Source organism: Carcharodon carcharias, chromosome 9 (assembly GCF_017639515.1).
Source record: "Carcharodon carcharias isolate sCarCar2 chromosome 9, sCarCar2.pri, whole genome shotgun sequence".
Classification (NCBI taxonomy): Eukaryota; Metazoa; Chordata; class Chondrichthyes; order Lamniformes; family Lamnidae; genus Carcharodon; species Carcharodon carcharias.
In genome coordinates this window covers 61,881,952-62,170,309 of record NC_054475.1, presented here as the reverse complement: position 1 = coordinate 62,170,309, position 288,358 = coordinate 61,881,952, and the positions used below count along the sequence as shown (strand labels likewise).

The following is a 288,358-nucleotide window of genomic DNA, read 5'->3' as shown; positions in this document are numbered from 1 at the left end:
CACCTCACTTCCCACAACACCTGATCTCCCCTCACACTCCCTATACTGCCCGATCACCACTCACTCCCCATGTCAATCGACCTCACCTCACTCCCCACGTCACCCGATCTCCCCTCACTCTCAACTTCACCCGACCTCCCCTCACTCCCATCACCTAATATCCTCTCACTCCCCACCTCACCCGATCTCCCCTCACTCCCCAAATCTTCCGACCTCCCCTCACTCCCCACGGCACCCGTCCTCCCCTCACTCCCCACGTCACCCAATCTCCACTCACTCCCCACGTCACCCAATCTCCCCTCACTTCCCACGTCACCCGACCTCCCCTCACTCCCAATCTCACCCAACCTCCCCTCACTCCCCACGTCACTCAATCCACCCACACTCCCCACATCACCCGACCTCGCCTCACTCCCCACGTCACCCAATCTCCCCTCACTCCCCACCTCACCCAACCTCCCCTCACTCCGCACGTCACCTAACTTCCCCTCACTACCCTCGTCACTCGACCTCCCCTCACTCCACACATCACCCGACCTCCCCTCACTCCCCACGCCACCCGACCTGCACTCACTCCCCACGTCACCTGATCTCCCCTCACTCCCCACCTCACTCGAACTCCCCTCACTCCCCACATCACCTAACTACCCCTCACTTCCCACATTACCCGATCTCCACTCGCACTCCCTATACTCCCCGATCTCTCCTCAATCCCCACGTCACCAAAGCTACCCTCACTCATACATCACCTGATCTCCGCTCACTCTCAACTTCAACCGACCTCCCCTCACTCCCATCACCTAATATCCCCTCACTTCCCACATCACCTGATCTCCACTCACACACCCTATACTCACCGATCTCACTCACTCTCCACGTCACCCAACCTCCCCTCACTCCTACATCAACTGATCTCCCCTCAATCCCCACCTCACTCGATCTCCCCACACTCCACACCTCATCCGACCTCCACTCACTCCCCATGTCACCCAATCTCCCCTCACTCCCCACATCACCCAACCTCCCCTCACTGCCCATGTCACCCAAACTCCACTCACTCCCCATGGCACCCGATCTCACCTCACTCCCCACGTCACCCAAACTCCCCTCACTTCCCACGTCACCTGACCTCCCCTCACTCCCAATCTCACCCAACCTCCTCTCACTCCCCGCGTCTCTCAATCTCCCCTCACACCCCACATCACCCGACCTCGCCTCACTCCCCACGTCACCCAATCTCCCCTCACTCCCCAACTCACCCAACCTCCCCTCACTCCCCATGTCACCTGACTTCCCTTCACTACCCTCGTCACTCGACCTCCCCTCACTCCACACATCACTCGACCTGCCCTCACTCCCCACGCCACCCGACCTGCACTCACTCCCCACGTCACCTGATCTCCCCTCACTCCCCACATCACCCAACCTCCCCTCACTGCCCATGTCACCCAAACTCCACTCACTCCCCATGGCACCCGATCTCACCTCACTCCCCACGTCACCCAAACTCCCCTCACTTCCCACGTCACCTGACCTCCCCTCACTCCCAATCTCACCCAACCTCCTCTCACTCCCCGCGTCACTCAATCTCCCCTCACACCCCACATCACCCGACCTCGCCTCACTCCCCACGTCACCCAATCTCCCCTCACTCCCCACCTCACCCAACCTCCCCTCACTCCCCACGTCACCTGACTTCCCTTCACTACCCTCGTCACTCGACCTCCCCTCACTCCACACATCACCCGACCTCCCCTCTCTCCCCACGCCACCCGACCTGCACTCACTCCCCACGTCACCTGATCTCCCCTCACTCCCCACCTCACTCGAACTCCCCTCACTCCCCACATCACCTAACTACACCTCACTTCCCACATCACCAGATCTCCATTCACACTCCCTATACTCCCCGATCTCCCCTCAATCCCCACGTCACCAAAGCTACCCTCACTCATACATCACCTGATCTCCGCTCACTCTCAACTTCAACCGACCTCCCCTCACTCCCATCACCTAATATCCCCTCACTTCCCACATCACCTGATCTCCACTCACACTCCCTATTATCACCGATCTCCACTCACTCTCCACGTCACCCAACCTCCACTCACTCCCACATCACCTGATCTCCCCTCACACTCCCTATACTCACCGATCTCCACTCACTCTCCACGTCACCCAACCTCCCCTCACTCCCACATCAACTGATCACCCCTCACACCACACCTCATCCGAACTCCACTCACTCCCCATGTCACCCAATCTCCCCTCACTCCCCACATCACCCAACCTCCCCTCACTGCCCATGTCACCCAATCTCCACTCACTCCCCACCTCACTCGATCTCCCCTCACTCCACACCTCATCCGACCTCCACTCACTCCCCATGTCACCCAATCTCCCCTCACTCCCCACATCACCCAACCTCCCCTCACTGCCCATGTCACCCAATCTCCACGCACTCCCCATGGCACCCGATCTCACCTCACTCCCCACGTCACCCAAACGCCCCTCACTTCCCACGTCACCTGACCTCCCTTCACTCCCAATCTCACCCAACCTCCTCTCACTCCCCACGTCACTCAATCTCCCCTCACTCCCCATCTCACCCGACGTGCCCTCACTCCCCACATAACCCGACCTCTCCTCACTCCCCTTGTCACCCGATCTCCCCTCACTTCCCACGTCACCTGATCTCCCCTCACACTCCCTATACTCCCCGATCTCCCCTCACTCCAACATCACCTGATCTCCCCTCACTCCACACCTCACCCGATCTCCCCTCACTCCCCACCTCACCCGACCTCCCCTCACTCCCTTTGTCACCCAATCTCCACTCACTCCCCACGTCACTCAATCTCCCCTCGCTCCCCACATCACCCGACCTCCCATCACTCCCCATGTCACCCACCTCCCCTCACTCCCCACGGCACCCGACATCCCCTCACTCCCCATGTCACCCAATTTCCCCTCATTCCCCACGTCACCCAATCACACCTCACTCCCCACATCACCCGACCTCGCCTCACTCCCCACGTCACCCGGTCTCCCCTCACTACCCATGTCACCCAAACTCCCCTCACTCCCCATCTCACCCAACCTCCCATCACTCCCAACATCACCCGACATCCGCTCACTCCCCACGTCTCCCGACCTCCACTCACTCCCCACGTCACCTGATCTCTCCTCACTCCCCACGTCACCTGACCACCACTCACTCCCCACCTCACCCGACCTCCCCTCACTCCCCACGTCACCCGACCTCCCCTTACTCCCCACGTCACCTAACTACCCCTCACTTCGCACATCACCTGATCTCCCCTCGCACTCCCTATACTCCCCGATCTCACCTCACTCCCCGCGTCAACCATACTCCCCTCACTTCCCACGTCACACGACCTCCCCTCACCCCCCACGTCACCCGACCTCCCTTCACTCCCCACGTCACCCGATGTCCCCTCACTCCCCATCTCACCCAACCTCCCCTCACTCCCCACGTCACCCAAACTCCACTCGCTCTCCACCTCACCCGATCTACCCTCACTCCCCACGTCACCCAATCGCCTCGCACTCCCCAAGTCACCTGACCTCCCACCACTCCCCACGTCACCCGACCTCCCATCACTCCCCACGTCACCTAACTACGCCTCACTTCCCACATCACCTGATCTACCCTCGCACTCCCTAATGTCGCCGATCTCCCCTCACTCCCCACGTCAACCAAATTCCCCTCACTCCCACTTCACCTGATCTCCCCTCTCTCTCAACGTCACCTGATCTCCCCTCACTCCCCATGTCACCCGACCTCGCCTCACTCCACACCTCACCCTACCTCCCCTCACGCCCCACGTCACCTGTACTCCCCTCACTCCCAATATCACCTGATCTCCCCTCACTTCCCACATCACCTGATCTCCTTTCACACTCCCTATACTGCCGGATCACCACTCACTCCCCACGTCACCCGACCTCACCTCACTCCCCACGTCACCCGATTTCCCCTCACTCTCAACTTCACCCGACCTCCCCTCACTCCCATCACCTAATCTCCCCTCACTCCCCACCTCACCCAATCTCCCCTCACTCCCCAAATCTTCCGACCTCCCCTCACTTCCCACGGCACCCGACCTCCCCTCACTCCCAATCTCACCCAACCTCCCCTCACTCCCCATGTCACTCAATCTCCCCTCACTCCCCACATCACCCGACCTCACCTCACTCCCCGCGTCACCCAAACTCCCCTCACTTCCCACGTCACACGACCTCCCCTCACACCCCATCTCACCCAACCTCCCCTCACTGCCCACGTCACCCAACGACCCCTCACTCCCCAAGGCACCCGACCTCCACTCACTCCCCACGTCACCCAATGACCCCTCACTCCCCACGTCACCCGAACTCCCATCACTCCCAACATCACCTGATCTCCCCTCACTCTCAACTTCACCCGATCTCCCCTCACTCGCAACATCATCCGACATCCCCTCACGCCCAACATCACCTGACCTCTCCTCACTCCCCACGTCACCTGATCTCCCCTCACTGCCCACATCACAGAAACTCCCCTCACTCCCCACATCACCCGACCTCCAATCACACCCCACGTCATCTGATCGCCCCTCACTCCCCACATCACCTGATCTCCCCACACTCCCCACCTCACTCGACCTCCCCTCACTGCCCACTTCACCCGACCTCTCCTCACTCCCCACGTCACCTGAACTCTACTCACTCCCCACGTCACATAACTACCCCTCACTAGCCACATCACCTGATCTCCCCTCGCACACCCTATACTCCCCGATCTCACCTCACTCCCCACGTCACCCAAACTCCCCTCACTCCCCACGTCACCCGACCTCCCCTCACTCCCCACGTCACCTAACTACCCCTCACTTCCCAAATCACCTGATCTACCCTCGCATTCCGTAGAGTCCCCGATCACCCCTCACTCCCCACGTCACACAAACTCCCCTCACTCCCACTTCACCTGATCTCCCCTAACTCTCAACGTCACCCGAACTCCCCTCACTCCCCACGTCACCCAAACTACCCTCACTCCCCATCTCACCCAACCTCCCCTCACTACCCATCTCACCCGACCTGCCCTCACTCCCCACATAACCCGACCTCTCCTCACTCCCCTTGTCACCCGATCTCCGCACAATTCCCACGTCACCTGATTTCCCCTCACTCCCCACATCACCCGACCTCTCCTCACTCCCCACGTCACACAAACTCCCCTCACTCCCCATCTCACTCAACCTCCCCTCACTCCCCACATGATCCGATCTCCCCTCACTCCTCAATCACCCAACCCCCCCTCACTCCCCACATCACCCGACATCTCCTCACTCCCCACGTCACCCGATGACCCTCAGTTCCCACGTCACCCGACCTCCCCTCACTCCCCACGTCACCCGACCTGCCTCACTCCCCTCGTCATCCGATCTCCCCTCACTCCCCATCTCACCCGACCTCCCCTCACTCGCCATGTCACCCAAACTTCTCTCACTCCCCATCTCACCCGACCTCCCCTCACTCCCCACATCACCCGACCTCCCCTCCCCTCACTCCCCACATCACCCTACCTCCCCTCACTCCCCAAGTCACTCAATCTCCCCTCACTCCCCACGTCACCCAATCTCCCCTCACTCCCCACATGACCTGATCTCCCCTTATTCCCCATACCACCTGATCTCCCCTCACTCCCCACCTCCCCCAAGCTCCCCTCACTCAGACATCACCCGATCTCCCCTCACTCCCACATTACCTGATCTCCCCTCATTCCACACCTCACCCGATCTCCCCTCACTCCCCACCTCAGCCGACCTCCCCGCACTCCCCTCATCACGCGACCTCTCCTCATTCTCCAAGTCCCCGACCTCCCCTCACTCCCCACGTCACCCAAACTCCCCTCACTCCCCATCTCACCCAACCTCACCTCACTCCCCACATCAGCCGACCTCCACTCACTCCCCACGTCACCTGATCTCCCTTCACTCCCCACGTCACCCGACCTCCCCTCACTCCACACCTCACCCGACCTCCCCTCACTTCCCACGTCACCCGACCTCCCCTCAATCCACACCTCACCCGACCTCCCCTCACTTCCCACGTCACCCGACCTCCCCTCAGTCCCCACATCACCTGATCTCCCCTCACACTCCCTATACTCCCCAATCTCCACTCACTCTCCACGTCAACCAACCTCCCCTCACTCCCTCATCACCTGATCGCCCCTCCCTCCCCACCTCACCCGATCTCCCCTCACTCCCCTCACTCCCCACATCATCCGACCTCCTCTCACTCCCCACATCACCCGGCCTCTCCTCACTCCCCACATCACCCAAACTCCCCTCACTCCCCACATCACCCGACCTCCCCTCACACCCCACCTCACTCGACCTCCCCTCACTCCCCACATCACCCGACCTCTCCTCACTCCCCACGTCAGCCGACCTCCCCTCACTCCCCATGTCACCCGACCTCCCCTCACTCCCCACGTCACCTAACTACCCCTCACTTCCCACATCACCTGATCTCCCCTCGCACTCCCTATACTCCCCGATCTCACCTCACTCCCCGCGTCACCCAAACTCCCCTCACTTCCCACGTCACACGACCTCCCCTCACACCCCATCTCACCCAACCTCCCCTCACTCCCCACGTCACCCAAACTCCCCTCGCTATCCACCTCACCCGATCTACCCAAACTCCCCAAGTCACCCAATCGCCCCTCACTCCCCACGTCACCCGACCTCCCACCACTCCCCATATCACCCGACCTCCCATCAGTCCCCACGTCACCCAAACTCCCCTCACTCCCACTTCACCTGATCTCCCCTCACTCTCAACGTCACCTGATCTCCCCTCACTCCCCCGTCACCCGACCTCGCCTCACTCCACACCTCACCCTACCTCCCCTCACTCCCCACGTCACCTGTACTCCCCTCACTCCCAATATCACCTGATTTCACCTCACTTCCCACACCTGATCTCCCCTCACACTCCCTATACTGCCCGATCACCACTCACTCCCCATGTCAATCGACCTCACCTCACTCCCCACGTCACCCGATCTCCCCTCACTCTCAACTTCACCCGACCTCCCCTCACTCCCATCACCTAATATCCTCTCACTCCCCACCTCACCCGATCTCCCCTCACTCCCCAAATCTTCCGACCTCCCCTCACTCCCCACGGCACCCGACCTCCCCTCACTCCCCACGTCACCCAATCTCCACTCACTCCCCACGTCACCCAATCTCCCCTCACTTCCCACGTCACCCGACCTCCCCTCACTCCCAATCTCACCCAACCTCCCCTCACTCCCCACGTCACTCAATCCACCCACACTCCCCACATCACCCGACCTCGCCTCACTCCCCACGTCACCCAATCTCCCCTCACTCCCCACCTCACCCAACCTCCCCTCACTCCACACGTCACCTAACTTCCCCTCACTACCCTCGTCACTCGACCTCCCCTCTCTCCACACATCACCCGACCTCCCCTCACTCCCCACGCCACCCGACCTGCACTCACTCCCCACGTCACCTGATCTCCCCTCACTCCCCACCTCACTCGAACTCCCCTCACTCCCCACATCACCTAACTACCCCTCACTTCCCACATTACCCGATCTCCACTCACACTCCCTATACTCCCCGATCTCTCCTCAATCCCCACGTCACCAAAGCTACCCTCACTCATACATCACCTGATCTCCGCTCACTCTCAACTTCAACCGACCTCCCCTCACTCCCATCACCTAATATCCCCTCACTTCCCACATCACCTGATCTCCACTCACACTCCCTATACTCACCGATCTCACTCACTCTCCACGTCACCCAAACTCCCCTCACTCCTACATCAACTGATCTCCCCTCAATCCCCACCTCACTCGATCTCCCCTCACTCCACACCTCATCCGACCTCCACTCACTCCCCATGTCACCCAATCTCCCCTCACTCCCCACATCACCCAACCTCCCCTCACTGCCCATGTCACCCAAACTCCACTCACTCCCCATGGCACCCGATCTCACCTCACTCCCCACGTCACCCAAACTCCCCTCACTTCCCACGTCACCTGACCTCCCCTCACTCCCAATCTCACCCAACCTCCTCTCACTCCCCGCGTCACTCAATCTCCCCTCACACCCCACATCACCCGACCTCGCCTCACTCCCCACGTCACCCAATCTCCCCTCACTCCCCACCTCACCCAACCTCCCCTCACTCCCCACGTCACCTGACTTCCCTTCACTACCCTCGTCACTCGACCTCCCCTCACTCCACACATCACCCGACCTCCCCTCACTCCCCACGCCACCCGACCTGCACTCACTCCCCACGTCACCTGATCTCCCCTCACTCCCCACCTCACTCGAACTCCCCTCACTCCCCACATCACCTAACTACACCTCACTTCCCACATCACCAGATCTCCATTCACACTCCCTATACTCCCCGATCTCCCCTCAATCCCCACGTCACCAAAGCTACCCTCACTCATACATCACCTGATCTCCGCTCACTCTCAACTTCAACCGACCTCCCCTCACTCCCATCACCTAATATCCCCTCACTTCCCACATCACCTGATCTCCACTCACACTCCCTATTATCACCGATCTCCACTCACTCTCCACGTCACCCAACCTCCACTCACTCCCACATCACCTGATCTCCCCTCACACTCCCTATACTCACCGATCTCCACTCACTCTCCACGTCACCCAACCTCCCCTCACTCCCACATCAACTGATCTCCCCTCACTCCACACCTCATCCGACCTCCACTCACTCCCCATGTCACCCAATCTCCCCTCACTCCCCACATCACCCAACCTCCCCTCACTGCCCATGTCACCCAATCTCCACTCACTCCCCACCTCACTCGATCTCCCCTCACTCCACACCTCATCCGACCTCCACTCACTCCCCATGTCACCCAATCTCCCCTCACTCCCCACATCACCCAACCTCCCCTCACTGCCCATGTCACCCAATCTCCACTCACTCCACATGGCACCCGATCTCACCTCACTCCCCACGTCACCCAAACGCCCCTCACTTCCCACGTCACCTGACCTCCCTTCACTCCCAATCTCACCCAACCTCCTCTCACTCCCCACGTCACTCAATCTCCCCTCACTCCCCATCTCACCCGACGTGCCCTCACTCCCCACATAACCCGACCTCTCCTCACTCCCCTTGTCACCCGATCTCCCCTCACTTCCCACGTCACCTGATCTCCCCTCACACTCCCTATACTCCCCGATCTCCCCTCACTCCAACATCACCTGATCTCCCCTCACTCCACACCTCACCCGATCTCCCCTCACTCCCCACCTCACCCGACCTCCCCTCACTCCCTTTGTCACCCAATCTCCACTCACTCCCCACGTCACTCAATCTCCCCTCGCTCCCCACATCACCCGACCTCCCATCACTCCCCATGTCACCCACCTCCCCTCACTCCCCACGGCACCCGACATCCCCTCACTCCCCATGTCACCCAATTTCCCCTCATTCCCCACGTCACCCAATCACACCTCACTCCCCACATCACCCGACCTCGCCTCACTCCCCACGTCACCCGGTCTCCCCTCACTACCCATGTCACCCAAACTCCCCTCACTCCCCATATCACCCAACCTCCCATCACTCCCAACATCACCCGACCTCCGCTCACTCCCCACGTCTCCCGAACTCCACTCACTCCCCACGTCACCTGATCTCTCCTCACTCCCCACGTCACCTGACCACCACTCACTCCCCACCTCACCCGACCTCCCCTCACTCCCCACGTCACCCGACCTCCCCTTACTCCCCACGTCACCTAACTACCCCTCACTTCGCACATCACCTGATCTCCCCTCGCACTCCCTATACTCCCCGATCTCACCTCACTCCCCGCGTCAACCATACTCCCCTCACTTCCCACGTCACACGACCTCCCCTCACCCCCCACGTCACCCGACCTCCCTTCACTCCCCACGTCACCCGATGTCCCCTCACTCCCCATCTCACCCAACCTCCCCTCACTCCCCACGTCACCCAAACTCCACTCGCTCTCCACCTCACCCGATCTACCCTCACTCCCCACGTCACCCAATCGCCTCTCACTCCCCACGTCACCTGACCTCCCACCACTCCCCACGTCACCCGACCTCCCATCACTCCCCACGTCACCTAACTACGCCTCACTTCCCACATCACCTGATCTACCCTCGCACTCCCTAATGTCGCCGATCTCCCCTCACTCCCCACGTCAACCAAATTCCCCTCACTCCCACTTCACCTGATCTCCCCTCACTCTCAACGTCACCTGATCTCCCCTCACTCCCCATGTCACCTGACCTCGCCTCACTCCACACCTCACCCTACCTCCCCTCACGCCCCACGTCACCTGTACTCCCCTCACTCCCAATATCACCTGATCTCCCCTCACTTCCCACATCACCTGATCTCCTTTCACACTCCCTATACTGCCCGATCACCACTCACTCCCCACGTCACCCGACCTCACCTCACTCCCCACGTCACCCGATTTCCCCTCACTCTCAACTTCACCCGACCTCCCCTCACTCCCATCACCTAATCTCCCCTCACTCCCCACCTCACCCAATCTCCCCTCACTCCCCAAATCTTCCGACCTCCCCTCACTTCCCACGGCACCCGACCTCCCCTCACTCCCAATCTCACCCAACCTCCCCTCACTCCCCATGTCACTCAATCTCCCCTCACTCCCCACATCACCCGACCTCACCTCACTCCCCACGTCACCCAATCTCCCCTCACTCCCCACCTCACCCAACCTCCCCTCACTCCCCACGTCACCTGACTCCCCCTCACTACCCTCGTCACTCGACCTCCCCTCACGCCACACATCACCCGACCTCCCCTCACTCCCCACGCCACCCGACCTGCACTCACTCCCCACGTCACCTGATCTCCCCTCACTCCCCACCTCACTCGAACTCCCCTCACTCCCCACATCACCTAACTACCCCTCACTTCCCACATCACCCGATCTCCACTCACACTCCCTATACTCCCCGATCTCTCCTCAATCCCCACGTCACCAAAGCTACCCTCACTCATACATCACCTGATCTCCGCTCACTCTCAACTTCAACCGACCTCCCCTCACTCCCATCACCTAATATCCCCTCACTTCCCACATCACCTGATCTCCACTCACACTCCCTATTATCACCGATCTCCACTCACTCTCCACGTCACCCAACTTCCCCTCACTCCCACATCACCTGATCTCCCCTCACACTCCCTATACTCACCGATCTCCACTCACTCTCCACGTCACCCAACCTCCCCTCACTCCCAAATCAACTGATCTCCCCTCACATCCCACCTCACTCGATCTCCCCTCACTCCACACCTCATCCGACCTCCACTCACTCCCCACGTCACCCAATCTCCCCTCACTCCCCACATCACCCGACCTCCACTCACTGCCCATGTCACCCAATCTCCACTCACTCCCCATGGCACCCGATCTCACCTCACTCCCCACGTCACCCAAACTCCCCTCACTTCCCACGTCACCTGACCTCCCCTCACTCCCAATCTCACCCAACCTCCTCTCACTCCCCACATCACTCAACCTCCCCTCACTCCCCATCTCACCCGATGTGCCCTCACTCCCCACATAACCCGACCTCTCCTCACTCCACTTGTCACCCGATCTCCCATCACTTCCCACGTCACCTGACCTCCCCTCACTCCCAATCTCACTCAACCTCCCCTCACTCCCCATCTCACCCGACGTGCCCTCACTCCCCACATAACCCGACCGCTCCTCACTCCCCTTGTCACCCGATCTCCCCTCACTTCCCATGTCTCCTGATCTACCCTCACACTCCCTATACTCCCCGATCTCCCCTCACTCCAACATCACCTGATCTCCCCTCAATCCACACCTCACCCGATCTCCCCTCACTCCCCACCTCATCCGACCTCCCTTCACTCCCTTTGTCACCCAATCTCCACTCACTCCCCACGTCACTCAATCTCCCCTCGCTCCCCACATCACCCGACCTCCCATCACTCCCCATGTCACCCACCTCCCCTCACTCCCCACGGCACCCGACATCCCATCACTCCCCACGGCACCCGACATCCCCTCACTCCCCATGTCACCCAATCTCCACTCACTCCCCACGTCACCCAATCACACCTCACTCCCCACATCACCCGACCTCGCCTCACTCCCCACGTCACCTGACCTCCCCTCACTACCCTCCTCACCCGACCTTCCCTCACTCCACACATCACCCGACCTCCCCTCACTCCCTACGCCACCCAAACTGAACTCACTCCCCATGTCACCTGATCTCCCCTCACCCCCCACCTCACTCGAACTCCCCTGACTCCCCACATCACCTAACTACCCCTCACTTCCCACATCACCCGATCTCCACTCACACTCCCTATACTCCCCGATCTCCCCTCAATCCCCACCTCACCAAACCTACCCTCACTCATACATCACCTGATCTCCGCTCACTCTCTTCTTCAACCGACCTCCCCTCACTACCATCACCTAATATCGCCTCACTTCCCACATCACCTGATCTCCACTCACACTCCCTATTATCACCGATCTCCACTCACTCTCCACGTCACCCAACCTCCACTCACTCCCACATCAACTGATCTCCCCTCACTCCCCACCTCACTCGCTCTCCCCTCACTCCACACATCATCTGACCTCCCCTCACTCCCCACAACACGCGATCTCTCCTCACTCTCCACGTTCCTGACTTCCACTCAATCCCCACGTCACCCAAACTCCCCTCACTCCCCATCTCACCCAACCTCCCATCACTCCCAACATCACCCGACCTCCCCTCACTTCCCACGTCACCCGACCTCCACTCACTCCCCACGTCACCTGATCTCTCCTCACTCCCCACGTCACCTGACCACCACTAACTCCCCACCTCACCCGACCTCCCCTCACTTCCCACGTCACCCGACCTCCACTCACTCCCCATGTCACCTGAACTCCCCTCACTCCCCACGTCACATGATCTCCCCTCACTTCCCACATCACCTGATTGCCCCTCATACTCCCTATACTGCCCGATCTCCCCGCACACCCCACGTCACCCGACCTCCTCTCACTCCCCACGTTCCTGATCTCCCCTCACTCTCAACTTCACCCGACCTCCACTCACTCCCCAAGTCACCTGATCGACCCTCACTCCCCACATCACCTGATCTCCCCTCACTCCCCACCTCACTCGACCTCCCCTCACTCCCCAAATCACCCGACCTCCCCTTCCTCCTCACGTCACCCGACGTCTCCTCACTCCCCTTACTCCCCATGTCATCCGACCTCCCCTCACTCCCCACGTCACCTAACTACCCCTCACTTCCAACATCACCTGATCTCCCCTCGCACTCCCTATACTGCCTGATCTCACCTCACTCCCCACGTCACCCAAACACCCCTCACTTCCCACATCACCCAACGCCCCCCACACCCCACATCACCCGACCTCTCCTCACTCCCCACATCACCCGACCACCCCTCACTCCCCACATCACCCCACTCCCCTCACTCCCCACCTCACCCAAACTCCCCTTATTCCCAACCTCACCCTCACTCCCCTCACTCCCCACGTCACCCGACCTCCCCTCACTCCCCACCTCACCTGATCTCCCCTCACTCCCCACGTCACCCGACCTCCCCTCACTCCCCACGTTCCTGATCTCCCCTCACTCTCAACTTCACCTGACCTCCCCTCACTCCCATCACCTAATCTCCCCTCACTCCCCACCTCACCTGATCTCCCCTCACTCCCCACATCACCCGACCTTTCCTCACTGCCCACGTCACCCAAACTCCCCTCACTCCCCACATCACCCGAACTCCACTCACTCCACAATTCACCTGATCGACCCTCACTCCCCACATCACATGATCTCCCCTCACTCCCCACCTCACTCGACCTCCCCTCACTCCCCACGTCACCCAAACTCCCCTTAGTCCCCATCTCACCCAAACTCCCCTCACTCCCCACATCACCCGAACTCCACTCACTCCACAATTCACCTGATCGACCCTCACTCCCCACATCACATGATCTCCCCTCACTCCCCACCTCACTCGACCTCCCCTCACTCCCCACGTCACCCAAACTCCCCTTAGTCCCCATCTCACCCAACCTCCCCTCACTCCCCACATCACCCGACCTCTCCTCACTCCCCACGTCACCCGACCACCCCTCACCCCCCACGTCACCTAACTACCCCTCACTTCCCACATCACCTGATCTCTCCTCGCACTCCCTATACTCCCTGACCTCCCCTCACTTCCCACGTCAGCCGAACTCCCCTCACTCCCCACGTCACCTGACCACTCCCCGCGTCTCCTAACTACCCCTCACTTCCCACATATCCTGATTTACCCTCGCACTCCCTATAGTCCCCGATCTCCCCTCACACCCCACGTCACCCAAACTCCCCTCAGTCCCCATCTCACCCAACCTCCCCTCACTCCCCACGTCACCCGACCACCCCTCACTCCCCACGTCACCTAACAACCTCTCACTTCCCACATCACCTGATCTCCCCTCGCACTCCCTATACTCCCCGACCTCCCCTCACTCCCCACGTCAGCCGAACTCCCCTCACTCCCAACATCACCCGATCTCCCCTCACTCCCCACATCATCCGACATCCCCTCACTCCCAACATCACCCGATCTCCCCTCACTCCCCACATCATCCGACATCCCCTCACTCCCAACATCACCCGATCACTCCTCACTCCCCACATCACCCGATCTCCTCTCACTGCCCACATCACCCAAACTCCCCTCACTGCCCACATCACCCGACCTCCACTCACTCCCCACGTCACCTGATCGCCCCTCACTCCCTACATCACCTGATCTCCCCTCACTCCCCACATCAGCCGATCTCCCCTCATTGACCATGTCACCCAATCTCTACTCACTCCCCACGTCACCCAATCTCCCATCACTCCCCCACATCACCCGACCTCCCATCACTCCCCATGTCACCCCACCTCCCCTCACTCACCACGGCACCCGATCTCACCTCACTACCCACGTCACCCAAACTCCCCTCACTTCCCACGTCACCCAACCCTCACTCACTCGCCACATCACCCGACCTCTCCTCACTCCCCACGTCACCCGACCTCCCCTCACTCCCCACGTCACCCGATCTCCACTCACTTCCCACGTCACCCAAACTCCCCTCACTTCCCACATCACCTGATCTCCCCTCACACTCAACTTCACCCGACCTCCCCTCACTCCCATCACCTAATCTCCCAACACTCCCCACCTCACCTGATATCCCCTCACTCCCCACATCTTCCGACCTCTCCTCACTCCCCACATCCCCCGACCTCTCCTCACACCCCACGTCACCCAAACTTCCCTCACTCCCGACGTCACCCGATCTCCCCTCACTCCCCACATCACCCGACCTCTCCTCACACTCCATGTCACCTGACCTCCCCTCATTCCCCATCTCACCCGACCTCCGCTCACTCCCCACATCACCCAATCTCCCCTCACTCCCCTATCACCCAACACCCCCTCACTCCCCACGTCACCCGACCTCCCCTCACTCCCCACGTCACCCGACCGCCCCGCACTCCCCACGTCTACAGAGCTGCCTCACTCCCCTCATCACCCGATCTCCCCTCACTCCCCACCTCACCCGATCTCCCCTCACTCCACATGTCACAAGACCTTCCCTCACTCCCCACGTCACCCGATCACCCCTCACTCTCCACATCACCTGATCTCCCCTTACTCCCCTCATCACCCGACCTCCCCTCACTCTCCACATCACCCGACATCTCCTCACTCTCCTCCTCACCCGATCTCGCCTCACTCCCCACGTCACCCGACCTCTCCTCACTATCCACATCACCCGGCCTCAGCTCACTCCCCACGTCACCCGATATCCCCTCACTCCCCACCTCACCCGACCGCCCCTCACATCCCACGTCACCCGAACTCCCCTCACTCCCCACGTCACCTGAACTCCCCTCACTTCCCACATCACCTGATCGCCCCTCACACCCCCTATACTGCCCGATCTCCCCTCACTCCCCACATCACCCGATCTCTCCTCACTCCCCACGTCACCCGATCTCCCCTCACTCCCCACATCACCCGACCTCTCCTCACACCCCACGTCACCCAAACTCCCCTCACTCCCCACGTCACCCCGATCTCCCCTCACTCTCAACATCACCGACCTCCCCTCACTCCCATCACCTAATCTCCCCTCACTCCCCACCTCACCCGATCTCCCCTCACTCCCCAAATCTTCTGACCTCGCCTCACTACCCTCATCACCCGACCTCCCCTCACTCCACACATCACCCGACCTCCGCTCACTCCCCATGTCACCCAACCTCCCCTCACTCCCCACGTCACCCGACCTCCCCTCACTCCCCACGTCCCCTGAACTCCCCTCACACTCCCTATACTCCCCAATCTACACTCACTCTCAACGTCAGCCGAACTCCCCTCACTCCCCACATCATCCGACATCCCCTCACTCCCCACATCACCCGACCTCTCCTCACTCCCCACGTCACCCGACCTCCCCTCACTCACCACGTCACCCGACCTCCCCTCAGTCCCCACATCACCTGAACTCCCCTCACACTCCCTATACTCCCCAATCTACACTCACTCTCAACGTCAGCCGAACTCCCCTCACTCCCCACATCATCCGACATCCCCTCACTCCCCACATCACCCGACCTCTCCTCACTCCCCACGTCACCCGACCTCCCCTCACTCACCACGTCACCCGACCTCCCCTCAGTCCCCACATCACCTGATCTCCCCTCACACTCCCTATACTCCCCAAACTCCACTCACTCTCAACGTCACCCGACCTCCCCTCACACCCCACATCACCTGATCTCCCCTCACACTCCCTATACTCCCCAATCTCCACTCACTCTCAACGTCACCCGACATCCCCTCACTCCCCACGTCACCCGATCTCCACTCACTTCCCATGTCACCCAACCCCCCTCACTCCCCACATCACCCGACCTCTCCTCACTCTGCACGTCACCCGACCTCCCCTCACTCCCCACGTCACCCGACCTCCCCTCACACCCCACATCACCTGATCTCCCCTCACACTCCCTATACTCCCCAATCTCCACTCACTCTCAACGTCACCCGACCTCCCCTCACTCCCCACGTCACCCGATCTCCACTCACTTCCCATGTCACCCGACCTCCCCTCACTCCCACATTACCTGATCTCCCCTCATTCCCCACCTCAACCGAACACCCCTCACTCCCCACCTCATCAGACCTCCCCTCACTCCCCACATCACGCGACATCTCCTCACACTCCACGTCCCTGATGTCCCCTCACTCCCCACCTCACCCGACCTCCCCTCACACCCCACATCACCTGATCTCCCCTCACACTCCCTATACTCCCCAATCTCCACTCACTCTCAATGTCACCCGACATCCCCTCACTCCCCACGTCACCCGATCTCCACTCACTTCCCATGTCACCCAACCCCCCTCACTCCCCACATCACCCGACCTCTCCTCACTCCCCACGTCACCCGACCTCCCCTCACTCCCCACGTCACCCGACCTCCCCTCACACCCCACATCACCTGATCTCCCCTCACACTCCCTATACTCCCCAATCTCCACTCACTCTCAACGTCACCCGACCTCCCCTCACTCCCCACGTCACCCGATCTCCACTCACTTCCCATGTCACCCGACCTCCCCTCACTCCCACATTACCTGATCTCCCCTCATTCCCCACCTCAACCGAACACCCCTCACTCCCCACCTCATCAGACCTCCCCTCACTCCCCACATCACGCGACATCTCCTCACACTCCACGTCCCTGATGTCCCCTCACTCCCCACCTCACCCGACCGCGCCTCACTTCCAACGTCACCCGAACTCCCCTCACTCCCCACGTCACCTGAACTCCCCTCACTTCCCACATCACCTGATCTCTCCTCACACCCCCATACTGCCCGATCTCCCCTCACTCCCCACATCCCCCGACCTCTCCTCACACCACACATCAGCCAAACTCCCCTCACTCCCCACGTCACCCGATCTCCCCTCACTCTCAACATCACCGACCTCCCCTCTTCCCATCACCTAATCTCCCCTCACTCCCCACCTCACCCGATCTCCCCTCACTCCCCAAATCTTCCGACCTCGCCTCACTACCCTCGTCACTCGACCTCCCCTCACTCCACACATCACCCGACCTCTCCTCACTCCCCACGTCACCCGACCTCCCCTAACTCCCCACGTCACCCGACCTCCCCTCAGTCCCCACATCACCTGATCTCCCCTCACACTCCCTACACTCCCCAATCTCCACTCACTCTCAACGTCACCCGACCTCTCCTCACTCCCCACGTCACCCGATCTCCAATCACTTCCCACGTCACCCAATCTCCCCTCACACCCACATTACCTGATCTCCCCTCATTCCCCACCTCAACCGAACTCCCCTCACTCCCCACCTCATCAGACCTCCCCTCACTCCCCACATCACGCGACATCTCCTCACTCTCCACGTCCCTGATGTTCCGTCACTCCCCAACTCACCCGACCGCCCCTCTCTTCCCAAGTCACCCAAACTACCCTCACTCCCCACGTCACCTAACTAACTCTCACTTCCCACATCACCTGATCTCCCCTCACCCTCCCTATAATTCCCGATCTCCCCTCACTCCCCACGTCACCCAACCTCCCCTCGCTCCCCATGTCACCCGACCTCCCCTCACTCCCCACGTCACCTTACCTCCCCTCACTCCCCATGGCACCCAACCTCCCCTCACTCCCCACGTCACCTTACCTCCCCTCATTCCCCGCCTCACCATATTTCCCCTCACTCCCCATGTCACCCAATCGCCCCTCACTTCCCACGTCACCCCAACTCCCATCACTCCCCATCTCACCGACCTCCCCTCACACCCCACGTCACCTGAGCTCCCCACACTCCCCATGTCACCCGACCTCCCCTCACTCCCCACGGCACCCGACCTCCCCTCACTCCCCACGTCACTTTACCTCCCCTCACTCCCCATGTCACCCAATCGCACCTCACTCCCCATGGCACCCAACCTCCCCTCACTCCCATATCACCTGATCTCCCCTCATTCCCCACCTCACCATATTTCACCACACTCCCCACCTCATCCGACCGCCCCTCACTCCCCACATCACCCAACTTCTCCTCACTCCCCACGTCACCCAATCTCCCCTCACTCCCCACATCACCCGACCTCCCCTCACTCCCCACGTCACCTAACTACCCCTCACTTCCCACATCACCTGATCTCCCCTCACTACCCACGTCACACAACCTCCCCTCACTCCCCACGTTACCCAACCTCCCCTCACTCCCCGCGTCACCCGACCTCTACTCACACCCCACGTCACCCAATCTCCCCTCACTCCCCATATCACCCAACCTCCCCTCAGTCCCCACTCACCCGACCTCCCCTCACTCCCACATCACCTGGTCTCGACTAACTCCCCACGTCACTCAATTTCCCCTCACTCCCCACCTCACCCGATCTCCCCTCACTTCCCACATCACCCAACCTCCCCTCACTCCCACATCACCTGATCTCCCCTCACATTCCCTATACTCCCCGATATCCACTCACTCTCCACGTCACCCAATCTCCCCTCACTCCCACATCACCCGATCTCCCCTCACTCCCCACCTCATTCGACCTCCCCTCACTCCCCACATCACCCAACCTCTCCTCACTCTCCACGTCACCTGACCTCCCCTCATTCCCCATCTCACCCGACCTCCCCTCACTCCCCACATCACCCGATCTCCACTCACTCCCCTATCACCCAACACCCCCTCACTCCCCACCTCACCCGACCTCCCCTCACTCCCCACGTCACCCAAACTCCCCTCACTCCCCACCTCATCAGACCTCCCCTCACTCCCCACATCACGCGACATCTCCTCACTCTCCACGTCCCTGATGTTCCGTCACTCCCCAACTCACCCGACCGCCCCTCTCTTCCCAAGTCACCCAAACTCCCCTCACTCCCCACGTCACCTAACTACCTCTCACTTCCCACATCACCTGATCTCCCCTCACCCTCCCTATAATGCCCGATCTCCCCTCACTCCCCACGTCACCCAAACTCCCCTCACTACCCATGTCACACAACCTCCCCTCACTCCCCACGTCACCCAACCTCCCCTCACTCCCCATGTCACCCGACCTCCCCTCAATCCCCACAGCACACGACCTCCCCTCACTCCCCACATAACCAGACCTCCCTTCACTCCCCAAGTCACCCAATCGCCCCTCACTCCCCACGTCACCCCAACTCCCATCACTCCCCATCTCACCGACCTCCCCTCACTCCCCACGTCACCCGAACTCCCCTCGCTCCCCATGTCACCCGACCTCCCCTCACTCCCCACGTCACCTTACCTCCCCTCACTCCCCATGGCACACAACCTCCCCTCACTCCCCACGTCACCTTACCTCCCCTCATTCCCTGCCTCACCATATTTCCCCTCACTCCCCATGTCACCCAATCGCCCCTCACTTCCCACGTCACCCCAACTCCCATCACTCCCCATCTCACCGACCTCCCCTCACACCCCACGTCACCCGAGCTCCCCTCACTCCCCATGTCACCCGACCTCCCCTCACTCCCCACGGCACCCGACCTCCCCTCACTCCCCACGTCACTTTACCTCCCCTCACTCCCCATGTCACCCAATCGCACCTCACTCCCCATGGCACCCAACCTCCCCTCACTCCCATATCACCTGATCTCCCCTCATTCCACACCTCACCATATTTCACCACACTCCCCACCTCATTCGACCTCCCCTCACTCCCCACATCACCCAACCTCTCCTCACTCTCCACGTCACCTGACCTCCCCTCATTCCCCATCTCACCCGACCTCCCCTCACTCCCCACATCACCCGATCTCCACTCACTCCCCTATCACCCAACACCCCCTCACTCCCCACCTCACCCGACCTCCCCTCACTCCCCACGTCACCCAAACTCCCCTCACTCCCCACGTCACCCGACCGCCCTGCACTCCCCACGTCTACAGAGCTGCCTCACTCCCCTCGTCACCCGATCTCCCCTCACTCCCCACCTCACCCGATCTCCCCTCACTCCACATGTCACAAGACCTCCCCTCACTCCCCATGTCACTCGATCACCCCTCACTCCCCACATCACCTGATCTCCCCTTACTCCCTACCTCACCCAATCACCCCTTACTCCCCACATCACCCGACCTCCCCTCACTCCCCACATCACCCGACATCTCCTCACTCTCCACATCACCCGGCCTCACCTCCCTCCCCACGTCACCCCATCTCCCCTCACTCCCCACATCACCAGACCGCCACGCACTTCCCTCGTCACCCGATCTCCCCTCACTCCCCATCTCACCCGACCTGCCCTCACTACCCACGTCACCTAACTACCCCTCACTTCCCACATCACCTGATCTCCCCTCACCCTCCCTATACTGCCCGATCTCCCCTCACTCCCCACCTCATCAGACCTCCCTTCACTCCCCACATCACGCGACATCTCCTCACTCTCCACGTCCCTGATGTCCCATCACTCTCCAACTCACCCGACCGCCCCTCTCTTCCCACGTCACCCAAACTCCCCTCACTCCCCACGTCACCTGAATTCCCTCACTTCCCACATCACCTGATCTCCCCTCACACTCCCTATACTGCCCGATCTCCCCTCACTCCTGACGTCCTCTCACTCCCCACATCACCCGACCTCTCCTCACTCCACACATCAACCGATCTCCCCGCACTCCCCACATCCCCCGACCTCTCCTCACACCCCACGTCACCCAAAATTCCCTCACTCCCGACGTCATCCGATCTCCCCTCACTCCCCACCTCATTCGACCTCCCCTCACTCCCAACATCACCCGACCTCTCCTCACACTCCACGTCACCTGACCTCCCCTCATTCCCCATCTCACCCGACCTCCGCTCACTCCCCACATCACCCAATCTCCCCTCACTCCCCTATCACCCAACACCCCCTCACTCCCCACGTCACCCGACCTCCCCTCACTCCCCACGTCACCCGACCGCCCCGCACTCCCCACGTCTACAGAGCTGCCTCACTCCCATCGTCACCCGATCACCCCTCACTCCCCACCTCACCCGATCTCCCCTCACTCCACATGTCACAAGACCTTCCCTCACTCCCCACGTCACCCGATCACCCCTCACTCTCCACATCACCTGATCTCCCCTTACTCCCCTCATCACCCGACCTCCCCTCACTCCCCACATCACACGACATCTCCTCACTCTCCTCGTCACCCGATCACGCCTCACTCCCCACGTCACCCGACCTCTCCTCACTATCCACATCACCCGGCCTCAGCTCACTCCCCACGTCACCCGATCTCCCCTCGCTCCCTACGTCACCTAACTACCTCTCACTTCCCACATCACCTGATCTCCCCTCACCCCCCCATACTGCCCGATCTCCCCTCACTCCCCACGTCACCCAAACTCCCCTCACTTCCCACGCCACCCGACCTCCCCTCAATCCCCACGTCACCCGATCTCCCCTCACTCCCCACGTCACCCAATCTCCCCTCACTACCCATGTCACACAACCTCCCCTCACTCCCCACGTCACCCCAACTCCCATCACTCCCCATCTCACCGACCTCCCCTCACTCCCCACGTCACCCGATCTCCCCTCACTCCCCACCTCACCCGACCGCCTCTCACATCCCACGTCACCCGAACTCCCCTCACTCCCCACGTCACCTGAACTCCCCTCACTTCCCACATCACCTGATCGCCCCTCACACCCCCTATACTGCCCGATCTCCCCTCACTCCCCACATCACCCGATCTCTCCTCACTCCCCACGTCACCCGATCTCCCCTCACTCCCCACATCACCCGACCTCTCCTCACACCCCACGTCACCCAAACTCCCCTCACTCCCCACGTCACCCGATCTCCCCTCACTCTCAACATCACCGACCTCCCCTCACTCCCATCACCTAATCTCCCCTCACTCCCCACCTCACCCGATCTCCCCTCACTCCCCAAATCTTCTGACCTCGCCTCACTACCCTCATCACCCGACCTCCCCTCACTCCACACATCACCCGACCTCCGCTCACTCCCCATGTCACCCAACCTCCCCTCACTCCCCACGTCACCCGACCTCCCCTCACTCCCCACGTCCCCTGAACTCCCCTCACACTCCCTATACTCCCCAATCTACACTCACTCTCAACGTCAGCCGAACTCCCCTCACTCCCCACATCATCCGACATCCCCTCACTCTACACCTCACCCGACCACCCCTCACTTCCCACGTCACCCGACCTCCCCTCACTTCCCACGTCACCCGACCTCCCCTCACTCCCCACGTCCCCTGAACTCCCCTCACTCCCAACATCACATGATCTCCCCTCACTTCCCACGTCACCTGATCTCCCCTCACACTCAACTTCACCCGACCTCCCCTCACTCCCATCACCTAATCTCCCAACACTCCCCACCTCACCCGATCTCCCCTCACTCCCCACATCTTCCGACCTCCCCTCACTCCCCATGTCACCCAATCTCCCCTCACTCCCCACATCACCCAACCTGCCATCACTCCCCATGTCACCCGACCTCCCCTCACTCCCCACGGCACCCAATCGCACCTCACTCCCCACGTCACCCAAACTCCCCTCAATTCCCATGTCACCCAACACCCCCTCACTCCCCACATCACCCGACCTCTCCTCACTCCCCACGTCACCCGACCTCCCCTCACTCCCCACGTCACCCGACCTCCCCTCAGTCCCCACATCACCTGATCTCCCCTCACACTCCCTATACTCCCCAAACTCCACTCACTCTCAACGTCACCCGACCTCCCCTCACACCCCACATCACCTGATCTCCCCTCACACTCCCTATACTCCCCAATCTCCACTCACTCTCAACGTCACCCGACATCCCCTCACTCCCCACGTCACCCGATCTCCACTCACTTCCCATGTCACCCAACCCCCCTCACTCCCCACATCACCCGACCTCTCCTCACTCTGCACGTCACCCGACCTCCCCTCACTCCCCACGTCACCCGACCTCCCCTCACACCCCACATCACCTGATCTCCCCTCACACTCCCTATACTCCCCAATCTCCACTCACTCTCAACGTCACCCGACCTCCCCTCACTCCCCACGTCACCCGATCTCCACTCACTTCCCATGTCACCCGACCTCCCCTCACTCCCACATTACCTGATCTCCCCTCATTCCCCACCTCAACCGAACACCCCTCACTCCCCACCTCATCAGACCTCCCCTCACTCCCCACATCACGCGACATCTCCTCACACTCCACGTCCCTGATGTCCCCTCACTCCCCACCTCACCCGACCTCCCCTCACACCCCACATCACCTGATCTCCCCTCACACTCCCTATACTCCCCAATCTCCACTCACTCTCAACGTCACCCGACATCCCCTCACTCCCCACGTCACCCGATCTCCACTCACTTCCCATGTCACCCAACCCCCCTCACTCCCCACATCACCCGACCCCTCCTCACTCCCCACGTCACCCGACCTCCCCTCACTCCCCACGTCACCCGACCTCCCCTCACACCCCACATCACCTGATCTCCCCTCACACTCCCTATACTCCCCAATCTCCACTCACTCTCAACGTCACCCGACCTCCCCTCACTCCCCACGTAACCCGATCTCCACTCACTTCCCATGTCACCCGACCTCCCCTCACTCCCACATTACCTGATCTCCCCTCATTCCCCACCTCAACCGAACACCCCTCACTCCCAACCTCATCAGACCTCCCCTCACTCCCCACATCACCAGACCGCCACTCACTTCCCTCGTCACCCGATCTCCCCTCACTCCCCATCTCACCTGACCTCCCCTCACTACCCACGTCACACAACCTCCCCTCACTACCCACGTCACCTAACTACCCCTCACTTCCCACATCACCTGATCTCCCTCACCCTCCCTATACTGCCCGATCTCCCCTCACTCCCCACATCACCAGACCGCAACTCACTTCCCTCGTCACCCGATCTCCCCTCACTCCCCATCTCACCCGATCTCCCCTCACTCCCCACGTCACCCAAACTCCCCTCACTCCCCAACTCACACAACATCCCCTCACTCGCCACATCACCCAATCTCCCCTCACTCCCCACGTCACCCGACCTCCCCTCACTCCCCAACTCACCCGACCTCCCCGCACTCACCACGTCACCCAATTTCCCCTCACTACCCATGTCACACATCCTCCCCTCACTCCCCACGTCACCCCAACTCCCATCACTCCCCATCTCACCGACCTCCCCTCACTCCCCACGTCACCCGAGCTCCCCTCGCTCCCCATGTCACCCGACCTCCCCTCACTCCCCACGGCACCCGACCTCCCCTCACTCCCCACATCACCTTACCTCCCCTCACTCCCCATGGCACCCAACCTCCCCTCACTCCCCACGTCACCCGACCTCCCCTCACACCCCACATCACCTGATCTCCCCTCACACTCCCTATACTCCCCAATCTCCACTCACTCTCAACGTCACCCGACCTCCCCTCACTCCCCACGTCACCCGATCTCCACTCACTTCCCATGTCACCCGACCTCCCCTCACTCCCACATTACCTGATCTCCCCTCATTCCCCACCTCAACCGAACACCCCTCACTCCCCACCTCATCAGACCTCCCCTCACTCCCCACATCACGCGACATCTCCTCACACTCCACGTCCCTGATGTCCCCTCACTCCCCACCTCACCCGACCGCGCCTCACTTCCAACGTCACCCGAACTCCCCTCACTCCCCACGTCACCTGAACTCCCCTCACTTCCCACATCACCTGATCTCTCCTCACACCCCCTATACTGCCCGATCTCCCCTCACTCCCCACATCCCCCGACCTCCCCTCACACCACACATCAGCCAAACTCCCCTCACTCCCCACGTCACCCGATCTCCCCTCACTCTCAACATCACCGACCTCCCCTCTTCCCATCACCTAATCTCCCCTCACTCCCCACCTCACCCGATCTCCCCTCACTCCCCAAATCTTCCGACCTCGCCTCACTACCCTCGTCACCCGACCTCCCCTCACTCCACACATCACCCGACCTCTCCTCACTCCCCACGTCACCCGACCTCCCCTAACTCCCCACGTCACCCGACCTCCCCTCAGTCCCCACATCACCTGATCTCCCCTCACACTCCCTACACTCCCCAATCTCCATTCACTCTCAACGTCACCCGACCTCTCCTCACTCCCCACGTCACCCGATCTCCAATCACTTCCCACGTCACCCAACCTCCCCTCACACCCACATTACCTGATCTCCCCTCATTCCCCACCTCAACCGAACTCCCCTCACTCCCCACCTCATCAGACCTCCCCTCACTCCCCACATCACGCGACATCTCCTCACTCTCCACGTCCCTGATGTTCCGTCACTCCCCAACTCACCCGACCGCCCCTCTCTTCCCAAGTCACCCAAACTACCCTCACTCCCCACGTCACCTAACTAACTCTCACTTCCCACATCACCTGATCTCCCCTCACCCTCCCTATAATGCCTGATCTCCCCTCACTCCCCACGTCACCCGACCTCCCCTCGCTCCCCATGTCACCCGACCTCCCCTCACTCCCCACGTCACCTTACCTCCCCTCACTCCCCATGGCACCCAACCTCCCCTCACTCCCCACGTCACCTTACCTCCCCTCATTCCCCGCCTCACCATATTTCCCCTCACTCCCCATGTCACCCAATCGCCCCTCACTTCCCACGTCACCCCAACTCCCATCACTCCCCATCTCACCGAACTCCCCTCACACCCCACGTCACCTGAGCTCCCCTCACTCCCCATGTCACCCGACCTCCCCTCACTCCCCACGGCACCCGACCTCCCCTCACTCCCCACGTCACTTTACCTCCCCTCACTCCCCATGTCACCCAATCGCACCTCACTCCCCATGGCACCCAACCTCCCCTCACTCCCATATCACCTGATCTCCCCTCATTCCCCACCTCACCATATTTCACCACACTCCCCACCTCATCCGACCGCCCCTCACTCCCCACATCACCCAACTTCTCCTCACTCCCCACGTCACCCAATCTCCCCTCACTCCCCACATCACCCTACCTCCCCTCACTCCCCACGTCACCTAACTACCCCTCACTTCCCACATCACCTGATCTCCCCTCACTACCCACGTCACACAACCTCCCCTCACTCCCCACGTTACCCAACCTCCCCTCACTCCCCACGTCACCCGACCTCTACTCACACCCCACGTCACCCAATCTCCCCTCACTCCCCATATCACCCAACCTCCCCTCACTCCCACATCACCTGGTCTCGACTAACTCCCCACGTCACCCAATTTCCCCTCACTCCCCACCTCACCCGATCTCCCCTCACTTCCCACATCACCCAACCTCCCCTCACTCCCACATCACCTGATCTCCCCTCACATTCCCTATACTCCCCGATATCCACTCACTCTCCACGTCACCCAATCTCCCCTCACTCCCACATCACCCGATCTCCCCTCACTCCCCGCCTCATTCGACCTCCCCTCACTCCCCACATCACCCAACCTCTCCTCACTCTCCACGTCACCTGACCTCCCCTCATTCCCCATCTCACCCGACCTCCCCTCACTCCCCACATCACCCGATCTCCACTCACTCCCCTATCACCCAACACCCCCTCACTCCCCACCTCACCCGACCTCCCCTCACTCCCCACGTCACCCAAACTCCCCTCACTCCCCACCTCATCAGACCTCCCCTCACTCCCCACATCACGCGACATCTCCTCACTCTCCACGTCCCTGATGTTCCGTCACTCCCCAACTCACCCGACCGCCCCTCTCTTCCCAAGTCACCCAAACTCCCCTCACTCCCCACGTCACCTAACTACCTCTCACTTCCCACATCACCTGATCTCCCCTCACCCTCCCTATAATGCCCGATCTCCCCTCACTCCCCACGTCACCCAAACTCCCCTCACTACCCATGTCACACAACCTCCCCTCACTCCCCACGTCACCCAACCTCCCCTCACTCCCCATGTCACCCGACCTCCCCTCAATCCCCACAGCACACGACCTCCCCTCACTCCCCACATAACCAGACCTCCCTTCACTCCCGAAGTCACCCAATCGCCCCTCACTCCCCACTTCACCCCAACTCCCATCACTCCCCATCTCACCGACCTCCCCTCACTCCCCACGTCACCCGAGCTCCCCTCGCTCCCCATGTCACCCGACCTCCCCTCACTCCCCACGTCACCTTACCTCCCCTCACTCCCCATGGCACACAACCTCCCCTCACTCCCCAAGTCACATTACCTCCCCTCATTCCCCGCCTCACCATATTTCCCCTCACTCCCCATGTCACCCAATCGCCCCTCACTTCCCACGTCACCCCAAGTCCCATCACTCCCCATCTCACCGACCTCCCCTCACACCCCACGTCACCCGAGCTCCCCTCACTCCCCATGGCACACAACCTCCCCTCACTCCCCACGTCACCTTACCTCCCCTCATTCCCCGCCTCACCATATTTCCCCTCACTCCCCATGTCACCCAATCGCCCCTCACTTCCCACGTCACCCCAACTCCCATCACTCCCCATCTCACCGACCTCCCCTCACACCCCACGTCACCCGAGCTCCCCTCACTCCCCATGTCACCCGACCTCCCCTCACTCCCCACGGCACCCGACCTCCCCTCACTCCCCACGTCACTTTACCTCCCCTCACTCCCCATGTCACCCAATCGCACCTCACTCCCCATGGCACCCAACCTCCCCTCACTCCCATATCACCTGATCTCCCCTCATTCCCCACCTCACCATATTTCACCACACTCCCCACCTCATCCGACCGCCCCTCACTCCCCACATCACCCAACTTCTCCTCACTCCCCACGTCACCCAATCTCCCCTCACTCCCCACTTCACCCGACCTCCCCTCACTCCCCACGTCACCTAACTACCCCTCACTTCCCACATCACCTGATCTCCCCTCACTACCCACGTCACACAACCTCCCCTCACTCCCCACGTTACCCAACCTCCCCTCACTCCCCACGTCACCCGACCTCTACTCACACCCCACGTCACCCAATCTCCCCTCACTCCCCATATCACCCAACCTCCCCTCAGTCCCCACTCACCCGACCTCCCCTCACTCCCACATCACCTGGTCTCGACTAACTCCCCACGTCACCCAATTTCCCCTCACTCCCCACCTCACCCGATCTCCCCTCACTTCCCACATCACCCAACCTCCCCTCACTCCCAGATCACCTGATCTCCCCTCACATTCCCTATACTCCCCGATATCCACTCACTCTCCACGTCACCCAATCTCCCCTCACTCCCACATCACCCGATCTCCCCTCACTCCCCACCTCATTCGACCTCCCCTCACTCCCCACATCACCCAACCTCTCCTCACTCTCCACGTCACCTGACCTCCCCTCATTCCCCATCTCACCCGACCTCCCCTCACTCCCCACATCACCCGATCTCCACTCACTCCCCTATCAACCAACACCCCCTCACTCCCCACCTCACCCGACCTCCCCTCACTCCCCACGTCACCCAAACTCCCCTCACTCCCCACCTCATCAGACCTCCCCTCACTCCCCACATCACGCGACATCTCCTCACTCTCCACGTCCCTGATGTTCCGTCACTCCCCAACTCACCCGACCGCCCCTCTCTTCCCAAGTCACCCAAACTCCCCTCACTCCCCACGTCACCTAACTACCTCTCACTTCCCACATCACCTGATCTCCCCTCACCCTCCCTATAATGCCCGATCTCCCCTCACTCCCCACGTCACCCAAACTCCCCTCACTACCCATGTCATACAACCTCCCCTCACTCCTCACGTCACCCAACCTCCCCTCACTCCCCATGTCACCCGACCTCCCCTCAATCCCCACAGCACACGACCTCCCCTCACTCCCCACATAACCAGACCTCCCTTCACTCCCCAAGTCACCCAATCGCCCCTCACTCCCCACATCACCCCAACTCCCATCACTCCCCATCTCACCGACCTCCCCTCACTCCCCACGTCACCCGACCGCCCCTCACTCCCCACGTCACCTTACCTCCCCTCACTCCCCTTGGCACACAACCTCCCCTCACTCCCCACGTCACCTTACCTCCCCTCATTCCCCGCCTCACCATATTTCCCCTCACTCCCCATGTCACCCAATCGACCCTCACTTCCCACGTCACCACAACTCCCATCACTCCCCATCTCACCGACCTCCCCTCACACCCCACGTCACCCGAGCTCCCCTCACTCCCCATGTCACCCGACCTCCCCTCACTCCCCACGTCACTTTACCTCCCCTCACTCCCCATGTCACCCAATCGCACCTCACTCCCCATGGCACCCAACCTCCCCTCACTCCCATATCACCTGATCTCCCCTCATTCCCCACCTCACCATATTTCACCACACTCCCCACCTCATTCGACCGCCCCTCACTCCCCACATCACCCAACTTCTCCTCACTCCCCACGTCACCCAATCTCCCCTCACTCCCACATCACCCTATCTCCCCTCACTCCCCACCTCATTCGACCTCCCCTCACTCCCCACATCACCCAACCTCTCCTCACTCTCCACGTCACCTGACCGCCCCTCATTCCCCATCTCACCCGACCTCCCCTCACTCCCCACATCACCCGATCTCCACTCACTCCCCTATCACCCAACACCCCCTCACTCCCCACCTCACCCGACCTCCCCTCACTCCCCACGTCACCCAAACTCCCCTCACTCCCCACGTCACCCGACCGCCCTGCACTCCCCACGTCTACAGAGCTGCCTCACTCCCCTCGTCACCCGATCTCCCCTCACTCCCCACCTCACCCGATCTCCCGTCACTCCACATGTCACAAGACCTCCCCTCACTCCCCATGTCACTCGATCACCCCTCACTCCCCACATCACCTGATCTCCCCTTACTCCCTACCTCACCCAATCACCCCTTACTCCCCATATCACCCGACCTCCCCTCACTCCCCACGGCACCCGACCTCCCCTCACTCCCCACGTCACTTTACCTCCCCTCACTCCCCATGTCACCCAATTGCACCTCACTCCCCATGGCACCCAACCTCCCCTCACTCCCATATCACCTGATCTCCCCTCATTCCCCACCTCACCATATTTCACCACACTCCCCACCTCATCCGACCGCCCCTCACTCCCCACATCACCCAACTTCTCCTCACTCCCCACGTCACCCAATCTCCCCTCACTCCCCACTTCACCCGACCTCCCCTCACTCCCCACGTCACCTAACTACCCCTCACTTCCCACATCACCTGATCTCCCCTCACTACCCACGTCACACAACCTCCCCTCACTCCCCACGTCACCCGACCTCTACTCACACCCCACGTCACCCAATCTCCCCTCACTCCCCATATCACCCAACCTCCCCTCAGTCCCCACTCACCCGACCTCCCCTCACTCCCACATCACCTGGTCTCGACTAACTCCCCACGTCACCCAATTTCCCCTCACTCCCCACCTCACCCGATCTCCCCTCACTTCCCACATCACCCAACCTCCCCTCACTCCCACATCACCTGATCTCCCCTCACATTCCCTATACTCCCCGATATCCACTCACTCTCCACGTCACCCAATCTCCCCTCACTCCCACATCACCCGATCTCCCCTCACTCCCCACCTCATTCGACCTCCCCTCACTCCCCACATCACCCAACCTCTCCTCACTCTCCACGTCACCTGACCTCCCCTCATTCCCCATCTCACCCGACCTCCCCTCACTCCCCACATCACCCGATCTCCACTCACTCCCCTATCACCCAACACCCCCTCACTCCCCACCTCACCCGACCTCCCCTCACTCCCCACGTCACCCAAACTCCCCTCACTCCCCACCTCATCAGACCTCCCCTCACTCCCCACATCACGCGACATCTCCTCACTCTCCACGTCCCTGATGTTCCGTCACTCCCCAACTCACCCGACCGCCCCTCTCTTCCCAAGTCACCCAAACTCCCCTCACTCCCCACGTCACCTAACTACCTCTCACTTCCCACATCACCTGATCTCCCCTCACCCTCCCTATAATGCCCGATCTCCCCTCACTCCCCACGTCACCCAAACTCCCCTCACTACCCATGTCATACAACCTCCCCTCACTCCCCACGTCACCCAACCTCCCCTCACTCCCCATGTCACCCGACCTCCCCTCAATCCCCACAGCACACGACCTCCCCTCACTCCCCACATAACCAGACCTCCCTTCACTCCCCAAGTCACCCAATCGCCCCTCACTCCCCACATCACCCCAACTCCCATCACTCCCCATCTCACCGACCTCCCCTCACTCCCCACGTCACCCGACCGCCCCTCACTCCCCACGTCACCTTACCTCCCCTCACTCCCCATGGCACACAACCTCCCCTCACTCCCCACGTCACCTTACCTCCCCTCATTCCCCGCCTCACCATATTTCCCCTCACTCCCCATGTCACCCAATCGACCCTCACTTCCCACGTCACCACAACTCCCATCACTCCCCATCTCACCGACCTCCCCTCACACCCCACGTCACCCGAGCTCCCCTCACTCCCCATGTCACCCGACCTCCCCTCACTCCCCACGTCACTTTACCTCCCCTCACTCCCCATGTCACCCAATCGCACCTCACTCCCCATGGCACCCAACCTCCCCTCACTCCCATATCACCTGATCTCCCCTCATTCCCCACCTCACCATATTTCACCACACTCCCCACCTCATTCGACCGCCCCTCACTCCCCACATCACCCAACTTCTCCTCACTCCCCACGTCACCCAATCTTCCCTCACTCCCACATCACCCGATCTCCCCTCACTCCCCACCTCATTCGACCTCCCCTCACTCCCCACATCACCCAACCTCTCCTCACTCTCCACGTCACCTGACCGCCCCTCATTCCCCATCTCACCCGACCTCCCCTCACTCCCCACATCACCCGATCTCCACTCACTCCCCTATCACCCAACACCCCCTCACTCCCCACCTCACCCGACCTCCCCTCACTCCCCACGTCACCCAAACTCCCCTCACTCCCCACGTCACCCGACCGCCCTGCACTCCCCACGTCTACAGAGCTGCCTCACTCCCCTCGTCACCCGATCTCCCCTCACTCCCCACCTCACCCGATCTCCCGTCACTCCACATGTCACAAGACCTCCCCTCACTCCCCATGTCACTCGATCACCCCTCACTCCCCACATCACCTGATCTCCCCTTACTCCCTACCTCACCCAATCACCCCTTACTCCCCATATCACCCGACCTCCCCTCACTCCCCACGTCACCCGACATCTCCTCACTCTCCACATCACCCGGCTTCACCTCCCTCCCCACGTCACCCCATCTCCCCTCACTTCCCACATCACCAGACCGCCACGCACTTCCCTCGTCACCCGATCTCCCCTCACTCCCCATCTCACCCGACCTGCCCTCACTACCCACGTCACCTAACTACCCCTCACTTCCCACATCACCTGATCTCCCCTCACCCTCCCTATACTGCCCGATCTCCCCTCACTCCCCACCTCATCAGACCTCCCTTCACTCCCCACATCACGCGACATCTCCTCACTCTCCACGTCCCTGATGTCCCGTCACTCTCCAACTCACCCGACCGCCCCTCTCTTCCCACGTCACCCAAACTCCCCTCACTCCCCACGTCACCTGAATTCCCTCACTTCCCACATCACCTGATCTCCCCTCACACTCCCTATACTGCCCGATCTCCCCTCACTCCTGACGTCATCCGAACTCCTCTCACTCCCCACATCACCCGACCTCTCCTCACTCCACACATCAACCGATCTCCCCGCACTCCCCACATCCCCCGACCTCTCCTCACACCCCACGTCACCCAAAATTCCCTCACTCCCGACGTCACCCGATCTCCCCTCACTCCCCACCTCATTCGACCTCCCCTCACTCCCAACATCACCCGACCTCTCCTCACACTCCACGTCACCTGACCTCCCCTCATTCCCCATCTCACCCGACCTCCGCTCACTCCCCACATCACCCAATCTCCCCTCACTCCCCTATCACCCAACACGTCACCCGACCGCCCCGCACTCCCCACCTGTACAGAGCTGCCTCACTCCCCTCGTCACCCGATCTCCCCTCACTCCCCACCTCACCCGATCTCCCCTCACTCCACATGTCACAAGACCTTCCCTCACTCCCCACGTCACCCGAACACCCCTCACTCTCCACATCACCTGATCTCCCCTTACTCCCCTCATCACCCGACCTCCCCTCACTCCCCACATCACCCGACATCTCCTCACTCTCCTCGTCACCCGATCTCGCCTCACTCCCCACGTCACCCGACCTCTCCTCACTATCCACATCACCCGGCCTCAGCTCACTCCCCACGTCACCCGATCTCCCCTCGCTCCCTACGTCACCTAACTACCTCTCACTTCCCACATCACCTGATCTCCCCTCACCCCCCCATACTGCCCGATCTCCCCTCACTCCCCACGTCACCCAAACTCCCCTCACTCCCCACGCCACCCGACCTCCCCTCAATCCCCACGTCACCCGATCTCCCCTCACTCCCCACGTCACCCAATCTCCCCTCACTACCCATGTCACACAACCTCCCCTCACTCCCCACGTCACCCCAACTCCCATCACTCCCCATCTCACCGACCTCCCCTCACTCCCCACGTCACCCGAGCACCCCTCGCTCCCCATGTCACCCGACCTCCCCTCACTCCCCACGGCACCCAACCTCCCCTCACTCCCCACTTCACCTTACCTCCCCTCACTCCCCATGGCACCCAACCTCCCCTCACTCCCCACGTCTCCTTACCTCCCCTCATTCCCCGCCTCACCATATTTCCCCTCACTCCCCATGTCACCCCAACTCCCATCACTCCCCATCTCACCGACCTCCCCTCACACCCCACGTCACCCGAGCTCCCCTCACTCCCCATGTCACCCGACCTCCCCACACTCCCCACGGCACCCGACCTCCCCTCACTCCCCACGTCACTTTACCTCCCCTCACTCCCCATGTCACCCAATCGCAACTCACTCCCCATGGCACCCAACCTCCCCTCACTCCCATATCACCTGATCTCCCCTCATTCCCCACCTCACCATATTTCACCACACTCCCCACCTCATCCGACCGCCCCTCACTCCCCACATCACCCAACTTCTCCTCACTCCCCACGTCACCCAATCTCCCCTCACTCCCCACATCACCCGACCTCCCCTCACTCCCCACGTCACCTAACTACCCCTCACTTCCCACATCACCTGATCTCCCCTCACTACCCACGTCACACAACCTCCCTTCACTCCCCACGTCATCCAACCTCCCCTCACTCCCCACGTCACCCGACCTCTACTCACACCCCACGTCACCCAATCTCCCCTCACTCCCCATATCACCCAACCTCCCCTCAGTCCCCACTCATCCGACCTCACCTCACTCCCACATCACCTGGTCTCGACTAACTCCCCACGTCACCCAATTTCCCCTCACACCCCACCTCACCCGATCTCCCCTCACTTCCCACGTCACCCAACCTCCCCTCACTCCCACATCACCTGATCTCCCCTCACATTCCCTATACTCCCTGATATCCACGCACTCTCCACGTCACCCAATCTCCCCTCACTCACACATCACCCGATCTCCCCTCACTCCCAACCTCATTCGACCTCCCCTCACTCCCCACATCACCCAACCTCTCCTCACTCTCCACGTCACCTGACCTCCACTCATTCCCCATCTCACCCGACCTCCCCTCACTCCCCACATCACCCGATCTCCACTCACTCCCCTATCACCCAACACCCCCTCACTCCCCAACTCACCCGACCTCCCCTCACTCCCCACGTCTCCCAAACTCCCCTCACTCCCCATGTCACCCGACCGACCTGCACTACCCACGTCTACAGAGCTGCCTCACTCCCCTCGTCACCCGATCCCCCCTCACTCCCCACCTCACCCGATCTCCCCTCACTCCACATGTCACAAGACCTCCCCTCACTCCCCATGGCACTCGATCACCCCTCACTCCCCACATCACCTGATCTCCCCTTACTCCCTACCTCACCCGATCACCCCTTACTCCCCACATCACCCGACCTCCCCTCACTCCCCACATCACCCGACATCTCCTCACTCTCCTCGTCACCCAATCTCGCCTCACTCCCCACGTCACCCGACCTCTCCTCACTATCCACATCACCCGGCCTCACCTCCCTCCCCACGTCACCCCATCTCCCCTCACTCCCCACATCACCAGACCGCCACTCACTTCCCTCGTAACCCGATCTCCCCTCACTCCCCATCTCACCCGACCTGCCCTCACTACCCACGTCACACAACCTCCCCTCACTACCCACGTCACCTAACTACCCCTCACTTCCCACATCACCTGATCTCCCCTCACCCTCCCTATACAGCCCGATCTCCCCTCACTCCCCACATCACCAGACCGCCACTCACTCCCCACGTCACCCAATCTCCCCTCACTCCCCACATCACCCGACCTCCCCTCACTCCCCACATCACCTAACTACCCCTCACTTCCCACATCACCTGATCTCCCCTCACTATCCACGTCACACAACCTCCCCTCACTCCCCACGTCACCCAACCTCCCCTCACTCCCCATATCACCCAACCTCCCCTCAGTCCCCACTCACCCGACCTCCCCTCACTCCCACATCACCTGGTCTCGACTAACTCCCCACGTCACCCAATTTCCCCTCACTCCCCACCTCACCCGATCGCCCCTCACTTCCCACGTCACCCAACCTCCCCTCACTCCCACATCACCTGATCTCCCCTCACATTCCCTATACTCCCCGATATCCACTCACTCTCCACGTCACCCAATCTCCCCTCACTCCCACATCACCCGATCTCCCCTCACTCCCCACCTCATTCGACCTCCCCTCACTCCCCACATCACCCGATCTACACTCACTCCCCTATCACCCAACACCCCCTCACTCCCCACCTCACCCGACCTCCCCTCACTCCCCACGTCACCCAAACTCCCCTCACTCCCCACGTCACCCGACCGCCCTGCACTCCCCACGTCTACAGAGCTGCCTCACTCCCCTCGTCACCCGATCTCCCCTCACTCCCCACCTCACCCGATCGCCCCTCACTTCCCACGTCACCCAACCTCCCCTCACTCCCACATCACCTGATCTCCCCTCACATTCCCTATACTCCCCGATATCCACTCACTCTCCACGTCACCCAATCTCCCCTCACTCCCACATCACCCGATCTACACTCATTCCCCTATCACCCAACACCCCCTCACTCCCCACCTCACCCGACCTCCCCTCATTCCCCACGTCACCCAAACTCCCCTCACTCCCCACGTCACCCGAACGCCCTGCACTCCCCACGTGTACAGAGCTGCCTCACTCACCTCGTCACCCGATCTCCCCTCACTCCCCACCTCACCCGATCTCCCCTCACTCAACATGTCACAAGACCTCCCCTCACTCCCCACGTCACCCGATCACCCCTCACTCCCCACATCACCTGATCTCCCCTTACTCCCTACCTCACCTGATCTCCCCTTACTCCCTACCTCACCCGATCACCCCTTACTCCCCACATCACCTGATCTCCCCTTACTCCCTACCTCACCTGATGTCCCCTTACTCCCTACCTCACCCGATCACCCCTTACTCCCCACATCACCCGACCTCCCCTCACTCCCCACATCACCAGACCGCCACTCACTTCCCTCGTCACCCGATCTCCCCTCACTCCCCATCTCACCCGACCTCCCCTCACTACCCACGTCACACAACCTCCCCTCACTACCCACGTCACCTAACTACCCCTCACTTCCCACATCACCTGATCTCCCTCACCCTCCCTATACTGCCCGATCTCCCCTCACTCCCCACATCACCAGACCGCCACTCACTTCCCTCGTCACCCGATCTCCCCTCACTCCCCATCTCACCCGACCTCCCCTCACTCCCCACGTCACCCAAACTCCCCTCACTCCCCAACTCACACAACATCCCCTCACTCGCCACATCACCCAATCTCCCCTCACTCCCCACGTCACCCGACCTCCCCTCACTCCCCAACTCACCCGACCTCCCCGCACTCACCACGTCACCCAATTTCCCCTCACTACCCATGTCACACATCCTCCCCTCACTCCCCACGTCACCCCAACTCCCATCACTCCCCATCTCACCGACCTCCCCTCACTCCCCACGTCACCCGAGCTCCCCTCGCTCCCCATGTCACCCGACCTCACCTCACTCCCCACGGCACACGACCTCCCCTCACTCCCCACATAACCTTACCTCCCCTCACTCCCCATGGCACCCAACCTCCCCTCACTCCCCACGTCACCCGACCTCCCCTCACACCCCACATCACCTGATCTCCCCTCACACTCCCTATACTCCCCAATCTCCACTCACTCTCCACGTCACCCGACCTCCCCTCACTCCCCACGTCACCCGATCTCCACTCACTTCCCATGTCACCCGACCTCCCCTCACTCCCACATTACCTGATCTCCCCTCATTCCCCACCTCAACCGAACACCCCTCACTCCCCACCTCATCAGACCTCCCCTCACTCCCCACATCACGCGACATCTCCTCACACTCCACGTCCCTGATGTCCCCTCACTCCCCACCTCACCCGACCGCGCCTCACTTCCACTTCCAACGTCACCCGAACTCCCCTCACTCCCCACGTCACCTGAACTCCCCTCATTTCCCACATCACCTGATCTCTCCTCACACCCCCTATACTGCCCGATCTCCCCTCACTCCCCACATCCCCCGACCTCTCCTCACACCCCACATCAGCCAAACTCCCCTCACTCCCCACGTCACCCGATCTCCCCTCACTCTCAACATCACCGACCTCCCCTCACTCCCATCACCTAATCTCCCCTCACTCCCCACCTCACCCGATCTCCCCTCACTCCCCAAATCTTCCGACCTCGCCTCACTACCCTCGTCACCCGACCTCCCCTCACTCCACACATCACCCGACCTCTCCTCACTCCCCACGTCACCCGACCTCCCCTAACTCCCCACGTCACCCGACCTCCCCTCAGTCCCCACATCACCTGATCTCCCCTCACACTCCCTACACTCCCCAATCTCCACTCACTCTCAACGTCACCCGACCTCTCCTCACTCCCCACGTCACCCGATCTCCAATCACTTCCCACGTCACCCAACCTCCCCTCACACCCACATTACCTGATCTCCCCTCATTCCCCACCTCAACCGAACTCCCCTCACTCCCCACATCATCAGACCTCCCCTCACTCCCCACATCACGCGACATCTCCTCACTCTCCACGTCCCTGATGTTCCGTCACTCCCCAACTCACCCGACCGCCCCTCTCTTCCCAAGTCACCCAAACTACCCTCACTCCCCACGTCACCTAACTAACTCTCACTTCCCACATCACCTGATCTCCCCTCACCCTCCCTATAATGCCCGATCTCCCCTCACTCCCCACGTCACCCGACCTCCCCTCGCTCCCCATGTCACCCGACCTCCCCTCACTCCCCACGTCACCTTACCTCCCCTCACTCCCCATGGCACCCAACCTCCCCTCACTCCCCACGTCACCTTACCTCCCCTCATTCCCCGCCTCACCATATTTCCCCTCACTCCCCATGTCACCCAATCGCCCCTCACTTCCCACGTCACCCCAACTCCCATCACTCCCCATCTCACCGACCTCCCCTCACACCCCACGTCACCTGAGCTCCCCTCACTCCCCATGTCACCCGACCTCCCCTCACTCCCCACGGCACCCGACCTCCCCTCACTCCCCACGTCACTTTACCTCCCCTCACACCCCATGTCACCCAATCGCACCTCACTCCCCATGGCACCCAACCTCCCCTCACTCCCATATCACCTGATCTCCCCTCATTCCCCACCTCACCATATTTCACCACACTCCCCACCTCATCCGACCGCCCCTCACACCCCACATCACCCAACTTCTCCTCACTCCCCACGTCACCCAATCTCCCCTCACTCCCCACATCACCCAACCTCCCCTCACTCCCCACGTCACCTAACTACCCCTCACTTCCCACATCACCTGATCTCCCCTCACTACCCACGTCACACAACCTCCCCTCACTCCCCACGTTACCCAACCTCCCCTCACTCCCCACGTCACCCGACCTCTACTCACACCCCACGTCACCCAATCTCCCCTCACTCCCCATATCACCCAACCTCCCCTCAGTCCCCACTCACCCGACCTCCCCTCACTCCCACATCACCTGGTCTCGACTTACTCCCCACGTCACCCAATTTCCCCTCACTCCCCACCTCACCCGATCTCCCCTCACTTCCCACATCACCCAACCTCCCCTCACTCCCACATCACCTGATCTCCCCTCACATTCCCTATACTCCCCGATATCCACTCACTCTCCACGTCACCCAATCTCCCCTCACTCCCACATCACCCGATCTCCCCTCACTCCCCACCTCATTCGACCTCCCCTAACTCCCCACATCACCCAACCTCTTCTCACTCTCCACGTCACCTGACCTCCCCTCATTCCCCATCTCACCCGACCTCCCCTCACTCCCCACATCACCCGATCTCCACTCACTCCCCTATCACCCAACACCCCCTCACTCCCCACCTCACCCGACCTCCCCTCACTCCCCACGTCACCCAAACTCCCCTCACTCCCCACCTCATCAGACCTCCCCTCACTCCCCACATCACGCGACATCTCCTCACTCTCCACGTCCCTGATGTTCCGTCACTCCCCAACTCACCCGACCGCCCCTCTCTTCCCAAGTCACCCAAACTCCCCTCACTCCCCACGTCACCAAACAACCACTCACTTCCCACATCACCTGATCTCCCCTCACCCTCCCTATAATGCCCGATCTCCCCTCACTCCCCACGTCACCCAAACTCCCCTCACTACCCATGTCACACAACCTCCCCTCACTCCCAACGTCACCCAACCTCCCCTCACTCCCCATGTCACCCGACCACCCCTCAATCCCCACAGCACACGACCTCCCCTCACTCCCCACATAACCAGACCTCCCTTCACTCCCCAAGTCACCCAATCGCCCCTCACTCCCCACGTCACCCCAACTCCCATCACTCCCCATCTCACCGACCTCCCCTCACACCCCACATCACCCGAGCTCCCCTCACTCCCCATGTCACCCGACCTCCCCACACTCCCCACGGCACCCGACCTCCCCTCACTCCCCACGTCACTTTACCTCCCCTCACTCCCCATGTCACCCAATCGCACCTCACTCCCCATGGCACCCAACCTCCCCTCACTCCCATATCACCTGATCTCCCCTCATTCCCCACCTCACCATATTTCACCACACTCCCCACCTCATCCGACCGCCCCTCACTCCCCACATCACCCAACTTCTCCTCACTCCCCACGTCACCCAATCTCCCCTCACTCCCCACATCACCCGACCTCCCCTCACTCCCCACGTCACCTAACTACCCCTCACTTCCCACATCACCTGATCTCCCCTCACTACCCACGTCACACAACCTCACCTCACTCCCCACGTCACTCAACCTCCCCTCACACCCCACGTCACCCGACCTCTACTCACACCCCATGTCACCCGACCTCCCCTCACTCCCCACGTCACCTTACCTCCCCTCACTCCCCATGGCACCCAACCTCCCCTCACTCCCCACGTCACCTTACCTCCCCTCATTCCCCGCCTCACCATATTTCCCCTCACTCCCCATGTCACCCAATCGCCCCTCACTTCCCACGTCACCCCAACTCCCATCACTCCCCATCTCACCGACCTCCCCTCACACCCCACGTCACCTGAGCTCCCCTCACTCCCCATGTCACCCGACCTCCCCTCACTCCCCACGGCACCCGACCTCCCCTCACTCCCCACGTCACTTTACCTCCCCTCACTCCCCATGTCACCCAATTGCACCTCACTCCCCATGGCACCCAACCTCCCCTCACTCCCATATCACCTGATCTCCCCTCATTCCCCACCTCACCATATTTCACCACACTCCCCACCTCATCCGACCGCCCCTCACTCCCCACATCACCCAACTTCTCCTCACTCCGCACGTCACCCAATCTCCCCTCACTCCCCACATCACCCAACCTCCCCTCACTCCCCACGTCACCTAACTACCCCTCACTTCCCACATCACCTGATCTCCCCTCACTACCCACGTCACACAACCTCCCCTCACTCCCCACGTTACCCAACCTCCCCTCACTCCCCACGTCACCCGACCTCTACTCACACCCCACGTCACCCAATCTCCCCTCACTCCCCATATCACCCAACCTCCCCTCAGTCCCCACTCATCCGACCTCCCCTCACTCCCACATCACCTGGTCTCGACTAACTCCCCACGTCACCCAATTTCCCCTCACACCCCACCTCACCCGATCTCCCCTCACTTCCCACGTCACCCAACCTCCCCTCACTCCCACATCACCTGATCTCCCCTCACATTCCCTATACTCCCCGATATCCACTCACTCTCCACGTCACCCAATTTCCCCTCACTCCCCACCTCACCCGATCGCCCCTCACTTCCCACGTCACCCAACCTCCCCTCACTCCCACATCACCTGATCTCCCCTCACATTCCCTATACTCCCCGATATCCACTCACTCTCCACGTCACCCAATCTCCCCTCACTCCCACATCACCCGATCTCCCCTCACTCCCCACCTCATTCGACCTCCCCTCACTCCCCACATCACCCGATCTACACTCACTCCCCTATCACCCAACACCCCCTCACTCCCCACCTCACCCGACCTCCCCTCACTCCCCACGTCACCCAAACTCCCCTCACTCCCCACGTCACCCGACCGCCCTGCACTCCCCACGTCTACAGAGCTGCCTCACTCCCCTCATCACCCGATCTCCCCTCACTCCCCACCTCACCCGATCGCCCCTCACTTCCCACGTCACCCAACCTCCCCTCACTCCCACATCACCTGATCTCCCCTCACATTCCCTATACTCCCCGATATCCACTCACTCTCCACGTCACCCAATCTCCCCTCACTCCCACATCACCCGATCTCCCCTCACTCCCCACCTCATTCGACCTCCCCTCACTCCCCACATCACCCGATCTACACTCATTCCCCTATCACCCAACACCCCCTCACTCCCCACCTCACCCGACCTCCCCTCATTCCCCACGTCACCCAAACTCCCCTCACTCCCCACGTCACCCGAACGCCCTGCAAACCCACGTCTACAGAGCTGCCTCACTCACCTCGTCACCCGATCTCCCCTCACTCCCCACCTCACCCGATCTCCCCTCACTCCACATGTCACAAGACCTCCCCTCACTCCCCACGTCACCCGATCACCCCTCACTCCCCACATCACCTGATCTCCCCTTACTCCCTACCTCACCTGATCTCCCCTTACTCCCTACCTCACCCGATCACCCCTTACTCCCCACATCACCTGATCTCCCCTTACTCCCTACCTCACCTGATCTCCCCTTACTCCCTACCTCACCCGATCACCCCTTACTCCCCACATCACCCGACCTCCCCTCACTCCCCACATCACCAGACCGCCACTCACTTCCCTCGTCACCCGATCTCCCCTCACTCCCCTTCCCACCCGACCTCCCCTCACTACCCACGTCACACAACCTCCCCTCACTACCCACGTCACCTAACTACCCCTCACTTCCCACATCACCTGATCTCCCCTCACCCTCCCTATACTGCCCGATCTCCCCTCACTCCCCACATCACCAGACCGCCACTCACTTCCCTCGTCACCCGATCTCCCCTCACTCCCCATCTCACCCGACCTCCCCTCACTCCCCACGTCACCCAAACTCCCCTCACTCCCCAACTCACACAACATCCCCTCACTCGCCACATCACCCAATCTCCCCTCACTCCCCACGTCACCCGACCTCCCCTCACTCCCCAACTCACCCGACCTCCCCGCACTCACCACGTCACCCAATTTCCCCTCACTACCCATGTCACACATCCTCCCCTCACTCCCCACGTCACCCCAACTCCCATCACTCCCCATCTCACCGACCTCCCCTCACTCCCCACGTCACCCGAGCTCCCCTCGCTCCCCATGTCACCCGACCTCCCCTCACTCCCCACGGCACCCGACCTCCCCTCACTCCCCACATCACCTTAACTCCTCTCACTCCCCATGGCACCCAACCTCCCCTCACTCCCCACGTCACCTTACCTCCCCTCATTCCCCGCCTCACCATATTTCCGCTCACTCCCCATGTCACCCAATCGCCCCTCACTTCCCACGTCACCCCAACTCCCATCACTCCCCATCTCACCGACCTCCCCTCACACCCCACGTCACCCGAGCTCTCCTCACTCCCCATGTCACCCGACCTCCCCTCACTCCCCACGGCACCCGACGTCCCCTCACTCCCCACGTCACTTTACCTCCCCTCACTCCCCATGTCACCCAATCGTACCTCACTCCCCATGGCACCCAACATCCCCTCACTCCCATATCACCTGATCTCCCCTCATTCCCCACCTCACCATATTTCACCACACTCCCCACCTCATCCGACCGCCCCTCACTCCCCACATCACCCAACTTCTCCTCACTCCCCACGTCACCCAATCTCCCCTCACTCCCCACATCACCCGACCTCCCCTCACTCCCCACGTCACCTAACTACCCCTCACTTCCCACATCACCTGATCTCCCCTTAGTACCCATGTCACCCAACCTCCCCTCACTCCCCACGTCACACGACCTCTACTCACACCCCACGTAACCCAATCTCCCCTCACTCCCCATATCACCCAACCTCCCCTCAGTCCCCACTCACCCGACCTCCCCTCACTCCCACATCACCTGGTCTCGACTAACTCCCCACGTAACCCAATTTCCCCTCACTCCCCACCTCACCCGATCGCCCCTCACTTCCCACGTCACCCAACCTCCCCTCACTCCCACATCACCTGATCTCCCCTCACATTCCCTATACTCCCCGATATCCACTCACTCTCCACGTCACCCAATCTCCCCTCACTCCCACATCACCCGATCTCCCCTCACTCCCCACCTCATTCGACCTCCCCTCACTCCCCACATCACCCGATCTACACTCACTCCCCTATCACCCAACACCCCCTCACTCCCCACCTCACCCGACCTCCCCTCATTCCCCACGTCACCCAAACTCCCCTCACTCCCCACGTCACCCGAACGCCCTGCACTCCCCACGTGTACAGAGCTGCCTCACTCACCTCGTCACCCGATCTCCCCTCACTCCCCACCTCACCCGATCTCCCCTCACTCCACATGTCAAAAGACCTCCCCTCACTCCCCACGTCACCCGATCACCCCTCACTCCCCACATCACCTGATCTCCCCTTACTCCCTACCTCACCTGATCTCCCCTTACTCCCTACCTCACCCGATCACCCCTTAGTCCCCACATCACCTGATCTCCCCTTACTCCCTACCTCACCTGATCTCCCCTTACTCCCTACCTCACCCGATCACCCCTTACTCCCCACATCACCCGACCTCCCCTCACTCCCCACATCACCCAATCTCGCCTCACTCCCCACGTCACCCCATCTCCCCTCACTCCCCACATCACCAGACCGCCACTCACATCCCTCGTCACCCGATCTCCCCTCACTCCCCATCTCACCCGACCTCCCCTCACTACCCACGTCACCCAACCTCCCCTCACTACCCACGTCACCTAACTACCCCTCACTTCCCACATCACCTGATCTCCCCTCACCCTCCCAATACTGCCCGATCTCCCCTCACTACACACATCACCAGACCGCCACTCACTTCCCTCGTCACCCGATCTCCCCTCACTCCCCACATCACCCGACCTCCCCTCACTCCCCACGTCACCTAACTACCCCTCACTTCGAACATCACCTGATCTCCCCTCACTACCCATGTCACCCAACCTCCCCTCACTCCCCACGTCACCCGACCTCTACTCACACTCCACGTCACCCAATCTCCCCTCACTCCCCATATCACCCAACATCCCCTCTGTCCCCACTCACCCGACCTCCCCTCACTCCCACATCACCTGGTCTCGACTAACTCCCCACGTCACCCAATTTCCCCTCACTCCCCACCTCACCCGATCGCCCCTCACTTCCCACGTCACCCAACCTCCCCTCACTCCCACATCACCTGATCTCCCCTCACATTCCCTATACTCCCCGATATCCACTCACTCTCCACGTCACCCAATCTCCCCTCACTCCCACATCACCCGATCTCCCCTCACTCCCCACCTCATTCGACCTCCCCTCACTCCCCACATCACCCGATCTACACTCACTCCCCTATCACCCAACACCCCCTCACTCCCCACGTCACTTTACCTCCCATCACTCCCCACGTCACCCAAACTCCCCTCACTCCCCACGTCACCCGACCGCCCTGCACTCCCCACATCTACAGAGCTGCCTCACTCCCCTCGTCACCCGATCTCCCCTCACTCCCCACCTCACCCGATCTCCCCTCACTCCACATGTCACAAGACCTCCCCTCACTCCCCACGTCACCCGATCACCCCTCACTCCCCACATCACCTGATCTCCCCTTACTCCCTACCTCACCTGATCTCCCCTTGCTCCCTACCTCACCCGATCACCCCTTACTCCCCACATCACCTGATCTCCCCTTACTCCCTACCTCACCTGATCTCCCCTTACTCCCTACCTCACCCGATCACCCCTTACTCCCCACATCACCCGACCTCCCCTCACTCCCCACATCACCCAATCTCGCCTCACTCCCCACATCACCCCATCTCCCCTCACTCCCCACATCACCAGACCGCCACTCACTTCCCTCGTCACCCGATCTCCCCTCACTCCCCATCTCACCCGACCTCCCCTCACTACCCACGTCACACAACCTCCCCTCACTACCCACGTCACCTAACTACCCCTCACTTCCCACATCACCTGATCTCCCCTCACCCTCCCAATACTGCCCGATCTCCCCTCACTCCACACATCACCAGACCGCCACTCACTTCCCTCGTCACCCGATCTCCCCTCACTCCCCATCTCACCCGACCTCCCCTCACTCCCCACGTCACCCAAACTCCCCTCACTCCCCAACTCACACAACATCCCCTCACTCGCCACATCACCCAATCTCCCCTCACTCCCCACGTCACCCAACCTCCCCTCACTCCCCAACTCACCCGACCTCCCCTCACTCACCACGTCACCCAATTTCCCCTCACTACCCATGTCACACAACCTCCCCTCACTCCCCACGTCACCCCAACTCCCATCACTCCCCATCTCAACGACCTCCCCTCACTCCCCACGTCACCCGAGCTTCCCTCGCTCCCCATGTCACCCGACCTCCCCTCACTCCCCACGGCACCCGACCTCCCCTCACTCCCCATGTCACCTTACCTCCCCTCACTCCCCATGGCACCCAACCTCCCCTCACTCCCCACGTCACCTTACCTCCCCTCATTCCCCGCCTCACCATATTTCCCCTCACTCCCCATGTCACCCAATCGCCCCTCACTTCCCACGTCACCCCAACTCCCATCACTCCCCATCTCACCGACCTCCCCTCACACCCCACGTCACCCGAGCTCCCCTCACTCCCCATGTCACCCGACCTCCCCTCACTCCCCACGGCACCCGACCTCCCCTCACTCCCCACGTCACTTTACCTCCCCTCACTCCCCATGTCACCCAATCGCACCTCACTCCCCATGGCACCCAACCTCCCCTCACTCCCATATCACCTGATCTCCCCTCATTCCCCACCTCACCATATTTCACCACACTCCCCACCTCATCCGACCGCCCCTCACTCCCCACATCACCCAACTTCTCCTCACTCCCCACGTCACCCAATCTCCCCTCACTCCCCACATCACCCGACCTCCCCTCACTCCCCACGTCACCTAACTACCCCTCACTTCCCACATCACCTGATCTCCCCTCACTACCCACGTCACACAACCTCACCTCACTCCCCACGTCACCCAACCTCCCCTCACACCCCACGTCACCCGACCTCTACTCACACCCCACGTCACCCAATCTCCCCTCACTCCCCACCTCACCCGATCTCCCCTCACTTCCCACGTCACCCAACCTCCCCTCACTCCCACATCACCTGATCTCCCCTCACATTCCCTATACTCCCCGATATCCACTCACTCTCCACGTCACCCAATCTCCCCTCACTCCCACATCACCTGATCTCCCCTCACTCCCCACGTCACCCGACCTCTACTCACACTCCACGTCACCCAATCTCCCCTCACTCCCCATATCACCCAACATCCCCTCTGTCCCCACTCACCCGACCTCCCCTCACTCCCACATCACCTGGTCTCGACTAACTCCCCACGTCACCCAATTTCCCCTCACTCCCCACCTCACCCGATCGCCCCTCACTTCCCACGTCACCCAACCTCCCCTCACTCCCACATCACCTGATCTCCCCTCACATTCCCTATACTCCCCGATATCCACTCACTCTCCACGTCACCCAATCTCCCCTCACTCCCACATCACCCGATCTCCCCTCACTCCCCACCTCATTCGACCTCCCCTCACTCCCCACATCACCCGATCTACACTCACTCCCCTATCACCCAACACCCCCTCACTCCCCACGTCACTTTACCTCCCATCACTCCCCACGTCACCCAAACTCCCCTCACTCCCCACGTCACCCGACCGCCCTGCACTCCCCACGTCTACAGAGCTGCCTCACTCCCCTCGTCACCCGATCTCCCCTCACTCCCTACCTCACCCGATCTCCCCTCACTCCACATGTCACAAGACCTCCCCTCACTCCCCACGTCACCCGATCACCCCTCACTCCCCACATCACCTGATCTCCCCTTACTCCCTACCTCACCTGATCTCCCCTTGCTCCCTACCTCACCCGATCACCCCTTACTCCCCACATCACCTGATCTCCCCTTACTCCCTACCTCACCTGATCTCCCCTTACTCCCTACCTCACCCGATCACCCCTTACTCCCCACATCACCCGACCTCCCCTCACTCCCCACATCACCCAATCTCGCCTCACTCCCCACGTCACCCCATCTCCCCTCACTCCCCACATCACCAGACCGCCACTCACTTCCCTCGTCACCCGATCTCCCCTCACTCCCCATCTCACCCGACCTCCCCTCACTACCCACGTCACACAACCTCCCCTCACTACCCACGTCACCTAACTACCCCTCACTTCCCACATCACCTGATCTCCCCTCACCCTCCCAATACTGCCCGATCTCCCCTCACTCCACACATCACCAGACCGCCACTCACTTCCCTCGTCACCCGATCTCCCCTCACTCCCCATCTCACCCGACCTCCCCTCACTCCCCACGTCACCCAAACTCCCCTCACTCCCCAACTCACACAACATCCCCTCACTCGCCACATCACCCAATCTCCCCTCACTCCCCACGTCACCCAACCTCCCCTCACTCCCCAACTCACCAGACCTCCCCTCACTCACCACGTCACCCAATTTCCCCTCACTACCCATGTCACACAACCTCCCCTCACTCCCCACGTCACCCCAACTCCCATCACTCCCCATCTCAACGACCTCACCTCACTCCCCACGTCACCCGAGCTTCCCTCGCTCCCCATGTCACCCGACCTCCCCTCACTCCCCACGGCACCCGACCTCCCCTCACTCCCCATGTCACCTTACCTCCCCTCACTCCCCATGGCACCCAACCTCCCCTCACTCCCCACGTCACCTTACCTCCCCTCATTCCCCGCCTCACCATATTTCCCCTCACTCCCCATGTCACCCAATCGCCCCTCACTTCCCACGTCACCCCAACTCCCATCACTCCCCATCTCACCGACCTCCCCTCACACCCCACGTCACCCGAGCTCCCCTCACTCCCCATGTCACCCGACCTCCCCTCACTCCCCACGGCACCCGACCTCCCCTCACTCCCCACGTCACTTTACCTCCCCTCACTCCCCATGTCACCCAATCGCACCTCACTCCCCATGGCACCCAACCTCCCCTCACTCCCATATCACCTGATCTCCCCTCATTCCCCACCTCACCATATTTCACCACACTCCCCACCTCATCCGACCGCCCCTCACTCCCCACATCACCCAACTTCTCCTCACTCCCCACGTCACCCAATCTCCCCTCACTCCCCACATCACCCGACCTCCCCTCACTCCCCACGTCACCTAACTACCCCTCACTTCCCACATCACCTGATCTCCCCTCACTACCCACGTCACACAACCTCACCTCACTCCCCACGTCACCCAACCTCCCCTCACACCCCACGTCACCCGACCTCTACTCACACCCCACGTCACCCAATCTCCCCTCACTCCCCACCTCACCCGATCTCCCCTCACTTCCCACGTCACCCAACCTCCCCTCACTCCCACATCACCTGATCTCCCCTCACATTCCCTATACTCCCCGATATCCACTCACTCTCCACGTCACCCAATCTCCCCTCACTCCCACATCACCTGATCTCCCCTCACTCCCCACCTCATTCGACCTCCCCTCACTCCCTAATCACCCAACCTCTCCTCACTCACCACGTCACCTGACCTCCCCTCATTCCCCATCTCACCCGACTCCCCTCACTCCCCACATCACCCGATCTCCACTCACTCCCCTATCACCCAACACCCCCTCACTCCCCACCTCACCCGACCTCCCCTCACTCCCCACGTCACCCAAACTCCCCTCAGTCCCCACGTCACCCGACCGCCCTGCACTCCCCACGTCTACAGAGCTGCCTCACTCCCCTCGTCACCCGATCTCCCCTCACTCCCCACCTCACCCGATCTCCCCTCACTCCACATGTCACAAGACCTCCCCTCACTCCCCACGTCACTCGATCACCCCTCACTCTCCACATCACCTGATCTCCCCTTACTCCCTACCTCACCCAATCACCCCTGACTCCCCACATCACCCGACCTCCCCTCACTCCCCACATCACCCGACATCTCCTCACTCTCCTCGTCACCCGATCTCACCTCACTCCCCACGTCACCCGACCTCTCCTCACTACCCACATCACCCGGCCTCACCTCCCTCCCCACGTCACCCCATCTCCCCTCACTCCCCACATCACCAGACCGCCACTCACTTCCCTCGTCACCCGATCTCCCCTCACTCCCCATCTCACCCGACCTGCCCTCACTACCCACGTCACACAACCTCCCCTCACTACCCACGTCACCTAACTACCCCTCACTTCCCACATCACCTGATCTCCCCTCACCCTCCCTATACTGCCCGATCTCCCCTCACTCCCCACATAACCACACCGCCACTCACTCCCCACGTCACCCAATCTCCCCTCACTCCCCACATCACCCTACCTCCCCTCACTCCCCATATCACCTAACTACCCCTCACTTCCCACATCACCTGATCTCCCCTCACTACCCACGTCACCCAACCTCCCCTCACTCCCCACGTCACCCGACCTCTACTCACACCCCACGTCACCTAATCTCCCCTCACTCCCCATATCACCCAACCTCCCCTCAGTCCCCACTCACCCGACCTCCCCTCACTCCCACATCACCTGGTCTCGACTAACTCCCCACGTCACCCAATTTCCCCTCACTCCCCACCTCACCCGATCGCCCCTCACTTCCCACGTCACCCAACCTCCCCTCACTCCCACATCACCTGATCTCCCCTCACATTCCCTATACTCCCCGATATCCACTCACTCTCCACGTCACCCAATCTCCCCTCACTCCCACATCACCCGATCTCCCCTCACTCCCCACCTCATTCGACCTCCCCTCACTCCCCACATCACCCGATCTACACTCACTCCCCTATCACCCAACACCCCCTTACTCCTCACCTCACCCGACCTCCCCTCACTCCCCACGTCACCCAAACTCCCCTCACTCCCCACGTCCCCCGACCGCCCAGCACTCCCCACGTCTACAGAGCTGCCTCACTCCCCTCATCACCCGATCTCCCCTCACTCCCCACCTCACCCGATCTCCCCTCACTCCCTACCTCACCTGATCTCCCCTTGCTCCCTACCTCACCCGATCACCCCTTACTCCCCACATCACCCGACCTCCCCTCACTCCCCACATCACCCAATCTCGCCTCACTCCCCACGTCACCCCATCTCCCCTCACTCCCCACATCACCAGACTGCCACTCACTTCCCTCGTCACCCGATCTCCCCTCACTCCCCATCTCACCCGACCTCCCCTCACTACCCACGTCACACAACCTCCCCTCACTACCCACATCACCTAACTACCCCTCACTTCCCACAAAACCTGATCTCCCCTCACCCTCCCTATACTGCCCGATCTCCCCTCACTCCCCACATCACCAGACCGCCACTCACTTCCCTCGTCACCCGATCTCCCCTCACTCTCCATCTCACCCGACCTCCCCTCACTCCCCACGTCACCCAAACTCCCCTCACTCCCCAACTCACCCAACCTCCCCTCACTCGCCACATCACCCAATCTCCCCTCACTCCCCACGCCACCCGACCTCCCCTCACTCCCCAACTCACCCGACCTCCCCTCACTCACCACGTCACCCAATTTCCCCTCACTACCCACGTCACACAACCTCCCCTCACTCCCCACGTCACCTAACTACCCATCACTTCCCACATCACCTGATCTCCCCTCACATTCCCTATAGTCCACGATATCCACTCACTCTCCATGTCACCCAATCTCCCCTCACTCCCACATCACCCGATCTCCCCTCACTCCCCACCTCACCCGATCTCCCCTCAATCACACATCACCCGATCTCCCCTCACTCCCCACCTCATTCGACCTCCCCTCACTCCCCACATCACCCGACCTCTCCTCACTCTCCACGTCACCTGACCTCCCCTCATTCTCCATCTCACCCTTCCTCCCCTCACTCCCCACATCACCCGATCTCCTCTCACTCCCCAATCACCCAACACCCCCTCACTCCACACCTTACCCGACCTCTCCTCACTCCCCACGTCACCCAAACTCCCCGCACTCCCCACGTCACCCGACCTCCCCTCACTCCCCACATCACCCGACCGCCCCTCATTCCCCACGTCTACAGAGCTGCCTCACTCCCCTCGTCACCCGATCTCCCCTCACTCCCCACCTCACCCGATCTCCCCTCACTCCACATGTCACAAGACCTCCCTTCACTCCCCACGTCACCCGATCACCCCTCACTCCCCACATCACCTGATCTCCCCTTACACCCCACATCACCTGACCTCTCCTCACTCTCCTCGTCACCCGATCTCACCTCTCTCCCCACGTCACCCGATCTCCCCCCACTCCCCACATTACCAGACCGCCACTCACTTCCCTCGTCACCCGATCTCCCCTCACTCCCCATCTCACCCGACCTCCCCTCACTCCCCACGTCACCCAAACTCCCCTCACTCCCCATCTCACCCAACCTCCCCTCACTCGCCACATCACCCAATCTCCCCTCACTCCCCACGTCACCCGACCTCCCCTCACTCCCCAACTCACCCGACCTCCCCTCACTGCCCACGTCACCCAAACTCCCCTCACTGCCCACATCACCCGACCTCCCCTCATCCCCACGTCACCTGAACTCCCCTCACACTCCCTATACTCCCCGATCTCCCGTCACTCCCCATGTCACACAAACCCCCCTCACTCCCCACGTCACCCGATCTCCCCTCACTACCCACTTCACACAAACTCTCCTCACTCCCCTCGTCACCCGAGCTCCCCTCACTCCCCACATCACCCGACCTCCCCTCACTCGCCACGTCACCCGACCTCCCCTCACTCGCCACGTCACCCAATCTCCCCTCACTCCCCTTCTCACCTGACTTCCCCTCACTCCCCACGTCACCCGACCTCCCCTCACTCCCCACATCACCCGACCTCCCCTCACTCGCCACGTCACCCAATCTCCCCTCACTCCCCTTCTCACCTGACTTCCCCTCACTCCCCACGTCACCCGACCACCCCTCCCTTCACTCCCCACCTCACCCAACCGCCACTCACTCCCGACGTCACCCGACCTCTTCTCTCTCCCCACGTCACCCGATCTTCCCTAACTCCCTATGTCACCCGACCTCCCCTCACTCCCCACGTCACCCGACATCTCATCACTCCCCACGTCACCCGATCTCCCCTCACTCCCCACATCACCCGACCTCACCTCACTCCCCACGTCACCCAAACTCCCCTCAGTCCCCATCTCACCCAACCTCCCCAAACTCCCCACATCACCCGACCTCCCCTTACTCCCCATGTCACCAAACTCCCCTCAGTCCCCATCTCACCCAACCTCCCCTCACACCCCTTATCACTCGACCTCCCCTTACTCCCCACGTCACCCAAACTCCCTTCACTCCCCATCTCACCCAACCTCCCCTCTCTCCCCACATCACCCGACCTCCCATCACTCCCCACATCACCCGAGCTCCCCTCACTCCCCACATCACCCGACCTCCCCTCACTCTCCACGTCACCTGACCTCCCCTCACTCCCCACGTCACCCAAACTCCCCTCACTCCCCATCTCACCCGACCTCTCCTCACTCCCCACGTCACCTGATCTCCCCTCACTCCCCATGTCACCCGACCTCGCCTCACTCGCCACCTCACCTGAACTCCCCTCACTCCCCACATCACCTGATCTCCCCTCAAACTCCCTATACTCCCCGATCTCCCCTCACTTCCCACGACACCCAAACACCCTTTACTTCCCACATCACCCAACCTCCCCTCACTCCCACATCACCTGATCTCCGCTCACTCTCAACATCACCCGACCTCACCTCACTCCCATCACCTAATATCCCCTCACTCCCCACATCACCTGATCTCCCCTTACTCCCCACCTCACCCAATCTCGCCTCACTCCCCACCTCATTCAACCTCCCCTCACTCCCCACGTCACCCAAACTCCCCTCAGTGCCCATCTCACCCAACCTCCCCTCACTCCCCACATCACCCGACCTCCCCTCACTCCCCACGTCACCCGACCTCCCCTCACTCCCCACGTCACCCGAGCTCCCCTCACTCCCCATCTCACCCAGCCACCCCTCACTCCCCACATCACCGACCTCCCATCACTCCCCACATCACCCGACCTCCCCTCACTCCCCACATCACCCAACCTCCCCTCACTCCCCACTTCACCCGACCTCTCATCACTCCACACATCACCCGACTTCCCCACACTCCCCACATCACCCGATCTCCCCTCACTCCCCACATCACCCAAACTCCCCCCACTCCCCCTCTCACCTGACCTCCACTCACTCCCCACGTCACCCGGCATCTCATCACTCCCGTCACCCGATCTCCCCCCACTTCCCACATCACCCGACCTCCCCTCACTCTCCACGTCTCCTGACCTCTCCTCACTTCCCACATCACCCAATCTCCCCTTACTCCCCACATCACCTGATCTCCCTTACTCCCTACCTCACCCGATCTCCCCTCACTCCCCACCTCACCCGACCTCCTCTCACTCCCCACATCCCCTAACCTCCCCTCACTTTCCATGTCACCCGATCTCCCCTCACACTCATAATACTCCCCGATCTCCCCTCACTCCCACAGCACCTGATCTCCCCTCACACTCCCTATACTCACCGATCTCCCCTCACTTCCCACGTCACCCTCACTCCCCTCACTCCCACTTCACCTGACCTCCCCTCACACTCCATATACTCCCTGACCTCCCCTCACTCCCCATGTCACCCGACCAATACTCACTCCCCACGTCACCCAATCTCCCTTCACTCCCCACATGACCCAACCTCCCCTCAGTCCCCACTCACCCGACCTCCCCTCACTCCCACATCACCTGGTCTCGACTAACTCCCCACGTCACCCAATCTCCCCTCACTCCCCATCTCACCCAACCACCCCTCACTCCCCACGTCACCCGAGCTCCCCTCACTCCCCATCTCACCCAACCACCCCTCACTCCCCACATCACCCGACCTCCCATCACTTCCCACATCACCCGACCTCCCCTCATTCCCCACACCCGACTTCGCCTCACTCCCCACGTCACCCAAACTCCCCCCACTCCCCCTCTCACCCGATCTCCCCTCACTCCCCACATCACCCGATCACCCCTCACTCACGACATCACCCGATCTCCCCTCACTCCCCACATCACGCGATCTCCCCTCACTCCCCACATCACCCGATCTCCCCTCACTCCCCACATCACCCGATCTCCCCTCACTCTCCACATCACCCGATCTCCCCTCACTCCCCACATCACCCGATCTCCCCTCACTCCCCACATCACCCGATCTCCCCTCACTCCCCACATCACCTGACCTCCCCTCACTCCCCACATCACCCGATCTCCCCTCACTCACGACATCACCCGATCTCCCCTCACTCCCCACATCACGCGATCTCCCCTCACTCCCCACATCACCCGATCTCCCCTCACTCCCCACATCACCCGATCTCCCCTCACTCCCCACATCACCCGATCTCCCCTCACTCCCCACATCACCTGACCTCCCCTCACTCTCCATGTCACCCAACCCTCCTCACTCCCCACGTCACCCGAGCTCCCCTCACTCCCCATCTCACCCAACCACCCCTCACTCCCCACATCACCCGGCCTCCCATCACTTCCCACATCACCCGACCTCCCCTCATTCCCCACATCACCCGACTTCGCCTCACTCCCCACGTCACCCAAACTCCCCCCACTCCCCCTCTCACCCGATCTCCCCTCACTCCCCACATCACCCGATCACCCCTCACTCACGACATCACCCGATCTCCCCTCACTCCCCACATCACGCGATCTCCCCTCACTCCCCACATCACCCGATCTCCCCTCACTCCCCACATCACCTGACCTCCCCTCACTCCCCACATCACCCGATCTCCCCTCACTCTCCATGTCACCCAACCCTCCTCACTCCCCATGTCACCCGACTTCCCATCACTCCCCACATCACCCGATCACCCCTCACTCTCCATACCACCTGATCTCCTCTCACGCCCTGTCACACAATCTTACCTCACTCACCACGTCACCCGATCACCCCTCACTCTCCATACCAACCGATCTCCTCTCACTCCCCATGTCACCCGATCTCCCCCCACTCCCTATACTCTCCGATGTCTCCCACTCCCCATGTCACCCGATCTCCCCCCACTCCCTATACTCTCCGATGTCTCCCACTCCCCATGTCACCCGATCTCTCCCCACTCCCTATACTCTCCGATGTCTCCCACTCCCCATGATCTCCGATCTCCCCTCACTCCCTATACTCTCCGATGTCTCCCACTCCCCATGCTCTCCGATCTCCCCCCACTCCCTATACTCTCCGATGTCTCCCACTCCTCATGTCACCCGATCTCCCCCCACTCCCTATACTCTCCGATGTCTCCCACTCCCCATGCTCTCCGATCTCCCCTCACTCCCTATACTCTCCGATGTCTCCCACTCCCCATGTCACCCGATCTCCCCCCACTCCCTATACTCTCCGATGTCTCTCACTCCCCATGTCACCCGATCTCCCCCGACTCCCTATACTCTCCGATGTCTCCCACTCCCCATGTCACCCGATCTCCCCCCACTCCCTATACTCTCCGATGTCTCCCACTCCCCATGCTCTCCGATCTCCCCTCACTCCCTATACTCGCCGATGTCCCCCACTCCCCATGCTCTCCGATCTCCCCCCACTCCCAATACTCTCCGATGTCTCCCACTCCCCATGCTCTCCGATCTCCCCCCACTCCCTATACTCTCCGATGTCTCCCACTCCCCATGTCACCCGATCTCCCCCCACTCCCTATACTCTCCGATGTCTCCCACTCCCCATGTCACCCGATCTCCCCCCACTCCCTATACTCTCCGATGTCTCCCACTCCCCATGCTCTCTGATCTCCCCCCACTCCCTATACTCTCTGATGTCTCCCACTCCCCATGTCACCCAATCTCCCCCCACTCCCTATACTCTCCGATGTCTCCCACTCCCCATGCTCTCCGATCTCCCCTCACTCCCTATACTCTCCGATGTCTCCCACTCCCCATGCTCTCCGATCTCCCCTCACTCCCTATACTCTCCGATGTCTCCCACTCCCCATGCTCTCCGATCTCCCCCCACTCCCTATACTCTCCGATGTCTCCCACTCCCCATGCTCTCCGATCTCCCCTCACTCCCTATACTCTCCGATGTCTCCCACTCCCCATGTCACCCGATCTCCCCCCACTCCCTATACTCTCCGATGTCTCCCACTCCCCATGCTCTCCGATCTCCCCCCACTCCCTATACTCTCCGATGTCTCCCACTCCCCATGCTCTCCGATCTCCCCCCACTCCCTATACTCTCCGATGTCTCCCACTCCCCATGTCACCCGATCTCCCCCCACTCCCTATACTCTCCGAAGTCTCCCACTCCCCATGCTCTCCGATCTCCCCTCACTCCCTATACTCTCCGATGTCTCCCACTCCCCATGTCACCCAATCTCCCCCCACTCCCTATACTCTCCGATGTCTCTCACTCCCCATGTCACCCGATCTCCCCCCACTCCCTATACTCTCCGATGTCTCCCACTCCCCATGTCACCCGATCTCCCCCCACTCCCTATACTCTCCGATGTCTCCCACTCCCCATGCTCTCCGATCTCCCCTCACTCCCTATACTCTCCGATGTCTCCCACTCCCCATGTCACCCGATCTCCCCCCACTCCCTATACTCTCCGATGTCTCCCACTCCCCATGCTCTCCGATCTCCCCCCACTCCCTATACTCTCCGATGTCTCTCACTCCCCATGTCACCCGATCTCCCCCCACTCCCTATACTCTCCGATTTCTCCCACTCCCCATGTCACCCGATCTCCCCCCACTCCCTATACTCTCCGATGTCTCCCACTCCCCATGCTCTCCGATCTCCCCTCACTCCCTATACTCTCCGATGTCTCCCACTCCCCATGCTCTCCGATCTCCCCCCACTCCCTATACTCTCCGATGTCTCCCACTCCCCGTGCTCTCCGATCTCCCCCCACTCCCTATACTCTCCGATGTCTCCCACTCCCCATGCTCTCCGCTCTCCCCCCCCTCCCTATACTCTCCGATGTCTCCCACTCCCCATGTCACCCGATCTCCCCCCACTCCCTATACTCTCCGAAGTCTCTCACTCCCCATGTCACCCGATCTCCCCCCACTCCCTATACTCTCCGATGTCTCCCACTCCCCATGTCACCCGATCTCCCCCCACTCCCTATACTCTCCGATGTCTCCCACTCCCCATGTCACCCGATCTCCCCCCACTCCCTATACTCTCCGATGTCTCCCACTCCCCATGCTCTCCGATCTCCCCTCACTCCCTATACTCTCCGATGTCCCCCACTCCCCATGCTCTCCGATCTCCCCCCACTCCCTATACTCTCCGATGTCTCTCACTCCCCATGTCACCCGATCTCCCCCCACTCCCTATACTCTCCGATGTCTCCCACTCCCCATGTCACCCGATCTCCCCCCACTCCCTATACTCTCCGATGTCTCCCACTCCCCATGCTCTCCGATCTCCCCTCACTCCCTATACTCTCCGATGTCTCCCACTCCCCATGCTCTCCGATCTCCCCCCACTCCCTATACTCTCCGATGTCTCCCACTCCCCATGCTCTCCGATCACCCCCCACTCCCTATACTCTCCGATGTCTCCCACTCCCCATGCTCTCCGATCTCCCCCCACTCCCTATACTCTCCGATGTCTCCCACTCCCCATGTCACCCGATCTCCCCCCACTCCCTATACTCTCCGAAGTCTCCCAGTCCCCATGCTCTCCGATCTCCCCTCACTCCCTATACTCTCCGATGTCTCCCACTCCCCATGTCACCCGATCTCCCCCCACTCCCTATACTCTCCGATGTCTCTAACTCCCCATGTCACCCGATCTCCCCCCACTCCCTATACTCTCCGATGTCTCCCACTCCCCATGTCACCCGATCTCCCCCCACTCCCTATACTCTCCGATGTCTCCCACTCCCCATGCTCTCCGATCTCCCCTCACTCCCTATACTCTCCGATGTCTCCCACTCCCCATGCTCTCCGATCTCCCCCCACTCCCTATACTCTCCGATGTCTACAACTCCCCATGTCACCCGATCTCCCCCCACTCCCTATACTCTCCGATGTCTCCCACTCCCCATGCTCTCCGATCTCCCCTCACTCCCTATACTCTCCGATGTCTCCCACTCCCCATGTCACCCGATCTCCCCCCACTCCCTATACTCTCCGATGTCTCTCACTCCCCATGTCACCCGATCTCCCCCCACTCCCTATACTCTCCGATGTCTCCCACTCCCCATGTCACCCGATCTCCCCCCACTCCCTATACTCTCCGATGTCTCCCACTCCCCATGCTCTCCGATCTCCCCTCACTCCATATACTCTCCGATGTCCCCCACTCCCCATGCTCTCCGATCTCCCCCCACTCCCTATACTCTCCGATGTCTCTCACTCCCCATGTCACCCGATCTCCCCCCACTCCCTATACTCTCCGATGTCTACCACTCCCCATGTCACCCAATCTCCCCCCACTCCCTATACTCTCCGATGTCTCCCTCTCCCCATGCTCTCCGATCTCCCTCCACTCCCTATACTCTCCGATGTCTCCCACTCCCCATGCTCTCCGATCTCCACCCACTCCCTATACTCTCCGATGTCTCCCACTCCCCATGCTCTCTGAACTCCCCCCACTCCCTATACTCTCCGATGTCTCCCACTCCCCATGTCACCCAATCTCCCCCCACTCCCTATACTCTCCGATGTCTCCCACTCCCCATGCTTTCCGATCTCCCCTCACTCCCTATACTCTCCAATGTCTCCCACTCCCCATGCTCTCCGATCTCCCCCCACTCCCTATACTCTCCGATGTCTCCCACTCCCCATGCTCTCCGATCTCCCCCCACTCCCTATACACTCCGATGTCTCCCACTCCCCATGCTCTCCGATCTCCCCCCACTCCCTATACTCTCCGATGTCTCCCACTCCCCATGTCACCCGATCTCCCCCCACTCCCTATACTCTCCGATGTCTCCCACTCCCCATGTCACCCGATCTCCCCCCACTCCCCATACTCTCCGATGTCTCCCACTCCCCATGCTCTCCGATCTCCCCTCACTCCCTATACTCTCCGATGTCTCCCACTCCCCATGCTCTCCGATCTCCCCCCACTCCCTATACTCTCCGATGTCTCCCACTCCCCATGCTCTCCGATCTCCCCTCACTCCCTATACTCTCCGATGTCTCCCACTCCCCAAGTCACCCGATCTCCCCCCACTCCCTATACTCTCCGATGTCTCCCACTCCCCATGCTCTCCGATCTCCCCTCACTCCCTTTGCTCTCCGATGTCTCCCACTCCCCATGCTCTCCGATCTCCCCCCACTCCCTATACTCTCCGATGTCTCCCACTCCCCATGTCACCCGATCTCCCCCCACTCCCTATACTCTCCGATGTCTCCCACTCCCCATGCTCTCCGATCTCCCCTCACTCCCTATACTCTCCGATGTCCCCCACTCCCCATGTCACCCGATCTCCCCCCACTCCCTATACTCTCCGATGTCTCTAACTCCCCATGTCACCCGATCTCCCCCCACTCCCTATACTCTCCGATGTCTCCCACTCCCCATGTCACCCGATCTCCCCCCACTCCCTATACTCTCCGATGTCTCCCACTCCCCATGCTCTCCGATCTCCCCTCACTCCCTATACTCTCCGATGTCTCCCACTCCCCATGCTCTCCGATCTCCCCCCACTCCCTATACTCTCCGATGTCTACAACTCCCCATGTCACCCGATCTCCCCCCACTCCCTATACTCTCCGATGTCTCCCACTCCCCATGCTCTCCGATCTCCCCTCACTCCCTATACTCTCCGATGTCTCCCACTCCCCATGTCACCCGATCTCCCCCCACTCCCTATACTCTCCGATGTCTCTCACTCCCCATGTCACCCGATCTCCCCCCACTCCCTATACTCTCCGATGTCTCCCACTCCCCATGTCACCCGATCTCCCCCCACTCCCTATACTCTCCGATGTCTCCCACTCCCCATGCTCTCCGATCTCCCCTCACTCCATATACTCTCCGATGTCCCCCACTCCCCATGCTCTCCGATCTCCCCCCACTCCCTATACTCTCCGATGTCTCTCACTCCCCATGTCACCCGATCTCCCCCCACTCCCTATACTCTCCGATGTCTACCACTCCCCATGTCACCCAATCTCCCCCCACTCCCTATACTCTCCGATGTCTCCCTCTCCCCATGCTCTCCGATCTCCCTCCACTCCCTATACTCTCCGATGTCTCCCACTCCCCATGCTCTCCGATCTCCACCCACTCCCTATACTCTCCGATGTCTCCCACTCCCCATGCTCTCTGAACTCCCCCCACTCCCTATACTCTCCGATGTCTCCCACTCCCCATGTCACCCAATCTCCCCCCACTCCCTATACTCTCCGATGTCTCCCACTCCCCATGCTTTCCGATCTCCCCTCACTCCCTATACTCTCCAATGTCTCCCACTCCCCATGCTCTCCGATCTCCCCCCACTCCCTATACTCTCCGATGTCTCCCACTCCCCATGCTCTCCGATCTCCCCCCACTCCCTATACACTCCGATGTCTCCCACTCCCCATGCTCTCCGATCTCCCCCCACTCCCTATACTCTCCGATGTCTCCCACTCCCCATGTCACCCGATCTCCCCCCACTCCCTATACTCTCCGATGTCTCCCACTCCCCATGTCACCCGATCTCCCCCCACTCCCCATACTCTCCGATGTCTCCCACTCCCCATGCTCTCCGATCTCCCCTCACTCCCTATACTCTCCGATGTCTCCCACTCCCCATGCTCTCCGATCTCCCCCCACTCCCTATACTCTCCGATGTCTCCCACTCCCCATGCTCTCCGATCTCCCCTCACTCCCTATACTCTCCGATGTCTCCCACTCCCCAAGTCACCCGATCTCCCCCCACTCCCTATACTCTCCGATGTCTCCCACTCCCCATGCTCTCCGATCTCCCCTCACTCCCTTTGCTCTCCGATGTCTCCCACTCCCCATGCTCTCCGATCTCCCCCCACTCCCTATACTCTCCGATGTCTCCCACTCCCCATGTCACCCGATCTCCCCCCACTCCCTATACTCTCCGATGTCTCCCACTCCCCATGCTCTCCGATCTCCCCTCACTCCCTATACTCTCCGATGTCTCCCACTCCCCATGTCACCCGATCTCCCCCCACTCCCTATGCTCTCCGATGTCTCTCACTCCCTATGTCACCCGATCTCCCCCCACTCCCTATACTCTCCGATGTCTCCCACTCCCCATGTCACCCGATCTCCCCCCACTCCCTATACTCTCCGATGTCTCCCACTCCCCATGCTCTCCGATCTCCCCTCTCTCCCTATACTCTCCGATTTCCCCACTCCCCATGCTCTCCGATCGCCCCCCACTCCCTATACTCTCCGATGTCTCTCACTCCCCATGTCACCCGATCTCCCCCCACTCCCTATAGTCTCCGATGTCTCCCACTCCCCATGTCACCCGATCTCCCCCCACTCCCTATACTCTCCGATGTCTCCCACTCCCCATGCTCTCCGATCTCCCCTCACTCCCTATACTCTCCGATGTCTCCCACTCCCCATGCTCTCCGATCTCCCCCCACTCCCTATACTCTCCGATGTCTCCCACTCCCCATGCTCTCCGATCTCCCCCCACTCCCTATACTCTCCGATGTCTCCCACTCCCCATGCTCTCCGATCTCCCCCCACTCCCTATACTCTCCGATGTCTCCCACTCCCCATGTCACCCGATCTCCCCCCACTCCCTATACTCTCCGATGTCTCCCACTCCCCATGCTCTCCGATCTCCCCTCACACCCTATACTCTCCGATGTCTCCCACTCCCCATGCTCTCCGATCTCCCCCCACTCCCTATACTCTCCGATGTCTCCCACTCCCCATGCTCTCCGATCTCCCCTCACTCCCTATACTCTCCGATGTCTCCCACTCCCCAAGTCACCCGATCTCCCCCCACTCCCTATACTCTCCGATGTCTCCCACTCCCCATGCTTTCCGATCTCCCCTCACTCCCTATACTCTCCGATGTCTCCCACTCCCCATGCTCTCCGATCTCCCCCCACTCCCTATACTCTCCGATGTCTCCCACTCCCCATGTCACACGATCTCCCCCCACTCCCTATACTCTCCGATGTCTCCCACTCCCCATGCTCTCCGATCTCCCCTCACTCCCTATACTCTCCGATGTCTACCACTCCCCATGTCACCCGATCTCCCCCCACTCCCTGTACTCTCCGATGTCTCTCACTCCCCATGTCACCCGATCTCCCCCCACTCCCTATATTCTCCGATGTCTCCCACTCCCCATGTCACCCGATCTCCCCCCACTCCCTATACTCTCCGATGTCTCCCACTCCCCATGCTCTCCGATCTCCCCTCACTCCCTATACTCTCCGATGTCCCCCACTCCCCATGCTCTCCGATCTCCCCCCACACCCTATACTCTCCGATGTCTCTCACTCCCCATGTCACCCGATCTCCCCCCAATCCCTATACTCTCCGATGTCTCCCACTCCCCATGTCACCCGATCTCCCCCCACTCCCTATACTCTCCGATGTCTCCCACTCCCCATGCTCTCCGATCTCCCCTCTCTCCCTATACTCTCCGATGTCTCCCACTCCCCATGCTCTCCGATCTCCCCCCACTCCCTATACTCTCCGATGTCTCCCACTCCCCATGCTCTCCGATCTCCCCCCACTCCCTATACTCTCCGATGTTTCCCACTCCCCATGCTCTCCGATCTCCCCCCACTCCCTATACTCTCCGATGTCTCCCACTCCCCATGTCACCCGATCTCCCCCCACTCCCTATACTCTCCGATGTCTCCCACTCCCCATGTCACCCGATCTCCCCCCACTCCCTATACTCTCCGATGTCTCCCACTCCCCATGCTCTCTGATCTCCCCCCACTCCCTATACTCTCCGATGTCTCCCACTCCCCATGTCACCCAATCTCCCCCCACTCCCTATACTCTCCGATGTCTCCCACTCCCCATGCTCTCCGATCTCCCCTCACTCCCTATACTCTCCGATGTCTCCCACTCCCCATGCTCTCCGATCTCCCCCCACTCCCTATACTCTCCGATGTCTCCCACTCCCCATGCTCTCCGATCTCCCCTCACTCCCTATACTCTCCGATGTCTCCCACTCCCCAAGTCACCCGATCTCCCCCCACTCCCTATACTCTCCGATGTCTCCCACTCCCCATGCTTTCCGATCTCCCCTCACTCCCTATACTCTCCGATGTCTCCCACTCCCCATGCTCTCCGATCTCCCCCCACTCCCTATACTCTCCGATGTCTCCCACTCCCCATGTCACCCGATCTCCCCCCACTCCCTATACTCTCCGATGTCTCCCACTCCCCATGCTCTCCGATCTCCCCTCACTCCCTATACTCTCCGATGTCTCCCACTCCCCATGTCACCCGATCTCCCCCCACTCCCTGTACTCTCCGATGTCTCTCACTCCCCATGTCACCCGATCTCCCCCCACTCCCTATATTCTCCGATGTCTCCCACTCCCCATGTCACCCGATCTCCCCCCACTCCCTATACTCTCCGATGTCTCCCACTCCCCATGCTCTCCGATCTCCCCTCACTCCCTATACTCTCCGATGTCCCCCACTCCCCATGCTCTCCGATCTCCCCCCACACCCTATACTCTCCGATGTCTCTCACTCCCCATGTCACCCGATCTCCCCCCAATCCCTATACTCTCCGATGTCTCCCACTCCCCATGTCACCCGATCTCCCCCCACTCCCTATACTCTCCGATGTCTCCCACTCCCCATGCTCTCCGATCTCCCCTCTCTCCCTATACTCTCCGATGTCTCCCACTCCCCATGCTCTCCGATCTCCCCCCACTCCCTATACTCTCCGATGTCTCCCACTCCCCATGCTCTCCGATCTCCCCCCACTCCCTATACTCTCCGATGTTTCCCACTCCCCATGCTCTCCGATCTCCCCCCACTCCCTATACTCTCCGATGTCTCCCACTCCCCATGTCACCCGATCTCCCCCCACTCCCTATACTCTCCGATGTCTCCCACTCCCCATGTCACCCGATCTCCCCCCACTCCCTATACTCTCCGATGTCTCCCACTCCCCATGCTCTCTGATCTCCCCCCACTCCCTATACTCTCCGATGTCTCCCACTCCCCATGTCACCCAATCTCCCCCCACTCCCTATACTCTCCGATGTCTCCCACTCCCCATGCTCTCCGATCTCCCCTCACTCCCTATACTCTCCGATGTCTCCCACTCCCCATGCTCTCCGATCTCCCCTCACTCCCTATACTCTCCGATGTCTCCCACTCCCCATGCTCTCCGATCTCCCCCCACTCCCTATACTCTCCGATGTCTCCCACTCCCCATGCTCTCCGATCTCCCCTCACTCCCTATACTCTCCGATGTCTCCCACTCCCCATGTCACCCGATCTCCCCCCACTCCCTATACTCTCCGATGTCTCCCACTCCCCATGCTCTCCGATCTCTCCCCACTCCCTATACTCTCCGATGTCTCCCACTCCCCATGCTCTCCGATCTCCCCCCACTCCCTATACTCTCCGATGTCTCCCACTCCCCATGTCACCCGATCTCCCCCCACTCCCTATACTCTCCGAAGTCTCCCACTCCCCATGCTCTCCGATCTCCCCTCACTCCCTATACTCTCCGATGTCTCCCACTCCCCATGTCACCCGATCTCCCCCCACTCCCTATACTCTCCGATGTCTCTCACTCCCCATGTCACCCGATCTCCCCCCACTCCCTATACTCTCCGATGTCTCCCACTCCCCATGTCACCCGATCTCCCCCCACTCCCTATACTCTCCGATGTCTCCCACTCCCCATGCTCTCCGATCTCCCCTCACTCCCTATACTCTCCGATGTCCCCCACTCCCCATGCCCTCCGATCTCCCCCCACTCCCTATACTCTCCGATGTCTCTCACTCCCCATGTCACCCGATCTCCCCCCACTCCCTATACTCTCCGATTTCTCCCACTCCCCATGTCACCCGATCTCCCCTCACTCCCTATACTCTCCGATGTCTCCCACTCCCCATGCTCTCCGATCTCCCCCCACTCCCTATACTCTCCGATGTCTCCCACTCCCCATGCTCTCCGATCTCCCCCCACTCCCTATACTCTCCGATGTCTCCCACTCCCCATGCTCTCCGCTCTCCCCCCACTCCCTATACTCTCCAATGTCTCCCACTCCCCATGTCACCCGATCTCCCCCCACTCCCTATACTCTCCGAAGTCTCTCACTCCCCTTGTCACCCGATCTCCCCCCACTCCCTATACTCTCCGATGTCTCCCACTCCCCATGTCACCCGATCTCCCCCCACTCCCTATACTCTCCGATGTCTCCCACTCCCCATGTCACCCGATCTCCCCCCACTCCCTATACTCTCCGATGTCTCCCACTCCCCATGCTCTCCGATCTCCCCTCACTCCCTATACTCTCCGATGTCCCCCACTCCCCATGCTCTCCGATCTCCCCCCACTCCCTATACTCTCCGATGTCTCTCACTCCCCATGTCACCCGATCTCCCCCCACTCCCTATACTCTCCGATGTCTCCCACTCCCCATGTCACCCGATCTCCCCCCACTCCCTATACTCTCCGATGTCTCCCACTCCCCATGCTCTCCGATCTCCCCTCACTCCCTATACTCTCCGATGTCCCCCACTCCCCATGCTCTCCGATCTCCCCCCACTCCCTATACTCTCCGATGTCTCCCACTCCCCATGCTCTCCGATCACCCCCCACTCCCTATACTCTACGATGTCTCCCACTCCCCATGCTCTCCGATCTCCCCCCACTCCCTATACTCTCCGATGTCTCCCACTCCCCATGGCACCCGATCTCCCCCCACTCCCTATACTCTCCGAAGTCTCCCACTCCCCATGCTCTCCGATCTCCCCTCACTCCCTATACTCTCCGATGTCTCCCACTCCCCATGTCACCCGATCTCCCCCCACTCCCTATACTCTCCGATGTCTCTCACTCCCCATGTCACCCGATCTCCCCCCACTCCCTATACTCTCCGATGTCTCCCACTCCCCATGTCACCCGATCACCCCCCACTCCCTATACTCTCCGATGTCTCCCACTCCCCATGCTCTCCGATCTCCCCTCACTCCCTATACTCTCCGATGTCCCCCACTCCCCATGCCCTCCGATCTCCCCCCACTCCCTATACTCTCCGATGTCTCTCACTCCCCATGTCACCCGATCTCCCCCCACTCCCTATACTCTCCGATTTCTCCCACTCCCCATGTCACCCGATCTCCCCCCACTCCCTATACTCTCCGATGTCTCCCACTCCCCATGCTCTCCGATCTCCCCTCACTCCCTATACTCTCCGATGTCTCCCACTCCCCATGCTCTCCGATCTCCCCCCACTCCCTATACTCTCCGATGTCTCCCACTCCCCATGCTCTCCGATCTCCCCCCACTCCCTATACTCTCCGATGTCTCCCACTCCCCATGCTCTCCGCTCTCCCCCCACTCCCGATACTCTCCGATGTCTCCCACTCCCCATGTCACCCGATCTCCCCCCACTCCCTATACTCTCCGAAGTCTCTCACTCCCCATGTCACCCGATCTCCCCCCACTCCCTATACTCTCCGATGTCTCCCACTCCCCATGTCACCCGATCTCCCACCACTCCCTATACTCTCCGATGTCTCCCACTCCCCATGTCACCCGATCTCCCCCCACTCCCTATACTCTCCGATGTCTCCCACTCCCCATGCTCTCCGATCTCCCCTCACTCCCTATACTCTCCGATGTCCCCCACTCCCCATGCTCTCCGATCTCCCCCCACTCCCTATACTCTCCGATGTCTCTCACTCCCCATGTCACCCGATCTCCCCCCACTCCCTATACTCTCCGATGTCTCCCACTCCCCATGTCACCCGATCTCCCCCCACTCCCTATACTCTCCGATGTCTCCCACTCCCCATGCTCTCCGATCTCCCCTCACTCCCTATACTCTCCGATGTCTCCCACTCCCCATGCTCTCCGATCTCCCCCCACTCCCTATACTCTCCGATGTCTCCCACTCCCCATGCTCTCCGATCACCCCCCACTCCCTATACTCTCCGATGTCTCCCACTCCCCATGCTCTCCGATCTCCCCCCCACTCCCTATACTCTCCGATGTCTCCCACTCCCCATGTCACCCGATCTCCCCCCACTCCCTATATTCTCCGATGTCTCCCACTCCCCATGCTCTCCGATCTCCCCTCACTCCCTATACTCTCCGATGTCTCCCACTCCCCATGCTCTCCGATCTCCCCTCACTCCCTATACTCTCCGATGTCTCCCACTCCCCATGCACACCGATCTCCCCCCACTCCCTATACTCTCCGATGTCTCCCACTCCCCATGTCACCCGATCTCCCCGCCACTCACTATACTCTCCGATGTCCCCCACTCCCCATGCTCTCCGATCTCCCCCCTCTCCCTATACTCTCCGATGTCTCCCACTCCCCATGTCACCCGATCTCCCCCCACTCCCTATACTCTCCGATGTCTCCCACTCCCCATGCTCTCTGATCTCCCCCCACTCCCTATACTCTCCGATGTCTCCCACTCCCCATGTCACCCAATCTCCCCCCACTCCCTATACTCTCCGATGTCTCCCACTCCCCTTGCTCTCCGATCTCCCCTCACTCCCTATACTCTCCGATGTCTCCCACTCCCCATGCTCTCCGATCTCCCCTCACTCCCTATACTCTCCGATGTCTCCCACTCCCCATGCTCTCCGATCTCCCCCCACTCCCTATACTCTCCGATGTCTCCCACTCCCCATGCTCTCCGATCTCCCCTCACTCCCTATACTCTCCGATGTCTCCCACTCCCCATGTCACCCGATCTCCCCCCACTACCTATACTCTCCGATGTCTCCCACTCCCCATGCTCTCCGATCTCCCCCCACTCCTTATACTCTCCGATGTCTCCCACTCCCCATGCTCTCCGATCTCCCCCCACTCCCTATACTCTCCGATGTCTCCCACTCCCCATGTCACCCGATCTCCCCCCACTCCCTATACTCTCCGATGTCTCCCACTCCCCATGCTCTCCGATCTCCCCTCACTCCCTATACTCTCCGATGTCTCCCACTCCCCATGTCACCCGATCTCCCCCCACTCCCTATACTCTCCGATGTCTCTCACTCCCCATGTCACCCGATCTCCCCCCACTCCCTATACTCTCCGATGTCTCCCACTCCCCATGTCACCCGATCTCCCCCCACTCCCTATACTCTCCGATGTCTCCCACTCCCCATGTCACCCGATCTCCCACCACTCCCTATACTCTCCGATGTCTCCCACTCCCCATGTCACCCGATCTCCCCCCACTCCCTATACTCTCCGATGTCTCCCACTCCCCATGCTCTCCGATCTCCCCTCACTCCCTATACTCTCCGATGTCCCCCACTCCCCATGCTCTCCGATCTACCCCCACTCCCTATACTCTCCGATGTCTCTCACTCCCCATGTCACCCGATCTCCCCCCACTCCCTATACTCTCCGATGTCTCCCACTCCCCATGTCACCCGATCTCCCCCCACTCCCTATACTCTCCGATGTCTCCCACTCCCCATGCTCTCCGATCTCCCCTCACTCCCTATACTCTCCGATGTCTCCCACTCCCCATGCTCTCCGATCTCCCCCCACTCCCTATACTCTCCGATGTCTCCCACTCCCCATGCTCTCCGATCACCCCCCACTCCCTATACTCTCCGATGTCTCCCACTCCCCATGCTCTCCGATCTCCCCCCCACTCCCTATACTCTCCGATGTCTCCCACTCCCCATGTCACCCGATCTCCCCCCACTCCCTATATTCTCCGATGTCTCCCACTCCCCATGCTCTCCGATCTCCCCTCACTCCCTATACTCTCCGATGTCTCCCACTCCCCATGCTCTCCGATCTCCCCTCACTCCCTATACTCTCCGATGTCTCCCACTCCCCATGCTCTCCGATCTCCCCCCACTCCCTATACTCTCCGATGTCTCCCACTCCCCATGTCACCCGATCTCCCCGCCACTCCCTATACTCTCCGATGTCCCCCACTCCCCATGCTCTCCGATCTCCCCCCTCTCCCTATACTCTCCGATGTCTCCCACTCCCCATGTCACCCGATCTCCCCCCACTCCCTATACTCTCCGATGTCTCCCACTCCCCATGCTCTCTGATCTCCCCCCACTCCCTATACTCTCCGATGTCTCCCACTCCCCATGTCACCCAATCTCCCCCCACTCCCTATACTCTCCGATGTCTCCCACTCCCCTTGCTCTCCGATCTCCCCTCACTCCCTATACTCTCCGATGTCTCCCACTCCCCATGCTCTCCGATCTCCCCTCACTCCCTATACTCTCCGATGTCTCCCACTCCCCATGCTCTCCGATCTCCCCCCACTCCCTATACTCTCCGATGTCTCCCACTCCCCATGCTCTCCGATCTCCCCTCACTCCCTATACTCTCCGATGTCTCCCACTCCCCATGTCACCCGATCTCCCCCCACTACCTATACTCTCCGATGTCTCCCACTCCCCATGCTCTCCGATCTCCCCCCACTCCCTATACTCTCCGATGTCTCCCACTCCCCATGTCACCCGATCTCCCCCCACTCCCTATACTCTCCGATGTCTCCCACTCCCCATGCTCTCCGATCTCCCCTCACTCCCTATACTCTCCGATGTCTCCCACTCCCCATGTCACCCGATCTCCCCCCACTCCCTATACTCTCCGATGTCTCTCACTCCCCATGTCACCCGATCTCCCCCCACTCCCTATACTCTCCGATGTCTCCCACTCCCCATGTCACCCGATCTCCCCCCACTCCCTATACTCTCCGATGTCTCCCACTCCCCATGCTCTCCGATCTCCCCTCACTCCCTATACTCTCCGATGTCCCCCACTCCCCATGCTCTCCGATCTCCCCCCACTCCCTATACTCTCCGATGTCTCTCACTCCCCATGTCACCCGATCTCCCCCCACTCCCTATACTCTCCGATTTCTCCCACTCCCCATGTCACCCGATCTCCCCCCACTCCCTATACTCTCCGATGTCTCCCACTCCCCATGCTCACCGATCTCCCCTCACTCCCTATACTCTCCGATGTCTCCCACTCCCCATGTCACCCGATCTCCCCCCACTCCCTATACTCTCCGATGTCTCCCTCTCCCCATGCTCTCCGATCTCCCCCCACTCCCTATACTCTCCGATGTCTCCCACTCCCCATGCTCACCGATCTCCCCCCACTCCCTATACTCTCCGATGTCTCCCACTCCCCATGTCACCCGATCTCCCCCCACTCCCTATACTCTCCGATGTCTCCCACTCCCCATGCTCTCCGATCTCCCCTCACTCCCTATGCTCTCCGATGTCTCCCACTCCCCATGCTCTCCGATCTCCCCCCACTCCCTTTACTCTCCGATGTCTCCCACTCCCCATTCTCTCCGATCTCCCCTCACTCCCTATACTCTCCGATGTCTCCCACTCCCCATGCTCTCCGATCTCCCCCCACTCCCTATACTCTCCGATGTCTCCCACTCCCCATGCTCTCCGATCTCCCCCCACTCCCTATACTCTCCGATGTCTCCCACTCCCCATGCTCTCCGATCTCCCCCCACTCCCTATACTCTCCGATGTCTCTCACTCCCCATGCTCTCCGATCTCCCCTCACTCCCTATACTCTCCGATGTCTCCCACTCCCCATGTCACCCGATCTCCCCCCACTCCCTATACTCTCCGATGTCTCCCACTCCCCATGCTCTCCGATCTCCCCCCACTCCCTATACTCTCCGATGTCTCCCACTCCCCATGCTCTCCGATCTCCCACCACTCCCTATACTCTCCGATGTCTCCCACTCCCCATGTCACCCGATCTCCCCCCACTCCCTATACTCTCCGATGTCTCTCACTCCCCATGTCACCCGATCTCCCCCCACTCCCTATACTCTCCGATGTCTCCCACTCCCCATGCTCTCCGATCTCCCCTCACTCCCTATACTCTCCGATGTCTCCCACTCCCCATGCTCTCCGATCTCCCCCCACTCCCTATACTCTCCGATGTCTCCCACTCCCCATGCTCTCCGATCTCCCGTCACTCCAGACATCATCTGACCTCCCCTTACTTCCCCCGTCACCCGATCTCCCCTCACTCTCCATACCGCCCGATCTCCCCTCACTCCCCACGTCATCCGACGTCCACTCACTCCCCAGGTCACCTGATCTCCCCTCACTCCCCACGTCACCCGACCTCCACTCACTCCCTACCTCACCCGACCTCCCCTCACTCCCGTCACCCAACCTCCCCTCAATCCCCATGTCACCCGACCTCCACTCACTCCCCACGTCACCTGACCTCCCCTCACTCCCCATGTCTCCTAATCTGCCCTCACTACTGAGGCCACCCAAGCTCCCATTGCCCTCACTCCACACATCACTTCATCTCCCCTCACTCCCCTTGCTACCCTAATCTCTCAGTGCCCTTCCCACACCGCTCGATCTCCCCGTGCCTTCCCCCCTGCCATACCACCCAACGTCTCCATGCCCTCCCTCCCCACACACCCAATCTCCCTGCCCATGGTCCCCACACCACCAGTTCTCCCAGTTCCCTCCCCCCCATGACATCAGCTCTCCTTCCCCACATCAACAATGCTCCCTGTGCCCCTCCCCATTGCCGCTGCCCCCCCGTTCCCACACCACCAAAATTCTTTGTGCCATCCCTACACACTAACATGCGTTGCCAACTCTGGTTGAGCATATTCCTGGAGATTTCATCACATGACTTACTCTCTCCCTTTGCCCCGCCTCACTCTCCCACCATTGGTGGCCTGACACATCCCTCCTCATTGTCCACCAATCCAAAAGCAGATAGATTCTCCAATGGCGAAAATGATCATTCTTGATTTTTTTTCCATGTTCAATATTTATATAATGAATAATCAGAAGTTTAATGAAAATTAAAATAGGTTTCTTTTACTGCCTCTGTTATTTTTCTCTTATATTGCTGGCAGCCGTGTCCTGGGGATGAATCCTTAATTCTTGAAAACACCTGGACAATCCTGCAGAATTGGAGACTCGACCACTAGCGAGGACCCTCAGCAAGACTCCCACCCACACTGTCCACCTGACACTCTGAATGAAGCCTGGAAGGTCAGGGTAGATCATGAGACAGTCCTCATGATTGTTAGGGGGAGGTCGAAAACCTGGAGCACGTGCTAACACTTGGTGGCTGTTTGTCATTGCTCATTCTGCAGAGGGGTTTGGAACAGGGGTGAGAACCTGTTGCTTACATGGAGACTTCCTGATATCCTGATAAGCCTTGTAAGGGACAGAGTTTGCATCCACTTCTCACAATGTTAGTGGCACTAAAGGGACACTGTGGGTGGCGCCTCCTTACACTGGGAGCCCATGTCATCCAGAGCCCTAAGCAATCCAGTATTAGGCTGGAGGTGGGACATTGAGTTAGAGGGTTGAAGGTAAGCCCCATGGAGAGAGATAGGAATGTTCTAGACTACGAAAGAAGCCTGGACCATGGATAATGTCAAAATGCTTCTTTGGAATATGCCACGATGGTGGCACCAGCACCCACGGGTCCCTTGAAGATGAGGTACTATCCTTAGCAAAGTGCAAATGCCAGGATGATCACAGGGTCCCAATGACTCCTGGTCCCAGCCAATATGTCCACATCCTTCTGTTCAAAGTCAAGGGATTTACCAGGACAACATGGTCCTTGGGCAGCTTTCCCAGCAGTGGCTCTTTGCTGGCCTTTGGCCTCTGAGTGTAGTGTCAGCCTGTAGAGAAGGAACAGTCAGCAGAATTGTTTAAAGTTACATTTTATTGCTGTGAAGTGTTTTCAAATTGAGCAAACATCCAAATTTACCAAAGAAACAGAATTGGCAACAGTGCCGTGTGTATAAAGACATGAGGCTTGTGCACTGAGGGCTCAGAGCTGAATCTAACCTTGATCACGTCTTTGCTTTATCAAAATAACAAACAGATTGCACCTTACAATCACTGGAACTGGGGAAAATTTTACTGCTACCAGATTTTTAAAATTTCCAGATTTAAAAAAAATCTCTATTAAAATTTCAATGGTGAGATTTGAACTCAATTCCTCTGAATTATTAGTGCCAAGCTTCTGGATTACTAGTTGAGAACCATAACCCATACGGAATCTGAAGTTATGGTGGCCAATCGAAAGAGTTTGTGTTGGCATTCTATGCCACTACCTTTGAAGCAGATGGTGGTGAACTGTAACATCTAATAGGAATGCCTGATTAATATTAGTTTTGCTGTCACAGTCAATCAAATATGGTTATTGGCCAACATGCAGTCCTTTCACCATCACTGCCATAGAGAGACATTTCTCGGTTTATTCTTGGGTTGGGAGTGGAGGGACCAGCTTTTATGAAATAAAATAAGAGAATTTTGACCAGGGTGGGTGGTTGAAGGGTGGGGTGGTGGGACGGGGTGGTGCTGGTGACTTTTTAAGGGTGGGGTTGTTGGTGACGGAGAGTGGATGGGGGAGGGCTAACCAGTGGTGTGAGGGGTGGTGTGTAAGGTGGTGGATGGGGTGGGGATTGTGCCTTAAGCTTCCAAAGCAGCGCTTCTCAAACTATAATGATATAAAAATCATAGAAATATGAAATTCTGAGGTTCCTTAAACCATTATTATTTCATAAACCTATGTTGATTTCAGTTAAGCTCTCCGTACTCCCGAGTGACAGAAGACTCACTGAAGCCCTTCCTGACTCAGGATGGCTGCACATACTAAGATAAAGGCAAAATACTGCGGATGCTGGAAATCTGAAACAAAACAAAAAATGCTGGAAAAACTCAGCAGGTCTGACAGCATCTGTGGAAAGACAGAGTTAACATTTTGAGTCGGGATGACTCCAGATACAGACTCGAAACGTTAACTCTGTCTTTCTCTCCATAGGAGCTGTCAGACCTGCTGAGTTTTTCCAGCATTTTTTGTTTTTGTTGTGACTACATGCTCCCTGCTGCACATTTACCCCCTATAAAGATGGTGACTGCACATTGCCCCCGTAAAGATGGCGACTGCACATTGCCCCTTATAAAGATGGTGAATGCACATTGCCCCCTGTAAAAATGGCGACTGCACATTGCCCCCGTAAAGATGGCGACTGCACATTGCCCCCTATAAAGATGGTGACTGTACATTGCCCCTATAAAGATGGCGACTGCACATTGCCCCCTATAAAGATGGTGACGGCATATGTTCATTGTGCATGTGGATGCTCCAAGGTTGGAATATTTTGGATACAGTACCCTTATAAAAAAAGCCAGTGAGGGGACTGACGGCAGCTGTTTGTGCCTCTGAACCTTTCACCAGCTCAAGTTTGTGCGCCACTGGTTAAACAAGAAACCAGCCAACCTGGAGTAAAGTACAATGATGTGCAAGTGTCACACACCATCAATATGGTTAGATTTCTTTTTAAACCATCCTGATGTTGAGGCTTTTTGTAAAGGGGTTGTAGTTGCTGGACATTTCCTAGCGAATAGCTGCCAATACTATCCCTTAATAAGTCTCCATACAATGGTTTTTTATTTGATGTACCAACTTATCCAAGTCTGGTACCATGTAAAAGCTGCTGACAAGCTGAATACATATGGTAGGGTTATTATTTACACCATATTTACTGTCACTGTATTCTCTGCAGTGCTGCATTGTAAATAACTCTGCAGCTTGTTTGCAGAATCTCTCTAGAGTCTGAATAGGCTGCATATCAGTTCTGGCAGGTAATCACAATGTGGCGGGAGAGTGTGACAGGAGAGTATGATGGGACAGTATGGTGAGATGATATGCAGTGATAGGACAGGGTGATATGGACAATATGCAGTGACGGGACAGTGTGAATGGTGGAACAGTATTCACTGATGTGACAGTGCAAAGGGAGAGTATACAGTCATGGAACATTATACAGTGATGGGACGGTGTGATGGTACAGTGTGACAGGGTAGAATAGTGTGAAGGGACAGTGTGAAGGGGCTATGTGCAGCATTTCCCCTTCTTTGCAGGCCGTTCGACCACCTTCACCACTATCTCTTTAATCTTCTCCTCCTGGTGTTTTAGCAACCTGTAAAGAGACATGGAGAGATGGTAGTGAACACAGCAGACAGCCCCTGACAGCACTCTCAGAGAAAGGACCAACAGCATGAAGTAAATGAACAATTCCCACAATTCATCACTCACTTTCCCAGATGCACCATGGGAGCGCTAATGTTGTGACCAGTACAGGCGCTGCATTCATAGAACAAGATGTTGTACTCCTGGAGAGAGAGAGAGAGAGAAAGTGGTGGAGAGATGAGATGGGTCATCGTTTACAGTCACTGCACTGTAGATATAGTCACTAGGAAAATACATTACTTCACAAACTGTTACCGAGGTTGCTCAGTGACCTCCCCTCCCCCAGTCTCTGCCATACATGCTGCTTCAACTGCCAGGTCATTCAAGGTCAATGAAGCCAATGTAATGAGAGAGGCAACATCAAGTACCATCAGTGATTTTTTAAAAAAATTATTCTGTCATGGGATGTGGGTGTCACTGGCTAGGCCAACATTTATTGCCCATCCCTAATTGCCCTTGAGAAGGTGGTGGTGAACTGCCTTCTTGAACCACTACAGTCCATGTAGTGTAGGTACACCCACAGTGCTGTTAGAGAGGAAGTTCCAGAATTTTGACCCAATCAGGTTGATGAGTGGCTTGGAGGGCACCTTCCAGTTGTGGTGGTGTTCCCATGTGCCTGCTGCTCTTGTCCTTCTAGGTAGTAGAGGTCATGGGTTTGGAAGATGCTGTTGAAGACTGGATTTTTTTTATTCTTTCATGGGATGTGGGCATCACTGGCAAGGCCAACTCTAATTGCCCTTGAACTGAGTGGTTTGAGCAGAGGCAGTTAAGAGTCAACCACATTGCTGTAGGTCTGGAATCACATGTAGGCTAGACTGGGTAAGGATGGCAGATTTCCTTCCCTTACTGAGACTAGCTTTCAATTCCAGGTTTTATTAATTGAATTTAAATTCCATGGATTTGAACCCATGTCCCCAAAGTATTAGAAACAAAAACAAAAATAGCTGGAGAAACTCAGCAGGTCTGATGGCATCTGTGGAGAGGAAGACGGTTAACGTTTCGAGTCCATATGACTCTTCATCAGAACTAAAGAGAAGTAGAAATGTGGTGAAATATAAGCTGTTTAAAGGGGTTTGGACTGGATGAAGCTGGACAGAGGGCCAGTGATAGGTGGAGGCAAAGGAGAGATTACCAAAGATGTCATAGACAAAAGGTAAAAGGGTGTTGATAGTGGTGATATTAGCTATGGAATGTGCTAAAGGGGACATTAAGGGTAGAAAGCAACACACCACCCTGCTCTCATGCCCACATGCCCGTCCTTGGCCTGCTGCAATGTTCCAGTGAAGCTCAACACAAACTGGAGGAACAGCACCTCATCTTCCGACTAGGCACTTTACAGCCTTCCGGACTTAATATTGAGTTCAACAACTTCAGACCATGATCCCTCTCCTCCATCCTCACCCCCTTTTTGATCCCCTTTTTTCTAATAATTATTATATATTTTTTAGATATATATTTTTCTTTTCCCATCTATTTCTATTATTATTTATTTCCATCCATTGTTTTATCTTCACCTTTTAGCCTATTTCGATTCCCTCCCCCTACCCCATCCCCACTAGGGCTATCTGTACCTTGCTCGTCCTGCTTTCTACCCTTAATATCACCATTAGCACATTCCTTAGCTAATATCACCACTGTCAACACCTCTTTGCCCTTTTGTCTATGACATCTTTGGCAATCTCTTCTTTGCCTCCATCTATCACTGGCCCTCTATCCAGCTCTACCTGTCCAACCCCCTCTTCAACCAGCTTATAGTTCACCACATTTCTATTTATCTTCAGTTCTGATGAAGAGTCATCTGGACTTGAAACGCTAACTCTGTATTCCTCTCCACAGATGCTATTCGACCTGCTGAGCTTTTCTAGCAATTTTTGTTTTTGTTTCAGATTTCCAGCATCTGCAGTATTTTGCTTTTATTCCCAGAGTTTTAGCCTGGGCCTCTGGATTACTAGCTCAGTGAGATTCCCACTGTGCCACGGCCTCTCTCTGAAGATAAGTGCTCACTCAATGTGGTGATCACTGACATATAGTCCAAAAAGCTGTCCCACTCTTAGAGCAGAACCATCCCAGATTTGCACAAAGTGTGGTATCGGGTAGATAAAGGACGTTTTACCTGCCAGCCGCAATGGCTGGTTTTCACGCTGCATCGTCCCATTCCTGGCGCATCCTGCCTCATTAATAATGTATTCCTGGGAAACACGCCAGGTTGCTGGCAGGGTGGCCTCTGATTCACCCAGCCCGCTGTCACCTCAGGCCTTCAGTAATCCAGGTGCCATATTTAAAGGGCACCCCTGCACAGAGCTAGCTCTCTTCAAGGGATAGGAAGTTTCTGGGAACTGATGGTTGCCAGAGAAATAAACATGCTGTCCCAAATATAGCAACACCTCCCTCGGGCATCTGGATGTACTGGAGGCCCGCAGTGAAGTCTGCTACCCCCAAGGTGAAGACCAGCAAGCAAGGTCACCAATCCAGCAGGGGAGGTGGTGGCAGTGGTGGTCAGTCCAAATGCTCTGCAAAAGAAAACAGCCACCCAGTGCCGCAAGAAGATGAATGATCTGCCAGGGTAAGTCACTCTTTTCACCACTCTCAACTCACACACTCACAAACCCATCACACATCCACAGAGCCCTCACTCACTGCCAATTTAAGGGACGTCACCATTCACTCTCTCACACGCATCTTCTCCTGCCCTGCGGATCATGTCCTCATCCCATCCATGGCACCACTTAGTACCCACACATGCCAGACATTCTTATCATCTAGCCTGGTAGGGACCTGCTTACACTCTCTCCATCTTCAGAAAGGACAAACTGGCACACAACAAAAGGGAGAGGTTGCAAACTGATGGAGAAATTCCTGACTGCAAGGTCCTCGCAGACTTTGAAAATAGATCCATCTGCCTGGCTGGTGAGGATCTGGACTGTTCCTGTGTTGACAGTGAAGTTGGTGGGGCTCAACCGAGTGAGGATCCAGCAATGCAACATCCATCAGACAACCATGCTGTGAGTCAGTCCCCCTGCTCCGCAGTCCCCTGCCTTGTGCTAATTATATCTCCTTGCTTTCACAGGCACATCTGGGAAGCAGCTGAGGGGTCTCACGAGCCAGGTCCTCGACTCAAGCCCTGAAGACACCTCGTAAGAAGAATCTGATGACACCCTCATTGAAGACCCGTCGCAGCGCTCACCCACATCCTCCACCAGCACAGAGACACACAGTGTAGGGGCCCTCAGGGAAGAGGATCAGCAGGCGCACACCCCAGGGTCATCCACCCAGGTGACTCCAGGAGTGACCAGCCCATCCGAATCTTCTCCTCCTGTACCCCCAGCAGCTCCAGCTCCACAGGCCGAGGAGGGTGCCACTGCCACACAGCAGGATCCCGAAAGCAGGCTGGGGCCCTCCAGGTCTCGGCCCTACAGAGGACGCCCACCAAAGTCACCACAGACAGGGCATCACAGTCAGCAGGCTGCCTCCACCTCTGCTGTGGATGCCAGGGGAGCACCAAGATTTAGCGGCAGTGTTAGGACAGTAAAGAAGATGTAGTTGCACAGCCTGGGCACCGGATTAATCATTTGTACTTAATGTTCACTATTGTCAATAAACTCCTAAGAATGTCTCCCTGCCTGTGGCTCCTTGTTCTGAGGAGCAGTGTTCTTGTCACTCAGATGTGAAACCTTTCTGCACAAGATAAAGGCAGGTGTCTCAGTCCAGGGCTTCTTCCCTATGCTCTGTGCAGCCTTCAGACCACAGTGATGGTCCAGTCTCTCACTCCCTGGAAACATTACTGATGCCTGCACCTCGATGGTGCTGGTCATTGTTGCCAGGATGTAGTGGACAGGTACCACAGAGTTCTCTCAGTCTCTCTGTGTGCTCTCAGCACCTTTGAGGTGGGACTGGCCCCCATCTCTTCAGCATCTGCGACTAGTGACGCTGTGCTCCTGAAGGGGTCAGGTGCTGAGGGCTGGCAAAGATCAGGTGCACTTAAAGTTTCACAGCTGCGTCTCCATGATATGACCCTGATCACAGAGCGCAAGCGAGCGGCCCTCAGCCAGACAGGAGTCAAACATTCACTGAGACAATGTGAGGATCTATGGAATGTCCTCACCACATGTCATCATCATCCTCCTGGAATCTAGCAGCTATTAGGGCCTCCGCTGCGTCTCCATGACATGAGCCTGAGCACTGAGTGTATGTGCGCTGCCAACAGCCACACAGGAGTCAAACGTTCACAGATGCAAGGTGAGGATGTCAGGATTGTCCTCACTGCATTTCGTCATCATCCTCCATGAATCTTGTGGCTATGAGGGCCTCCCGGCGCTCCTGCCTCATCTGGACAGTGCGATGGCCTCATCACCGACATCCTCGCCTTCGAGGACATCATTGTCTCCTCATTGGAGGAGACGTGCAGCTTCTCCATCTACTCCTCAGCCAGGTCTTCCCCACATTGCAGTGTCAGGTTGTGGAGTGCTCAGCAAGTGATGATGATGCGCGACACCCTCTGGGGACCATATTGCAGTTCTCCACCGAACCTGTCGAGGCACCGGAACCTCATTTTCAAAATGCCAATCGTTTGCTCCACCAAAGTCCGGGTCATGGCATGAGCTTCATTATACCATCGCTCTGCCACAGTCTGAGGCTGCCACATGGGCATCATCAGCCACATCCTCTCTGAGTAGCCCTTATCCCCAATGAACCATCCCTGCAGCCTCTCTGGACCCTGGAAAATATCAGGGATCTGAGACCTGTTAAGGATGTAGGAGTCGTGGACACTCCCTGGGAACTGTGCGCAGACCTGTAGGATCTGTTTATGGTGGTCACACAGCAGCTGAACATTCAGTGAGTGGAAGTCCTTGCATTTGATGCAGTTGACTACTTGTTACCATGGAGATCTAAGCGCCATGTGAGTGCAGTCGATAGCTCCCTGCACCTGTGGGAAACCTGAGATCTGGTCGAGTCCCAGCGCTCTTGCTTCCTGGCTTTCCTGATCCCGGGCCTTTGTGAAAATGGCGTCCGTAACCTCCTGGATACACTTGTGCTTGGAGACTTCCGAGATCCCACACAGGTCACCCTGGAGCCTTGGAAGGAGCCACTGGTGTAGAAATTGAGCATCGCGGTCACTTTCACAGCCACTGGCAGTGGATGCCCTCCATGTCCCCCTGGTGCCAAATCCTGCAGCAGCTGGCAGATGTGACTGACCAGTTCCCTTGACATGGACAATATTCAGTGACGGTTCTTAGTCACCTGAAGGAATGGCAGGCGCTGTCTGTGGACTCTGTGTCTAGCGAGGCACCTACGAGCGACGACTTGCTGTAGATCTTCAGCTGCATGTGCAGCAGGTCCAGCTGCCCCTTCATCTTGAACCAGGTGCCCCCACTGCTCTCCTCTTCTTCTCTGTTCTCTGTAACCCATGAGGCATATTACTAAATCATCAGGCCCCATGATCCTGATGTTCCCCTGCTGCAGGATCAAAGAGAGAGACGTGTGTGCCCTAAGAACCTCTCTTGTTTAAGTCTGAAGGCCCCTCAATGCACCCCAGATAGTGCCTCTTGGATGGCCAGAGTTTAGTGCGCTGCATGGCTGTCCGAAACCCCATCCATCTCCGCCTCACCCCACCTGACCGATTGGCAGCAGCTTTGCCCACTGGACTGCATGTTGTGCTCTCAGCTCAGGCACAGATATTCTCCTAATGTGCACTGCAAGGCTGCACTGTTAGCTTGTACCATGAGGGAGACTGGTCCAAACCTTAAGGACATTGCAAAGGGCTGTGAGCACCTCCAGCAGTGACTGCTCCATGGCCAGCTTGCACAAGGGGATTCTACAACTTGCCCAGTTGGCCAATTTCTTGCTGCCCCCTAAAAGGCTCATTAATTTGCAGTCTGCGCCCAAGGGATGAAAAGTTCTGGAGCATTTGGTGGCACTTTCATGCTTTTGCGTTGCTTGAGTGGGCAGATCAGCTTCAGAGGCCCAAGTCCAAGCATGTCAATGGTGCTGCTGCTGAATGGTCTCAGCTGCGGAAGAATGCTCACTTTTGACAAGCTTTTCCAAGTGCGTGGCTGCTCCCTCACCCAACCTCCTCCGACCTCCCCACGGCATGTTCTTGAGTATTTCCTTCAGTCTGTCTGTGTTGCCTAGCACCGACCCGCCAACCCTGACCTGACCCGCACTGGAGCCCTTGCGCCAGCTCAGCATTGAAAGACAGCCGGGAAAAAGCGACTTGCCTGTGCCCCCCCACACCCACCACCAAAAGCGGTGCCACGTCCTTGATGTCCTACAGCAATGCAAGCGCTGGGCAAGGTTGTGTACGCTCACCTGCGAGTTCCTCTCGAAGTTCAGGTCGCCAGGTGCAGCCTCTTAAAGGCAGTGTGAAGTCACACCGACATGAGCGGTAAATCTGATGTGCGGGGTTGATTCCAGCGAGCAGGGCTTATAATTAGATGCAAATATATTAAAATAACATTCCCAACATGTGGCGGCGGGAAACGTGGCCCCGCTATTGATGGGTGGAGCGGACAATCACAAACTAGTTTCACGATGACATTAAAACTGATTTTGGCCTTCCCACCATGTTGCTCCCCCTCCACCTCCCATGATATAAGGCATCAACTAGGCCGGAAAATTCTGGCCTTAGTCTTTGCTCAGTTCAATTTGGTGAAAGCTGTTCCCAGTGGCCCTGAGCGAGACAAAAATATCCAACCAAGCCCCCATAGTGGCCTCTGTTGATAATGGTAAGTGTGGATGGAAAGTGAGATGTCAGCTCAGATGCTCCAGACAATAAGAGTCTCCCAGCACCCAGCACACATTACTTGAGCTCGCTCTTGAGGGGATTATATCACAGCAATGTGCCAGCACCTTTAATGGGGCAATTATGGTGCAGGGAATATTCCTTCAGTGTTGGGCAAAAATGGAGGCTGCACTGGAGCTGTCAGTCTGAACAATAGACACTAACCTGGGCAAGCCGTTCTCCTTCAGGTGTGGGGACCTGACGGTGAGTATCATCATCCATCTTGTTACCCAGAAGAAGAATGACAACATCATCAGCCACTGTGTCCTAAAAAGAGAGAGATGGAGAAAGCAAATCAAAGAGAAATAAATGGTAAGAGAGAGGGAGATGAAATGAGACAGAGGAAGAGAGAAAAAGAGATGGAGAAATGGAGAGAGGGAGACAGAGAGAGATAGAGGGAGAGAAAGGGAGGTGGAGAGAGAGAGAGAGATGGAGAGAAAGAGAGGAAGATGAAGGCAGGGAGATAGAAAGAAAGAGATGGAAGGAGACAGATTCGAAGGGAGGGAGATGTGGAGGGTGGTTGGGGGATGGAGATAGAGAAACAGAAGGAGGAAGAGAAAAAGGTAGAAGAGGAAAGGGAGAGAATGATGGAAGGAAAGTGAGAGAGATGGAGGGGGGAGGAGAGAAAGAGCAAGATTTACCTGGTTATGTATGATGAGTTTAATAACAAATGACAATTAAAGATTAACCAGCTGTTCTGACATTGTGTATTTTGTAAAACAGGAGTGTACTGATGACACTGCTTATTGCAATCTCCCCACTGCCTATGTGCTGTCAGACTATGTGCTGTCCAGTCTCCAGTGATCCATAATTTTCTTCAGCTCAACTTTGGGAAGACCAAAGCTATCATATTCTGCAGCCTTCCTTCTGCTGTTCTGAGTCCTAGCTACAAACATGGTCTTCGCTCTGTCTAATCACTGCCTCAGACTGAACCAGATTGGCATAGGGACAAGAGTGATGCCTGTGAGCAATGCTATCAGCCTGTGGAGGCATTGAGACAGTCTGGCTGATAACGGCCCTGAGTGTGAGCTCAAAAGGGCCTTGCAGGTCTAAAATCTCATGGAACAAAAGCCGGATCAATGTCAGTAAATAGTGGAGGGCACATCTGTCCCATCGTGTCTTCAGGACCATCAACCACAGAATCAAAGTCTTTCCCTAGGCTCTGAGAGTTCTGACCCTAAGAATGCTGAGTGCTAAAGCCCTGAATCTGAGAGCCTCTTACCTTGACGCAGGCCAGCCAGTAGTGCACGTCAGCGAAAGAGCTTGAGGATGTAATGTCGTACATCACGATCACCCCATCAGCCTTCCTGAAGAACTGTCTGGTCACACTGTGGAATCTGTGAGGAAATGGTAAAGGATCAATCAGAGAAATGGACTACACAACAGATAGGCCTGTGATAGCCAGTCACTGAAGGGGTAAGGGGTCACATGACCCTCCATTAAATCAATTTCTCCTCCTGTATAGGCAATTTCCGCAGTCTTACATGGGAGAGCTTTAACTCTCTGGGACAGAAAACAGGCGGGGAACAGACAGAGAACAAATGCTTAGAAATGGGAAATGCAACTAACTTGCCACTAACCAACTTCCAGCACACAGTTTACCGGAGTCACTGGTAATTTCCAAGCACTCTGGGGGAGGGAGGGTGAACAGACAGAAGTCGTGGTCCAAATCAGGACCAATGACATAGGTAAAAAGAGGGAAGAGGTCCTGCAGGCAGACTTTAGGGAGCTAGGAAAGTAACTAATAAGCAGGACCTCGGTAACCTCTGGATTACTCTCGTTGCTGCACTGAGTCTAGAAATAGGTGGGTAGAGCAAATGAATTTGTGTCTGGAGAGATGGAGGATGTTAGATTCCTGGGACATAGGGATTGGTTACACCTCAATGAAGCCAGGGATGGTGTGCTGGTGCTGTTGGGGAGGGTTTAAACTAACTTGGCAGGGGGGTGGGAACAAGGAGGTAACATTAGGAAGGAAAAACAAGGTGAACAAAGGATTGAGAAAAGTAGATAGCACTAGAGTAAGAATTAGTAAGGAATTAGGTAGGGTCAAAGAGAGTTAAATTGGGTTCACAATGCATGTAAACATGCAAGGAATGGTGAATAAAGTTGGTGGGCTGCAGGTGAAAATATCCACATAGGAATATCACATGACGATAACAGAGACCTAACTCAAAAAAGAGAAGGACTGGTTGTTAAATATTCCTGGGCATGAGTGTTCAGGAAATATAGGGAAGAAAAGAAAGGAGGGGAGGTCATAGTATTGATTCATGAGAACATTACAGTGTTGCAGAGAAGATGTCCTGGTGGGGTCAAGAACAGAATCTACTTGGTTCAAGTTGCGAAGCAATGCAGGTGCCCATTACATGACTAGGTTATTCTGTGGGCCACCAGCTAGTGGGAAAGGTATAGAGGAACAAATTTTCAGGAATAATTACAGAGAGGTTTAAAAATGATAGGGTAGTTATAATGGGGACTGGGATAGTAATAGTGTGAAGAGCAGAGAGGGGGAAGAATTTCTGAAGTGTGTTCAGGAGAATTTTATTGATCAGTATGTTTGTAGCTCAGTGAAGAACGAGGCATTGCTGGGTCTGGTTCTGGGGAATGAGGTGGGAACAATGATCCTTGTATCATAAGGTTTAGGTTTAGCTATTGAAAAGGATCAGCAGCAACCCAGAGTAAAAATAATTCATTGAGGCAGGGTCAGTTTCAGCTGGTTGAGAATCAATTTTTTTCTAGCTAAATCTAAATCAAAGTCAAAGCTTGGCAGACAAACTGGTAATGAACAATGGATTGCCTTTAAAGAGAGGATGGTTCAGGTGCAAATGAGATTTATTCCTACAAGGGGAAAGGAAGGTCAAACACTTCCAGAGCTCCCTGGGTCATACAGAGATAGATAATAAGGTGAAGCAGAGAAAGGGTGCATATGGTAGATGCCAGGTTGATAATACAAGTGAGAACCAAGCTGAATATGGAGACTTCAGAGGGGAATTGAAGAAAAGAAATGAGAAAAGCAAAGAGAGTATCAGAAGGGGCTGGCAATTAACATAAAAGGGAATCCAAAAGTCTTCTGCAAGCACATAAATAGCAAAAAGATAGTAAGGGACCAGTGAAGCCAATGAGGGACCAAAAAGGAGATTTACTCTCAAAATCTTTACTCTGGAAGCAGTGTCTTTGAATATTTTTAAGGAAGAGCTAGATAGATTCTTGATTAACAAGGGAGTGAAAGGCTATCGGGGGTAGGCAGGAATGTGGGGCTGAGGTTCATCCAGATCAGTCATGATCTTATTGAATGACGGAGCAGGCTCGAGGGGCCGAGTGGCCTACTCCTGCTCCTAGTTCATATGTATGTTCGTCTGTATGTAACACATTGACCCCTAGAGTTACTGTCTACTTTAACACACTGGCTTCTAGAGTTACTGTCCCCATTTACAGACTGACCCTGAGAGTTACTGACCCTTTAACAGAATGACCCTTAGAGTTACTGTCCCCTTTTACAGACTGACCCCGAAAGTTACTGTCTCCTTTAACACACTGACCCCTAGAGATACTAACCTCATTATCATACTGATCCCGAGAGTTACTGTACCCATTAACACACTGACCCCGAGAGTTACTGTCCCCATTAACACACTGACCCCGAGAGTTACTGTCTCCATTAACACACAGATCACTGGAGTTACTGTCCCCTTTAACATACTGACCCCGAGAGTTACTGTCTCCATTAACACAAAGATCCTTGAAGTTACTGTCACCTTTAACACACTGACCCTGAGAGTTACTGTCTCCTTTAACACACTGACCCCTAGAGATACTATCCTCATTATCATACTGATCCCTAGAGTTACTGTCCCCATTAACAGACAGATCCCTAGAGTTACTGCCCCCATTAACATACTGACCCCGAGAGTTACTGTCTTCATTAACACACAGATCACTGGAGTTACTGTCCCCTTTAACACACTGACCCTGAGAGTTACTGTCTCCTTTAACACACAGATCCCTGGAGTTACCGTCCCCTTTAACACACTGACCCTGAGAGTTACTGTCTCCTTTAACACACAGATCCCTGGAGTTACCGTCCCCTTTAACACACTGACCCCGAGAGTTACTGTCTCCTTTAACACACAGATCCCTGGAGTTACTGTCCCCTTTAACACACTGGCCCCGAGAGTTACTGTCTCCTTTAACACACTGACCCCTAGAGTTACTGTCCCCTTTAACATACTGACCCCGAGAGTTACTGTCTCCTTTAACACACAGATCCCTGGAGTTACTGTCCCCTTTAACACACTGACCCTGAGAGTTACTGTCTCCTTTAACACACAGATCCCTGGAGTTACTGTCCCCTTTAACACACTGACCCTGAGAGTTACTGTCTCCTTTAACACACAGATCCCTGGAGTTATTGTCCCCTTTAACACACTGACCCCGAGAGTTACTGTCTCCTTTAACACACTGACCCCTAGAGTTACTATCCCCTTTAACATACTGACCCCGAGAGTTACTGTCTTCATTAACACACAGATCCCTGGAGTTACTGTCCCCTTTAACACATTGGCCCCTGGAGTTACAGTCCCCTTTAAGATACTGACCCCGAGAGTTACTGTCCCCTTTAACATACTGACCCTGAGAGTTACTGTCCCCTTTAACACACTGACCCCTAGACTTACTGTCCCCTTTAACACACTGAACCCTAATGTTATTGTCCGCTTTAACACACTGACCCCTAGAGTTACTGTCCGCTTTAACACACTGACCCCGAGTGTTACTGTCTGCTTTAACACACTGACCCCTAGTGTTACTGTCCCCTTTCACACACTGACCCTTAGTGTTACTGTCCCCTTTAACACACTGACCCTTAGTGTTACTGTCCGCTTTAACACACTGACACCTAGTGTTACTGTCCACATTAATGCACTGACCCCTAGAGTTACTGTCCCCTTTAACACACTGACCCCTAGAGTTACTGTCCACATTAAACACCCTGACCCAAGTCACCGATCCCTGATTTAAACGTTCTTGATGCTTCGGATCTTAGACATTGTCTGTTGATTGAATACCCAATTGGCTGGGTCTCCTGTTGGAGCCCCTCACTCACCGTTCCTGTCCAGCAGTGTCCCAGAGCTGGAGAGCAATGTGTCTATCGTCCACTGTCAGGGTCTTCACTCGATAGTCTATCCCTGCAGGAATGAAGGAACAGATCAGCTGTGTGCAGTGACACATGGTCAGCTGGTTCACATGACCATCTCCGGGAACATCTTGTCCCCTCCATGAGACAGCAAGGAAATTATATATACCTAAGCTAGCCTGGCTACTTCATAAAAGTTTTTTTTTAAATGGACAAATGCCTGGGCTGATTAAATGGCTGCCACTGACCATATGATGGTAGTCCTGAAAGTTTCTCTGCAGTTTAAACATGGACAAAAGTTAACACATCAAACCACTGGAATGTAACGCTCCTGCATTGAATAAACATTCCAGCCCAAACCAACACAAAGGATTAGCAGATGTCTGCACCAGCCAGCCAAGAACAAAGGCAGAGCTATTTGTGACTCCCCAACATTGTGATAATGGTCTTACAGTTACCTACTCAAAACACAATGGGTTGTAACAAAGGCCCTCTTTAGCTGAATAGCTCGATCTGAAACCACCCTGTCACATGACTGAGATTTAAGCTGTTTGAATTCCTTTAATTATATAGCTTTTGAATTTTATCTTCAGCTGTGGCTTAACCTCCGAAGGGAACCGGACTCCAGGCGAGCAGCCAGCCTTTGATCTCCATCTCTCTCCAAGTCTGATTCCCAGAAAGAGCTCTGTATTTCACCTACAGAGTCAACTAATTTCCAGGATACAAGAATACTCCTCTGCATCTTCAACAGACTCAACCTGTAACTGTATTCCCAGGACCAAGACCTGGAATTCTGCCAGACAAAGACACCGAAAAGAACCTTCCTTGGACATTGATTCTGGAGTCTGGTCTCATGTGAAACCATCATTCTTATTTTTATCCTGGTCTCTGCCCTGTACCCCTTTCTTTCCCTTATCCCTCTTTTACTGTATAAGTGCAAAAAGCGTCAGACATTGTGAAACCCCTTTTGTGCGTGAGTGTGTGTGTGTAGGTAAAATGAACTACCCCTCTTATTTTACCTCATCTTGAGTTTACTGTGAGGTTATTAATAGAGGACTGGATCACTCCAAACTAAAGGGTTGGGGAAAATACACCATCACTTATAAAAGGGGGAAATCAAAAATCAAAAACATCTTTCTGTTTATGGATGACCGGTGAGTGGGGAAATCAGGGCTGTTCAAAATTAAACCCTCCTGTCGATAAAAATCTCCTTCATCGCAGGGTGTGATTACTAAAGCATCTCCAATGTAAGAGCATGGATCAGTTACAGTGCAGCTCACACCTGGAACACTCCAGTGGCTGGATATAATGTGACCGTGGACCAGAGTCAGGAGTTGCCCCCCAGACACCATTGCTGCACTGTCTCATTCTGAACTCAGAGTCTGCACATTCACTGAGTCAAAAACTTACCGGTTCGTGTCCCACTCTAGGGATGTGAACTGGCTGTCCAGTGCAATACTGAGGAAGTGCAGAACTGTCAGAGGTGCAATCTTCCAGATGAGACATTAAACAAAGGCCCCTCCTGCAGCACCCCCACCACCAACCGCCCCCTCCCCCCCCCCGCCCCAGGTAGATGTAGAAGATCCCAGGGCAGTATTTTGAAGAAAAGCAAGGGGATTCTCCCCAGTATCCCAGACAACATTTACCCTCAACCAACATTACTAAAACACCAGTACCAAAAACGCAGTTTGGGGGACCTTGCTTTGCATTAACTGACTATTGTGTTTACTTCATTCGGGAGGTTCCAGGATTGAAAGATTCAGTTCTATGGATAGACTGAAGAAGCTGAAGTTTCTCTCTTTAGAACAGAGAAGGCTATGAGGAGATTTGCTGGAGGTATTTAAAATTTCAAAAGGTTTTGATAAGAGTAAATTAAGAAAATCTCTCTCCAATGGCTGAAGGTTGATAACTAGAAGCCACAAATTTAAGGTGCATAAAAATAGTTTTCCTCATGTTGCTTATGATTCCTTTACCAATTTTCATGCCAGGTGTGGTTAGGATTTGGAATTCACTGCCTGATAGGGTGGTGGATACAGATTCAATTATAATGGTCAAAAAGGGAATTGGAGAAATACTTGAAGGAGAAGTTTTCAAAAATTGCAGGATATGGGGAAAGGGCGGGGGAGAGGGACGAACTCGATTGCTCTTTGAAAGAGCCAGTACAGACTAGATGGGCTGATGGTTTCCTGCTGTGCTATACTACCCTATGATTCTATGACTATGACAGTGATTACACTTGTAAAGTATCTCATTGGCTGTAAAGCTCTCTGGAACGCCCAGTGACTGTAAAAGGAGCTATATAAATGCAAGTCTTTCATTTTTCCATTTTTGACTGGAGGCTGCTACCTTGGGGAGCCCGACCAGAACATAGGACTTAGCAGCAGTAGTAGGCTATTCAGACCTTTGAGCCTGTTCTGTCATTCAATAAGATTATGGCTGATCTGGTTGTGGTCTCAACTCCACTTTCCTGTCTGTCCCCCCCCATAACCCTTGACTCCCTTGTCTAACAAAAATCAGTCTGAAGTGTTTTGTCACTTCTTAACATTTAAGAATACACACACACCGTTATCTGCTTCTGAATCCCCAACTTCCTCTGTAAAAAACAGAAGGTTCCTTTGTTCCTTACTCTGCATCAGAGGGCAAAACATTCGGGACTTAACACAGCCTACTGTCAGGTTTTTTATATAACACTTCTTTTTTTATCTGAAATTACCTTTTACAACAAAGTTTAAACATAAAACACAAACATCTCATCTCCTCCCCATTTACCCAGGAACAAATTGGACAGGCAGTTTGCAGATTTGCTTTGGTCTAGGGAAGAGTGTTGGCTCAGGTATCTCAGTTTGTTTGCTTATAAATGGAAGGTTCTGCCATTCCACTTGTTTCTGTTCAGGTTCAACAGTTGCAGCTATAGGTTTGTCAGTTGAATCAATTCGGGTTTCACCCAACTAGAGCAGATGCTTCCCAGAAATCTTCCACTGTAATTGGAAATTTGGTTCCTTGGATTTGGCTTCTCTAATCTGGTCAGTGTGTCTCTTCCAGATTCCACAGGAAGATTCAACTTCATAGGTCAGTGTTCCTTGACGCTTGACGATTCTTCTCAGGAGCCACTTTGGTGTCCCACAGCAATTTTGGACGCAAACAGACTGATCCATATTAAACTCACGAGCTGGCTTACTTGTGTCATGTGACCTTTTCTGATCAAGTTGCCTTAAACCAATCGTTCCTTTCAAATCCGGACACAGCAAATCCATTCCAGTACATAGCCGTCTTCAAGCATCAGCTCAGCAGGCAATACGCCTATTGTTGAATGTGGGGTGTTATGATATATCATCAAAAAGTTCTTCAGTTTCAACTTTCTGTCTGTTTGTGTCATCCCCTTCAGTATTGCTGTTTTAAATGTCTGGACAAAATGCTCCACTTCACCATTTGAGGATGGTTGGTAAGGCGAGATGAGAATCTGCTTGATCCCATTGTTTTTCAGGAATGTTTGAAATTCACATGACGTGAACTGTGTGCCATTGACAGACACAATCTGCTCCGGCAATCCAAAAGTAGTGAACACATTCCAGAGAGCATCAATGGTCTTCGCTGAAGTAGTCGACTTCATGGGAATAACATGAGGCCACTTTGTGTGGCATCCACCACAATCAGGAACGTGTGTCTGAGAAATGGTCCGGCAAAGTCCACATGAAGTTTCTGCAAAGGGTGGTCAGGCCAAGCCCATGGATGTAGTGGGACAGATGCAAGAGAGGACGTCATTTCTTGGCATGGAAGGCAATCACTGACCATGCCTTCGATGTCTTTATCCAGGTTTGGCCACCATACACGTAGACGAGCCAATGCTTTCATTTTGACGATTCCCATGTGACTGAGGTGAAGTTCTTCGTGTTTGGAATTTTGGAGGAACAACAACTCAGATTCTCCATAACAAACAATCGCCTTGCAGAGTCAGCTCAAATCTACGCATATAGTATGGTTTAAGCTCAGTAGGTACTTCTTGAGGTACACACCCACCCTTCTGTGTACAAGTAAACTTTGGAAAGCACAGCATCCCTCTGTGTTTTACATCGAATTTGATCCACTTTAACAGGTAACATGTCTATCTGGTTCACATTGAAAGCAGTGACTTCACTTCGGGCTGTGGAACTGTGGTGTAACGGAAGTCTGGAAAATACGTCTGCGTTTCCATGATTCTCAGTAGAGCGAAATGTAATTTTGTACTGGTAAGCAGATAAGATCAGTGCCCATCTTTGTAGGCGTGCAGCGGCAAGTGTCAGGGTTTGTGACTTAGGGCTAAACAGCCAGGTCAACAGCTTGTGGTCTGTCATTAACGTGAATTTCTGCCCATACAAATACTGGTGGAACTTCTTGACTCCATAGGTTAGTCCAAGAGCTTTCTTCTCAATTTGGGCATAATTTTGTTCTGTCTTGGACAATGTGCATGAGACGTGTGCAATGGACTTTTCACTGCCATCAGGAAATGTGTGGGAGATGACAGCTCCAACACCATATCCATATGCATCACAAGCTAGGCCGACAGGCAACTTTTCATTGAAGTGTGCCAGGACTTTAGCAGACATGAGCTCTTGCTCGAGTTCTTTGAAACTTTCCTGACAGGCTTGTGACCAATCCCATTTTGCATTCTTCTACAGTTTATTCAGTGGTGCTGCCTTGGCAGCTAAACTGGAAATGAACTTGCCACAATAATTCACAAGTCCCAAAAACAAATGAAGCTCTTTAACATTTTGGGGCTGTGGTGCATTTGCCACTGTCTCCACCTTTCTGGCTGAGGTCAAGAGGCCAGTTTTATCGATCACATGTTCCAGGTATTTGACTGGGGGCTTTAGGAACGAGTATTTGGATTTCTTACAGAGGATGCCGTATTTTTCCAGTCTATGCAGGACCCTGCCTAGGTTCTCTAAATGAGTTGGGAGGTTTTTCCCGGTGATGAGCATGTCGTCTTGGAAGCAGATTACTCCAGGGAGGCCCTGCAGTATTTTGTCCATGGCTTGCTGGAATAAGGCTGGCGATGACACGATTCCAAATGGTAGCCATTTGTATTGATATAGACCTTTGTTTGTGCTAACGGTTGTCTACTTTCTGGAATCAGCTGGATTTGCAAAAATGCTTGTGATAGACAAGCTTGGTGAATAATTCACCTCCATTCAGAGCGGCAAACAGATCCTCAATTTTTGGTAGCGGGTACTGATGCACTTCCAGGAAAGGATTAATGGTGATTTTATAGTTACCACATATTCTGATAAGAACATAAGATCATAAGAAGTAGGAGCAGTGGTAGGCCATTCAGCCCCGCCATTGAATAAGATCATGGCTTATCTGCCCCAGGCCTCAACTCCTCTTTCATGCCAGCTCCTCATAGCCCTCAACTCCCCGATATTTCAAAAATCTATCTACCTCCTCTTTAAATACTTTCAGTGATCTACCTCCACAACTCTCTGGGGTAGAGAATTCCAGACATTCGCTATCCTCTGAGAGAAGAAATTCCCTTGTATCTCAGTTTTAAATGAGTGTCCCTTTATTCTGTAACTATGTCACCTAGTTCGAGATTCCCCCACTAGTGGAAGCATCTTCTCAACATCTACCCTGTCAAGCCCCCTCAGAATCTTGTACGTTTCAATAAGATCACCCCTCATTCTTCTAAGCTCTAATGAATAAAGGCCTAACCTGTTTAGCTGTTCTTGATAAGTCAACCCCTTCATCCCAGGAATCAGCCTAGTGAATCTCTTTTGAACTGCCTCCAATGCCAGTATATCCTTTCTTAAATACAGGGACCAAAACTGTCCACAGCACTCCAGGTGCGGCCTCACCAACACCCTATACAGTTGTAACAAGTCTTCCCTATTTTTAAACTCCAACCCTCTAGCAGTACAGGCCAAAATTCCATTTGCCTTCTTAATTACTTGCTGAACCTGCATGCTAACTTTTTGTGTTTCATGCACAAGAACATCCAGATCCCGCTATGATGCACTTTTTTGGATCTTGCTCCATTTAATAATCGTCAGCCTTTTGATTCTTCCTACCAAAGTGCACAACCTCACACTTTCCTACATTAAACTCCATCTGCTAAGTTTTTGCCTACTCACCCAATGTATCTTTTTTCCCTTCCACATTCCCTATGTCCTCAACACAACATGCCCTCCAACCTATTTTTGTATCATTAGCAAATTTGGATACATTACACTCTGTCCCCTCCTCCAAGTAATTAATATAGATAGTAAACAATTGAGGCCCTAGGACTGATCCTTGTGGCACTCCACTAGTTACATCTTTCCAACCTGAAAAAGACCCATTAATCTTGACTCTCTGTCTTCTGTGTGTTAACCAATCCTCAATCCATGCTAATACATTACCCCCAATACCCTGAGCTCCTACCTTGTGCAATAACTTTTCATGTGACACTTTATCGAATGCCTTCTTGAAATCCAAATACACCACATCTGCCGGTTCCCCTTTATCAACTCTGCTTGTTATATCCTTAAAGAACTCTAGCAAGTTTGTCAAACATGATTTCCCTTTCACAAAACCATGTTGACTCTGATTGTGTTAAGCTTTTCTAAATGTCCTGCTATTTCTTCCTTAATAATGGACTCTAGCATTTTCCTAACAACAGATGTTAGTCTGACTGGCCTATAGTTTCTTGCTTTCTGTCTCCCTCCCTTCTTGAACAGGGGCATCACATTAGCAGTTTTCCAATCCGCTGGGACCCTCCCGGAATCCAGTGAGTTCTGGAATATTTCGACCAATGCCTCCACTCTCTCTGCAGCCATTTCCGTTATCATTCACTACTGGGACTATTGGAGCTGTTCACTCTGGATAATCAACTTTCTCAATTATCTGCAAGTTTTCACATTGTTCTAGTTCCTGCTCGATTTTCATTGTTTGAAGAACCTTGGCAAAGCTCTGGCCTAAACAGCAAGTTTGGCTTCAATGTTTTTAATAACAACAAGACCTTCTTTGAAGACATCAGTATGCTTGTCTACTAAGGACTGCAACATGGGGTTAAAATGCAGTATATTTATTTTTTTCCAGTCCAAAACAAAAAAAAATTTTTTGCCAGTTCCTGCCCATAAGCGATGGACGATGATAAGTGGGAACCTTGCCATTTGATCTCCGTACCTAGTTTGGGTGGACATTTTTCCAAGTATATTCACAGGCTCACCAGTGTAGGTGCTAAGCTGGAGGAGGGTTTTCTCCAATGGGCATTTCCTGAAAATCTTCTCCCATGTCTTCTCTGAAGCAATAGAAACAGATACTCCAGCGTCGACCTCCATTTCAACCATTTTACCATTTAACACAATGCCGACTTTTAGTCCTTCACCTAGTTTCAGATCAGACTGAAAGCAATACAATTACTCTTCTGCATTGTCACTGTTAGCTTCACTTTCTGTCTCATCTGGACTCACATTACTTTTGTATTTTGTTTCCAAGTAATGCATCTTTTTAAACTGCCTGTTTATTTTCAAGCGTGACTTGTCTGTGTGCTCCTCGTAATGCCCTTTTCTTGGAGGAACTGCTTTACTGTGATCAGCCTTTGACTACATGCACCCTGTACATGTCCTTTTTTTCTATAGTAGCAACAATCAGCGGAGGTTTTCCACTTACAGGCTTCTGAATTATGCCCTGTCCATTACAGCAGTAACATGTTTGGAAGTGAGTATACCCTGACTTTACTATTTTAACTTCGGCATTGTTAGAATGCACTTTCAAATCTCCAGCTTGTTTCTCTGCCATTTCTATGCTTTGCGCAATCTCAAACGCTTTCTTCAGTGTCAACTCTTGCTCTGCTAACAATCTATGCTGAATTCTTTCATTTCTTAGTCCACAAGCCAAGCAATTATGCAATACTTCTTCCAGGTCACCTTTAAAGTCACAATGTTCCGCTAATTTCCTCAACTCAGCCAGGAACTGGGAAACTGATTCACTTTCATGCTGTTCTCTTCAGTGAAACTTGAATCTCTTGACAATACTTGCTGGTCTGGGATCAAAGTGCTTTTTTAAAACAACCACAAGCTCTTGAAAGCTTTTATCTGCTGGTTTGTCAGGAGCAATGAGATTTCTCAGTGAAGTGAAATTTTTCATTCCGATGACTGTAAGAAACACTGAGGCCTACTTTTACACTTCAATCTCGTTTGCAATGAAAAACTATTCCACTTGCTCGACATAAACTACAAAATCCAGAGTAGCTGGATCAAAAGCCTCTGAAGACCCTAATAATGATGAATCCGCTCTTATCACCACTTGAAGTGCTTTGCCATTTCTTCACTAGTAAGAATACACACACAGCTATCTGCTTCTGAACTCCAACTTCCTGTGTGAAAAACAGAAGGTTCCTTTATTCCTTATTCCACGCCAGAGGGCAATACATCCGGGATTTGGTACACCCTACTGTCAGGTTTTTTTATATAACACTTCTTTTTAACTAAAAAGTCCTCTGTCAGGAAAATATAATAATGTTATTGGAATTTACTGTGAAATAGTGATGTCTGTGTCTGTGTGTGTGTGTGTGTGTGTGTATGTGTGTGCGTGCATGTTTGTGTGTGCGCTTTGTGTGTGTGTGTGTGTATGTGTGACTTAATTGGATTAAAGTAGCTGGTCTGAAGGCTTTTATGTTTTAGGGAATGAGCTGGATTTGAAATATTAAGTTGGTAAGCATAGGTGTAAAAGGACATGTGCATTTTTAATTAAACCAGACTAGATTGTTTTCAAAAGAGAGAGTGAAATATTACACCTAGCCAGGTGGAATTCAGAAAGTGTTTATTTTTCCAAAAGGTTACTGGAAAAACTTAGTACTATGAGAAGATTTTTATTATTAGAGAGGTAAAGTTCAAAGACATAGTGGAACAATGGGAATTTGCATTCAAAGGGGAAAATATGTGTAAAGGAGTGAAGGCTATGTGTAAGGGTAGGCATTTTATGATCTAACAAGTGTGAAAAGCCTTCACCATCTATGCCTCAAGCTGCTGTCTACAACGAACTGAAGTTAAGGAAATTCACTTTGAATTTGACTGGTTCAGGATATTGTGTGTCACCTTGCCTGGGTCCTTTAAAATCTATATGTCTTACTATTGCCTTAACGAAAGTGTAACTGGGAGTCAGAGTAAGTAGAGGATTTAGAAGTTATTATAGTAGTAATTTGTAGACATATGTATGTGCTTAAAATCATTTTTCTTGTTAATAAATGTTTAATCTAGTTTTGTAAAATCTTAGAAGACTTGGTGGTCTTATTACTATTGAATTCAAGGCACACATCTCAAAATTTATACAAATTGCAAACAAGTTGTGGCAGTTGTTTCAAGTTTCCCTTTGGGATTTGAACAACTCAGCATTTACCACCGGTTGTGCCATAACATCTTTTATAAAAAAGCATAAACGTTAAACACAAATATCACACTGTCTAACTCAGCCTTGAATAAATTCAATGACCCAACCTCCATTGCTTTCTGGGGAAGAGAGTTCCACAGACTAACAACTCCCTGAGAAAAAATTCTCCTAATCTCTTTCTTAAAAGCGTCACCTCTTAGTCTTAAACTGTGTCCCCTAGTTCTAGTCTCTCCCACAAATGGAAACATCTTCCCAGTATCTACCCTATCAAGCCCTCTCAGGGTTTTATATGTTTCAATAAGATCACCTCTCATCCTCCTAAACTCCAATGGGTAAAGGCCTAGCCTGTTCAACCTTTCCTCATAAAATAAATCCTTAATCCCAGAATGAGTCATGTGAACATTTACTGAACTGCTTCTAATGCAATTATATCTTTTTCAAATCAGGAGACCAAAACTACACAGTATTCCAGATGTGGTCTAACCAAGGACCTGTACAGCTGCAGTAAAACTTCCCTACTTTTATATTCCATTCCCCCTGCAATAAAATACAACATTTCATTTGCCTTCCTAATCACTTGCTGTACCTGCTTACTAACTTTTTGTGATTCATGTACCAGGTCATCCAGATCCCTCTGTACCACCAGATTCTGCAATCTCTTTCCATTTAAATAATATGCTTCTTTTCTATTCTTCCTGTCAAAGTGAACAAGTTCACATTTTCCCACATTATACTCAATCTGCCAATTTTTTGCCCACTCAATTAACCTGTCTATATCTCTGCAAAATCTCTTTACTTTCTCTTGACAGCTTAATTTCCTATCTCTCTTGGTGCCATTGGCAAATTTATCTACCATACATTTGGTCCCTTCATCCAAGTCATTGATATAGATCATAAATATTTGAGGCCCAGCATTGATCCCTGTGGTACTCAACTAGTTACATTTTGCTAACCCAAAAATAACACATTTATCTTTACTTTCTGCTTCCTGTTAGCTAACCAATCCTTTATCTAAGCTAATTTGTTACCCTCTATTTTGTGTAGTAATCTTTGATGTAGCACCTTATCAAATGCCTTTTGGGAATCCAAGTACACCACATCTACAGGTTCCCCATTATCTACCTTGCTTATTACTTCCTCAAAGAATTCTAATGTATTGAATAGATATTTGGTAGTACAGAGCTTGAGTATTGCTGCTGAAAAAAGAGACATGCTGTTGAAACTTTTCATCTTGCACTCATCAGGACAGATTCACAAGAATACCAAATCTCAGAGGGACCAACAATGTATACTGCATGAGAATGGAGTGCTGATTGGTTAGCAAGTGGACTCAGATCGGTAGAGGTGTTGCCATGGAGAATGCACCAGGTAACAGTTAACTGCCAAGTTATAAAAACTCTAGTTAGACTTTGTGTATGAGTAGTGAGCAGCCAGGTGATAGGATTCATCCTCACGGTTCACTGCATCCATGTATTTATGGGCTGCCCAAGACATACATAAGTGATGTCTTTTACGCCCTATCTTACCTATGACTGGTTCTGCACAACATGAATTGGTCAAATGAGCTCTCTTCCCTCAACATGCTAGTTGAGCAATCTACCAATGGGTTCTTTAATATTGTCTACCGCAAGCCCACCTTCATTGGTCAACATACGCATTGGGATTCCTACCATTCTACACGCCATAAGATTGGTCTTATCGGCAAACTTGTAAATAGGGCCCAAGCCATTTGCTCACCATGGAAGCTTGATGCTGAAATAGGGAGCATCAAAGACATTCTGCGGGAGAATCACAGATCACAGAATCACAGAATCACACAGTGCAGAAGAGGCCCTTCAGCCCATCGAGTCTGCACCGACACGTGAGAAACACCTGATGTACCTACCTAATCCCATTTACCAGCACTTGGCCCATAGCCTTGAATGTTATGACATGCCAAGTGCTCATCCAGGTACTTTTTAAAGGATGTGAGGCAACCCGCCTCCACCACCCTCCCAGGCAGCGCATTCCAGACTGTCACCACCCTCTGGGTAAAAAAGGTTTTCCTCACATCCCCCCTAAACCTACTGCCCCTCACCTTGAACTTATGTCCCCTCATGACTGACCCTTCAACTAAGGGGAACAGCTGCTCCCTATCCACCCTGTCCATGCCCCTCTAATCTTGTACACCTTGATCAGGTCAACCCTCAGTCTTCTCTGCTCCAGCAAAAACAACCCAAGTCTATCCAACCTCTCTTCATAACTTAAATGTTTCATCTCAGGCAACATCCTGCTGAATCTCTTCTGCACCCCCTCCGGTGCAATCACATCCTTCCTATAATGTGGCGACCAGAACTGCATACAGTACTCCAGCTGTGGCCTCACCAAGGTTCTATACAACTCCAATATGATCTCCCTACTTTTATAATCTATGCCTCGATTGATAAAGGCAAGTGTCCCATATGCCTTTTTCATCACCCCATTAACATGCCCCTCCGCCTTCAGAGATCTATGGACACACACGCCAAGGTATCTTTGTTCCTCAGAACTTCCTAGTGTCATGCTGTTCAACGAATACTTCCTTGTCAAATTACTCCTTCCAAAGTGTATCACCTCACACTTTTCAGGATTAAATTCCATCTGCCACTTATCTGCCCATTTGATCATCCCATCTATATCTTCCTGTAGCCCAAGACACTCAGCCTCACTGTTAACCATCTGGCCAATCTTTGTGTCATCCGCAAACTTACTAATCCTACCCTCCACATAGTCATCTATGTTGTTTATATAAATGACGAATAATAGGGGACCGAGCACAGATCCCTGTGGTATGCCACTGGACACTGGCTTCCAGTCACTAAAGCATCCTTCTGTCATCACCCTCTGTTTCCTACAACTAAGCTAATTTTGAATCCACCTTATCATATTACCCTGTATCCCATGTGCATTTGCCTTCTTTATAAGTCTCCCATGTGGGACCTTGTCAAAGCCTTTGCTGAAATTCATAGGCATGACCTCCCTCTGACAAAGCCATGCTGACTATCCCTGATCAAACCTTGCCTCTCCTAGTGGAGATAGATTGTCTCCTTCAGAACTTTCTCCAACAGTTTCCCTACCACTGACGTGAGACTCACTGGTCTGTAGTCTGTAGTTCCCTGGCTTATCTCTACAATCCTTCTTAAATAGCGGAACCACATTAGCTGTTCTCCAGTCCTCTGGCACCTCCCCCGTGGCCAGAGAAGAATTAAAAATTTGGGTCAGAGCCCCTGCGATCTCCTCCCTCAGCAGTCTGGGACACAAGTCAACCAGACTTGGAGATTTATCCACTTTTAAGCCTGCCAACACCTCCAATACCTTGTCACTCCCTATATCAATTTGCTCAAGAATCTTCCAGTCTCTCTCCCCGAGTTCCATACCTTCACCTTCATTCTCTTGGGTGAAGACGGATGTGAAGTATTCATTCAACATTCTACCGATGTCCTCTGGCTCCACCCATAGATTGCCCCCTTGGTCTCTAATGGGCCCTACTCTTTCCCTGGTTATCCTCTTCCCATTGATATACTTATAGAATATCTTGGGATTTTCCCTACTTTTACCAGCCAGAGCTTTCTCATATCCTCTCTTTGCTCTCCTAATTTCTTTCTTAAGCTCCACCCTGCACTTTCGGTACTCCACTAATGTCTCCACTGATTTGCTTCCCTTGTACCTGCTAAAAGCCTCTCTTTTCCTTCTCATCGTATCCTGAATATCCCTGGTCTTCTATGGTTCTCTGGGCTTGTTACTCCTTCCTATCACCCTAGAGGGAACATGTTGAGCCTGTACCCACCCCATTTCCTTTTTGAATGCCCCCAACTGCTCCTCTGTAGGTTTCCCCATAAATAACTGTTTCCAGTCTACCTTGGCAAGATCCTGCCTTATTCTACTAAAATCCGCTCTCCCACAATCCAAAACATTTTTTTGCAACTTGTCTATTTGTCTACAAAGAGGCCATAACAAGCTTATGAGAATGCCTACCCTCACTGGATCATTTCATGCTGTATATCACACAAACTCATGAATGGTTTTAAAGCTGCCACTTTCAGTCCTGAAAGATCTACCTCAGATTACTCTAGAACGGCAAGGTATCTCAAAAATTTGAGCAACAGGTGAAGCTAGCTGTTCCATGCTGCTACATTGCAGTAGCAACACGAGTGGTATTCACCACTAACAGGATACTCCTGTCAAGCCAAAAAGAAGTTCTGCCTATCACACAAATGAGTAATGTGGGGATATGAATTTCAGTGCCAGTGTGATGCTAGGTATGTAGGTCGTACCGCCCAAAGACTGGCAGATCATATCAAACAGCATGTCCCAGCTGCTGTTCACAACAGGCAAAATACTGACTGTACCCAAACAGCCAGTGCTTGCAAAGCTCAAAACACAGTTCCCAACATTAGATGTCATTCCACAATTGGACAGCATTTACTAAACAATCCTGATTGTGCCAAGAACTACACTGAAAACCAATTTAAGATTACCAATTGGGCTCGCAGTGTGGCTCACTTATACTTGCTAGAAGCTACATATATTAATACACAGAGCCCTGTCCTTTGCAGACAGAAGGAGCATGACAATGCATTGTACCTTTTTCAACTATATAAAAGCTTTTGTGATAGCCAATCCCTGGTTCCATTCTCCATGGCAATGCCTTGACTAAATCAGAGTGTACCTCTGATTCCCTGCTATAGTGTGTGACCTACTGTGCTCTATACTGTATGATTATGTTCACTCATGCTCTGTGATTGAGAGCAGACTAGTCTAGAGGGAGCTTTACTCTGCATCACTCCGAGTTAATTACTGCATGCCACTTCACAGGAACATTATCAAATAAAAATTGACACTGGGCCACATAAGGAGATAATAGAACAAGACTAAAATACTGCAGATGCTGGAAATCTGAAATAAAAACAGAAAATGCAGGAAGTAGTCAGCAGGTCTGACAGCTTCTGTGGAGAGAGAAATAGAGTTAACGTTTCAGGGTTGTGACCATCAGTTAACGGGAACAGCTTTTCCTTGTCTAGCTTAAACCTGTAATAATCTTGGACACTTCAAATCTCCCCTCAATCTTCTTTGCTCCAAGGAGAACAACCCCAGCTTCTCCAGCCTAACCTTGTAGCTAAAATCCCTCAACCCTGGAACCATTCTGGTAAATCTCCTCTGCACCCTCCCAAGGACACTCACATCCTTTCTGAAAAGTGGTGACCAAAATTGGAGCAATTCCTTTGTTGGGGCCTAACCAGAGCTTTATAAAGGTTCAGCATAACTTCCCTCCTTTTGTATTCAGTGTCTCTATTTATGAAGCCCAATATCCCATATGCTTTACTAACTGCTTTCTCAATAGATCCACCTTCAAAGACCTATCCACATGAACAACCAGGTCCCTCAGTCCCTGCATACTCTTCAGAACTGTACCATTAAGCCTATTTTACCTCTCCCTATCTCTTCAAATATCATCACCTCACATTTCTCTGGATTAGGTTCCATCTGCCACTTGTCTGCCCATTCTGCTGGCCTATCTATGTATCTCCTGCTGCAGTCAGTTGGTATCGTCCTCATTGTTTGTCACACCTCCAAGTGTGGTACTATCAACAAATTTTGAAATGTTACTTTGTATTACAATCTCCAATCATTTATAAATAATAAAAAGCAGTGGTCCTAGCACTGACCCTTGGGAAATCCTCACTGTCTACCACCCTCCAATCTGAAAAATAATCATGTACCACAACTCACTGTTTCCTGTCCTTAAACCAATCCTTCATCCAATTTCATACTGACCCTCCCATTCTATGAGCCTCAATTTTGCTAACAAATATTACAGAGATAGGGAGGGGCGAGACCATGGATGGATTTGAAAACAGAGGTGGGAATTTAAAAATCTAGACATTGGCCAACTGAAGGCCAATCTATGTAAATGAGCATGAGTGAATAGGGGAACAGGACTTCATGTGAGTGAGGTTACAGACAGCAGTGTTCTCAATCAGCTTAAATTTATGAAAGGTGGAATGTGGGAATCCATCCAGGAATGCTTTAGAATACTCAGGTCCACAGATAATAAAGCCATGGATAAGGGCTTCAGCAGCTGAGGTAGAAATGAGTCAAGAGATGTCATATAGGAGGGAAGTCTTAGTGATAATGCAGATTAGTAGGAAGCTCACCACTGGAGCAGAGATTGTGATGGGGACCAAAACAATGGCTTCAGTCTTCCCAGTATTTAGTTAGAGGGAATTTCTGCTCATCCAGTACTGGAGTTTGGACAAGCACTCTGGTCATTTAGAGACAGTGGAGGGATTTCTCACTCATGGGTCTCTCTTCCACACACCCAGACCATGGCGGTACAGTGAGAGCATTCTCCTTTTCAGCATTAGTGCTTCTTTCCATTTTTGCAGTTTTGTCATACCTACTGTGGCTGCTAACGCAAGATCAAAATTATTGTCATAGAAACGCTGGATGAAAGATGTTTTCCCAGCATTGGCGCTCCCAACAAACATGATGTTGTAGAGATGGTCTGGATCCTTGGTGTGTTCTTCCTGTTGAAAGAGAGAAGAGAAATCCAATGAATGGGAATCTCATGTTCAATTCACTGCATTACTCACAGCCAGAACTGAAATGGGCTGCAGCATCACATCAATCCATAAACATTGATGTCAGGGGAAACACAGAGATCACAATGGATTCAACAATTCCAGGAACTGGGCAACAGTCCAGTTGGTGATGCAGTAACAGAGGTCAAACTGTTCGATGTTCCCTTGTGACATCTTGTTAGCTGCTCAATTTTAACAGTGGGATAAGGCTGTTTATTTTACACTGGATACATCTAACATCGCTCTCCTTTGAACTCTGCTCACTCAGGAATTTCCAATTTGATATCAAACCAGGCAAGATTCCCAGTCATTGGCCAAAAACACTGAAATGAGCATTCTTGAACTCGCAACAGATACAGCAAAAAACAATCACAGCTCATCACTCAGTGTCCTATTGACAGCCAGGTCCCAGAGGAGAAGCGACAGTGTGATAAACTCCAACAGGGTGATAATCCTAGACAGTGTGATAATCTCAGACAGAGTGGTAATACGAGACATTGTGATAATCCCAGCCAGTGTGATAATCCCAGAAAGCGTGATAACCCCAGATAGTGTGATAATCCTAGATGGTGTGATAATCCCAGACAGTGTGATATTCCCAGACAGTGTGATAATTCCACAGAGTGTGATATCCCAGTGTGATAATCCCAGGCAGTGTACTATTCCCAGACAGTGTGATAATTCCACACTGTGTGATAATCCCAGTCTGATAATCCCAGGCAGTGTGTTATTCCCAGACAGTGTGCTAATCTCAGAACATGTGATAATCTCAGACAGTGTGATAATCCCAGACGGTGTGATAACCCCAGACAGTGTGATAATCCCAGAATGTGTGATAATCAGAGACGAGGCAATAATCCCAGGCATTGTGATAATCCCAGAAAGTATGATAATCCTAGACAGTGTGATAGTCTCAGACAGTGTGATAATCCTAGTGTGATAATCCCAGATGGTGTGATATTCCCAGACAGTGTGATCATCCCAGGTGGTGTGATAATCCCAGACAGTGTGATAATCCCAGACAGTATGATTATTACAGACGGTGTGATAACCCCAGACAGTGTGATAGTCTCAGACAGTGTGATAGTCCCAGACAGTGTGATAGTCCCAGACAGTGTGATAATCTGACAGCCAATTGCTGGAGTATCGAGACCTTCCTGCTGCTCTGATAATGGAGGAGTCTAATTCCCAGGCCTATCTATCTCTTTGATTTTCTTTGCTGCTCTGTCTCTTGCTGAAGTTTTTGCTATTACCTCACAGGCCTCTCCATCATCGCCTGTTGCCATGGTCACATCCTGCCCTTCGACCCTCAGGTGAAGCCCAGGATCCTGTCCAAGTGGGGCTGCTTTGCTCGAGGTGTTGCGAGTAACATGGCGTTGGATGGAATGGGTTCTCTGAATTCTGTTAGGCAAGAATGACAGAGGGAGAACAGCATTACTATGCAAGCCACACAGTTAGATCAAGCCACTATGAAAAGAAGAATAAAACCAGATGGTCCATTCAACATTGATCTAAGCATTAGATATGGACATGACAAAGGTAGATTCAGCCTTGTTGACCCTACAAAGTCCTCCTTATGAACATTTGGGGGCTTGTGCCAAAATAGGGAGAGCTGTCTCACAGGCTAGTCAAGCAACAGCCACAACACTGGCATCTTCAAGGAATCATATCTTACAGACAATGTCTGAGACCCTGCCATCACACTCCTTGGGTATGTCCTGTCCCACTGGCAGGACAGACCCAGCAGAACTGGTGGCACAGTGGTATACAATAAAGTAATGGAAGAGATCATCAATAGTGTTATCAAGCGGCACTTGCTTAGCAACAACTTGCTGACTGGCGCTCAATTTGGGTTCCACCAGGGCCACTCAGCTCCTGACCTCAATGCAGCCTTGGTTCAAACATGGACAAAAGAGCTGAACGCCCAAGGTGAGGTGAGAGTGACTGCCCTTCACATCAAGGCCTCAGTTGACCGAGTGTGGCATCAAGGAGCCCTAGCAAAACTGGAGTCCATGGGAATCAGGGGGAAAACTCTCGACTGGTTGGAGTCATACTTAGCATAAAGGAAGATGGTTGTGGTTGTTGGAGGTCAGTCATCTCAGCTCCAGGACATCACTGCAGGAATTCCTCAGGGCAATGTTCTTGGCCCAACCATCTTCAGCTGCTTCATCAATGGCCTTCTTTCCATCATAAGGTCGGAAGTGGGGATGTTCGCTGATGATTGCACAATGTTCAGCACCAACCATGACTCCTCAGATCCTGAAGCAGTCCATGCCCAAATACAGCAGACCCAGGCTTGGGCTGTCAAGTGGTGAGTAACTTTTGTGCCACACAAGTGCCAGGCAAGGACCATCTCCAACAAGAGAGAATCAAACCATCGCCCCTTGATGTTCAAAGGCTGAATCGCCCACTATCAATATCCTGGGGGTTATGATTGACCAGAAACTGAACTGGACTAGCCATATACATACTGTGAATACAAGAGCAGATCAGAGGCTAGGAATTGCGTGATGAATAACTCACCTCCTGACTCCCGAAAGCCTGTCCACCAGCTACAAGGCACAATTCAGGAGTGTAATGGAATACTCCCCACTTGCCTGGATGAGTGCAGCTTCCACAACACTGAAGAAGCTTGACAGCATCCAGGACAAAGAAGCCCGCTTGATTGGCACCACATCCACAAACATTCACTCCCTCCACCATCGATGCACAGTAGCTAGTGTGTACCATCTCCAAGATGCACTGCCAAAATTCACCAAGGCTCCTTCAACAGCACCTTCCAAACCCACGACCTCTTCCATTTAGAAATACAAAGGCAGCAGATAGATGGGAACACCACCACCTGGAAGTTCCCCTCCGAGCCACTCACCATCCTGACTTGGAAATATTTTGCTTCACTGTCACTGGGTCAAACACCTGGAACTCCCTCCCTATCAGCATGTGGGTGTCCCTACACCACATGGACTGCAGTGGTTCAAGAAGGCAGCTCACTACCACCTTCGCAAGGGCAACTAGGGATGGGCAATAAATGCTGGCACAGCCAGAGAAGGCCACATCCCATGAATGAATTTTAAAAATACAGTTGGGAAGCAGTGGCCCTGGGAATCTTCAACATTGATTCCTAACCCCATGAAATCTCATAGCATTAAGTCAAACAAGGGCAAGGAAACCTCCTGCTGATTACCACATACCTGCACACCCCTATCCCCGCCCTCCACACCACCTGGAGGAAGCACTGAGGGTGGCAAGGGCACAGAACGTACTTTGGGTGGGGGACTTCAATGTCCATTAACAAGACTTGCTCGATAATAGGAACATAGGAACTTAGGACCAGGGATAGACCTTTCAGCCCTTCGAGCCTGCTCCACCTTTCAATAAGATCATGGCTGACCTGTTTATGGTCTCAACTCCACTTTCCTGTATGCCCCCATAACCCTTGACTCCCTTGCTGAACAAAAATCTGTCTAACTCAGCCTTGAATAAATTTCATGACCCAGCCTCTACTGCCTTCTGGGGAAGAGAATTCGACAGACTAACAGCCCTCTGGAAAAAAAAAATCCTCATCTCTGTCTTAAAGGGAAAACCTCTTATTCTTAAACGGTGTCCCCTAGCTCTTATCAAACATCCCCTCAGGATTTTATATGTTTCAATAAGATCACCTCTCATTCTTCTAAACTCCAATGGATATAGGCCCAACCTGTTCAACCTTTCTTCATAAAATAATCCCTTCAACCCAGGAGTGAGTTGAGTGAATCTTCTCTGAAGTACTTCTAATTCAAATATATCCTTTGTCAAATACGGAGACCAAAATGACCAAAAATGGTAACACCATTATTGACCAAACTGGCTGAGTCCTGAAGGCCATATCTGCCAGAAAGAACCAGCAGGAGAAAAAAACCTATTTGATCTCATTTCAACCAATCGACCTATTGCAGATGTATCTGTCCATGTCAGTAATGATGGGAGTGATCAGCATGTGATGCATATGGAGATTAAATCCTGTTCTTACATTGAGGATATCATCCATCTGTGCTCCAGATCAACCATGCCTCTAGACATGATGTAGTGATAATGTCACTGGCTATTAATCCAGAGGGCCAGTCTAAAGTTCTGGGGACGTGGGCTCAAATCTCAACACAGCAGCTGGTGGAATTTAAGTTTAATTAATAAATCTGGAATATAAAGCTAGTCTCAGGAATGGTGACCATGGCAACTATCATTGATTATCATAAAAACCCATCTGGTTCACAAAGGTCCTTTAGGGAAGAAAATCTGACATCCATAGCCGGTCTGGCCTATACCTGACTCCAGGCCCGCAGCAATGTGGTTGACTTTTAAATGCTCTTTGAAATGACTGAGCAAGCCACTCAGCTCAAGGGTGATTAGGGATGTGCAGCAAATGCTGGTCTTGCCAGCGACACCCACATCCCATGGAAGAATAAAGAAAGAAAAGCTGTTCCTGTTCATCCACAATATTGACTGACATCTACCTGACAATGTCGAAAATTGCCCACTGAGATCTTATCCGCAAAAAGCAAAACAAATTTAACCTGCCAATCACCATGCTATTAGACTCCTCTCCATCAGGAAAGTCTTCAAACAACAACAACTTGCATTTGTATATAGTGTCTTCAAAGTCATAAAATCACAATATAAAACAAAGTGTGACACCTGACCCCATAAAGAGATATTAGGACAGATGGTCAAACGTTGGTCACAGAGTTAGGTTTTAAGGGCAATCTTAAAGGGAGGGAGAGAGTTGGAGAGGTTTAAGGAGGGAATTCCAGAGCTTAGCGTCCTGGCAACAGAAGGCACAGGCACCAATGGGGAGTGAATAAAATCAAGGATGCTCAAGAGGCTGGAATTGGAGGAGCACAGAGATTGCAGGGGATTTTAAGGCTGGAGGAGATTACAAAAATAGGGAGGGGTGAGGCCATTGAGTGGCAAGTAACATTCATGCCACACAAGTGCCAGGCATGACCATCTCCAACAAGAGAGAATCTAACTATCTGCCCTTGACATTCAATGGCATTACCATCACTGAATTCCCCACTATCAACGTCCTGAGGGTTATCATTGACCAGAAACTGAACTGGACCAGCCTCGCTGGACTATTCAGTTAGAAAAGTGAATGAATTAATAAAAAGTGAAGATTTAGAGGAACTTGATGAAGTACTCAAGGTTGGTGAGGGCATTTCAATTTTTGTACTGATCCTGTATATTAGAGCACAGGCAGGGAGGGGAGATGGTGGACTAGCATTCCAAAGACCCAGGCTAATGTCCAGGGGATGTGGGTTCAGCTGGTGGAATTTAAATTCAGTTAATAAAATATGGAATTATAAAACCAGTCCCAGTAATCATGCCCATAAACTATCATCAATTGTTTTTACGACATCTGGTTCACTAATGTCCTTACCTGGTCTGGCCTACATGTGACTCAAGACCCACAGCAATGTGGCTGACTCTTAACTGCCCTCTGAAAGCAAGGATAATTAGGGATGGGCAACAAATGCTGGCCTTGCCAGCATGCCCACATCCCATGGAAGAATAAACTTTAAAAAATTATGACTGGCCTCTCCCTCCCATCCTGCAAGTGTCACCCCTAAAGGTAGGGTTCAGGATCACCCCACCCATTGTGCAACTCTGGGAATCCCACCACAAAACAAGGACCTGGTGCTTTTGCCATTGACAGCATCAAACACTCCGAGCCAGTTAGCATCCGATTAGGGACAAACCCATTTGGAACTGGATTGAAACAGGTTCAACTCACTCCAGGAAAGAAAGGACATCAAGCAGGTTAGTTAAATGTCTGAGAAACACTGATGATGTAGCCATGTGATGGGCACCTGACCCAAAAACAGAAAAAGAGAACAGCATATTAAATCATTAATCCTCAAATAACACTGGGGAATCAGAGAGCATAGAGCAGAGTTTGTGTGTGAACAGGTTACTAGCAAAGCAGAGTGAAACTGTGGCCATCAAATGACAAAGGTGACAGCAAAAGCTGGAGAAAGTCAAATACTCCCACGATGACAACCAGCCTCCTAATCCTTCCAACACTTCCTCACTATTCCCCAAATGGGGAAAAAATTGTGTGGAGATACCACACAAACTTTGTGGGTGCAGACAGATGTGTGTGGGGTGTATATGCAGAGGCTGAGGTGTGCAGACAGCTGTGTGTGGGGTGTGTATGCAGAGGGTGGGGTATGTACACAGGGCATAATCTTGTGGGTACTATGGGAATACACAGCACGTGGTGTGCGTACACAGAAGGCATGCAGTATGCAGGGTATGTAGAGGGTCTTTTACCCTTCTTTCTCCTCTCGGTGAGCTGCTTCCTCCTGTTGAGCCACCAGCCGATCTTGGGCCTCCTGAAGCTCCTGTTGGATCTGCTCCAGCCGACTCTCCAGCTGCTGATTGGTCAGTTTGAGCATCTCGTTCTCAGTGATGGCCTCGTCCTGTTTACTGCGCAGAGAGACAAGCTCCGCCTGTACCTTGGAGGGAGGAACATACAAAGTGACAACATTCAATCACCAATGAAAAGATTATTACCAATTATCACCTAATTCACAAAAAATGTCTTGTCAATTCTTGGTCTCTCAGTCTGCCTGAGTCTCTCTTTTAACCTTTTCCCTCAGAGATGTGGTGATGAGTTGCAGGATCTGGTAGACCATGCCCATTTCCCATGGCCACACCAGTGAGACTCAGAATAAAATCCTCACTAATAATTTCACAAAAAATGCATCGTGAATGATTCCTTGATAGCACACTTTTTCATATTAATTCCTAGGATATTGGCATCACTGACTGTGCCAGCATTTATTGCCCATCCCTAAATGCCCTTGAAAAGGTGGCAGTGAGCTGCCATCTTGAACTGCTGCAGTCCATGTGATGTAGGTACACCCACAGTGCTGTTAGGGAGGGAGTCCAGGATTTTGACCCAGTGACTGTAAAGGAACGGTGATATATTTCCAAGTCAGGATGGTGAGTAACTTGGAGGGGAGCTTCCAGGTGGTGGTGGTCCCATGTATCTGCTACCCTTGTCCTTCTAGATGGCAGTGGTTGTGGGTTTGGAAGGTGCTGTTGAAGAAGCATTGGTGAGTTCCTGCAGTGCATCTTGTAGATGGTATACAATGCTGTCACTGTGCATCGGTGGAGAAAGGAGTGAATTTTTGTTTTGTTCCTTCATGGGATTTGGGTGTTATTAGCTGGGCCAGCATTTATCATGGATGGGGTACCAATCAAGTGGGCTACTTTGCCCTCAATGGTGTCAAGCTTCTTGAGTTTTGTTGGAGCTGCACTTATCAGGCAAATGGAGAATATTCCATCACACTCCTGTCTTGTGCTTTGTTGATGGTGGACATGCTTTGGGTTGTCAGGAGGTGAGTTACTCTCCGCAGTATTCCTAGCCTCTGACCAGCTCTTGTAGCCACAGTATTTATGTGGCTATTCCAGTTCAATTTCTGGTCAATGGTAACCCCCAGGATGTTGATAGTGGGGGATTCAGCGATGGTAATGCCATTGAATGTCAACGGGTGATGGTTAGATTCTCTCTTGTTGGATTTGGTCATTGCCTGACACGTGTGTGGCGCAAATGCTACTTGCCACTTAGCAGCCCAAGACTGGATATTGTGCAGGTCTGGCTGCATTTGGACATGGACTGCTTCAGTATCTGAGGAGTTGCAAACGGTGCTGAACATTGTGCAACCATCAACGAACATCCCCACTTCTGACCTTATGATGGAAAGAAGGCCATTGATGAAGCAGCTGAAGATGGTTGGGCATGGAACAATACCCTGAGGAACTCCTACAGTGATGTCCTGGAGCTGAGATGACTGACCTCCAACAACCACAACCACCTTCCTTTATGCTAAGTATGACTCCAACCAGTGGAGAGTTTTCCCCCCTGATTCCCATTGACTCTAGTTTTGCTCGGGCTCCTTGTTGCCACTCGGTCAAATGCTGCCTTGATGTCAAGGGCAGTCTCTCTCACCTCACCTTAGGTGTTCAGCTCTTTTGTCCATGTTTGAACCAATGTAATGAGGTCAGGAGCTGAGTGGCCCTGGCGGAACCCAAACTGGGCGTCAGTGAGCAGATAGCACTGTTGATAACCCCTTCCATCACTTTACTGATGATTGAGAGTAGACTGATGGGGTGGTAACTGGCTGGGTTGGATTTGTCCTGCTTTTTGTGGACAGGACATTCCTGGGAAATTTTCCACATAGCCAGGTAGATGCCAGTGTTGTGGCTGTACTGGAACAGCTTGCCTAGGGTCACGGCAAGTTCTGGAGCAGAGGTCTTCAGTACTATTGCCGGAATATTGTCAGGACCCATAGCCTTTGCAGTATCATATTTCTTGATATCAAATGGAGTGAATTGAACTGGCTGAAAACTGGCATCTGTGATGCTGGGGACCTCCGGAAGAGGCCGAGATGGATCATCCACTCGGCACTTCTGGCTGAAGATTGTAGCAAATGCTTCAGCCTGATCTTTTGCACTGATGTGCTGGACTCCTTCATCATTGAGGATGGGGATATTTCTGAAGCCTCCTCCTCCAGCGAGTTGTTTAATTGTCCACCAGCATTCATAACTGGATGTAGTATGACTGCAGAGCTTTGATCTGATCCATTGGCTGTGGGATGTATTAGCTCTATCTATCACTTGCTGCTTACGGTATTTGACACACACGTAGTCCTGTGTTATAGCTTCACAAGGTTGACACCTCATTTTTAGGTATGCCTCATGCTGCTCTTGGCCTGCCCTCCTGCAGTCTTCATTGAACTGGGGTTGATCTCCTGGCTTGATGGTAATGGTAGAGTGGGTGCTAGGATGGGCCATGAGGTTACACATTGTGCTCGAGTACAATTCTGCTGCTGCTGAAGGCCCACAGCACCTCTCGGATGCCCAGTCTTGAGTTGTTAGATCTGTTCGAAATCTATACCATTTAGCACAGTGGTAGTGCCACACAACATGATGGAGGGTATCCTCAATGTGAAGATGGGACTTTGTCTCCACAAGGACTGTTTGGTGGTCACTTCTGCTGACTCTGTCATGGACAGATGCATCTGTGGCAAGCAGGTTGGTGAGGATGAGGTCAAGTATGTTTTTCCCTCTTGTTGGTTCCCTCACCACCTGCCGCAGACCCAGTATAGCAGCTATGTCATTTAGGACTCGGCCAGCTTGGGTCTGTAGTGGTACTACCATGCCACTCTTAGTGATGGATATTGAAGTTTCCCACCCAGAGTACATTCTGCGCCCTTGCCACCCTCAGCGCTTCCTCCAAGTGATGCTCAACATGGTTGAGTACTGATACATCAGCTGAGGGTGGGCAGTACGTGGTAATCAGCAGGATGTTTCCTTGCCCATGTTTGACCTGATGTCATGAGACTTCATGGGGTCCAGAGTCAATGTTGAGAACTCCCAGGGCAACTCTCTCCTGAAAGGCCATCCCCAGGGATGGCGATGGTGGTGCCTGGGACATTATCTGTAAGGTATGATTCCATGAGGGTGACTATGTTAGGCTGTTGCTTGACTAGTCTGTGAGACAGCTCTCCCAATTTTGGCACAAGTTCCCAGATGTTAGTAAGGGGGACTTTGCAGGGTTAACAGGGCTGCGAATGCTGTTCTCCTTTTCGTTGCCTAGGTCGATGCCGGATGTTCAGTCCAGTTACATTCCTTTTTCAATTTTTAGCGGCTTGATACAACTGTGTGAATCAGAGGGCATTTAAGAATCAACCACATTGCTCTGGATCTGGAGTCACCAGACCAGGCAAGGATGGCAGATTTCCTTCTCTAAACGACATTCGTGAACCAGGTGGCTTTTAACACCATTCGACAATGGTTATCACTAGACCTAGAAGGCAAATGCACATGGGATACAGGGTAATTTGTTAAGGTGGATTCAAAATTAGCTTAGTTGTAGGAGACAGAGGGTGATGACAGAAGGCTGCTTTAGTGACTGGAAGCCAGTGTCCAGTGGCATACCACAGGGATCTGTGCTCGGTCCCCTATTATTCGTCATTTATATAAACAACATAGATGACTATGTGGAGGGTAGGATTAGTAAGTTTGCGGATGACACAAAGATTGGCCAGATGGTTAACAGTGAGGTTGAGTGTCTTGGGCTACAGGAAGATATAGATGGGATGATCAAATGGGCAGATAAATGGCAGATGGAATTTAACCCTGAAAAGTGTGAGGTGTTACACTTTGGAAGGAGTAAATTGACAAGGAAGTATTCAATGAACAGCATGACACTAGGAAGTTCTGAAGAACAAAAGGACCTTGGCGTGTGTGTCCATAGATCTCAGAAGGCAGATGGGCATGTTAGTGGGGTGGTGAAAAAGGCATATGGGACACTTGCCTTTATCAATCGAGGCACAGATTATAAAAGTAGGGAGATCATGTTGGAGTTGTATAGAACTTTGGTGAGGCCACAGCTGGAGTACTGTATGCAGTTCTGGTCACCACATTATAGGAAGGATGTGATTGCACTGGAGGGGGAGCAGAGGAGATTCACCAGGGTGTTGCCTGAGATGAAACGTTTAAGTTATGAAGAGAGGTTGGATAGACTTGGATTGTTTTCATTGGAGCAGAGAAGACTGAGGGGCGACCTGATTGAAGTGTACAAGATTATGAGGGACATGGACAGAGTGGATAGGGAGCAGCTGTTCCCCTTAGTTGAAGGGTCAGTCATGAGGGGGCGTAAGTTCAAGGTGAGGGGCAGGAGGTTTAGGGGGGATGTGAGGAAAAGCTTTTTTACCCAGAGGGTGGTGACGGTCTGGAATGCACTGCCTGGGAGGGTGGTGGAGGCGGGTTGGCTCACATTCTTTAAAAAGTACCTGGATGAGCACTTGGCACATCATAACATTCAAGGCTATGGGCCAAGTGCTGGTAAATGGGACTAGGTAGGTAGGTCAGGTGTTTCTCGGGTGTCGGTGCAGACTCGATGGGCTGAAGGGCCTCTTCTGCATTCTGTGTGATTCTGTGATTCAATACTTCCAGATTTTTTATAGGATAAAAATTCCACCATTTACCAGGGTGGGAATCAAACCCAGGTCCCCAGAGTAAAAACAAAAATACCTGGAAAAACTCAGCAGGTCTGACAGCAGAGAGGGATACAGTTGACGTTTCAAGTCCTTATGACCCTTCATCAAGCCTATGTTTTGGTTCTGATGAAGGGTCATACGTACTTGAAACATCAGTTGTATCCCACTCCGCAGATGCTGTCAGACCTGCTGAGTTTTTCCAGATATTTTTGTTTTTGTTCTAAATTTCCAGCATCTGCAGTATTTTGCTTTTATCCCCAGAGGATTACTCTGGGTCTCTGATTTACTAGTCCAGTGACAATACCACTAAGCCACTGCCTCCCCCACACACCTTCCCCAATCTCTCTCTCAGTCACTCTCATACTCTTTCCATCTCTGAGTCTTTCTATCTCTCTTTCTGTCTCAGTTTTCTTCTATCTCTCTTAACCACTCATCCTTCCCATTAGATTCTAATTCCAAAAGTGCTGCTGTGCTGCAGAACCCAGTAAGTTTCTTTCCCACCTGAATTCCAAACACACCACCCCAAACCCCACCCCCCCTCCGCCAGAATGTAATGGGGAGAATTGTGAAACTGAAGGTCTTTATCCAAGAATCACCCATTCTCTGGTTTATGAGGAGATCTGAGTATCTCGGTGGAGATAGACAGCAAGGGTGAACCACGCTGCAGGACTGAGGCCTTCCTTCTGCACTAACAGTGGAGAAGCCTGGTTCCTAGGCCTAGCTACCTCTTTGATTGTCTCTGCTGCTCCGTCTCTTGCTGAAGTTGTTTCTGTTTCCTCATGGACTCCATCTCCATCATCGCCCGTCGACATGGTTACATCCTGACCTTCAATCCTTGGGTGAGAGAGCCCAGGATCCTCTCCCAGGGGGGCTGCTTTGCCCGAGGTCTTGTGTGTCACATGGCGTCGGACAGAGTGAGTTCTCTGAAGTCTGTGGAGCAGGAATGACAGAGGTAGAAGAGCCTTACTTTGTGTTCAACAGGAGTGACTGTAATTGAGCAATTGCTGTTAGTATTCAGTTCTGTAACTGGGAGGGAGGGAGGGCTGCCTCAGGGAGATAGTAAACTTTGAAATATAGGAAAGATGTGCAGCAAAGGATCACAGAAATGAAAGACTTGCATTTATATAGCACTTTTCACACCCCAAAAGTTCTTTCCAAAGCACTTTACAGCCAATGAAGTACTTTGGAAGTGAACTCACTGCTGTACTGTAGGAAGCACAGCAGCAAATTCATGCACAGTAAGATCCCACAAACAGTACTGTGACAATGACTGGATAATCTGTGTGATAGTGATTATGGCATAAATATTGGTGAGTACAGCATCATAACTCCCATCCTCTTTTTTAAAATAGTGCCAGTGGGATACTTTATATTTACCATACAGGCTTGATGAGATCTAGATTTAACACCTCATCTGAAAGACAGCACTTCTGACACTGCAGCACTCACTCAACATTGCACTGGAGTGCCATCCTTGATTTTTTTATTTAAGTCTTGGGGTGGCATTGTGAACCCACAAGCTTCTGATTCAGAGGTGAGTGTGTTACAAATTGAGTGATGTCTGACAGACTGAGCTGATTCACTATGATGCTGCCTGATCTGAACAATAGGAGTACACACAAAGACTTGGAAATCTGGGGCTGTTCTCATTAGAATTAAGCAGGTTCCAGGGTGATTTGATACAACAGTTTAAAGTTCTGAAGCGATGGTTTGGGAGAAATAGCTACGCAGGATGAAGGGATATAAAATGATGTGTGAAAATGGGGTTTTACTGACAGACTACTGAATAGAAATGGACCAATTACACAGTTTTGTCAATCAAGGAAAGCAGGAATTTAATACAGACCAACACTGGGTCATGAAAGAGAAATTGTCTGGAATGCAAATGGGTATTGAGCAAAGGAATGGAGGAATAGAAAGGTCAGGAATACAGTCTAGTCGAAGCAGAACAGCTCAAATAGTAACAGCAGTGAATCTCCCGATTGTGTTTGGGGCAGTTTCCTGGAATTATTTGCATTATAACAAACAAGAGAACAGGCCCATATGAAATAAGGAGCCGGTTTTAACTCTGTGGAAGTGAATTGGTTTTGAATGGGTTAAGTCAGTCACTTGGTAATGAACTGGAATTAGTGGACAATCTGACAGTGAGGGAGCATCTTGCAAATATTGAGAATAAGAAGATTGAACACGGGGGCGGGGGTAGAAACAAGACTCACAAACCAAGGTTTTTACATTTAAGGAAACTTCAAAGGAATGGGAAATAAATTGTCCAGACTAACTGGGGCTGAGCTGTTAATAGGTAAATGGGTAAATCTACAGACAAGCAGTGGGAAGTATTGAAAGAAATGTATGAACAATACAAAACCAGTATATACCCAAAAAGGGCAGAATCTTACTGAAGTGTCGGTAGCCTCACCTGGCAGCTGGAAAGCTGCCGAGGGACCCGCGCTGACTTCCTCAGGAAGGCCTGTTGAACCACGTGCCAAGCAGATACTGCCGACATCAACAGTGGGTCTTCCACTGGAATCAAGACCCCAGGGACAGAGATCTTCCCCACCGACAGCAGCCAGCCAATCAGAAGCCGGCAGTTTTTATGCTCAGCAGGGCCACTGGGGAGGCCGTGGCTGCTGCTGGAAGGTCAGGCACCAGAGCCCCAGGGTCCCAGAGCTGCCCAGAGGGCAGGAAAGTAATGTGGGGGTAGGGTTGCCGGGGTGGGGGTTGCAGGTAGAGGACTGTAGGGGGGTCAACAGCCAAGGTAGGTGGAAGGCTTTCAGCATCCCCTGCTTGCCAATGCCAAGTGCCTCTATTAGGCGCTGAGTGTCTTTGATCGAGGGCACCCACCCCCAAGGGAGGTGAAAAGCTGGTTTCAGTTGTCATGCAAGTCACATGTCGACAGACCCGCCTGCCACTGGGTTAACACCAGCATTGGTAGGTCTCGAATTGGCCACGTCAGGGACTCAATAGTTTGATACAGGCCTCCCGCCCAGAACATAATTCCCGTGGCGATGGGAAGGGGGCGGGGTTCTGCTATGACACCACCCAGCCAAATTAAATGTCCTTCTCATCTCCAAGCTTGTCACCAGAGAGAGCAGACAATTTTGTATCTGTTTTCAGTGCAGAGGAAGAGATTCCAATACCAATGGGAGAAGGAAACCCAAAATCAATTCAATGGAAGAGCTTATTGGATGAGGACATCAATGAATGGAATGTGTGAAGAGGCTCCATGTGTTGAATGCTCCATCACTGTTCCTGTGGGATACTGCTGGGAGAGAATTCAGGAATTCAACCGCCAATTCACAACTTGCTGTAGTTTGTGTCCCATGGTGTTGTGGGTGAGAGAGATTGGAGGACAAAGCAGTTAATAATGTGTGCCTGGGAAAGGAGCTGGAAATATATCTGTGACATCAGATTGGAGGATACAGGGATGGAGAATGACTGAGATGATCAAATGCCCCATGGGACACATCACCTCCTGGGGATCTCTTACCCTTCTTTCTCCTCTCGGTGAGCTGCTTCCTCCTGTTGAGCCACCAGCCGATCCTGGGCCTCCTGAAGCTCCTGTTGGATCTGCTCCAGCTGACTTTCCAGCTCCTGATTGGTCAGTTTGAGCGTCTTGATCTCAGTGATGGCCTCGTCCTGTTTACTGCGCAGAGAGACAAGCTCCGCCTGTACCTGAGAGGGAGGAACACACAAAGCGACCACGTTCAATCACCAAATAACAGTAAACCTTCTCATTAAATGTATTGTAAACCAGCTCTATTCATTGGTAATAATAAAAGCAGGAAATATTGGAAAAACGCAGCAGGTCTGACAACATTTGTGAAGAGAGAAACGGAGTTAATGTTTCAAATCCATTTGACTCTCCTTCAAAGCCCAAGGGAGTCACAGAATCATTCAGACATGAAAAGTTCCATCTCCTGCAGATTTCCTTTGAGGTACTTTGCCCACCGAGTGACTGTGAATCAGTTTGGAAGATTCTGCCATTATTTCTCCTGCTCCCCCATCCCGATTCACATCCACAGTCAGTGTGACTCCATCCCTGGCAGTCAGCCCCTGCCCACTGTCTGAACACAGTGATGGTACATGAACCCTCACTGCTCTCCCTCTGGTTACTGTCCATGTCCAAGATCTCACCCTCAGACACACACGGACTGTGACTGAATTCACCCCATATTCCCTGCTGTGTCCATCCTTTATTACCTGTGGATCAGCTTCAACGGAACGCCATCTGTCACTGCCGGGAGATTGATCCTGCTCTCTGTAATTAAACCAAAGAATCAGACAGACAGGGAGAGAGTGTCAGAGATAGTGACAGGAAGAAGGCTTCCTGGAGACATTTATTAGATTTCCTCAATCACAGGCACCTCAATCCCAAATCCCAGACCAATTTCCCTGTGCCTGCTGTTCATCAGGAATTTCCTGGGATTGGGAACTGCATTCACTGTATCAGTTTGAGTTTAGACATGAATATTCACTGTTCCTGTGTACATGAAGTGCAGCATTTGTACAACATACTGCCTGTGTAAGTCATTTGCAGTGTGCGTACACAGTGTGAGGGGTGCACATGGTGTTGTATATTTTATACCTCAGATCTGAAACATGACACTAGTTTCTATGTGTGTAACAGCTTTTATTAACAGTGCCTTAAAATGTCTGCTCCTTGCTTCAGCTCTGGCTTCTGGCTCTTTTTGCAATTTGTTTACTGGTCTGAGTCCACACACAGGCTTAATCAAGCACAATGAGCATCAATAGAAAACAGATTTATATAAGCAAACACAGAATAATTGAGCACTATGTACACTACAATGTATAGAACCTTGGAAAAGTTACGGCTCAGAAAAAGGCCATTCTGTCCATCGTGTCTTTGCTGGCCGAAAAATTAAAAAAATTAAAAACTAGCTGCTCATTTTAAACTCACCTTCCAGGTCTGTAGCCTTGCAGTTTATAGCATGTTAGGTACAGATCCAGGTACCTTTTAAATGAGTTGAGGGTTTCTGCCTCCACCACCAAATCAGGCAGTGAATTCCAAACACCCTCCACCCTCTGGGTGAAGAAGTTTTTCCCCATGTCCCTCTAATGCTTCTACCAATCACCTTAAATCTGTGCCCCCTGGTAACTTACCTCTCTGCTAGGGGAAACAGGGCATCCCCGTCTACTCTATCTAGGCCCCTCATAACCTTGTACACCTCAATCAGGTCACCCCCTCAGCATCCTCAGTTCCAAGGAAAACAACCCTAGTTTATCCAATCTTTCCTCATAGCTGCAATTTTCAAGCCCTGGCAACATTTTTATAAATCTCCTCTGCACTCTCTCCAGAGCAATTATGTCCTTCCTGTAATGTGGTGACCGGAACTATACACAAAATTCCAGCTGTGGCCTAACCAGTGTTTTATACAGTTCCATCATTACATCCCTGCTTTTTTATTCAGTACGTCACCCAATAAAGGAAAGCGTTTCATAGGCTTTCTTCACCACCTTATCTACCTGTCTTGCCACCTTCAGGGACCTGTGGACATGCACTCCAAGGTCTCTCACTTTCTCAACACATCCCAATATCCTCCCATTCATTTCCCATTTATTAAGTATTCCCTTGTTTTGTTTGCCCTCCCCAAATGCATTACCTCACACTTTTCTTGATTGAATTCCATTTGCCACTTTTCTGCCTATTCAACCAAACCATTGATATCATCCTGGAGTCGACAGTTATCCCCTTCACTATTAACTACATGGCCAATTTTTGCCTCATCTGCAAACTTCCCAATCATGTCTCCCATATTTAAGTCCAAATCATTAATATATACAACATACAGCAAGGTATCCAACACTGAGCCCTGTGGAACACCACTGGAAACCGCTTTCCATTCACAAAAACATCCATCAACCATTACCCTTTGTTTCCTGTCACTGAGCCAATTTTGGATTTAACTCTCCACCTTCCCCTATGTCACATGGGAGCTCACTTTTCTGACTAAACTGCCATGTGGGACCTTGTCAAATGCCTTACTAAAATCCATGTAGACAACATCCACTGCACTACCCTCATCAATCCTCCCTGTTACTTACTCAAAAAATTCTGTTAAGCTAGTAAGACACAATCTTCCCCTAATAAAACCACGCTGACTCTCCCTGATCAATCTGTGCCTTTCTAAGTGACAGTTTATCCTGTCTCTCAGAATTAATTCCAGTAATTTTCCCACTACAGAAGTCAGACTGTTCAGCCCATAACTTTCTGGCCTATCCCTCGCACCCTTTTTAAATAATGGTACAATGTTTACAGACCTCCAATCCTTCGGGACCTCACCTGTACCTAGTGAGGATTGGAAAATGATCCTCAGGGCATCTTCAATTTGCTTCCTGGCTTCCTTCAACAGCCTAGGATACAATCCATCCGGCCCTGGTGATTTATCCACCTTTAAGGATGCCTGTCCCCCCCAGTACTTCCTCTTTCACTATGCCTATCGTATCTAATAATTCACACTCTTCCTTATTAACTAGAAGGCCTGCATCATCCCTTTCCTTAGTGAAGACAGAGACAAAGTACTCATTGAGAACCCTGTCCATATCTTCAGCATCAACACACAAGTTATCATGTACATCTCTGATAGGCCCTACCCTATCCCTAGTTATCTTCTTGCTCTTAATGCGCTGGTAAAACATCTTCGGGTTTTCTTTGATTTTACTGGCCAATATTTTTTCGTATCCTTTCTTTGCTTTCCTAATTTCAATTTTTACTTCACCTCTGTACTTTCTATGCTCCTCTAGGCTTTCTCCAGTATTAAGTCTTTTGTGACTATTATAAGCTTTCTTTTTCTGCTTTATCTTGGCCTGTATGATTTTGGATAACCAGGTGGCTCTAGATTTGGCAGTATCACCTTCCTCTTTGTGAGGACATGTCTACACCACATGTCACTTTTGAATGCCTCCCACTGGCCTGTCACTGTAACCAGTCCACTTTCGCCAGATCACCTCTCAGCTTCGTAAAATTTGTCTTTATCCAATTTAGAACTTTTACTCCTGTTCTATCTTTGTCCTTTTCCATAATTATGTTAAATCTAACTGTATTATGGTCACCATCTCCAAAATGGTCCCCCACTGCTATTTCATCCACTTACCCAGCTTCATTTCCTAAGACTAAATCTAGAATTGTGTCCCCTCTTGTTGGGTTTGTTACATGCTGGCTAAAAAAGTTCACTCGAATGCAGTTCAGGAATTTTCTGCCTTCTGTGCCCTTTAAAATGTTCGGATCACAGTTATTAGGGTAGCTGAAGTTCCCAAATGTTCTTACACTCTAAATTTGCCTACATATTTGCTCTTCTAACTCCCTTCCACTTGTTGGGTGTCTATAGTACACTCCTAGTATTGTGGCTGTGCCTTTTTATTTCTGAGCTTAACCCATATGGCCTAATTTGATGCTTCATTTAGTATATCATCCCTCTTCACAGCTGTAATTGACTCTTTAACCAATAATGCTACACCCCCACTTTTTTAATCCTCTTCCCTATCTTGCCAGGGATGTTGAGCTGCCATTTTTGCCCCTGAAAAGCCAAGTTTCCGTTAAAGCAATGATATCATGCTGCCATGTGTCTATCTGTGCCCTCAGCTCATCAGCTTTATTCGCCATACTCCTCACATTTAAATAAGTACCTTCTAACAAATCCCTGAGCTGTAAATCTTTTAACCTTTGTGGGTGTCTTTCAAAGTCACCCACTAATTTTCTGTCTCCCTCTCCCTACTCTGAATTTGTCCTATCTGAATTTGCCCTCAGGTTCCCACCCTCCTGTCGATCTAGTTTAAATCCTCCCCAACAACACCAGCAAAAACCACTGCAAGGACATTTGTCCCGGTCCCATTCAGATGTAGACCGTTCGGCTTGTACAGATCCCACCTTCCCCAGAACCGGTATGTGTGCAGTACGTTGGGTGTGTACACAGTGTGCGGAGTGATACTCACAATTCACCAAGGCTCCTTAGACAGCATCTTCAAAACCCATGACCTCTACCACCTAGAAGGACAAGGGCAGCAGATGGATGGGAACACCACCACCTGGAAGTTCCCCTCCAAGTCACTCACCATCCTTCACTGACCGTTCCTTCACTGTCACTGGGTCAAAATCCTGCAAATCCCTCCCTAACAGCACTGTGGGTGTACCTACACCACAGTGACTGCAGTGGTTCAAGAAGGCAACTCACCACCACCTTCTCAAGGGCAACTAGGGATGGGCAATAAATGCTGGCCCAGCCAACGAAGTCCACATCCCATGAATGAATGTAAAAAAAAGACAGCACACAGGGTGTGTACACAGTGTGTGTGGTGTGTACAGTGTGTGTGGTGTGTACAGGGTTTCTTACCCTTCTTTCTCCTCTCGGTGAGCTGCTTCCTCCTGTTGAGCCACCAGCCGATCTTGGGCCTCCTGAAGCTCCTGTTGGATCTGCTCCAGCCGACTCTCCAGCTGCTGATTGGTCAGTTTGAGCATCTCGTTCTCAGTGATGGCCTCGTCCTGTTTACTGCGCAGAGAGATAAGCTCCGCCTGTACCTGGGAGGGAGGAACGCACAAAGTGACAGCATTCAATCACCAATGGGAGGGCAACATTCATAAAAAGTAAAATGGAAACAGACAATGCTGGAAAAAAAACTCAGCAGGTTTGGCATCATCTGTGGAGAGAGAAACAGATTTAACATTTCGAGTGCGTATGATGCTGCCAGACCTGCTAAATTTTCTGCTTTTATTTCAGGTTTCCAGCATCTGCAGTGTTTTGCTTTCACTCACAAAAAGTGTATTGAAAACCATTTTTCAAGAACTCTCACCCACCCCAGTCTCTCTCGCTGGCCTGGATTGTTGCCCAGGGTGTGCAGAGACTGGAGAATTCCTGATCCCATGGACCCCACCTTTAAAAATGCCTGCCTTTGCCTCTGAATTTCAGTCCACGGGGTGTGCTAAATTAGAGTTTGAGGCGGGTGACCTCAGAAGTGGTGGGGAGGATGCCAGGTGCTCAGGCAGGTTGGGCAGAAGGCCTGCCTCAGGGCACCAGCATTGTGTCCAAAAATGTTAAATTAAGAATAAAACATAAAACAACCCTCCAGCCTTCACCCCTTGCATGCTTGCCAAGCCCCATCCATACCAACCTATGCCCCTGTATTCACCCCCATGGACTCCTATAGCTCCTACGGCAACTTAGTGCCAACTCATGCAAACCCTTGCCTCCCACCCACCACCCTTTGACCCTACACCTACTATGCCAATTCACCTGGAACGCTGACCTCAGGAATCATCCAGAAATAAGGTAAAATAAAGTGCTATAAAATAAAGTTCTAAGGCCAGGATTTTCTGGCCCCAGCAGGGCAGGTCCTGCTGTGGTTGATGTGGCAAGCCAGCTCAAAGCCCATTGACTTTGGCGGCACCGGTAAACCCCGCTGGCAAGCAGGACCAGGAAATTCCACTGTGAGTGTCGGTTTCAGACTTCATTATAGTGAGAAGAATACTCATTGATAAAAATTAATTTAATACATTAACCTTCCTTCAACTACATAAGACCTCATAAGAACACACATTGCATTCAAGTGCTCAATCCCTTATAACAAGAAGAACTGTAATTCATAGTCCCACTTCATAGGATCTATAACAACTTGCAGCTGTCAACCACACTGTGAAATGACAGGCAACCTACTGCGATAATGGGTGGTTGTGAAATCAGTCATGCAGCACTAATCCAGTAGTAGAAGCCCTCATGCTTATGTCAACAGGAAGAGAGAAATAGGAAGCAATGTTTTTTTTTTAAACGTGGCAGTCATTTTCTTTCAAACATTTAACTAGCAGGACTTTTAAACATCTTGACAGCTTGACAGCTCCCTATGACATGTGCTTTTGACTGGTGCTCTTCACACTTTTCACAGGTCCTCTTGACAGGTTCTCATGACACTAAACAGGTCATCTCGACAGTTCCTCCTGACAATTTTGAAGTTGATTTTGACAGCTCTATTGACAGTTTCAATGAGCTTGATGGGTAATAAATTTATGCACTTTTGATGCACACTTTAACAATTTCAAAGGGCACCTGACCTCCCCCAAAGGTGTCCCAGGACTAGATCCAAAGGGGTACCTTATTTCTATAGAGGGGTACCCAGGCTGCCCAAACAAATCCACAAAGCTCGTGCCAACTCTGCTCTACACACCCTGGGTTTCACACTCCTGGGCTACCAAAATCCCACTTCAGTAGAGGCAGCTGATGATTTAAATAGCCAGATGTCTCCATAATCCACACATGCATGAAAATTCGAACCGCCCTCATTCCTCTCCTCTCTCCAAAAATGGGAAGTGGGACTTAAAATTTTCGGAGAGGCTTGCTGCCATGCTCAAAATCTGGGCTTTTATATTGCTCTCCTCCCTCCTGTTCTTTCAGTCTTTCACATCATCCTTCCGCTCCACCTCAGCCTTTATCTCTCACTCTCTCTTTCCCTCTCAGTTTTCTTCTACCTGTCTTAATCACACACACCCTCCCTATCAGACCCTAATTCCAAAAGTGCTGCCATCCTGCAGAACCCATTAGGTTATTCCATACCTAATTTCTAAATCCCACCCCCTCCGCAGATTCTAATGAGGAAAATTGTGAAACTGAAGATCATTATGCAAGTATCACCCGTTCTGTCCACTGGACTTCCCCGATTTTCTTTTTTTGGACCTTTCCCTGAAGGTGTGGCTGACACAGGGTGAGACATAAACCAGGTGATAGTCTATCTCTGATCCGCAGGGGGTTCGAGTCTGGACGGGACCCTTTGTTCCTCTGGTTTATGAGGAGATCTGAGTATCTCGGTGGAGATAGACAGCAAGGATGAACCACTTGCTGCAGGACTGAGGCCTTCCTGCTGCACTAACAGTGGAGAAGCCTGGTTCCTAGGCTCAGCTACCTCTTTGATTGTCTCTGCTGCTCCGTCTCTTGCTGAAGTTGTTTCTGTTTCCTCACAGACTCCATCTCCATCATCGCCCGACGACATGGTTACATCCTGACTTTCAACCCTCAGGTGAGAGAGCCCAGGATCCTCTCCCAGGGGGGCTGCTTTGCCTGAGGTCTTGTGTGTCACACGGCGTCGGATAGAGCGAGTTCTCTGAAGTCTGTGGAGCAGGAATGATGGAGGGAAAAGAGTGTTACTTTGTGTTCAACAGGAGTGACTGTAATAGAGTGATTGCTGTTAGTATTCGGTTCTGTAACTGGGAGGGAGGGAGGGTATCAAGGAGGTCGTAAACTCTGCAATACAGGAAAGATGTGGAGGCAAAAAAGATGAAGCAAAGGAAAGACACATCAATATAGCACCTTTCACAATCCTACAGGGTGTCCCAAGGCTCTGAATTGTACAAATTACAGAAACATTGAATTTACAGCATGGAAGGAGGCCATTTGGCCCATTGTATCCATGCTGATCAACGTGGAAACAGTATGATTCTACTTTCCAGCTCCTGGTCTATTGCCATGTAGGTTACAGCACTTCTAAGTGCATATCTAAGCACATTTTAAATGCTAATGAGGGTTTCTGCCTGTACCATCCTTCCAGCCAGTAAGTTCCAGGTCCCCACCACCCTCTGGGTGAAAAAATATCCCCTCGAATCCTCTCTAAATCTCCTACCTCTTACCTTAATCCTTGTTTATGGACCCTCCAACCAAAGTGAACATGGTTCCCTCTACCCACTCTATCGAGACCCCTCTTAATTCTATACACCTCAATTAGCTCTCCTCTCAGCCTCCTCTGTGCCAAAGAAAACAATCCCAGCCTAACCAATCTTTCCTCATAACTCAAATTCTCCAGTCCAGACACATTCTTGTAAATCTTCACTGTATCCTCTCCAGTGCAGTCACATCTTTCCTAGAATGAAATGACCAGAACAGAATTAAATAGCCCAGCTTTGGCCTAACTAATGTTCTATACAGTTCCAGCATAACCTGCCGGCTCTTATATTCTATCCCTCGGCTCATAAAGGTGAATATCCCAGTGCCTTTCTGCTCATCTTATCTATCTGTTCAGCCACTTTCAGGGATCTGTGGACATGCACTCCCTCTGCCTCTCAGTATCCAACAATTTATTGTGTAATCCCTTGCCTTGTTAGCCTTCCCCAAATGCATTACCTCACACTTTTCCAGATTGAACTCCATCTGCCACTACTCCACTCACCTGACTAGTCCATTGGTACCTTCTTGTAGTCTACAGCTTCCTTCTTCATTATCAACCACAGCCAATTTTTGTATTGTCTGCAAACTTCTTAATCATACCCCATAAATTCAAGTCCAAATCATTGATATATACCACAAAAAGCAAGGGACCTAATACTGAGCCCTGTGGAACTCCACTGGAAACAGCCTTCCAGTCTCAAAAAGCACCATTTAATCATTACCCTTTGTTTACTGCCTCTGAGCCAATTTTGGATTCAATTTGCCACTTTGCCTAATTGGATCCCATGGGCTTTTACTTTCGTGACCAGTCTGCCATGTGGGAGTTTATAAAAACCCTTGCTAAGATTGCTAAAAGACTATATCAAATGCACTACTTTCATTGCCCCTCCTTGTTACCTCCCCTTAACAAACCTGCGCTGATTATCTTTCTGTGAGTCTGTGGCCAAGGATTTTCCGGCCCCATAGCGGATGAGGCGGTGTCCCAGCCAGAAGCCCATTGACTTGCGGCAGGATGTAGATCAATCATAGGGCATGAACCAGAAATGGTCCTGAATGTAAATGGAATTTTCAGCAAGAGGAGGGAAGAATAGACAGAGGGCAGAATTTTCCGCTCACCGGGTAGGCATGCACCCGACCCAAACGAGCGTAAAATGACACATGATGATGTCAGGCGAGCGCCCCAACCTCATTGCGCACTCACACGATATTTCAGTCAGTGGGCACGTATGGCAGTCGGCAGTGTGCCCGCTGACAATTAAGCTGCCTATTAAGGCCCTTAAGGAATTAACTGACTTGAACTTTTCACTGCCCGTCCAACTGTTTGGTTGGCGGGCGGGCGGACAAAGAGGCCAAGCGGCCTTTGCTTTTTTGCCAAAGACTCATCCACGGGTGGGATGTGGTTTTGTCCAGTGATTAAAAAAAAAACTTTTTGCATTCAAATTTTGCATATCCCTGCTCATGTGGCAGAGTCACATGAGGGGACATGTTTTCATTATTTAAAAATTCTTTATTTATATCGATGAAAATCTTCAGTCCCCTGATGCAGCTCTGTGCCTCAGGGAGTTTTCAGGGTGTGCAACCACCCGCATGTGCAAATATCAGTGCCTGCGCTCCTGCCAGCTCCCACCCCGGCAGCACTGAACACTGTAAGGTGCGATTCATGCTGGCTGGCCATTAATAGGCAAGCCAGCAATGTAATCCATGTCGGGGCCCAATCGCAGGAAGCGGGCGGCTTCGCGACAGCTCCCAGGCCAACCAGACGCGCACACCCGACAAGGGCAAAACTGCCCAGAATCTGAGATCAGGGACATAGAATATGAAACAAGAACTCCTCCGTCAGTAATAGTGAAGAATCTCTAGATATGAGTCAGGGAGGTTTCCTGGGATTAAACATACAAGATTTAAATTGAAGTAATGACCCAAAAAATAGTTAATAAAGAGGCGGTAAGAGAGCATTTGAATATAACAAGACTGAATTTTGATATTTTGTTTGGGTGGCGGGAGAGGGATGTGGAGGAGCCAAACATCAGGGTTTTAACCTTAAGAGGTGCAATCTTCAAAGGAATAAGATATAAATTGTCCACAATAAACTGGGCTGAGTTGTTAATGGGTAAATATACAGAAAAACATTGGGAAGTATTTAAAGAGATCCTTGGACAATACAAAACCAGAACATAACCAAAGGCAAAACCCCGCTTGTGCAGTTCACTATCCCTGGTCAACAAACAAGGTAAGAGACAGGATTAAACTAAAAGAAAACACAAACACAGACACAAGGAAACTGCAAATCCAGCAAACTGAGAAAGCCAGACTGGGATCGAGTCAATAATAAGAGGGACAGGAAAGGAAAAGAGAAAGAAACTATCCAGGAAGATCCAAACTAACAGGAAATGTTTTCATGAATATATTAAAAGAAAGAGAGTGGTGAAGATGGGAATGTGGGTCCATTAAAGACAGATACAGGTGAGACTATGATGAGCAATAAGGAAATGGCTCATCTGTAAGATGAGGATTTTGTATCTGTTTTCAGTGCAGAAGAAGAGGTTCCAATACCAATGGGAGAAGGAAACCCAAAATCATTCAATGGAAGATCTTATTGGATGAGGACATGAATGAATGGAATGTGTGAAGAGGCTCCATGTGTTGAATGCTCCATCACTGTTCCTGTGGAATACTGCTGGGAGAGAATTCAGGAATTCAACCTCCAATTCACAACTTGCTGTAGTTTGTGTCCCATGGTGTTGTGGGTGAGAGAGATTGGAGGACAAAGCAGTTAATAATGTGTGTCCTGGGAAAGGAGCTGGAAATATGTGTGTGACATCAGATTGGAGGATACAGGGATGGAGAATGACTGAGATGATCAAATGCCCCATGGGACACAACACCTCCTGGGGATCTCTTACCCTTCTTTCTCCTCTCGGTGAGCTGCTTCCTCCTGTTGAGCCACCAGCCGATCCTGGGCCTCCTGAAGTTCCTGTTGGATCTGCTCCAGCCGACTCTCCAGCTCCTGATTGGTCAGTTTGAGCGTCTCGATCTCAGTGATGGCCTCGTCCTGTTTACTGCGCAGAGAGACAAGCTCCGCCTGTACCTGGGAGGGAGGAACAGACAAAGCGACCATGTTCAATCACCAAATAACAGTAAACCTTCTCATTAAATGTATTATAAACCACCTCTATTTATCCCCATCTCTCTCTGTCTCTAATATCTCTCTCTCAGTCTGTTTTTCTCTCTCTCATATTCACACATTTCCAGCCTTTCTCTCTCCACCTCTCCATCAGAATCGAATCACTGACGTGTTCACGAGCTGCAGGATTCAGCATCTCATCCCCTCAGCCAATATCACACTCCAACACCCAACAGTCAGGATGGGAAATGAAGGAGAATTCACAGAGAAATTGAGAAAAATGGTTTCATCCCAATCCTCACCCACTGAAAATACATTAAAAGGTGTCCACAGACAGTAACTGACAATCTGTTGTAATTAACTCCTGAATACAGTTAACATTAAGCAAGAGGATACTGTATTCACAGATTACCCACAGAAATATGGCTTTCTCTATAAACATAATTCACCACTTGTTTGTAACTAAATCAAAGAAAATAGCTCACATAGGAGCAGTTAAATTTAAAAATCACATTTAATTCACATTCTGTGTCTATCTCTGGACATATGAAGTTGATATTGAAATTGCTCCCGTTTAAGACAAAACAGAGTCCTGTTTCCTATGGACTTCCTCTCAGACACATCACCCACCGAGTGACTGTCAATCGGTTTGGAAGATTCTGCCATCATTTCCCCTGCTCCCCTGTCCTGATTCTCATCCACAGTCAGTGTGACTCCGTCCCTGGCAGTCAGCCCCTGCCCACTGTCTGAACCCAGTGATGATACATGAACCCTCACTGCTCTCCCTCTGGTTACTATCCATGTCCCAGATCTCACCCTCAGACACATGCAGACGGTGACTGAATCCCCCCCTTTTCCCTGCTGTGTCCGTCCCTCATTACCTGTGGATCAGCTTCATCGGAACACGGTCCCTCACTGCGGGGAGATTGATCCTGATCTCTGTAATAAAACCAAAGGATCAGACAGACAGGGAGAGAGTGTCAGTGACAGTGACAGGAGGAGGCTTCCTGGAGACGTTAATTGAATTTTAACATTTTTTCATGGGATGTTGGCATCCTTGGCTAGGCCAGAATTTATTGTCCCTAGTTGCCCTTGAAAAGGTGGTGGTGAGCTGCCTTCTTGAACCGCTGCAGTCCATGTGGTGTAGGTACTCCCACAGTGCTGTTAGGGAGGGAGTTCCAGGATTTTGACCCAGCAATAGTGAAGGAACAGCAATATGTTTCCAAGTCAGGATGGTGGGTGGCTTGGAGGGGAATTCCCAGAATGTAGTGTTCCCAACAATCTGCTGCCTTCTAGATGGTAACGGTCATGGATTTGGAAGGTGCTATCAAAGGAGGCTTGGTAAGTTGCTTCAGTGCACATTGTATATGGTACACACTGCTGCCACTGTGCGTCAGTGGTGTCCTGGGACTGAGATGACTAATCTCCAATAACCACAACCATCGTCCTTTGTGCTAGGTATGACTCCAACTGACTCCAATGGTGAGTTTTCCAGCTATTTCCCAATGACTCTAGTTTTACTGGGCTCCTTGATGCCACACCCAGTCAATTGCTGCCTTGATGTCAAGGGCAGTCACTCTCATCTCACCTTGGGAATTCAGCTCATTTGTCCATGTTTGAACCAAGGCTGTAATGTAGTCAGGAGCTGTGTGGCCCTGGTAGAACCCAAACTGGGTGTCAGTGAGCAGGCTATTGCTAAGCAAGTGCCACTTGATAGCACTGTTGATGACCCCTTCCATCACTTTCCTGATGTTAAACAGTAGACTGATGGGGCGGTAATTGGTTGGGTTAGATTTGTCCTGCTTTTTGTGGACAGGACATACCTGGGCAATTTTCCACATAGCTGGGCAGATGCCAGTGTTGTAGCCATACTGGAACATCTTGGCTAGGGGCGTGGCAAGTTCTGGAGCACAAGTCTTCAGTACTGTTGCCGGTATATTGTCAGGGCTCATAGCCTTTGCAATATCCAGTGCCTTCAGCTGTTTCTTGATATCACGTGAAGTGAATCAAATTGCCTGAAGACTGGCATCTGTGATGCTGGGGACCTCCGGAGGAGGCCGAGATGGATCATCCACTCGGCACTTCTGGCTGAAGATTGTTGCAAATGCTTCAGCCTGATATTTTGCTTTGATGTGCTGGGGTCCCCCATCATTGAGGATGGAGATATTTGTGGAGACTCCTCCTCCTCCTCCTCCAGTGAGTTGTTTAATTGTCCACCAGCATTCACGACTGGATGTGACAGGACTGCAGAGTTTAGATATGATCCATTGCAGTGTAATTGCTTAGCTCTGTCTATCACTTGCTGTTTCTGTTGTTCGGCACGCAGGTTGTCCTGTGTTGCAGCTTCACCAGGTCATATTTAGGTATGCTCTCCTGCACTCTTCTTAAACCAGTGTTGCCCCTCTGGCTTGATGGTAATGGTAGAGCGGGGGATATGCTGGGCCATGAGTTTACAGATTGTGTGCGAGTACAATTCTGCTGCTGCTGATGGCCCACAGCACCTCATGGATTCCCAGTTTTGGGTTGCAAGATCTATTCAAAATCTATCCCATTCAGCACAGTGGTTGTGCCACACAGTATAATGGAGGATATACTCAGTGTGAAGACAGGGCTTTGCCTCCACAAGGACCATGAGGTGGTCACTCATTCATAGGAACATAGGATTTAGGAGCAGGAGTAGGTCATTTGGCCCTTTGAGCCTGCTTCAACATTCAGTAATATCATGGCTGATCTGGTTGTGGTCTCAACTCCACTTTCCTGTCTCCCCTCACCATAACCCTTGACTCCCTTGAAGAGGGGTCATATGGGCTCAAAATGGTGACTCTGCTTCTCTCTCCACACATGCTGTCCAACCTGTTGAGCTTTTCCAGCATTTTCTGTTTTTATTCTTTGACTCCCTTATCTATCAAAAATCTGTCCAACTCAGCCTTGAATAAATTCAGTGACCCAGCCTCCACCGCTTTCTGGGGAAGAGAATTCCACTGACTAATGACCGTCTGAGAGAAAAAAATTCTCAACTCCATCTTAAAAGGGAGACCTCTTATTTTTAAACTGTGTCCCCACATTTAATTTCCCCCACAAGAGGAAACATCCTCCCAGTGTCCACCCTTTCAAATCCCCTCAGGATCTTATATGTTTCCATAAGACGACCTCTCATTCTTCGAACCTCCAATGGGTAAAAGCCCAACCTGTTCAACCTTTCTTCATAAGATAAGCCCCTCATCCCTGGAATGAATTGAGTGAACTTTCTCTGAACTGCCTCTAACACAATTATATCTTTCTTCAAATACGGAGATCAAAACTGTACACAGTATTCCAGATGTGGTCTCACCAAGGCCTTGTACAATTGCAGTAAAATTTCCCTACTTTTATATTCCATTCCCCTCGCAATAAACACCAACATTCCATTTGCCTTCCTAATCACTTGCTATACCTGCATACTAACCTTTTGTGATTCATGTACCAGGTCACCCAGATACCTCTGTACTGCAGAGTTCTGCATCTCTCTCTATTTAGATAATATGTTGCTTTTCTATTCTTCCTGTCAAACTGGACAAGTTCACATTTTCCCACATTATACTCCATCTGCCAAATTTTGCCCACTTATTTAACCTGTCCATATCTCATTGCAGACTCTCTACCTCCTCTTGACAACTTACTTTCCTACCGATCTTGGTGTCATCAGCAAATTTAGCTACAATACATTCAGTTCCTTCAACCAAGTCATTGATATAGATTGTATTGAGGCCCCAGCACTGATCCCTGAGGAACTCAACTAGTTACAACTTGCCAACTCAAAAAAGATCCAATTATCCCGACCCTCTGCTCCCTGTTAGCTGACCAATCCTCTATCAATGCTAATATGTTACCCCCTACACCATGTGCTCTTATCTTGTGTAGTAACCTTTGATGTGCATCCTATCAAATGTCTTTTGGATATCCAAGTGCATCACATCTATAGGTTCCCCTTTATCCACTTTGCTTACTACTCCCTCAAAGAATACTAGAAAATTAGTTAAAATGATTTCCCTTCCACAAAACCATGGGTGGGATTTTCCTGCTTCTCCTGTTGGTAGGATTTTCTGGTCCCACTAAAGTCAATGGAGATTTGAATGGCTCACCGTGTCTGCCATGGGAAACCTACTGCAGCGGGCCTGGAAAATCCCGGACCACTTTGAGTCTGCCTGATCATATTTTGATTTTCTAAGTACCCTGCTTTATCCTTTTAATAATGGATTCTAGCAATTTCCCTGTGACAAATGTTAAGCTAACTGGCCCAGTTTCCTGCTTTCTGTCTCCCTCTTTACTTGAATAAAAGTGTCACATTAGCTATTTTCCAATCTGCTGGGACGCTTTCTGAATCTAAGGAATTTTGGAAGATTATAACCAATGCATCCACTATCTCTGCCGCTACTTCTTTTAAGACCCTAGGGTTCAGGTCATCAGGCCCTGGGGCCTTGTCAGTCTTTATGTCTAATTGTTTTCCCAGAACCTTTTCTCTCACGGCGGTGATTGTTTTAAGTTCCTCCTTCCTGTTCACCTCTTGATTTTAAGTATCTTTGGGAAGTTTTCTAAGTCTCCCACAGTGAAGACAGACACAAAATTCCTGTTCAATGCCTCTGTCATTTCCTTGTTTTCCATTCTCAATTACCCAGACTCTCTCTAAAGGATTAACATGAACTTTGGTTACTCTTTTCCTATTTAAATACTTATAGAAACTAATACTTTCTGCTTTAATATTACTAGCCAGCTTGCTCTAATACTTTATTTTCTCCCTCTTTATTTTTTTTAGTCATTCTTTGCTGGTTCATAAATTCTGTCCAATCTTCTGACCAACCATTAATCTTTGCAGATTGGTACAAAACTCTTTCAATTTGATACAATTCTTAACTTCCTTATTCAGCCAGTGATGATGTATCCTTCTCAAAGAGCCTTTCTTCCTCACTGAGATAAAACCTCAAAAGTATACCACTGCATCTCTACTGTCCTACCTTTTAACTTTGTTTCCCAATTCACTTAATTCACTTTGCCGTTCATCCCTCATAATTACCTTTATTCAGGTTTAAAGCACTAGCCTTATACGCACTTCTCCATTTCAAACTGAACTCCCACTAATACTGTCACTGACAGATGCACCTCCGACAGGTAGATTAGTGAGGATAAGGTCTTGTATGTTTTTTCCTCTTGTTGGTTCCCTCACCCCCTGCCGCAGACCCAATCTAGCAGCTTTGTCCTTTAGGACTTGGCCAGCTCGGTCAGTAGTGGTGTTACTGAGCCACTCTTGTTGATGTACATTGAAGTGCCCAACCCAGAGTAAATCCTGTGCCCTTGCAACTCTCATTGCTTCCTCCAAGTGGTGTTCAACATGGGGGCAATTATCTGAGGGAGGTAATCAGGAGCAGCTCTCCTTGCCCGTGTTTGATGCCATGAGACTTCACCGGGTCCAGAGTGAATGTTGAAGATCCCAGGGCTGACTGTATACCACTGTGCCACCACTTTAGATGAGTCTCTCCTGCCGGTGGGATAGGACATACCCAGTGATGGTGATGATGGTGTCTGGCACATTGTTTGTAGAGTATGATTCAGTGAGTATGATTATGTTATACCGTTGCTTGACTAGTCTGTAAGACTGCTCTCCCAATTTTGGCACAAGCCCCCATACGTTGTTCCCCAAACTTGAAATTTGGTGAATTGGGGAGTTCAAAGTGTTAATTTTATTCTTCAATTTTGCTCTTAAAATCTAATCAAGCCTATAATTAGCAGTAACTGGAAAGCACTGTGTTAGCAGGCTAAGTTCTTTCTTTCTTGCAGTTTAGACAGGGTAAACTCACTCTGAGCTGTAGGAGCTGAGTAGTTAATTAGCTAACTGATTGAACCTGGTTACCATTGCCCAGTTCAGTTGGCTGTAAATACTGGCCTCTTTAGTGCGGCTAAGGCAAATGGAGAGCAGCTGTGGAAATTGAGTGCAGACTTGGAGTTTGGTGAGAGGGGGAGTTTGGTGAAGTGGCGGGGGGGAAGAAGGTATTTGTTTCCTTTTTCTAGCTTTCTCACCCTATAAGAATTGGTTCTTGCTGCACTATGGGGAAAGGAGCTGGCTGTTTGGTGAGTATCTGGTGAGTGGTTAAGGTCTATTCTATTCCTAAGGTTTAAAATAGTATACAAATTTGTGGTAAAGTTAATAAAATATATAAGACAGCCACATAAATAGGTGCACAATTTAATTAAGTAATTATTGAAAACACATTAAGGATGGCAGGACAGGTGATGTGGCAAGGCTGCAGCATGTGGGAGCTCCTGGATAACATTGGGATCCAGGGCAAACACGTCTGCAGTAAGTGCAGCTTGAGGAACTTCAGCTCAGTCATTGATCTGGAGGCTAAGCTGCAGAATGTGTGACACACCAGGGAGGGGGAAAGTTATCTGGAATCTTCATGCCAGGAGGCAGTCACACCACTTAGGATAGGGTCTTCTGATTTGGTCAGTGGTGAGGGACACGAGGGTGTGACTGCGAGTGAGGCAGGTAAGGGGACCCAGAGGGCAGGAGGGCACGAGTGTGTGCCTCTGCAATTGTCCAAAAGGTTTGAGGTTCTCTCAGCTTGTTTGGATGAGAGTGGGGGCTGCAGGGTGGATGAACAAACTGACCATGGCACCGTGATACAGGAAGCCTTTCAAGTGTGGGGAATGAAAAGGAACAAAGTGGTGGTAGGGAGCAGTATAGTGAGGGGGATTGACACTGTTCTCAGCAGTAAAGAATGAGAGTCCAGACAGCTGTGTTGCCTGCCTGGTGCCAGGGTTCGGGACATCTGCTCAAGGCTGGAGAGGAACTTGCAGTGGGAGGGGGAGGATCCAGTTGTCTTGGTCCATTCAGGTATCAACAACATAAGTAGAACTAGGAAAGAGGTTCTGCATACAGAGTATGAGAAGCTAGGCACTAAATTGAAGAGCAGAACCTCAAAGGACATAATCTCTGGATTATTACCTCCACCACGTCCAAATTCGCGTAGGGTACATAAATATGGAGATGAGCATGATGCTCAAAGACTGGTGTGGGAGAAGTGGGTTTCAGTTTGTGTGGCACTGGTATTAGTGCTGGGGAAAATTGGGGCTGTACCGTTGGGATGGTTTACACCCGAACCGGGACCGGTGTTCTTGTGAACCATGTATGTGGGAAGTGAAGTAATTGGGGAGGTGGTGGCACAGTGATATTGTCATTGGACTGGTAATCCAGACAGCCAGGTAATGTTCTGGGGATCTGGGTTTGAATCCTACCATGGCAGGTGGTGGAATTTGAATTCAATAAAAATCTGGAATTAAAAGTCTGATGATGATCATGAACCCACTGTCGATTGTTGTAAAAACTCATCTGGTTCACTAATGTCCTTTCACCTGGCCTGGCCTACATATGACTCCAGACTCTTAAATGCCCTCTGAAATGGCCAGGTACCACTACAAAGTCTAAAAGGAATTGAACCAGACGGACCACCTGGCATCAACCTAGGCACCAGAAATGACAACAGCAATATCAGCCCTGTTGTCCCTGTAAAGTCCTCCTCACCAATCTGGGGGCTTGTGCCAAATTGGGAGAGCTGTCCTATAGACGAGCCTGAAGTCATACTCAAGGAATCATACCTTAATATAATGTCCCAGACACCACAATCACCATCCCTGAGTATGTCCTGTCCCACCGGAAGGGCAGAGGTGAAGGCATAGTGGTATCCAGTTGGGAGGGAGTTGCTGGGAGTCCTCAAAGTCTACTCCGGACCCCATGAAGTCTGATGACATCAGGCCAAACATTGGCAAGGAAACCTCCTGCTGATTACCATGTCATTACCTCAGCTGATCAATCAGTGCCCCTCCATGTTGAACATCACTTGGAGGAAGCACTGAGGGTGGCAAGAGCACAGAATGTACTCTGGGTGGGGGACTTCAATGTTCATTACTAAGACTGGCTTGGTAGCACCACTAATGACTGAGCTGGCCGAGTCCTAAAGGACACAACTGATAGATTGGGTCTGTGGCAGGTGGTGAGAGAGCCAAGAAGAAGGCAAAACATACTTAACCTCATCCTCACCAACCTGCCTGCCGCAGATGCATCTGTCTATGACAGTATCAGTAGGAGTGATCACCACACAGTCCTTGTGGAGACAAAGTTCCGAAGGAGGACAAAAGGTACCCTCCATCTTGTTGTGTGGCACTACCACTGTACGAAATGGGATAGATTTCAAACAGATCTAACAACTCAAGGCTGGGCATCCATGAGGCGCTGTGGTCCATCAGTATCAGCAGAATTGTACTCGAATACATTCTGTAATTTTTTTTGGATTTCCAGTATCCGCAGTTTTTTGCTTGTAGATTCTGTAACCTCATGTCCCAGCATATCCCCCACTCTACCATTACCACCAAACTAGGTGATCAAACCCAGTTCAATGAAGAGTGCAGGAGTCGTCAACCTGGTGAAGCTACAACACAGGACCACTTGCATGCCAAACAGCATAAGCAGCATGTGCTAGAGCAAAGTGATCCCACAACCAATCAATCAGATCAAAGCTCTGCATTCCTGCCACATCCATTCGTGAATGCTGGTGGCCAATTAAACAACTCACTGAAGGAAGAGGCTCAACAAATATCCTTATCCTCAATGATGAAGGAGCCCAACACACCAGTGCCAAAGATAAGGCTGAAGTATTTGCTGCAATCTTCAGCTAGAAGTGCTGAGTGGATGATCCATCTCGGCCTCCTCCGGAAGCCCCCAGCATCACTGATGCCAGTCTTCAGCCAATTTAATGCACTCCATGTGATATCAAGAAATGGCTGAAGGCTATGGGTCCTGTCAATGTTCCAGCAATAGACTTATGCTCCAGAATTTGTCGCACCCCTAGCCAAGCTGTCCCAGTACAGCTACAATACTGGCATTGCCTGACAATGTGGAAAATTGCCCAGGTATGTCCTGTACCTACAAAGCAGGACAAATCCAACCTGGCCAATTACTGCCCCATCAGTCCACTCTCAATCATCAGTAAAGTGATGGGAGGGGTCATTGACAGTGCTATCAAGTGGCACTTACTTAGCAATAATCTGTTCACTGACGCACAGTTTGGGTCCTGCCAGGGCCACTCAGCTCCTGACTTCATTACAACCTTGGTTCAAACATGGACAAAAGAGCAGACCTTCTGAGGTAAGGTGAGAGTGACTGCCCTTGACATCAAGGCAGCATTTGATCGAGTGTGGCATCAAGGAACCCTATCAAAACTGGAGTCAATGAGAATCAGGGGGAAATCTCTGTTCTGGTTGGAGTCATGCTTAGCACAAAGGAAGATGGTTGTGGCTGTTGGAGGTCAATCATCTCAGTTCCAGGACATCACTGCAGGAGCTCCTCAGGTAATGTTCTCAGCCCAGCCATTTTCAGTTGCTTCATCAATAACCTTCTTTCCATCATAAGTGGAGATGTTCACTGATGATTGCACAATGTTCAGCACCATTTGTGACTCTTCAGGTGCTGAAGCAGTCCATGTCCAAATGGAGGAAGACCTGTCCACGCTTGGGCTGGCAAGTGGCAAGTAACATTCGTGCCACACAAGTGCCAGGCATTGCCCACCTCCAACAAGAGAGAATCTAACCATTGCCCCTTCACATTCAATGGCATAACCATTACTGAATCCCCCACTATCAAAATCCTGGGGTTACCATCAACAACAAACTGAACTGGACTAGCCATATAAACATTATGGCTACAAGAGCAGATCAGAGGCTGGGAATCCTTCAGTGAGTAACTCACCTCCTGACTCCCCAAAGCTTGTCCACCACCTACAAGGACAAGTCAGAGTGTGATGGAATACTCTCCACTTGCCTGAATGAGTGCAGCTCCAACAACACTCAATACCATTCAGGACAAAGCAGTCCGTTTGATTGGCACCACATCCACAAACATTCACTCCCTTCATCATCGAAGCACAGAGTATTACTTAAAAGGAGAATGGCTATAGAATTCCAAGATGCAAAGGGAGCTAGGTGTTCTAGTACATGAGTCACAAAAAGTTCGTTTGCAGGTGCAGCAAGTAATTAAGAATGCTAATGGAATGCTATCCTTTGTTATGAGAGGAATTGAACATAAAAATAAGGATATTATGCTTCAGATATACAGGGCATTGCTGAGACCGCATTTCGAATACTGTGTGTATTTTTGGTCTCCTTATTTAAGGGGGGATGTAAATACGTTGGCGGTGGTTCAGAGGAGGTTTACTAGGTTGATGCCTGGAATGAGTGGGTTGTCTTTTGAGGAAAGGTTAGACAGACTGCGTTTGTTTCCACTGGAGTTTAGAAGAGTGAGGGGTGATTTGATTGAAGTATATAAGATCCTGAACGGCCTTGACAAGGTGGAAGTGGAAAGGATGTTTCCTCTTGTGGGTGAGTCCAGAACTAGGGGGCACTGTTTTAAAATTAAGGATTGCCCATTTAGGACAGGGATGAGGAGAATTTTTTTCTTTCAGAGGGTTGTGCGACTTTGGAATTCTCTGCCTCAGAAGGCAGTGGGAGTGGGGCCATTGAATATTTTTAAGGCAGAGGTAGATAGATTCTTGTTAGGCAAGGGTTAATCAATGATTATTGGGGGTAGATGGGGATGTAGAATGCGAAACAGCCATGATCTTATTGAATGGCGGAGCAGGCTCAAGGGGCCAAATGGTCTACTCCTGTTCCTACTTTGTATGTTTATATGTTCGTATGTTAGTAAGAAAGACTTTGCAGGGTCAACTTGGCTGGGTCGTTTCCTGTATCTAGGTCAATGCTGGGTGGTCCATCCAGTTTTATCCTTTTTGACTTTTCTGAAGTGGTTTGGTACAATTGAGTGGCTTGGTAGCTTCCTTCAGAGGGAAATTAAGAGTTAACCACATTGCTGTGGGTCTGGAATCACACATAGGCCAGCCCAAGTCAGGATGGCAGATTTCCTTCTCTAAGCGATATTAGAGAACCAGATGGGTTATTATGACAATCAATGATAGTTTCACCATTACTGAGGCTAGCTAAAGTAGACATGTCTTGCTACAGCTGTAGAGGGCGAAGGTGAGACCACACCTCAAATAATGCTGCAGTGTTGGTTTTTGTAATTAAGCAGAGTTGTACCTACATCGGAGGCAGTTCAGGGAAGGTTCACTATTGCTGGGCTGAAGGGGTTGTCTGAAAGGGAAGGTTGATAGGTTGGCCCTATACTCACTGGAGCATATAAGATTCTGAGGGACCTCAACAAGGTAGATGATGAGACAATGGATCCGCTCATGGGGAAATCTAGAACTAAGGGTCATGGTTTCAGAATAAGGTGTCACCTTTTTAAGGAGATGAGGGAGAAATTTTAGCTCTCAGATGGTGGTGAATCATTAGAATTCTCTACACTAAAGAGCAGTGGAAGCTGGGTCACTGAACATATTCAAGGCTGGGTTTCATTTTTTGAATTATTGAGGAATCAAAGGTTATGAGGATCAGGGCAGAAACTGGAGTTGAATTGAAGATCAGCACATCTATGATCTTATTGAATGGGGGATGGCAGTCAGGAGGGGCCGAATGACCTACTCCTGCTCTTAACTTGAATGTTCTTATGCACACAGTGTGTGGGCTGTCAGATGTAAGATGAGGATTTTGTTCTGTTTTCAGTGCAGAGGAAGAGGTTCCAATACCAGTGGGAGAAGGAAACCCAAAATCAATTCAATGGAAGAGCTTATTGGATGAAGTCATGAATGAATAGAATGTGTGAAGAGGCTCCATGTGTTGAATACTCCATCACTGTTCCTGTGGGATACTGCTGGGAGAGCATTCAGGAATTCAACCTCCAATTCACAACTTGCTGTAGTTTGTGTCCCATGGTGTTGTGGGTGAGAGAGATTGGAGGACAAAGTTGTTAATAATATGTGTCCTGGGAAAGGAGCTGGAAATGTGTGTGTGACATCGAATTGGAGGATACAGGGATGTAGAATGACTGAGATGATCAAATGCCCCATGGGACACAACACCTCCTGGGGATCTCTTACCCTTCTTTCTCCTCTCGTTGAGCTAATTCCTCCTGTTGAGCCACCAGCCGATCTTGGGCCTCCTGAAGCTCCTGTTGGATCTGCTCCAGCCGACTCTCCAGCTGCTGACTGGTCAGTTTGAGCATCTCGTTCTCAGTGATGGCCTCGTCCTGTTTACTGCGCAGAGAGACAAGCTCCGCCTGTACCTGGGAGGGAGGAACACACAAAGCGACTATGTTCAATAATCAATGAAAAGGAAATGTTCAAAAAAGTGCATTGTAAACCACCTTTCTCAAACTCTCACCCAGCTCAGTCTCTATCTCTGTGTCTCTTTCTCCTCCCTCCTGCTCTTTCCATCTCTCACATCAAACTAACATTCATCGGAACCTTTCTCTCTCTCTCTCTGTTTTCTTCTAGTCTCTCTTAACCACCCCGCCCTCCCCATCAGTCTCCAATCCCAAAAGTGCTGACATTCTGTGGAACCCAGTAAGTTACTTCCCCACCCAATTTCCAAACCGCCCCCACTACCCAGAATCTAATGAGGAAAATTGGGAAACTGAAGGTCATTATCCAAGTATCACCCATTCTGTCCACTGGACTTCCCCGATTTTTTTTTGGCGTGGCCAACACAGGGTAAGACATAAACCAGGTGACAGTCTATCTCTGATCCACAGGGGGTTCGAGTCTGGACGGGACCCTTTGTTCCTCTGGTTTATGAGGAGATCTGAGTATCTCTGTGGAGATAGATAGCAAGGGTGAACCACTTGCTGCAGGACTGAGTCCTTCCTGCTGCACTAACAGTGGAGAAGCCTGGTTCCTAGGCCCAGCTACCTCTTTGATTGTCTCTGCTGCTCCATCTCTTGCTGAAGTTGTTTCTGTTTCCTCATGGACTCCATCTCCATCATCGCCGGTCGACATGGTCACATCTTGACATTCAACCCTCAGGTGAGAGAGCCCAGGATCCTCTCCCAGGGGGGCTGCTTTGCCTGAGGTCTTCTGTGTCACACGGCGTTGGATAGAGCGAGTTCTCTGAAGTCTGTGGAGCAGGAGTGACAGAGGGAGAAGAGCATTACTTTGTGTTCAACAGGAGTGACTGTAATAGAGCGATTGCTGTTAGTATTCAGTTCTGTAACAGGGAGGGAGGGAGAGGCACCTCAGGGAGATAGTAAACTTTGAATTATAGGAAAGATGTGCAGCAAAGGAGAGAATAGAGAGAAAGATTGACTAGGGTTGCTGTTTATTCTGAAAGATACAAAGACACAGAATGACCTGGAAAAATGCAGTTTTATTCAGAACTGAGCAGATTCAGGGTGATTTGATAAAAAGATGTTATAGAGTTGATCTTCAGACAACTTTTCTTTGTGGAAACATTTAGCTTCATTTACAAGACAGCAGCAACAGCTACACATGTGCATCAAACTCCACAATTAAAGATGAACTCTTTCCTAGAGGTTCCCCACGCAGCAAACACATTAGTTTACAAAGATCATGTGTTCTTACAGCACAGGATTATTCTTAAAGCTACAGTCCTATGTTTATCAAAACTATAATTTCTACATTCCTCCCCCTTTAACTTTTCTGCACATTTTGTATTTACAAGGATATTTATCTTGTGACATTACAATATTTGCACAGGTCATGAAATTACAAGTTCAGTCTTTCAGGTGGTTTCCTGATCCATGTAGAATGTCACAGCTCCAAAACTTCTGATTCTTTTGCAGGAAACACATTCTCTGGAACCACATTAACATCCGGTACGTCATTAGGCACACGCAGTTCAGTATCTTCCACTCCGACAGAGACATTGGGCGTGTCTGTCCTTGGTTGAGCAACTTCAACAGGAACCACAGGTTCAGCAATGGTTACAGGTGGAACATCATTTTGTTGGGGTATCTCCCTTCTTCTTAAATGATCCATGTGCTTACAGGTGATCCGGCCCTCCACTTCCACGTGGTACAACGCTGATCCATTCACAGAGCTTACTTTACCAGGTGACCACTTTGGTCACCCCCTGAAATTCTTTACATATACTGCTTCTCCAACAGGAAATTGTCACCCATGACTGTGCAAATCATGAGTCACTTTTTGGTTCCCTTGACTTTTTTCCACCTTCCCCCCCAAATTGGGAATTGTTAGGCTTAGTCTTGTACTTAGACAGAGCCTCATTAATAACTCTGCAGGCATTGCTCCTGTTGTAGTGTGGGGGTGGTGGGTGGCGTTGTTCTGCAGTGAAATAGGAAACGAGCAAGTTTGGTCTCCAACAAATCACCTGCTAACTTTTTCATTCCTTCCTTAAAGGTTTGTACTGCTCTTTCTGCCGGTCCACTTGACAGATGGTACGATGAAGTCTTCACATGGTGGATACCCTTTAGGCTGACAAATCGTTTGAACTCAGCGCTTGTAAATGCAATACCATTATCTGAGACGATTACCTCTAGCAATACGTTGGTGGTGAAGCTCTGGCATAGCTTTTCTATAGTAGTGCCGGACATTGGAGTCTTTACCACAGAAACATTATTTCCACGTTGATAATATATATTTTTCAATTTAGTTGCTAAGCTGTTTCCTCTCATTTTTCAGTTAGTGGGGGCTGTTTCCCGCTTCACAGCACAGTCCCAGCTTTTCGTACCACTTTTGGCTGACTGTTCCTGCCCAACTAGGAGAACAGTGCCATTTTGTGCCTCTTGAATTGCTTGTGAATCCCTTACAGTGCTTCCCATCACTAGCACCATTTCTAACGCTTTCTCAAAATCAAGATTCACTTCAGTCAGCAATCTTTGCTGAATAGTGTCTTCCTGCACACCACACACCAAACGATGTCTGAGCATGTCATTCAGGGTTTCACTGAAATCACAATATTCCGTTAGTTGTTTTAATTTCACCATGTAGGTAGCAATTGTCTCCCCTGTGGCTCTAATCCATGAATTGAACCTGAACCTCTGCATTGTGACTGAGGGCTTGGGTTGAAAATGTCCCTGAACGAGGTCTACGACTTCACTGATAGCCTTTAAATCTGGGGCACTGGGGGCCGCCAAGCTTCAAATTAAACTGTAGGTCTTTGCTCCCAGAAATACTCAGGAGAATCGTTCTCCCCTTTTCCACCCCTGTGATTTTGTTTGCTTGAAAGAAGAATGCTAAACATTCTATATATTGAGACCAATTGTCCGTGGCTGGCTCAAAGGGATCAATTCTGCCAAACTGCAGCATCTCAGATGAGTATATCTTTTCTTTTTAACTATTGTAGAAACAATCTGATTTATCCTCATTGCCAGTTTGTTAGAGTTGATCTTCAGATAATATTTCTTGGTGGAAACATTTAACTCTATTTACAAGAGAGCAGCAGCAACTACAAGTTTGTATCAAACTCCATAACTAAAGAAGAACTCTCTCCTAAAGGTTCCCTGCACTGTTAATACATTGCTTTACACAGATCATGTAATCTTACACCACAGGATTATTCTTCAAGCTATAGTCCTACATTTCCCAAAATTATAATTACTACAAAAGGTGTTGAATGTTATAAAAGGATGGAAGAGATAGATAGCAACAGAGGGTAAAGGGATATGTGACTGGGCCTGGAACATGGGATTAAGGTCACAGCTCATGTCAAGTAAAAACATGAACACAGACTGGATGGGCCAAACAGCCTCATTCATGCATTGTAATTCCTGCTGCAATTCTGTGCGATCGACAATAGAAACGGAAGTAGAACAATCACAGCATTGGGCCAATCAACAGAAGAAGGAGTTTAATGTTGACCAAAAATGGAGCATGATCCAGAAATTGTCAGAATGGCTCACTGAGGGTGGAGAGGAGGAATCGAAATGAGCTGAGCTCAAGAACATAGACTCAGGGAAACAAATAGTAAAGGGCAATGAATCTGACAGTCAGGGTGCTTTACAGGTATTGGGTGAAAAAAAAGAGTGAATTTGATATCAGCCTTGGGGATAAGTCAGTGGGGGAATGATAAAAGGGCCAAGGTTTACAATTTAAGAGTGGCAAACCTCGAAAGAATAAGTAATTCAGAATCGACAACAAACTGGGGGGAGGTGTTAATGGGGAAATCCACAGACAAACATTGGGGAGTATTTAAAGAGCACTTCCCAGAATAGAAAACGAGAATATACCCAAAGGTAAAACCCCACTTGTGCAGTTCACTATCCCTGGTCAACAAACAAGGTAAGAGGCAGGATTAAACTAAAAGAAAACACAAACACAGACACAAGGAAACTGCAAATCCAGCAAACTGAGAGAGCCAGACTGGGATCGAGCGAATAATAAGAGGGACAGGAAAGGAAAAGAGAAAGAAACTATCCAGGAAGATCCAAACTAACAGGAAATGTTTTCATGAATATATTAAGAGAAAGAGAGTGGTGAAGATGGGAATGTGGGTCCAGTAAAGACAGATACAGGTGAGACTATGATGAGCAATAAGGAAATGGCTGATTTGTAAGATGAGGATTTTGTATCTGTTTTCAGTGCAGAGGAAGAGGTTCCAATACCAATGGGAGAAGGAAACCTAAAATCAATTCAACTGAAGAGCTTATTGGATGAGGACATGAATGAATGGAATGTGTGAAGAGGCTCCATGTGTTGAATGCTCCATCACTGTTCCTGTGGAATACTGCTGGGAGAGAATTCAGGAATTCAACCTCCAATTTAAAACTTGCTGTAGTTTGTGTCCCATGGTGTTGTGGGTGAGAGAGATTGGAGGACAAAGCAGTTAATAATGTGTGTCCTGGGAAAGGAGCTGGAAATATATGTGTGACATCGGATTGGAGGATACAGGGATGGAGAATGACTGAGATGATCAAATGCCCCATGGGACACAACACCTCCTGGGGTTCTCTTACCCTTCTTTCTCCTCTCGGTGACCTGCTTCCTCCTGTTGAGTCACCAGCCGACACTGTGCCTCCGGAAGCTTGTGTTGGATCTGCTCCAGCCGACGCTCCAGCTCCTGATTGGTCAGTTTGAGCACCTCGATCTCAGTGATGGCCTCGTCCTGTTTACTGCGCAGAGAGACAAGCTCCGCCTGTACCTGAGAGGGAGGAACACACAAAGCGACCACTTTCAATCACCAGTAAATATTCTCATCAAATGTACTCTAAACCACCTCTAATTATGTCCATCTCTCTCTGTCTCTAATATCTCTCTCAGCCTGTTTTTCTCTCTCTCATATTCACACATTTCCAGCCTTTCTCTCACCACCTCTCCATCAGAATCGAATCACTGACGTGTTCAGGAGCTCCAGGATTCAGCATCTCATCCCCTCACCCAATATCACACTACAACACCCAAGAGTCAGGATGGGAAATGGGGGAGAATTCAGTGAGAAATTGAGAAAAACGGTTTCACCCAAATCAACCCCCTCTCTAAACACCCAAAACATTCTTCCTTTTCTGAGGTTCCCTACTCACTGTGGTTGACAGGGCCCTCAACAGTGTCCGACCCATTTCCCGTGCCTCTGCACTCACACTGTCCACTCCCTCCCAGAACCATGATAGAGTCCCCCGTATCCTCACTTAGCACCCTACCAGCTTCTGTGTTCAAAGGATCATCCTCCGCAATTTCTGCCAAATCCAGCATGATGCCAGCACCAAACACATCTTTCCTTCACCTCCATTGTCAGCATTCTGTAGGGACCGTTCCGTCCGGGACTCCGTGGTCCACTCCTCCATCACCCCCAACACCTCAGCCCTCTCCTGTGGCACCTTCCCGTGCAATCGCAGAAGGTGAACACCTGCTCCTTTACTTCTACCCTCCTCACCGTCCAAGGACTCAAACACTCCTTTCAGGTGAAGCAGCACTTCACTTGCATCTCCTTCAATTTAGTCTACTGCATTCACTGCTCCCAATGCGGTTTCCTCTGAATTGGAGAGACCAAACGCAGACTGGCTGACCACTTTGCGGAAAACCTTCGGTCTGTCCACAAGCATGACCCAGACCTCCCTGTCGCCTGCCACTTAAACACTCCACCCTGCTCTCATGCCCACATGTCTGTCCTTGGCCTGCAGAAAAGTTCCAGTGCAGCTCAACGCAAACTGGAGGATCAGCACCTCATCTTCTGATTAGGCACTTTACAACCTTCTGGACTTAACATTGAGTTCAACAACTTCAGGTCATGCACTCTCTCCTCCATCCTCACTTCATTTTGATCGCTCATTTTTCTATATCATTTATATATTTTTATTTTTCTTTATTTTAATTTTTTTCCACTGTCACTATTATTATTTTTAAAATTTATTTTCATGTTTATTCATTGTTTTATCCTCAGCTTTTAGCCTTTTCGATCTTTTTTCCCAGCACCGTCCCCTCCTCTCCCCCCACCCCCACTCAGGACGTCTCTTTCCAGAGAGCTTAACCTGGTCCGGCCATTATCACATTCTGCTTTCCACTCTTAATGTCACCATTAGCACCTTCTTTAGCCAGAACCACCACTAATAACACTTTGTCCTTTTGTTTGTGACATATTTCACAATCTCTCCTTTGCCCCCACCTATGCCTGGCCTTCTATCCAGCTTCACCTGCTCCAGCCTCCTTAAACACTATACATTTCAACACATTTTTACTTCTCTTTAGCTCTGAAGCAGAGTCATACCGACTCGAATCATTAACTCTGTATCTCTCTCCACAGATGCTGTCAGATCTGCTGAGTTTTTCCAGCAATTTTTGTTTTTATTTCATATTTCCAGCATCTGCAATATTTTGCTTTTACCCAAAACTATGGTCCTGGAACAGCAACCAAACACCTGTTACAATTACAGGGAACATTTGATAAAGAAATAATGATTGAGTAATGGAGAAATGTTCTGTCTCCTGCGAACTTCCTATCAGACACATCACCCACCGAGTGACTGTCAATCAGTTTGGAAGATTCTGCCATTATTTCTCCTGCTCCCCCATCCCGATTCTCATCCACAGTCAGTGTGACTCCATCCCTGGCAGTCAGCCCCTGCCCACTGTCTGAAACCAGTGATGGTACATGAACCCTCACTGCTCTCCCTCTGGTTACTGTCCATGTCCAAGATCTCACCCTCAGACACACACGGACTGTGACTGAATTCAACCACTATTCCCTGCTGTGTCCGTCTCTTATTACCTGTGGATGAGCTTCAACGGAACGCCATCTGTCACTGCCGGGAGATTGATCCTGCTCTCTGTAATAAAACCAAAGAATCAGACAGACAGGGAGAGATTGTCAGTGACAGTAACAGGGAGAAGGCTTCCTGGAGACATTTATTGAATTTTTAAAAATGCTTTCATGGAATGTGGGCCTTGCTGGCTAGGCCAGCATTTATTGCCCATCCCTAAATGCCCTTTTCAAGGTGGTGGTGAGCTGCCTTCTTGAACCGCTGAAGTTCGTGTGCTGTACGTACACCCACAGTGCTGCTAGGGATAGAGTTCCAGGATTTTAACCCAGTGACAGTGAAGGAATGGGGATATATTTCCAAGTCAAAATGGGGAGTGATTGGAGGGGAATTTGCAGGTTGTGGCATTCCCATGTACCTACTGCCCTTGTCCATCTAGATGTGGGTTTAGAAGGATCATTGGTGAGTTCCTGCAGTGCATCTTGCAGATGCTACACACTGCTGCCAACGTACGTCGGTGATGGAAGGAATGAATACTTGTGGATGTGGTGCCAATCAAGTGGGCTGCATTGCCCTGGATGTATTAAACTTCTTGAGTGTTGTGGGAGCTGCCCTTATCCAGACAAGTGGAGATTATTCCACACACTCCTGACTTGTGCCTGGTACATGATGGACATAATTTGGGGAGTCAGGAGGTGAGTTACTCATCTCAGAATTCCTAGCCTCTCACCTACTCTTGCAGCCACAGTATTTATATGGCTGGTCCAGTTCAGTTTCTGGTCGATGGTAACCTCCAGGATGTTGATAATGGGAGATTCAGTGATGGTAATGCCATTGAATGTCAAGGGGCCACGGTTAGATTCTCTCTTGTTGAGATGGTCATTGCCTGACACTTGTGTGACACGAATGTTACTTGCCACTTGTCAGCCCAATCCTGGATATTGTCCGGCTCTGGCTGCATTTGGACATGGACTGCTTCAGTATCTGAGGAGTCAGGAAAGGAGAACATTGTGCAATCATCAGCGAACATCCCCACTTCTGACCTTTCAGATGAAAGGAAGGTCATTGGTGAAGCAGCTGAAGATGGTTGGGCTGAGGATACTAACCTGAGGAACTCCTGCACTGATGTCCTGGGACTGAGAGTATTGACCTCCAACAACCATAACCATCTTCTTTTGTGCTAGGGATGATTCCAACCAGCAGAGGTTTTTCCCTCTTGTTGGTTCTCTCGCCAGCTGCTGCTGCCCCATTCTAGCAGTTATGTCCTTCAGGACTCGATGAACAAGCTCAGTAGTGGTGCTATTGAGATACACTTTCTGATGGGCATTAATGACCCCCATCCAGAGTATATTCTGTGTCATTATCAACCTCAAAGGTTCTTCCAATTGGTGTTCAAAATAGAGGAGGCAACTGAGAGGTGGGGGTGGTGGTTGGGTGGCGGGTGTCGGGTGGGCTGGGGATTGGTGAGCAGCAGGTGGTAATCAGTCAGAGGTTTCCATGCCCATGTTTAATCTGATGCCATGAGACTTCATGGAGTCCAGAGCAAATTCTTCCCAACTGTATATCACTGCGTCACCACTTCAGGTGGGTTTCTCCTTCCGGTGGGACAAGACACACCCAGGGGTGGTGATGGTGGTGTCTGGGACATTGGCTGTAAGGTATCATTCAGTGACTATGAAATGTTAGCCTGTTGTCTGATTACACTGTTACACAGCTCTCCCAATTTTGGCACAAGTCCTCAGGAGATCGTAAGGGGAAAAATGCAGTGTCAACGGGGCTGTGCGTGAATTTGTTGTTTCCAGTGCCTAGGTCGATGCAGGGTGCTGCTTCTGCTTTTATTATTTTTTGGACATTTTTGTCGTGCTTTTGGTATGGCTGTGTGACTTGCTAGCCCCTTTCAGATGGGAGTTAAGAGTTAACCACATTGGTGTCGGCCTGGAGTCACATGTACGACCAACCAAGTAAGGTTAGCAGTGTGTGGGCCGTCAGATGTTAGATGAGGACTTTTTATCAGTTTTCAGTGCAGAGGAAGAGGTTCCAATACCAATGGGAGAAGGAAACCCAAAATCATTCAATGGAAGAGCTTATTGGATGAGGACATGAATGAATGGAATGTGTGAAGAGGCTCCATGTGTTGAATGCTCCATCACTGTTCCTGGGAGAGAATTCAGGAATTCAGCCTCCAATTTACAACTTGCTGTAGTTTGTGTCCCATGGTGTGCGTGAGAGAGATTGGAGGACAAAGCAGTTAATAATGTGTGTCCTGGGAAAGGATCAGGAAATATATGTATGACATGGGATTGGAGGATAAAGGGATGGAGAATGACTGAGATGATCAAATGCTCCAATGGACACAAAACCTCCTGGGGATCTCTTACACTTCTTTCTCCTCTCGGTGAGATGCCACCAGCCGATGCTGGGACTCCTGAAGCTCCTGTTGGATCTGCTCCAGCCGACTCTCCAGCTCCTGATTGGTCAGTTTGAGTGTCTCGATCTCAGTGATGGCCTCGTCCTGTTTACTGCGCAGAGAGACAAGCTCCGCCTGTACCTGAGAGGGAGGAACACACAAAGCGACCACGTTCAATCACCAGTAAATATTCTCATCAAATGTACTATAAACCACCTCTATTTATGTCCTTCTCTCTCTGTTTCTAATATCTCTCTCTCAGTCTGTTTTTCTCTCTCTCATATTCGTACATTTCCAGCCTTTCTCTCTCCACCTCTCCATCAGAATCGAATCACTGACGTGTTCAGGATCTCCAGGATTCAGCATCTCATCCCCTCACCCAATATCACACTACAACACCCAAGAGTCAGGATGGGAAATGGGGGAGAATTCAGTGAGAAATTGAGAAAAATGGTTTCACCCCAATCCACCCCCTCTCTAAACACCTAAAACATTCTTCCTTTTCCGAGGTTTCCCACCCACTGTGGTTGACAGGGCTCTCAACAGTGTCTGACCCATTTCACGTGCCTCTGCACTCACACTGTACTCTCCCTCCCAGAACCATGTTAGAGTCCCCCATATCCTCACTTAGCACCCTACCAGCCTCTGTGTTCAAAGGATCATCCTCCGCCATTTCTGCCAACTCCAGCATGATGCCAGCACCAAACACATCTTTCCTTCACCCCCACTGTCAGCATTCTGTAGGGACCGTTCCCTCCGCAACTCCGTGGTCCACTCCTCCATCACCCCCAACACCTCAGCATTCTCCCATGGCACCTTCCCGTGCAATCGCAGAAGGTGCAACACCTGCTCATTTACTTCTCCCCTCCTCATCGTCCAATGACCCAAACACTCCTTTCAGGTGAAGCAGCACTTCACTTGCATCTCCTTCAATTTAGTCTACTGCATTCTCTGCTCCCAATGCGGTTTCCTCTACATTGGAGAGACCAAACGCAGGCTGGGTGAACACTTTGCAGAACACCTTCAGTCTGTCCGCAAGCATGACCCAGACCTCCCTGTCGCCTACCATTTCAACACTCCACCCTGAGCTCCTGCCCACATGTCTGTCCTTGGACTGCTGCATTGTTCCAGTGAACCACAACGCAAACTGAAGGAATAGCACCTCATCTTCTTATTAGGCATTTTACAGCCTTCTGGACTTAACATTGAGTTCAACAACGTCAGGTCATGCACTCTCTCCTCCATCCTCACTTCATTTTGATCGCTCATTTTTCTATATTAATTTATATATTTTTATTTTTCTTTATTTTATGTTTTTCCCACTTACTTTCACTATTATTATTTTTTAAATTTATTTTCATTTTTATTCATTGTTTTATCCTCAGATTTTAGCCTTTTCGAACTTTTTTCACAGCACCGTCCCCTCACCTCCCCCCACCACCACTCAGGATGTCTATCACTTTCCAGAGAGCTTACCCTGCTCCGAACATTATCACATTCTGCTTTCCACTCTTAATGTCACCATTAGCAACTTCTTTAGCCAGAGCAACACTTTGTCCTATTGTTTGTGACATATTAGAACCTCTCCTGTGCCCCCACCTATGCCTGGCCTTCTATCCAGCTTCAGCTGCTCCAGCCTCTTTAAACACTATACATTTCAACACATTTTTATTTCTCTTTAGCTCTGAAGAAGTCATACTGACTCGAATCATTAACTCTGTCTCTCGCTCCACAGATGCTGTCAGATCTGCCGAGTATTTCCAGCATTTTTTGTTTTTGTTTCATATTTCCAGCATCTGCAATATTTTGCCTTTACCCAAAACTATGGTCCTCGAACAGCAACCAAACACCTGTCACAATTACAGGGAACATTTAATAATGAAATAATGGTTCAGCAATGAAGAAACGTTCTGTCTCCTGCGAACACCCTATCAGACACATCGCCCACCGAGTGACTGTGAATCAGTTTGGAAGATTCTGCCATTATTTCTCCTGCTCCCCAATCCCGATTCACATCCACAGTCAGTGTGACTCCATCCCTGGCAGTCAGCCCCTGCCCACTCTCTGAACCCAGTGATGGTACATGACGCCTCACTGCTCTCCCTCTGGTTACTGTCCAAGTCCCAGATCTCATCCTCAGACACACACGGACTGTGACTGAATTCACCCCCTATTCCCTGCTGTGTCCATCCCTTATTACCTGTGGATCAGCTTCAACGGAACGCCATCTGTCACTGCCGGGAGATTGATCCTGCTCTCTGTAATAAAACCAAAGAATCAGACAGACAGGGAGAGATTGTCAGTGACAGTAACAGGGAGAAGGCATCCTGTAGACATTTAATGAATTTTTTAAAATGCTTTCATGGGATGTGGGCCTTGCTGGCTAGGCCAGCATTTATTGCCCATCCCTAAATGCCCTTTTCAAGGTGGTGGTGAGCTGCCTTCTTGAACCGCTGCTGTTCGTGTGCTGTACGTACACCCACAGTGCCGCTAGGGATAGAGTTCCAGGATTTTAACCCCGTGACAGTGAAGGAATGGTGATATATTTCCAAGTCAGGATGGGGAGTGATTGGAGGGGGATTTGCAGGTCGTGGCATTCCCATGTACCTACTGCCCTTGTCCATCTAGATGTGGGTTTAGAAGGATCATTGGTGAGTTCCTGCAGTGCATCTTGCAGATGCTACACACTGCTGCCAACGTACGTCGGTGATGGAAGGAATGAATACTTGTGGATGTGGTGCCAATCAAGTGGGCTGCATTGCCCTGGATGTATCAAACTTCTTGAGTGTTGTGGGAGCTGCCCTTATCCAGACAAGTGGAGATTATTTCACACACTCCTGACTTGTGCCTGATACATGATGGAAAAAATTTGGGGAGTCAGGAGGTGAGTTACTCATCTCAGAATTCCTAGCCTCTCACCTACTCTTGCAGCCACAGTATTTATATGGCTGGTCCAGTTCAGTTTCTGGTTGATGGTAACCTCCAGGATGTTGATAATGGGAGATTCAGTGATGTTAATGCCATTGAATGGTAAGGGGCGATGATTAGATTCTCTCTTGTTGGAGATGGTCATTGCCTGACACTTGTGTGACACGAATGTTACTTGCCACTTGTCAGCCCAATCCTGGATATTGTCCGGGTCTGCCTGCATTTGGACATGGACTGCTTCAGTATCTGAGGAGTCAGGAAAGGTGAACATTGTGCAATCATCAGCGGACGTCCCCACTTCTGACCTTTCAGATGAAATGAAGGTCAATGGTGAAGCAGCTGAAGATGTTTGGGCTGAGGATACTAACCTGAGGAACTCCTGCACTGATGTCCTGGGCCTGAGAATATTGACCTCCAACAACCATAACCATCTTCTTTTGTGCTAGGGATGATTCCAACCAGCAGAGGTTTTTCCCTCTTGTTGGTTCTCTCGCCAGCTGCTGCTGCCCTATTCTAGCAGTTATGTCCTTCAGGACTCGATGAACAAGCTCAGTAGTGGTGCTATTGAGATACACTTGCTGATGGGCATTAATGACCCCCATCCAGAGTATATTCTGTGTCATTAGCAACCTCAATGATTCGCCCAACTGGTGTTCAAAATAGAGGAGGCAACTGAGAGGTGGGGGTGGTGGTTGGGTTGGGGGGTTCGGAGGGGTGGGGATTGGTGAGCAGCAGGTGGTAATCAGTCAGAGGTTTCCATGCCCATGTTTAATCTGATGCCATGAGACTTCATGGAGTCCAGAGCAATTTCTTGCCGACTGTATATCACTTTGTCACCACTTCAGGTGGGTTTCTCCTTCCGGTGGGACAAGACACACCCAGGGATGGTGATGGTGGTGTCTGGGACATTGGCTGTAAGGTATCATTCAGTGACTATGAAATGTTAGCCTGTTGTCTGATTACACTGTGATACAGCTCTCCCAATTTTGGCACAAGTTCCCAGGTGGTAGTAAGGGGAACTTTGCAGGGTCAACAGGGCTGTGCGTGAATTTCTTGTTTCCAGCGCCTAGGTTGATGCTGGGTGCTGCTTCTGCTTTGATTCTTTTTTGGACCTTTTTGTCGTCGTTTTGGTATGGCTATGTGACTTGCTAGCCCCTTTCGAATGGGAGTTAAGAGTTAACCACATTGGTGTTGGCCTGGAGTCACATGTGCGACCAACCAAGTTAGGTCAGCAGTGTGTGGGCCTTCAGATGTTAGATGAGGACTTTTTATCTGTTTTCAGTGCAGAGGAAGGGGTTCCAATACCAATGGGAGAAGGAAACCCAGAATCATTCAATGGAAGAGCTTATTGGATGAGGACATCAATGAATGGAATGTGTGAAGAGGCTCCATGTGTTGAATGCTCCATCACTGTTCCTGTGGGATACTGCTGGGACAGAATTCAGGAATTCAACCTCCAATTCACAACTTGCTGTAGTTTGTGTCCCATGGTGTTGTGGGTGAGAGAGATTGGAGGACAAAGCAGTTAATAATGTGTGTCCTGGGAAAGGAGCTGGAAATATATGTGTGACATTGGATTGGAGGATACAGGGTTGGAGAATGACTGAGGTGATCAAATGCCCCATGGGACACAAAACCTCCTGGGGATCTCTTACCCTTCTTTCTCCTCTCGGTGAGCTGCTTCCTCCTGTTGAGCCACCAGCCGATCCTGGGCCTCCTGAAGCTCCTGTTGGATCTGCTCCAGCCGACTCTCCAGCTCCTGATTGGTCAGTTTGAGTGTCTCGATCTCAGTGATGGCCTCGTCCTGTTTACTGCGCAGAGAGACAAGCTCCGCCTGTACCTGAGAGGGAGGAACAGACAAAGTGACCACGTTCAATCACCAGTAAATCTTCTCATCAAATGTACTCTAAACCACCTCTATTTATGTCCATCTCTCTCTGTCTCTAATATCTCTCTCTCAGTCCGTTTTTCTCTCTCTCATATTCACACATTTCCAGCCTTCCTCTCACCACCTCTCCATCAGAATCGAATCACTGACGTGTTCAGGAGCTCCAGGATTCAGCACCTCATCCCCTCACCCAATATCACACTACAACACCCAAGAGTCAGGATAGGAAATGGGGGAGAATTCAGTGAGAAATTGAGAAAAATGGTTTCACCCCAATCCACCCCCTCTCTAAACACCCAAAACTTTCTTTCTTAACCGAGGTTTCCCACCCACTGTGGTTGACAGGGCCCTCAACAGTGTCCGACCCATTTCCCGTGCCTCTGCACTCACACTGTCCTCTCCCTCCCAGAACCATGTTAGAGTCCCCCGTATCCTCACTTAGCACCCTACCAACCTCTGTGTTCAAAGGATCATCCTCGGCCATTTCTGCCAACTGCAGCATGATGCCAGCACCAAACACATCTTTCCTTCACCCCAATTGTCAGCATTCTGTAGGGACCGTTCCCTCCGGGTCTCCGTGGCCAATCCTCCAACACCCCTAACACCTCAGCCCTCTCCCATGGCACCTTCTCGTGCAATCGCAGACGGTGCAACACCTGCTTCTTTACTTCTCCCCTCCTCATCGTCCAAGGACCCAAACACTCCTTTCAGGTGAAGCAGCACTTCACTTGCATCTCCTTCAATTTAGTCTACTGCATTCACTGCTCCCAATGCGGTTTCCTCTACATTGGACAGACCAAAGGGAGACTGGCTGACCACTTTGCGGAACACCTTCGGTCTGTCAACAAGCATGACCCAGAGCTCCCTGTCGCCTGCCATTTCAACACTCCACCCTGCTCTCATACCCACATGTCTGTCCTTGGCCTGCTGCAATGTTCCAGTGCAGCTCAACGCAAACTGGAGGATCAGCACCTCATCTTCTGATTAGGCACTTTACAGCCTTCCGGACTTAACATTGAGGTCAACAACTTCAGGTCATGCACTCTCTCCTCCGTCCTCACTTCATTTTGATCGCTCATTTTTCTATATCCTTTATATATTTTTATTTTTCTTTATTTTATTTTTTTCCACTTACTTTCACGATTATTATTTTCTAAAGTTATTTTCATTTTTATTCATTGTTTTATCCTCAGCTTTTAGCCCTTTTGATCTTTTTTCCCAGCACCGTCCCTTCCCCTCCCCCCACCCCCACTCTGGACGTCTATCACTTTCCAGAGAGCTTACCCTGGTCCGGCCATTATCACATTCTGCTTTCCACTCTTAATGTCACCATTAGCACCTTCTTTAGCCAGAACCACCACTACTAACAACACTTTGTCCTTTTGTTTCTGACATATTTCACAATCTCACCTTTGCCCCCACCTATGCCTGGCCTTCTATCCAGCTTCACCTGCTCCAGCCTCCTTAAACACTATGCATTTCAACACATTTTTACTTCTCTTTAGCTCTGAAGAAGTCATACCGACTCGAATCATTAACTCTGTCTCTCTCTCCACAGATGCTGTCAGATCTGCTAAGGTTTTCCAGCATTTTTTGTTTTTGGTTCATATTTCCAGCATCTGCAATATTTTGCCTTTACCCAAAACTATGGTCCTCGAACAGCAACCAAACACCTGTCACAATTACAGGGAACATTTAATAATGAAATAATGGTTCAGCAATGAAGAAACTTTCTGTCTCCAGCGAACACCCTATCAGACACATCGCCCACCGAGTGACTGTGAATCAGTTTGGAAGATTCTGCCATTATTTCTCCTGCTCCCCAATCCCGATTCACATCCACAGTCAGTGTGACTCCATCCCTGGCAGTCAGCCCCTGCCCACTCTCTGAACCCAGTGATGGTACATGAACCCTCACTGCTCTCCCTCTGGTTACTGTCCATGTCCCAGATCTCACCCTCAGACACACACGGACTGTGACTGAATTCACCCCCTATTCCCTGCTGTGTCCATCCCTTATTACCTGTGGATCAGCTTCAACGGAACGCCATCTGTCACTGCCGGGAGATTGATCCTGCTCTCTGTAATAAAACCAAAGAATCAGACAGACAGGGAGAGATTGTCAGTGACAGTAACAGGGAGAAGGCATCCTGTAGACATTTAATGAATTTTTTAAAATGCTTTCATGGGATGTGGGCCTTGCTGGCTAGGCCAGCATTTATTGCCCATCCCTGAATGCCCTTTTCAAGGTGGTGGTGAGCTGCCTTCTTGAACCGCTGCTGTTCGTGTGCTGTACGTACACCCACAGTGCCGCTAGGGATAGAGTTCCAGGATTTTAACCCCGTGACAGTGAAGGAATGGTGATATATTTCCAAGTCAGGATGGGGAGTGATTGGAGGGGGATTTGCAGGTCGTGGCATTCCCATGTACCTACTGCCCTTGTCCATCTAGATGTGGGTTTAGAAGGATCATTGGTGAGTTCCTGCAGTGCATCTTGCAGATGCTACACACTGCTGCCAACGTACGTCGGTGATGGAAGGAATGAATACTTGTGGATGTGGTGCCAATCAAGTGGGCTGCATTGCCCTGGATGTATTAAACTTCTTGAGTGTTGTGGGAGCTGCCCTTATCCAGACAAGTGGAGATTATTTCACACACTCCTGACTTGTGCCTGATACATGATGGACATAATTTGGGGAGTCAGGAGGTGAGTTACTCATCTCAGAATTCCTAGCCTCTCACCTACTCTTGCAGCCACAGTATTTATATGGCTGGTCCAGTTCAGTTTCTGGTCGATGGTAACCTCCAGGATGTTGATAATGGGAGATTCAGTGATTTAATGCCATTGAATGGTAAGGGGCGATGGTTAGATTCTCTCTTGTTGGAGATGGTCATTGCCTGACACTTGTGTGACACGAATGTTACTTGCCACTTGTCAGCCCAATCCTGGATATTGTCCGGGTCTGCCTGCATTTGGACATGGACTGCTTCAGTATCTGAGGAGTCAGGAAAGGTGAACATTGTGCAATCATCTACGAACATCCCCACTTCTGACCTTCAGATGAAAGGAAGGTCATTGGTGAAGCAGCTGAAGATGGTTGGGCTGAGGATACTAACCTGAGGAACTCCTGCACTGATGTCCTGGGCCTGAGAATATTGACCTCCAACAACCATAACCATCTTCTTTTGTGTTAGGGATGATTCCAACCAGCAGAGGTTTTTCCCTCTTGTTGGTTCTCTCGCCAGCTGCTGCTGCCCCATTCTAGCAGTTATGTCCTTCAGGACTCGATGAACAAGCTCAGTAGTGGTGCTATTGAGATACACTTGCTGATGGGCATTAATGACCCCCATCCAGAGTATATTCTGTGTCATTAGCAACCTCAATGATTCGCCCAACTGGTGTTCAAAATAGAGGAGGCAACTGAGAGGTGGGGGTGGTGGTTGGGTTGGGGGGTTCGGAGGGGTGGGGATTGGTGAGCAGCAGGTGGTAATCAGTCAGAGGTTTCCATGCCCATGTTTAATCTGATGCCATGAGACTTCATGGAGTCCAGAGCAATTTCTTGCCGACTGTATATCACTTTGTCACCACTTCAGGTGGGTTTCTCCTTCCGGTGGGACAAGACACACCCAGGGATGGTGATGGTGGTGTCTGGGACATTGGCTGTAAGGTATCATTCAGTGACTATGAAATGTTAGCCTGTTGTCTGATTACACTGTGATACAGCTCTCCCAATTTTGGCACAAGTTCCCAGGTGGTAGTAAGGGGAACTTTGCAGGGTCAACAGGGCTGTGCGTGAATTTCTTGTTTCCAGCGCCTAGGTTGATGCTGGGTGCTGCTTCTGCTTTGATTCTTTTTTGGACCTTTTTGTCGTCGTTTTGGTATGGCTATGTGACTTGCTAGCCCCTTTCGAATGGGAGTTAAGAGTTAACCACATTGGTGTTGGCCTGGAGTCACATGTGCGACCAACCAAGTTAGGTCAGCAGTGTGTGGGCCTTCAGATGTTAGATGAGGACTTTTTATCTGTTTTCAGTGCAGAGGAAGGGGTTCCAATACCAATGGGAGAAGGAAACCCAGAATCATTCAATGGAAGAGCTTATTGGATGAGGACATCAATGAATGGAATGTGTGAAGAGGCTCCATGTGTTGAATGCTCCATCACTGTTCCTGTGGGATACTGCTGGGACAGAATTCAGGAATTCAACCTCCAATTCACAACTTGCTGTAGTTTGTGTCCCATGGTGTTGTGGGTGAGAGAGATTGGAGGACAAAGCAGTTAATAATGTGTGTCCTGGGAAAGGAGCTGGAAATATATGTGTGACATTGGATTGGAGGATACAGGGTTGGAGAATGACTGAGGTGATCAAATGCCCCATGGGACACAAAACCTCCTGGGGATCTCTTACCCTTCTTTCTCCTCTCGGTGAGCTGCTTCCTCCTGTTGAGCCACCAGCCGATCCTGGGCCTCCTGAAGCTCCTGTTGGATCTGCTCCAGCCGACTCTCCAGCTCCTGATTGGTCAGTTTGAGTGTCTCGATCTCAGTGATGGCCTCGTCCTGTTTACTGCGCAGAGAGACAAGCTCCGCCTGTACCTGAGAGGGAGGAACAGACAAAGTGACCACGTTCAATCACCAGTAAATCTTCTCATCAAATGTACTCTAAACCACCTCTATTTATGTCCATCTCTCTCTGTCTCTAATATCTCTCTCTCAGTCCGTTTTTCTCTCTCTCATATTCACACATTTCCAGCCTTCCTCTCACCACCTCTCCATCAGAATCGAATCACTGACGTGTTCAGGAGCTCCAGGATTCAGCACCTCATCCCCTCACCCAATATCACACTACAACACCCAAGAGTCAGGATAGGAAATGGGGGAGAATTCAGTGAGAAATTGAGAAAAATGGTTTCACCCCAATCCACCCCCTCTCTAAACACCCAAAACTTTCTTTCTTAACCGAGGTTTCCCACCCACTGTGGTTGACAGGGCCCTCAACAGTGTCCGACCCATTTCCCGTGCCTCTGCACTCACACTGTCCTCTCCCTCCCAGAACCATGTTAGAGTCCCCCGTATCCTCACTTAGCACCCTACCAACCTCTGTGTTCAAAGGATCATCCTCGGCCATTTCTGCCAACTGCAGCATGATGCCAGCACCAAACACATCTTTCCTTCACCCCAATTGTCAGCATTCTGTAGGGACCGTTCCCTCCGGGTCTCCGTGGCCAATCCTCCAACACCCCTAACACCTCAGCCCTCTCCCATGGCACCTTCTCGTGCAATCGCAGACGGTGCAACACCTGCTTCTTTACTTCTCCCCTCCTCATCGTCCAAGGACCCAAACACTCCTTTCAGGTGAAGCAGCACTTCACTTGCATCTCCTTCAATTTAGTCTACTGCATTCACTGCTCCCAATGCGGTTTCCTCTACATTGGACAGACCAAAGGGAGACTGGCTGACCACTTTGCGGAACACCTTCGGTCTGTCAACAAGCATGACCCAGAGCTCCCTGTCGCCTGCCATTTCAACACTCCACCCTGCTCTCATACCCACATGTCTGTCCTTGGCCTGCTGCAATGTTCCAGTGCAGCTCAACGCAAACTGGAGGATCAGCACCTCATCTTCTGATTAGGCACTTTACAGCCTTCCGGACTTAACATTGAGGTCAACAACTTCAGGTCATGCACTCTCTCCTCCGTCCTCACTTCATTTTGATCGCTCATTTTTCTATATCCTTTATATATTTTTATTTTTCTTTATTTTATTTTTTTCCACTTACTTTCACGATTATTATTTTCTAAATTTATTTTCATTTTTATTCATTGTTTTATCCTCAGCTTTTAGCCCTTTTGATCTTTTTTCCCAGCACCGTCCCTTCCCCTCCCCCCACCCCCACTCTGGACGTCTATCACTTTCCAGAGAGCTTACCCTGGTCCGGCCATTATCACATTCTGCTTTCCACTCTTAATGTCACCATTAGCACCTTCTTTAGCCAGAACCACCACTACTAACAACACTTTGTCCTTTTGTTTCTGACATATTTCACAATCTCACCTTTGCCCCCACCTATGCCTGGCCTTCTATCCAGCTTCACCTGCTCCAGCCTCCTTAAACACTATGCATTTCAACACATTTTTACTTCTCTTTAGCTCTGAAGAAGTCATACCGACTCGAATCATTAACTCTGTCTCTCTCTCCACAGATGCTGTCAGATCTGCTAAGGTTTTCCAGCATTTTTTGTTTTTGTTTCATATTTCCAGCATCTGCAATATTTTGCCTTTACCCAAAACTATGGTCCTCGAACAGCAACCAAACACCTGTCACAATTACAGGGAACATTTAATAATGAAATAATGGTTCAGCAATGAAGAAACTTTCTGTCTCCAGCGAACACCCTATCAGACACATCGCCCACCGAGTGACTGTGAATCAGTTTGGAAGATTCTGCCATTATTTCTCCTGCTCCCCAATCCCGATTCACATCCACAGTCAGTGTGACTCCATCCCTGGCAGTCAGCCCCTGCCCACTCTCTGAACCCAGTGATGGTACATGAACCCTCACTGCTCTCCCTCTGGTTACTGTCCATGTCCCAGATCTCACCCTCAGACACACACGGACTGTGACTGAATTCACCCCCTATTCCCTGCTGTGTCCATCCCTTATTACCTGTGGATCAGCTTCAACGGAACGCCATCTGTCACTGCCGGGAGATTGATCCTGCTCTCTGTAATAAAACCAAAGAATCAGACAGACAGGGAGAGATTGTCAGTGACAGTAACAGGGAGAAGGCATCCTGTAGACATTTAATGAATTTTTTAAAATGCTTTCATGGGATGTGGGCCTTGCTGGCTAGGCCAGCATTTATTGCCCATCCCTGAATGCCCTTTTCAAGGTGGTGGTGAGCTGCCTTCTTGAACCGCTGCTGTTCGTGTGCTGTACGTACACCCACAGTGCCGCTAGGGATAGAGTTCCAGGATTTTAACCCCGTGACAGTGAAGGAATGGTGATATATTTCCAAGTCAGGATGGGGAGTGATTGGAGGGGGATTTGCAGGTCGTGGCATTCCCATGTACCTACTGCCCTTGTCCATCTAGATGTGGGTTTAGAAGGATCATTGGTGAGTTCCTGCAGTGCATCTTGCAGATGCTACACACTGCTGCCAACGTACGTCGGTGATGGAAGGAATGAATACTTGTGGATGTGGTGCCAATCAAGTGGGCTGCATTGCCCTGGATGTATTAAACTTCTTGAGTGTTGTGGGAGCTGCCCTTATCCAGACAAGTGGAGATTATTTCACACACTCCTGACTTGTGCCTGATACATGATGGACATAATTTGGGGAGTCAGGAGGTGAGTTACTCATCTCAGAATTCCTAGCCTCTCACCTACTCTTGCAGCCACAGTATTTATATGGCTGGTCCAGTTCAGTTTCTGGTCGATGGTAACCTCCAGGATGTTGATAATGGGAGATTCAGTGATTTAATGCCATTGAATGGTAAGGGGCGATGGTTAGATTCTCTCTTGTTGGAGATGGTCATTGCCTGACACTTGTGTGACACGAATGTTACTTGCCACTTGTCAGCCCAATCCTGGATATTGTCCGGGTCTGCCTGCATTTGGACATGGACTGCTTCAGTATCTGAGGAGTCAGGAAAGGTGAACATTGTGCAATCATCTACGAACATCCCCACTTCTGACCTTTCAGATGAAAGGAAGGTCATTGGTGAAGCAGCTGAAGATGGTTGGGCTGAGGATACTAACCTGAGGAACTCCTGCACTGATGTCCTGGGCCTGAGAATATTGACCTCCAACAACCATAACCATCTTCTTTTGTGTTAGGGATGATTCCAACCAGCAGAGGTTTTTCCCTCTTGTTGGTTCTCTCGCCAGCTGCTGCTGCCCCATTCTAGCAGTTATGTCCTTCAGGACTCGATGAACAAGCTCAGTAGTGGTGCTATTGAGATACACTTGCTGATGGGCATTAATGACCCCCATCCAGAGTATATTCTGTGTCATTAGCAACCTCAATGATTCGCCCAACTGGTGTTCAAAATAGAGGAGGCAACTGAGAGGTGGGGGTGGTGGTTGGGTTGGGGGGTTCGGAGGGGTGGGGATTGGTGAGCAGCAGGTGGTAATCAGTCAGAGGTTTCCATGCCCATGTTTAATCTGATGCCATGAGACTTCATGGAGTCCAGAGCAATTTCTTGCCGACTGTATATCACTTTGTCACCACTTCAGGTGGGTTTCTCCTTCCGGTGGGACAAGACACACCCAGGGATGGTGATGGTGGTGTCTGGGACATTGGCTGCAAGGTATCATTCAGTGACTATGAAATGTTAGCCTGTTGTCTGATTACACTGTGATACAGCTCTCCCAATTTTGGCACAAGTTCCCAGGTGGTAGTAAGGGGAACTTTGCAGGGTCAACAGGGCTGTGCGTGAATTTCTTGTTTCCAGCGCCTAGGTTGATGCTGGGTGCTGCTTCTGCTTTGATTCTTTTTTGGACCTTTTTGTCGTCGTTTTGGTATGGCTATGTGACTTGCTAGCCCCTTTCGAATGGGAGTTAAGAGTTAACCACATTGGTGTTGGCCTGGAGTCACATGTGCGACCAACCAAGTTAGGTCAGCAGTGTGTGGGCCTTCAGATGTTAGATGAGGACTTTTTATCTGTTTTCAGTGCAGAGGAAGGGGTTCCAATACCAATGGGAGAAGGAAACCCAGAATCATTCAATGGAAGAGCTTATTGGATGAGGACATCAATGAATGGAATGTGTGAAGAGGCTCCATGTGTTGAATGCTCCATCACTGTTCCTGTGGGATACTGCTGGGACAGAATTCAGGAATTCAACCTCCAATTCACAACTTGCTGTAGTTTGTGTCCCATGGTGTTGTGGGTGAGAGAGATTGGAGGACAAAGCAGTTAATAATGTGTGTCCTGGGAAAGGAGCTGGAAATATATGTGTGACATTGGATTGGAGGATACAGGGTTGGAGAATGACTGAGATGATCAAATGCCCCATGGGACACAAAACCTCCTGGGGATCTCTTACCCTTCTTTCTCCTCTCGGTGAGCTGCTTCCTCCTGTTGAGCCACCAGCCGATCCTGGGCCTCCTGAAGCTCCTGTTGGATCTGCTCCAGCCGACTCTCCAGCTCCTGATTGGTCAGTTTGAGTGTCTCGATCTCAGTGATGGCCTCGTCCTGTTTACTGCGCAGAGAGACAAGCTCCGCCTGTACCTGAGAGGGAGGAACAGACAAAGTGACCACGTTCAATCACCAGTAAATCTTCTCATCAAATGTACTCTAAACCACCTCTATTTATGTCCATCTCTCTCTGTCTCTAATATCTCTCTCTCAGTCCGTTTTTCTCTCTCTCATATTCACACATTTCCAGCCTTCCTCTCACCACCTCTCCATCAGAATCGAATCACTGACGTGTTCAGGAGCTCCAGGATTCAGCACCTCATCCCCTCACCCAATATCACACTACAACACCCAAGAGTCAGGATAGGAAATGGGGGAGAATTCAGTGAGAAATTGAGAAAAATGGTTTCACCCCAATCCACCCCCTCTCTAAACACCCAAAACTTTCTTTCTTAACCGAGGTTTCCCACCCACTGTGGTTGACAGGGCCCTCAACAGTGTCCGACCCATTTCCCGTGCCTCTGCACTCACACTGTCCACTCCCTCCCAGAACCATGTTAGAGACACCCGTATCCTCACTTAGCACCCTACCAACCTCTGTGTTCAAAGGATCATCCTCGGCCATTTCTGCCAACTGCAGCATGATGCCAGCACCAAACACATCTTTCCTTCACCCCAATTGTCAGCATTCTGTAGGGAGCGTTCCCTCCGGGTCTCCGTGGCCAATCCTCCAACACCCCTAACACCTCAGCCCTCTCCCATGGCACCTTCTCGTGCAATCGCAGACGGTGCAACACCTGCTTCTTTACTTCTCCCCTCCTCATCGTCCAAGGACCCAAACACTCCTTTCAGGTGAAGCAGCACTTCACTTGCATCTCCTTCAATTTAGTCTACTGCATTCACTGCTCCCAATGCGGTTTCCTCTACATTGGACAGACCAAAGGGAGACTGGCTGACCACTTTGCGGAACACCTTCGGTCTGTCAACAAGCATGACCCAGAGCTCCCTGTCGCCTGCCATTTCAACACTCCACCCTGCTCTCATACCCACATGTCTGTCCTTGGCCTGCTGCAATGTTCCAGTGCAGCTCAACGCAAACTGGAGGATCAGCACCTCATCTTCTGATTAGGCACTTTACAGCCTTCCGGACTTAACATTGAGGTCAACAACTTCAGGTCATGCACTCTCTCCTCCGTCCTCACTTCATTTTGATCTCTCATTTTTCTATATCCTTTATATATTTTTATTTTTCTTTATTTTATTTTTTTCCACTTACTTTCACGATTATTATTTTCTAAATTTATTTTCATTTTTATTCATTGTTTTATCCTCAGCTTTTAGCCTTTTTGATCTTTTTTCCCAGCACCGTCCCTTCCCCTCCCCCCAACCCCACTCTGGACGTCTATCACTTTCCAGAGAGCTTACCCTGGTCCGGCCATTATCACATTCTGCTTTCCACTCTTAATGTCACCATTAGCACCTTCTTTAGCCAGAACCACCACTACTAACAACACTTTGTCCTTTTGTTTCTGACATATTTCACAATCTCACCTTTGCCCCCACCTATGCCTGGCCTTCTATCCAGCTTCACCTGCTCCAGCCTCCTTAAACACTATGCATTTCAACACATTTTTACTTCTCTTTAGCTCTGAAGAAGTCATACCGACTCGAATCATTAACTCTGTCTCTCTCTCCACAGATGCTGTCAGATCTGCTAAGGTTTTCCAGCATTTTTTGTTTTTGTTTCATATTTCCAGCATCTGCAATATTTTGCCTTTACCCAAAACTATGGTCCTCGAACAGCAACCAAACACCTGTCACAATTACAGGGAACATTTAATAATGAAATAATGGTTCAGCAATGAAGAAACGTTCTGTCTCCTGCGAACAACCTATCAGACACATCGCCCACTGAGTGACTGTGAATCAGTTTGGAAGATTCTGCCATTATTTCTCCTGCTCCCCAATCCCGATTCACATCCACAGTCAGTGTGACTCCATCCCTGACAGTCAGCCCCTGCCCACTCTCTAAACCCAGTGATGGTACATGAACCCTCACTGCTCTCCCTCTGGTTACTCTCCATGTCACAGATTTCACCCTCAGACACACACGGACTGTGACTGAATTCACCCCATATTACCTGCTGTGTCCATCCCTTATTACCTGTGGATCAGCTTCAACGGAACGCCAACTGTCAATGCCGGGAGATTGATCCTGCTCTCTGTAATAAAACCAAAGAATCAGACAGACAGGGAGAGAGTGTCAGTGACAGTAACAGGGAGAAGGCTTCCTGGAGACATTTATTGAATTTTTAAAAATGCTTTCATGGGATGTGGGCCTTGCTGGCTAGGCCAGCATTTATTGCCCATCCCTAAATGCCCTTTTCAAGTGGTGGTGAGCTGCCTTCTTGAACCGCTGCAATTCGTGTGCTGTACGTACACCCACAGTGCTGCTAGGGATAGAGTTCCAGGATTTTAACCCCGTGACAGTGAAGGAATGGTGATATATTTCCAAGTCAGGATGGGGAGTGATTGGAGGGGAATTTGCAGGTCGTGGCATTCCCATGTTCCTACTGCCCTTGTCCTTCTAGATGTGGGTTTAGAAGCATCATTGGTGAGTTCCTGCAGTGCATCTTGCAGATGCTACACACTGCTGCCAACGTACGTCGGTGATGGAAGGAATGAATACTTGTGGATGTGGTGCCAATCAAGTGGGCTGCATTGCCCTGGATATATTAAACTTCTTGAGTGTTGTGGGAGCTGCCCTTATCCAGACAAGTGGAGATTTTTCCACACACTCCTGACTTGTGCCAGGTACATGGTGGACATAATTTGGGGAGTCAGGAGGTGAGTTACTCATCTCAGAATTCCTAGCCTCTCACCTACTCTTGCAGCCACAGTATTTATATGGCTGTTCCAGTTCAGTTTCTTGTCGATGGTAAACTCCAGGATGTTGATAATGGGAGATTCAGTGATGTTAATGCCATTGAATGGTAAGGGGCAATGGTTAGATTCTCTCTTGTTGGAGATGGTCATTGCCTGACACTTGTGTGACACGAATGTTACTTGCCACTTGTCAGCCCAATCCTGGATATTGTCCGGGTCTGCCTGCATTTAGACATGGACTGCTTCAGTATCCGAGGAGTCAGGAAAGGTGAACATTGTGCAATCATCTACGAACATCCCCACTTCTGACCTTTCAGATGAAAGGAAGGTCATTGGTGAAGCAGCTGAAGATGGTTGGGCTGAGGATACTAACCTGAGGAACTCCTGCACTGATGTCCCGGGCCTGAGAATATTGACCTCCAACAACCATAACCAACTTCTTTTGTGTTAGGGATGATTCCAACCAGCAGAGGTTTTTCCCTCTTGTTGGTTCTCTCGCCAGCTGCTGCTGCCCCATTCTAGCAGTTATGTCCTTCAGGACTCGATGAACAAGCTCAGTAGTGGTGCTATTGAGATACACTTGCTGATGGGCATTAATGACCCCCATCCAGAGTATATTCTGTGTCATTAGCAACCTCAATGATTCGCCCAACTGGTGTTCAAAATAGAGGAGGCAACTGAGAGGTGGGGGTGGTGGTTGGGTTGGGGGGTTCGGAGGGGTGGGGATTGGTGAGCAGCAGGTGGTAATCAGTCAGAGGTTTCCATGCCCATGTTTAATCTGATGCCATGAGACTTCATGGAGTCCAGAGCAATTTCTTGCCGACTGTATATCACTTTGTCACCACTTCAGGTGGGTTTCTCCTTCCGGTGGGACAAGACACACCCAGGGATGGTGATGGTGGTGTCTGGGACATTGGCTGCAAGGTATCATTCAGTGACTATGAAATGTTAGCCTGTTGTCTGATTACACTGTGATACAGCTCTCCCAATTTTGGCACAAGTTCCCAGGTGGTAGTAAGGGGAACTTTGCAGGGTCAACAGGGCTGTGCGTGAATTTCTTGTTTCCAGCGCCTAGGTTGATGCTGGGTGCTGCTTCTGCTTTGATTCTTTTTTGGACCTTTTTGTCGTCGTTTTGGTATGGCTATGTGACTTGCTAGCCCCTTTCGAATGGGAGTTAAGAGTTAACCACATTGGTGTTGGCCTGGAGTCACATATGCGACCAACCAAGTTAGGTCAGCAGTGTGTGGGCCTTCAGATGTTAGATGAGGACTTTTTATCTGTTTTCAGTGCAGAGGAAGGGGTTCCAATACCAATGGGAGAAGGAAACCCAGAATCATTCAATGGAAGAGCTTATTGGATGAGGACATCAATGAATGGAATGTGTGAAGAGGCTCCATGTGTTGAATGCTCCATCACTGTTCCTGTGGGATACTGCTGGGACAGAATTCAGGAATTCAACCTCCAATTCACAACTTGCTGTAGTTTGTGTCCCATGGTGTTGTGGGTGAGAGAGATTGGAGGACAAAGCAGTTAATAATGTGTGTCCTGGGAAAGGAGCTGGAAATATATGTGTGACATTGGATTGGAGGATACAGGGTTGGAGAATGACTGAGATGATCAAATGCCCCATGGGACACAAAACCTCCTGGGGATCTCTTACCCTTCTTTCTCCTCTCGGTGAGCTGCTTCCTCCTGTTGAGCCACCAGCCGATCCTGGGCCTCCTGAAGCTCCTGTTGGATCTGCTCCAGCCGACTCTCCAGCTCCTGATTGGTCAGTTTGATTGTCTCGATCTCAGTGATGGCCTCGTCCTGTTTACTGCGCAGAGAGACAAGCTCCGCCTGTACCTGAGAGGGAGGAACAGACAAAGTGACCACGTTCAATCACCAGTAAATCTTCTCATCAAATGTACTCTAAACCACCTCTATTTATGTCCATCTCTCTCTGTCTCTAATATCTCTCTCAGTCCGTTTTTCTCTCTCTCATATTCACACATTTCCAGCCTTCCTCTCACCACCTCTCCATCAGAATCGAATCACTGACGTGTTCAGGAGCTCCAGGATTCAGCACCTCATCCCCTCACCCAATATCACACTACAACACCCAAGAGTCAGGATAGGAAATGGGGGAGAATTCAGTGAGAAATTGAGAAAAATGGTTTCACCCCAATCCACCCCCTCTCTAAACACCCAAAACTTTCTTTCTTAACCGAGGTTTCCCACCCACTGTGGTTGACAGGGCCCTCAACAGTGTCCGACCCATTTCCCGTGCCTCTGCACTCACACTGTCCTCTCCCTCCCAGAACCATGTTAGAGTCCCCCGTATCCTCACTTAGCACCCTACCAACCTCTGTGTTCAAAGGATCATCCTCGGCCATTTCTGCCAACTGCAGCATGATGCCAGCACCAAACACATCTTTCCTTCACCCCAATTGTCAGCATTCTGTAGGGAGCGTTCCCTCCGGGTCTCCGTGGCCAATCCTCCAACACCCCTAACACCTCAGCCCTCTCCCATGGCACCTTCTCGTGCAATCGCAGACGGTGCAACACCTGCTTCTTTACTTCTCCCCTCCTCATCGTCCAAGGACCCAAACACTCCTTTCAGGTGAAGCAGCACTTCACTTGCATCTCCTTCAATTTAGTCTACTGCATTCACTGCTCCCAATGCGGTTTCCTCTACATTGGACAGACCAAAGGGAGACTGGCTGACCACTTTGCGGAACACCTTCGGTCTGTCAACAAGCATGACCCAGAGCTCCCTGTCGCCTGCCATTTCAACACTCCACCCTGCTCTCATACCCACATGTCTGTCCTTGGCCTGCTGCAATGTTCCAGTGCAGCTCAACGCAAACTGGAGGATCAGCACCTCATCTTCTGATTAGGCACTTTACAGCCTTCCGGACTTAACATTGAGGTCAACAACTTCAGGTCATGCACTCTCTCCTCCGTCCTCACTTCATTTTGATCTCTCATTTTTCTATATCCTTTATATATTTTTATTTTTCTTTATTTTATTTTTTTCCACTTACTTTCACGATTATTATTTTCTAAATTTATTTTCATTTTTATTCATTGTTTTATCCTCAGCTTTTAGCCTTTTTGATCTTTTTTCCCAGCACCGTCCCTTCCCCTCCCCCCAACCCCACTCTGGACGTCTATCACTTTCCAGAGAGCTTACCCTGGTCCGGCCATTATCACATTCTGCTTTCCACTCTTAATGTCACCATTAGCACCTTCTTTAGCCAGAACCACCACTACTAACAACACTTTGTCCTTTTGTTTCTGACATATTTCACAATCTCACCTTTGCCCCCCACCTATGCCTGGCCTTCTATCCAGCTTCACCTGCTCCAGCCTCCTTAAACACTATGCATTTCAACACATTTTTACTTCTCTTTAGCTCTGAAGAAGTCATACCGACTCGAATCATTAACTCTGTCTCTCTCTCCACAGATGCTGTCAGATCTGCTAAGGTTTTCCAGCATTTTTTGTTTTTGTTTCATATTTCCAGCATCTGCAATATTTTGCCTTTACCCAAAACTATGGTCCTCGAACAGCAACCAAACACCTGTCACAATTACAGGGAACATTTAATAATGAAATAATGGTGCAGCAATGAAGAAACGTTCTGTCTCCTGCGAACAACCTATCAGACACATCTAGTTCTGTCAAAGGGTCATGAGGACTCGAAACGTCAACTCTTTTCTTCTCCGCCGATGCTGCCACCCCTGCTGAGTTTTTCCAGGTAATTCTGTTTTTGTTTTGGATATCCAGCATCCGCAGTTTTTTTGTTTTTATATCAGACACATCGCCCACCGAGTGACTGTGAATCAGTTTGGAAGATTCTGCCATTATTTCTCCTGGTCCCCAATCCCGATTCACATCCACAGTCAGTGTGACTCCATCCCTGACAGTCAGCCCCTGCCCACTCTCTAAACCCAGTGATGGTACATGAACCCTCACTGCTCTCCCTCTGGTTACTCTCCATGTCACAGATTTCACCCTCAGACACACACGGACTGTGACTGAATTCACCCCATATTACCTGCTGTGTCCATCCCTTATTACCTGTGGATCAGCTTCAATGGAACGCCAACTGTCAATGCCGGGAGATTGATCCTGCTCTCTGTAATAAAACCAAAGAATCAGACAGACAGGGAGAGAGTGTCAGTGCCAGTAACAGGGAGAAGGCTTCCTGGAGACATTTATTGAATTTTTAAAAATGCTTTCATGGGATGTGGGCCTTGCTGGCTAGGCCAGCATTTATTGCCCATCCCTAAATGCCCTTTTCAAGTGGTGGTGAGCTGCCTTCTTGAACCGCTGCAATTCGTGTGCTGTACGTACACCCACAGTGCTGCTAGGGATAGAGTTCCAGGATTTTAACCCCGTGACAGTGAAGGAATGGTGATATATTTCCAAGTCAGGATGGGGAGTGATTGGAGGGGAATTTGCAGGTTGTGGCATTCCCATGTACCTACTGCCCTTGTCCTTCTAGATGTGGGTTTAGAAGCATCATTGGTGAGTTCCTGCAGTGCATCTTGCACATGCTACACACTGCTGCCAACGTACGTCGGTGATGGAAGGAATGAATACTTGTGGATGTGGTGCCAATCAAGTGGGCTGCATTGCCCTGGATATATTAAACTTCTTGAGTGTTGTGGGAGCTGCCCTTATCCAGACAAGTGGAGATTTTTCCACACACTCCTGACTTGTGCCAGGTACATGGTGGACATAATTTGGGGAGTCAGGAGGTGAGTTACTCATCTCAGAATTCCTAGCCTCTCACCTACTCTTGCAGCCACAGTATTTATATGGCTGTTCCAGTTCAGTTTCTTGTCGATGGTAAACTCCAGGATGTTGATAATGGGAGATTCAGTGATGTTAATGCCATTGAATGGTAAGGGGCAATGGTTAGATTCTCTCTTGTTGGAGATGGTCATTGCCTGACACTTGTGTGACACGAATGTTACTTGCCACTTGTCAGCCCAATCCTGGATATTGTCCGGGTCTGCCTGCATTTGGACATGGACTGCTTCAGTATCTGAGGAGTCAGGAAAGGTGAACATTGTGCAATCATCTACGAACATCCCCACTTCTGACCTTTCAGATGAAAGGAAGGTCATTGGTGAAGCAGCTGAAGATGGTTGGGCTGAGGATACTAACCTGAGGAACTCCTGCACTGATGTCCTGGGCCTGAGAATATTGACCTCCAACAACCATAACCATCTTCTTTTGTGCAAGGGATGATTCCAACCAGCAGGGGTTTTTCCCTCTTGTTGGTTCTCTCGCCAGCTTCTGCTGCCCCATTCTAGCAGTTATGTCCTTCAGGACTCGATGAACAAGGTCAGTAGTGGTGCTATTGAGATAAACTTGCTGATGGGCATTAATGACCCCCATCCAGAGTATATTCTGTGTCATTATCAATCTCAATGATCCTTCCAATTGGTGTTCAAAATAGAGGAGGCAACTGAGAGGTGGGGGTGATGGATGGGTGGAGGGGGTCGGGTGGGGTGGGTTTTGGTAAGCAGCAGGTCGTAAACAGTCAGAGGTTTCCATGCCCATGTTTAATCTGATGCCATGAGACTTCATGGAGTCCAAAGCAAATTCTTCCCGACTGTATATCAAAGTGTCACCACTTCAGGTGGGTTTCTCCTTCCGGTGGGACAAGACACACCCAGGGGTGGTGATGGTGGTGTCTGGGACATTGGCTGTAAGGTATCATTCAGTGACTATGAAATGTTAGCCTGTTGTCTGATTACACTGTGACACAGCTCTCCCAATTTTGGCACAAGTCCCTAGGTGGTGGTAAGGGAAACTTTGCAGGGTTAACGGGGCTGTGCGTGAATTTGTTGTTTCCAGTGCCTAGGTCGATGCTGGGTGCTGCTTCTGCTTTTATTCTTTTTTGGACCTTTTTGTCGTGGTTTTGGTATGGCTGTGTGTCTTGCTAGCCTCTTTCAAATGGGAGTTAAGAGTTAACCACATTGCTATCAGCCTTAATTCACATGCACGACCAACAAAGTAAGGTCAGCAGTGTGTGGGCTGTCAGATGTTAGATGAGGACGTTTTATCTGTTTTCAGTGCAGAGGAAGAGGTTCCAATACCAATGGGAGAAGGAAACCCAAAAACATTCAATGGAAGAGCTTATTGGATGAGGACATGAATGAATGGAATGTGTGAAGAGGCTCCAGGTGTTAAATGCTACATCACTGTTTCTGTGGAATACTACTGGGAGAGAATTCAGGAATTCAACCTCCAATTTACAACTTGCTGTAGTTTGTGTCCCATGGTGTTGTGGGTGAGAGAGATTGGAGGACAAAGCAGTTAATAATGTGTGTCCTGGGAAAGGATCAGGAAATATATGTGTGACATCGGATTGGAGGATACAGGGATGGAGAATGACTGAGATGATCAAATGCCCCATGGGACACAAAACCTCCTGGGGATCTCTTACCCTTCTTTCTCCTCTCGGTGAGCTGCTTCCTCCTGTTGAGCCACCAGCCGATCCTGGGCCTCCTGAAGCTCCTTTTGGATCTGCTCCAGCCGACGCTCCAGCTCCTGATTGGTCAGTTTGAGCGTCTCGATCTCAGTGATGGCCTCGTCCTGTTTACTGCACAGAGAGACAAGATCCACCTGTACCTGAGAGGGAGGAACACACAAAGCGACCACGTTCAATCACCAGTAAATCTTCTCATCAAATGTACTCTAAACCACCTCTACTTATGTCCATCTATCTCTGTCTCTAATATCTCTCTCTCAGTCCGTTTTTCTCTCTCTCATATTCACACATTTCCAGCCTTCCTCTCACCACCTCTCCATCAGAATCGAATCACTGACGTGTTCAGGAGCTCCAGGATTCAGCCCCTCATCCCCTCACCCAATATCACACTACAACACCCAACAGTCAGGATGGGAAATGGAGGAGAATTCTGTGAGAAATTGAGAAAAATGGTTTCACCCCAATCCACCCCCTCTCTAAACACCCAAAACTTTCTTTCTTAACCGAGGTTTCCCAACCACTGTGGTTGACAGGGCCCTCAACAGTGTCCGACCCATTTCCTGTGCCTCTGCACTCACACTGTCCACTCCCTCCCAGAACCATGTTAGAGTCCCCCGTATCCTCACTTAGCACCCTACCAGCCTCTGTGTTCAAAGGATCATCCTCGGCCATTTCTTCCAACTTCAGCATGATGCCAGCACCAAACAAATCTTTCCTTCACACCAACTGTCAGGATTCTGTAGGGACCGTTCCCTCCGGGACTCCGTGGTCCACTCCTCCAAAACCCCTAACACCTCAGCCCTCTCCCATGGCACCTCCCCGTGCAATCGCAGAAGATGCAACATCTGCTCCTTTACTTCTCCCCTCCTCACTGTCCAAGGACCCAAACACTCGTTTCAGGTGAAGCAGCACTTCACTTGCATCTCCTTCAATTTAGTCTACTGCATTCACTGCTCCCAATGCGGTTTCCTCTACATTGGAGAGACCAAACGCAGACTGGCTGACCACTTTGCGGAACACCTTCGGTCTGTCCGCAAGAATGACCCAGACCTCCCTGTCGCCTGCCATTTCAACACTCCACCCTGCTCTCATACCCACATGTCTGTCCTTGGCCTGCTGCAATGTTCCAGTGCAGCTCAACACAAACTGGAGGATCAGCAGCTCATCTTCTGATTAGGCATTTTACAGCCTTCCGGACTTAACATTGAGTTCAACAACTTCAGGTCATGCACTCTCTCCTCCATCCTCACTTCATTTTGATCGCTCATTTTTCTATATCATTTATATATTTTTATTTTTCTTTATTTTATTTTTTTCCACTTACTTTCACTATTATTATTTTTTAAATTGATTTTCATTTTTATTCATTGTTTTATCCTCAGCTTTTAGCCTTTTCGATCTTTTTTCCCAGCCCCGTCCCGTCCCCTCCCCCCACCCCCACACAGGATGTCCATCAATTACCAGAGAGCTTACCCTGGTCCGGCCATTATCACATTCTGCTTTCTACTCTTAATGTCACCATTAGCACCTTCTTTAGCCAGAACTACCACTACTAACAACACTTTGTCCTTTTGTTTGTGACATATTTCACAATCTCTCCTTTGCCCCCAACAATGCCTGGCCTTCTATCCAGCTTCACCTGCTCCAGCCTCCTTAAACACTATACATTTCAAGACATTTTTATTTCTCTTTAGCTCTGAAGAAGTCATACCGACTCGAACTATTAACTCTGTCTCTCGCTCCACAGATGCTGTCAGATCTGCTGAGTTTTTCCAGCATTTTTTGTTTTTGTTTCATATTTCCAGCATCTGTAATATTTTGCCTTTACCCAAAACTATGGTCCTCGAACAGCAACCAAACACCTGTCACAATTATAGGGAACATTAAATTATGAAATAATGTTTAACCAATGGAGATACATTCTGTCTCCTGCATACTTCCTATCAGACACATCGCCCACCGAGTGACTGTGAATCAGTTTGGAAGATTCTGCCATTATTTCTCCTGCTCCCCAATCCCGATTCACATCCACAGTCAGTGTGACTCCATCCCTGGCAGTCAGCCCCTGCCCACTGTCTGAACCCAGTGATGGTACATGAACCCTCACTGCTCTCCCTCTGGTTACTGTCCATGTCCCAGATCTCACCCTCAGACACACACGGACTGTTACTGAATTCACCCCATATTACCTGCTGTGTCCATCCCTTATTACCTGTGGATCAGCTTCAATGGAACGCCATCTGTCACTGCTGGGAGATTGATCCTGCTCTCTGTAATAAAACCAAAGAATCAGACAGACAGGGAGAGATTGTCAGTGACAGTAACAGGGAGAAGGCTTCCTGGAGACATTTATTGAATTTTTAAAAATGCTTTCATGGGATGTGGGCCTTGCTGGCTAGGCCAGCATTTATTGCCCATCCTTAAATGCCCTTTTCAAGGTGGTGGTGAGCTGCCTTCTTGAACCGCTGCAGTTCGTGTGCTGTACGTACACCCACAGTGCTGCTAGGGATAGAGTTCCAGGATTTTATCCCAGTGACAGTGAAGGAATGGTGATATATTTCCAAGTCAGGATGGGGAGTGATTGGAGGGGAATTTGCAGGTCGTGGCATTCCCATGTACCTACTGCCCTTGTCCATCTAGATGTGGGTTTAGAAGGATCATTGGTGAGTTCCTGCAGTGCATCTTGCAGATGCTACACACTGCTGCCAACGTACGTCGGTGATGGAAGGAATGAATACTTGTGGATGTGGTGCCAATCAAGTGGGCTGCATTGCCCTGGATGTATTAAACTTCTTGAGTGTTGTGGGAGCTGCCCTTATCCAGACAAGTGGAGATTACTCCACACACTCCTGACTTGTGCCTGGTACATGGTGGACATAATTTGGGGAGTCAGGAGGTGAGTTACTCATCTCAGAATTCCTAGCCTCTCACCTACTCTTGCAGCCACAGTATTTATATGGCTGGTCCAGTTCAGTTTCTGGTCGATGGTAACCTCCAGGATGTTGAAAATGGGAGATTCAGTGATGGTAGTGCAAATGAATGTCAAGGGGCAATGGTTAGATTCTCTCTTGTTGGAGATGGTCATTGCCTGATGCTTGTGTGACACGAATGTTACGTGCCACTTGTCAGCCCAATCCTGGATATTGTCCAGGTCTGCCTGCATTTGGACATGGACTGCTTCAGTATCTGAGGAGTCAGGAAAGGTGAACATTGTGCAATCATCTGCGAACATCCCCACTTCTGACCTTTCAGATGAAAGGAAGGTCATTGGTGAAGCAGCTGAATTTGTTTGGGCTGAGGTTACTACCCCTAGGAACAGCTGCACTGATGTCCTGGGACTGAGAATATTGACCTCCAACAACCATAACCATCTTCTTTTGTGCTAGGGGTGATTCCAACCAGCAGAGGTTTTTCCCTCTTGTTGGTTCTCTCACCAGCTTCTGCTGCCCCATTCTAGCAGTTATGTCCTTCATGACTCAAGGAACAAGGTCAGTAGTGGTGCTATTGAGATACACTTGCTGATGGGCATTAATGACCCCCATCCAGAGTATATTCTGTGTCATTAGCAACCTCAATGATTCGCCCAACTGGTGTTCAAAATAGAGGAGGAAACTGAGAGGTGGGGGTGGTGGTTGGGTTGAGGGGTTCGGAGGGGTGGGGATTGCTGAGCAGCAGGTGGTAATCAGTCAGGGGTTTCCGTGCCCATGTTTAATCTGATGCCATGAGACTTCATGGAGTCCAGAGCAATTTCTTCCCGACTGTATATCACTGTGTCACCACTTCAGGTGGGTTTCTCCTTCCGGTGGGACAAGACACACCAAGGGGTGGTGATGGTGGTGTCTGGGACATTGGCTGTAAGGTATCATTCAGTGACTATGAAATGTTAGCCTGTTGTCTGATTACACCGTGACACAACTCTCGCAATTTTGGCACAAGTCCCTAGGTGGTAGTAAGGGGAACTTTGCAGGGTCAACGGGGCTGTGCGTGAATTTGTTGTTTCCAGTGCCTAGGTCAATGCTGGGTGCTGCTTCTGCTGTTATTCTTTTTTGGACCTTTTTGTCGTGGTTTTGGTATGGCTGTGTGACTTGCTAGCCTCTTTCAAATGGGAGTTAAGTTTTAACCACATTGCTGTCAGCCTGGAGTCACATGTACGACCAACCAAGTAAGGTCAGCAGTGTGTGGGCCTTCAGATTTTAGATGAGGACTTTTTATCTGTTTTCAGTGCAGAGGAAGAGGTTCCAATACCAATGGGAGAAGGAAACCCAAAATCATTCAATGGAAGAGCTTATTGGATGAGGACATGAATGAATGGAATGTGTGAAGAGGCTCCATGTGTTGAATGCTCCATCACTGTTTCTGTGGAATACTACTGGGAATGAATTCAGGAATTCAACCTCCAATTTACAACTTGCTGTATTTTGTGTCCCATGGTGTTGTGGGTGAGAGAGATTGGAGGACAAAGCAGTTAATAATGTGTGTCCAGGGAAAGGATCAGGAAATATATGTGTGACATCGGATTGGAGGATACAGGGATGGAGAATGACTGAGATGATCAAATGCCCCATGGGACACAAAACCTCCTGGGGATCTCTTACCCTTCATTCTCCTCTCGGTGAGCTGCTTCCACCTGTTGAGCCACCAGCCGATCCTGGGCCTCCTGAAGCTCCTTTTGGATCTGCTCCAGCCGACTCTCCAGCTCCTGATTGGTCAGTTTGAGCTTCTCGATCTCAGTGATGGCCTCGTCCTGTTTACTGCGCAGAGAGACAAGCTCCGCCTGTACCTGAGAGGGAGGAACACACAAAGCGACCACGTTCAATCACCAGTAAATCTTCTCATCAAATGTACTCTAAACCACCTCTATTAATGTCCATCTCACTCTGTCTCTAATATCTCTCTCTCAGTCTGTTATTCTCTCTCTCATATTCACACATTTCCAGCCTTTCTCTCTCCACCTCTCCATCAGAATCTAATCACTGACGTGTTCAGGAGCTCCAGGATTCAGCATCTCATCCCCTCACCCAATATCACACTACAACACCCAACAGTTGGATGGGAAATGGGGGAGAATTCAGTGAGAAATTGAGAAAAATGGTTTCACCCCAATCCACCCCCTCTCTAAACACCCAAAACTTTCTTCCTTAACCGAGGTTCCCCAACCACTGTGGTTGACAGGGCCCTCAACAGTGTCCGACCCATTTCCCAAGCCTCTGTACTCACACTGCCCTCTCCCTCCCAGAACCATGATAGAGTCCCCCGTATCCTCACTTAGCACCCTACCAGCATCTGTGTTCAAAGGATCGTCCTCCGCCATTTCTGCCAACTGCAGCATGATGCCAGCACCAAACAAATCTTTCCTTCACCCCAAGTGTCAGCATTCTGTAGGGACCGTTCCCTCCGGGACTCCGTGGTCCACTCCTCCATCACCCCTAACACCTCAGCCCTCTCCCATGGCACCTTCCCGTGCAATCGCAGAAGATGCAACACCTGCGCCTTTACTTCTCTCCTCCTCACTGTCCAAGGACCCAAACACTCCTTTCAGGTGAAGCAGCACTTCACTTGCATCTCCTTCAATTTAGTCTACTGCATTCACTGCTCCCAATGCGGTTTCCTCTACATTGGAGAGACCAAACGCAGTCTGTCTGACCACTTTGCGGAACACCTTCGGTCTGTCCGCAAGCATGACCCAGACCTCCCTGTCGCCTGCCATTTCAACACTCCACCCTGCTCTCATGCCCACATGTCTGTCCTTGGCCTGCTGCAATGTTCCAGTGCAGCTCAACGCAAACTGGAGGATCAGCACCTCATCTTCTGATTAGGCATTTTACAGCCTTCCGGACTTAACACTGAGTTCAACAACTTCAGGTCATGCACTCTCTCCTCCATCCTCACTTCATTTTGATCGCTCATTTTTCTATATCATTTATATATTTTTATTTTTCTTTATTTTATTTTTTTCAAATAACTTTCACGATTATTATTTTCTAAATTTATTTTCAGTTTATTCATTGTTTTATCCTCAGCTTTTAGCCTTTTCGATCTTTTTTCCCAGGACCGTCCCGTCCCCTCCCCCCACCACCACTCAGGACGTCTATCACTCTCCAGAGAGCTTACCCTGGTCCGGCCATTATCACATTCTGCTTTCCACTCTTAATGTCACCATTAGCACCTTCTTTAGCCAGAACTACCACTACTAACAACACTTTGTCCTTTTGTTTGTGACATATTTCACAATCTCTCATGTGCCCCCACCTAAGCCTGGCCTTCTATCCAGCTTCACCTGCTCCAGCCTCCTTAAACACTATACATTTCAACACATTTTTACATCTCTTTAGCTCTGAAGAAGTCATACCGACTCGAATCATTAACTCTGTCTCTCTCTCCACAGATGCTGTCAGATCTGCTAAGTTTTTCCAGCATTTTTTGTTTTTGTTTCATATTTCCAGCATCTGCAATATTTTGCCTTTACCCAAAACTATGGTCCTCGAACAGCAACCAAACACCTGTCACAATTATAGGGAACATTTAATAATGAAATAATGTTTGAGCAATGGAGAAACGTTCTGTCTCCTGTGAACTTCCTATAAGACACATCGCCCACCGAGTGACTGTGAATCAGTTTGGAAGATTCTGCCATTATTTCTCCTCCTCCCCAATCCCGATTCTCATCCACAGTCAGTGTGACTCCATCCCTGGCAGTCAGCCCCTGCCCACTTTCTGAACCCAGTGATGGTACATGAACCCTCACTGCTCTCCCTCTGGTTACTGTCCATGTCCCAGATCTCACCCTCAGGCACACACGGACTGTGACTGAATTCACCCCCTATTCCCTGCAGTGTCCATCCCTTAGTACCTGCGGATCAGCTTCAACGGAACGCCATCTGTCACTGCCGGGAGATTGATCCTGCTCTCTGTAATTAAACCAAAGAATCAGACAGACAGGGAGAGAGTGTCAGTGACAGTAACAGGGAGAAGGCTTCCTGGAGACATTTATTGAATTTTTAAAAATGCTTTCATGGGATGTGGGCCTTGCTGGCTAGGCCAGCATTTATTGCCCATCCCTAAATGCCCTTTTCAAGGTGGTGGTGAGCTGCCTTCTTGAACCGCTGCAATTCCTGTGCTGTACGTACACCCACAGTGCTTCTAGGGATAGAGTTCCTGGATTTTAACCCAGTGACAGTGAAGGAAAGGTGATATATTTCAAAGTCAGGATGGGGAGTGATTGGAGGGGAATTTGCAGGTTGTGGCATTCCCATGTACCTACTGCCCTTGTCCTTCTAGATGTGGGTTTAGAAGGATCATTGGTGAGTTCCTGCAGTGCATCTTGCAGATGCTACACACTGCTGCCAACGTACGTCGGTGATGGAAGGAATGAATACATGTGGATGTGGTGCCAATCAAGTGGGCTGCATTGCCCTGGATGTATTAAACTTCTTGAGTGTTGTGGGAGCTGCCCTTATCCAGACAAGTGGAGATTACTCCACACACTCCTGACTAGTGCCTGGTACATGGTGGACCTAATTTGGGGAGTCAGGAGGTGAGTTACTCATCTCAGAATTCCTAGCCTCTCACCTACTCTTGCAGCCACAGTATTTATATGGCTGGTCCAGTTCAGTTTCTGGTTGATTGTAACCTCCAGGATGTTGATAATGGTAGATTCAGTGATGGTAACGCCATTGAATGGCAAGGTGCAATGGTTAGATTCTCTCTTGTTGAGATGGTCATTGCCTGACACTTGTGTGACACGATTGTTACGTGCCACTTGTCAGCCCAATCCTGGATATTGTCCGGGTCTGCCTGCATTTGGACATGGACTGCTTCAGTATCTGAGGAGTCAGGAAAGGTGAACATTGTGCAATCATCTGCGAACAACCCCACTTCTGACCTTTCAGATGAAAGGAAGGTCATTGGTGAAGCAGCTGAAGATGTTTGGGCTGAGGTTACTACCCCTAGGAACAGCTGCACTGATGTCCTGGGACTGAGAATATTGACCTCCAACAACCATAACCATCTTCTTTTGTGCTAGGGGTGATTCCAACCAGCAGAGGTTTTTCCCTCTTGTTGGTTCTCTCGCCAGCTTCTGCTGCACCATTCTAGCAGTTATGTCCTTCAGGACTCAAAGAACAAGGTCAGTAGTGGTGCTATGGAGATACACTTGCTGATGGGCATTAATGACCCCCATCCAGAGTATATTCTGTGTCATTATCAACCTCAATGATTCTTCCAATTGGTGTTCAAAATAGAGGAGGCAACTGAGAGGTGGGGGTGGTGGTTGCGTGGAGGGGGTCGGGTGGGGTGGGTTTTGGTGAGCAGCAGGTCGTAAACAGTCAGAGGTTTCCGTGCCCATGTTTAATCTGATGCCATGAGACTTCATGGAGTCCAGAGCAATTTCTTCCCGACTGTATATCACTGTGTCAACACTTCAGGTGGGTTTCTCCTTCCGGTGGGACAAGACACACCAAGGGGTGGTGATGGTGGTGTCTGGGACATTGGCTGTAAGGTATCATTCAGTGACTATGAAATGTTAGCCTGTTGTCTGATTACACTGTGACACAGCTCTCCCAATTTTGGCACGAGTCCCTAGGTGGTAGTAAGGGGAACTTTGCAGGGTCAACGGGGCTGTGCGTGAATTTGTTGTTTCCAGTGCCTAGGTCAATGCTGGGTGCTGCTTCTGCTGTTATTCTTTTTTGGACCTTTTTGTCATGGTTTTGGTATGGCTGTGTGACTTGCTAGCCTTTTTCAAATGGGAGTTAAGAGTTAACCACCTTGCTGTCAGCCTGGAGTCACATGTACGACCAACCAAGTAAGGTCAGCTGTGTGTGGGCCTTCAGATGTTAGATGAGGACTTTTTATCTGTTTTCAGTGCAGAGGAAGAGGTTCCAATACCAATGGGAGAAGGAAACCCAAAATCATTCAATGGAAGAGCTTATTGGATGAGGACATGAAAGAATGGAATGTGTGAAGAGGCGCCATGTGTTGAATGCTCCATCACTGATTCTGTGGAATACTACTGGGAATGAATTCAGGAATTCAACCTCCAACTTACAACTTGCTGTAGTTTGTGTCCCATGGTGTTGTGGGTGAGAGAGATTGGAGGACAAAGCAGTTAATAATGTGTGTCCTGGGAAAGGAGCTGGAAATATATGTGTGACATCGGATTGGAGGATACAGGGATGGAGAATGACTGAGATGATCAAATGCCCCATGGGACACAACACCTCCTGGGGATCTCTTACCCTTCTTTCTCTTCTCGGTGAGCTGCTTCCTCCTGTTGAGCCACCAGCCGATCCTGGGCCTCCTGAAGCTCCTGTTGGATCTGCTCCAGCCGACTCTCCAGCTCCTGATTGGTCAGTTTGAGTGTCTCGATCTCAGTGATGGCCTCGTCCTGTTTACTGCGCAGAGAGACAAGCTCCGCCTGTACCTGAGAGTGAGGAACAGACAAAGTGACAACATTCAATCACCAGTAAATCTTCTCATCAAATGTACTCTAAACCACCTCTATTTATGTCCATCTATCTCTGTCTCTAATATCTCTCTCTCAGTGTGTTTTTCTCTCTCTCATATTCACACGTTTCCAGCCTTTCTCTCACCACCTCTCCATCAGAATCGAATCACTGACGTGTTCAGGAGCTCCAGGATTCAGCATCTCATCCCCTCACCCAATATCACACTACAACACCCAACAGTCAGGATGGGAAATGGAGGAGAATTCAGTGAGAAATTGAGAAAAATGGTTTCACCCCAATCCACCCCCTCTCTAAACACCCAAAACGTTCTTCCTTAACCCAGGTTCCCCACCCACTGTGGTTGACAGGGACCTCAACAGTGTCCGACCCATTTCCCGTGCCTCTGCACTCACATTGTCCACTCCCTCCCAGAACCATGTTAGAGTCCCCCGTATCCTCACTTAGCAACCTACCAGCCTCTGTGTTCAAAGGATCATCCTCCGCAATTTCTGCCAAATCCAGCATGATGCCAGCACCAAACATATCTTTCCTTCACCTCCACTGTCAGCATTCTGTAGGGACCGTTCCCTCCGGGACTCCGTGGTCCACTCCTCCATCACCCCCAATACCACAGACCTCAACCATGGCACCTTCCCAAGCAATCGCAGAAGATTCAACACCTGCTCCTTTACTTCTCCCCTCCTCATCGTCCAAGGACCCAAACACTCCTTTCAGGTGAAGCAGCGCTTCACTTTCATCTCCTTCAATTTAGTCTACTGCATTCACTGCTCCCAATGCGTTTTCCTCTACATTGGAGCGACCAAACGCAGACTGGCTGACCACTTTGCAGAACACTTTCGGTCTGTCCGCAAGCATGACCCAGGCCTCCCTGTCGCCTGCCATTTCAACACTCCACCCTGCTCTCATGCCCACATGTCTGTCCTTGGCCTGCTGCAATGTTCCAGTGAAGCTCAACGTTAACTGGAGGAACAGCACCTCATCTTCTGATTAGGCATTTTACAGCCTTCTGGACTTAACATTGAGTTCAACAACTTCAGGTCATGCACTCTCTCCTCCATCATCACTTCATTTTGATTGCTCATTTTTCTATATTCATTTATATATTTTTATTTTTCTGTATTTTATTTTTTTTCCACTTACTTTCACGATTATTATTTTTTAAATTTATTTTCATTTTTATTCATTGTTTTATCCTCAGCTTTTAGCCTTTTCGATCTTTTTTCCCAGCACCGTCCCCTCCTCTCCCCCCACCCCCACTCAGGACGTCTATCACTTTCCAGAGAGCTTACCCTGGTCCGGCCATTATCACATTCTGCTTTCCACTCTTAATGTCACCATTAGCACCTTCTTTAGCCAGAACCACCACTACTAACAACACTTTGTCCTTTTGTTGTGACATATTTCACAATCTCTCCTTTGCCCCCAACTAAGCCTGACCTTCTATCCAGCTTCACCTGCTCCAGCCTCCTTAAACACTATACATTTCAACACATTTTTATCTCTCTTTAGCTCTGAAGAAGTCATACCGACTCGAATCATTAACTCTGTCTCTCGCTCCACAGATGCTGTCAGATCTGCTGAGTTTTTCCAGCATTTTTTGTTTTTGTTTCATATTTCCAGTATCTGTAATATTTTGCCTTTACCCAAAACTATGGTCCTCGAACAGCAACCAAACATCTGTCACAATTACAGGGAATATTAAATAATGAAATAATGGTTGAGCAATGAAGAAACGTTCTGTCTCCTGCGAACACCCTATCAGACGCATCGCCCACCGAGTGTCTGTGAATCAGTTTGGAAGATTCTGCCATTATTTCTCCTGCTTCCCAATCCTGATTCTCATCCACAGTCAGTGTGACTCCATCCCTGGCAGTCAGCCCCTGCCCACTGTCTGAACCCAGTGATGGTACATGAACCCTCACTGCTCTCCCTCTGATTATTGTCCATGTCCCAGATCTCACCCTCAGACACACACGGACTGTGAATGAATTCACCCCCTATTCCCTGCTGTGTCCATCCCTTATTACCTGTGGATCAGCTTCAACGGAACGCCATCTGTCACTGCCGGGAGATTGATCCTGCTCTCTGTAATAAAACCAAAGAATCAGACAGGGAGAGAGTGTCAGTGACAGTAACAGGGAGAAGGCTTCCTGGAGACATTTATTGAATTTTTAAAAATGCTTTCATGGGATGTGGGCCTTGCTGGCTAGGCCAGCATTTATTGCCCATCCCTAAATGCCCTTTTCAAGTGGTGGTCAGCTGCCTTCTTGAACCGCTGCAGTTCATTTGCTGAACGTACACCCACAGTGCTGCTAGGGAGAGAGTTCCAGGATTTTAACCCCGTGACAGTGAAGGAATGGTGATATATTTCCAAGTCAGGATGGGGAGTGATTGGAGGGGAATTTGCAGGTCGTGGCATTCCCATGTACCTTCATCCCTTGTCCTTCTAGATGTGGGTTTAGAAGGATCATTGGTGAGTTCCTGCAGTGCATCTTGCAGATGCTACACACTGCTGCCAACGTACGTCGGTGATGGAAGGAATGAATACTTGTGGATGTGGTGCCAATCAAGTGGGCTGCATTGCCCTGGATGTATTAAACTTCTTGAGTGTTGTGGGAGCTGGCCTTATCCAGACAAGTGGAGATTATTCCACACACTCCTGACTTGTGCCAGGTACATGGTGGACATAATTTGGGGAGTCAGGAGGTGAGTTACTCATCTCAGAATTCCTAGCCTCTCACCTACTCTTGCAGCCACAGTATTTATATTGCTGGTCCAGTTCAGGTTCTGGTTGATGGTAACCTCCAGGATGTTGATAATGGGAGATTCAGTGATGGTAATGCCATTGAATGTCAAGGGGCAATGGTTAGATTCTCTCTTGTTGGAGATGGTCATTGCCTGACACTTGTGTGACACAAATGTTACTTGCCACTTGTCAGCCCAATCCTGGATATTGTCCGGGTCTGCCTGCATTTGGACATGGACTGCTTCAGTATCTGAGGAGTCAGGAAAGGTGAACATTGTGCAATCATCTGCGAACAACCCCACTTCTGACCTTTCAGATGAAATGAAGGTCATTGGTGAAGCAGCTGAAGATGGTTGGGCTGAGGATACTAACCTGAGGAACTCCTGCACTGATGTCCTGGGACTGAGAATATTGACCTCCAACAACCATAACCATCTTCTTTTGTGTTAGGGATGATTCCAACCAGCAGGGGTTTTTCCCTCTTGTTGGTTCTCTCGCCAGCTGCTGCTGCCCCATTCTAGCAGTTATGTCCTTCAGGACTCGATGAACAAGCTCAGTAGTGGTGCTATTGAGATACACTTGCTGATGGGCATTAATGACCCCCATCCAGAGTATATTCTGTGTCATTATCAACCTCAATGATTCTTCCAATTGGTGTTCAAAATAGAGGAGGCAACTGAGAGGTGGGGGTGGTGGTTGCGTGGAGGGGGTCGGGTGGGGTGGGTTTTGGTGAGCAGCAGGTCGTAAACAGTCAGAGGTTTCCGTGCCCATGTTTAATCTGATGCCATGAGACTTCATGGAGTCCAGAGCAATTTCTTCCCGACTGTATATCACTGTGTCACCACTTCAGGTTGGTTTCTCCTTCTGGTGGGACAAGACACACCCAGGGGTGGTGATGGTGGTGTCTGGGACATTGGCTGTAAGTTATCATTCAGTGACTATGAAATGTTAGCCTGTTGTCTGATTACACTGTGACACAGCTCTCCCAATTTTGGCACAAGTCCCCAGGTGGTAGTAAGGGGAACTTTGTAGGGTCAACGGGGCTGTGCATGAATTTGTTGTTTCCAGTGCCTAGGACGATGCAGGGTGCTGCTTCTGCTTTTATTCTTTTTTGACTTTTTTGTCATGGTTTTGGTATGGCAGTGTGCATTGCTAGCCTCTTTCAGATGGGATTTAGGAGTTAACTACATTGGTTTCGGCCTGGAGTCACATGTACGACCAACAAAGTAAGGTCAGCAATGTGTGGGCCGTCAGATGTTAGATGAGGACTTTTTATCTGTTTTCAGTGCAGAGGAAGAGGTTCCAATACCAATGGGAGAAGGAAACCCAAAATAATTCAATGGAAGAGCTTATTGGATGAGGACATGAATGAATGGAATGTGTGAAGAGGCTCCATGTGTTGAATGCTCCATCACTGTTCCTGTGGAATGCTGCTGGGAGAGAATTCAGGAATTCAACCTCCAATTTACAACTTGCTGTAATTTGTGTCCCATGGTGTTGTGGGTGACAGAGATTGGAGGACAAAGCAGTTAATAATGTGTGTCCTGGGAAAGGAGCTGGAAATTTTTGTGTGACATCGGATTGGAGGATACAGGGATGGAGAATGACTGAGATGATCAAATGCCCCATGGGACACAAATCCTCCTGGGGTTCTCTTACCCTTCTTTCTCCTCTCGGTGAGCTGCTTCCTCCTGTTGAGCCACCAGCTGATCCCGGGCCTCCTGAAGCTCCTGTTGGATCTGCTCCAGCCGACTCCCCAGCTCCTGATTGGTCAGTTTGAGTGTCTCGATCTCAGTGATGGCCTCGTCCTGTTTACGGCGCAGAGAGACAAGCTCCGCATGTACCTGAAAGGGAGGAACAGACAAAGTGACCACGTTCAATCACCATTAAATCTTCTCATCAAGTGTACTCTAAACCACTTCTATTTATGTCCATCTCTCTCTGTCTCTAATATCTCTCTCTCAGTCCGTTTTTCTCTCTCTCATATTCAAACATTTCCAGCCTTTCTCTCTCTACCTCTCCATCAGAATCGAATCACTGACGTGTTCAGGAGCTCCAGAATTCAGCATCTCATCCCCTCACCCAATATCACACTACAACACCCAACAGTCAGGATGGGAAATGGGGGAGAATTCAGTGAGAAATTGAGAAAAGTGGTTTCACCCCAATCCACCCCCTCTCTAAACACCCGAAACATTTGTCCTTAACCGAGGTTTCCCACCCACTGTGGTTGACAGGGCCCCCAACAGTGTCCGACCCATTTCCCATGCCTCTGCACTCACACTGTCCTCTCCCTCCCAGAACCATGTTAGAGTCCCCCGTATCCTCACTTAGCACCCTACCAGCCTTTGTGTTCAAAGGATCATCCTCCGCCATTTCTGCCAACTCCAGCATGTTGCCAGCACCAAACACATCTTTCCTTCACCCCCACTGTCAGCATTCTGTAGGGACCGTTCCCTCCGGGACTCCGTGGTCCACTCCTCCAACACCCCCAACACCTCAGCCCTCTCCCATGGCACCTTCTCATGCAATCGCAGAAGGTGCAACACCTGCTCCTTTACTTCTCCCCTCCTCATCGTCCAAGGACCCAAACACTCCTTTCAGGTGAAGCAGCACTTCACTTGCATCTCCTTCAATTTAGTCTACTGCATTCACTGCTCCCAATGCGGTTTCCTCTACATTGGAGAGACCAAACTCAGACTGGGTGACCACTTTGCAGAACACCTTCGGTCTGTCCGCAAGCATGACCCACACCTCCCTGTCGCCTGCCATTTCAACACTCCACCCTGTTCTCATGCCCACATGTCTGTCCTTGGCCTGCTGCATTGTTCCTGTGAAGCTCAACGCTAACTGGAGGAACAGCACCTCATCTTCTGATTAGGCATTTTACAGCCTTCTGGACTTAACATTGAGTTCAACAACTTCAGGTCATGCACTCTCTCCTCCATCCTCATTTCATTTTGATCGCTCATTTTTCTATATTCATTTATATATTTTTATTTTTTTGTATTTTATTTTTTTTCCACTTACTTTCACTATTATTATTTTCTAAAACTATTTTCATTTTTATTCATTGTTTTATCCTCAGCTTTTAGCCTTTTCGATCTTTTTTCCCAGCACCGTCCCCTCCCCTCACCCCATCCCTACTCAGGACATCTATCACTTTCCAGAGACCTTACGCTGGTCCGGCCATTATCACATTCTGCTTTCCACTTTTAATGTCACCATTAGCACCTTCTTTATCCAGAACCACAACTACTAACAACACTTTGTCCTTTTGTTGTGACATATTTCACAATCTCTCCTTTGCCCCCAACTAAGCCTGACCTTCTATCCAGCTTCACCTGCTCCAGCCTCCTTAAACACTATACATTTCAACACATTTTTATTTCTCTTTAGCTCTGAAGAAGTCATACCGACTCGAATCATTAACTCTGTCTCTCGCTCCACAGATGCTGTCAGATCTGCAGAGTTAATCCAGCATTTTTTGTTTTTGTTTCATATTTCCAGTATCTGTAATATTTTGCCTTTACCCAAAACTATGGTCCTCGAACAGCAACCAAACACCTGTCACAATTACAGGGAACATTTAATAATGAAATAATGGTTGAGCAATGAAGAAACGTTCTGTCTCCTGCGAACACCCTATCGGACACATCGCCCACCGAGTGACCGTGAATCAGTTTGGAAGATTCTGCCATTATTTCTCCTGCTCCCCCATCCCGATTCACATCCACAGTCAGTGTGACTCCATCCCTGGCAGTTAGCCCCTGCCCACTGTCTGAACCAAGTGATGGTACATGAACCCTCACTGCTCTCCCTCTGGTTACTGTCCATGTCCTAGATCTCACCCTCAGACACACACGGACTGTGACTGAAGTCACCCCCTATACCCTGCTGTGTCCATCCCTTATTACCTGTGGATCAGCTTCAACGGAACGCCATCTGTCACTGCCGGGAGATTGATCCTGATCTCTGTAATTAAACCAAAGAATCAGACAGACAGGGAGAGATTGTCAGTGACAGTAACAGGGAGAATGCTTCCTGGAGACATTTATTGAATTTTTAAAAATGCTTTCATGGGATGTGGGCTTTTCTGGCTAGGCCAGCATTTATTGCCCATCCCTAAATGCCCTTTTCAAGGTGGTGGTGAGCTGCCTTCTTGAACTGCTGCAGTTCGTGTGCTGTACGTACACCCACAGTGCTGCTAGGGATAGAGTTCCAGGATTTTAACCCAGTGACAGTGAAGGAATGGTGATATATTTCCAAGTCAGGATGGGGAGTGATTGGAGGGGAATTTGCAGGTCGTGGCATTCCTATGTACCTACTGCCCTTGTCCTTCTAGATGTGGGTTTAGAAGGATCATTGGTGAGTTCCTGCAGTGCATCTTGCAGATGCTACACACTGCTGCCAATGTACGTCGGTGATGGAAGGAATGAATACTTGTGGATGTGGTGCCAATCAAGTGGGCTGCATTGCCCTGGATGTATTAAACTTCTTGAGTGTTGTGGGAGCTGGCCTTATCCAGACAAGTGGAGATTATTCCACACACTCCTGACTTGTGCCTGGTACATGATGGACATAATTTGGGGAGTCAGGAGGTGAGTTACTCATCTCAGAATTCCTAGCCTCTCACCTACTCTTGCAGCCACAGTATTTATATGGCTGTTCCAGTTCAGTTTCTGGTCGATGGTAACCCCCAGGATGTTGATAATGGGAGATTCAGTGATGGTAATGCCATTGAATGTCAAGGGGCAACGGTTAGATTCTCCCTAGTTGGAGATGGTCATTGCCTGACACTTGTGTGACACGAATGTTACTTGCCACTTGTCAGCCCAATCCTGGATATTGTCCGCGTCTGCCTGCATTTGGACATGGACTGCTTCAGTATCTGAGGAGTCAGGAAAGGTGAACATTGTGCAATCATCAGCGAACAACCCCACTTCTGACCTTTCAGATGAAAGGAAGGTCATTGGTGAAGCAGCTGAAGATGGTTGGGCTGAGGATACTAACCTGAGGAACTCCTGCACTGATGTCCTGGGACTGAGAATATTGACCTCCAACAACCATAACCATCTTCTTTTGTGCTAGGGATGATTCCAACCAGCAGAGGTTTTTCCCTCTTGTTGGTTCTTTCGCCAGCTGCTGCTGTCCCATTCTAGCAGTTATGTCCTTCAGGACTCGATGAACAAGCTCAGTAGTGGTGCTATTGAGATACACTTGCTGATGGGCATTAATGACCCCCATCCAGAGTATATTCTGTGTCATTATCAACCTCAATGATTCTTCCAATTGGTGTTCAAAATAGAGGAGGCAACTGAGAGGTGGGGGTGGTGGTTGGGTTGAGGGGTTCGGAGGGGTGGGGATTGGTGAGCAGCAGGTGGTAATCAGTCAGAGGTTTCCATGCCCATGTTTATTCTGATGCCATGAGATTTCATGGAGTCCAGAGCAATTTCTTCCCAACTTTATATCACTGTGGCAGCTCTTCAGGTGGGTTTCTCCTTCCGGTGGGACAAGACACACCCAGCGGTGGTGATGGTGGTGTCTGGGACATTGGCTGTAAGGTATCATTCAGTGACTATGAAATGTTAGCCTGTTGTCTGATTACACTGTGACACAGCTCTCCCAATTTTGCCCCATGTCCCCAGGTGGTAGTAAGGGGAACTTTGCAGGGTCAACGGGGCTGTGCGTGAATTTGTTGTTTCCAGTGCCTAGGTCGATACTGGGTGCTGCTTCTGCTCTGATTCTTTTTTGACTTTTTTGTCATCGTTTTGGTATTGCTGTGTGTCTTGCTAGCCTCTTTCAAATGGGAGTTAAGAGTTAAACACATTGGTGTCGTTCTGGAGTCACATGTACGACCAACAAAGTAAGGTCAGCAGTGTGTGGGCTGTCAGATGTTAGATGAGGACTTTTTATCTGTTTTCAGTGCAGAGGACGAGGTTCCAATACCAATGGGAGAAGGAAACCCAAAATAATTCATTGGAAGAGCTTATTGGATGAAGACATGAATGAATGGAATGTGTGAAGAGGCTCCATGTGTTGAATGCTCCATCACTGTTCCTGTGGAATACTGCTAGGAGAGAATTCAGGAATTCAACCTCCAATTTACAACTTGCTGTAGTTTGTGTCCCATGGTGTTGTGGGTGAGAGAGATTGGAGGGCAAAGCAGTTAATAATGTGTGTCCAGGGAAAGGAGCTGGAAATATATGTGTGACGTCGGATTGGAGGATACCGGGATGGAGAATGACTGAGATGATCAAATGCCCCATGGGACACAAAACCTCCTGGGGATCACTTACCCTTCTTTCTCCTCTCGGTGAGCTGCTTCCTCCTGTTGAGCCACCAGCCGATCCTGGGACTCCTGAAGCTCCTGTTGGATCTGCTCCAGCCGACTCTCCAGCTCCTGATTGGTCAGTTTGAGCGTCTCGCTCTCAGTGATGGCCTCATCCAGTTTACTGCGCAGAGAGACAAGCTCCGCCTGTACCTGAGAGGGAGGAACGCGCAAAGCAACCACGTTCAATCACCAGTAAACATTCTCATCAAATGTACTCTAAACCACCTCTATTTATATCCATCTCTCTCTGTCTCTAATATCTCTCTCAGTCCGTTTTTCTCTCTCTCATATTCACACATTTCCAGCCTTTCTCTCTCCACCTCTCCATCAGAATCGAATCATTGACCTGGTCAGGAGCTCCAGGATTCAGCATCTCATCCCCTCACCCAATATCACACTACAACACCCAACAGTCAGGATGGGAAATGGAGGAGAATTCTGTGAGAAATTGAGAAAAATGGTTTCACCCCAATCCACCCCCTCTCTAAACACCCAAAACATTCTTCCTTAACCGAGGTTTCCCACCCACTGTGGTTGACAGGGCCCTCAACAGTGTCCGACCCATTTCCCGTGCCTCTGCACTCACACTGTCCACTCTCTCCCAGAACCATGTTAGAGTCCCCCGTATCCTCACTTAGCACCCTACCAGCCTCTGTGTACAAAGGATCATCCTCCACCATTTCTGCCAACTACTGCATGATGCCAGCACCTAACACATCATTCCTTCACCCCAACTGTCAGCATTCTGTAGGGACTGTTCCCTCCGGGACTCCGTGGTCCACTCCTCCATCACCCCTAACACCTCAGCCCTCTCCCATGGCACCTTCCCATGCAATCGCAGAAGGTGCAACACCTGCTCCTTTACTACTCCCCTCCTCATCGTCCAAGGACTCAAACACTGCTTTCAGGTGAAGCAGCACTTCACTTGCATCTCCTTCAGTTCAGTCTGCTGCATTCACTGCTCCCAATGCGGTTTCCTCTACATTGGACAGACCAAACGCAGATTGGATGACCACTTTGCGGAACACCTTCGGTCTGTCTGCAAGCATGACCCAGACCTCCCTGTCGCCTGCCATTTCAATACTCCGCCCTACTCTCATGCCCACATGTCTGTCCTTGGCCTGTTGCAATGTTCCAGTGCAGCTCAACGCAAACTGGTGGATCAGCTCCTCATCTTCTGATTAGGCACTTTACAGCCTTCCGGACTTAACATTGAGTTCAACTACTTCAAGTCATGCACTCGCTCCTCCATCCTCACTTCATTTTGATCTCTCATTTTTCAATATCATTTATATATTTTTATTTTTCTTTATTTTATTTTTTTTCCACTTACTTTCACTATTATTATTTTCTAAATTTATTTTCATTTTTATTCATTGTTTTATCCTCAGCTTTTAGCCCTTTTGATCTTTTTTCCCAGCACCGTCCCTTCCCCTCCCCCCACCCCCACTCAGGACGTCTTTCAATTTCCAGAGAGCTTACCCTGGTCCGGCCATTATCACATTCTGCTTTCCACTCTTAATGTAACCATTAGCACCTTCTTTAGCCAGAACCACCACTACTAACAACACTTTGTCCTTTTGTTTGTGACATATTTCACAATCTCTCCTTTCCCCCACCTATGCCTGGCCTTCTATCCAGCTTCACCTGCTCCAGTCTCCTTAAACACTATACATTTCAACACATTTTTACTTCTCTTTAGTTCTGAAGCAGAGTCATACCGACTCGAATCATTAACACTGTCTCTCTCTCCACAGATGCTCTCAGATCTAATAAGTTTTCCCTGCAATTTATGTTTTTATTTCATATTACCAGCATCTGCAATATTTTGCTTTTACCCAAAAATATGGTCCTCGAACAGCAACCAAACACCTGTCACAATTACATCCTGAATACAGGGAACATTAAATAATGAAATAATGGTTGAGCAACGGAGAAACGTTCTGTCTCCTGCGAACTTCCTATAAGACACATCGCCCACCGAGTGACTGTGAAACAGTTTGGAAGATTCTGCCATTATTTCTCCTGCTCCCCAATCCCGAGTCTCATCCACAGTCAGTGTGACTCCATCCCTGGCAATCAGCCCCTGTCCACTCTCTGAACCCAGTGATGGTACATGAACCCTCACTGCTCTCCCTCTGGTTACTGTCCATGTCCTAGATCTCACCCTCAGACACACACGGACTGTGACTGAATTCACCCCCTATTCCCTGCTGTGTCCATCCATTATTACCTGTGGATCAGCTTCAATGGAACGCCATCTGTCACTGCCGGGAGATTGATCCTGATCTCTGTAATAAAACCAAAGAATCAGACAGACAGGGAGAGATTGTCAGTGACAGTAACAGGGAGAAGGCATCCTGGAGAAATTTATTGAATTTTTAAAAATGCTTTCATGGGATGTGGGCCTTTCTGGCTAGGCCAACATTTATTGCCCATCCCTAAATGCCCTTTTCAAGGTGGTGGTGAGCTGCCTAATTGAACTGCTGCAGTTCGTGTGCTGAACGTACACCCACAGTGCTGCTAGGGATAGAGTTCCAGGATTTTAACCCCGTGACAGTGAAGGAATGGTGATATATTTCCAAGTCAGGATGGGGAGTGATTGGAGGGGAATTTGCAGGTTGTGGCATTCCCATGTACCTACTGCCCTTGTCCTTCTAGATGTGGTTTAGAAGGATCATTGGTGAGTTCCTGCAGTGCATCTTGCAGATGCTACACACTGCTGCCAACGTACGTCGGTGATGGAAGGAATGAATACTTGTGGATGTGGTGCCAATCAAGTGGGCTGCATTGCCCTGGATGTATTAAACTTCTTGAGTGTTGTGGGAGCTGCCCTTATCCAGACAAGTGGAGATTACTCCACACACTCCTGACTTGTGCCTGGTAAATGGTGGACATAATTTGGGGAGTCAGGAGGTGAGTTACTCATCTCAGAATTCCTAGCCTCTCACCTACTCTTGCAGCCACAGTATTTATATGGCTGGTCCAGTTCAGTTTCTGGTCGATGGAAACCCCCAGGATGTTGATAATGGGAGATTCAGTGATGTTAATGCCATTGAATGTCAAGGGGCAATGGTTAGATTCTCTCTTGTTGGAAATGGTCATTGCCTGACACTTGTGTGACACGAATGTTACTTGCCACTTGTCAGCCCAATCCTGGATATTGTCCGGGTCTGCCTGCGTTTGGACATGGACTGCTTCAGTATCTGAGGAGTCAGGAAAGGTGAACATTGTGCAATCATCAGCGGACATCCCCACTTCTGACCTTTCAGATGAAAGGAAGGTCATTGGTGAAGCAGCTGAAGATGGTTGGGCTGAGGATACTAACCTGAGGAACTCCTGCACTGATGTCCAAGGACTAAGAATAGAGACCTTCAACAACAATAACCATCTTCTTTTGTGCTGGGGATGATTCCAACCAGCAGAGGTTTTTCCCTCTTGTTGGTTCTCTCGCCAGCTGCTGCTGCCCCATTCTAGCAGTTATGTTCTTCAGGACTCGATGAACAAGGTCAGTAGTGGTGCTATTGAGATACACTTGCTGATGGGCATTAATGACCCCCATCCAGAGTATATTCTGTGTCATTATCAACCTCAATGATTCTTCCAATTGGTGTTCAAAATAGAGGAGGCAACTGAGAGGTTGGGGTGGTGGTTGGGTTGAGGGGTTCGGAGGGGTGGGGATTGCTGAGCAGCAGGTGGTAATCAGTCAGAGGTTTCCATGCCCATGTTTCATCTGATGCCATGAGACTTCATGGAGTCCAGAGCAATTTCTTCCCGACCGTATATCACTGTGTCACCACTTCAGGTTGGTTTCTCCTTCCGGTGGGACAAGACACACCCAGGGGTGGTGATGGTGGTGTCTGGGACATTGGCTGTAAGGTATCATTCAGTGACTATGAAATGTTAGCCTGTTGTCTGATTACACTGTGACACAGCTCTCCCAATTTTGGCACAAGTCCCCAGGTGGTAGTAAGGGCAACTTGGCAGTGTCAACGGGGCTGTGCGTGAATTTGTTGTTTCCAGTGCCTAGGTCGATGCTGGGTGCTGCTTCTGCTTTTATTCTTTTTTGGACCTTTTTGTCGTGGTTTTGGTATGGCTGTGTGTCTTTAGCCCCTTTCAGATGGGAGTTAAGAGTTAACCACATTGGTGTCGGCCTGGAGTCACATGTACGACCAACCAAGTAAGGTCAGCAGTGTGTGGGCCGTCAGATGTTAGATGAGGACTTTTTATCCGTTTTCAGTGCAGAGGAAGAGGTTCCAATACCAATGGGAGATGAAACCCAAAATCATTCAATGGAAGAGCTTATTGGATGAGGACATGAATGAATGGAATGTGTGAAGAGGCTCCATGTGTTGAATGCTCCATCACTGTTCCTGTGGAATACTGCTGGGAGAGAATTCAGGAATTCAGCCTCCAATTTACAACTTGCTGTATTTTGTGTCCCATGGTGTTGTGGGTGAGAGAGATTGGAGGACAAAGCAGTTAATAATGTGTGTCCAGGGAAAGGAGCTGGAAATATATGTGTGACATCGGATTGGAGGATACAGGGATGGAGAATGACTGAGATGATCAAATCCCCCATGGGACACAACAACTCCTGGGGATCTCTTACCCTCCTTTCTCCTCTCGGTGAGCTGCTTCCTCCTGTTGAGCCACCAGCCTATCCTGGGACTCCTGAAGCTCCTGTTGGATCTGCTCCAGCCGACTCTCCAGCTCCTGATTGGTCAGTTTGAGCGTCTCGATCTCAGTGATGGCCTCGTCCTGTTTACTGCGCAGAGAGACAAGCTCCGCCTGTACCTGAGAGGGAGGAACACACAAAGCGAACACGTTCAATCACCAGTAAATATTCTCATCAAATGTACTCTAAACCACCTCTATTTATGTCCATCTCTCTCTGTCTCTAATATCTCTCTCAGTCCGTTTTTCTCTCTCTCATATTCACACATTTCCAGCCTTTCTCTCACCACCTCTCCATCAGAATCGAATCACTGACGTGTTCAGGAGCTCCAGGATTCAGCACCTCATCCCCTCATTCAATATCACACAACTACACCCAACAGACAGGATGGGAAATGGGGGAGAATTCAGTGAGAAATTGAGAAAAATGGTTTCACCCCAATCCACCCCCTCTCTAAACACCCAAAACTTTCTTCCTTTTCCGAGGTTTCCCACCCACTGTGGTTGACAGGGCCCTCAACAGTGTCTGACCCATTTCCCGTGCCTCTGCACTCACACTGTCCACTCCCTCCCAGAACCATGTTAGAGACACCGTATCCTCACTTAGCACCCTACCAGCCTCTGTTTTCAAAGGATCATCCTCCGCCATTTCTGCCAACTCCAGCATGATGCCAGCACCAAACACATCTTTCGTTCACCTCCACTGTCAGCATTCTGTAGGGACCGTTCCCTCCGGGACTCCGTGGTCCACTCCTCCAACACCCCCAATACCTCAGCCTTCTCCCATGGCACCTTCCAATGCAATCGCAGAAGGTGCAACACCTGCTTCTTTACTTCTCCCCTCCTCATCGTCCAAGGACCCAAACACTCCTTTCAGGTAAAGCAGCACTTCACTTGCATCTCCTTCAATTCAGTCTACTGCATTCACTGCTCCCAATGCGGTTTCCTCTACATTGGAGAGACCAAACGCAGATTGGATGACCACTTTGCGGAACACCTTCGGTCTGTCCGCAAGCATGACCCAGACCTCCCTGTCGCCTGCCATTTCAACACTCCACCCTACTCTCATGCTCACATGTCTGTCCTTGGCCTGCTGCAATGTTCCAGTGCAGCTCAATGCAAACTGGAGGATCAGCACCTCATCTTCTGATTAGGCACTTTACAGCCTTCCGGACTTAACATTGAGTTCAATTACTTCAGGTCATGCACTCTCTCCTCCATCCTCACTTCATTTTGATCGCTCATTTTTCAATATCATTTAAATATTTTTATTTTTCTTTATTTAATTTTTTTCCGCTTACTTTCACTATTATTATTTTTTAAAATTATTTTCATTTTTATTCATTGTTTTATCCTCAGCTTTTAGCCTTTTTGATCTTTTTTCCCAGCACCGTCCCCTCCCCTGCCCCCACCCCCGCTCAGGACGTCTATCACTTTCCAGAGAGCTTACCCTGGTCCGGCCATTATCACATTCTGCTTTCCACTCTTAATGTCACCATTAGCACCTTCTTTAGCCAAAACCACCAATACTAACAACACTTTGTCCTTTTGTTTGTGACATATTTCACAATCTCTCCTTTGCCCCCGCCTATGCCTGGCCTTCTATCCAGCTTCACCTGCTCCAGCCTCCTTAAACACTATACATTTCAACACATTCTTACTTCTCTTTAGCTCTGGAGCAGAGTCATACCAATCGAATCATTAACTCTGTCTCTCTCTCCACAGATGCTGTCAGATCGAATGAGGTTTCCCTGCTATTTTTGTTTTTATTTCATATTTCCAACATCTGCAATATTTTGCTTTTACCCAAAACTATGGTCCTCGAACAGCAACCAAACACCTGTCACAATTACAGGGAACATTTAATAATGAAATAATGGTTGAGCAATGGAGGAACGTTCTGTCTCCTGCGAACTCCCTATCAGACACATCGCCCACCGAATGACTGTGAATCAGGTTGGAAGATTCTGCTATTATTTCTCCTGCTCGCCAATCCCGATTCTCATCCACAGTCAGTGTGACTCCATTCCTGGCAGTCAGCCCCTGCCCACTGTCTTAACCCAGTGATGGTACATGAACCCTCACTGCTCTCCCTCTGGTTACTGTCCATGTTCCAGATCTCACCCTCAGACACACACGGACTGTGACTGAATTCACCCCCTATACCTTGCTGTGTCCATCCCTTATTACCTGTGGGTCAGCTTCAATGGAACGCCATCTGTCACTGCCGGGAGATTGATCCTGCTCTCTGTAATAAAACCAAAGAATCAGACAGACAGGGAGAGAGTGTCAGTGACAGTAACAGTGAGAAGGCTTCCTGGAGACATTTATTGAATTTTTAAAAGTGCTTTCATGGAATGTGGGCCTTGCTGGCTAGGCCAGCATTTATTGCCCATCCCTAAATGCCCTTTTCAAGGTGGTGGTGAGCTGCCTTCTTGAACTGCTGCAATTCGTGGCCTGTACGTACACCCACAGTGCTGCTAGGGATAGAGTTCCAGGAATTTAACCCAGTGACAGTGAAGGATTGGTGATATATTTCCAAGTCAGGATGGGGAGTGATTGGAGGGGAATTTGCAGGTCGTGGCATTCCCATGTACCTACTGCCCTTGTCCTTCTAGATGTGGGTTTAGAAGGATCATTGGTGAGTTCCTGCAGTGCATCTTGCAGATGCTACACACTGCTGCCAACTTACGTCGGTGATGGAAGGAATGAATACTTGTGGATGTGGTGCCAATCAAGTGGGCTGCATTGCCCTGGATGTATTAAACTTCTTGAGTGTTGTGAGAGCTGCCCTTATCAAGTGGAGATTATTCCACACACTCCTGTCTTGTGCCTGGTAAATGGTGGACATAATTTGGGGAGTCAGGAGGTGAGTTACTCATCTCAGAATTCCTAGCCTCTCACCTACTCTTGCAGCCACAGTATTTATATGGCTGGTCCAGTTCAGTTTCTGGTCGATGGTAACCCCCAGGATGTTGATAATGGGAGATTCAGTGATGGTAATGCCATTGAATGTCAAGGGGCAATGGTTAGATTCTCTCTTGTTGGAGATGGTCATTGCCTGACACTTGTGTGACACGAATGTTACTTGCCACTTGTCAGCCCAATCCTGGATATTGTCCGGGTCTGCCTGCATTTGGACATGGACTGCTTCAGTATCTGAGGAGTCAGGAAAGGTGAACATTGTGCAAACATCGTCGGACATCCCCACTTCTGACCTTTCAGATGAAAGGAAGGTCATTGGTGAAGCAGCTGAAGATGGTTGGGCTGAGGATACTAACCTGAGGAACTCCTGCACTGATGTCCTGGGCCTGAGAATATTGACCTCCAACAACCATAACCATCTTCTTTTGTGCTGGGGATGATTCCAACCAGCAGAGGTTTTTCCCTCTTATTGGTTCTCTCACCAGCTGCTGCTGCCCCATTCTAGTAGTTATGTCCTTCAGGACTCGATGAACAAGCTCAGTAGTGGTGCTATTGAGATACACTTGCTGATGGGAATTAATGACCCCCATCCAGAGTATATTCTGTGTCGTTATCAACCTCAATGATTCTTCCAATTGGTGTTCAAAATAGAGGAGGCAACTGAGAGGTGGGGGTGGTGGTTGGGTGGCGGGTGTCGGGTGGAGTGGGGATTGCTGAGCAGCAGGTGGTAATCAGTCAGAGGTTTCCGTGCCCATGTTTATTCTGATGCCATGAGACTTCATGGAGTCCAGAGCAATTTCTTCCCGACTGTATATCACTGTGTCACCACTTCAGGTGGGTTTCTCCTTCCGGTGGGACAAGACACACCCAGGGGTGGTGATGGTGGTGTCTGGGACATTGGCTGTAAGGTATCATTCAGTGACTATGAAATGTTAGCCTGTTGTCTGCTTACACTGTGACACAGCTCTCCCAATTTTGGCACAAGTTCCCAGGTGGTAGTAAGGGCAACTTGGCAGTGTCAACGGGGCTGTGCGTGAATTTGTTGTTTCCAGTGCCTAGGTCGATGCTGGGTGCTGCTTCTGCTTTTATTCTTTTTTGGACCTTTTTGTCGTGGTTTTGGTATGGCTGTGTGTCTTTAGCCCCTTTCAGATGGGAGTTAAGAGTTAACCACATTGGTGTTGGCCTGGAGTCACATGTACGACCAACCAAGTAAGGTCAGCAGTGTGTGGGCCGTCAGATGTTAGATGAGGACTTTTTATCTGTTTTCAGTGCAGAGGAAGAGGTTCCAATACCAATGGGAGATGAAACCCAAAATCATTCAATGGAAGAGCTTATTGGATGAGGACATGAATGAATGGAATGTGTGAAGAGGCTCCATGTGTTGAATGCTCCATCACTGTTCCTGTGGAATACTGCTGGGAGAGAATTCAGGAATTCAACCTCCAATTTACAACTTGCTGTAGTTTGTGTCCCATGGTGTTGTGGGTGAGAGAGATTGGAGGACAAAGCAGTTAATAATGTTTGTCCTGGGAAAGGAGCTGGAAATATATGTGTGACATCGGATTGGAGGATACAGGGCTGGAGAATGACTGAGATGATCAAATGCCCCATGGGACACAACACCTCCTGGGGATCTCTTACCCTTCTTTCTCCTCTCGGTGAGCTGCTTCCTCCTGTTGAGCCACCAGCCGATCCTGCGCCTCCTGAAGCTCCAGTTGGATCTGCTCCAGCCGACTCTCCAGCTCCTGATTGGTCAGTTTGAGCGTCTTGATCTCAGTGATGGCCTCGTCCTGTTTACTGCGCAGAGAGACAAGCTCCGCCTGTACCTGAGAGGGAGGAACACACAAAGCAACCACGTTTAATCACCAGTAAATATTCTCATCAAATGTACTCTAAACCACCTCTATTTATGTCCTTCTCTCTCTGTCTCTAATACATCTCTCTCAGTCCGTTTTCCTCTCTCTCATATTCACACATTCCCAGCCTTTCTCGCTCCACCTCTCCATCAGAATCGAATCACTGACTTGTTCAGGATCTCCAGGATTCAGCATCTCATCCCCTCACCCAACATCACACTACAACACCCAACAGACAGGATGGGAATTGGGGGAGAATTCAGTGAGAAATTGAGAAAAATGGTTTCACTCCAATCCACCCCCTCTCTAAACACCCAAAACTTTCTTCCTTAACCGAGGTTTCCCACTCACTGTGGTTGACAGGGCCCTCAACAGTGTCCGACCCATTTCCCGTGCCTCTGCACTCACACTGTCCACTCCCTCCCAGAACCATGTTAGAGTCCCCCGTATCCTCACTTAGCACCCTACCAGCCTCTGTGTTCAAAGGATCATCCTCCGCCATTTCTGCCAAATCCAGCATGATGCCAGCACCAAACATATCTTTCCTTCACCTCCACTGTCAGCATTCTGTAGGGACCGTTCCCTCCGGGACTCCGTGGTCCACTCCTCCATCACCCCCAATACCACAGACCTCAACCATGGCACCTTCCCGTGCAATCGCAGAAGGTGCAACACCTGCTCCTTTACTTCATCCCTCCTCATCGTCCAAGGACCCAAACACTCCTTTCAGGTGAAGCAGCACTTCACTTGCATCTCCTTCAATTTAGTCTACTGCATTCACTGCTCCCAATGCGGTTTCCTCTACATTGGACAGACCAAACGCAGATTGGATGACCACTTTGCGGAACACCTTCGGTCTGTCCGCAAGCATGACCCAGACCTCCCTGTCGCCTGCCATTTCAACACTCCACCCTACTCTCATACCCACATGTCTGTCCTTGGCCTGCTGCAATGTTCCAGTGCAGCTCAACGCAAACTGGAGGATCAGCACCTCATCTTCTGATTAGGCACTTTACAGCCTTCCGGACTTAACATTGAGTTCAACTACTTCAGGTCATGCACTCTCTCCTCCATCCTCACTTCATTTTGATCGCTCATTTTTCAATATCATTTAAATATTTTTATTTTTCTTTAATTTTTTTTCCGCTTACTTTCACTATTATTATTTTTTAAAATTATTTTCATTTTTATTCTTTGTTTTATCCTCAGCTTTTAGCCTTTTTGATCTTTTTTCCCAGCACCGTCCCCTCCCCTCCCCCCACCCCCACTCAGGACGTCCATCACTTTCCAGAGAGCTTACCCTGGTCCGGCCATTATCACATTCTGCTTTCCACTCTTAATGTCACCATTAGCACCTTCTTTAGCCAGAACCACCACTACTAACAACACTTTGTCCTTTTGTTTGTGACATATTTCACAATCTCTCCTTTGCCCCCGCCTATGCCTGGCCTTCTATCCAGCTTCACCTGCTCCAGCCTCCTTAAACACTATACATTTCAACACATTTTTACTTCTCTTTAGCTCTGAAGAAGATTCATACAGACTCGAATCATTAACTCTGTCTCTCTCTCCACAGATGCTGTCAGATCTAATAAGTTTTTCCAGCATTTTTTGTTTTTGTTTCATATTTCCAGCATCTGCAATATTTTGCTTTTACCCAAAACTATGGTCCTCGAACTGCAACTAAACACCTGTCACAATTACAGGGAACATTAAATAATGAAATAATGTTTGAGCAATGGAGAAACGTTCTGTCTCCTGCGAACACCCTATCAGACACATCGCCCACCGAGTTACTGTCAATCAGTTTGGAAGCTTCTGCCATTATTTCTCCTGCTTCACAATCCCGATTCACATCCACAGTCAGTGTGACTCCATCCCTGGCATTCAGCCCCTGCCCACTGTCTGAACACAGTGATGGTATATGAACCCTCACTGTTCTCCCTCTGGTTACTGTCCATGTCCAAGATCTCACCCTCAGACACACACGGACCGTGACTGAATTCACCCCCTATTCCCTGCTGTGTCCATCCCTTATTACCTGTGGATCAGCTTCATCGGAACGCCGTCTTTCACTCCCGGGAGATTGATCCTGCTCTCTTTAATTAAACCAAAGAATCAGACAGACAGGGAGAAAATGTCAGTGACAGTAACAGAGAGAAGGCTTCCTGGAGACATTTATTGAATTTTTAAAAATGCTTTCATGGGATGTGGGCCTTGCTGGCTAGGCCAGCATTTATTGCCCATCCCTGAATGCCCTTTTCAAGGTGGTGGTGAGCTGCCTTCTTGAACCGCTGCAGTTCGTATGCTGTACGTACACCCACAGTGCTGCTAGGGATAGAGTTCCAGGATTTTAACCCAGTGACAGTGAATTAATGGTGATATTTTTCCAAGTCAGGATGGGGAGTGATTGGAGGGGAATTTGCAGGTCATGGCATTCCCATGTACCTACTGCCCTTGTCCTTCTAGATGTGGGTTTAGAAGGATCATTGGTGAGTTCCTGCAGTGCATCTTGCAGATGCTACACACTGCTGCCAACGTACGTCGGTGATGGAAGGAATGAATACTTGTGGATGTGGTGCCAATCAAGTGGGCTGCATTGCCCTGGATGTATTAAACTTCTTGAGTGTTGTGGGAGCTGCCCTTATCCAGACAAGTGGAGATTTTTCCACACACTCCTGACTTGTGCCTGGTACATGGGGGACATAATTTGGGGAGTCAGGAGGTGAGTTACTCATCTCAGAATTCCTAGCCTCTCACCTACTCTTGCAGCCACAGTATTTATATGGCTGATCCAGTTCAGTTTCTAGTCGATGGTAACCCCCAGGATGTTGATAATGGGAGATTCAGTGATGTTAATGCCATTGAATGTCAAGGGTCAATGGTTAGATTCTCTCTCGTTGAGATGGTCATTGCCTGACACTTGTGTGACACGAATATTACTTGCCACTTGTCAGCCCAATCCTGGATATTGTCCGGGTCTGCCTGCATTTGGACATGGACTGCTTCAGTATCTGAGGAGTCAGGAAAGGTGAACATTGTGCAATCATCAGCGGACATCCCCACTTCTGACCTTTCAGATGAAAGGAAGGTCATTGGTGAAGCAGCTGAAGATGGTTGGGCTGAGGATACTAACCTGAAGAACTCCTGCACTGATGTCCTGGGACTGAGAATATTGACCTCCAACAACCATAACCATCTTCTTTTGTGCTGGGGATGATTCCAACCAGCAGAGGTTTTTCCCTCTTGTTGGTTCTCTCACCAGCTGCTGCTGCCCCATTCTAGCAGTTATGTCCTTCAGGACTCGATGAACAAGCTCAGTAGTGGTCCTATTGAGATACACTTGCTGATGGGCATTAATGACCCCCATCCAGAGTATATTCTGTGTCATTATCAACCTCAATGTTTCTTCCAATTGGTGTTCAAAATAGAGGAGGCAACTGAGAGTTGGGGGTGGTGGTTGGGTCGAGGGGGTCGGGGGGGTGGGGATTGGTCAGCAGCAGGTGGTAATCAGTCAGAGGTTTCCATGCCCATGTTTAATCTGATGCCATGAGACTTCATGGAGTCCAGAGCAATTTCTTCCCAACTGTATATCACTGTGTCACCACTTCAGGTGGGTTTCTCCTTCCGGTGGGACAAGACACACCCAGGGGTGGTGATGGTGGTGTCTGGGACATTGGCTGTAAGGTATCATTCAGTGACTATGAAATGTTAGCCTGTTGTCTGATTACACTGTGACACAGCTCTCCCAATTTTGGCACAAGTCCCCAGGTGGTATTAAGGGGAACTTTGCAGGGTCAATGGGGCTGTGCGTGAATTTGTTGTTTCCAGTGCCTCGGGTAATGCTGGGTGCTGCTTCTGCTTTGATTCTTTTTTGACTTTTTTGTCGTGGTTTTTGTTATGTCTGTGTGTCTTGCTATCCCCTTTCAGATGGGAGTGAATATTTAACCACATTGGTGTCGGTCTGGAGTCACATGTACGACCAACCAAGTAAGGTCAGCAGTGTGTGGGCCGTCAGATGTTAGATGAGGACTTTTTATCTGTTTTCAGTGCAGAGGAAGAGTTTCCAATACCAATGGGAGAAGGAAACCCAAAATCATTCAATGGGAGAGCTTATTGGATGAGGACATGAATGATTGGAATGTGTGAAGAGGCTCCATGTGTTGAATGCTCCATCACTGTTCCTGTGGAATACTGCTGGGAGAGAATTCAGGAATTCAACCTCCAATTCACAACTTGCTGTAGTTTGTGTCCCATGGTGTTGTGGGTGAGATAGATTGGAGGACAAAGCAGTTAATAATGTGTGTCCTGGGAAAGGATCTGGAAATATATGTGTTACATCAGATTGGAGGATACAGGGATGGAGAATGACTGAGATGATCAAATGCCCCATGGGACACAACACCTCCTGGGGATCTCTTACCCTTCTTTCTCCTCTCGGTGAGCTGCTTCCTCCTGTTGAGCCAACAGCCGATCCTGGGCCTCCTGTTGGATCTGCTCCAGCCGACTCTCCAGCTGCTGATTGGTCTGTTTGAGCATCTCGATCTCAGTGATGGCCTCGTCCTGTTTACTGCGCAGAGAGACAAGCTCCGCCTGTACTTGGGAGGGAGGAACACACAAAGCGACCACGTTCAAAATAAATAACAGTAAAGCTTCTCATCAAATGTATTCTAAACCACCTGTATTTATCTCCATCACTCTCTGTCTCGAATATCCGTGTCTCTTGGTCTCATTTTCAATGTCCCTATCTCACATGTTTTCAGCCTGACTGCCCCTCTCTGACCCTCCATCACTACCTAATCACAAATGTGATCTCAGGTTACAGGAACCAGCAATTCACCTCACCACCTAACCGCGACATGCCAACACTCAAGAATCATAATGATTGAGACACCAAAGAAATCAGCAGAAATGTTTTCACCCCAATCATCACTCTCTTTAAACTTCCAAAATATCGTCTTCAGACATTACTGATTACCTGTGCAGTCACCTCCTGAATGAATGCAGTGAGGAAAATCAGTTTCACTGATGACCCATGGAAATGTGACTATCCGTACAAAGTATACTCACTCTTTATCAGTCATTGAAATAAAGAAAATATCTTATAGAAATGGAAATCATTGACAGAGACATTTAATTCACATGTGCCTGTCTACTGTAGCCATGTAAAGATTTAAAAAATCCTCCCCAATAAGGTGTGAGAGAATTTTACGTCCTGTCCAATTCCTTTCAGACAAAGTGTCCACCTTATAGAATGGTTACCATACCACAGGGAGGACATTCAACCCATCGTGTCAGTGCTGGCTCTCTGCGAGCAACTCACCAGCTCCCATTCCCCTGTGTTTTCCCTGCAATACTGCAAATCCTTTCTCCTCACATAATTGTCCAATTCACTCTTCAAAGCCATAATTACATCTGCCTCCATCACACACTCAGGCAGTGGAGTCCAACTCCTGACCACTCGTGTTGCTACTGCATAATGGCAACGTGAAACAGCTAGCTTCACCTTTGCACAAAGTTTTGAGATTGCTTGCACTTCCAGGGTGATCTGAGATTGACTGGGCACTTTTCAGGATAGGTAAGATCTTAAGAGCAATTGTGTGTAATTGCTGCCTATGGTGGACAATTATTGAAAATAATCATTTTTATTAGTTATTTTTTAAAAGATTTACTTGGCACGTGGGTGTCACTGACAAGGAGGCTTTCAGTACCTTTTGGTGAGAGTTGGAGAGTTTATACAGCTGGGACATTGTCCTAGAAAACTGAGGCAGACCTTTGAAGCAGCCCAGCTGGGCATCCAGCCATCCCAGTGGCTGCCCACACTCCACATGTCAGATGGCAGGCCCAACACCATCATGCAGCTGCCCCCTTACCACCAAGGCCTGGAGAGAAATCGTGACACTCAGGCCACTTTAAACAGAGCCGTGTCCGCAGAGTCAGGAAATTTCCCAACTCAAGCTGCAGACTGCCACAGTCAAAATCCAGCCCATTGAATAGAGGGTTGATTAGGGCCCAGTTCCAGTCCTGTTATGTTTTTGAGTCAGGCCTCCATCATCACTACAAGATCATGTTTCCTTGTGGCTATTTGCACATGCAGCTCACCAAGCTCATAAACCATCCTCTTTGTGGAAACATAAATCCACAACAAACCCAATTAAGGCTGTATTACATTTTCTCTTCCTCTGACACCAGCTAATATATTATCATTTTTTGCTCTAGTGCTATGTGTCTTTCCCAATTCTCTGCGCACCTTGTTTGTCCCTCTCTAATGTTACCTCCTGGTTTCCAAGCCAAGTTAGTTTAAACCCTACCCTGTAATATTAGCATACCCACCCCAAAAGGATATTGGCCCAGCTCTGTTCAGGTACAACCAGTCCAGCCTGTATGGTGACTGTGAATCAGTTTGGAAGATTCTGCTATCATTTCCCCTGCTCCCCCATCCCGATTCTCATCCACAGTCAGTGTGACTCCATCCTTGACAATCAGCCCCTGCTCACTGTCTGAACCCAGAGATGGCACATGAACCCTCACTGCTCTCCCTCTGGCTACTATCCATGTCCCAGATCTCACCCTGACACACATATGGACTGTGATTGAAGCCTCCCCTTTTCCCTACTGTGACCATCCCTCATTACCTGTGGATTAGCTTCATCGGAATGCCATTCCTCGTTCCAAGGAGACAGAACCCACTCTCTGTAATAAAACCAAAGAAACAGACAAACAGGGAGAAAATATCAGAGAGAAGGCTTCCAGCAGACAGTTATTATTAGATTTCCTCACTCACTGACATCTCAATCCCAAACCCCAGACCAGGTTCCCTCTTCCTGCTGTTCATCAAGAATTTCCTACGATTGAGAATCACATTCAGTGTGAGTCTCAACATGAATGTTCCCACTGTCCCTGAGTACACTGCATTTGGGTTTGTACATTGTGTGTGGAGTCGTATTCAGTACGTGGCGTGTGTACACAGGACATAGGGTGTGTAGACATTATATGTGGTGTATGCTGGGGATCTCTTACCCTTCTTTCTCCTTGCGGTGAGCTGCCTCTTCCTGTTGAGCCACCAGTCGATCCTGGGCCTCCTGAAGCTCCTGTTGGATCTGCTCCAGCTGACTCTCCAGCTCCTGATTGGTCAGTTTGAGCATCTCGTTCTCAGTGATGGCCTCTTCCTGTTTACTGCGCAGAAAGACAAGCTCTGCCTGTAACTGGGAGGGAGGAACACACAAAGCGACCACTTTCAACAATCAATACATGGTAAATTGTCTCATAAAATGAATTCTAAACCATCCCCCACTCCATCTCTCTCTCTCTTTCTCTCTCTCTCTCACTCTCTATTGTTCCCTTCTCTCAGTGTCTTTTTCTACCTTTCTATTTCGCCTGTTGTCAGTATGACTGTCTCTCTCTACATCTCCATCAAAATCTAATAACAATTGTGCTCACGAGCTGACTGATTCAGCATTTCATCCCCCCATCCAATTTCACACCCTGACACCCAACAAACAAGTTGGGAAATGAACGAGACTCCAGAGAGAAATTGGCCCCAGTCGTTTCATCCCAAACCTCTCCCCCTGTAAATTCCCAGAAATGTTGGGTTGGATCTTCCTATTCCATCTCAGGACCAACCCTCATCAGCAGGTTTGGAAATGGTTGGTGGAACCCATCCCCATTCCCATCACTGGAGATTTTGTTTGGTACAGGATAAGTGGATGGGTCACCAGCCCATATCCAGCAGTCCCGACATTGCCAGTTCCATTGCAGAAGTGGGCATTATAGACCTTCCGCTATTTTCATGGAGTTGGGTGGCATTTGTAGATGTCATTACGCATACCAGCTCAGAGGTGTCATGAGCCATGGAGGATCCTTGGTTTGAACTTGGGAGCCATTTGACAGGCAAATTCAATAGTTGGTGCCAGCTTCACATGTGATAATGGAATGCTGTCTGAGACGTTATATATGTTTTTAACACAGTGAGTAATGATAGAGCTTTGTTTTGGAAAGACAAGTTACCATTAAATTGATCAGCATTGTGAATGTGGAAAAGTCTTCAGATGGACTGGAGTACACTATCCAGTAGATAAAGTCATTAAAAAAAATCTTCATTGAACCAAAGGAAATATCTTACAGAAATGGAACTCTTTGAGGGAGGCATTCAATTCACATGAGCCTGCCTTTGCTGCATTGCAAAAAAAAAGTAAAATTCAAATTTGGCTGTCAATTTCATGCTTTTGTTGAATTTCAGCTCAGCCATCTGTCAGCTGTTTCAAAGCTTTGACAGATGGCAGAGGTTTTTGAAGACAAAGTTCTGGAGGCTTTGTTAACACAGTTATGCAATGGAATCTCATTATGAATAAATTCAGCTCAGCATGGTTTGTTGACAATGCTAAAAAGGGGCTGTTAGCTTGTTTATTTTCACAGATTTATGAGCTTCTCAAAGGTGTCCCAAATTTAGTATAGGATTTGTGAGCTCTGAAGATAGTGGATATTGGGCGGGTGGGTGTGGGGATGTGAGGTGGTTGAGTTGGATGTATGAGGGGGCATCAGGGGTATGGAGGGGTGAGGGGGCATGGGGATGAGAGGGTTAGAGGGACTCACTCTCATTGCTAGAGCTGGGTAAATGGAGGCAGGCCTTTTAACCTAGCCACCTCCACCTCCAACTTGCACCAGTGGGAGTTGGTGGCCTGACCCCAGCCTGCCCCTACCACCCCATCATGAAGATAAGCATGAGCGAGCATTGCTGGGCAGGAGATAGGAGAGTGACATTAGGAAAAGGCCCGAATCCTAATTCCTGCCTCCAAGATGAAAATTTGGCTAGTTGTCCTCAGGCAGCAATTGTTTACCTGTTGTAGTTACCTCTTGAACAGAGGTAATATTAAGTGAGCAAAATCAGTGCTATTGATAACCCATGGAAATATGACTATCTCTACAAAGTATATTCACTCTTTATCAGTGATTGGAACAAAGGAAATATCTTACAGAAGTGGAACATATTGACGGAGACATTTAATTCACATGAGCCTGTCTATCTGTAGCCATATAAAGACTTAAAAATTCCTCCCCATTAAGGTGTGAAAGAATTTTACTTCCTGCCCAATTCCTTTCAGAAAAGGTGTCCACCTTATAGATTGGTTACAACACCACAAGGAGATCATTCAACCCATCGTGTCAGTGCTGGATCTCTGTGAGAGCAGCTCACCAACTCCCATTCCCCTGTGTATTCCCTGCAATACTGCAAATCCATTCTCCTCAGATAATTGTCCAATTCCTTTTTGAAATTCACGATTACATCTGCCTCCACTACGCACTCAGGCAGTGGAGCCCAGATCCTAACCAGTGCTGTGCTAAAAAGCTTTCCTCGTGTCACTGTTGCTTCTTTAGCTAATTACATTAAATCAATGTCCTTTGGTTCTCGGCCCTTCCAATTTTGGGAATGATTTCACTTTGTTTATTTTGTTCAAACCATCATGATTTTGCACACCTCTATCAAAGCTTCTGATAATTTTCTCTTCTCTAAGGTGAACAGCCCCAGTTCCTCCAATCTATGTTTGTCCTCACACCCCCCCCCTCCGGAGGCAGACTGGTTGTGGCTCTGCTCACGGCTTATGTTTCAACCAAGGACATCGCAGTTAAAACCTGCATTAGCCATCAAAATAATCAAGCTAACTGCCCCCTTGGCAGGTGTGTCAACAACTCCTGCTGAGCTGAATCCATTCCTAATGAGCCTGCTACGCTGATTTGGGTGGATCTGGGGTGAAGCTCTATTAAAACACATGTTTCAAGTCCTCATTGGTTGTGGAGGAGGATGAAAGCTGCAGTGGGATTGATGCTTTCCAGGTGTCATGGCTTTGCCATGCCATTGGGTAATGATTGCCAATCTATCAGGATTTTGTTGACTGCACCCCAGCTTCCTCAAGCACAGTCCTGTGCTAGGGAAGCCTTGCAACTGTCATCACTAGAACAGTTCTCTTCAAGCTTTTCTACATCCTCTCCGATGACCTCACATCATTCCTAACATCAGATAAGCAGAACTTCCTGTTGAGGCCAAACCATGGCTTCTTTGCTTTGCACTGTATGCCTATATTGATCAAGCCCAGAATCCCATGCACTGCTTTAATCGCTTTTTCAACCTGCCCTGCCAACTTCAACGATTTCTGTATATCTACTCCCAGGTACTTCTGCTCCTGTACACCCTTCAATCTACAAGGGAGCTACTGGTTACAGGGAGCAATCAGGAAAATGGAGTTAAGGCCACAATCAGATCATTCATGATATTACTGAATAGCAAAGCAAGCTTGAGGGACTGAATGGCCTACTCCTGCTCCCATTTCTTATCTTATGTCCTTTAGATTTGTCTGCTTTATTTTGTGTTGCTCTTCGTTGTTCTTCCTACCAAAATGAATCACTTTACAATTCTCTGCATTAAATTTCACCTGTCATGTTTCTTCCCATTGCACCAGCATGTCTATGTCATCTTGAAGTTTATCACTATCCTCCTCAGAGTTCACAAGTTTTGTGTCACCTGCAAATTTTTAAATTTTTCCCTACAGCATTAGTAAAGATCAAAGAAAGCAGTGGGTCCCATACCGACCCCTGGGGACACGCACCATGTACCTTCCTCCAGTCCAAGTAACAACCGTTCACTTCTACTTTCTGCTTCCTGTCACTCAGACAACTTTGTTCTGTGCTGACAGTATCTTGACAAGTCTGTTCAGTGGTATGTTATCAAATGTCTTTTGGAAGACCACATGCACCGTATCTACATCATTATCTATATCAACCCTCTCTGCTACCTTATCAAAAAACCCAAACAAGTTAGTTAAATATGATTTGCCCTTAACAACTCTGTGCTGGTTTTCCTTAACAAACCCAGATTTGTCCAAGTTACTGATGATTTCACCTCAGATTATCTTTTCTGAAAGCTTTCCCACCACCAAGGTTAAACTGACTGGATTATAGTTGCTGGGTTTAACCTTACCCCCTCTTTTGAACCAGGGTGCAACGTTTGCAATTCTCTAAAACTCTGTCACCATCCCTCTTTTTAAAGAGGATCAGGAGATAATGGTCAGCCCCTCCACAATTTCCACCTTTACTTCCCCCAGCATCCTCGGTGTATCTCATCAGGTTTATTAACTTCACATCCAACCGGCTTATCTAATGCCTCCTCTTTATTCATTTTTGACACAGCTCCTCTTTTGCTATGAAATTGGCGGCATCTTCTTCCTTAATAAAGAAAGATGCTAAATATCCATTTCGTACCTGAGCCATGCCTCCCACCTCCAAGTGTCAATCACCTTTTTGATCCCCAATTAGCCCCACTCTTCCTTTTTGCAATTTATAGGCATATAGAAGACTTTTGGATTCCTTTCTCATACTCTGTCTTTGCGGGTCCTATTTAGGTTTTCAATTCCACTCTGAACCTTCTATATTCAGCCTCGTTCTCAATTGTATTATCCACCTGACATCTGTCATACGCACCCTTTTTCTGCTTCATCTTAATCTCTATCTCTTCCATCACGCAGGGAGCTCTGAATTAGTTTACCCTAGCTTCCCCCTTTGTGGGGGTACCTTGGCTGTACCCGACCATCTCCTTTTTAAAGGCACCCCATTCTTCAGTTACAGTTTGCTTTCAACCTGGGCTACATCCATTTTCACTCCATTGAAATTGGTCCTCCACCAATAATTATTTGTACTCTGGAATGCTCCTTGTCCTTTTCCATAACTAACCTAGCCCTTATGATACAATGAACGCTGTCCCCTAAATGTTCCCCTACTAACACTTGATTCACTTGGCACACCTCATTCCCCAGAACCAGATCCAGAAATGCCTCCTTCCTCATTGGACTGAAAACATACTGATGTAGAAAATTATCCTGAAGATGTTCATGAGCCTCTTCCCCCTATTTGTCCTTTAAACTATTACTATCCCAGTCGATACCAGGATAACTAAAGTCAGCCATTATATCTACTTGATAGTGTTCGCTCTTCTCGGTAATTTCCTTGCAAATATGTTCCTCTATATCTTTCTACCTTTTACATTAAAGGCCTATGGAACACACCTAGCAGAGTCATTGTACCTCTTTTATTTCGTAGCTCTAACCAAATAGATTCTGTCCTTGACCTGTCTAGAACATCCTCTCTCTCCAGCACTGTAATATTCTCCTTAATCAATAATACCTCCTCCTTTCTTTCCTTCCCTATTTTTCCAGGACACCTCATATCCAGGATTATTTAGTACCCGCTCCTGTCCTTTTCTGAGCCAGGTCTCTATGTTTATCTATCCAAAGTCAGTGTGACTCCATCCCTGGCAGTCAGCCCCTGCTCATTGTCTGAACCCAGTGGTGGTACATGAACCCTCACTGTTCTCCCTCTGGCTACTATCCCAGATCTCACCCTCAGACACATATGGACTGTGACTGAATCCGCACCCCCCCCCACCAACCCCCCATTCTTCCTTGCTGTGTCCGTCCCTCATTACCTGTGGATCAGCTTCATTAGAACACCATCCCTCACTGCCAGGTGACCGAACCCATTCTCTGTAATAAAACCAAAGGATCAGACAGACAGGGAGAGAGTGTCAGTATGGTAAGTAGGGTTTTATTTAATGTGTAATATACCTTTAAGAAGAATGCTGTTAAGGAAGATCACATTATTTTTAGTAACCAATAGAAGTGTAGCGTGGGCTACCTCTGTAATAGTAGTCAGTAGTATGGAGATACGGTTTGAAGTGAAAGCATACGTGTAGTTGCTGCTGAGCACCTTTGTAAATAAACATGTTTTCCACCTAAGAAGTGTCTGTTGATCAACTCTATCTATAACACCAAGTCGGCCAGCACTTATAACAAGCCTGTGGTGGGGATCTACAAGATCCAACAAACTGGAGATGAGGATAAAGCGAGGATAAAATGAGGATGAAGCAAGAATAAAACAAGTTAATGGAATAAATCGAGAGAAATGAAATCGGACTATACCTCGACCAGTAATTGTAAATAGAAGTTCCGTTCAAATTGACAAAGTAATTCCCTCTCAGAATGCTGTAATTCAGAAGCATTGATCCTTTCAATCCAGCCACAGATGATTGGTCTCATTACATTGAATGCCTCACATTCTTTTTCCAAGCTAACAATGTTATGCGGGAAGAGAAGAGGCCACGTGTGGGAATAAAGCCTGCGGCTTGATTTGAAGATTGATGGCACCCAGTGCCCCAGATCCAAAAAAGTCTGATGAAATGGTGGACCACGTGAAGGGTCATTATCAGCCAAAGCCCTCGGTAACGATGCAACGGTTCAAGTTTAACTCAAGAAATAGAGCCCCGGGGAAGACAATTGCATGTTAGGTGGCAAGTTTGAAGCAGTTAACAGAACATTGTGAGTTTGGTACATTGCTAATCGACATAATCAGAATTGTTTAATGTGTGAGGTGAACAAGGACATGATTCAGGAGAGTTTTTTGTCCGAAACAAATTTGAGTTTTAAGAAGGTGCTAGAGATAGCACTGGCTGTCGAAAGCTCAGTAAGAGATTCAAAAGCCACACAGGGAGTGCAAAATGGCGCCATCCTCCACATTGGGCTGGAAGCCCCAACCAAAAATGACAGGAAAATGCAAGACTCTGCTGAGAGGCAGGAAAGTTGGAAAATGAGAAAAAAAGACTTAGCAGTGAAAACAAAGAATAATTTCAATGGAGGTGGAAACAAGTAGCCTTATAATGATTGGCAGTTCAAAAAAATTGATTGTTTTCATTGTCATGGAAGTGGGCACGTAATGGGACAGTGCAAGGAAAGAGTCAGGCAGACCTTCAAACAAAAGAAAAAACCCAGTGAGACCTACAATATAGAAGAGCCTGAAACAACAGAAACTGATGCCAAACTAAAAACACATATGGGTGAAGACATTCAAGTCAAAGGCATAAGTAGAGTAATTGTTCATTACAGACACCAGTCAGCAAAGCTATCAGTGTTGGCATTGAGAAGCAGAGCACCAAGTCTTTTAGGGTGAAACTGGCTAAGGGAAATCAGCCTTGAGTAGCCACTGAGATTCTGAAAGGGAGCTGGAAATGTTCCTGTTTTGGAAAAGGAGTGTGTAAGGGCTCAACAACCTGTAGAAAAACAGGCTGTCTTAAGCCAAAACACAGTAATACAGCAGAAGGAACTCAGAGAGATCACGCTTAATGACAGAGTTCGAGACGAGGTGAGCAACCTCCGAAGGGACAAAGAAAACGTGTTGAAAGACCTTCACACATGACAAGATTCCCTCAGGTCGAAGATTGTGCCTCTGGAAAAGTATGAAGAGAAACAGAAAGAAATCAGCACATCTCTGAACAAACTGAAGAATGAGTTGGCAGATAAGACACAACAATGCTCAATTTTCCAGGAGGCAACAAACAAGTACAAAAAAGAGGCACAAGAGCTGAAGAATCAGCTGCAAGAAGCCAAAGAGGCTTTGGAAGCAAAAGTGGCAGAATTTTCTAAGAAGCAGACAGATAATAACATTTTGGGAGACTCGACCACTGAGCTCACTCAAGTCGAGCTTACGTCTGAGGTTAGTCTGGCCAATATGGGAGTCGAAAAGAAGGTCGGGATTAAAGTTTGTGCTAGAAAGAAGAAGGCACATAGAAGATGCAAATAAGACTTTAATCCTGGCAGCATATGAATATACTTTTATACATAGACCTGGAAATCAAATTGCAGACACCGATGCCCTCAGTCATTTGCCTTTACAAGAAAATGATGAGCAAATCCCAGTTCCAGAGGAACTTGTTTTACTGCTAAATTTCTTAAGATTCCTCTCTGGTATGTGCTTGACAGATCAGACAATGGACAAGTTGGGACCCAGTCCTATCTCAAGTACGAGAACAAGTGCTTCATGGCTAGTCTCATGAGCCTGTACCTGATGAAATGAAATTATACTTCAAAGAACACATGAAATATCCAGCCAGGATGGCATCTTATTGTGGGGGGGTGCAAGTGATATTTCCTCCAAAGGGAAGGGAGCCACTTTTAATTGAGCTACACCACGCACATCCAGGTATTTCCCGAATGAAGACCATTGCACACAGCTATCTTTGGTGGCCCGGGATAAATAGAGAGCTTAGTGAAGAATTGTGTACAGTGTCAGCAACTGCAAATGTTATCTCCAACAGCTCCGTTACACCCTTGGGAGTGGCCAGGAAGGCCATGGGTACGATTACACATTGACTATGTGGGACCTTTTATGGGAACAATGTTTCTTCTCATTGTCGATGCCCACTCAAAATGGATGGACATATATAATGTGAAGTCACCAACATCTTCTGCTACGACTGAGAAACTACATCAGAGTTTTGCCATTCACAGACTACCAGGAGTAGTCATTTCTGATAACGACACAGCATTTATGAGTGCTGAGTTTCAACATTTTATCAGCCTCAACGGTGTCACTCATGTGAAAACTGCACTGGTACCACCTTTTCTCAAACGGACTGGCTGAAAGGGCAGTTCAAACATTCAAGGCAGGCATGAGAAAGTTAACTGGAGATTGCTTCACAACCAAGCTAGCATGCTTTCTTTTCCACAACAGGACTACCCCTCATGCAACAACAGGTGTCACACTTACAGAGTTATTGTTGAAACACCATCTCAGGACAAGATTGAGCTTAATAATGCCAAATTTAGAGGGGAAGGTCAAAAGAAGTCAGGGAAGCCAGAAAACTAGACACAACTGGCATAGTCATGAGAGGAAGTTTACTGTGGGAGAGACTGCATCACTGAAGAACTTTGGATAAGGACCAAAGTGGTTACCAGGTGAAATAAGTGCAGTGACTGGACCTCCGTCTTACTACATGAAAGTGGAAGGCCGAGTCATATGGAGGCATATAGATCATCTAAGGAAGAGAGAAAAAGATCACAAAGAGATGATTCCACCAGTGTTCACGACCAGGTCAATGTTTCCCGTTGAGAGAACTCAACCCAGTACTGACATGTTTGGTGTTTCTGATGTGTCTGATGTGCCTGCAACAGTTGAGGATACAGGTCTGCAGGTGCCCACAGAAGCACTTGATGTTCAGACAACTCTGGGAAAGGAAGTTTCTGACAAAGAATGTGAAGCTGAAGAGCTGAGACAATCTACACACATATGGAAACCCCCAGAAAGATTGAATGTATAAATTACTTACCAGTGTAAATAATTTGCTATCTTGAGAAAATTGTACATATAAATATAAATGTATATCTGAGTAAAGGGGGAGGAATGTGGTAATTATGCTTTAATCTAATGTGTAATATACCTTTAAGAAGAATGCTGTTAAGGAAAATCACATGTTCTTTAGTAATCAATAGAAGAATAATACCTCTATAGTTAGTAGTCAGTGTTGTAGAGGTAGGGTTTGAAGCGAAAGCACACATGTAGTTGCTGCTGAGCACCTTTGTAAATAAACATAATGCTTTCCACCTAAGAAGTGTCTGCTGATCAACTCTATCTATAGCACCAACTCGGGCAGCACTTACAGCAAGCGTGTGGTGGGGATCTACAAGATCCAACAGTCAGTCACAGTGACAGAGAAAAGGCTTACTGGAGACATTTATTGTTAGATTTCCCCACTTACCGGCACCTCAATCCCAAATCCCAGACCAGGTTCCATGTTCCCGCTGTTCATCAGGAATTTCTTGGGATTGAGAACTGCATTTACTGTATCAACTGTGTATGGGTGTATAAGGAGTGTGTGCAGTGTGTACACTGTGTGCGGTGTATATAAGCTGTGTGTGGGGTGTATACACAATGTGGGGTGTGTACACTGTGTGCTGGGTATATATGCAGTGTGTGCGGTGTGCACACTGTGTGAAGGGTGCATAAGCAGTGTGTGGGGTGTGACACTGGAAGGTGTCTAAACAATGTGTGGGGCGTGTACACTGTGCGGTTTGTATAAGCATTGTGTGCGGTGTGTACAATGTATGCAGGGTGTATAAGCAGTGTGTGGGGTGTGTAAACTGTGTATGAGGTGTATAAACAGTGTGTGCAGTGTGTATAAGCAGCGTGTGTGGTATGCATATTGTGTGCAGGGTGTAAAAGCATTGTGTGCAGTGTGTACATTTTGTGCGGAATATGTCAGCAATGTGGGGTGTGTACGCAATGCATGAGGTGTGTACACTGTGTATGTGGTGTATAAGCAGTGTGTGTGTTGTGTACACTGTAAGCGGGGTGTATAAGCTGCATGTGCAGTGTGTACACTGTGGGGGTTGTATAAGCAGTGTGTGGGGTTTGTAAAAGCAATGTGTGCATTGTGTACACTGTGTGTGGGATATATAAACAGTGCATGCCATGTGTACACTGTGTGCAGGTTGTATAAGCAGTTTGAGGGCTGTGTATCCAGCAAGTAGGGTGTGTACGCAGTATGTGAGGTGCATACATAGTTTTTGTAGTGTGTGCACTGCATGTGGAATTTGTAGGCAGTGTTCAGGGTATGTGCACAGTGTGTGGGGTGTAGACACAGTGTGCAGGGTGTGTACACAATACACAGGATGTCTTTGCAAACTGCGGACAGTGTATATAGTGTGTGGAGGGTGGTATATGGGATGTGCACACAGTGTGGGGTGTATACACAGTACATAGGGAGTGTACATAGTGTGCAGGGTGTGTACACAGTACATGGGCTATGTACATAATATCTGGGGTGTACACAGTATGGGGTGTGCACACAGTACAAAGGGTGTGTACACAGTGTGTGTGGTGTGTACAGGGTTTCTTACCCTTCTTTCTCCTCTCGGTGAGCTGCTTTCTCCTGTTGAGCCACCAGTCGATCCTGGGCCTCCTGAAGCTCCTGTTGGATCTGCTCCAGCTGACTCTCCAGCTGCTGATTGGTCAGTTTAAGCATCTCGATCTCAGTGATGCCCTCGTCCTGTTTACTGCGCAGAGAGACAAGTTCCGCCTGTACCTGGGAGGGAGGAACAGACAAAGTGACCACGTTCAATAATCAATGAAAATGTAATCTTGAAAGAAAGTGTATTTTAACCACCTCTTTGAACCTCCCTCATTCTATGGTTCTCTCAGTATGTCATTCTATCTCCTTCTCTCTCTTCTCTGGTATCCCTGCCTTTCCCTCACTCTCTCTTCCTTTCAGTCTCTCCATCTCACTCTGCATTTAACTCCTTTAGATTTTTGACTCACAGTGAGCTGAATTTTCCCTGCTGGGTCACAAGCCTCACGTGGTCTCAACTCTGGCTTGAGACCCCAGAAGTCAGGTCACTCATGAAATTGCTGGAAGCCACTAATGAAGCAGGGTACCTCCAGCAGCCCTATGCAATTAAGGATGGTGTGTGGACCAGGAAGGTGGGAGGCCCAATAGCAATGGTATAATTGTCTCTGAAACAGGACCTTCGTCATTCCAAATGGAAGTGGAAAACTGGATTGTTCGAAAACATGTGGATCATCTAAGAAGTAGAGAGACACTTCAACTACCAGTTACTCCACCTGACATTGAATTCAAACCTTTGATCCCTGAGGTGCCAGATCGACATAGAATAGACACACCTGATGTCTCTGTCGAAGTAAATAATTCTGACCTGCCATTGTCTAAGGATGTCCCTGATGCTGCAGTTCCTGGTCCAGTCAATCCAATGGTAGAATCTCAAATTGTAGAGCTACATCGCTCTACCCGAATTAGAAAACTACCTCAAAGACTTAATCTATAATTGCATGAACTGTGTGTATATGTATGTGATATGGATTAAGATATTCTTGTAAATAAAAGATGTGAAAAAAAAGGGGGAGGAATGTAGTGATTGTGGGTAAAACCTTTCATCCTGTTTTAGGGATTATGATTGTGCCACTGTATCAGCCCTAAGCGCGGGTAATCTTAGGGGCAGAGCTTTCCATTCGTAGACCTGGTACAAGCATCTAGCTTCATCAGGGACTCTGTAAATAAAATTTACTGTTTCTATTAAGAAACCTGTCAGGTACACCGAGTTTATTACAAAAAGAAAGTTGGTGAGGCATGAGATTCAGGGAGTGCGGGGGGGTGGGGGCAGTTCCAGGACTTAGGGCCAAAGCAACTGAAGGCATGGACACCCGTAGTAGAGTGATTAATATTGAGGAAGAGGCCAGGGCTAGGCAGACAGCTGATGGCTGAGGCTTTGTGGGCTGATGAGTAAGGGAATGAGCCCCTCTGTTTGGTCCAATTAAAGAGGAAGCTGCTGGCCAGCAATGGTTACCTGTTCTGTTGGACCTGCTGCTCCATCACTCCACAAGGCCCCTTGCTTTTCTTCAAAGACAGCCTCTCCATCTTTAACAGCGCTCATATCGACTTCTTGTCTGGTAACCTTTGAACTTTGTATCCCAGAATCCTCCAGTGCCTGCTGCGGCAGGGGTTCTTCTTCAATCGAGATGATGCGGCTCACGTGACCCGCACTCTCCCAATTGCTCTGAAGCCTGTTGAATGGGTGTAATGTGAGAAACAAAAGGACGCTGCATTAGTCCAAGGCTAGCAATCACGTCACCAGGGTTTAAATAATGAGAACAGGTTGCATGAATTTGTTTGCATTCCTTTGAGTTTTGGAAGGTTGAGGATTGAGGTGTTTAAGGAATTTGAGCAGGTGAATAGAGAGAAAATTTGGTGGGAAATCAAGAACGAAAGAACATTATCTTAAAACGAAAGCCAGTATGAAGAGGAGTGAAATCAGGAAGAACATTTCCACACAAACAGTAGTGAAAATCTGGAATTCACTCCCCTCAAAAGGCTATGGATACTGGGGAACAATTGGAGTTTGTGCTATTGAGATTGATCGAGCAAAGGCAAAAGAGAAAATAGCAAAGATCCTCAAGGGACTTGAGAATATGTATTAGATCTATAATGTATATGTATATATATATATATATAAAATAAATATTTATATAAATATATCTTTCAACGCTTTTGAATCAGTTAGAATCTAACAGCAGTTGGCTTCCAATATGCAACAGCCATATTAGGCTCTGGTTGAGTGGTATGAGGTGGTGTTGGGGGCTGAAGGGTTCTAGATGGTAGAGATAAGTCACTTACCACTTTGGCCATACATCCCCCTGGCTGGTGTCAGAATCCTTTCTCTGCCTGACCTCTATCTGAAATGGAGAACCAGTGATTATAAAAAATAAGGCAGCTAATGCACAATCCCTTAGTCCACAGTTACCATCCACTCAATGTCTGTCATTCTCATTTGAAGACATGTTGCTTCAGTAGTTGTTCTGTTCCATACAGCTCACACCTTATCCGCATTCAAGATGGGTGAAGTCATGTTCTCCAGAAAAACTACAGTTTATATTAGAAGTTAAGAATATGAGAACTTATAAAATGTCAGAGCACTAGAAACCTAGTCTTCAAAATCCACAACTCTAGACCTTCTAGAATAGAATAATTGGGCAGAATCACCCGGTCCCATTGGCGTCAGCTGTCATGGCGGGCGTGAGTGGACAATATGGCGAGAAGACCAAAAATCAGTTTTATGCCGTGGTAAAACCAGTTTGCGATCATCTGCTCCACCTGTCAATGGTGGGCCATGGTTTCTGCTGCCACATGTTGGGAACCTAATTTCAATATTTTAGAAGCTCATTATAAGCCCTGCTCACCGGAATCATCCCCCCCCTCGCTGGATCAATTGGATGCCAATGTGTTTCACAGCTGTACATAAACAACGTGCACCTGGTGGGCTGCACTTCACTTAGGACTTTGAGTTTGTTTGCCTACCTTGCTTCGGGCAGCGCTCATAGTCATCAGCGCCAGGCTTCACAGACAGCACCACATCACTTTTAGAGGGGCTCACGGGCAGGTCTCCACCTACCAGATCAGCCATAAGGCGTGGGTGGCTTTTCAACAGCTGCAGGTCTAGGGCTTGGTTGGGGAAGGGGGAGAAGTGGCCTCAGGCAAGGGAAGAGGCTGCAGGGTGATGCTGTATTGAGTAATGAGGGTATCCCATGTGGGGGCACATGTTGATCTGTGCAAGTGGCCTCAAGATGATGAGGACTGAGGAGGCAGACTCCAGAGGAGATGAGGCCAGGTGGAGATGTGGGAGTGTGTGAGAGAATGAGTGGTGATGTCCCTTGAGCTGGCAGTGAGTGAGATGCCAGTGAATATGTGATGGGCTTGTGAGTGTGTGAGTTTAGAGCGATGAGATGGTTACCTTACCCTTGCTGCTCGGATGAGATCATTCATCCTCTTTCTGCACTGAATGGCCAACCTCTTCTGTGCAGCATTGGCACTGACCACCACTGCCAGCACGTACCAAGGCGGAGTGGTGAGATTGCTGGACATCTTGTGGCCAGAGCGGGGATGAAGGACATCATGGTGGGCCTCCAAAAGGCATTCCAGTGATGGGTCACTGAAGTATTCTTGGCTTTCAGGGCCATGTCTTTACTGGAGCAGTGCTGTGCTACAAACATTGAGAACTCAATGTGCGGCTACAGTTTAGATATGGCACCTGGAGTGAGGAAACAGTGATGTAAAGGCATGGTGGGCTATTCAGAGGCCACCTGCCAGTGAGATCATGTGTTTCCTATGGTTGCATAATTAATGAGGCAGGAAGTGGGCGATACAGTGCGTAAACCCGCCACTGCGGCCGGTGGGTAAAACATCATTTTTTACATCTGCTGCCACACTTGGTGCAAATCTGGGATGATTCCCCCGATGGAATTATAGAATGATTACAACACAAAAGGGGGCCATTCTTCCCACTGAGCCCATGTTGGCTCCTTTACAAGACCAATCCAGATATTCCCATACTCTCCCCAACCTTTTTTCAATAGTCCTGCTATATTTTCTCCCTCAATTCCCTTTTGAAGGCCACAATTGAACTGGCCACTACACTCTTAAGCAGTGCATTCCAGATCCTAACCACTCGCTATGTAAAAAAGGTTTTCCTCATGTCATCTTTGGTTCTTTTGCAAACCACCTTAAATCTGTTCTATGGTTCTCAACACTTGCACCAATAGGAACAGTTTTTCTGTATCTTCTCTGTCCAGAGCCCACAGGATTTTGAATATGCCTAGCAAATCTCCTGTCAGTCATTTCTTCTCTAAGAAAACATTTAGATTTCATTTGATGTTAGCTGCCAATTTCTTCTCATACTTTCCCTTTGCTGCTCATATTTCTTTTTTCACTTTCCCTTGGAACCTTCTATATTCAGCCTGAATTTCAACTGCATTGTCAACCTGTCATCTGTCATACATACTCTCTTACAGTTTTATATTACTCTCCAACTCCTTCTTCATTCACGAAGCTCTGGATTTGTGTCTCCAACCTTTCCCCCTCTTGGGAATGTAGTGAGACTCTACCCAAACTATCTCCTTTTTTAAGGCAGCCCATTGTTCAGTTACAATTTATCTGCCCATATTTGATTTCAACTTATCTGGGACTGATCCATTCCTACTCCATTGAAATTGGTCATCCCCCAGTGATTTTTTTTACTCTGGTTTTTTGTTTTTATATTCCATAGTTAATCTAAACCTTATGATATTATGATCACTGTTCCCCTACTGACAATTGATTGACTTGACCCACTTCATTCCCCAGAACCAGATCCAGCAATGCCTCCTTCATCATTGGACTGGAGACATACTGATGTAGAAAATTCTCCTGAACACACCCTCGAAACTCTTGCTGTACTACTATCCCAGTTTATATTCAGATAATTAAAGTCCCCCATTTTACCTACTCCATAGTTCTTACAAACTCTGTAATTTCCTTGGAAATTTGTTCCTCTGCATCTTTCACACTGGTTGGTAGCCTGTGGAATACACCCAGTAGTGCAATTATATCTATATTGTCCTTAGCTCTAACCAAATAGATTCTGTCCTTGAACCCTCTGGGGCATCCTGCTCTCCAATGCCATAATATCATCCTTAATCAATACTGCCTTATTTCCTTCCCTATCTTTCCTGAACACCTTGTATCTAGGAATATTTAATTCCCAGTCCTGCCCTTTTCTGAGCCAGATTTCTGTTATCACCATGACCTGCAGTTCACCAATCTTATTTACCATGTTTCATGACCTTTTACATACATGCACTATAAATGTAATTTAGACCTTATTGCATTCTCTCTTACTCTGACCCCACCTAATACCTTACTATTTCTTACTCTAGTGCTATTTCTTACAATTCTCTGTGCATCTTGTTTCTCTGTCTTTAATGTTACCTCTTGGAACCCATCCCTCTACTTAGTTTAAACCGTCCCCAATAACATTAGCAAACATTTGTCCCAGCTGGAAATAAGGTATTCAGGAAAGATAGAGGAAGAAAGAAAGGAGGAGGGGTGGCAAGAATGATTAAGGGAAATATTACAGTGCCGCTGGATCAGTCAAAGATAGAGGTTATTTGCTATCGTTAAGAAACTCTAGAGATTACTTCATTAGCAGGTGGATCCCACAGAGAAACAAAAGGGACGGTGACAACATTGATATGGAATTGGGTCATTGACAGGGAACAGAGAGCAGTGGTGAACGGTTGTTTTTTTGGTCTAGGGGAAGGTTTAGAGTGGAGTTCCCCAGGGTTGGTGTTAGGATCCCTTCTTTTCCTGATATATATTAATGACTTAGGTCTTGGTGTGCAGGGGACATTTTCAAAATTTGCAGCTGGTACAAAACTTGGAAGTATTGTGAAGCTGGATAGTGATAGACTTCAAGAGGACACAGACACAGGTGGAATGAGCGGCCAAGGGGAAAATGAATTTAATGCAGAGAAGTGTGAAGTGATTAATTTTGATAGGAAGGACAATGAGAGGCAATATAAAATAAAGGATATTATTTGACAGGGGGTGCAGGAGCAGAGAGACCCATGTATCTACGTACATAAATTGTTGAAGTTGGCAGGGCAGGCTGAGGGATTGGTTAAAAAGGCATATAGAATCTTGGGCTTTATTAATAGAGACACTGAGTACAAAATCAAGGACGTTATGGCGAATGTTATAAAACACTCGTTCAGCCTCAGCTGGACTATTGCATCCAATTCTGGACACTCTTTTGGAAGGATGTGAAGATGCTGGAAAGAGAGCAGGAAAGATTCACGAGAATGGTTCCAGGGATGAGGGACTTTAGCTATATAGATAAATTGGAGAAGCTGGGACTGTTCTCTTTGGAGAAGAGAAGGCTGAGAGGAGATTTAATAGAGATGTTCAAAATCACGAGGGGTCTGGACAGAGCAGATAGGGAGCAGCTGTTCCCATTGGTGGAAGGAATGAGAACCAGAGGACATGGTTGAAGATAATTGGCAAAAGAACCAACGGTGACATGAGGAGAAACATTTTTACACAATAAGTGGTTGGGATTTGGAATGCATTGCCTGAGAGTCCATTGGAGGTTTTCAAAAGGAAATTGGATAATTAACTGAAGTGAAAATATTTGCAGTGCTACAGGGAAAATGTGGAGGCAAGGGACTAGCTGATTTGCTTTTACAGAGAGCAGGCATGGACACAATGGGCTGAATGGCCTCCTTCTGTGCTGAAACCATTCTATGATTCTATATTTAATACTCCTTTTTGAGCCCGGTCTCCATTATTGCAACATCAACATATTGCCATGTGGCTACGTGTGCCTGCAGCTCACTGACCTTATTTACCACACTCTGTTCAGTTACATATAGGCACTGTAAATCTGAATTAGATCTTACTGTATTTCCTCCTCATCTGACTCCACCTAATACTTCCTTATTTCTTACTCTAGTACTTTTTTCTTCTCTTAATCCTTTGTGCTCCTTGTACTATATACTATATCCTGGTTCCCATCCTCCTGCCAGGTCAGTTTAAACCCTCACCGACAACACTAGTAAAGCATCCCACTAGGACATTGTCCTATGTCCCACATCCCCCAGAATGAGTCCCAGTGTCCCAGGCATCTAGCACCCTACCTCCTGCACCATCTCCCTAGCCACACAGTCATCTGGCCTATCCTCCTATTTTTCTATACTTACTATAGCATGGCACCAGGAGTAATCTGGAGATTACTGCCTTTGAGGACCTGCTTAGTAACCTCATTCCTAGCTCCCTAAAATCTTCCTGAGGCCCTCTTTCTACATATGTCATTGATACTGATACAGGACACACATATCAGTGGATGTGTTGGTTGTCATCTTCCAAAATTCTGTAGATTCTGGAACTGTCCCAGAACATTGGAGGGTGGCAAATGTAACCCCACCATTTAAAAAAGGAAGGAGGGAGAAAACAGGGAATGACAGACCTGTTAACCTAACATCAGAGTGGGGAAAATGCTAGGGTCTATTATAAAGGATGTGATAACAGGACACTTAGAAAATATCCAACGGGATTAGACAAAGCCAGCATGGATTTATGAAAGTGAAATCATGTTTGACAAACCTACTGGAGTTTTTTGAGAATGTAACTAGCCGAATAGATAAGGAAGAGCCAGTGGATGTGGTGTATTTGGAATTTCAGAAAGCTTTTAATAAAGTCCCACATAAGAGGTTAGTGTATAAAATTAAAGCAGATGGGATTGGGAGTAATATATTGGCATGGATTGAGAATTGGTTAGCAGACAGGAAACTGAGAGTAGGAATAAATGGGTATTTTTCAGAGTGGCAGGCAGTGACTAGTGCAGTACTGGAGGGATCAGTGCTTGAGTCCCCGCTATTCATAATATATATCAATGATCTGGATTAGGGAACCAAATATAATATTTCCAAGTTTACTGATGACACGAAACTTGGTGGGAATGTGAGTGGTGAAGAGGGTGTTAAGAGGCTTCAAGGTGATTTAGACAGGTTGAGTGAGTGGGCAAATACATGGCAGGTGCAGTATAACATGGACAAGTGTGAAGTTATCCACTTCAATAGGAAAAACAGAATGGTAGAGTATTATTTCAATGGTGATAGATTGGGAAATGTTGATGTACAAAGGGACCTGGGTGTCCTTGTACACCAATCACTGAAAGCAAGCATGCAGGTGCAGCAAGCAGTTAGGAAGGTAAATGGTCTGTTGGCCTTTGATTGCGAGAGGACTTGAGTACAGGAGCAAGGATGTCTTAGTGCAGCTGTACATGGTCTTGGTGAGACCACACCTGGAGTATTGTGTGCAGTTTTCATCTCCTTACCTAAGAAAGGATATACTTGCCATAGAGGGAGTGCAGTGAAGGTTCACCAGACTGATTTCTGGGATATCAGGATTGGCATATGAGGAGAGATTGGGCTGGCTAGGCCTATATTCACTAGAGTTCAGAAGAATGAGAGGGGATCTCATTGAAACATATAAAATTCCGAAGGGGCTGGACAGACTGGATGCAGGGATGATATTTCCTCTGGCTGGGGGTCTAGAACAAGGGGTCACAGTCTCAGGATCCAGGTTAGGCCATTTAGGACTGAGATGAGGAGAAATTTCTTCACTCAGATGATGATGAACCTGTGGAATTCTCTACCACAGAAGACTGTGGATGACAGGTCACTGAATATATTTAAGAAAGAAATAGATTTCTAGACTCTAAAGATGTCAAGAGGTATGGGGAGAGAGTCATGATCATATTGAATGGGAGAGCAGGCTCGCAGGGCCGAATGACCTCCTCCTGCTCTATATCATGAGGTTGTTCATCCACCCCACCTCAGGGGTGCGATGAACATTGTGATGGGTAGGACCAGAAATTCAGCGTGCAGCAAAAAATCAGTTTTCCTCTAACAGGGAAACAGTTTGCACTTTCCCCCACTTGCTTTTCATGGCGGGTTGAGTTTCCCACTGCTCCATGTCAGGAACTTATTTCGCATCCATTTGCATCTCACGAATGCTCATTAAAAACCCAGCTCCCTGGAATCACGTTCACACTCCAAATCTAATTGCCCCACCGGTGGTTAATTAGACTGGTCTGATTCACGACCGATACAAGTGGCACGTACCTGGCGACCTGCATCTCAGTCACAACTTTGGGGGTTGTACATGCAGTGTTCGCCTACCTTTCACTACACTGCCCTCCCAGCACCCCTGATTTCAGGCCAAGGCTGCTCAGGCAAGACTAGGGGAAGGGATGGGAAGTGGGGAAGGAGGGTGAGTGGGGTGGATGGCACACACTTTACTTGGATGGGGGGAGTGACTGGTGCCCAGGAGGGAAGGGGTGGACAGAGACATATGACCGGGGCTTGGGGTTGGGGGGGGTGGCGAGATTTAAAGGAAGAGGGGGCATTAGTGTAAGGCAGTCCTGGGGCAGTGTATAGCACGTAGTCAGGGCCAGAAATTAAAGGTAGTGCTGGGACAGTGTGCACCATGCCGAAAGGCTATGCCTGGCACACATGTCTTGGTCCCAGGGAGGGGGAGGGCCTGTCTGTGCTGTATCAGTCATGCACAGCATGGCCGGCAGGGCATGGTCAGTCCCTCACACATTAGGCTCTTGGGGGTTGGCGGCTTGATACTGGGCAGCAGGTGGCACAGTCACAGTTGGAGGAGGCATCTGCAGCTTGTAGATGGGGAACTGGTAGGTAAGGTGGGGGGCAAGCGATGATCTCATGGAAGGGGGTCCTTGTAGGACACTATACTTAGGATCTCAAGATGGGGAGGGGTCAGGGTGACATGGCTCATGGGGACATGCACAGAAAATGGTTCGGGGAGGGCAGGGATGTCTACAAGAATAACGATGGGCTTAGGGTAAGAGGGGGAGGAAGGAGAGTGGTCGGAGGGAGGGAAATTTGAACATGATGTTCTTCCAGGACGAAAGGATACACTTAGATGGTGACAGGAAGGGGGGTGCTCTTTGGGGGTGTGGGGGTGGGGGGCGAGTTGGGGGTATGGGTTGGAAGCTGCTCTCACAATAGAAATGGAGCAGCACCATTTCAACAGCCAATGTAAAGACACAGTTGAAAAATAAACTTGGAAAAAAATCACCAGGGCAGGGGTTTGAGGGCTTGGAGGAGGAGCCGACTACTACACTTTTAGGCTGATTGGAGGGGCACTCTAATAATTACCGCTTCAGGACATGGAGAGCAAGGCTCAGCTGAGACATGTTAGGAAGACTCAAAATGTCAACTGAAGGATTTGGGCACCTTAACACATGGGGCAGCATTTTGCCCTTGGAGGGTGGGCTTGGCAGGCAGGAGCAGTCGGGAAGGCAACCACTGCCCATGATCGGCACCGGACCGCGATTTCATGCTGGCAGGCCAACGAAGGACCGCCCAGCGTGAAACACGAGGAGCGGTGCTCAGAGCTGCCTGTACAGGCTGGGAGAGTGGGGTGAGCGCAAACTTATGTGTGAGTGCACACTTCATAATCTCCCTGAGGCACAGAGCTGCTTCAGGGACATGAAGCATTGTTAAAAAATAAAGAAAATGAAAATGTAATAAAACATGTCCCCTCATGTGACTCTGTGCAGTAGCTTGCAAGACTCTGTCACATGAGCAGGGACATGCTATTAATTCAATTGTAAAACTTTTATTTTATTTGTATTTGATTTTGGAAACCTCATCCCGCCTGTGGATGAGGTTTCCAAAAATATGCAAAGGCCGCTTGGCCTTTTCACCTGCCCGCCAATCATTAGGTTGGATAAGCAGTGAAAAATTTAATTTAATTGATTATTTAATGGCCTTAACAGGCCTTTTAATTGTCAGCAGGTGCGCTGCCAGCTCTGGTGCCCGCCCGCTAACCGAGCTATCATGCAACTGTACGTTGATGCAGGCGCACTCCAGCAGATCGGGCGCACACCCACCCGCCAAGCAAGATTTTCTGCCCGTGGTGTGCATTAGCTTGCAAGAATCCATTACAGCTTGGGGCCAAATGTTGATTGGGTTTGAATAACCATTTGTCCCTCCCATAGGAACATGAAAAGGTCAGAAGGATCAAACTGTAAAGGGGCAACAACTAAAGAGCATAAGCAAAGTGCTCCAAAGACCCCGACACATTGCAGTTGGGAGGTTCAGGGTTTACACGGTTCAGCAATTACAGTCATTACATTAGTGTAAGGCTGGGCTCTAGTCCACTCCAAAGGGGGCAGCCTGGCAGTGCCCTGACTCAGGCTCAGAGCGCCTTGCTGTACTCATCCAGATCCAACCCCCAATGTGCTGTCACTCCTGGGCTGGGGAGGGGTAAAGTCAGTTACCAGTGATCCTGTGCTACAGCTGCAAGGGAGGATCTGGGGATGGGATACCTGGAATGAGGGCAGCCCAAGCGCTTCACAATGAATCCCTCACTTGGCGACAGAAGGTGATCATTGCAGGGTTATGTTCAATCATGTCTCTAATCACTCTCCCCACAGAGACAAGGAAGAGTGCAGAATGCTGGCAGCAGGCAATGCTGCCTTCTTCATGGTTTTCATACAACTGAGGAGGAGAAGAAGGGTCCATCACTGTCAGGCAGGGCAAAGGGAAGAGGCTCACCCTGAGGAACATGGGCCAGAGAGGCCACATTATGACCCAGGAACTGAGGAGGGACTAATTCCATAGAGGCATTTGACGACACGCAGGATGTACCGAAGATGCCTCTCATACTTGCAGATGAGCGAGAGACAGTGCAGTAGACACCTTCATTTGTCCAGACATGTGGTGGCTCACATCTCCCACATTCTTCAGGAGGATCTCACGCCGCATAGAGCCCAGTGGCTCTAAAGGTGACCGCCACACTCAATGTTTTAGCAAGTGGTTCATTCCAGGGCTCCATTGGGAACGTTTATGGAATATCACAATCCTCTACTTATAAATGCAGTAGCAACACGAGTGGTATTCGCCACTAACAGGATGCTGCCGTCAAGCCAAAAAGATGTTCTGCCTATTACACAAATGAGTCATGTGGTATATGAATTTCAGTGCCAGTGTGATGCTAGGTATGTAGGTCGTACATCCCAAAGACGGGTGGATTGTATCAAGCAGCATGTCCCAGCCACTGTTCACAATGGGCAGGGTACAGACTGTACCCAACCATCTCGTGCTTGCAAAACTCAAAGCACAGTGTCCAACATTAGATGTGATTCTGCGATTGGACAACATTTATTAAATAATCCTCAATGTGCTAAGAATTATGCTGACAACCAATTTAAGATTGTCAGTCAGGCTCACAGTGTGGCTCATTTACATACACTGGAAGCTACATATATTAATACAGATAGAAAGAACATGTACTCACATTGCACCTGTTTCAGCTAAACAAAATAAGTGACAGCTATTTGCTGACTCATTCCTCAGGGCATTGCCTTGACCAATCAGGCTCAAGCTGCCTGGTTTAAATTTCAAACAATGCTTGGCAGTTAACTGTTGGTCACCATCACTGGTGCATTCTCTATAGCAATGCGTCTACCAATCAGAGTCCACTTGCCAACCAATCAACACTCTCTTCTCATATAGTGTAAATTGTTGTTTTCTCCCTGTATTGGTAACCTTGTGGAGTCCTGATGAACATACAGCAAAATGCTTTGCATGTCTCTTTTTTCAGCAATACTCAAGTTCTATACTACCAAAAAACTATTTATCTCTTCTTTAGAAGCCCAACATTGACCAAAACCCAGCCCACTAGAACACCAACTCTCCCAATGAAGCCTCTCCCTCCATGACACTACCTCAGTCTGCCACTTGAGCTAATCCTGCAAGAACCCTAGCTCTTCTATCAAAACCCTTCTTTCTAAAATGTTCTACACGTATCGAGTTTTGGGAACTCTTTTATTGTCGGGACAGGAAATACAAAACTTAACAGAAGATCACATTTCTGCTGAACAGCCAGAATGTTAGGTCTTAGATTTAAAATTGTCCTTTGAATTCAAATGGTATGTCCCTTCCGTGAGTTTATATGAACATTACACTTCCCAGGGAAACAGGCATTTCAATAAAACATCACCTAGATTGTACTTGTCTCCGAATTCAAATCAGAAACAAACATTAAGCAATGCAAACTACCAAATTACAATGTTTTCTCCATCACATTTACATTGAACATTATTTCAGTTTCGAGGAACATAGAAACAGGAATCACTGCTTAACCTTCCAAGTTCCAGGGAATACAACCACAATTTGTGTAATCTCTCCTCATAATTTATATCATGGAGTCCAGCTAGCATTCCAGTAGAACCCCCTCCAAAGCCAATGTATCCTTCCTAACTGAAAACAGTACTGCAGCTGAGGTACATCTAGGACTTTGTATAGATGTAGCATAACATCTACCCCCTTGTATTCTAGCCTGCTAAAACAAAGTCCAGGCTTTTTGATTATTTTCTATAATTGTCTGTGACATTTGACCTCAAGGCTATTTGGTTCTCCACTGTTATTAGATTTTCACAATCTAGAAAGTACTCTGGAAACCCTTTTTAGGTCCAAAGTTGTTGACCTCACCCTTAGCTGTATGGAAATCCATTTGCCACAGTTTTATACATTCACTTCATCTATTAACAACTTTTTGCAATTTTTTTGCTTCCACCTACACTGCTTACAGGACCGGTTTGCTCAGCTGGCTAGATGGCTAGTGTGTGGTTCAGAATAAGGGCAACAACATGGGATTGATTTCCTTTCTGGCTGATAGACTTGGAACCTGCCTCCTCGCCTGCCCCATGCTTGATGCGGAGTGATGCCCCTCGAGCTAAATAACCAACTGTCTCCCCCGGATACTGTGACTAATAACCTACCTACCTGCTCACGCAGCAGCCTACATGTGCGTCACTGGACAACTTGGACATGTGACTTTCTGTCCCATCATCTGAGTCATTAATGAATACAGTAAATAGCTGAGGCCCCAACAGTTCCTAGTCACATTCTGCCAATTTAAGTGCCTGTCCCAACACTCTGTCTCCTGCCACTCAGCCATTCACACAGGTCAATAATTTATATCCATTTCATAAGGTTCAAATTTAGCTCACAGTCTCTCACAATTAATTTTATCAAATGCTTCTGGAAGTCCATATCAATTTCCAATGATTTAGAAGCAGTCTATTTATAGAATTAAAGATATTATGTCCGTCCCTCATTACCTGTGGATCAGCTTCACTGGAACGCAGTCCTTCACTGCTGGGAGGTTGATCCCGCTCTCTGTAATAAATTTATTATTGTTATTGTTATGCTTATTCACTCACGGCTCCTCAAGCCCACATCCCAGATCCAGTCCTCTCTTCTTGCTGTTCATCAGGGTCTTGCAGAGGTTGGGAACCACAGTCACTGCCCGTAACGGTATGAGGCTGTGCCCGGTGTTCACACTGCCTCTGTGTATGCAATGTGTCGGGTATGCACACAATGTGCAGGGTGTGTACAGAGTGAAAAGGTTGTGTACACAATGTGCGGGTTGTGAAACAGTGTGCAGGGAGTGTACACCGTGAGTGGGTTGGTACACAGTGTCTGCATGTGTACGCAGTGTATGGGTATGTACGCAGTGTATGGATGTGTGTTCTGTGTATGGGTATGTACGCAGTGTATGGGTGTGTGTGCTGTGTATGGGTGTGTATGCAGTGTATGGGTGTGTATGCAGTGTATGGGTATGTATGCAGTGTATGGGTGTGTGTGCAGTGTATGGGTGTGTACACAGTGTATGGGTATGTACGCAGTGTATGGGTGTGTGTGCTGTGTATGGGTGTGTATGCAGTGTATGGGTGTGTACGCAGTGTATGGGTCGGTATGCAGTTTATGGATGTTTACAGTGTCTGGCTGTTTACACTGTGCATGGGTATGCATGGTGAATGGGTACGCACACAGTGCATGGGTATGTACGCAACGTATGGGTGTGCACGCGCTGTATGGGTGTGTATGCAGTGTGTGGTGTGTACAGGGCTTCTTACCCTTCTTTCTCCTTGAGATGAGCTGCTTCCTCCTGTTGAGCCACCAGTCGATCCTGGGCCTCCTGAAGCTCCTGCTGGATCTGCTCCAACCGACTCTCCAGTTGCTCATTGTTCAGTTTGAGCATCTCAATCTCAGTGATGGCCTCATCCTGTTTACTGCGCAGAGAGACAAGCTCAGCCTGTACCTGGGAGGGAGGAACACACAAACCTATGATTATAATCCTCAGGATGACAACACACTATCAGAGATCTTGGGATTAAACGATGGTTTCAGGTGAGTAAATCCCTTCATCACAATCGATCCCATTGTTACAGAAATTACCCAATCTCCTGGTGTCAGACACCCATCTTCCACCTGTTTTAGCTGTTGCTTACCCACTAGATAGAGGAGGATTCCTGCCACATATATTACTCTCCACAACCTAGATCTTATGCCCCAATGCCCGTGGCTATATCTGAAAGTATTATTTTGGTTTTCCTATATCTGAGCTGTACCCTTTCTGTGTCTCATATAAAATAGGAGCGGAGTTAGGCCATTTGGCCCATTGAGCCTGTTCCACCATCCAATAAGATCATGGCTGATCTGATTGTGGCCTTAACTCCATTTTCTTGCCTGTTCCACATAACCTTTGACTCCCTTGTCGATCAAAAACCTGTCTTTCTTGGTCTTGAATATATTCAATGACCAGCATCCACTGCTCTCTGGGGAAGAGAATTCCAAAGACTAACGACCCTCTGAGAGAAGAAATTCCCTCTCACCGCCATCATAAATGAGAGATCCCTTATTTTTAAATTGTGTCCCCTAGTTCTACATCCCTCCACAAGAGGAAACATCCTCTCTGCATCTACCTTGTCAAACCCCTCCAGAATCTTATATGTTTCAATAAGGTTACCTCTCGTTCTTCTAAACCCCAGTGAGATTAGGCCTAACCTGCTCAATCTTTCCTCTTAAAACAACCCTTCATCCCAAGAAACAGCCTAGTGAACCTTCTATGAACTGCTTCCAATGCAAATATATCCTTGCGTAAGTGAGAAGACCAAAACGGTACACAGTGTTCCAGGTGTGCTCTCATCAATGCCCTGTACAGTTTTGGCAAGACTTTCCTACTTTTATATTCCATCCCTCTTTGCAACAAAGGCCAACATTCCATTGCCTTCCTAATTACTTGCTGCACCTGCATGCTGACTTGTGTGATTCATGTGCAAGGACACCCAAATCCCTCTATAACGCAGCATTCTGCAGTCTCTCACCATTTAAATAATATACTACTTTTCTATTTTTCCTGCCAAGGTGGACAAGTTCATATTTTCCCACATTATACTCCACTTGTCAAACTTCTGCCCACTCACTTAACCTGTCTATATCCCTTTGCAGACTCCGCATCCTCTTCACAACTTGCTTTCCTACCTATCTTTGTATCATCAGCAAATTTTCCTACAGTCAGTCTCTTCATCAAAATCATTCATATGGATCATAAATAGTTGAGGGCCCAGCACTGATCCCTGTGGTACTCCACTAACTATAGTTTACCAACATGAAAAAGACCCATTTTTCCTGACTCTTTTTTTCCTGTTAGCCAATCTTCTCTCTATACTAATATATTACCCCCAATATCATGAACACTTATCTTGTGCAGTAACCTTGTTAGTGCACATGTGGTCTCAAACCAGTGGCCCTACCACACCAGATATTTCTAATCTCACACAGATACAATAATGGATCTGCTTGCAGTACTGTTTCATCTGAATGCTTCATCTACTTAATGACAATCGTCACTTTTTGACACATAAGATATCATAGAATATACAGTAAAAGGAGGGAGAAAGATTTTACACACAGCAACCTCTAAATCAGTCTAACATGGTATATTGATATATCAGCAATCTCATACAGCAGAGGACTCAATGAGACTCTCTCCACATCTCCAGAACCTGATCTAATGAGTTTTTCTTTCAGTTCCAGTTTCTTCCAATCATATTCCACACTCCTCCTTTCTCTTTACTCACTTCACTGCAGGTTTTTATATCCAAGACAAATTCTTTAGATTCATTGGGATTTAAAGCAGATGTTGCTACACTCAGGACAACTTTCTGATTGGTTTCAATAGTTGAGTGCAAAATGGGCAGAGCTTTTATTTTTGTATTATTCTTACATGTGGTATGGACATTTCTGGGAAGGCCAGTAATTATTGCCCATCCCTACTTGCCCTTGAACTGAGTGGCTTGTTGTTGCCTCTCATTGTCAGAGGCTAACTAGGATTTCCAGTCAGGCTGCAAACCCCCTGAGGTGTCATGAACTAGACCATCTGCCGGGGGAAGTGGCCTCCCAGTGGCAGGCCGGAGGGGGAGGTGGCTGGTACTCCAGGCAGGTTTCCCTCCCTGCCTGACTAGCTCCAGCTGTGGTCACAGGCAGCCCACCCCCTCCACAATGTTGGCCTGGTTGCTAAGGACATTTTTTAATAGAAGTTTATAATATGCAGAAAGGGTGACTCAAAATGGAGGCACCTCTCTCTGTCCCCTGAATTGCAGGCTACATCTCCTCCAGTGCCTCAAGGCCTCCTATTCACCCTCCAACTTTGAGAGCCCACTCACTGTCCTTAATGGGATGGCAAGGCCCCTCTTCTGATCACTAATTGACCAATTCAGAGGGGAATCACTTCCAGAGGATTGTTTTCTACACAGTGTGGGGTCATAACCCCTATTTGACCCCAACACTGGGGTCCTGACCCATAAAGGAAAATCCTGCCCTTGGCAGAAGGGAGTAGAATATGGAACTTGTTCCCACTCAGTATAGTCAAGCTGAATAAAATAGATACATTTCAGGGGAAGCAACATGAGGGAGAAAGGAATAGAAGAAAATGTTGATCAAGTTAGGTGAAGTAAGGCGGGAGGAAGCATGTGTGACACAAAAAGACCAACATATAGGGGCCAAATGGCCTGGTTTGTGCTGTAAATATCTAGTATAATTCTATGAATTCAGGCCCCATTAGCTCCTCTTTTCACTCTTAATTAACCTGGCATTTTCTACCAATTTCCTTTCGATGTTTTTGTTTTGGGTTTTCTGGTTGTCAAGAACATTCGATCAATGAGGGAGTTGAGGCCTATTGGGCAGGCAGGAAAGCAGAGGTGAGGCCATGATCAGATCAGCCATATTCTTATTGAATGGGAGACGAAGGCTCGAGGAGCCGAATGGCCTACTCCTGCTCCTATTCCTTATGTTCTTATTCTCAGCCAGGTCCATAAAAGCCACTAGTTCTCTTCTAGCTGCTGATGAGACATTATGTGTCATCAATGCCTTTGGTCTTCACTTCAGATTTTTTAGCGGCTCCCAGTTCATCAATTTGCCACAGCTAGACTTCAACTCGAGGAAGAGGAGTTCAGGGTGGACAGACATTGCACATGTGGAGGGGACTATTTAACATGTGGTAGGTGACTAACACGTGGGGACACACATCTGGCTTACCTGTGTCCGTGCCTGTGCCAGATGTTGCACTTCCTCCTGTTTGCTGTCTAACTCCTTTTGCAAATCCTGGCTCTGAGTGTGGAGCTTCACAATATTCTAAAAGGATAGAGAGAAATGTGTCCTTACTGGAGGACTGCATGGTAGCTGTAAGTGTAGTGGATATACTGCTGAACTAATAATCCAGAGAAGAAGAGCTCTATTCCCACCACTACAGTTTGAGAATTTGAAAAAAAAAATGGAAATAAGGCTGGGGGACAATGAAGCTGTCAGCTTGATGGAAAAATCCAACTAGTTCATTGATATCCCAGTAATGTTAACCCCACCATCTCATAAGTCATGAAGCAAAGTCAGAAAGAGTTGGTATAAAAATCATGAGATTTTTTTTTGAAACATATACCAAAATAAATTGACAGTTGGTTTATAAACCTCATTAGTGCCTCATTTATTTATCAAACCTTCCATATGATGAATTGACCACTAGGTCACAACCTCTTGCTACAAGGACACTGGCAAGATAGATATGAAGATGGCAGATAAGGACACTGACAACTGGGAGACGGGCGCTGCTAGCTGTGACCTCAGGAGGCTGACTGTTTGGAAGGGGTTGATTTTCTACCTCAACTCCACTTTCCTGCCCGCTCCCCATATCCCTTGATTCCCTGAGAGATCAAAAATCTGTCTATCCCAGCCTTAAATATATTCAACATTGGAGCTTCCACAACCTTCTGGGATAGGCAATTCCAAAGGTTAATCATCTTTTGAAGAAATTTCTCCCCATCTCAGTCCTAAATGATCCACTGCTTATCCATGGCTAGTTTGTTCTCATATTCTATTTTTTCTCTTTTTGGTCACCATTTGCAAGTAATACACTCCCAAAACTCAGACTTACTACTGCTTAAATGGGGAGATGGTGGTGTAGTGTTAATGTCACTGGAATAATAATCCAGAAGCCCTGGTTAATGCTGTGTGGACAAGGGTTCAAATCCTACCAAGGCAGCTGGTACAATTCAAATTCAACTAATAAATCTGGAATTAAAAGCGAGCCTCAGTAATTGCTATCACAAATCATTGTCAATTGTTGTAAACATGCATCTGATTCATTAATGTCCTTTAAGGGGGTAATCTGGTGGCTTGTGCCAAAATTGGGAGAGCTGTCCTACAGTCTAGTCAACCAACAGTCTGACATTGTCATACTTAACAAATCACATCTTACAGTATCCCAGACACCACCATCATCATCCCTGGGTATGACCTGTCTCAACAGTGGTATTCAGGTATGAGTTGCCCTAGGAGTCCTCAACATTGACTCTGGATATCATGTCAAACATGGGCAAGGTGGGGTGGGGACTTCAACGTCCATTATCAAGACTAGCTTAGTAGCAACACTACTGGCTGAGTCCTAAAGGACAAAGCCGCTTGACTAGGTCTGCAGCAGGTGGTGAGAGAACCAACAAGAGGGGAAGACCTACTTGACCTTGTCTTTAACAATCCACCTGCCGCAGATACATCTGCCCATGACGGTATCGGTAGGAGTGACCACTGCATAGTCCTTGTGGAGACAAAGTCCCATCTTCACATTGAGGATACTCTCCATTGTGTTGTGTGGCACTACCACCATGCTAAATGGGATAGATTTCAAACAGATCTAGCAACTCAAGACTGGGTAACTACGAGGCACTGTAGGCCATCAGCAGCAGCAGAATTGTACTCGAACACAATCTGTAACCTCATGACCTACCATATCCCCTACTTTACTATTATCATCAAGCCAAGGGACCAACACTGGTTTCAGGAAGAGTAGAGGAGGGCATGCCTGGAGCAGCACCAGGTATACTGAAAAATGAGGCATCAACCTGGTGAAGCTACAACACAGGACAACTTGCACACCAAACAGCAAAGTAGCACACAATAAATCTAAGATCAGATCTAAGCTCTGCAGTCCTGTTACACTGAGTTGTAAATAGTGGTGGACAATTAAACAACTAATAGGAGGAGGAGGAGGCTCCACATATATCCGCCTCCTTAACGATGGGGGAGCCCAGCACATCAGTGCAAAAGATAAGGCTGAAATATTTGCAATCATCTTTAGCCAGAAGTGCAGAATGGATGATCCATCTCAGCCTCCTCCTGAGGTCCCAGCATCACAGATGCCAGTCTTCAGCCAATATGACTCATTCCACGTGATATCAAGAAATGGCTAAAGGCACTGGATACTGCAAAGTCTATGGGCCCTGACAACATTCCGGCAATAGTACTGAAGACGTGCACCAGAGCTTGTCATGCCCCTAGCAAAGCTGTTCCAGTACAGCTACAACATTGGCTTCTACCCGGATGGAAAATTGCCCATGTATGTCCTGTAAACAAAAAGCAGGTCAGATGTAACATGACCAATTACAGTCCCATCAGTCTACTCTCCATCATCAGCAAAGTAATGGAATGTGTCGTCAACAGTGCAATCAAGTGGCACTTACCTAGCAATAACCTGCTCAATGATGCTCATTTTGGGTTCCGCCAACATCAAGGCCGCATTTGACCGAGTGTGGCATCAAGGAGCCCAGAAAAACTGGAATAGATGGGAATCAGGGGGAAAGCTCTCTGCTGGTTGGAATCATACCTAACACAAAGGAAGATGGTTTTGGGTGTTGGAGATCAATCGTCTGAGTTCCTCAGGATAGTGCCCTAGGCCCAACCATCTTCAGCTGCTTCATCAATGACCTTCCTTCCAACATAAGGTCAGAAGTGGGGATGTTCGCTGATGATTGCACAATATTCAGCACCATTTGTGACTCCTCAGTTACTGAAGCAGTCCATGTCCAAAAGCAGCAAGACCTGGACAATCTTGAGGCTTGGGCTGATAAGTGGCAAGTAACCTTCATGCCACATAAGTGCCAGGTAATGACCATCTCCAACAAAAGAGAATCTAACCATCTCCCCTTGACATTTAATGGCATTACCATCACTGAATCCCTCACTATCAACATCCTGGGGGTTACCATTGACCAGAAACTGAACTGGAATAGCCAAATAAATACTGTGGCTATAAGAGCAGGTCAGATGCTGGGAATTCTGCAGAGAGTAGCCCACCTCCTGACTCCCCAAAGTCTGTCCACTATCTACAAGGCACAAGTCAGGAGTGTGATGGGATATTCTCCACTTGCCAGGATGAGTGCAGCTCCAACAACACTTAACAGCACGTCCCAAACCCACAACATCTACCACCTATGGGGCAAGGGCAGCAGATATATGGAAACACCACCACCTGGAAGTTCCCCTCCAAGCCACTCGCCATCCTGACTTGGAAATATATCACTGTTCCTTCACTGTCGCTGAATCAAAATGCTGGAACTCCCTCCCTAACCGCACTATGGGTGTACCTACACCACAGGGACTGCAGTGGTTCATGAAAGCAGCTCACCACCACCTTCTCAAGGGCAATTAGGGATGGGCAATAAATGCTGGCCCAGCCAGTGATACCCACATCCCATGAAAGAATAAATTTTAAAGAATTCTTTGCAGCAATATAAGCCTCTTCTTTTAATTTAATACTGTCTTTAACTTCACCACTGAGCCACAAATGGCCCTTTCTTGCTGATTTTTTATTTTTTTTAATGGAATGTTGAATGTTCTGCTGAACATTTTGAATTGTTCCTTTAAATCTTTCCCACTTTTCATTCACCACCATGCCTTTTAGTTTATTTCCCAATCCACTTTGGCCAGCTCTCCCTTCATACCTCTGTAATTGGATTTGTTTAAGTTTAAGATTCTTGTTTGGCACTGGAGTGTGTGGCTCTAAAACTTAATACTGAATTCAGTTGTATTACGATCACTTTTTGCCAGTGAATCTTTGACTATGTGATTACTAATTAACCCTGCCTCATTGTACGATGCTGCAGCTAAAATGGCTTCATCCCTCGTTGGTTCCATAAAGTATTGTTCCAGGTAACTGTCACAAAAGCATTTTACAAACTCATTTTTCAGATTACTTTTGCTAATTTGCTTTGTCCTGTCTATATGAGCCCATCCCAATCCCTCTCCCCTGGTTCTGATGTCAGTAGCCCATGAATTGAAACCCCTTCTTCCCACATTGCTGTTCGATTCATTCACTTTAATTCTCCAATCGGTTTGACCCCATATCAATTGTCCCATGGCACAGGTGACAATCCAAATGTTCTGGATTTTAGTTTGGACACTAACTGTTCAAACTCTCTCAGCAAACATTATTTTAAGTTCTACCTATGTCATTGGTTCCTAGGTTAACCTCAACAACTAGATCCTTCCATTCCCATTCCAGATTCGTCTTCAGCTACAATGAGATGTCTTTAAGTCTTTAATCTTGGCATCGGGCAGACAACACAGCTTTTGGAGCTCCTGGTCAGACCTGCAGACGACAATGTCCCCTTGATTATACTGTTCCCTCTTGTTACCACATTCCTTTCCATTTCCCCAGCTTGAATGGCAAATCTGCATCAGTGACAGACAGACTCAATGGCCAGCATTTTCCATTCCTCTGGTGGGCTCAGCAGGAGCTGGAGCAGGTGGGGGCGGTCACGATTTTAAGCGGGTGGCCAATTAAGGCCTGCCCTGCGTGGATCACAAACGGTCGCGCTGCACTACCTGTACAGGCAGGGGGAGAAGGGAGAACCAGACCCAGCGCGCAGTTTGCACATGCGCGTGAAAGAGCACTTCAACCTCTCTGAGGCATGGAGCTGCCTCAGGAGCATTGAAGCACTCTGAAAAAATTGATAAAGAGCAGAAAAATTCAATGTAACATGTCCCCTCATATGACTGTATCACATGAGATGGGACATATTTGTAAGTTCAAATGAAGCTTTTTATTTAATTTGTAATAGCTTCAGGAAACCTCATCTCGCTCATGGATGAGGTTTCCAAAAAACTGTATGGTTGGACAGGCAGCATGAAATACTGGTTAATTACCTGGTTAACGGCCTTAATAGGCCTTTCAATTATTGGTGGGCACTCAGCCAACTCCGGCGCACGTCTGCTGAACGAAATATCGCGCAGCTTTGCGATGGTGTCAAGACGCACGCCCAACGTAATTGCACATCATTTTACATTGCAGCATGTCGGGTATGTGCCTGCACACCAAATGTAAAATTCTGTCCATGTTTTTAATGAATGTGATACTGGGCCTTGGCAAACTGCTCAGGCTGGAGGTGAGCTGAGACCATACTTGTTCATTCAAATAAAAACAAAAAACAAAAAACTGCGGATGCTGGAAATCTAAAACAAAAACAGAATTACCTGGAAAAACTCAGCAGGTCTGGCAGCATCGGCGGAGAAGAAAACAGTTGACGTTTCGAGTCCTCATGACCCTTCGACAGAACTAGGCGAATCCAAGGAAGGGGTGAAATATAAGCTGGTTTAAGGTGGTGGGGGGGTGGGGTTGGGTGGGGGGAGAGAAGTGGAGGGGGGTGGTGTGGTTGTAGGCAAAAGCAGTGATAGAAGCAGATCATCAAAAGATGTCACAGACAGCAGAACAAAAGAACACATAGGTGTCGAAGTTGGTGATATTATCTAAACGAATGTGCTAATTAAGAATGGATGGTAGGGCGCTCAAGGTATAGCTCTAGCGGGGGTGGAGGGAGCATAAAAGATTTTTAAATATTTTAAAATAATGGAAATAGGTGGGAAAAAGAAAAATCTATATAATTTATTGGAAAAAAACAAAAGGAAGGGGGAAGAAACAGAAAGGGGGTGGGGATGGAGGGGGGAGGTCAAGACCTAAAGTTGTTGAATTCAATATTCAGTCTGGAAGGCTGTAAAGTGCCTAGTCGGAAGATGAGGTGTTGTTCCTCCAGTTTGCGTTGGGCTTCACAGGAACAATGCAGCAAGCCAAGGACAACATGTGGGCAAGAGAGCAGGATGGAGTGTTGAAATGGCAAGCGACAGGGAGGTGTGGGTCTTGCGGACAGACCGCAGGTGTTCTGCAAAGCAGTCGCCCAGTTTACGTTTGGTCTCTCCAATGTAGAGGAGACCGCATTGGGAGCAACGAATGCAGTAGACTAAGTTGGGGGAAATGCAAGTGAAATGCTGCTTCACTTGAAAGGAGTGTTTGGGCCCTTGGACGGTGAGGAGAGTGGAAGTGAAGGGGCAGGTGTTACATCTTTTGCGTGGGCATGGGGTGGTGCCATAGGTGGGGGTTGGGGAGTAGGGGGTGATGGAGGAGTGGACCAGGGTGTCCCGGAGGGAACGATCCCTACGGAATGCCGACAGTGGGGGTGAAGGGAAGATGTGTTTGGTAGTGGCATCATGCTGGAGTTGGCGGAAATGGCGGAGGATGATCCTTTGAATGCGGAGGCTGGTGGTGTGATAAGTGAGGACAAGGGGGACCCTATCATGTTTCTGGGAGGGAGGAGAAGGCGTGAGGGCGGATGCGCGGGAGATGGGCCGGACAGGGTTGAGGGCCCTGTCACGGTTGTGGGTGGAAAACCTCGGTTAAGGAAGAAGGAGGACATGTCAGAGGAACTGTTTTTGAAGGTAGCATCATCGGAACAGATGCAACGGAGGCGAAGGAACTGAGAGAATGGTATGGAGTCCTTACAGGAAGTGGGGTGTGAGGAGCTGTAGTCGAGATAGCTGTGGGAGTCAGTAGGCTAGTAATGGATATTGGTGGACAGTCTATCACCAGAGATTGAGACAGTGAGGTCAAGGAAGGGAAGGGAAGTGTCAGAGATGGACCAAATGACAATGATGGAGGGGTGGAGATTGGAAGCAAAATTAATAAATTTTTTCAAGTCCTGACGAGAGCACGAAGCAGCACCGAAGTAATCATCGATGGACCAGAGAAAGAGTTGTGGAAGGGGGCCAGAGTAGGACTGGAACAAGGAATGTTCCACATACCCCATAAAGAGACAGGCAGAGCTGGGGCCCATGCGGGTACCCATAGCCACACCTTTTATTTGGAGGAAGTGAGAGGAGTTGAAGGAGAAATTGTTCAGTGTGAGAACAAGTTCAGCCAGACGGAGGAGAGTAGTGGTGGATGGGGATTGTTCGGGCCTCTGTTCAAGGAAGAAGCTAAGGGCCCTCAGACTATCCTGGTGGGGGATGGAGGTGTAGAGGGATTGGACGTCCATGGTGAAGAGGAAGCGGTTGGGGCCAGGGAACTGGAAATTGTTGATGTGACGTAAAGTGTCAGAGGAATCACGGATGTAGGTGTGGAGGGACTGGACAAGGGAAGAGAGAAGGGAGTCAAGACAATGAGAAATGAGTTCCGTGGGACAGGAGCAAGCTGACATGATCGGCCTACCGGGACAGTTCTGTTTGTGGATTTTGGGTAGGAAGTAGAAGCGGGCCGTTCGAGGTTGGGCGACTATCAGGTTGGAAGCTATGGGAGGAAGATCCCCAGAGGAGATGAGGTCAGTGACAGTCCTGGAAACAATGGCTTGATGTTCAGTGGTGGGGTCATGGTCCAGGGAGAGGTAGGAGGAACTGTCTGTGAGTTGACGCTCAGCCTCCGCGAGGTAAAGGTCAGTGCGCCAGACAACAACAGCACCACCCTTGTCAGCGGGTTTAATGACGATGTCAGGGTTGGACCTAAGAGAATGGAGTGCAGTAAGTTCAGTGAAAGAGAGATTAGAATGGTTGAGAGGAGCAGAGAAATTGAGACGACTTATGTCGCGCTGACAGTTCTCAATGAAAAGATCAAGAGAAGGTAAGAATCCAGAGGGAATGGTCCAGGTGAAGGGAGAATATTGGAGGTGAGTGAAAGGATCCGTTGAACGGGGAGAGGACTCCTGCCCAAAGAAGTGAGCCCGGAGACAAAGACGACGGAAGAAGAGTTCAACATCGTGCTGAGCCCAAAATTCATTAAGGTGGGGGCGTAGGGGTATGAAACTAAGTCCTTTGCTGAGCACTGAACGTTCAGCATCAGAGAGGGGAAGGTCAGGGGGTATAGTGAATACACAGCTGGGGCTGGGATTGGAAGATGGGGTGGGGACGGAGGGACAGGCACGGGTGGAGGGTCCTAGATGGGTGTTGGTGTCGATGGTGGCGATTTTTTGCTCCAACAACTCATTGACACCAACACCCATCTAGGACACTCCAACCCTGCCTGTCCCTCCGTCCCCACCCCATCTTCCAATCCCAGCCCCAGCCGTGTATTCACTATACCCCCTGACCTTCCCCTCTCTGATGCTGAACGTTCAGTGCTCAGCAAAGGACTTAGTTTCATACCCCTACGCCCTCACCTTAATGAATTTTGGGCTCGGCACGATGCTGAACTCTTCTTCCACCGTCTTCGTCTCCGGGCTCACTTCTTTGGGCAGAAGTCCTCTCCCCGTTCAACCGATCCTTTTACTCACCTCCAATATTCTCCCTCCACCTGGACCCCTCCCTCTGGATTCTTACCTTCTCTTGATCTTTTCATTGAGAACTGTCGGCGCGACATTAGTCGTCTCAATTTCTCTGCTCCTCTCAACCATTCTAATCTTTCTCTCGCTGAACTTACTGCATTCCATTCTCTTAGGTCCAACCCTGACATCGTCATCAAACCCGCTGACAAGGGTGGTGCTGTTGTCTGGCGCACTGACCTCTACCTCGCGGAGGCTGAGCGTCAACTCACAGACACTTCCTCCTATCTCTCCCTGGACCATAACCCCACCACTGAACATCAAGCCATTGTTTCCAGGACTGTCACTGACCTCATCTCCTCTGGGGATCTTCCTCCCACAGCTTCCAACCTGATAGTCGCCAGCTTCGAATGGCCCGCTTCTACCTCCTACCCAAAATCCACAAACAGAACTGTCCCGGTAGACCGATCGTCTCAGCTTGCTCCTGCCCCACGGAACTCATTTCTCGTTACCTTGACTCCCTTCTCTCTCCCCTTGTCCAGTCCCACCCCACCTACATCCGTGATTCCTCTGACACCTTACGTCACATCAACAATTTCCAGTTCCCTGGTCCCAACCGCTTCCTCTTCACCATGGACGTCCAATCCCTCTACACCTCCATCCCCCACCAGGATAGTCTGAGGGCCCTTAGCTTCTTCCTCGAACAGAGGCCCGAACAATCCCCATCCACCACTACTCTCCTCCGTCTGGCTGAACTTGTTCTCACACTGAACAATTTCTCCTTCAACTCCTCTCACTTCCTCCAAATAAAAGGTGTGGCTATGGGTACCCGCATGGGCCCCAGCTCTGCCTGTCTCTTTATGGGGTATGTGGAACATTCCTTGTTCCAGTCCTACTCTGGCCCCCTTCCACAACTCTTTCTCTGGTACATCGATGATTACTTCGGTGCTGCTTCGTGCTCTCGTCAGGACTTGAAAAAATTTATTAATTTTGCTTCCAATCTCCACCCCTCCATCATTTTCATGTGGTCCATCTCTGACACTTCCCTTCCCTTCCTTGACCTCGCTGTCTCAATCTCTGGTGATAGACTGTCCACCAATATCCATTACTAGCCTACTGACTCCCACAGCTATCTCGACTACAGCTCCTCACACCCCACTTCCTGTAAGGACTCCATACCATTCTCTCAGTTCCTTCGCCTCCGTTGCATCTGTTCCGATGATGCTACCTTCAAAAACAGTTCCTCTGACATGTCCTCCTTCTTCCTTAACCGAGGTTTTCCACCCACAACCGTGACAGGGCCCTCAACCCTGTCCGGCCCATCTCCCGCGCATCCGCCCTCACGCCTTCTCCTCCCTCCCAGAAACATGATAGGGTCCCCCTTGTCCTCACTTATCACCCCACCAGCCTCCGCATTCAAAGGATCATCCTCCGCCATTTCCGCCAACTCCAGCATGATGCCAATACCAAACACATCTTCCCTTCACCCCCACTGTCGGCATTCCATAGGGATCGTTCCCTCCGGGACACCCTGGTCCCCTCCTCCATCACCCCCTACTCCCCAACCCCCACCTATGGCACCACCCCATGCCCACGCAAAAGATGTAACACCTGCCCCTTCACTTCTACTCTCCTCACCGTTCAAGTGCCCAAACACTCCTTTCAAGTGAAGCAGCATTTCACTTGCATTTCCCCCAACTTAGTCTACTGCATTCGTTGCTCCCAATGAGGTCTCCTCTACATTGGAGAGACCAAAAGTAAACTGGGCGACCGCATTGCAGAACACCTGCGGTCTGTCCGCAAGAATGACCCAAACCTCCCTGTTGTTTGCCATTTCAACACTCCACCCTGCTCTCTTGCCCCCATGTCTGTCCTTGGCTTGCTGCATTGTTCCAGTGAAGCCCAACGCAAACTGGAGGAACAACACCTCATCTTCCGACTAGGCACTTTACAGCCTTCCGGACTGAATATCGAATTCAACAACTTTAGGTCTTGACCTCCCCCCTCCATCCCCACCCCCTTTCTGTTTCTTCCCCCTTCCTTTTGTTTTTTTCCAATAAATTGTATAAATTTTTCTTTTTCCCACCTATTTCCATTATTTTAAAATATTTAAAAATCTTTTATGCTCCCTCCACCCCCGCTAGAGCTATACCTTGAGTGCCCTACCATCCATTCTTAATTAGCACATTCGTTTAGATAATATCACCAACTTCGACACCTCTGTGTTCTTTTGTTCTGCTGTCTGTGACATCTTTTGATGATCTGCTTCTATCACTGCTTTTGCCTACAACCACACCACCCCCCTCCACTTCTCTCCCCCCACCCAACCCCACCCCCCCACCACCTTAAACCAGCTTATATTTCACCCCTTCCTTGGATTCGCCTAGTTCTGTCGAAGGGTCATGAGGACTCGAAACGTCAACTGTTTTCTTCTCCGCCGATGCTGCCAGACCTGCTGAGTTTTTCCAGGTAATTCTGTTTTTGTCTTGTTCATTCAAAGCTTGGCCTGGCAGCTGGCAATACTCACTTCACTCTCGATCCTTTCCTTCTCATTGTTAATTTGGAGCTCCATCTCTTCATAGAGTCTCTGAACCTCTGTGTTGTGTTCCGCCGTCCTCCTGAGGCAGAAGAAGAGATATTAATTCTGGGCAGGGGAAACCCAGCCTTTGGCAGCCTCACCAATTTTGAGCTCTAAGTTTTTAACATCACAGTTTTGAGCTGCTCTTCCATTGACCCCAGCAGATAGTTACAGGGATGGTTGATGAGATTATTTCCTGAATCCACAATCTCGGCACACTTCTGATATCAGAGCGTGGCCAGAATTTTATACAGAGGCAGTGACCTCGCCTCCAGCTGAAAAGTCGAAGATGAGCCCCCTCCAATAAACTGGGTCACCCTGCAGTGATTTAACGGCCATCAAGCCCTTAATTGGCTCAAGGCGGGACTTCCACTCCCATTTGGAAGGATGTCCCACCCCTGAGAACTACCATCCAATCAAATGGCTGGAAGGTCTCTAGTCCCAGCAATGCCACCAATAGTGGTGGCCACATCTGGAACTACAGACAGGCCCCAAAATCAAGGAGTGACGGAGCCAGATAGCAAAGTAAGTCTGAGGTCACGACACAGTTAAGTCTTAGCGAGGAGGCCTGGGTTCAAGAGGACAGGGTTGAACACATAGAGTAGGGAGTGCCATTGGAGGGGGAACACCTTCTTTGGATACAGTATGCCCACACAGGAGAGATGCCTCTCGGCCTGCTAAAAGGTACCAAGCTTTACCTGGTGTCTTTGACGTGTGGTGTGGGGGCCTACTGTTGCTGGTAAAATACCAGCAGCAGCAGGAAGAGGCCCTTAGGCAGCCATTAACTGACCACTTAAGGGTCTCAATTGGCCCACCTGACACCTCCTACCACTGGTAAAATACAAGTGGAGGCATCTAGGTGACCAAAATTGCACTATCATGGCACCCAATTTTACAGGCACCCCCTCTGGTAGCCTGTTCCCAGAAGGAGCTGTAAAACTGCACCCATATAGACTGCACCAGTCTTTTTGACCCAGTGACATCTTCAATGTTAGGTGCATCAACATTTCACAATGCATAGCAAACAGAGGCAAAAAGAGATGCTTCCAAGTGGTTTTCCATGAAGCTTCCATTAAGGACCAATAAATCAAAGCAGTTGCCTAATTAAGGCTGGGAATTTCCTTGGAGCTGTTTCCACTCCATGCTGTCACAGGCAGAAACCCTCCCCAAGGGCAAGGGTAGGGGAACTAGAACAAAAACAAAAATACCTGGAAAAACTCAGCAGTTCTGACAGCATCTGTAGAGATGGATACAGTTGACGTTTCGAGTCCATATGACCCTTCATCAGAACTAAGACATATAGAAATGAATTGAAATATAAGATGGTAGAAGGGGGTGGGACAGGAGAGCTTGATAGGGGACCAGTGATAGTTCGATGCCAAGAAGAGACAAAGATGTCTTAGACAAAAGGACAAAAGGGTGTTGTCGGTGGAGATATTAGCTAAAGGATGTGCTAACGGGGACATTAAGGGTAACAAGCAGGATAAGCTAGTGGCAGATGGCCCTAATGGGGTGGGGTGGGAGAAGGGATCGGAATGGGCTAAAAGGTGGAGATGAAACAATAGGTCAAAATAAATTTTAAAATAGGAGGGAAAAGAAAAAAAATAGTTGTAAAAAAATTATAAATCATTGGAAAAAGGGGGATAGAAAAGGGGGTGGGGAAGGAGGAGAGGGTTCCTGATCTGAAATTGTTGAACTCAATATTAAGTCCGGAAGACTGTAAAGTGTCTAGTCGGAAGATGAGGTGCTGTTCCTCCAGTTTGCGTTGAGCTTCACTGGAACAATGCAGCAAGCCAAGGATGGACATGTGGGCATGAGAGCAGGGTGGTGTGTTGAAATGGTGAGCGACAGGGAGGTCTGGGTCATGCTTGCGGACAGACCGAAGGTGTTCCACAAAGCGGTCATCCAGTCTGCATTTGGTTTCTCCAGTATAGAGGAGACCACATTGGGAGTAGCGAATGCAGTAGACTAAATTGAGGGAAGTGCAAGTGAAATGCTGCTTCACTTGAAAGGAGTGTTTGGGCCCTTGGACGGTGAGAGGGTGGGGGGGGTGGGTGGAGTAAAGGGGCAGGTGTTGCACATTCTGTGGTTGCATGGGAAGGTGCTGTGGGAGGGGGTTGAGGTGTAGGGGGTGATGGAGGAGTGGACCAGGGTGTCCCAGAGGGGACGATCCCTATGGAATGCCACCGAGGGGGTGAAGGGAAGATGTGTTTGTTGGTGGCATCATGCTGGAGTTGGCGGAAATGGCGGAGGATGATCCTCTGAACACGGAGGCTGGTGGGGTGATAAGTGAGGACAAGGAGGACCCTATCATGGTTCTGGGAGGGAGAAGAAGGTGTGAGGGCAGATGCGCGGGAGGTGGGTTGGACACAGTTGAGGGTGCTGTCAACCACCCTGGGTGGAAGACTACAGGGGAAGTAGCAGAACTGCATTGGGCAGTCCTCAACATAGGAACAAGAGGGGGCCATTTAACTCTCGAGTCTGTTCCATCATTCAGAGAAGTCATGGCTGATCTGTGACCTACCTCCACATACTGACTTTTGCCCCATATCCCTTCATACACTTGGTTACAAAAATCTATCAATCTCTGATTTAAAATTAAAAGTTGACCTAACATCAATTACTGTTTGTGGAAGCAAGTTCCAAACTTCCACCACTGCTTGTCTGGAGAAGCCTTTCCCAGTTCCACTCCTAAAAAGCCTGGCTCTAACTTTTAGATAATATCCTTTAGTCCTAGACTCCCAACTACCAGAAATAGTTTTCATCTAGTCCTTAATATCTTGGAAATCAAATCACCCCTTAATCTTCTAAATTTCAGAGAATACTATCTGAGATTGTGTAATCTCTCCTCTTGGAGACTGGCTATCCTTCAGATAAATTGAAGCTGCACTCTCTCCAAGGTCAATATATCCTTCATGAGGTGTAGTGCCCATTTCTGCTCTCACTAACTCCAGCTGTGATCTAACCAGGGCTTTCTATAACTGAAGCAGGACTTCTAACCCCCGATATTGAAGTCCTTTCGCTATAAAGACCAGCATTCCATTCTCAGTATATGACACAAAAAGCATTCCAGAAATAATGGGAAATCAGGAGTTGAGACACAAATGGGGAATTTAAAAAGTCAGGATAAGGAAAGAAACAGTATTGGAGAAATGAATGGGGCTAAGTTACAACAAATTCTTTGGACCTGACAACCTGCATCCTAGGGTTTCAAAAGAGGTGGCTGCAGAGATCGCGGATGCATTGGTTTTGATCTCCCATAATTTCTTAAGATTCTAGAAGTTTCCAAAGATTGGAAGGTAGAAAAAAATAACCCCGCTAAGTTAAGAAAAGAGGGAGAGAGAAAATGGGGGAATTATAGGACAGTTGGCCTGACATCAGTAGGAGGCAAAATGCTAGAAACTATTATTAGGGACATGGTAATGTGAAAAATCACAATATTATTAAGCAGAGTCAACATGCAATCTATCCAGCTCTGCCTTAAAAGTATTCAAAGACTCTGCTTCCACCACCTTTTCAGGATGGGAGTTCCAAAGACTCAGCACCCTCTGAGAGAAAAATATTCTCCTCATCTCTCTCTTAAATGAGCAACCCCACATTTTGAAACAGTGACACCTGGTTCTAGATTCTCCCACAAGGGGAAACATCCTCTCCACATCCACCCTGTCAAGACCCCTCAGGATCCCAAAGGTTACAATCAAGCCACCTCTTACTCTTCTAAACTCCAGTGGATACAAGCCTAGTCTGTCCAACCTTTCCTCATAAGACAACCCGCCCATTCCTGGTATTAGTCTGGTAAACCTTCCCTGAACTGCTTCTGACACAAGTAATTAGGAAGGTAAATAGTATGTTATCTTTTATAACAAATGGATTGGAATAAAAGAAGAAAAAAGCCTTACTATAATTATGCAGGTATTTGGTGAGGCTGCTCCTAGATTACTGTGTGTAGTTTAAATCTCCTGTCCTAAGGGAGGACATTCCAGCCCTAGAGAGAGTGCAATGAAAGTTCATTTGGCTGCTTTCTGGGATGGGGGAGTTGTCCAATAAGAAGAAATTGAGTAAACTAGGCCTATATTCTCTGGAGTTTGGGGGGAGTTGTGGGGGCGGGGTGGTGATCTAATTGAAACATAAATTCTTAAGGGGCTTGCCAGGATAGATGTGGAGAAAATGTTTCTTCTGCTGGGGGAATCTGGAACATGGGGGTCACAGTTTCAGAATAAGAGTTTGGCCATTTAGGACAGAGATGAGGAGAAATTTCTTCACTCATAAGAATTAGAATCTTTGTAATTCTCTATTCTCAAGAGCTGTGGATGCTCAGTCATAGAGTATATTCAAGTCAGAGCTTGATAGATTTTTTTGGTAATAAGGAAAGTAAAAGATGTGGTGATGGTGCAAGTAGTTGAGTACAGGGTCAGCCATGATCATGTTCAATGGTGGAGCAGGCTTGAAGGGTGAAATGGTCAACACCCTCTTTTATTTCCTTCAGTCCTTATTAACCTCTTTGATTATTTTCTGTCCTCGTTCCTGACATTTTAATGATCTATGTACATAATTTTTATGAGATTTTATGATCTTCCACTATTTCTAGACTTTTCCTATTTAGGAAGTACTCCATCAGGTGGACTCTGGCCAGGGCAATGTATTATGGAAGCATCATTTCCTCTCCCCAGCATTTCAGTCCTTTTAGGCTTTGTGATAACTCTTTGTATAGAAAGGCTAGCATTCATCAACTTGTGTGCACTTGTGTAAGTCTGCAGTTGAACTACCCTACCTTATTCAATGAGTGTACAAATAACTTGTTTAGATGTGTAGGCAGCAGGAAGATCTTGGAAATGACCTCCTACAAATGCTGGATTTGAACTACTCACTTTTTCAGTGTGCGTTCTAAATCCTCCTTCTCACTCTGTGCCTCCTGGATTTGAACGGTGACCTTGGACAGAAAATCCTCCAGGTTGCCGAGCAGGTTTGGCTCATTGCGTCGGAGTTGGACCCACAGTTTCCATATCTCCAACTTACTGAGAAAAACCAAGAAGGAGAGACAGATAGAACAGAATTATTAGCAGCTGTCAGACCACATGCCTCATTGTAACACTCTAATAAATCACACACCCCTCCCTGTAACACTAATATATCCCATATCGATCACTGTAACACTCTGATATATTCCACACCCCTCCCTGTAACACTAATATATCCCACACCCCTCCCTGTAACACTCAGATAAATCCCATATCCCTCACTGTAACACTCAAATAAACCCACACCCCTCACTGTAACACTGATAAATCCCACATCTCTCGCTGTAACACTCCGATAAATCCCACCCCCCTCACTGTAACACTGATATATCCCACACCCCTCACTGTAACACTGATAAATCCCACACCCCTCACTGTAACACTCTGATATATCCCGCACACCCCTCATTGTAACACTCTGATATATCCCACATCCCTCACTGTAACACTCTGATATATATATATATATATATATATATTGCTGAAAAAAAGACATGTCTAAGCTTCTTGCCTTCCACTCATCAGGACTCTTGGGAGAATACCAATGTAAAAGGGAGACAACAATTTATATTGTATGTGAAGAGAGTGCAGATTGATTAGGAAGGGGCATTGTCATGAAGAAGGTACCATTATTGGTCACCAACAGTTAACTGCCAAGCATTGTTTCAAATTTAAACCAAGGAGCTTGACCCTGATTGGTCAAGGCATTGCCCTGTGGAATGAGTCAGCGAATGGCTGTCATTTATTTTGTTTAGCTGAAACAGGCACAACATGTGTAGGTGTTCTGTCTGTCTGCAAACAGACATTCTATCTCCTGTACACATGCTTCTCTTCGAATAATGCACCAAGCAACAGTTCCTGACAACCTGCTTGTGTCATCACTAAATCAATCACTTACTCTTGTAAGATTGTGTTGGCTCCCAGTCTCTCCATCAGTGCAGCAAAATGTTGCTTCTCCTCATCTTCCACCTCAACTCGATGCTGTAGGCTTTGGGACTGATAGAGAGATTCTGAAACATCCTGTGACAGTGGCTCATTGCTCCCCTGGTTCTGGTCAGTTAGAAAGTGACCTGGAGATTGAAGCTCTGATAGTCATTATTTAGTTCAAACTTCTTGCACCAAGCAGCTCGACATAAACCAGTGAGGGAACAGGCCTGTAGAATCAGCCCAAGCCTTGTGGACTTAGAACCAAGTGATTCAGTCCAAACTTTATGAACAATCACAATCAGGAGAAACAAATAGAAGCCCTCATAATGACTTACAGGCTGTGAGTTGGGCAATAGTCAGAGACAGCTGTCTTACTAACCAGGATCACTCCATACTGCTAGCCCCATCAGCTGACTGAGGGCAGCTGCAAGAGTTCCCCATGACAATCTAGAATATACACAGTCAATGGTGTCCATTTTTAACTCCATTAAAAATCCATGACTGAACCATCATTAAACTCTCTCCCCCTTCGCTGTCCCCTTTCCCACTTACGCTTGCTCCTCTCCCATTCACACTCACCATCCCCTGATCACCGCCCACACCCCCTGCCCTCTGCTCCCCTCCCCCACTCACCACACTTCTCCCCCACTCACCATCCCCCTCCCTAACTCACTGCCTCCCTCCCCTGCTCACTGACTCCTCCCCCATTCACCACCCTTCCCTCACTCACTGTCCCTCTCACCCACTCACTGCACCCTTCCCCCACTCACTATCCCCCTCCCCCACTTACTGTCCCCCTCCCCCTCCTCCACACACTGTCCCCCTCCCCCTCCCCCACTCACTGTCCTCATCCCCTGCTCACTGACCCCTCCCACATTCATCACACCCTCTCACTCCCTGGCCTATCCCCCACTCACTGTCCCTCTCCCGCACACCTTGTCCTGCTCCCCCACTCACTGTCAGCTTTTCCCTGCTCACTGACCACTCCCCCATTCACCACCCCCTCTCCCACTCACTCGCTCCTCCCCCAATCACTGTCCCCTTCCACAACTTATTGTCCCCCTCCCCCAATCACTGTCCCCCTCCACAGCTCATTGTCCCCTTCCCCCCATCACTGTCCCCCTCCCTGTTCACTGTCGCCTCCCAAAACTCACTGGCCCCACCTCCTCACATTGTCCCCTTCCCTTCTCACTGTCCTCTCCCACACCCACTGCACCACTTCTAAACTCACTGCCCACCTCCCACACTCACTGTCCCCCTCCCACACTCACTGTCCCCCTCCCACACTCACTGCCTCCTCCCACACTCACTGTCTCCCTCCCCCATTCACACATCCCCCATTGGCTGGTGTTATGGCTGAGAGGGTGGGGTGATTACAAGGTTGGAAGTCCCCCCGCCCCCAGGAGGGTTACAATGGTGGTGGGAGGTACGAAAAGCTATTATCATGAAGGGAATGTTTGTGTTCCAACCAGAAACCTTAAATGGACTTCATAACTTTGTTAAATTTGAGCACGGTGGGAATCTATTGATTGCTTGACTGGGAGCCCAAACCTCAGCACCAGCACTGGAGCTTGTTCACTGAAGCTGAACGCCCAGCGGTGGCCTCTGCTCGGAGGATCTGCTGTTCAGAGTGTCGGGGAGCGTGCAATCTACCTCCCCTACTCCCATCGGCTCTAACTCCATACCACCAGCAGGGGATCCTGGGAGTGCCCAAAATGTCCATAAGTCCATCTCCCACTTTTAACACCCCACGGTTATCTGAGGCTGGGTGTAATGAAGGACTCAGTAGGCCCACTTAATGACATTTCATAAAGAGATGACATCCCAACTTACTCAGGCCCCTGGTCAGCACCTCGGGAGTGAGACAGCCTTTCCCGTCAACATCCAGTTTGTTGAATACCACCTCTAACTCCTCAGGACTGAAAGAAAACTTCTCTTGAAGTTTCTGCAGAAAGAGAAATCAAGAGACAAGAGTAAAATTCACACCCGCCCATATACACCCACACACACCGACAGACACACAGACACACACACATCCCCACACACGCACAGACAGCCCCACACACACACCACCCCCCCCCCCCACACACACACACACACACACACCACCCCCCCCACACACACACACGCACACACCCACACACACACACACGCACACATACATACCCCCCCCCACACACACACACACACCCACACACACACTCACACACCCCACATCCATACCCCCACGCACACACACCCCCACACACCTGTGACAGTTGGTGTACCGCAGGGATCGGTGCTGGGACCCTTGCTGTTTGTAGTGTACATTAATGATTTAGATGTGTATATGGGATATATAACCAGTAAGTTCACATATGACACGAAAATTGGTGGTGTCGTAAATAGTGAGGAGGAAAGCCTTAGATTGCAGGATGATATAGATGGGCTGGTAACAAAAACAAAAAATGCTGGAAAAACTCAGCAGTCCTGACAGCATCTGTAGAGAGCAAGACAGAGTGAATGTTTCAAGTCCATATGACTGTTCTTCAGAGCTCTGAAAAAGAGTCATATGGTAGAACTCTAAAGAAGAGTCCCACAGATTTGAAACGTTAACTCTGTTTTTCTCTCCACAGATGCTGTCAGACCTGTTGAGTCTTTCCAGCATTTTTTGTTTTTGTTTCAGATTTCCAGCATCCGCAGTATTTTGCCTTTATCTTAGACGGCCTGGTAAGATGGCCAATGCAGTGGCAAATGGAATTTAATCCTGAGAAGCGTGAGGTGATGCATTTTGGGGAGACTAACATGGCAAGGGAATACACATGAATGGTAGGACACTAGAAAGTGCAGAGGGTTAGAGGGACCTTGGTGTATGTCCATAGATCCCTGAAGGCAGCAGCACTGGTAGATAAAGTGGTTAATAAGGCATATGGGACACTTGCCTTTATTAGCTGAGGCATAGAATATAAGAGCAGGGAGGTTATGTTGGAGCTGTATAAAAAGCTAGTTAGGCCACAGCTGGAGTACTGTGTGCAGTTCTGGTTGCCACACTATAGGAAGGATGTGATTGCACTGGAGAGGGTGCAGAGGAGATTCACCAGGATGATGCCTGGGCTGGAGTGTTTCAGCTGTGAAGAGAGACTAGATAGGCTGGGGTTGTTTTCCTTAGAGCAGAGAAGGCTGAGGGGGGACCTGATAGAGGCATACAACATTGAGGGGCATAGGTAGGATAGATAGGAAGAAACCTTTCCCCCTTAGCGGAAATGTCAATAACCAGGGGGCATAGATTTAAGGTAAGGGGCAGGAGGTTTAGAGGGGATTTGAGGAAAAAATATTTCACCCAGAGGGTGGTTGGAATCTGGAACACACTGCCTGAGGGGGTGGTAGAGGCAGGAACCCTCACAACATTTAAGAAGTGTTTAGATGAACACTTGAAGTGCCATAGCATACAGGGCTATGGGCCAAGTGCTGGAAAATGGGATTAGAGTAGATAGGGGCCTGATGGCTGGATGTAAGTACTGCTGATGACATCATACAAAGGAAAAGAAGGATTGCCCAGTGTGGGGAAAGCAGTGTTTTAACTGCAAAAAGCTGAACTGTTTTCCACAAAAGTGTTTGGCTAGAAAGAAGCAAAACAAACCTATACAGATGGCCACTGGTGAGATAGCAGCAGACGAGTCTGATGGAGCACTATACATGATACAACAGGTTAGCTCTGTCAGGTATAATGGCTTGTGACTGTTAGGATGATGACCATAGAAGGAGAGTATCAAGTGAACATGAAGTGTCAGATAGACACTGTTGCAACATGTAACATCATGACCTTCACATTCTTGTGCAAAGTGGTTCAACATGGCCATCCAAAAATGAAGCCCTTGAAAATAAGGTTGAGGCTGTATCAAACTCATACTGAGAGGACAAATTAGTCTGAGAGCCCAATGCAATGGCAAGAAGGAAGATCTAGAGTTCCAAATCATAGACAATATGCAAAAAGCCCCTCATCTTAGCCGGAGCAAGTCCAAAGCTCAGACTGGTAACCCTGGACATGCCAACAGAATGTGAGCCATTATGTAAGCTCGCTGCCAAGGATATGTAGTGGTATTGGGCAACAGAACAAGAAACAGCATCCACTAAAATCAAAAAACTACTGATAACAATGCCAGTGCCAAAGTACTATGTTGTCAATGATGAAGTCACCTTGCGGTGTGACACCGATGAGACAGGTCCTGGAACTACCCTAATGCAGCCTAATGCAGTCACTTCAAAGCGTTTTTCTCAGTCTGCTACTATCTGCTCCAAAGCATCTGCAAAGAATGTTACTTCATTTACAGAGATAATATCTAGACGTCACACACAAGCAAGGGAAACAGATGTCCATCACTGATATGGTGTCAAGAGGAACCTTTCCAATGAAGAAAGTTGAGGATGCTACAACAGAATGTGAAATCTTCCAGATTCAGTTTGAAGCAGCAGCTTGACATGATCTGGGAGTCATCAACTCGGTAGAGACAGTGAATCTGACAGACAGGCACCTTGCTCAAATCAAGGAAACTACCCAACATGAAGCAACTCTCCAAGTGCTGCAAGAGGTGGTGATAGCATCAAGGACACATCTATTGTTACAAGAGCATATTGGGCATAGCGAGATGAATTGACAGCCCAAGATGGCATCTTATACAAAGAAGATAGGGTCATCATCCCTAAGGAGGTGAGAGTGGAGATGCTGAGGCACATCCATGCAAGCTGCCAAGGAATTGAATCTAGCCTGAGAAAGACAAGAGAAGTACTCTACTGGCCAAACATGACCAATTAAATTAAAGACCACATAGGCCAGTACAGTGCTTGTAATAGGTACCAAGCTAAACAAGCTTGACAGCCATTGATAATGCATGACATCCCAGACTGATTGTCTTGTCACCGTAGACAACTATTCTGACTACTGGGAGTTAAACCAGCTGACTTCAACAATGGCCGGTGGGATTTTATAATGCCTGAAAGCACACTTTCAGACATTGTGATGAGTGACAATGGCTCTCAGTTCACTAGTGAAGAATTCAGCCACTTCACAAAGGATTGGGAAATTTAACACTGTACATCATCTCTGCACTATCGCCAGTCGAATGGAAAGGCTAAGGTACAGTAAAAATCACCAAAGGAATCATCAATAAATTGAGCAGATCTCGCACAGTAGTATACTGGACAATCCTCAAGCAGAAAAACACACTGACTGAAGGCATGGCCGGTCCAAAGACTAATGTCACGCTGCACCCAACCTACTCCTCCAATAGCAATAATCTACTGAAGCCAGAAATAGTAATAGGCATGAGTCAAAAAATCAAGGTGAAATGGCAGAAAGCCAAATTGCATTTTGACAAGACTATTGCCAGAGTTGAGCATTGGAAAGCCCATCAGGATATAAGCCTTCAATGCTCTCAACAGGAGTTAGTCCACATGGAAACCTGGGACATGCATAGAACAGTTGTCACCTCGATCATACGCGGTGGAAGTGAGCGACCAAAACATGCTGGCACAACTGCAAGCAAAAACTAACAGCTAGAGAAGCTGTTCCTTCACTGCAGGCGGCTGGGCAGAATGATGGGATCTCACCAGCTGCACAGAGTACAAGACAACCATCACTCCCAGAGATCCACCAGTCCCCAACAACGGAAATGGAACAACAACAGTTATCACGGTAACAAGAAGTGCCATGGGAACGACAGTCCCCAGAGAGGGAACATCACCCAGACAAATATCAATGCACACGCGTGCAATTTAGAAACCTGCCCAACTTAACGACTGTGTATGAAATGTATTTGTAGAGGCTGAGAAGAATAATGAACAGTTTGAACATGCTATATAACTAAACTGATCATTAGAGTAATATCACACATAAACACACACCCACACACTCACCCACCCACACACCCACCCACAAGCCCACACACACACACACACACACACACACACACACACCCGCACTCACACACACATGCACACACAATCACATGCAGACACACACACAGCCACGCACACGCATACAAACACACACAATCACATGCACACACATACAACCACACAGACACACACACACACACACGTACAAAGATTCAATCATATCAAAGCATGCAGTAAGATTCAGTGCATTCCTATCAAGCTGGCCTCCATTGGTGTTTGCTGGAAGGCTATGTTAACTTTTCTGTAAATGCTAAATTTTCCCCTCTCACTCCCATTTGGCCCCAGTTGAAAGTTATGTATGTAATTGTGGGCATCACAATTTAAGGATGCCAAGACCCTGGAGAGGGTGTAGGAGAGATTTATTAGAATACCTGAGTTGAAGGACTTCAATTAATCTGGAGAGACTGGAGAAGCAGGATTGTTTTCATTAGAACATTCAGGGGAATTTGATCAAGGTGTTGAAAATCATGAAGGGTTTTGACTGAGTCAATAAGGAGAAACTGTTTCCAGTGGCAGAATGGTCAGTAACCAGAGGACACTGAGTTAAGATAATTGAGAAAAGTAGCAGGCAGGAAGATAAGGAGAATTGTTTTATGCAGTGAGTTGTTAGAAATGCCACTGTCTGAACCGATACTAGAAGCTGATTCCACAATAACTTTCAGCAGAGCTACAGATATACAATATAGCTGTAAAGGAAATATTTTCAGGGATATGGAGGAAGAGCAAGAACATTGAACTAATTGGATCACTATTTCAATGATCTGGTATCGCCATGATGGGCCGAATGGCCTCTTGCTGTGCTGTATGATTCTATGGTGGGGTATGGTTTCAGGAAGGGGTTTGGATTGGTCATTGGCACCATGTCACAGTGAAGCCTGTGTGAACATGATGAGGTGTGGCTCAGTGGGAGGATTGGCTCCGCTGGCACCTCACACAAGTAGATCACTATGGCGATGAGTAGAGTAAGATGGAAGGAAGAGTATCAGGGTGTCCATTGGACATTGGTGAAGAGAAGAACTGGACCATTGTGGTGATGTTAGCACATTTTGAAGACGCTACATCACCAAACTGAACATTAGAGTAATGTCGTTAGTCCAATGTACTAATTGACATAATTTGACATATTTATTAAATGTTTCCATATTAATTAGGATTGTTTTGGAATTCTCTAGGTCTCAGTGACTACAGCCAGTCCTAACTCTAACCTACCCTTAGGCCCCTGTGGGTAAGTTGGTCAGTAAGGTGTCAGTGGATGGTGTGGAGACCCTCTCACCTGCATGTCATCCTGGGTGATGAACCCTCTCTCGGCCCCGCCGCATTCTTGGAAGAACTCATGGACCTTCTCAATCATGAACCGCTCGCCAGAACTCCAGTTGCCCTCCTGCTCCAGCTGATCGGCCTCTGAACTCTGGGGGTCACGGAGTTCCCTCCGTCGCCTTGCTGTCCTCCGGCCCTCCCTGGCCAGACCCTTTCTGACTTTGGCTGTGGGTCTTGTCTGTTCTGCCATTGGGACTGATCACAGTTACTCCTGTTTACTAATAGGATAAAAGGGAGAGAGTGAGAACGGAGCTGATTGTGTGCTGAGCACCATTTCTTAGCAACTGGACTCTTAATTAGGCACAAAATATTAATCGGAAAATCCATTTCTAAAGAGAAGGAGAAAGAAAAACTGAGAAATTCATGTGCTGAGGAGAAGTTGGCTAAGCAGAAGGACAAAGTGTTCCAGGAGCAGCAGTTTCTAGAACCTTCTCTGAGGTGCTATGGTAGAATCGCACAGTCGGCTTGTTCATACTTTAGGCAGGCAAGGAGCACAATCAGTCCAGCTCAGTGGAAACCCAGACATCAAGTTACCTCAGTCACTCCCACCATTGACAGCACCAGAGGAGAGCCTGAATGTGCCTCTGATGGCAACACCCTTGTCCCTGAGTCAGGCTCTCATGGCTTCAAGTGCCACTCTAAGGACTTGAGCCCAAAACCTAATCTGCACTGGCAGTGCCATCTTTCTGGTGAGATGTTAAACTGAGGCCCCTGTCTGCCCCCACAGACAGATGTAACAAGTTTGACAACCACAAATGAGGAAGATTAGAGGGGTTCTCCCCTGATGTCCTGCCCAAAATTTATACATTAATCTGGCACCACTGGAAACACATGAGCAGGTTATGATCACTTCACTGTCTGTGGGATCTTGCTGTGCACAAATTGCTGTCACCTTTCCTGCATTACAACACTTCAAAAGTATTTAACTGGTTGTAAAACAATTCAGATTATCCCACTTTTGAAAGGTGCTATAGAAATGCAGTCTTCTCTTTCTTTTCATTCTTTCTGTTTGGATTCAGAAGCAAGAATTCATAGGGAGAGAAATCCTCCATTTCACTGCTGTAAACCCCGCCACCCACCCTGATTATGTGGGTGAGAGGAGTACCTGCCCAAGGAACCCCAACAGAGAGAGGGATGCTCCAAGGAATTCCATCACCCGCAAGCAGTGAGCTAGGAGGAGGATTGTGGTTTGAGCCCACCATCACTGGGAGCTGTGCTGAGAGTGGCTAAACCCGTTTGCTGTTCCCAGCCAGAGAATACGCTAACTTTCGCCTCATCAGCTTGATCTCGATCTGAGATCAGTTTTCGAAATATTTGAAGTTGCCCCATGATTTCCTCAGGGCGATGCCTGTTTACAAACCTCTGAATTTCCCCTTTCTTTCTTCAGATTGCAAGCCACTGTTTCCCTGTCAGCGATTCCACTAGGTTGGTTTTTGAACAGGCCAATGATATCCAGCCAAAAGATTCAGTGATGAGGACAGGTGGTTTGCAGCTCATATTTAACGTTTTCCATAAACTGTGCGCTCATACTGCAACACAAAAGGCCTCGCATCGGTCAAGCACAAGTTAACCCCTTTAAACTTTAAATGTATCACCCACGCATTTCAAAATAAATAGCATTAATGTTGCTTATATTCTTCTGGGTTTGGGGGATTAAGGGGTGATCTAACTGAGATGTTAAGGGCCTTAAAACACTTGAAAGGGTAAACTGAGAGAATCTCTTTCCTGTGATGGGAAACTAGAACAAAGGGTCATAACCTTAAACCTCGGGCTGGGCCATTGAGGGGTGATGTCCGGAGACAGTTCTTCAGGTCGGTGGAAATCTGGACACCTGTCTCCCAAAAGCTATTGAGGCTGGTGTCACAGCTGACAACATGTAGGAAATGTGGCTACCAAATTACACACAAGATCCCAAAAGCAGTAACGTGATAATAACCAGTCAAATTGTTTTTAAATGATGGTCGAGGGAAAAATATTGGTAAAGACGTCAGGGGAAATTACCCTACTCTGCATTGAAGCAGTGTCATGGGGTCTTTACACCCACCCAAATGGGGCCTTGCTTTAACATCTCATCTGAAAGATGGGACATCTGACAACGTAGCGCTCCATCAGTACGGCACTGGGAGTGTCAGTTTAAGCTGTTAAAAAAATCAGCCTTTATTTGTCTCCGAAGTATTTTGGGCCGTTTATAAGATGTTAAAGATAATTAATAAATATTTTACATTTCCTCAGTTCTTCCCTTTCAGCTGCTCCATGCTCTACATATCTCTCTGCACCTTGGTCCAATCTGTGCCCATTAGCTTCCTCTGGGGTCTAGTTTGCCTTTTGAATGGCAGCTTCTATGCTGCTGACCTACGGGTGAGTGGCCCCCTTGACTGGCTGGGAATTGGAGGTTTGTGTTTGGTCACATATTGGAGTGTGGGAGTACAGGGTGAGAGTATTGATGATGTGGGGGGGGTGAGGATTGGGCTCCCAACTTGGAGGGTGGGGGTCCTGGGGCAGGAGGGGTGGGCCGTAAGTTGGGGATCCTGGGATGGAGGATGGCAGTCCCAAGAGGAGGGCGGAGGCCTCGAATGCGACAGTAACCCAGATTACTTTTAATTTCTGCTCCTCCGGTACAATAATTGGACACTGACCATTCGCTTTGGTCTCATCAATTCCATTGACTGGTCAGAGTGAGAACGACGCAGGCCCTGACCAGCTCAAACCTAAGTGGTGACTGCTGTCCATTTTACACCACAGGATCTTGATTCCTCTTTCAAAAGGGTGATGTTATCTGAAACACCCAGCAGACAGCCTTTCTAAGTAGCAGCGGACATATATCACTGGTCTTAATGTGGGTGGGAAGACAGTGGCTATATTCTGAGTTTGTTACAGATTCATAACAGTTAACTGTGGGTAGTGAAAACTGATCGTAAGGAATTTTGTAAGAGTCTTTTCTCTTTATTTAGGGATTTGCTGTTACAACAGTATTATCTGACATTTAATGAGACCATCAGTATGTGTGTACAGTGGGTTCCTCTTCAACCGAGTGTGGCTCACAAATACCTGCCAATGAACAGAGAGAAGGAAAGCCCATGGCTTTAGTTTAAACCTGATCCCTTAATTGTTAGATATTCTGAAAAGGGCAGAAAAAAGGCATTGTTTTTTCACTAAAAACAGAAAATTCTGGAAATACTCAGCAAGTCCGGGCAGCATCAGGGGAAAGACAAACAGAGCTAATGTTTCCAGTTGAATGTTTAGGTTTAGACCTTGTGAGTACGGTTGCCAACTGTGATTAAATGTATTCCTGGAGCTATCATCACATGACTTGCCCCTATGCTCCAGCCATTAGTCGGCCAACACATCCATCCTTGTGATGCACTACCTTCCTGTGTCATCTGGAAAGCAAAAAGACTCATTACCCAATTGGATGATGTGTGACTATCAGTCAAATAGTCCTTTTTTCCCATTTTCAATCATATCTGGTAAAGAGAAATGTTCAAAGAAAGTGACTAAAAAAACAATCTTTTTTCATGTCCCGATGATTTTTCTCCAGGGTCAGCAATGTCCGGGGGACTGATCTTCAATTCCTGGAGACTCCAGGCCAATCCTGGAAGGTTGGTAACCCTATCAGTGTAAGTGGTAACCTTAAATGAAGGAGCTCACAGGATGGCCAGATTGTGAAATATAACAAGATAACCTGTTCCAGTTTGGTCACATCCTGAGACTGTCATTGTCCTGGGAGTGTTTGATAAGGACAGTGTAAAGGGGGCTTTACTCTGTATCTAACCCTGTGCTGTACCTGTACTGGGAGTGTTTGATGAGGACAGTGTAGAGGCAGCTTTACTCTGTATCTAACCCAGTGCTGTACCTGTCCTGGGAGTGTTTGATGGGGACAGTCTAGAGGGGGCTTTACTCTGTATCTAACCTTGTGCTGTACCTGTCCTGTGAGTGTTTGATGGGGACAGTCTAGAGGGAGCTTTACTCTGCATCTAACCCCATGCTGTACAGGTCCTGGGAGTGTTTGATGGGGACAGTGTAGAGGGGGCTTTACTCTGTATCTAACCCAGTGCTGTACCTGTCCTGGGAGTGTTTGATAGGGACAGTGTAGAGGGGGCTTTACTCTGTATCTAACCCTGTGCTGTACCTGTCCTGTGATTGTTTGATGAGGACAGTGTAGAGGCAGCTTCACTCTGTATCTAACCCCATGCTGTACCTGTCCTGGGAGTGTTTGTTGGGGACAGTATAGAGGCAGCTTTACTCTGTATCTAACCCTGTGCTGTACCTGTCCTGGGAGCATTTGATGGGCAGAGGCTGGAGGGATATAAAAGCAAAACACTGCGGATGCTGGGAACCTGAAACAAAAACAAAAATCGCTGGAAAAACTCAGCAGGTCTGACAGCATCTGTGGAGAGGAAGACAGAGTTAATGTTTTGAGTCCGTATGACTTTTCACCAGAACTAAAGAGAAATAGAAATGTGGTGAAATATAAGCTGGTTAAGGGGGGGTGGGACAGGTAGAGCTGGAAAGAGGGCCAGTGATAGGTGGAGGCAAAGGAGAGATTGTCAAAGATGTCATAGATAAAAGGGCAAAGGGGTGTCGAAGGTGGTGATATTAGCTAAGGAATGTGTTAATGATGACATTAAGAGTGAAAAACAGGATGAGCAAGTGACAGATAGCCCTAGTGGGGGTGGGATAGGGGGAGGGGATCAAAATAGGCTGAAAGATGGTGATAAAACAATATGGAAATAAATTGTAAAAATAATAATAGAAATAGGTGGGAAAAGAAAAAAAATATATATTAAAAATATAATAATTATTAGAAAAAAGGGGATAAAAAAGGGGTGGGAATGGAGGAGAGAGTTCATGATCTGAAGTTGTTGAACTCAATATTCAGTCCGGAAGGCTGTGAAGTGCCTAGTCGGAAGATGAGGTGCTGTTCCTCCAGTTTGCGTTGAGCTTCACTGGAACATTGCAGCAGGCCAAGGACGGACATGTGGGCATGAGAGCAGGGTGGAGTTTTGAAATGGCAGGCGACAGGGAGGTCTGGGTCATGCTTGCGGACAGACTAAATGTGTTCTGCAAAGTGGTCACTCAGTCTGCGTTTGGTCTCTCCAACGTATAGGAAACCGCATTGGGAGCAGCGAATGCAGTAGACTAAATTGAGGGAAGTGCAAGTGAAATGCTGCTTCACCTGAAAGACGGTGAGGAGGGGGGAAGTAAAGGGGCAGGCATTGCATCTTCTGCAGTTGCATGGGAAGGTGCCATGAGAGGGGGTTGAGGTGTAAGGGGTGATGGAGGAGTGAACCAGGGTGTCCCAGAGGGAATGGTCTCTATGGAATGCCGAAATGGGGGGCGGCGGTGAAGGGAAGATGTGTTTGGTGCTGGCATCATGCTGGAGTTGGCGGAAATGGAGCTCATCTTTCCCATGCTGTACCTGCCCAAGGAGTGTTAAGGGGGTTGTGTAGAGGGAGTTTTAAGCTGTGTATAACCCTGTGCTGTACCTGCCCAGGTAGTGTAAAAGTGAAGAGGGACAATGTTGAGGGAGCTTTACTCTGTATCTAACCCCGTGCTGTACCTGTCCTGGAAGTGTTTGATAGGGGCAGTGTAGAGGGAGCTTTACTCTGTATCTAACCCCATGCTGTACCTGTCCAGGGAGTGCTGACGGTGACAGAGACGAGGATGTTTTACTCTCTATCTAGCCCTCTGCTTTACCTGCCCTGGGAGTGTTTGATGGGATAAGTGTCGAAGGAGCTTTACTCTGTATCTAACCCCATGCAATTCCTGCTGTTTGAGTAGTCTATGGGATGTGTAGAGGGATATTTACTCTGTATCTAAATCTGTGATATACCTGTCCTGGGAGTGTTTGATGGGGACAGTATAGAGGGAGACTTACTTTGTATCTAACCCTGTGCTGTACCTGTCCTGGGAGTGTTTGACGGGGACAGTTTAGAGGGAGCTTTACTCTATATCTAACCCTGTGCTGTACCTGCCCTGGGAGCATTTGACGAGGGCAGTGTAGAGGGAGATTTAGTTTGTATCTAATCCCTTGTTGTACCCATTAACAGCCGCTTTCAACTGCAACATTTCATACTGTATCTGAGTGGTTATGTTACGGAATTAGTAACTAAGAGCCCTGGACTCATAAACTGGAAACCTGTGTCCCATCATGTCAGTTGGGGAATTTGAATTCAGTTAATTAACTAAATCCAGAATAAAGAAGCTAGACTCAGTAATGTTGACCATGAATCTACTGGATTGTACTGTAAATGCATCTGGTTCACTCATGTCCTTTAGGGAAGGAAATCTGCCATCATTACCTGGCCTGGCTTATATGTGATTCCAGACCCACAGCAATGTGGCTGATTCTAAACTGCCTTTGAAATGGCCTCACAAGCCACTTAGTTATCAAACCACTGTGACAACTGAAGCAAGATTAAAACTGAATGGCTCACCCAGCCTTACCCTAGGTTTCGATTCAGACATAACAAAGACACCAAGCCCTATCAACCTTGTTAGGTCCTGCACTCTAACATCTGGGACCTGTGCCAAGTGGTGACAGTGTCCCATAGACTAGTCAAACAGCACCAAGACATTGCCAAATTCACAAAATCTTACCTTACAGCCAATGTCCCAGACTCCTCCATCATCATCTCTTGCCACTGGAAAGAAAGGCCCAGCAGAAGTGATTACACTTGCCTGGATGAGTGCAGCTCCAAAAACACTCAAGAAGCTCGACACCATCCAGGACAAAGTATCTTGCTTGACTGGCACCCAACCACCACCTTAAAAATTCACTTCCTCCACCACCAGCACAACATCACTGCAGTGTGTACCATCCACAAGATGCACTGTAACAACTCACCAAGGTTCCTTAGACAGCACCTTCCAAACCCACAACCTCTACTAGCTAGAAGGACAAGGGCAGCAGATGAACCACCACCTGGATGTTCCCCTCCAAATCTGGCTTGGAAATATATTGTTCCTTCACTGTCGCTGGGTCAAAGTCCTGGAATTCCCTTCCTAACAGCAATGTGGGTGTACCTACACCACATGGACTGCAGCAGTTCAAAAAGGCAGCTCACCACCGCCTTCTCAAGGGCAATTAGGGATGGGTAATAAACATGAGATGCTCACATCTGGTGAATGAAAGAAAAATAAGAATACACTTCCATTTATACAGGAAATTAATGTTTTAAAACCTTCCAAGACAATTCACAGGCAAATTTAATGAACAGAATTTGACGTTGAGCCACAAAAGAAGGTATTCGAGCATGTGACCAAACCTGGTCAAAGCTGCAGACTTAAATCTTAAAGGAGGAGAGAGAGAGGGAGAGGGTTACTGTGCATGTATGTGAAAGCACGGAGTGTGGTAAATAAGATCGGTGAGTTACAGATGGATTGCCATGTGGAAATGTGATGTTGTGGCTATAACAGAGACCTGGTTGAGATAAGGGCAGGACTGGGTGTTAAATATTCCTGGATACAAAGCGTTCAGGAAAGATAGAAAAGAAAGAAACTGGGGAAGCATGGTGGTAATGATTAAGGAGAGCATTGCAATGCTGGAGAAAGAGGGTGTCCCAGAGAAGTCAAGTACAGAGTCTATTTGGCTTGAGCTAAGGAACAAAAAGGGTGCAATTATATTGCTCAGTGTAGTCTACAGGCCAACAATTAGTGGGAAGGATGTAGCAAACAAATTTGCAAGGAAATTACAGAGAGGTGCGAAACTTATAGGGCTGAATTTTTCTGTCAGCGAGCAGGGGGCGGGGCCCGCTTGCTGATGCGGGATGACGTTGGGGAACTCCCGGCATCATCCCGCCTCATTTAAATATTCAGAAAGGCGGGCGGACAGCGTGATCAGCTGTCCGCCCCCCGACCTGTCAATGGCCATTGACAGGATAATTAAAACGATTAAAGATATGTTAATGATTTTTTAATTTTTCTATTTTTAAACTTTGAAAACCTTTCAGCGATCTCCCTGAGGCAGCACTTAGCCTCAGGGAGTTGTGCGCTATTTTGTGCGCATGCGCCAAAGAGTGCACTCTCACATTTGGGGAATCCCCCCCCCCCCCCCCGCCCACACAGGAAGCGCATAGTGCTTCACATCGGACGTCACGCTGGGCGGGCATTCATTGGCCCACCCGCGCAAAATGGCAGCACAGCCCGTTTCGGCGGCAGCGATCAGCTGCCCTTCCACCCCCGAGTTGGTCAGGCCCCCGTTCATCAAGGGCAAAATTCAGCCCATAGAGTATTTATAATGGGGGACTTTAATTACCTGGATATGACTAGGATAGTAGTAGTATAAGAGCAGAGTGGGACAAGAGTTTCTAGAGTGTGCTCAGGAACATTTTCTTCAGCAGTATCTTTCCAGTCCAATGAGGAAGGAGGCATTGCTAGACCTGAGCCTCTCGAAAATTAGGTGGGCCAAGTAGATGAAATGTCAGTTGGAGAACATTTAGGATACAGTGATCATTGTATCATCAGGTTCAGACTGACTATGGAAAAGGATGAAGAACAGTCCAGAGTGAGAAAAATTAACTGGGGAAAAGCCAACTTCAATGGGGTAAGAACGGATCTGGGCTGAATAAATTGGAGACAAAAGTTGGCTGGAGAAACTGTCACTAATCAATGGGCTACTTTCAAAGAAGAGATAATTTGGGCACAGTTGAGGTATATTCCCTAGAAAGGTAAAGGTAGGGCAAACAAATCCAGAACTCCCTGGATGACGAAGAAGATAGAAATTAAGAAAAAGGAGAAAATGTGTACTTATGACAAGTTTCAAGGAGGAAATACAATTAAAAACCAAGCTGAGTCTTGAAATTTGAGAGAAGAGGTGAAGAAGCAGATAAGAGAAGCTAAGATGGAGTATGAAAAGAGACAGGCAGCTAACATAAAAGGAAATCCCGACGTCTCCTATAGGCATATAAGTAGTAAAAGGGTGAAAAAAGGAGGAGTAGGGCCAACTGAGAATCAAAAAGGGGATTTACACATGGAGACAGAGGGCATGGTTGAGATATTAAATGAATACTTTGCATCTGTCTTTACCAAGCAAGAAGATGCTACCTAGGCCATGGTGAAAGATGAGGTAATTCAGACACTAAATGGATTCAAAATTAAAAAGGAGGAGGTATTGGATAGGTTATCTGTACTTAAAATTGATAAGGCACCGGGACCAGATGAGATGCATCCAACGATACTGAGATAAGTGAGAGTGGAAATTGCAGAGGCACTGGCCATAATTTTTCAGTCCTCTTTCAACTCAGGAGTGGTCCCAGAGAACTGGAGAATTGCAAATATTACACTCTTGTTCAAGAAAGGTAAGCCCAGCAACTACAGGTCAGTCAGCTTAACCTCAGTGGTGGGGAAACTTTTAGAAACGATAATTCAGGATAAAATTAAGTGACATGGGCAAATGTGGGTTAATTAAGGAAACCAGCATGGATTTCTTAAGGGAAACTTATGCTTAACTAACTTGCTGGAGTTTTTTGAAAAGGTAACAGAGAGGGTTGATGAGGGTAATGCTGCTGATGTTGTGCACATGGACTTCCAAAAGACATTTGATACAGTGCCATTCTAGAGACTTGTGAGTAAAATTATAGCTCATAGAATAAATGGGACAGTAGCAACATGAATACAAAATTGGCTGAGTGACAGGAAACAGGGAGTAATGGTTAATGGATGTTTTTCAGGCTGGAGGAAGGTTTGTAGTGGAGTTCCCCAGGGGTCAGTGTTGGGACCCTTTTCCTGTTATATATTAATGACCTGGACCTTGGTGTACAGGGCACAATTTCAAAATTTGCAGATGATACGAATCTTGGAAGCATTGTGAACTGTGAGGAGGATAGTTGGTGGAATGGCTGGATAGGTGGCTGATGAAGTTTAATGCAGAGAAATGTGAAGTGATTCATTTGGGTAGGAAGAACATGGAGAGACAATATACAAACTCTAAAGGGGGTGCAGGAGCAGCAGGAGCTGTGAGTATATGTGCATAAGTCACTGAAGGGGCAGAATAGGTTGAGAGCAGTTAATAAAGCATATAACATGCTAGGCTTTATTAATTGGGGCAAAGAGTACAAGAGCCAGGAGGTTATGTTGAACTTGTATGATACTAGTTCAGCCTCAGCTGGAGTATTGTGTCCAGTTCTAGGCACCACACCTTAGGAAGGATGTGAAAGCATTAGAGTGAGTGCAGAAAAGATTAATGGGAATGGTTGCAAGGATGAGGAACTTCAGCTATGAAGATAGATTGGCGAAGCTGTGACTGTTTTCCTCAGAGAAGAGAAGGCTGAGTGGAGATTTGATAGAGGTGTTCAAAATCATGAGGCGTCTGGACAGAATAGATAGGGAGGAACTGTTCCCAATGGTGGATGGATTGAGAACGAGAGGGCACAGATTTAAAGTAATTAGTTAAAGAAGTAAAAGCTGCATGAGGGAAAACTTTTTCATACAGCGACTGGCTAAGGCCTGGAATGCACTGCCTGAGAGTCTGGTGAAGGCAGATTCAACTGAGGCATTCAAAAGGGAATTAGGCTGTTATCGGAAAAGGAAGAATGTACAGGGTTACAGGGAGAACGTGGGGGAGTGGCACTAAGTGAATTGCTCATTCAGAGAGCCGGTGCAGACATGATGGGCTGAAGTGAGTGAGGATACGGGAAGCAGAGTTTTGAATGAATGCTGCCCCCATTAACAGCCCCCCACACAGCCTAACACACACAGAACAGTTTATACATACACACACATGCATGTCAAACATGCACAGTTGCACATACATAAAGCACAGTGAAACACATACACCAAAGACTAAAGTGCACAACTAATACATACACACAAGCATATACGTGCTCTAACACACACGTGGTACCTCACCCACCAACACACACATACACAAATAAACATCTACAAACACACACTAGTACACACACTAACTCATGTGCTAGCTCACTCACTAGCACACTCATGCACAGTCATATACACAGTCAGTAATGAAATGAAATGAGTAGCTTACTGAAACTGCTGTTCCTCGGCTCACTGAGTTTGTGTGTTCAGTGACGTGCTGTTGGATGGTCCACCCATCTGGAGAAAGTCTTGTTGTAGAACGTGTTCTGTTTGCACCGTGTGCTGTGAAAAAATGGCAGAGTCATGCCTTGCTTCAGGTTTTCCGTTGATTATATCAAGTTGAGCTGAAGCAATAACCACGGCATCCAGTGTCACTTCCTGCGAAAGAGGGAGGGGGAAGGGATTAGCTGTGATCATAGCCCGCTGTCAATCAGACCTTTGATTGTGCTCAGATTAAAATGGTGACTGATGGCTACCTGAGGGGACACGGGTCTCCACTCAGCCTCACATCAGGCAAAGCCTCATCCACAAGAGTAGGCCATGGGCTGCTGCCGGGTCATCACTGCTCTGGTGTCAGAAAAACAAATCCTATTCCATGATCTGCCCCGTTGCCAGGCAGTGTCAGGGCTCAACCAGTTGCAGATTCCAGTGAGCAATGCCCTTGTCTAGGGTGGTGCTAATTTGCCTCTATATGCCAGCCTGGAAGTGGGGCTTGACTGAAGATTCACCAAACAGGGAAACACATTTGTTCACTGATCTCTTTAAAAAAAAAATTAAAGATCTGGGCTGCAAAATTCAGATGTGTAGCACTCAATTTTCAGTGCTGCATGGGCCATTTCTGGTCCAAGATAGTTTCCATGCCACATGTGCACGCTTCTGATGCATGCATGTTAAGACGGTTTATGTCGGTCAATAGCGTGGATATTGTGAGTGTGCACCTGAAATATGCAGAGTAGATGGACTGCAACATCATTCAGTGTGTAACTGCATAGCCATTTCAACGTTAACTCTTAACCTTAACAGCTAAAGCCCATTTTAACCTCACACAGATCAACATGCATTCAGCAGCCGGAAAAAGCCTCCAAGAGTGCTATTTAAAGAGATCATCAACTCCTTTCAGTTCGATGCTAATTGATTTCTACTGCCTGTTTCTGAGTTATTAGAAGTGTTTGGTGGTTTGTACTGTCATTTAAAGTTGGTGAAGACTGCATGGTGTGATGCTGCACATGGTGAAGGCCTTGGCTCTTACTTCAAGGGTTTTGCTCACAACACTTGCTCATGGGTGCTGTCATTACCAACCCCACTGGTCTGCGGCATGACAGGGAGATTGAGCAGAGGTATACAGAGGAGGCCAAACTGTTCAAAGAGGGAGGAGGAAGTGGGGGAAGAGGACTTTCAGCAGGATCCCACATCTGCCAAGGGTCTTCAGGGAGCAATTCTCTTATCTTAACCTCAGCAGGGAACAGTATGCAATGTCTGTGTTTCATAAAGGAGGGCTTATTGAAATCTGCTACATGTTCAGGCAGAGCTGCAAATTCTGAGCAGAGTGAGGATGGCATTGTTAGTGGCTGTGAAGGTGACTTGGCCATGAATTCTTTCACATTGCACTCCTTCCAGGCTGGAAGAGGTGATATGATATGTTCAGCACCTAGGAGTTGCTGCCCATTGTTGTGTAATTGAGTTCATTGAGACTCTGCGTACAAACAGAGCCAAATACATGTCCTTCTCTCTTGCCAGAGAGGAACAGCAGGCTTTGCTACAGTGCAGGGGCTATTCACTGCACATATGTTGCTCTACCAACACCAGATGTAAATCTGGGGATGTATCACAACATCCCCTCAGCTAGTGTGTGACCATACACAGGGTATCTTGTAGGTCAAAGCCCAGTATCCTAGAAGCACCCATGATGCCTTCATTCTTTAACAGTCTGCTCTACACTAAGCATTTCAGCAGCATGGCCGGGATTTTCCAGTCCCACCTGCCGCAGGAATCATCACAAGCAGAACGGAAAATTCTGTTGGATTCTTTGGGTGTTTCAAGACTGAGATTAGCCTGCAGACTTGTTCACTTTGTGCCTCATCTGCACCTCAGCCTGTTTGATTTGAACAACATGGAGACAGTGGTCTCCATGGAAGACACATCTTGAGTGAGGAGGACAGGGGGAGATGAGGAGGACATTGAGAGGGAGAAGACCAGAGGGTTAGGGGCAGGATGGGCTGCAGCTTTAGGAGGGTGGCAGACCTGTGCAGGAGCTAGGAGCTGCTGAAGGCAGGATGCTGCACCAACAGAGTTGAAGAACAAGGCCTTATGTTCCCAATCAAATCCACAGGGAGAGAATGAGTTGCCTCCAAATGTCTGAGACAGAGGGCAATATTTTTAGCTTGGCGGGCAGGCAAGCAGCCGACCCGCTCAAATGTAAAATTTCATGTGTTGACATTGGGCGAGTGTCCAGAAGTCAACACGCAGTCACGCCATATTTCGTTCGGCGAACACCACTGGAGTCGGCAGCATGCCCGCCAACAATTAACAGGCCTGTTAAGGCCATTAACATGGTTATTAAATTAAATGTTTTGCGGGGGAAAAGGCCAAGCGGCCTTTGCACTTTTTAGAAAACCTCATCCGCAGGCAGGATGAGGTTTCCTAAAGCAAATAAAAATAAAATTAAAAATTTAAAATGTAATTAATAACATGTCCCTGATCATGTGACAGAGTCACAAGGGGACATGTTTTATTACATTATTTATTTCTTTTTTTTTGAAAATGCTTCATCTCCCTGAGGCAGCTCTGTGCTTCAGGGAGATTATGAAGCGTGCACTCACGCACATGTGCAAAGACAGCTCTCGAACTCCAACCCCCAGCCTGCACAGGCAGCTCACGTTTCACACTGGGCAGGTCTTAACCGGCCCACCAACATGAAATCGCCTTGCGGCCTTGATCACGGGTGGCAGTCGGCTTCCTGGCTGCCCCCGCCAAGCCTGCCCTACAAGGGCAAGATTCTGCCCAGAGTATCAGAGGAGACTCAGGCTATCCAGAGCCACAGTGACCTCTGTCTGTGAGATTTTGACCAGGGAGATAGCTTCCAACTGTATGGGTGGTCACTTAATGCCAGTACTCATCAAGGTCACCGTGACGCTAAATTTCTTTGCCGCTGGATCCTTTCAGGCAGCCTGTGGAGTCCTCAGTGGCATTATGCAGTCTGCTGCACATCACTGCATTAAGGTCTTCACCAATGCAATGTTCCAAAGGCCAGGTCATTACATTGCTTTCTCCATAGACCTGTGTCAATGGCAACTTTCCCCAAGGTTCAGGGAGCAATAAAGGCTCTAGCAGGCCAGCCTGTACACTGATTAACAGGAAGGGCTATCACTCTTTTACTGTCTAGTTAGTATGTGACTACCATTGAAGAATTATGCAGGTCTGCACCAGGTACCCGGACAGCAGCCATGACTTGTACATTGTCAGGAACTCTCAGATGCCAGACATGTTTAATGAACCTGATGCACTGGACGATCAGCTGCTGGGTGGAAGGACTATCCTTTGAAGAAGTGGCTCATGACACCTTTGAGGGCTCCTAGAATAGAGTGACAGCCACAGCACAACCATCATTCAGCAAACAATTGGGCTGCTAAAGATGAGGTTCTGTTACCTGGATAGATCAGGAGGAGCATTTCAGTATGCTCTATCCAGAGTATCTCTGATGGTTATTGTGTCCTGCCCTCTTCACAACGTCATAATTCAGAGAGGGGATGCCCTGGAGGAAGAGGCCACAAGCTAGTATTCATTCCTCTGATGATGAGGTTGATAAGGAGGTGAGGGAACACCCCAACAGGGAAGTATAAGGGCCTGCACAGACGCACATGGATGACTGCGACACATTGAAATCTTTAATAATACAGAGGTTCCAGTGGGTCAAGCAGTTGTGACCTCTGAGCTGCATATACTCCCAGGGGTTCTATTTCATTGCAGCTACACAGCAAGCTCTTTTATAAAGTTCTGTCAGCACAGTCACCACCTCCATCCCTTAACCATTGCTGCACCTTGACACACATTCACATAAGAATCTGCATGCATCACAATTCCCATCATTCCCTTAAAGTATAAATAATTGACTTGACCGCTGCATGATGGCTATGAAGCACGTGGTTTATTTACAAATGGCCATGGTCCCTCTGAGGGAGATATACTCTGCACACACCCATGCGAACCAGCTTGTGTCTGTGGCGGAGCGCTCCCCCCTCACTTTCAGCTGCAGTGGAGACAGATTACTGACCGGTTACCCCCTTGCCCCAGATGACTTTGTGGGCATCCTCCATGTGGGTAAGGCCTAGAGGGCCTGGCCCACATTAGAAGTCTCCTGCAGAGTAGCAAGAGGCCTTTCTGTCACCACAGCAATTGAGGTGGACTGTGCCAATGGTGGAGGGGCAGAGGGAAAGTGCTTCCAGGAGGCAGCTGCTGCTGCTCAGCCTCCACCATGGGGAGTGATTAGGCCCCCCCTGCCTTCTGGTGAGGTCCCAAGAGCTGGTTCCGTGTCCAGGCTCCCAGTCCCCATGTCGCCCTGGCTCTGGGCCTGGAGCCCAGTGCCAGTGTGGTGGTGTGCGAGTCAGAGCGCATAGCCACGACTGCTTCTGTAACCTGGTGGTCGCCAGTCCGTCCATGCTCTGAAGACTGGTTGATCGCAGTGCACATGGTCTGGATGGACACCTCGATAGTCCTTGACAGAACGCACAACCGCTCTGGCATATCTGCCAAATCTCCCCACACCTCGCGCTAGACATCCAGCATCTGCTGCCTCGTGGATAACTCCAGAGGCTCACCATCCGACTTGGACTCAGTCTCTGGATCACCTTGAACACTCCTCAGACTGCCTGAGGCCTGCTCCACCACACTGTCCGGCAGCTGTATGTGTGAATGTGAGGTGCCCTCACCAGGTTGTGCTTCTCTTTGTTCGGATGCTCTAATCCCTGCTGAGGTGCCAGTATCCGCTCTGGTGCAGGGAGAGAATGCGATGCTGCATCCTCTAAGGCTTTCTCTCCATGAAACCAGTTTGCAATTGTCCACTGCGCCCGTCAATGGCAGGCCACATTTCCTGCCGTCAGACATAGTAATACACCTGCTTATCATTATAACTGCAGCTCTCTAGAATCAGCCCCCCATGCTGGAACATCCGGAGATGTCAGCATGGTTTCACAACAGCATTTACAAGGCATGCACCTGGCAAGCTGAACTTTGAGGGGAACTCGAAGGTGAGTGAACAGTGATGCTGTGTGGTGCTCGTGAGGGTCGCCTGTAACTTGTACATTCAGGCGAGGGCACAGACACTTTTTGCCAGCTGACTGACAGTGCAGTGCCGGGGCAAGGGCTGTCCTGTGGTTGGGGCGACTTGGGTTGGGGGGTGAAGGGCTGCACAGCAGTTGATGTTAGTGCACAAGCACATCCAGGGTGGGGGTGAAGAGAGAAGCGGCCATGCATCAGGGAACCCCTGCATAAAGTGATCATTCCTCCACAGCTGAGACAGTTCAGGCACAGCCACACTGACATGCTTACAGTCAGGCCTCTAGCTTATCTGCCCACTCAAGCAACGCAGAGGCATGAAAGTGCCACCAATTGCTCCACCTCTCGGGCACAGACTGCAAACTAATGAGCGTTTTAGTGGACTGCAGAGCAATTGGACGACTGGGCACATTGTACAATCTCCTTGAAAAGGCTGGTCATGGAGCAGTCACTGGTGGAGGTGTTCACAGCTCCTTGCAATGTCATCATCCTGGTTTGGACCAGCCTCTCCCATGGTTCAAGATAACAGTGCAGCCTTACAGTGTGGGTTAGGAGAATGCCTGTGCCTGAGCTGAGAGCACAGCAGGCAGTCCAGTGGGCAAAGCTGCTGCCAATTGGTCAGGTGGAGTGGGGCGGAGGTGGGTAAGGTTTCGGGCAGCCATGCAGTGCATTAAACTCTGGCCATCCAAGTGGTGGCCAGCACTCTCCAGGATGTGTCAAAGGGGCCTTCAGACTTAAACAAGAGAGGTTCTTTGTACACCCAAACTAACACACACATCTCTCTCTTTCATCCTACAGGAGGAGTAATTCAGGAGCATGGAGCCTGCTGACCCAGCTGTGCGCCTCATGGCTTACAGAGAGCGGAGATGAAGGAGAAGAGAATGACTGAGGTGCCTGGCTGGGCAGAGGGAGGAGCAGCACCCTCAGGAAGAAGGGGCGGATGGGGATCCCACACATGCTCCTGAAGAACCACAGTGAGCTGTCACTGGTCGGTGCCTAGCTAGACCCAGGGTTTATAGACATAGCCTTTCATTCCTGCAGATGGCTGAGAATCAGTGTTGCTGTAGACTGCATGTCTAGGGAACTGGTTGGTCACATATGCCATCTACTGCAGGATTTGGTGCCAACGAGACATGGAGGGCATCCATGCCAGTGGCTGTGAAAGTAACCGTGGTGCTCAATTTTTACGCCAGTGGCTCTTTTCAGGGCTCCACAGGTGACCTCTGTGGGATATCACAAGCCTCCACCCACAAATACATCCATGAGGTCATGGATGCCACCTTCACAAAAGCTCACAAGTTAGTGCATTTCGTCCAGGATCAGGACAGCCAGAAAGCAAGAGCGCTGGAATTTGCCCAGATCTCAGGTTTCCCACAGGTGCAGGGAGCCATCGACTGCACTCATGTGGTGCTCAGATCTCCATGGCAACAAGTGGTCAACTACATCAACTACAAGAGGTATGCAGCTGGTGTGTGACCACCACAAACATATCCTGCAGGTCTGCACACGGTTTCCAGGGAGTGTCCATGACTCTTACATTCTCAGTAGATCTCAGATCCCTGACGTCTTCCAGGGTCCGCAGAAGCTGCAGAGAGGCCGTGGCTGATGACACCTGTGCGGTGGCCTCAGACTGCAACAGAGCGAAGGTATAATGAGGCTCATGCTGTAACTCGCAGCTTGTTGGAGCAAACCATTGGGATGCTGACAATGAGGCTCCAGTGCCTGGACTGGTCTGGTGGAGCCTGCAATACAGTCCACAGAGGGTGTCACACATCATCATTGTCTGCTGCCCCCTTTACAACCTGGCGCTGCAACGGGGAGTGGAGCTGGCTGAGGAGGGGATGGAGGAGCTGGAGGTCTCCTCTGATGAAGAGGACATCAATAGGGATGAAGGTGAGGAGGTCTTTGAAGATGGGAATGACAGTGATGAGACGCCCGCATTGGCCAGATGAGGCAGGCATTCTTAGGAGGCCCTCATAGCTGCTAGATTTGTGGAGGATGATGACAACATGCAGTGCGGAGACACCATAGATCCTCATATTGCATCTGTGAATGTTTGATTCCAGTCTGGCTGACGGCAGCGCACATACCCTCTGTGAGAATGCTCCTGACACGGAGATGCAGCAGAGGTCCTGATGGTCCCTCAATTCCAGGAGGATGATGACAACATGCAGTGAGGACACTCCATAGATCTTCACACAGCCTCTGAGAATATCTGACTCCTGTGTGGCCGAGGGCAGCTTGCTTGCACTCCATGATCAGGGCCATATCGTTGAGATGGGGTCATGAAACTTTAAAAGCATCTGATCCTTTGTCAGCCTTCAGCACCTGACCCGTTCAGGAGCACAGTCACTGGTCACAGATGCTGAAGAGATCAAGGGCCAGCTCCACTTTAAAGGTGCTGAGAGCACAGAGAGAATGATGGAACTCAGTGATGCCTGCCCACTACATCCTGGCAGCAATGACCAGCACCATCGAGTTGCAGGCATCAGTAATGTCTCCAGGGAGTGTGAGGCTGGACCATCACTGTGGTCTGAAGGCTGCACAGAGCACAGGGAAGAGGCCCTGGACTGAGACACCTGCCTTTATCTTGTTCAGAAAGGTTTCACATCTGAGTGACAAGAACACTGCTCCTCAGAACAAGGAGCCACAGGCAGGGAGACATTCTTAGGAGTTTATTGACCATAGTGAACATTATGTACAAGCGATTAACACCTGTGCCCAGGCTGTGCAATTATATCTTCTTATTTTTCCTAACCCTGCCACTATGTCTTGGTGCTCCCTGGACATCCACAGCAGAGGTGGAGGCAGCCTGCTGACTGTGACACTCTGTCTGTGATGATCTTGACAGGTAGCCTCTGGAGGGCTGAGACTTGGAGGGCCCCGGCCTGCTTTCGGGATCCTGCTGTGTGGCAGTGACACCCTCCTCGGCCTGTGAAGCTGGAGCTGCTGGGGTCACAGGAAGAGGGGATTCGGATGGGCTGCACTCCCAGAGTCACCTGGGTGAATAGCCCCGGGGTGTTCACCTGCTGATCCTCCTCCCTATGGGTGCCCAAGGACCCCTGGCTGACTCCCTGAGGAGAAGGGGAAGCTGGAGTGAGATCGAGCTGCCCCACACTGCTTTCACATCTACACTGCTGGAGGCCAACTATGGCATCAGTGATGGAGTTCGGTCCATGCAACGGAGCGGGACCGATGTCCTGGACCAAGGTTTCCATGGCAGCCGCCATCCTACCAGTGTTTACCTTGGTGTGTTAGCATGCTGGTGCTATCATCTCAGACTGAAGGTGGATGGACTGCAATCTGAGGAGTGCAGTGGACATCCCTTCCTGATGTTCCTGAGCTTACCTTTACAGCTCCAGCAACAGAGACATGATCGAGTCCAGAGGCTCATCATCTGAATCGGACTCAGTAGTGTTCTGGTCTCCAGCGGCCCTCCGAGTGCCGGGGACCTGGGAAGTCCCTGCATCCACCTGCTGTAGATTAGACAGTGCGATGTGCTCACCAGATTGTTGTCCTGAAGCTACTCTAAAGCTAGGTCCCACCGAGGTGTGTGTCTCTGCGCTGGTGGAGGGTGTGGGTGAGTGCTGTGACGAGATTTCAATGCAGGTGTCATCAGATTCCTTTTCTGAAGTTTCTTTGTGGCTTGAGTCGAGGATCTGGCTCATGGATCCTCTCGGCTGCTTCCCAGATGTGCCTGTGAAAGCAAGGAGAGATAATTAGTGCATGGCAGGGAGAGCAGAACAGAGGAACTGACTCACAGCATGGTTGTCTGATGGATGTCTCACTGTTGGATCCTCACTTGCTAGAGCAGAGCCAACCTCACTGTCAGCACAGGAATGGTCCCAATCATCACCGGCCAGCTGGATAACTCTGTTTTCAAAGTCTGTGAGGACCCTGATTTCAGACATTCCTCCTCCAGTCTGCAATCTCTCCCTTTTGCTGTGTGCCAGCTTGTCCTGCATGAATAGAGATGGGGAGAGTGTAAGCAGGACACCTGCCAGGCCAGATGATAAGGATGCCTGGCCTGTGTAGGTGGTGAGTGGTCCCACGGATGGGATGAGGACAATGAAGGTGTGTGTGAGAGAGTATGTGAGATCCCTGTGGATGTGTGATGGATTTGTGAGTGTGTGAGTTGGGAGTGATGAAAAGAGTGACTTACCCTGGTGGAACAGAGGAGATAATTCATCCTTTTGCGGCACTGGGTGGCTGTCCTCTTCTGTAGGGCGTTGGCGCTGACCACCGCTGCCACCGCCTCCCAAGCCAGATTAGTGCTGGTTGTGCCTTCACAAAACTAAACATTTCCTGTGATGTTTTGTGGTCATTTTCTGGTGTTTTATTTTTAAGTTGAAACATCCCAGTCCTCAATTATTTTACTTTTCAAATCTCTGATCTAGAGTGATCTGGACTGGTCTGGAGTGGTCTGGTCTGACAGGTCAGGTCTGGTTTGGATGGGTCTAGCCTGGTCCCTGCTTAAGTTAGCTCAGTGTTCTCCATCCAGTCTATTAACAGTTTTGTTTCTAAGTAACTAGCAGCTTGTGGGTCTGTGCTACAGCACAGGAAACAGGCCCTGCTGGCAATCTAGTGTTTACAGTCATTTCACAAGTAAAAATAAAAAGTTAATGTCTGTTTATGGTATAAAGAAGAACTTAGAACATAAGAAATAGGAGCAGGAGTAGACCATTTGGCCCCTCAAGCCTGCCCCTTAGCATCATGGAATGACACAGCACAGGAGACCATTCAGCCCATCATATTTGTACTGGCTCTTTGAAAGTTATTCAATTAGTCCCATTCCCCTGCTATACCCCATAGTCCTGCTAATATTTCCCTTAATTATTTAACCAATTTCCTTTTCAAAATTAATTTGAATCTGCTTTATCACCCAATCACACAGAACATGCTAGGTCATAAACACTTCAAAAACAACCCTGCTCATCTCCTCGCTCGTTCTTTTGACAATTACCTTAAATCTGTGTTCTCTGGTTTCTGACCCTATGAGAAATAATTTCCCCTTTTTCCTTTATTAAAAACCTTGCATAATTTTGGGCATTTGCAACAAATCTCCACTGAACCTTCTCTGCTCTAAGGAGGACCAGACCCGGTTCGCCAGTCACTCCATATGAACCAAACCCCCTCATCCCTGCTAACATTCCAGAAAATCTCCCGTGCAGCCTCTCCAAGGGCTGAAAACCTTCCTAAAGTGTGGTACTCAGAATTGGATGCAATACTCCAGCTGGTGTCTAACCATTGTTTCATCAAGTTTCAGCATTGTCCCGTTTCCTTCTTGCTAGATAGTGATAACCTGGACTAGCGTATACTGCAAATAATTTCAAAGTCTGCCAATGGGAAACACCCCTCCCCAGTCTGAGACATACAAACATATGAATTAGGAGGAGGAGTAGGCCATTCAGCCCTTCATTCCTGTGCCATCATTCCATAAGATCATGGCTGATCTGATTTATGGCCTCAACTCTGCTTTCCTGTTTATCCCGCATTACCCTTAACTCCCTTGTCGGTCAAGAATCTACATAACTCAGCCTTGAACGTTTTCAATAACCCAGCCTCCACTGCTCACTGGGAAGAGAATTCCACAGTCTAAAGACTCTCTGAGAGAAAAAATTCTCTTCATCTCTGTCTTATTTTTAAACTGTGTCCCCTAGTTCTAGTCTCTCCCACAAGGTGAAAAACAACAGTTCACAACAATTCCCCTCCTCCTGTCCCTTAGCCAATTCTGCATCCATGGAGCAACTGTCCTTCAATCTCATGGACTTCAATTTTACTAGCAAACACATTACACGGTACTTTATCAAATGCCTTTTGAAAGTCCATAACCATAACATCAACCACAGTACCCTCATCAACCCTTTCCATTACACCATGGACTCTTCTGTGTGTCCTGGAGTCCAGTTTCCAAGTATTTCCATTGCAGCAAGCTTCCTGTACAACTTTCCTTTAAGAGGCAGCCGCCTTTAAGAAGAGCAGACTGGCTATAGCATGTTTTCTTTTAATTAGTTCATGGGATGTGAGTGTCACTGTCAAGGCCAGCACCTAGTGTCCATCATTAATTACCCTTGAGAAGGTGGTGGTGAGCTGCCTTCTTGAACCGCTGCAGTCCATGTGGTGTAGATACACCCACAGTGCTGTTAGGAAGCAAGTTTGAGAATGTTGAGCAAGTGACAGTGAAGGCAGTGATAATAGGACTAAGTCAGGATTATGTGTGATTTGGAGGTGCAGATGGTGGTGTTCCCATATGTCTGCTGCACTTGTCCTTCAAGGTGGTAGAGGCTGTGGGTTTGAAAGGTGTTGTCAAGGGAGCCTTAGTGAGTTGCTGCGGTGCATCTTGTAGAAGGTACACACTGATGCCACTGTGCGTCGGTGGTGGAGGGAATGAATGTTGAAGGTGATGGTTGGGGTGCCAAACAAGTGGGCTGCTTTATCTGGATAGTGTCAAGCTTCTTGAGTGTTATTGGAGCTGCACTCATCCAGACAAGGGGAGAGTATTCCATCACACTCCTGACTTGTGCCTTGTAGATGGTGGACAGTCCTTTGGAGTCAGCAGGTGAGTCACTCACTGCAGGATTCCTAGTGTCTGACCTGCTCCTGTAGCCACAGTATTTATATGGCTAGTCCAGTTCAGTTTCTGATCAATGGTAAACTCCAGGATTTTGATGTTAAAGGATTCAACAATGGCCATGTCATTGAATGTCAAGGGATGATGTTTAGATTCTCTCTTGTTGGAGATGGTCATTACCTGGCACTTGTGTGGCATGAATGTTACTTGTCACTTGTCAGCCCAAGCCTGAATATTGTCCAGGTCTTGCTGCATTTGGACATGGACTGCTTCAGCATTTGAGGAGTCACAAATTGTGCTGAACATTGTGCAATTATCAGCAAACATCCCCAGTTCTGACCTTATGATGGAAGGAAGGTCATTGATGAAGAAGCTGAAGTTGTTTGGGCTGAGGACACTACCCTGAGGAACTCCTGCAATGATGTGCTGGGACTGAGAAGATTGGCCTCCAATAACCACAACCATCTTCCTTTGTGCTAGGTATGACTCCAACTAGTGGAGATTTTTTTCCCCTAATTCCCACTGACTTCTATTTTCCTACATGGACCCAATGACAATGCAGCTCCCCCTCAGCACTGCATTGGAGTGTCAGCCCAGATTATCGGCTCAAAGTCTGTCGCATGGAACTTGAACTGATTGACTTTCTGACTTAGAGGCAAAATCAGCAGTCACTGATTCACCACTGACACCGTGTTAGGATATGCAGCATCTGCTCGGTCAGAGATACCAAGTCCTCCAGTCTGCTTGCCTCAGCTGAACGTACAGCGTTGGCCTCATCACCTTAGAGTCATGGCTTTGAAAATAAGCCATCTTCATTACTGTGCAATATCCCTGACATAACTGGACACTGGAGTAAGAATCAGCCCAGCTGCACACAGGGTCACTACACCTACATATATTTGGACATGGTGTCTTTAGATGATGTTGTCATTGGGATTTCTTCATGAATGCACACAGACTGACAACAAGGATTTGCATTTAGGAAGCACCTTTAACATAGAAAAACACCCCAAGCTTCTTCCCCAAGTGCAATCAGTCATAAGTGGACCCCAAGCCAAGGAGACAGCATTAGGAGAAGTGACCATAAACTTTGTCAAAAAGGTTGGGTTTAGAGAGGTTTTATAGGGCAAGAAGGAGTTGAAGAGTCAGAAAGGTTTAAGGATGGAATTTCAGAACCTGGGGTTTGGATGGCTGAAGACAGGGTCATCAATGGTTAAAGAGTGAAAGGGTTTGGACAAAAGCCAGCCAGAGGAACAGAAATTTGATGGAGAAGGTTGTAGGGTCAGAGGAGACTACAGAGATGAGGAAGGGCCAGGCCATGGAGGGATTTGAAAACATGGATGAGAAGTTTGAATTTGAAGTGTTGCTGGTCAAGAATACAGTGTAGATCAACAAGCATTGGGATAATAGATGAGTGGCATTGGGTGCA

At 49.8% G+C, this 288,358-nt stretch overlaps 1 protein-coding gene across 1 annotated transcript; it reads right to left on the bottom strand.

The window, feature by feature from the left end:
• Window positions 1-76,367: 76,367 nt before the first annotated feature.
• On the bottom strand, window positions 76,368-275,368 carry LOC121281737 (centrosome-associated protein CEP250-like). The gene is made up of 59 exons (XM_041194658.1): window positions 275,257-275,368; window positions 264,226-264,487; window positions 258,852-258,963; window positions 256,990-257,161; window positions 255,942-256,088; window positions 251,023-251,113; window positions 240,187-240,282; window positions 236,724-236,908; window positions 235,926-235,983; window positions 224,072-224,130; window positions 223,245-223,461; window positions 221,784-221,968; window positions 216,542-216,599; window positions 211,090-211,274; window positions 210,705-210,762; window positions 208,493-208,662; window positions 206,111-206,168; window positions 203,855-204,039; window positions 201,479-201,536; window positions 199,224-199,408; window positions 196,845-196,902; window positions 194,577-194,761; window positions 192,195-192,252; window positions 189,937-190,121; window positions 187,559-187,616; window positions 185,301-185,485; window positions 182,918-182,975; window positions 180,663-180,847; window positions 178,280-178,337; window positions 176,023-176,207; window positions 173,640-173,697; window positions 171,235-171,419; window positions 168,853-168,910; window positions 166,597-166,781; window positions 164,215-164,272; window positions 161,959-162,143; window positions 159,578-159,635; window positions 157,322-157,512; window positions 154,939-154,996; window positions 152,710-152,885; window positions 150,343-150,400; window positions 148,097-148,281; window positions 144,075-144,279; window positions 143,265-143,449; window positions 132,129-132,186; window positions 131,027-131,211; window positions 127,369-127,573; window positions 124,815-124,999; window positions 120,667-120,724; window positions 119,954-120,138; window positions 117,192-117,396; window positions 111,728-111,912; window positions 106,672-106,819; window positions 105,235-105,364; window positions 89,445-89,526; window positions 85,569-85,683; window positions 84,512-84,613; window positions 77,635-77,711; window positions 76,368-77,518 (listed from the first exon to the last, which is right to left on the bottom strand). The coding sequence occupies exons 2-59, from the start codon at window positions 264,457-264,459 to the stop codon at window positions 77,431-77,433; spliced, it is 7,581 nt and encodes a 2,526-aa protein (XP_041050592.1). The 5' UTR covers window positions 264,460-264,487; window positions 275,257-275,368; the 3' UTR covers window positions 76,368-77,430.
• Between the last annotated feature and the right edge of the window lie 12,990 nt (window positions 275,369-288,358).

Coding starts and splice junctions, on each gene's coding strand:
- LOC121281737 (XM_041194658.1), bottom strand. CDS start 264,459: ATGGCAGAACAGACAAGACCCACAGCCAAAGTCAGAAAGGGTCTGGCC. Junction 187,617..189,936: donor CACCGAGAGGAGAAAGAAGG/GTAAGAGAACCC, acceptor GTTTTATTACAG/AGAGCAGGATCAATCTCCCG. Junction 164,273..166,596: donor CACCGAGAGGAGAAAGAAGG/GTAAGAGATCCC, acceptor GTTTTATTACAG/AGAGCAGGATCAATCTCCCG.